General features: G+C 32.6%; 17 protein-coding genes and 2 non-coding genes across 20 annotated transcripts; 11 read left to right on the forward strand and 8 right to left on the reverse strand.

Annotated features, from left to right (window-relative positions):
• Positions 1-1,683: 1,683 nt before the first annotated feature.
• On the forward strand, positions 1,684-9,405 carry LOC149896762 (delta(3,5)-Delta(2,4)-dienoyl-CoA isomerase, mitochondrial). Its single transcript, XM_090117335.1, has 9 exons — positions 1,684-1,823; positions 2,241-2,376; positions 3,121-3,209; positions 4,200-4,303; positions 4,908-5,011; positions 5,863-5,950; positions 7,190-7,302; positions 7,722-7,848; positions 9,300-9,405. Exons 1-9 carry the CDS (start codon positions 1,772-1,774, stop codon positions 9,393-9,395), a joined length of 909 nt encoding a protein of 302 aa, XP_089973461.1. The 5' UTR covers positions 1,684-1,771; the 3' UTR covers positions 9,396-9,405.
• Positions 9,406-13,413: 4,008 nt separating this feature from the next.
• Positions 13,414-28,949, forward strand: Spred (Sprouty-related protein with EVH-1 domain). Of its 2 annotated transcripts, none has more exons than XM_090117157.1 (12): positions 13,414-13,622; positions 19,622-19,749; positions 20,962-21,065; positions 21,766-21,934; positions 23,026-23,114; positions 23,580-23,700; positions 24,656-24,741; positions 25,431-25,530; positions 26,448-26,535; positions 27,235-27,346; positions 28,031-28,122; positions 28,776-28,949. In XM_090117157.1, exons 1-12 carry the CDS (start codon positions 13,603-13,605, stop codon positions 28,903-28,905), a joined length of 1,239 nt encoding a protein of 412 aa, XP_089973283.1. In that variant the 5' UTR covers positions 13,414-13,602; the 3' UTR covers positions 28,906-28,949. The 2 variants fall into 2 exon arrangements, with proteins under 2 accessions (XP_089973283.1, XP_089973282.1); XM_090117156.1 differs by having other exon boundaries at positions 13,416-13,622; positions 20,944-21,065.
• A 9,801-nt stretch (positions 28,950-38,750) lies between these two features.
• LOC149896764 (neurotrimin-like) lies at positions 38,751-67,022 on the reverse strand. The gene is made up of 12 exons (XM_090117223.1): positions 66,740-67,022; positions 55,635-55,792; positions 51,652-51,709; positions 51,250-51,371; positions 50,484-50,625; positions 49,842-49,986; positions 48,954-49,084; positions 48,317-48,421; positions 47,467-47,589; positions 46,123-46,204; positions 39,444-39,496; positions 38,751-38,989 (listed from the first exon to the last, which is right to left on the reverse strand). The coding sequence occupies exons 1-12, from the start codon at positions 66,870-66,872 to the stop codon at positions 38,793-38,795; spliced, it is 1,449 nt and encodes a 482-aa protein (XP_089973349.1). The 5' UTR covers positions 66,873-67,022; the 3' UTR covers positions 38,751-38,792.
• Positions 45,982-46,082, reverse strand: LOC149896765 (U6 spliceosomal RNA). Its single transcript, XR_016458299.1, has one exon. It is a non-coding gene; the product is annotated as a U6 spliceosomal RNA (small nuclear RNA).
• Positions 67,023-70,372: 3,350 nt separating the features above from the next.
• On the forward strand, positions 70,373-80,483 carry Dcps (Decapping enzyme, scavenger). Its single transcript, XM_090117198.1, has 4 exons — positions 70,373-70,726; positions 71,970-72,115; positions 73,909-74,133; positions 80,184-80,483. Exons 1-4 carry the CDS (start codon positions 70,384-70,386, stop codon positions 80,475-80,477), a joined length of 1,008 nt encoding a protein of 335 aa, XP_089973324.1. The 5' UTR covers positions 70,373-70,383; the 3' UTR covers positions 80,478-80,483.
• A 4-nt stretch (positions 80,484-80,487) lies between these two features.
• Positions 80,488-81,746, forward strand: LOC149896767 (uncharacterized). The gene has a single exon (XM_090117197.1). It carries the CDS (start codon positions 80,488-80,490, stop codon positions 81,727-81,729), a length of 1,242 nt encoding a protein of 413 aa, XP_089973323.1. The 3' UTR covers positions 81,730-81,746.
• A 120-nt stretch (positions 81,747-81,866) lies between these two features.
• ghi (ghiberti) lies at positions 81,867-83,293 on the reverse strand. The gene is made up of 2 exons (XM_090117285.1): positions 82,973-83,293; positions 81,867-82,330 (listed from the first exon to the last, which is right to left on the reverse strand). The coding sequence occupies exons 1-2, from the start codon at positions 83,076-83,078 to the stop codon at positions 82,218-82,220; spliced, it is 219 nt and encodes a 72-aa protein (XP_089973411.1). The 5' UTR covers positions 83,079-83,293; the 3' UTR covers positions 81,867-82,217.
• Positions 83,294-85,014: 1,721 nt separating this feature from the next.
• Positions 85,015-180,275, reverse strand: LOC149896769 (uncharacterized). The gene is made up of 20 exons (XM_090117364.1): positions 179,989-180,275; positions 149,836-150,013; positions 131,216-131,298; positions 130,069-130,242; positions 129,514-129,654; positions 128,563-128,816; positions 127,245-128,288; positions 123,524-123,629; positions 121,587-121,707; positions 120,276-121,203; positions 119,553-119,752; positions 119,065-119,193; positions 117,538-118,784; positions 116,699-117,071; positions 110,403-110,433; positions 102,617-102,719; positions 101,930-102,055; positions 101,360-101,459; positions 87,491-87,578; positions 85,015-86,452 (listed from the first exon to the last, which is right to left on the reverse strand). The coding sequence occupies exons 2-20, from the start codon at positions 149,910-149,912 to the stop codon at positions 86,270-86,272; spliced, it is 5,508 nt and encodes a 1,835-aa protein (XP_089973490.1). The 5' UTR covers positions 149,913-150,013; positions 179,989-180,275; the 3' UTR covers positions 85,015-86,269.
• LOC149896770 (uncharacterized) lies at positions 96,471-97,918 on the reverse strand. Its single transcript, XM_090117214.1, has 5 exons — positions 97,899-97,918; positions 97,669-97,758; positions 97,409-97,510; positions 96,837-96,959; positions 96,471-96,749 (listed from the first exon to the last, which is right to left on the reverse strand). Exons 2-5 carry the CDS (start codon positions 97,727-97,729, stop codon positions 96,532-96,534), a joined length of 504 nt encoding a protein of 167 aa, XP_089973340.1. The 5' UTR covers positions 97,730-97,758; positions 97,899-97,918; the 3' UTR covers positions 96,471-96,531.
• LOC149896771 (uncharacterized) lies at positions 123,844-124,753 on the reverse strand. Its single transcript, XM_090117044.1, has 2 exons — positions 124,175-124,753; positions 123,844-123,852 (listed from the first exon to the last, which is right to left on the reverse strand). Exons 1-2 carry the CDS (start codon positions 124,706-124,708, stop codon positions 123,844-123,846), a joined length of 543 nt encoding a protein of 180 aa, XP_089973170.1. The 5' UTR covers positions 124,709-124,753.
• TRNAE-CUC (transfer RNA glutamic acid (anticodon CUC)) lies at positions 167,997-168,068 on the reverse strand. Its single transcript has one exon. It is a non-coding gene; the product is annotated as a tRNA-Glu (tRNA).
• A 1,222-nt stretch (positions 180,276-181,497) lies between the features above and the next one.
• On the forward strand, positions 181,498-184,594 carry LOC149896773 (uncharacterized). The gene is made up of 3 exons (XM_090117042.1): positions 181,498-181,565; positions 182,312-182,552; positions 184,497-184,594. The coding sequence occupies exons 1-3, from the start codon at positions 181,522-181,524 to the stop codon at positions 184,527-184,529; spliced, it is 318 nt and encodes a 105-aa protein (XP_089973168.1). The 5' UTR covers positions 181,498-181,521; the 3' UTR covers positions 184,530-184,594.
• Positions 184,595-185,477: 883 nt separating this feature from the next.
• Positions 185,478-187,691, forward strand: LOC149896774 (uncharacterized). Its single transcript, XM_090117039.1, has 5 exons — positions 185,478-185,542; positions 186,035-186,157; positions 186,408-186,501; positions 186,834-186,968; positions 187,384-187,691. Exons 1-5 carry the CDS (start codon positions 185,508-185,510, stop codon positions 187,603-187,605), a joined length of 609 nt encoding a protein of 202 aa, XP_089973165.1. The 5' UTR covers positions 185,478-185,507; the 3' UTR covers positions 187,606-187,691.
• Positions 187,692-189,399: 1,708 nt separating this feature from the next.
• On the forward strand, positions 189,400-191,874 carry LOC149896775 (uncharacterized). The gene is made up of 9 exons (XM_090117045.1): positions 189,400-189,443; positions 189,800-189,913; positions 190,251-190,511; positions 190,569-190,581; positions 190,685-191,121; positions 191,201-191,250; positions 191,333-191,432; positions 191,611-191,678; positions 191,804-191,874. The coding sequence occupies exons 1-9, from the start codon at positions 189,438-189,440 to the stop codon at positions 191,820-191,822; spliced, it is 1,068 nt and encodes a 355-aa protein (XP_089973171.1). The 5' UTR covers positions 189,400-189,437; the 3' UTR covers positions 191,823-191,874.
• A 1,077-nt stretch (positions 191,875-192,951) lies between these two features.
• Positions 192,952-195,343, forward strand: LOC149896776 (uncharacterized). The gene is made up of 6 exons (XM_090117327.1): positions 192,952-193,026; positions 193,336-193,388; positions 193,502-194,368; positions 194,454-194,595; positions 194,791-194,925; positions 195,211-195,343. Exons 1-6 carry the CDS (start codon positions 193,015-193,017, stop codon positions 195,325-195,327), a joined length of 1,326 nt encoding a protein of 441 aa, XP_089973453.1. The 5' UTR covers positions 192,952-193,014; the 3' UTR covers positions 195,328-195,343.
• A 2,284-nt stretch (positions 195,344-197,627) lies between these two features.
• Positions 197,628-201,087, reverse strand: LOC149896777 (uncharacterized). Its single transcript, XM_090117303.1, has 6 exons — positions 200,969-201,087; positions 200,227-200,279; positions 199,227-200,087; positions 198,935-199,076; positions 198,432-198,566; positions 197,628-197,822 (listed from the first exon to the last, which is right to left on the reverse strand). The coding sequence occupies exons 1-6, from the start codon at positions 200,978-200,980 to the stop codon at positions 197,706-197,708; spliced, it is 1,320 nt and encodes a 439-aa protein (XP_089973429.1). The 5' UTR covers positions 200,981-201,087; the 3' UTR covers positions 197,628-197,705.
• Positions 201,088-215,721: 14,634 nt separating this feature from the next.
• LOC149896778 (U-megalopygitoxin(8)-Mc8-like) lies at positions 215,722-216,670 on the forward strand. The gene has a single exon (XM_090117046.1). It carries the CDS (start codon positions 215,756-215,758, stop codon positions 216,668-216,670), a length of 915 nt encoding a protein of 304 aa, XP_089973172.1. The 5' UTR covers positions 215,722-215,755.
• A 7,238-nt stretch (positions 216,671-223,908) lies between these two features.
• LOC149896779 (lysophosphatidylserine lipase ABHD12-like) lies at positions 223,909-235,717 on the forward strand. The gene is made up of 10 exons (XM_090117222.1): positions 223,909-224,302; positions 225,920-226,038; positions 226,462-226,575; positions 229,882-230,022; positions 230,441-230,533; positions 231,267-231,404; positions 232,256-232,416; positions 233,106-233,273; positions 233,714-233,841; positions 235,066-235,717. The coding sequence occupies exons 1-10, from the start codon at positions 224,262-224,264 to the stop codon at positions 235,088-235,090; spliced, it is 1,128 nt and encodes a 375-aa protein (XP_089973348.1). The 5' UTR covers positions 223,909-224,261; the 3' UTR covers positions 235,091-235,717.
• Positions 235,718-236,814: 1,097 nt separating this feature from the next.
• LOC149896780 (lysophosphatidylserine lipase ABHD12-like) lies at positions 236,815-241,800 on the forward strand. The gene is made up of 10 exons (XM_090117138.1): positions 236,815-236,825; positions 237,302-237,423; positions 237,922-238,035; positions 238,506-238,634; positions 239,200-239,292; positions 239,630-239,764; positions 240,151-240,299; positions 240,839-241,006; positions 241,385-241,500; positions 241,737-241,800. Exons 1-10 carry the CDS (start codon positions 236,815-236,817, stop codon positions 241,798-241,800), a joined length of 1,101 nt encoding a protein of 366 aa, XP_089973264.1.
• The last annotated feature ends 15,982 nt before the right edge of the window (positions 241,801-257,782 follow it).

Consider the following 257,782-nt stretch of genomic DNA (forward strand, 5'->3'; position numbering starts at 1 on the left):
TAGAGAAAGTGTTATCGTTTATCTTTTTGGTAAATCTATGATGAAAATGATAGATAGAAAATTAAATGGAAAACAATCTACGCGCGATAACATTGGTTTATTATTATTTAGTCTGCGTAAAGCGATGCCAAAGTATTTTCATTAGTCATTAATTATTATATTATTTATTTCGATATATTATTATTATAACCATAGGTAATGATAATATAAAAAGGTAGGTAGGTATATTATATAGAAAATGAGCGCTTTGGGCATGGTACCAACTTTTTAGTAATACCATGGGTAATACATAATATACGTCGAAATGTGGCTAATTAGCCTCTTTTCTACTTTTTACTTTAGTTGTCTTACAATTTTGACGACTATTATGTTCTGTGTCTTACTAGTATTTATCATTTTCTATGTTTTCTTGAATAATATTTAAAAACAACACCCTGTATACATCAAATTTATGTGCTCTACGTGCCTATATTACGTGGCCATATATTTATTATAATGGCTACCAAAAACAATAAAGCTTTGATGTTTAAGAAAGTGTCGCTAATAGTTCCTCATAAGATGACATCACCGTGACATCGATACATTATTTGACCAAGCCGTTATTGATTGAAAGTAGAATAGAATCGTAGAGGAAAACAAGAGAATTCTAATAGGAAACATGAGTAGAAACTTCAAATTAGTAAAATTGGGAATTAATCCTGCCCATCATACCCATTCCCTTTAGACAGTTCTGGAAATAGAATCTTAAAAGAAAACAGGATAATTTATACTAATGAAGGATTAATCCTGGACGAAAAAAAGAACCCTCATGTATTCATGTGGGTTAAATGAGGGATCATGAAAGCTTTCTGTTATTGTAAGAATTGTCATGATCTTCAGCCCCCCTAGTCAAGTGGCTTTCTGTTAGCGTAGCGTTCAATAGATAACGTATTTCTACAGCTTACGTCAATCTCATACATTCGTAGTCTATTCTATTGAACGCTACGCTAACAGAAAGCCACTTGACTAGGGGGGCAGTACTTCCGAAGATTAGATACCTACAACCAACCTACAACTGAAAGCTAAGGTAGAAAGTCTACTATCATAAACAACAGAAATTAGAATACTTACATATAAATTATAGTAGGTATATGTAAGTATTCTAAGCTACAGAATTTTAATTCGTTTTATTAATAGTGGTTAAATATCATCTGTGTAATCAGTAGATCATCTCATAAAAATTCGGTAATTTCCTTGTTAAAAATCAGCACAGACTATGAGGAAATTAGTCAAAATAAGGTCAAAATCAACAGCAATAAAATATCATTGTCATCAACTCAATAAATAGCGTCATACTTATTAATTAACTCAAGTCTCACAATGATTCATAGTTTAATTGCTGCCTATAGTGGAATCCGATGATGAAAATAAATTAAACTCTCCTAAATTTTATCCAATTTATTTAGTATAATAATTGTTAAAGTTATCTAGTTATATAAGGAGGAGTTATATAAGACTATAATATTCTCCCTTTTAAATACATATTAGTAATTTGTTAACATTTTGTTAATTATTTTTTTCTGCGTATAACGTTTTTATGTCAATTATGACAGCTGTCAGTGCCACGTGAAAAATATGATTTTGACATTTCCATTTCGTAAACATTTATTTTGACATTCCACCTTGTTTGGTTCAAGAATCAAGTGCTCGCACTTTGAACTTTGAACGTAAAAAATTATCAAATAATAAATATTTTATTTCGATAGTTACAGTGAAAGTAGTTCGTCTGAAAATGTTGTCGCAGTTCTCTAAATCTAGTCATGCATCGATTAAAACGATGTCTCGTAAGTACAACTTTTATTTTAATTATTATTGATTAATCTAGTTAATTATGCAAATATTTTAATAATTAAATAGGTATTGATTGTACTATACTAATGTTTTGTTTTTGTTTTTTATAAAGCCAAAGGTGACACAAAGCAAACAGAAATACTGGCTGGATGTTTGCACTTTTTTTTCTTACTAATAATCTTTTGTCAATTTTTATGCTATGCAACTCCTTAGAAGTTAAATTATATTGTGCAAGCTACTAAAGAAAAGAAATTATTGAACTTAAAAATACTCAGATCTAGGAATTAATATTGTCAATACCCAATAACTTTTTAACTTGACACTGGCACAGTAGTAAATCTTATTGTTTTCTACATAAGTTGCAATCATTAAAAAATACAATTATTTAATTGAATATTTACTATTTACAGGCATGCTTACAAGACTGTATTCATCAGATATACCTCAATTTGAAACATTAGCTGTGTCCATGCCGAAGAAACATGTTTTTCATGTTGAAATGAACAGGCCTAAACAATTAAATACATTTAGTGTAAATATGTGGAGGTTTGTATGTTTTTCTTTATCTTACAAAGAATAGAAATTGGTGATGGTACATTTATAAATAGACCGCTAACACTCCTCGGTACAGTGGTTGACGCGTGAGCGTAACACCGAGGGGTCCTGGGTTCGATTCCCGGTGGAGACGAAGAAAAAATAATGTCTTGGTCTGGTAGGACACAGAAGGCTGATCACCTACTTGTCCCTAAAGAAAATCGATCAGTGAATCAGATGTATGCATCGGCCCCTTACCCCACTATGGGACATGGGACTTCACTTTTTTTTCACACATTTATAAATATGTTATTTATAACGGATGAGTGGATTTTTATGGTTTTCAGTTTGTTGAATTTGATTTCACAAAGAATAGGATAGTAACTGTTTTGTAATGTAATATTTGAAAAATATCCGAGTGGAATGGAATAATCTAATATATTCTTATTCATTATTCTACACTAATATTATAAGGAGGTAAACTTTGTTTGTTTGTTTGTAATGAATAGGCTCATAAACTACTGGACCGATTTTAAAAATTCTTTCACCATTCGAAAGCTACATTATCCACGAGTAACATAGGCTAGGTTTTATCCCGGAAATCCCACGGGAACGGGAACTATGCGGGGTTTTCTTTGAAAACGCGGGCGAAGCCGCAGGCGGAAAGCTAGTTTGTTTATATAATGCAGTTTTTTTTCTATCATTATTGCCATGTAAATATATAATATAATTAAGGAATATGTTTCATTCTTATAGCGAAATGAGAGATTGCTTCATGTCCCTAAATGACAATCCAGAATGCAGAGCTGTGGTTCTCTCTGGGAGGGGAAAGCATTTTACTGGTGGTGAGAAATCTTAATCTTAATACTATTATAAAGGCGAAAGTTTGTAAGGATGTATGGATGTATGGATGTATGGATGTTTGTTACTCTTTCACGTAAAAACTACTGAACCGATTACAATGAAATTTAGCACACATATAGAGGGTAACTTGGATTAACACATAGGATAGGTTTTATCCCGGAAATCCCACGGGAACGGGAACTATGCGGGTTTTCCTTTGAAAACGCGGGTGAAGCCGCGGGCGGAAATCTAGTACTTATATTATATAATAAACTAGCTGTTATTTACAGCTTCACTCTTGGTCAAACCTATGGTTTAATATAAAGTATTTGTATTTCTATAGCTGTATCGTTATGGAAATAAAATAAAAATAGTAAATTTTCTCAACCAAAAAATGTGCATAATTTTTAGAATGTTTTTAGTTATTTCTTTCTAGCTTTGTAAGTTGTATAAACACAAAATACATTTTCCAATTGTTAAAAAAAAATTGGTTGTCTGTAAAGTTGGTTTACTGACGATAGTTGAACGTAACAACGGCCTATTGTGCTTCTTTGTCGCTCGTTCCGCGCTCTCGCTTGCACTTCAAGCCTTACATGGAACGCCTCAGAGCGAGGTAACGCCGCATGAGTCATGTTTTTTCGTGCGCGCAGCCGGCTATCGAATTATAAGACGTTGTCACGTCAAAAAAAAACTTAGTAATTCCAATAAAAGGGAAATTAACATTGTTATTATACTTTATCAAAATGACACATTATAAAAAGTTTGTAACAGTTGGTAACTTATCTAAATTAATATCAGCTTATAGATAAATAATATATTTTCAAGGATAATAAATAATAAGCCAATTTTCGACTTTAAAAGAAAAAAAACCTGATTTTTTATCATTTTTTTTAATAGCACCCTATATATTTCGGAGAAAATGCTGCCTATATTATTCTATAAAAAATATAAAGCTAAATATTTTTTATAATTTTTTTATTTTCGTGTTTCAGGCATAGATTTCAACAGCCTTATTCAAGAAGGGAACAAAATATCTGAAATCGAAGATGTAGGACGAAGAGCTAGAATGTTCGAAAAGATGATAGTTAGGTTTCAGGTAAATGCCTAATGCACTAAAATAAAAGAACACGCTGTATAATTAATAATTAAAATTAATAATAAAATGTTCCTTTTGTGTCAAAATTTAGGTTGTTTTAAAAATATTTTCGATTGATAAAATTGAATTATGTTTGCTATATTCGTCAGTTTAACTGACAGATAACGTAAGCAGTACAAATCATGAAACTGTCCTACTGGTCCTCATTACAACATTTTGGTATTCAAATCATACTTGCATATTTTCGGAAGTAAAATCTATATTTAAAAAATCTCGTGTACTGTTGCCTAACTTTATCATGTAAAATGCAAATTATATTTTATCCACTTTTCATATGAATGCTATGATAAATCTAATATATATTATAAAGGCGAAAGTTTGTATGGATGTATGGATCTATGGATGTTTGTTACTCTTTCACGAAAATACTACTGAACCGATTACAATGAAATTTAGCACACATATAGAGGGTAACTTGGATTAATACATAGGATAGTTTTTATCCCGGAAATCCCACGGGAACGGGAACTATGCGGGTTTTCCTTTGCAAACGCGGCGAAGCCGCGGGCGGAAATCTAGTTTAAATATAAAATGATAATTTCAGAACGGTATTACCGCTTTGGAAGACTGCGTGAAACCGGTTTTGGTGATTTCACACAACGCGTGCGTTGGCGCTGGCGTCGATCTTATAACGGCTGCTGATATGAGGTAGAATTATACATAATGTAACATAAAATTATTAATAAGCATATGTAATTAATATCAAAGGTCCCAACGAAATTCACCTTTCAAACAAAAGCAAAACTAAATCAAAATCGGTCTATCCGTACGAGAGCTACGATGCCGCACACAGGCACGTCAAACCATAAAAACAACTCATAGTCGGGAGCTAAAAAGTAAGAACTTTGACTATCTACTTGTATTATGAAAAAAAATACACCGTTTAATGTTTTAAGGGCTGATTTTTCAATCCTTGGTTAAAACTTATTCATCGAATAACGTATTAAACTACCATTTCAAAAACGTGAATACGTTTTTGAAATGGTAGTTTAATACGTTATAACGTAACGTAATTAGAAATAAACGTTTTATACGTAATTAGAATTAATTGTCCGTATTTGACAGTTTACAGGTGACATTTTAAAATGTTCGTGTAATACTTTATTGGACGGATAAATTTTAACCAAGGATTGAAAAATTTGCCCTTAATAAAACAAAATATGCTACATTTGCTTCTTGAACACAATTTGTGATAAGAAAACGAATATATTTTAATTCTTAGTATGATAGCACTAGCTGTGCCGCGCGGTTTCACCCGCGTGGCTCCGCTTCTGTTGGTCTTAGCGTGATGATATGTAGCCTATAGCCTTCCTCGATAAATGGGCTATCTAACATCGAAATAATTTTTCAAATCGGACCAGTAGTTCCCGAGATAAGCGCGTTCAAACAAACAAACAATCAAACAACCTCTTCAGCTTTATAATATTAGTATAGATTAAAAATTTTGAAAAATTCGTATTTTTATTTAACGCTTTCTTTATAGATATTATTATTTACAGGTATTGCACACAAGATGCTTGGTTCCAAGTGAAAGAAGTAGATTTAGGATTAGCCGCTGACGTAGGAACTCTACAGAGATTGCCTAAGGTAAGGTTTTATAAACAGACAGACAGACAAAATATTATTTTTATATTTGATTTAGTGTTATGGTTAAATTATATTGTATAGATTTTTATAGACAGATTATCTATTATGTTGCTTTAGATGCCCATTTATCTTCTAAGATCGTCGTCGTCAACTATATTTATAATTAAATCGGTTTATTATAATCACTACATAGTATAAAACAAAGTCGCTTTCTCTGTCCCTATGTCCCTATTTCCCTATGTCCCTATGTCCCTTTGTACGCTTAAATCTTTGAAACTACGCAACGGATTTTGATGCGGTTTTTTTTAATAGATAGAGTGATTCAAGAGGAAGGTTTATATGTATAATAACATCCATTAAATAGTGGAGAAGTACTGTTATTTTTGAGATTTCTAATGTGATGTCGTAAAAAATTACATTTTTTCCGCTTACATTGCAAACGCAGGCTGAACCCTACGAGTTTTATCAAAATAATGTACTAAGTATTATACACATTGAAAAGGTCTACAGAAAAGTCCGCGATGGTATATGTCTATCTCTTATGGATAACCCACAATAACTTTTTTTTGTCATTTACTTTTTACGACAAATAATGGCTAATTTTCGAAGCGATTTTAACCAATACAGCATTAATCCTTAACCAATTAAATACCTTGAATACATTGTCCATTTAATATAGATCTATATGGCCCTTTACACCGTATGATTTAAGTGAATATTTTCGAAGATATTACAGATTTAAAAATTGCGGGACGTAGCGTTTGCGGCGGTGCCGCCCGGCTATTTTATACCGTTCACAGTTTTTTCTGTAGTGTATTTAGTATCAGCATTGCACCCGTGCGATGCCGGGGCGGGTCGCTAGATTACTATATGTACTTAATATGTATTATAAATGCGAAAGTAACTCTGTCTGTCTGTCTGTCTGTTACTCAATCACGGCTTAACTACTGAACCAATTTGCATGAAATTTGGTATAGAGATATTTTGATACCCAAGAAAGAACATAGGCTACTTTTTACCCCGGGAAAAAGGATAGGTTTTATCCCGGAAATCCCACGGGAGCGGGAACTATGCGGGTTTTTCGTTGACTGCGCGGGCGAAGCCGCGGGCGGAAAGCTAGTATAATATACATACTCTTGTTCCAATACACACCAATACAGCTTTTAGTCACATCTAATTCTATATAACTAGTACGTAAAATTTGAAATTTGAATTGTATTGATTTGATTTGAATTCCAGGTAATAGGCAATACATCAATAGCAAGGGAACTATGCTTCACAGCTAGAAAATTACAAGCTAAAGAAGCGCTAGAAATTGGTCTAGTCAGTAAGATATTCCCGGATCAAGATACGTAAGTTTAAAATTTATTTAAAAAGTATTACAATTTTTACAAATATTGTAAGTAAAGTTTTATGAAATACACAAAAGTAGAATAAATCCCGCCTCATGAAATATTTTTTTGTGTGAAAACTTGTTTTTGTAAGAGTATTATTTCGTGATCCTTTAATGTAAACTAAAACTCGTATTCAATGTTGTTCAGTATTAGAATATTACATAGAATATTTTCGTATGCACACAGAACAAGGAAAGAATGCTCTACACCTGTTTACACTAAAAGAATTTGAAAGACGATTGTAGTTAAAATGAGCATTCGCTCGTTTGATGTAAATGCACCCTTAGACAGATCTTCATTATAATCATTTTCAATATTAAATCTGATTTTGTGTTTTTTATGAGATCGGTAATAATGTCTATTTTTTAAACTTACAGCGCAATAAAAGAAGTATTAGAAATCGCGGAAACAATAGCTAAGAAAAGTCCCATAGCTGTTCAAAACACAAAAATATGCATGGTGTATTCACAGAGCAGGCCTACTAAGGATGGATTGGATCATATTGTAAGTTTTTTATATATTTTTGAAGTGAAACTTGTTGGGAGTAAAATTTCAAGGTGGCGTCACGTCATGGAGTAAGGCGACGATTGTAGTTACTATGAATCTTACTGAAGTTTCACTTCTGACACGTGTGCTCGGCACACACGTTCTGTTTTTAATAGGGATATAAAAATCGAATCATTTATACATAGACATAAACTACGATAACATGGCGCGCCCCTCCAAATTACTGTTTCAATGTGTGTAGTGAAATACAAATATTTAAATATTATATTACTATTATTTATAATAATATAATAATTAAATTATTAATTTTTATTATTATATTATTTATTATGAATTTCACAAATACTTTCAAACGTTTTGAATTTTGGAGGGGCGCGCCATGTTATCGTAGTTTATCTCTACATATATATAAATAGAAAATAGCAAAGGTTATGTATATGGCATTTTAGTGATTTGATAATAGGAATGAAATAAACAAAATACTATATTGGTAGAAATATCAAATAAGGTAACACATTTTTAGCAAGCAAAATGTTGTTGCTGTTTCACATCGTGATAAAAATTTTACTGACTCAAAGTGAGGGAAATACATAAATGTACCCATTATTTACAATTTTTCCCAACAAAGGCCTTATTTTTATAGTCATACTAGCTTTTCGCCCGCTTTTTCAAAGGAAAACCCGCATAGTTCCCGTTCCCGTGGGATTCCCGGGATAAAACCTATCCTATGTGTTAATCCAAGTTACCCTCTATATGTATGCTAAATTTCATTATAATCGGTTCAGTAGTTTATGCGTGAAAACCATATATACATACATACATACCTTTCCTCTTTATAATATTAGTATAGATACAGGTGGAATATTTCCATGGGTCTTGCAGGAAAAGTACTGAAAATACTGGATTAAAAGTAAATTTTTCTGAAAACATATCTTCCTTTATATTCCATTTCTTTATGTGCAGTTATATTTCTTAATAAAAATAATCATAATTAACATTAATTGGTGTCTCCAGTATTTCAAGTACATTCCTACAAGGCCCATTTAATTTATGGAGTTTCTTGCCGGTTCTTCTCCGTAGATACTGCTTTCCGAATCGGTGGTAAATGTTAAATATGTAATGACGTTTCAATGTGCTTCTATAAGAAGTCTAATTGAATAAATAAATGTTTGAGTTTGAGTTTGAAACTTTCCACTCTGTATATTGTACTAGCTGCTCCGCGCGGTTTCACCCCCGTGGCTCCACTCCTGTTGGTCTTAGCGTGATGATATATAGCCTATAACCTTCCTCGATAAATGGGCTATCTAACACCGAAAGAATTTTTCAAATTGGACCAGTAGTTCCTGTGATTAGCGCGTTCAAACAAACAAACTCTTCAGCTTAATAATATTAGTATAGATTAAATATAATACATATAATTTTATAATATATTTGTTTATTTATTACAGAAATTAGTGAACCAATTGGCTTTGCAAAGTGAAGATTTACGTAAGGCAGCTTTAGCTCAAGCAACGAAGACTGAAACTGAATTTGAAAATCTGTAAATAAATAAAACAAATAAAAAAAGACTTGTGGCACTCGGGGACTGCCGCGGTAAAGCTATTGCTTAGCATGCCTTCAAGCCACACCTCCGAGCCCGTCGGAGTGGGGAGCGTGAGGTTTTTTTCGTTACGGAATTTCTCGATTCGGTCCCCGCACTCAAGGACCGCGATAGAAGCTATGCAATAGCTTAAAAATACGTGTGGCACTCGAGGACTGCCGCGGTAAAGCTATTGCATAGCATCGCATCGCTGTGCCGGTTGGAGTGGGGGTGTTAGATTTTTTCGTTACGGAATTTTTACATTCGGTCGCCGCGCTCAAAGTCTGAGATAAAAGCTATGCAATAGCTTAAAAATAATATTTAACTAAGTGGTCATACAAAAACGATACCTTTAGATAGAGTTTAGAAGTTTTCTTAAAAAATATACATATATATTATTTTCCGTACTTTATTCATTGTCGTGTTTATATAAAATCCTTTCAGAGAGGCTTTCCGATTCACACAATATAATAAAATATTTTTTTTTTTTTATTAACTCTGCATCTAAAGAATAATTATTATTTAGAATATACAGTTATTTAGTCGAAAAATTACCTTTCTGGAGTTGTTTATAGTTATGCGTCCCTTTTGGCTTTTTGTGTGACCACTTAAAAAATATTAATTATAGTAAAATCGGAAAAAAATTTTGTCGTAAAGTATTTTTGTATGTAGTATTTACACATGTTATGTGTGTTTGTAAGTCTTTACCATTGAAATGCCTGAGCTTAAAAGTATAAAAACTTGTTTTTTAGATATGTGTTATATAATAAGCTTATACAGTTGTGAATTTTTTATACCTTTTATACTTATAGGGTATTTTTAAACTTAAAGATATTGGCTAACATTAAAAATTGTTCAATTTGCAAAAAAAATACATTTTAATACAGCGCCATCTATTTTAAATATGTCGAGATTTTTTTAAAAGAGAAAATATACCCTACAGAGATTTAATAATTACAGGTAAATTAGCTTGGAGAAATTTTTGCATATGTAGTGGTGTGTATATTACTCAGATCTTAGAGCGCGTTTCCACTATATCGTTCTGGCCTATACAAAAATGTTTCGATATCCTAACATTACTATTTAATTTTATACTTATTCCTAGCAACACTTTTGTTTTCAATAAAAACAAGTTTTTATTTGAAAGAAAATGGTTTTGACTTTATAAAAAAAAATATATCATTCAATTTTACGTCCTTGAGCAAACGACAAGGCGACTACCGTGAAACAATAAAATATCGTGTCCATAATAATTTGTTTCATAATTAATATTTGACCATAATAATTACGAAACAAAACAAATAAATAAATCGTCACTTGATAGTGGAAAGTGGAAACACGCACAAAACCAGAATAAACCAGTTTACGCTGTCCGCAGGTGCCACGTGCAGTCGTTTGGTAGCGTTAGAACATAAAGCACATTTCATTCAAAAATTATAATTATTATGTACGTAGTTTAATTGATAAATTTTGTATTTGTTGATTGTTGTTATTATTTGTTATTATTGTTATAATATTTGTTGAAGTGAATTACATGTCCCGCAGCCGGAGGCCCCAAATGAAAACTCAGATGTACTTAAAAACTACATTTAATAGCTAAAATGAGACTTTTACACCCATGTCTGCACGATGCAGACCGGAGTTAAAGAATGAATTTATACAGTTTAATAATTATAAAGACGTAAGCTTGGATGCTAACTAAGGGAAATCGCATCCACATTCTATTCCCGTGCGAACGGCGTATTTAGCAGTTTTGTATGAAGGCAGGGCCATAACTAGTGTTTAATTTGTGTGTAAGTGTTGTAACTTTATATTGTTAATTCAATATGGCTCCAGTGTTAAAACATGGTCGAGGCAAGCCTTTGACTTCTCAAACTAAAGAATTAAACTTTAAATGTCGTTTCTTTTTCAGGTTAGTAAATTTTTCATTTTAGTAACATTGTTAATGTAAAAGTTATATGTATGTTAAATGTGCAAATATTAAAATAAAGTCTCATCTTTTTCAGAGGAGAAACACATATAGTTTAATTTAAAATCCCTTATATATACAGGGTTACTTGTAAAACACCGGCAACCTCGCAGGACAAGATAGCTAACATCATAAGTAACAACATTTGTTCTACGACTTTTGATAATTTGTTAGATTTTATTTTCATACAAAAATAAATATTCATTTAATTTTCCGTCTGAATATTATAAACTCTACGCCTCCCAAAAATTACGTAAACAAAAAGCGAACGAGAGGGGGAAGGGGGCGTCGCGTCGTCCATCCGATAATTAATAGAACATAGACTTACAAATGTAAGGAGAGTACAATAAAAGTTTAAAAAATCATTTAAAAATAATTTATTGCGTTATGCCAAAAGTCGTAGAACAAATGTTGTTACTTATGATGTTAGCTATCTTGTCCTGCGAGGTTGCTGGTGTTTTACAAGTAACCCTGTATAAAATAAAAACTAAAAATAAAATGTTGTTTTATTTTATTTGCTGACCATACACTACTACAAACGCAAAAATTTCTCCAAGCTAATTTACCTGTATTTTTTTATCAAATTAACATTATAGTGCCGCACTGTTTACATTATGTATTAAAGTTAGTCATAAGCCTTAACTTGTTATATTTTATATTAAGTATATTGTCATCTTTACAATGTTTCGGGAACCAAATAAAACACAATTTAGTGTAACAAGTTTTTTTATTCATTATTCCTGTTTTTGTATTTTTGAAGAGATTACAAAGCATAGCAAATACAGTCAATGATAAACTTTAATTTTGTTAAATTAGTAGGTATGTATTACATTTTAATTTTAATGCCGCTTTTTAGTTACTATAATAAGTAAAACCATCTACATACTACAAAGTAAATAAAATCTTTCAAATACGCAAAATCACATCATTATCGGTCCATCAGTTTTTGATGTTGTTTGATATAAAACTTTCAGCTTCAAAGCCGTAACTTGAAATTGAAATTTTTTAATTACTTATTTAATGTAATATTAGATTAGTATTTTGTTGTAAGAGAGATGTAAGTATACAAATGTGTTATTTAATAAAGGAAAATTTGTTCTATTGTATTTTATATCAATAAATATTTAATAAATACGGTGTTTTAGTATTTCTTTTTAGCATTGACTAATGGCATATTTATATAAGAAACAGATAACACAACTATTAATAAATAGAGAACTTAAATTTTTAAGTTAATTATCTATAACCAAGGTGTTAATTGAATAAGTAATCCTCGCCAAATTATTCTTAATGAAACAGCTTTACGAGAAAAATAATTATTACTGAACGCTGCTCGGGAACGCTGAAATTCCTAGCACAAAAAATTTTACAAAAATTACGAATTCAAATTTCGAATTTCGAGCGATCAATTGCAATGACGTCATACTGAAACTACGTCACTGACTAACAAAGAAAATCAGGTAACCTACATTATGGAGGCTTGCATTACATGACCTGCCCGAATATAGAACATCTATTTTTAGAAGCTTGGGGGCCCGTTGCATACCCGCCCGTGAATCGTGCAACTGACCTGCAATTGGGGCACACTGCAATGATTTGACCTATTTATTTTTCAATGGTGCGCTGTATGAACGGAATGGAGGGGCCCATTGCGAACCTGCGTTTCATTCAGTAACCGTCGAAGCCTCCAAAGCGATCTGACCTACATAGCGCATCGCTCCCTACCGGTGTAAATACGTTCCGCGATCTTTATACACATATGTGCTTATATTTTAAGGGAATTATAGTATAAATATTATTTGAATTCCCTTAAATTAAAATAATTTAAAAATACGGTTTTATTTTAAACGCAGTGTCAAATAATTTTAAAATGCCGCGGTTCAGTGAACCTACTTTCTGAAACTACGTCATTGGTTAATCGCGAGATTCTGCGCTCTGGTTGGTCGAAATAGCAGGCGTGTTGAAATCTACCAATCGCGTAGCTGTAGTCGGGATACAGCACGATTCCCGCGCCACCTGTCGCTCGAGCACGCCGGTTTCATTGAAAACCCGCCCGGACTGTTATTGACGCGCACGCGTATTAAGGCCCAACAAAGGGCCGAAATAAGAACGGTTCGCAAGTGAATCTGATGTATTTATGTCATAAAAATGGTGAAATCTGTGAAGTGGCGAGTAGAAATTAGGATATTCGACGTGTCGAATCATGACCGAGGCATCTGAAAAGTAAGTGTCGTCCGCAATGTCCAGTTTTTCGTCGTACAAGTCGCGCCCTGCGATGTAGGTAGGGCCCTTCCCCGGCCATTTTACGACCTAAGCATAGATGATTTATGATTTTCAGCTATTTCAGAGGCTCATTGATATCATAGCTAGGCTTTATTGGAGTTTTTAAAGCAGGTATAATTGAAAGCGTATGTGAAACATGAATGTTTGACCGCCGCCCTTAGGTCACCCTGCGATGTATAGCTATATTCTATAATCAATGACTGGTGGTTCATTCATTGTAATGTAGGTAGCAGTTCGGGGTCGTTTGAAGCTAGCTCGAATGAAACTGTTTTTGAATGAATTATCTTCGCTACGTATTTAATTGCGTTGCGTTGTTATGAGCTTGAAAGCTGATTTTCCGCGAAACTAGTTTTTGCAATATGTACCCAGACGATATTTAAAAACTGACGTTCGTAATTATATTATTCAAATTATTTTTTCCTGTATTAAATATACAATATAATACAAATACAACGTTAATTTAATTATTATTCAATTTAGATTTACGTGTTTAAAAGCACTTTAATTAAAAATTACCTAGGTACCTATTGACAATAAATTTTTTTTCGCACTTGATCAATACCTCGCTTTTAATAGCTTTTTAATTAATACGTAAAAAGGTCGTATGTCAATAATTACAATCACCAGTTCACTATGTACAAAACGTATTTCATTTTGACACACAATTTAACTAACATCCTATTACTGGTATAAAAATTAGCTGTTCCAATAAAAGAAAAATAATTTTAAACACATTCCTTCCATGCACTTCATAAGAAACCATAATTTTTTTGTCCTTTTACTAACTACCTGAACCTATAATGGGAAAAGGTAGCCAGGTAAATAGACCAAATAACAAGAATCCTAAGAGATACCTACATAATAGTATAAAAAAGACAGTTAATCTGCCATTCACAAATTGTATTTCTGCACTAAAAGATGATTGTACTGTTATCTTTGATAAGAAATTGCTATTTGCATTTCATAGGATTAATCCGTCAGTCCTCGGATCACAGACACAATAGAAAATCTATTGTGTCTCGGCCCGATCGGGCCGCTCGGTGGTCAATGGGTTAACAGAAGTCTGTGAATCTTTATTTACACTTTTTAAATCCATCTATTGAAATTTCATTCAAAATTTATAGCTATATATAAATAGCTGTATAAATCTAGATTCAGATTCAACTCAAATGCTATTTTTTGGCCCAACAATTTTTTTAATCAAACCAATAGTAGGTATTTGTATTTTCCCTAATACCTATGCATTTAATAAAATACATTTTTAAACTACTTTAGTACAATAAGGAAATATTATAAATTCTTAATATGTGTGTGTATGTATTATCTTACAAGTGCAATGTATGATACATAAAGACATTTTAAGTTTGAAAAATGAGATGTTTTGCGCGAAGTGACAGTAGTACCCACCTCAACGCTTCGCTTATGAGGCGTGCAAAATTTAAAGAATGCTGAGTAATTGTGACATGAACATCAATATTAAACACTCTTTTCAATAAAATTTATATTTTCCTAGTTTATTAAGTACAATTACTATTCATACTTTGTGATTACTATCATCTTACTACAAAGTTACCTGAAAATGATGGAGTAGTAGCTCTTGTGGTAAAGATATTTGAATAATCTGAAAGTATTGTATGGTTGATATCACAATATCCATCTAAAACTTATAATTTATATAATAACTAGCTTGATTGCAGCTTCACTCACACAGTACCCAGCTAAAAAGCAACCTATGTCCTTAAGATTCAAATTCAAGTGATTTATTTGCTAAATGTAGACTATTATCTATCCCTGTACCAAATTTCATACCAATCTGATCAGTTGTTTTTGCACGAAAGAGTATCAAACATAACTCATTCTTAGCTACTTTCGTTGTAAATTGATTTACCATATTAGGCCAGCTGCATTGACATAAACACAATTACTAAAATGAAAATAAATAATGAATAACAAGTATATGGTTACTTTTGGTGAAAGCTCGATTGGTGAAAGTGGAATTATAGGATTGATTTTGCAATCACATCACACATTCACATTTTAACTTATTTTACTAAACCATATAAGAAAGGACTTGTTACATCTAGAAGTAGTTAGGAGTCTTGAGAGTGACATCTAGGCTACTTTTAAATAATTTGGAAAATCCAAAAGTGCACGCCTCATAATTTTTTTTTAATAAATATTTAATATTTATTAATTATTATTTTTGTTTATTTAATAACAATTAAACCACATCGAATCAGACCCTGAAAAATGAAAGGGTTCTATTCCTGAGCATACTCAAGCGTAAGAGAAAAAAAAAGACTCGATTAGTAAAGTATTTCGGTCGCTATCGTGTTAACAAGAAAAAGGATCCGCACATACAGACACACGGACGTCCAAGACAGAACTTTTTTAAACTGTTTTTAACTAGTTTAAATAACAAAAATGACATCAAAAATATCATGAACGTTAAAAATAGTGTTTTTTCTTAATATGTGTGTGTATGTATTATCTTACAAGTGCAATGTATGATACATAAAGACATTTTAAGTTTGAAAAATCAGATGTTTTGCGCGAAGTGACAGTAGTACCCACCTCAACGCTTCGCTTATGAGGCGTGCAACACTGAAACATCACATTCTTACGATAATTTTCTCCTCCTCTGTACTAATATTATAAAGCTGAAGAGTTTGTTTGTTTGAACACGCTAGTCCCAGGAACTACTGGTCCGATTTGAAAAAATCTTTTGGTGTTAGAAAGCCCATTTATTGAGGAAGGCTATAAGCTATATATCATCACACTACGACCTACCGGAGCGGAGCATTGCGGGTAAAACTGTGGGGCACAGCTAGTATTTCATATATTCATTCATTGTCCTTAGATTCTCTTCAATTGACATACTAATAATTGTACCATATTTCTCTTATGTCTTCTGTTGTAACTTTTAACTTTGTGTATCTTCTTTGTATGGAATATCAAATATGCTAAATATAAAACATTTCGTGAGCTTAATATATTTTATTCCTGTGAAAACGACCATAATCTAACAGGATAAAAATTATTACAGCATATACACTTTATCAGAAAAGTCAATTCATAGAACAGATTTCAAAATCATCTGCACTACTAAGAAACAAGTTTTCACTTAGGTTTTAAAGTCCCAAAATACATAACAAAGGTTCCAAGAGAGTGTGTTGAGAAATGACTAAGCAACATGTAATTATTTAATCAGCCGAAACAGGAAGGATCAAATTGTCTCAGCCGTTGTAAATTGAGCTATGTGCTATGAGACAAACTTTGTTTCTATATTAGTTTTATCAAGGTTTGAATGAACTAGGTATCTGCGATTTACTATTTGTATTACAATCTACTACTATAATATAAAATTAACATTGTAATTGTAAAATTACATTTTAGACCCAATTTTTTTTTATTATATGCAATATATAATATTACTTACTTATGCGAAAGCTATATGTACATAAATTTATTTATCTATCCTGCTTTTATAAATAAATACCTATATGTAATTTAAATTTCAAAATATTTGTACCTATGTAAGAAAAGTACACTATCTTTGTTTTGATTTGCCTTGATAACCTAATGTGATAACTTGGTTTCTAATTGAAAAAATTGGTCAATGAAATAATTCCTTACATTCCATAACAAATCTTGATGTTTAGGTATAAATCTTTAGATAGTAAAACGAACTCGATTTGGACAATCTTGCTCTTTTATACATTTTTTTTCTTTGGCTGTAAACTGTAATGTGTTTTTTCCATATTAGTATGATAATAACTAATAAGTAATGTGAAAGTCTGAATATCTATTACTAGCGGTCCGCCCCGGCTTCGCCCGTGGTACATATTTCGCAATAAAAGGTAGCCTATGTTCATTCTCAGGGTCTAAATATTGTCTGTGCCAAATTTCATCAAAATCGGTCCAGTAGTTTATGCATACATACATACATACATACAAACCTTTCCTCTATATAATATATGTATAGATACGTCACGACATGGGCATATCACCCATTTTGAATATTTTTCAGGAGATTTATCATGGCTTAACCAAAAAACTTAACAGAATTCAAACTGACTGCAGGCATTCTTTAAATCCTTATAAGACATAATCCTTATAAATTAATTAGTGAAGATTGCCAAACTAACAATATCCACATAATGCAATTAGGAATATTATTAGAAGTATTCTTACTAAATACCAGGTGTTGGTCAGTTTAACACAGTCTTCAATCTAATAATCTTAATACTAACAGTTATAAGTAGTGCTTACAAGTTTGATTAAAAACTAAATCCTAGAATTCAAGTCAGATAATTTTTCTATTTTCTTGTGAATGTTGAGCTTTAAAAGGAATCAGTGCAATATTGCTGAAATAAAATATGGAAGAGTAAGTAAGGTTTCTAAAAAAATATAATTAGAAATATCTAGAAATAAAAAATTACATTACAATTATTGTAGTACATAATAGTATTTATTTGAGTGATTTGTCATAATGAACCTTATAACTAAGCCTAATATTTACAATAGTAGGTAGGTACCTAAAAAAAATTGTTTCTCACAAGCTTTCAATCTAAGCTTTCAAAGCTCTGAGCAGAAAGCTTTTAAATAGTTAAATGATGTAATTTATTAATTATTGTATATGATATCTATATCTAATCTAGGTTTAGTAGTAAAGTACAAATATCTCTATCAAGCAAAGTATGAAGTTTATTTACAAATTACAAAGAACTATCTATAGTGTTTTTCAATGTGATTTTGCTAAAACTATGGTCACACTATCAGGTTACAATGCTATACAATGCTAATCCAAGGACTAAAGTATATGAAGATTGAATTAGACAATGCATGACGCAGACATACGTATCAGCTATATCACCACTTACCATTTAGGTTTAAGACACTTATCAGTTGGAAGAATATTTTGATTGTTTGATTCTGTGGTTAAATTGTATTATAATAAATCGCAAAACTTGGGTTCTTGTGTAATACGGATTACCTTAATTTCGTAATGGCATAACATGCATGGTTTTCGTATAAATTGAAAAACTTGATTTGGGTATATACTATATAATAATTTTAATATCATATTATACAGGGTGTCCCACTGTTGGTATACTAAGCTCAACGGAGGTTATAGTTTTGCATACGCTGAGTACGTAAAAAATACTTATAAAATTCCCGACGCAGTTTTTTTTTTCAAATAGATGCATTCTTAAAACTCTATGTATACACCCATAACAAGCAACCCGCCCAGCTTTGCTACCAGCACATGACCTATCGTTTAAGATTATGTTTTCATACACAAAATGTTAGCGAAGCGGTATATGCCGGCTGCGCGAAGCTAGAGAAGAAAAAATGGATTTTCAGGAAAAATTTAGCAAACATTTTTTGATGTAATTTTGATGTAAGTATTTTTTACGTGATCAGTGTTTGCAAAACTACAAGTCCCTACGCGCTTAGTATACCAATAGTGGGACAGCCTGTATACTCGTGAACTTCAAGAATGACGTAGTAGTAGTAGTAGTAGTAGTAGAAACTAGTCTCGGTATAGTATAAATTCGAAAGTTCTTATGAATGTATGTTTGATATTCTTACATGCAACATGATTGTATGGACTATGGATCTGTATGAAATTTGGTACCTAGATAGATTACAGTATGGATTAGCACATAGATTTCATTTTGAGTGGTTACTACGTGAGTGAAGTCGGGTTCCTACTTCCTGCTAGGTAGATTCATGCGGTTTAGATATCTCAAACCGAATCAACTTTTTTTTGTGCGAAAATAGGTTCTTACTTCTTACCTAAGTTCACAACTTTCATTCATTCAACCATATTTACAAAGTCGAATGCGTTTTTAGGGATTTTTTTTTTTGTAATAGGTACCTATTTCTTCTCAAATTGGAATTTTTGTAATTTTTTTTCCGTTTTCCTCCCCCAGTGTCTGCGTGGTGCGTGTCCGCGCGCAGGTGATGTGTCGCGACGAGGGCACGGGCGGGTGGGTCGCGCTGAGCGGCGGCGGGCTCGCCGACGTGATGGTCGGCCGCCGGGAGGGGAGATTTGTTACTGGTTAGTGTGGAATCTATACTAACTATGCATTTTATTGTATTATATAATTACTTCTACTCAATCTAATAATTGTTATTTTCTTCTGTTTCTCAATTTATTATCTCGCTTCTTTGCCTTCTCCCCGTGGTTGCCTGGCAGAAATCACTGCATAGTGATAAGGCCGCCCTTTGTGCTTTTGTTTATTGTAAATTGTTATTTTATGTACCTGGTTTATTGCACAATAAAGTGTTAAATAAATAATAATAAACCATACTAATATTATAAATGCGAAAGTAACTCTGTCTGTCTGTTACTCAATCACGCCTTAACTAGGTACTGAACCAATTTGCATGAAATTTGGTATAGAGATATTTTGATACCCGAGAAAGGACAAAGGATAGGTTTTATCCCGGAAATCCCACGGGAACGGGAACTATGCGGGTTTTTCTTTGACTGCGCGGGCCGAAACCTAGTAACTAATAATATAAAGCTGAAAAGTTTGTTTGTTTGTTTGAACACGCTAATCTCAGGAACTACTGGTCCGATTTGAAAAATTCTTTCGGTGTTAAATAGCTCATTCATCGAGGAAGGCTATGGGCTGTATATCATCACGCCAAGACCAACAGGAGCGGAGCAATGCGGGCGAAGCGGGGCACAGCTAGTATATATTAAAAACGTAGGAAAGTCAAAACAGTACATTGAATTCTTTTTTAAAATAATACTTGGGGTGTCTGCAATATATACCGAATAGATACCGCTAGTAGAAGAATAATGCAATATGTAAATAGCTTGTTTTTATGCTTAAAATATTATTTTTAAATGTCCATGGGTTGTTTTTATTCGCACTCTTCGTCTATCTTTATCATACACGCACACACACATACACACATTTTGTGATTAACGTTTCACTTTTTGTTTGATATTTTCGCTTTTTTATGCGTATGTCTATCTCCGTGTTCTTTTCTTCACACACTGTCACACAAATTGAGTGACGACTCAAACTGTATTTAAAGTTTTCGCCCATATTTTATTCATTTTGAATTTCTCTTCACATTGACTACACACACACAAATCGTGTTAAAACATATTCGTTTTCCTCCAAACTGTTTCGCTTTTTTGTTGTTTTCTATTTCCAACATATAATTATACATTATATATTTATAATATTTATAATTATAAATTATATATTTATAATTACCTAATTTGTTTATCAAGAGTCGTCTCCCCTGGCAGGCGGCCAGGCGGCGAGCGGGAGCGACACAACATCGGCGTCGGGCGCGGCACCCGTGCTGCCCTACGAGTATTATATACACGGGAAACGGATTAGCGATAATACGGTAAGTAAAAAAAAATTGGCAAAAAAGCAAAAAAAAATTGTTAAATTGTAGGGTACCCTCATTTTTTCACCATTTCAAATTTTTTGGAAAATTTGACCTGTCTAATACATTTTTATTACTAGGACTTTTTGATGTTTTACCTTTGTTAATGATTGGGAAAATTAATCAGCTTAAATCATGGTATCAATTGCAAATAGTGTCATTTTCAATACTTGCTTTGTATGCACAGCATAGATTACAAATTAGTAAAATACAACGTCATAATTCCACAAAAAGCTATCCTCATAAATCGCCTAAAAGGTTGTCAAAAATGTCCGATTGAAGTTATATCATTCATTGATTATCGCCTTATGTCGTAGTAGTAATGTTCAAAATCTATTGCATCGCTCATTAGAAAACTGCCTAATACCGGCCGCGGCCGCGGCGGCAGAGTCTTGTATACGACAATTTTTGACGTGACAACGTGTTATAATTCGATAGCGCTGTCTGCACGCACGAAAAAACATGACTCATGCGGAGTTACCTCGCTCTGAGGCGTTCCATGTAGACTTGAAGTGCAAGCGAGAGCGCGGAACGAGCGACAAAGAAACACACGTTACGTTGTCACGTTCAACTATCGTCAGTAAACCGACTTTACAGACAACCAATTTTTTAGCAGGATTATAAGTCTAGTTGTTTATTGTTACAAAAAACATTCCAGGTGGTCCTCGAATGCACGATCCAAAAGGACTTCCAGTACCACAAGGTGATGCCAACCTTTCACCATTGGCTCACTGAGGAAAAGCGTTTCGGTCTAACGTTCCAAACGGCGGCCGACGCGCGAGCGTTCGACCGCGGCGTTCGGACCGCGCTTGAGGAACTGTTAGACGGTAAGCTGGGGGACTGGGTGCTAGGGACTTTTGCAAGTCACTTATGAAAATGACATCCGTAGGTGACATGGGAAAATAGCACGCATGAATTATGTGTGAAAGTAAGAAAAGTTCATATACAGTGAATCAGGACCAATGAAAGGAAGAAATGATTGAAAAATACTTAATATTTTTGTTACAGTTTTTCTAGTCATAATTAAATGCTAAAAACACTATAGAGTTTTATTGCCGCTTATATCAACCTGCTACTAACTGAATTTAAAAAATGTTTTGGGTTTTATCACTTAAAGCTAAAATTCTTTAGTAATATTGACAATATAATAATTTTAAAGCTTAATTATTATAGTTTTTCAAAGAAATCTAAATTTGGTCCTTCGAGCTAGATTTGTTGTCGATAAATGGTTATAAATCTGCCTTGAGCCGAATTTAAACGGGTAATGCATTAAAATGGCATCGCTAAACGCTTAGACGTGAACTAATTTATCTAATGTGCTTTCTTTTGCTTCCCTTCTACCGTATACTGGATTCCTACACGGTACGTATTTTTATTTATTTAATATCTATATTGTTTATAATGAAAAAATTTATTGCTATTGTGATAATGACATGAATGAAAATCGTCAAAATTAGTCTAACGTTTTCAGTTATCATAGCTTTAAATTGTGGCTATTTAATAAAAAGAAGAATTTCATCACAAATTATCACCATACTTAAAAGAAGCAATATATTATTATTTAATAACTCAGGCCCCGGAATCACAGACAATAGAAAATCTTTTGTGTCGTGGCCCGATCGGGCCGTTCGGGGCTCAATGGGTTAAATATAATAACTATATATATTTACATTAAGTAATTAAAGATTTTTAACGGATTTGAAACGCGATTTATTCATTATATTATTTTCCCGACTTCTCGTCTGCTTTTGAATACTGAAAAACTGTATTAATTTTTTAAATGTTTTTATTAACCCATTGACCACCGAGCGGCCCGATCGGGCCGAGACACAATAGATTTTCTATTGTGTCTGTGATCCGAGGACTGACGGATTAAAATAGACAAAAAACCTACAACTATTATGTTATATGGCTTCAGGTCTGGGTGGCTCGTGGCCCTCACACTATTCGTATAAACTGCGAAACCAAGAGCGGAAAGACGACGACGAAGAGAACAATATATTCGAAGTGAGTATATTTAATTATTTTACGTTTTGAACATAATTTCTTAGTTATATGGACTTTTGTAAAAAAAAAAAGTAGAATACGAAGAAATTCAACAACAACTTGCCAAGCACTCGATTAACTAAAAAGAAATCAAACTTAAAAAATAAACAGATATTTTAGTAGCGTTAATCGCATAATTCTGTCTTATTGATATTTTATATCTTTTTTAGAGTTCCGTACCGTAACGGTAAAACGGGACCCTATTACTGAGATTTCGTTGTCTGTCTGTGTGTCCAGGCTGTATCTCATAAACCTAATATTTTCACAAATTACGAATTTCCGTTGCCGCTATAATAACAAATACTAAAAAATAAAAAATATAGGTATAATATTCCGTCCCCATAGTACTGAACCTTTTCGTGAGTCCGCTTGACCGTTTTTTATTTTATTTTCTCAAATATAAACAAGAAAATCTTAAATTTCCAGTGCCTCAACCTGCCAACCGACTCGCGGTCCAGTTCGGAGAACTCCACAGCATCCCGTCGGCCACGAGATGATTTACAGACGCCGATACTCTCTGCTATCACTCTACCGAGGCATCCCCGCGGTTAGTGTAACAGCTATACTAATATAATATACTTATATACTAATACTTATAATACTAATATACTCAAACTCAAATATTTATTTATTCAATTACTTCTTATACAAGGAGACTGCGTTAAAAACAACCGATTTCAAACTTGCACTTGCAACATTTACAAATACAGACAAAAATGCTCATAAAATAAAAACTACTGGGCCTATCCGAATAAAATTATGTTTTATGGGAATTGAATTTTATGGGACCAATTCGACACCATCCCGCATCGAACAAAAAAAGAATAACGTAAATCGGTTCAGAAACCTCGGAGTAATCGGTGTACATACATAAAAAAAAAACATACCGGCCGAATTGATAACCTCCTCCTTTTTTTTGAAGTCGATTAATAACCTCCTCCTTTTTTTGAAGTCGGTTAAAAAGTACTTTTGAATCGTCATTACATATTTTAACAATTACCACCGATTCGGAAAGCAGTATCTATGGAGAAGAACCGGCAAGAAACTCCATAATTGCTCTTTTCTGTCTGTCTGTCAGCTATAATTAAACGAGTATCTTAGAAGCAACAACTTAAGAGCTTCTAAGCGCTAAGCATACAGGAAAAAAAACGAACAATACAGAAACTATCTACAAAACGTTCGAAATGGCTCATGCAAACATATTTTCACAAAACTTTTCCCGCGAGCGGTAAGCTACTGTAACCGCAAAACTTCTAAAAAAACAACACCGCCTTCAAATTGTCAAAACTAGACAAAATTAATATAGGAAGACACTAGATTCGGTTGAAAACTCGCAAAACCGATATGCGGTTTCGGTTTTAAATGGACAAATATAAGGAGGGTGATTTGACCTTCTAAAACAAAATTTACAGATACATTGAACAATTTCCTATTAAATCTAATATTCTTCTTATTAAATAAATATATAAAACCTAATTAATAATTATATATTTATATTTCAGAATCGCTAAAACAGTACGAAACTCAATTCGCGGAGAAATCGATAGAGGACGATCCAGATCGCTGTCCGTATGTTCAACTGTCTGCTGTAAGTTTGTTTTTTTAACGTGAAACTTTTATTACACGCGACATGCGCTACACAAAGCAGTGTTCGGAACCGTTCGAACAGTTTCACTTTTACCGTGCTTTCATAAAACCACACAACATTTTTTTATTAATTATTTATTATTTAAGTATAGATATATACATTTTTTCTATCAACAACAAAATACAAGCAAAGTTTTGGTGGGAAATTTATATTAAACCTGCAAAACAAGCACCAACAAGTAGATTTTACGTGCATTTCAATAAATAATTATGCAACTCCAAAAAAAAAATCAATGTCACTATTTTATAAGAATAAGAATAATTTATTTCGCCAAAAGCCAACAACAGATATAATGAAAAGAATAAGGAATACAAAAAACACAGAAAAAGACAAAAGTGTGGCAGACCTTTAGCAAAAAGGGGACCAACTCAGTATTAAGCTATTTTATTTATAAACTCCATAATTGACTAGAATCTTTTGAATTCACATAACATTTATCATGCACATAGGATATATTATCAAACATGAAGCTTCAAGTGAATATGCCTGGAAGAAATCGCTGATAAGCTATAAGCTCACCTTATGTACTTTACATACAATCTGTATAAAAATATATTTTATGTATTTTAATTTTAAATGGTGTGGTACAATAAATAGTTAAATAATAATAAAATAATATTATTTCGTAGGTTCACGAGTACACGTATCCACAAGTGAGTCCGGGCGGCATCATTACATCAGAGAAATCATCGCCTAACACCAAGCCAGCTTTGTTAAAGAGGGATTCAGGTACAAACCTACGAAATTATTCAATATATCCATACTAATATTATAAATGCGAAAGTAACTATGTCTGTCTGTTACTCAATCACGCCTTAACTACTGAACCAATTTGCATGAAATTTGGTATAGAGATACTTTGATACTCGAGAAAGGACATAGGATAGGTTTTATCCCGGAAATCCTACGGGAATGGGTTTTTCTTTGAAAACGCGGGCGAAGCCGCGGGCGGAAAGCTAGTAATTTATATATATAGCTTACCGCCCGCGGCTTCGCCCGCTTTGTCTAAAACATAATAAATTATATAATAAAACCTTCCTCTTGAATCACTCTATCTATTAAAAAAAACCGCATCAAAATCCATTGCATAGTTTTAAAGATTTAAGCATACATAGGGACAGAGAAAGCGACTTTGTTTTATACTATGTAGTGATCAGCATATTAATAATGTATTGTTTTGGGGCTGATTATTCAATCCTTGGTTAAAATTTATTCGTCGAATAACATATTAAACTACCATTTCAAAAATGTATTCTAATTGTCCGTATACTTTATTAGACGGATACATTTTAACCAAGGATGGAAAAATCGCCCCTTAATAATGTAAAATCACAAACAACAAAATATTTACAAGTAAGAGACTTGGTCCGGAAAGATTAGAATGTGTATTAATATACAATACACTAGTATATAATTATAGGCCATCCACACGTCTGCCGAACAACGTGACAAACAACAAACACATAGATAGGGACAGCACTATACAAAGAAAAGAGATGTACTTATTTCCTTCTCGATACTCTGTGTAGCGCCGACCCTATGTGTTCGTTGTTTGTCACGTTGTTCGGCAGACGCGTGGATGGCCTATTAAATAATCTTCATTATGTGTAAAAACATGGAAAATTAATGGCAAATAATAATTCCAGGATCTATAAAGAAATGCTCGTACAGTGGACCGCCGCCGTTACCAGACAAGAAACCGGCCGAAACTTACCAAGCTAGATTGAAATGCAGGTAGATATAACATCTAGGGCCGATTTTTCAATGCTTGGATAAAACTTATCCGTCCAATAAAGTATTACACGATAATATTAAAATGTCACGTAAACTGTCAAATACGGGCAATTAGAATACGTTTTTAAAATGGTAGTTTTATACATTATTCGACGAATACGTTTTATCCAAGGATTGAAAAATCGGCCCCCATACTAATATTGTAAAGCTGAAGAGTTTGTTTGTTTGAACGCGCTAATCTCAAAAAAAAGACGTGTGGCACTCGGGGACTGCCCCGGTAAAGCTATTGCATGCTATGCCTTCAAGCCACACCTCCGCGCCCGTCCCCGTGGGGAGCGTGAGGTTTTTCGTTACGGAATTTCTCGATTCGGTCCCCGCGCTCAAGGCCCGCGATAGAAGCTATGCAATAGCTTAAAAATTATTTTCTCGCATTCGTAATTCTATATGACAAATTAGTCAACGGCGAAAACATTTTTCTATTCAAACGCTACTCATTTTACGGTAAGGATTTACCATTTATTTTTAAACTTTTTGAAGTGAAACTTCTTTATCGGGGTTGGACAAAAATTTAGTGTAACATTTTTGCGTTACGCCGTACGCGTGACATTTTTAAGGTCATAAAGAAGTTTCACTTCTTACGTGTGTACTCTAGTACACGCATACATTTTTTTTTAATAACATATTTAATTATATTTTCAGACATTGTCACGAATGGTATTTAGAGAGTGCAAACGGGAATGGCGCTTGTGAATATGCGCCTGATTGTTTCAAGTCTTGCATCGATCATGTCAGCTGTATTCAATGTGCTCAGGTAATTTATTTATTATATATGCTACAGTCAAAACCCTGAACCAGTTAATATCCTTATTGACGGTTATTAAGATTATTGACTAAGGGCGCCGGTTAATATCCTTATTGACTGATTTTATCTGACAAAATCAGTTAATAAGGTTATTGACCGACACCCTTAGTCAATAACCTTATTGACTGATTTAAAGAGCAGACATTCAGTCAATATAGGTTTTAACCAACGTACTGAATAGATTTTAGCACTTAAATCTTTCTGTAATGGGCAAGTAAAACAATTTCAGGGTTCAGGGTTTTGACTGTAACATATACATATACTGTATAATATGAGAAAATAAAGTTAAGGTATTGTCTGTCTGTCTGTTCGCGATAAACCCAAAAACGATTGCACCAATTTGTTTTAATCAATGGACAGCGCCGTTCAATAAATTATATAGAACAATAGCGGTCCGCCCCGGCTTCGCCCGTGGTACCTACATGTTTAAACTATCCTATCTCTCAAGTTGGATCGAACTGCACATGGTGTGCGAATTTTATTATAATCGGTTAAGTGGTTTAGGAGTCCATTGAGGACAAACATTGTGACACGAGATTTATATATATTAAGATTGACAACAAAATTTTTCCACAAAAATATTTGATTATAATATGTTAATTATTTCTTAATACTATTATTTTATAATTTCAGTGTATGCTATACCACTGTATGTCGGACTCGGAAGGCGATTTCGCGATGCATCCCTGCGCTTGCGCACCGCCAGACGAAAACTGCACTAAACGGTACTAAATTGGATTATTTTTGACATAAATAGTGAAAAAATAGATATAGATAATATAGGGAATGGAATATTTTGAGTTTGCACCGCCAGACGAAAACTGCACTAAACGGTACTAAATTGTGTTATTTTTTACATAAATAGTGAAAAAATATAGCATTATTACTAGGGAATGGAATATTTCGAGATTACTTTAATAGTTAAGTTTTATTTTTGCAGTAAATAATGTTTTTCACTATTTTTATTCGTAAAATTGTTACAACTATTGCTTTCACTATCTACATAATATATTATTTTGTATTATGAAAAAAAAGATTCCAGAATTATTCTTGTTTGTAGTATATTTCACGATTTTGTAAATCATTGCTCATTTTTGTTATATTTTCTATCTTTTGCAATTGATTTTTTTTTTTAATTTTTCACAATTGCGCTACATAGCCGAATTTATATTTACAAAGCATTTGAATATAATAAAACTAATTAAAAGCACACATTTATTATTCCTTCAAGCGTAGAGTGAACAGGTACCTTCTAGGGAAGCGCGTTCCATCTTAGACCACATCTCAGCTTAACATCAGGCGAGATTGTGGTCAAGCGCTTTCTATTACCAACAAAAAAAAAATTCCACTATTATAATAAAAGCAATTTCCATTCCAGCTGGATCGGCATAACCCTCCTCAGCCTGCTAGTCCCGTGTCTCTGGTGTTACCTGCCTCTCCGCTGTGTGCACCGAGCTGCCCGCTCGGCCCGGCTGGCTGGGGGGCCACACGCTCCCATCAGGAAATAGTGCACTAGTGGAGACGGGGGACGGTGGGAGTATAGGGAAATATACAAGAAGAACGATGAAAATATAGTAAAATACACAAGAAGATGGTTTAATAGCTTGGAAAATTGGATTTACGATGGAAGAACGATAAAAATATAGGAAAATACACAAGGAAATGGTTAAATAGCTCGAAAACATAGTAAAATACCCAAGAAGATGGTTTAATAGTTCGAAAACATAGTAAAATACCCAAGAAGATGGTTTAATAGTTCAAAGATCATTTCATAGCTTGGAAATGTTTTAAAGGTACGGTGAAAGAATGATGACAACATAGTAAAATACCCAAGAATATGGTTTAATAGCTTGGAAAATTGGATTTTACAAAATGGAAATACATTTGGAAGGCAAAAATTGGACTTTTGTGAGTGAATAGTTAAGAATGAGGTGGTCGATGGTCTTTAAAGATACTTTACTGTGCAGCTTGTACACAATAATGAAAATATAGTAAGATACCCAAGAAAATGGTTTAATAGCTTGAAATATTGGATTTTGGGTAAAGATAGCGGAGATATTTATCAGTATAAGGAAGCTTCTGGATGATCTTTGAAGATACTTGCTTCTGTAATATGCCGAACAACTTATTCAGCCATATTAGTCTGGTGTTAGACCTTTAAAGATGGGATTTTTGTATGTGAATAGTGACAAGTGTAACGAGTTTATTGTATGAAAAATATGCTTATGGAATATCATTGATAATGGTGTCTTTTTAAAAAGAAGCAAGATATTGATCTTTGATCTTGGAATTGACTGTCTGTATGTTCTTTGCACCAAGCATCTCGTTTAAACAAGAAATATTTATTAAAAATAATATATAATTATTAGGGAAGAATATATTTGAGGAAATTTTGAATTAAAATATGTAGATTGATGTCGAATAGCAAGATTGATGTTTGCAAAAAGGAGACATATTGAAATGATGAAATCCAAATTAAATTTGTATTATACAGATAGTACGACAAGAATTATATGTGTAATAATTGAGAAATTACATAGTTTTGAAGTTAAAATACAAATATATGTTGAACAATGTATGGAGTTTTTGTATGTTTCAAAAGGCAGTAATTTGTAGCATTGATAGTAAGAGTACAGATCTAATTTTGAAACGGTTGCACCGATATTCATATTATACTATTTATTATTAGATGTCTTATGGGATATAAGGAATATATTTTCCGCAAAATAATATATGTATATTCAGTGATAGATATTTTGCTAAAGTATACAAGCAAGACATTAATATGTCAAAGAGAGGATCGGAGTTAAAAGTATGGACTTTAAAAGTGTGTGGAAACGATAAGTGTATATAAGTTGAGTGTAAAAGTGGAAAAAGGACAGGAGCATAAAAAATCGTGTTGTTTCCTTCTAACATACATGATTGTACTGTGCTAGAGAGGGACGCAGTGATTTATCGACAAAAACATATGGTTTGTTTGATAAATTTTAATGTCTTGTTTGTAAATTTTATGTGTTAAAGCAACGATTTGTCAATAGAATAGTTGATTGTTGTGAACAAAAATGGATTTATAAATTTAATTTCAATGAAAATTCAATATATAACAGTTAATGTGTTATAGGTTTATCATGTTCTATGGGTTGTTGCTTGAATAAAAATATATATAATTGACGTAAATTATCAGTTACATAGTGATTATATATTAATATACTATATATGTATGTGTAACACAAAACAAATATTTACAAATAAGGTAATATACGAAGAATAGATTTTATTCTATACGTAATTTGTCTTAAGTTTCCTTCTGTTATATTTTAACAAAAAACGTACAAATATATATAATGTCCATGTTCAAAATATAAAAGAGAAATATTATATTGAAAATCTTCAAAATATCTTTTGTAGCATTTCTGCATTATTCGAATTATTAATGACAGCAAATGTCAAAATGGAAAATGGCGGTAAAATTTTGCCGCTCAATTTATTCATATTAAAAATTATATTTATACTGTAAAATACAGAACAATACAAACATGTAACACAATTTTTTAATTTAAAAATGTATTTTAACACAATGAGTTAAAATTCTTTTTAAATTTTATATGTGTATTTTTGGATGTGGCAACTTAAGTCTAAGTATTAATTATAGTGTTGCCACTTAGCGTAAGGTGTATGTCGAATTGTCAAAGCACATTTATGTATTTTTATTATGGTTGATATCAAAATTATCTAAAATAGATGATTTTGTAGGTGTAAAAACCTCATGTTTAAATATTTCGTCTTCCACTTTTATGTTTATCAATGCAACTTACCGCGTTTATTTTAATAAGTACGCGCTTGATGTTAAAATTTATTCGATGTTATTGAAAATGTTGAGTATGTCCCTACGTTATTTCTGATAATTCTATAAAAACGTTCAAAATGATTGAAATTGACCATACACAGAGCTATATTTATCTATATACTCTCTGATTGGTCAAAATTAGTCGTTTAGGATGTAACTTTTGAATAAAGCAAAAATCATGCTGTCTCATTTTAATGTATTTGTATCTTTTAGGTAAAGCGAGATAGCATGATTCTTGTTTATTCATATTGGACTCTACAAATATTCAACATATCTTTCATGTTATTTATTATTTTTGCGTTAGTCTAACACATCACGTTTTTAATAAACTAATTTTTCTTTGAAATAATTTTTAAATTCGAAGTTAGACTAATTTAAGTCGTTCTCTCTTTTTAATTTTAATGGTATTACGGGTAGAAACGTTACCTAGCATTTTGATCTTTTCCATTTTGAAATTATATTTTTTAATAATTAATAATGATAAAGAGAAATAATCGTAATGTCACTGGTAACTTAGATATTGTAATGTGTTAACAAATACGCATTAAGGATTATTCTAGTTGTTAATTAAATCTTTGAATCTGATCTAGTCTTGAATTCGAAGTTAATCAGTATTTTTTACTTCAGTTAAAAAATTGACCAATTGTATTTTTTCTAAAAGCACGAAACCGTTTGTGGTTCGGTTGGGTTCGCGCGCTTGCTACAAAAACATAAAAAATAAAATAAAATTTTGGTAAAAATAAATATGAAAACCCACGTGTTTTGCGAGAGTGGGCTCACTCGTGGAACATTCCGGATTTCGTATTTCGGTCGCTGTTGTAATTTTCGAATTATAACAGCGATGACAGGATCTCACCTATATAATCTGCGAAATAAAGCTTTCTATTCACGGACCGCCAGAGCGCGAAACCAACCATTCAAATTACCTCAAACCCCTTCGTCCGTTATTTCCATTATATTTGAATTATTCGTAATTAATAAGTAACGTAAGTTATGTAAGAAAGTGTATTTTAAATGTTTTTTAATTAACAAACGCATGTTTAATCTGTTTCGAACCTTAATATGATATAAAGAGACTTTTATTTGTAGAATAAGCATAAATTATTATGAGTGTTTAGTGTCTACATGTATTGTAAGTGTCAGATTAAAATATTATAAACCAAAGTTTATGTCTGATGTTGAACCCACAGGGTTGATGATGAGAATATGGAATAAATAATCGTATTTAATAATGTCTTTTATTTCTTGTATCCCAAAAAAAAGTACTATGAAAGGTGTATAAGAAAAGTCACTTTTTGAACTACTACTGATTCAGAATGGCACCGAAAAGAATCGGACAGCAAACTGATAGATGCAGATATAGTTTATGCATACATCACAAATTAACCGAATTTAAATTAATTTGTTGCCTTCTACTGTCTTAATGTCCTGTTATATTTTGTTGCTTATAATATACAATATTATGTATTTTATCTACATATTTGTTGATTGTTTAATATGTTTTCAGTTAAAATCGGTTCAGTAGGCACTTAGTTACAATACAAGGTCACATACCCTTAAAAGCTTTTCAATTAAACAAAAATAAGAACACTAATTAGTAATAATTATAGATACAGCTAGGAAACATACCACAGAATATTATAAAACTATACTAGTAAATACCAACTTAGGTATTATACAACAAGTTGTATAATATAAGTTAGATATTATGGTCCATAAAGTTAGATATGGACTGTGCAAGCAACATAAAAAATGTTAACCGCTTGCGATTGCGATGTGCGGCGACAACGCAACGTAGACGAGCTATGAATGAAATTTATATGACTTGCGCATTGCGTCGTTCAATACGCAGCAACGACGGGCAGCATGCGTGCGGTCAAAACAAATAACTTTGTTTTTGTCACTTGTTTAGCTTGTAAAAATAATAGATTCAGAACAATTTATTAGAGAAATATTGAGTAGTGAAGCAAAATTCATGATAAACTTCCAAATCGCAAATTCGTAAATATTAGAATGTTATAAAAAATTCTGAGACGGAAAATTTGTGATAAATTAACAATTTCCTATTAGTTCTGGTAGGTTGGCATGCTTTTACGGTTTACCTACCTCAGAAAATCGTGTCTCCAGACTCCAGTCACAGCGGGCCCTCTTCACCAGAATCTAGTACGGAGTTTCTTGCCGCTTTTTCTCTATAGATAGCTTTTCGAATCGGTGGTAGAAATCTTATTGAATAAATAAATGGTCAAGTTGGTTTGAATTTCGCCTGCGCAGTCAAATAAATTTCCATCGTGATAAAAAGTAGTCTATCTCACTTCTCAGATACAATTTAGCATTAGGAAACTGTGGAAAAAGAGCTTCGAAAACTATTTTTTCATGAATATTACATATTTTTTATTGGTATTATTAATTACTAAGTATAAGGTTATCTATTACTAATATTATAAAGCTGAAGAGTTTGTTTGTTTGTTTGAACGCGCTAATCTCAGGAACTACTGGTCCGATTTGAACAATTCTTTCGTTGTAAGATAGCCCATTTATCGAGGAAAGCTATAGGCTATATATCATCACGCTAAGACCAACAGGAGCGGAGCAATGCGGGTGAAACCGCGGGGAACAGCTAGTCAGATATAAAATTTGAGTAAAGGAAAGAGATTGTGCGTTAATTGGTTAGACACAAAGATGGCTAACAATTACTTAATTGCTTCTTATAATAAAGCATGAACTTGTACATCAACTTTCCAATTATTAACTACCTATCTAATGGATCATGTATTTATTTCTGGTTCCCTGGAAAAATAGCATCGATGACGCCGCCATTTCAATTGTTGAGTTTCAGTGTTTTTGATGTAATAAAGTTGTAACTGTACAACTTGTAGTAACTCATATTTTGTTTTATGTAATAAAGTTGTACTCATATTTTCTGTTGTTTTATTTATTCCCTTTCTACAACTACAAACAAAAATGATAAGAAAATATAGGTTAGGTATAAGTTAAGCGCGTCACACACGGTGAAGATACTATAATATTTTATCTTAAGATACTGTTATATTTTATACTAGATTTCCGCCCGCGGCTTCGCCCGCGTTTTCAAAGGAAAACCCGCATAGTTCCTGTTCCCGTGGGATTTCCGGGATAAAACCTATCCTATGTGTTAATCCAAGTTACCCTCTATATGTGTGCTAAATTTCATTGTAATCGATTCAGAAGTACATCCATACAAACTTTCGCCTTTATAATAATAAAGTATTAAGATTATATTTTTGGCTGGTTTTTATCTATGGTTAGGTTACAAATGTTAGGATAATAATAATTGTTAAAAAACGATTAGTTAAGAGGAGTCGGGGCAAGGAACTATTGGAAAAAAATATTTGTATACGAAATACGCTTAAACTGTAAAAGTCCGCGATACCATATGAACCATGGACTTTAGATGGTGTTCGGTGTTCGGTGTTCGTTGTTCGTTGTTTCCAAACATAGAATAGAATAGAAGAGAAAAACATTTATTCCCAAAAAATTATACAGTTTGGTGTTCGGTGTTCGGTGTTCGTTGTTCGTTGTTCGTTGTTCGTTGTTCGTTGTTCGTTGTTCGTTGTTCGTTGTTCGTTGTTCGTTGTTCGTTGTTCGTTGTTCGTTGTTCGTTGTTCGTTGTTCGTTGTTCGTTGTTCGTTGTTCGTTGTTCGGTGTTCGGTGTTCGGTGTTCGTTGTTCGTTGTTCGTTGTTCGTTGTTCGTTGTTCGTTGTTCGTTGTTCGTTGTTCGTTGTTCGTTGTTCGTTGTTCGTTGTTCGTTGTTCATTGTTCGTTGTTCGTTGTTCGTTGTTTTCAAACATAGAATAGAATAGAAAAATTGTTCGTTGTTCGTTGTTCGGTGTTCGGTGTTCGTTGTTCGTTGTTCGTTGTTCGTTGTTCGTTGTTCGTTGTTCGATGTTCGTTGTTCGTTGTTCGTTGTTCGCTGTTCGTTGTTCGTTGTTCGTTGTTCGGTGTTCGTTGTTCGTTGTTCGTTGTTCGGTGTTCGTTGTTCGTTGTTCGGTGTTCGTTGTTCGTTGTTCGGTGTTCGTTGTTCGTTGTTCGATGTTCGTTGTTCGTTGTTCGTTGTTCGGTGTTCGGTGTTCGTTGTTCGTTGTTCGTTGTTCAGTGTTCGTTGTTCGTTGTTCGTTGTTCGTTGCTCGGTGTTCGTTGTTCGTTGTTCGTTGTTCGTTGTTCGTTGTTCGTTGTTCGTTGTTCGTTGTTCAGTGTTCGTTGTTCGTTGTTCGTTGTTCGTTGTTCGTTGTTCGTTGTTCGTTGCTCGGTGTTCGTTGTTCGTTGTTCGTTGTTCGTTGTTCGTTGTTCGTTGTTCGTTGTTCGTTGTTCGTTGTTCGTTGTTCGTTGTTCGTTGTTCGTTGTTCGTTGTTCGTTGTTCGTTGTTCGTTGTTCGTTGTTCGTTGTTCGTTGTTCGTTGTTCGTTGTTCGGTGTTCGGTGTTCGTTGTTCGTTGTTCGTTGTTCGTTGTTCGTTTTTCGTTGTTCGTTGTTCGTTGTTCGTTAAGCTGGCGTGGACGATTTTCTAGCAAACCGGTTTCAAAATTAACTCTACTTCCGGTTTCTATTTTGTTGCTTGCTCTGTACACTGTGCCGGTGAACGATGTGAAGAGCAAAAAATTGTTTTTTATGTTTCACTACCGAAAATCGACAGTTAAGCTGGCGTGGCCGATTTTCTAGCGAACTGGTTTCAAAATTAACTATTCTTCAAACTCAAACTCAAACTCAAACATTCATTTATTCAATTAGACTACTATTTAGTAGCACTTTCGAATCGTCATTACATAGTATTTTTAACATTTACCATCGATTCGGAAAGCAGTATCTATGGAGAAGAATCGGCAAGTAACTCCATAGTTGCTCTTTTAAAATAATGTCAATAAATTTACATAATATGTAACTTAATATATCTAACTACATAATATGCCAAAGAACTGTCCTGTTAAGCTAGAACTGTTGCTGATTTTCAGCGAACGGTTTGAGCAACAAAATCGTCATTATAGCAACTAATTAGCAACAAATAAGCAACAAATTCTGGTGTTGTTTAAATTTAATTTCGCTAATTTTTCATCGCCAGCTTTACGTACCTACTATATCGTGTGTTCCAAAGCTAGAAGGTCTAAGAACTATAGGTACACATGCATTTGAGGTATGGAAGGCATATCCAAATGGCACACGAGGATTTGAAGCACTTTACAGTGGCAAATATGCAGACAGTGAAATTGAAAAGTTTGTGATTACAATGCATGATAGGTTAGGACGGTCACGATATTTTAAAGATACTCTTGTCCAGACCTTACATTTTTTTATAATTAATATAAGTACATGTTATGACTTCATTTACAATTTAAAGATGATTAAAATTCACACTAATACATATTATAAAGACGAAAGTGTGTGTGTATCAGTTAACCAGGTCCTACCAGACAAGATAACATGGTATAGGACAAATAAGTACGAAACACTCGATGGGCGAGTCAGACTCGCACTTGACTGGTTTTTGTTCTATGTTATTGCTTATTTTACGGGTCTATTAGCCGTCCCCTACGCTGCGCTGACGAACGTTCCTGTACTTTCTATAATTTATTTCACATTGAAAATGGTACGATATATGTTACATGTTAATGTTTTTATAATCTGAATGAAATGGCCTTTCAGACAGTATTTTTTTATAAACCAAGTTTCATACAAAAATATAAAAATATACTGGTTTGTTTGGATTTTGCCACTGCCAAAAGTTTATTATTTTAAAGATTGTGACATATTTTGCTACGGAACCCTAAAAAACTGGTATGGGGAATGAATCGGGCATCATCTAGTTACCTGATAACGACACCAAACTCGACTCAAAGGGCCAAATGAATCCGCCAGAATTTTTTTTCCGAGCGCCGGGCGCTTTTTTCTATAACCCCCCCTCCCTCCCTTCTGCCGGGGAGTAGACACTGGCTACCAGGCGATTTTGGCTTAGGTGGACGAGTACAACATTCGAACCAAATTTCATTGCTTTACTCAAAAATGTATACCTTTCCATACAAGCATGCCCATAAGAAAACGGACTATACATATTATTATTATATTATCCACTAGCGGTTCGCCCCGGCTTCGCCCGTGGTATATATTTACGTTTTCTCTACATAAGAACCATCCTCGTACTTCAAGGAATATAATAGAAAAGAATAATCGAAATCGGTTCAGCCATTCACACGTGATGCCGTGACAACGCGAAACGGGTGCAGACCCGCCGCCTTTTTAATTTTTATAGCTCCCGCCGCGAAGCGCGTCGAACGCGGCAACTGATACACAAAAATAATCCTTATGGCATGATTCTGTATTTACGCGCGATGACTTATAACGTATTTCATGTATAACTTTGGTGTTTCTACACCGATTTACATGATTCTTTTACTATAACCTGCCCAGGAGTATGAAGAATAATTGTGCCAAATTTAGTTAAAATCCGTCGGGTAGTTTTTGTTTCTATAACGAATATACAGACAGACAGACAGACAGACAGACAGACAGACAAAAATTTTACTGATTGCATTTTTGGCATCAGTAGCGATCCCTTATCACCCCTTCATAGTTTTTTTTTAAATATATTTCATGTACAGAATTGGCCTCTCTACAGATTTATTATAAGTATAGATTAGAGTATCTTAACGCATCTGGTATCAGCGTTCGGACCATCATTTTTCTTTTTGTCATTGCGTACTAAGACCCCTGTAAAACCGCCATCCTATTACAAATGACGCGAAATTGCCGAATTTTTTGTAACAGGATGGCGGTTCTACAGGAGTCTTAGTACGCAATGACAAAAAGAAAAATGATGGTCCGAACGCTGATACCGGATGCGTTAAGATACTCTAATATAAAATATAACAGTATCTTAAGATAAAATATTATAGTATCTTCACCGTGTGTGACGCGCTTTAAGCAGGTGTGCGACGATAATAATATTGTGCTCACTCACGATATTTTATAATATCCCGTGTTTGATGTTTCGTGTTTTTGAAAACCATTGAACGGATTTTGATCACACTTGGGCCTATATAGTAGGCAAGTATTATTTATTCTATTTTGGAATAACCTAAATGTGACATATATATAATAAAATAGTAGTAGGAAGGTCAAAACTGTGCATTGAATATTTTTTAAAGAATACTTAGGACGAGATTATAATCGATATGGAAGCCAAAAATATATTTTTTAGAATTTTTGTCTGTTTGTCCGGTACATGGAATTACTTCAAATTTGGTAAAGTGCAGAGATAGCTTGAGGTCTGAGAAAGAATATAGGATAGGTTTTATCCCGGAAATCCCACGGGAACGGGAACTATACGGATTTTTCTTTAATTACGCGGGCGAAGCCGCTGGCGGAATGCTTGTCTTGTTGTGTTTTGAAATAAAGTATTTTTATTATTTAAAAAAATATTTATTAATAATCTTAGTTACATAATTAGTCTTCATAAATATTATACTATTTATTTATTTACAACAACTGAGTATCAAAAATAAATTACACATAATTTTATTTATCTATCGTAACATTATTGATAGAATAGCAATAAAAATGGCGGCAAAACTCCATTTTTCCCGCGTAAAGCCGTTTGACGTTTCATTTAGTCGTTCAAAAATATGCGCTTTTGTTAAATTAATTGCTTGTTCTTGTTGTGGTTCCTCTAATATTGGAGTTATATCTGTCTCTTCGAATGTTGATGGTAATGTTCTTCCAACTGTAAAAAAAAACAAAGATTATTGTAAAAAATGCAATAAAATAATAAAATTAACTGAAATTTGTTGGACTAAAGTTACTTTGGAAGTTAAATTGGAGTTATTTTTTGAAAGAACATAGTCTTAATTTTATATAGTACTAGCTTTCGCTCGCGGCTTCTCCCGCGTGGTGTTTTGATAAAAGGTAGCCTATATTCTTTCTCAGGGTCTAAAGATTATCTGTGGCAAATTTCATCAAAATCGGTTGACAGACAGACAGACAGACAGAGTTACTTTCGCATTAATAATAATGAATAAGTATATATTAATATAATATTAGGGATCGTATCTATTAATTATTAACAACAAACATAAATATTACAAACATTATAGTTATAAATAATTGTTTTAAGGGAATTTCACTTAAAAAATAAATGAGTAACTTAGTATGTTTGTTAGAATATTAAAAATACATACATCCAGGTTCTGTTGCGAAATGTAATACAGCTGATGGCTTACTCCAACCGAATCTGTAAATTAAATGTTTTATTAATAATGTATTTTATATTTTAAATAAAGATTTTATTTTCAATATTTCGAAGTTTTTTAACATCATAAAATTCTCCTTTAATGTACTAAATATTATCGATTTTTACTACACAATCATGAAAATATTATAAAGCTCAGTCAAAAGAAAAAGAAAGCTGAGCTGAGAGCTGTTATTCTCTAAATTACATTAGTATTGAATATTGAATATTTTAATAATAATATAGAATATCTTACTACTTTTGGATTAAAAATTTAGTATTGTTTTTAAAAAAAATCCCTTGCTTTAAATTAAATAAATAAAAATCTTCTACTTAAGCATTTTTACAAGTTTCAAATATTTAAAACATTTTTTTTATCTATGATATACCTAGTTACATTTAGTTCATAAATTTATACATTTACAAAGTAAGTTGTGTTGTATTATATTATGTAGTAAGTATACTGCCGTGATAACTAAGAATGCAGTAACCGCAAAATGGCGGTTTTGAGATAAACGCGGGAAAGACATTTTTACATATTTGAGGAGGATGTTTATATTTTATAGCCCTTGAAATCTATCAATAAAATTGGAAAAAATACAAGCTTTACAAAGATAATTATCTTATATTTCATAAATTAGTATATCCATTAATAATGCGTATTATTGCGTTTAGGTTTAGCATCAGGCCATGTGAAAATCACATGATACTAAGTCTAAATACAGTACTTGCGCTCATTACTGCATTATGTTCTAGCGCATGTTGATTACTGCGTTATTGTTTAGTATTTAATTCAGGTTTTTAATGTCCGGGGCTAAGTAGATGTACACATAATATCTTCTCACTTTTACACAGATTTAAAAAAAATGCTCTACGGTTGAAACCTACTGCGGGGATATCAAAATTAAACAATTTGTAGAAGAAAATTAAGTCTTATTAAGACAACATTTATTTTAACGTCAGTTAAACTGACATATATACAGGGTGTAATCGTTAAGTGTGCACAGGCGATTATTCCGTAACTATTACAGATATCAAAAAACTATTAACTGATATTGAAAGTACTTAACCTAATGAGTAAAATGGCCATAATAAATTTTAAATTTTTAAAAATAAAACGAGAAATATCCAAATTACTATATAATAATAATATATGTAGTGCCTGGGGGTCTTCACCTCGGATTAGAGTTATAGTGAATGAATTATTATGATCGATGTGGGATATTGTTTTTTAAACTATAAATTGCAATGTTTACCCAATTTTTTTTGTGCACTCCATTGTTTCATTGTTTAAACAAATTATTGTGAAAAATTCATGTTTGACCATAGAGGGTGTCCCAAGAAGTAGTGATATACTGAAGCTGGGAGGTAGAGGACATGAAGGGCTATCCGAATCACCCCCATGTATATTATGCGATTTTTCGTATTTTCGGAGTTATGATGTTTTTTTCAAATTTTCACCTATCGCCGAGTACGTAGAGATTTTGATTTATGGTGACGTGAATTATGGTGGTAAATGCTTGATTTTTTTTGTGTGCTAAGCTGAAAGATAGGCTAATTCAGTATAGTAACATTTACTATGGTTAGATCTTCGAATGGAATAAAAAAAAGAATTTAATGCCAAAAAGACAAAATTACCCAGTATGTTCATAACTTCAAGGGCCCGTAAAAAATAAAATCACATAAAAAATATCCGTTTGGCTTTCAACACAACACTTCAACTTTGAATGATTCCATCACGAATTTTATAGCCGTCCAGAAAACCGATTATTATCGAGATATCCAGAAAAGGATTTCTGGTATAACCAACTTAGAGACACTTGCAGCAAAATATCATTCGGATTATTATAATTTGCTGAAAAATTCAATTCACCTCAATAATGTTGAAAAGAAAATTAATCTAAGTAGATGCAGCAATGGAGCAAATATACAAGTACCCACATAGAAGAGAATGATGATTGCCAATTTACCATACAAAAGTTGAAAAACGTCATAACTACAGAGCATATCCCGGTAGAAAAAACTATTAAAAACGACTAATAGAACACTTTCACGATGATATTATCATTTCAACTCAATATTTGATGTAGGCAACAATATTGGTAATTGCAATATATTTAAATAAACAGATTTGGTACTAATATTTTTTTTTCTTTTCATTAGTCGTAATTCATTACCTCATTTTTTTAAATGTACTCAATAGAGTACGTTTAATTTATAATTAAACCGGCCGAGAAATTCTATTGTACATAGCAGTTGTGGCTCCGCTCTCCCCTCCACGTTTTTTCTATCTGTTCGAGATCCCAACTGCTATTTTTATACACAGATATCTTTGAAAAATATTCCTATATGTCTACTCGAATAAAAAAAAAAGAAATACTGTTTAAAGTGAAAATATATGGTCAAACGTTAATTTTTCATAATATTTTTTTTAAACAACGAAACAATGGAGTGCACAAAAAAAATTTGGGTAAACATTGTAATTTATAGTTTAAAAAACAATATCCCACATCGATCATATTAATTCATTCACTATAATTACTCTAATCCGAGGTTATACGGTTTTGAATGCTCCAGGCACTCCACTAATATGACGACGATGCACTGATTTGCTTCAACAAAACGCAGCACTGTATCGTACGGTTACGATCTCGCGAACTTTTACTACACACAAATGCAGTAATGTGGAGAACTGCGTTTTGACGTAGCAATTGATCTACAGACATTGGAATAAAATGTTACAGTAATGGCTATTACTGCACTTTATTTTAGGGTATCTTAACAAGAACTGCATTCTTTTTTAGCACATGTTTAATACGGCGCTTTTTCTTATCATTGATATAGTTTTCATGTAAGTACTGCAAAAATCGTTAGCTAAAAAACATACTTCCGGGTAACTTTTTATGAAATTAATTTTTTTTCATGTTAATAAACCCCTTGGGATCCCATTTCTTGCAAAAAGTAAAAATCCCAAAAATGTCGATTACTGCATTCTTTGTTATCGGGGCAGTATAGCCGTTCATTTTTTATTTAAATACAATTTTTACTGCATGTTATATAATTATGTACATATTTATACACTTATATTTTCATTTTACATTGTCTGTAGAAACCCCATATTGGGTAAAGGCCTCCTCCAAAGATGCCCAAGTTTCTCTGTCTTGTGCAATCATTTTCCAGTTTGGACCGGCAATCCGTATGATCTCGTCTTCCCAACGAGTCACTGGTCTTCCTCTATTCCTTTTACCTATCGGGCCTTTCCAAAAAGTTACTTTCGTGGAATTCGTGGTCCATCTCTCGTCCTCAAGCCTCGCGACATGTCCAGCCCATTTCCGCTTGATTTTTTGTGCATAGTTTAAGGCGTTGGTGGCTTTGGTTATTGACCTTATTTTTGTATGTCGTACTTTGTCTATTTTCTTTATATTAAGCATGCTTCGCTCTAGTCTCGTTGACATGTTGTGACTTTCTTTTTTAGGTTCGAGGTGAACTTCCAGGTCTGGCATCCGTACGTCAAACATGGTAGAAGGCTTGAGTTCATAACTTTCGTTTTTAAGAATGTAGGAAGGTTACTTTTAAAAATTTATTTCATGCTCCAATATTTATTCCAAGTCTGTTGTACTCTTCTCTCGACTTCCGATTCGTTGTTTTTCCTATCAAAACTTATTCTCTTCCCTAGGTATATGTATTTATCGGTATAGTCCAGTGGCATTTCATTTATTGTTATTGGTCTTCTCCTGCTGTTTGACATTATCATGGTCTTGGTAAGATTCATCTCCAATCCCACTTTAATACTAATTTACTAATAGCTACTCTTAGCATTACTAATAGCTAGATGCAATGATTCGATCATGCGCTGTAGCTGAGAGCCAGTTTCGAAAAACAATACTACGTCGTCTGCAAATCTTAAGTGATTCAGATAGTCATCCTGTTGGTGAAAGGAGTTTACTTATATAAAAAACTAGCGGTCCGCCCCGGCTTCGCCCGTGGTACATATCTAATATTTACGTTTTCTCTACATAAGAACCATCCTCGTACTTCAAGGAATATAATAAAAAAAGAATTGAGTATTTGAATAAAAAAAAATTTTCTGATAAATGGAAAGATTATATATTAGTTTTATAAGAAAACTGTTTTTATTTTTATTTTTTTTGCAATAATTCAAAAGTTATTTCAAAATAAAAATTAGTCTTTGAATCCAGTACCGAAGACACGCCGATAACTCCCGAAGCGTCACCTGAGCGCGTGTGACGTCATAATGTTAGTTTTCACTCATTGCAGTTGATAGAAAATTACATATAGTTTGAAAAACTAAACAGGATAATAAGATAAATTCATGAAATTATTGTATTGTTACCGGGTTTTTATAAGTATACAAAATTTAAATTAAATCCGTCGGTTTATAGTGGGTCTAAATCGAATCGAAAGGAGAATTGGTTACATACAAACATATTATGTTTTATGCTGATCCTGGCGATCCTTATCAGGATAAATTTATGATATTATTGTATAATTGTCATCGGACCTTGATAAGTGTTCAAAATTTCAACAAAACCCTTCGGTTTTAAGTGGGTCAAAATCGAGTCGAAACTTCGAAAGGAGTCTGTTACATACAAACATACAGGTGAAGCTAATAAAAGCGTGTTAATAATAAATACAGTGTTTTGATCTATTTAATTTTGTTTAATTATGATCTTTTTAGTTATATTACTTAAATTTATATTAAAAATGGCGAACCTCAAAAGTTATCGTTTTGTACCATTATGTACGAGTACTACATAGGCAACTCCTGACAAAAATCGGTGATCATAAATATGTATATCAAATTCAAGAATATTTTTTTCGTAACTAACTAATTCGGAACCAACTAACAAATCGTATTTTAGCAATAAATTTTCAATATTATTGTCTAGACGTGTGATAGCCGTAAACGCTATGTACTGCAGTTAATAGCTATAACATTATGACGTCACAACTGTGGTGACCAGTCATGGCGCGTTTGTAGTCACGTGATTCTAATTTAAATTTCATCAATTTTTAATTGCTTATAATTAAAGGAAAAAAAAAATTTTTGAAGTTATTTGTATTAAATATCAATATTATTAATAATAAAGTTTCAAAATACATAAAAAAAATCAATATTTTTTTTATTCAAATACTCAATTATCGAAATCGGTTCAGCCGTTCTCGAGTTATGCGCTTACCAACACATTTTGCGATTCATTTTTATATATAAGATGTGTATGTCAAATACCTATCTGTCATTATATAATTTTTCCCTTCCGCCTTTACCCTTTGTGCTACGCATATCGTCTAATAAAGTATCTCAAGTTTATTTATCAATCTTTACTTTTTCCTGCCTAAAACCCATCAATTTATGTACAATCCCGACCTGCTCCAGTCTAACTTGCTGATGATCTCTTCCAGGATGGCTATAAATATTTTTGGAGATAGCGGGTCGCCATGTCTGACGCCTCTCTTTATAGGAAAGCTAGGTCCGAGAGTTTCTAGCTTTATTCTACCCTTGTTATTAGTATACAGTGTGTCCGGACATGGCATACCGAAATTTGAAGGGGCTATTCTCCAGGTATTTTTATCGACAATTCAACCCCTCTACAGTCCCCTACCTCACCCCCCTCAAAATGGCAAACCTATCAATTCGGATAGTGAATTTATGAAAATTGTAATAACTTCGAAAGTGAGTGTCACAAAATACTAAATTTGGTTTTATTTGAACAATAACAAGTTATTCTAGGGACCACTTAATAAATTTAATTGATAAGAGTGATGAAACATACTTTAAAAAATTCGAAAACCATTTTGAGGGGGGTGAGGTAGGGGACTGTAGAGGGGTTGAATTGTCGATAAAAATACCTGGAGAATAGCCCCTTCAAATATCGGTATGTTATGTCCGGACACACTGTATATGCTTTGGATGACCTTTATATACACGTCTTCTACTCCTTGCTGTTTTAAGCTTTCCCATATACTTGTGTGTGTTACCATATCAAATGCCTTGCGGTAGTCAATAAAAGCTATGTATAAGCCTTTGTTGTTCTTGGTACTTTTCTATTATTAGTTCAATTGTGTGGATATGGTCAGCTGTAGAGAATCCTTTCCAGAAACCAGCTTGTACTGTCGGCTGTTTTAATTCCAGTGTAGTACTGATTCTTTTATTAATAACTAGCTTACCGCCCGCGGCTTCGCCCGCTTTGTCTAAAACCCAATAAATTATATACTAAAACCTTCCTCTTGAATCACTCTATCTATTAAAAAAAACCGCATCCAAATCCGTTGCGTAGTTTTAAAGATTTAAGCATACAAAGGGACATAGGGACAGAGAAAGCGACTTTGTTTTATACTATGTAGTGATGGATGAAAAGAGTTTGTAGAGGCTAGATAACAAGCTTATTGGTCTATAGTTACCAATATCCTTAGGGTCGCCTTTTTTGTAAAGAAGAACGATATTTGATTCTGACCATTGAGAGGGTAAAAATGTGGAACGCTTCACGATTTTGCGTGTCATCCTTGCGCAGGGGCCATGCTAATCTAATTAATCTAATTTTAGTATATGTACTGCCGAAGCGAGTACAGCGAATACTTGTTTTAAATTATAGATTTCAATACATTACCTATTTCTAGACGTAACTATCGCTTCATAAACAGTAGATGGAGTTAAACCTCGCACCGTGTATGTAGCGCTGTGGATTGGACCTGGAAATTATTGATTTTTTAGTAATAAATAGAGAAAAATATCGGTTTTTAGTACATTTTTTACAAGAGAAAATTTTCAATAAAATTATATTAAAAATACATAATAAATAGATATTTAAAACATCGTAACTTTTATAAAATCGAAAATATATTGAGAATTAGGTTTCCGCCCGCGGCTTCATTCGCGCAGTCAAAGAAAAACCCGCATAGTTCCCGTGGGATTTCCGGGATTGCGTCATTTTCCCGGGATAAAAAGAAGCCTATGTCCTTTCTCGGGTATCAAAATATCTCCATACCAAATTTCATGAAAATTGGTTCAGTAGTTTAGGCGTGATTGAGTAATAGACAGACTGATAGAGTTACTTTCGCATTTATAATATTAGCACAGACTAATAATAATATACTACGTATACAAAATATATTAGTATGGATTGACATTCTGTGAAAATTAGTAAAATTAACGGAAAAGAATCGTGTAGTTTTGAAAATCGCATCGCATTTTGAAAGTTTAGGATTGTAGGGGAGGTTCAAAAGACACTTTTTTAGATTTAAGTTCATTACTGGCATACGTCAGAAGTGAAACATGACGTGACGGTATTGGCATGGCGCGACCTTGAACTTTACTCTCAACGCACCTAAGGCGCGGGTCAAACACGCGCGGCTTGGCGCGGGCGTGCCATAAGCGCACCTCTTGAATCTGTTTTGCACCACGTGCTTCTTATACATTTTGTATGAAAGAATTTTGGACAGGCGTCGAGACGGCACGCCACGGTTGTGCCAAGGTTACGCCAAGGTTGCGCCGCCCCAAAATTATTTCATACAAAATGCCAATAGCGCACCCGATGCACCGCCGCCGAGACTGCCGAGACCGCACCGCGCAGGCGCGGGACATATACAAGCGCCGCGGGCGCGCTGCCGGCGTGCATCGGGTGCGCTATTGGCATTTTGTATGAAATAATTTTGGGGCGGCGCAACCTTGGCGTAACCTTGGCACAACCGTGGCGTGCCGTCTCGACGCCTGTCCAAAATTCTTTCATACAAAATGTATAAGAAGGACGTGGTGCAAAACAGATTCAAGAGGTGCGCTTATGGCACGCCCGCGCCGCTTGTGTTTGACCCGCGCCTTAGGCGATGATTTTGATATGAACAACAAACAAAACAAAAATTCTTTATTGTGCACCACAGAAAATCTTTGAAACTTGGCAAAGAAGTTTCACTTCTGACACGTGTGCTCAGATCTTTTTTACATAAAAAAATCTTACCATCACTAGAATCGCCAGGAACAACGATTTTACTCCACAAATTAGTTGGCTGTTCTGTTGTAAATGCGTCCGGTTCGATTGTTGTTAATCTACCGTAGTATGGACGGAGCCAGAGGTTGTATTCTATAAGAAATATTTAATAATTATATTGCATAGAAAGGAAATAAAAATTGCAAAAAGATAGTTAATAAAATCAACGAAACAAAAGAAATTGTGTTCTTTGAAAAAATGATAAAAATTATTTTTATAAAGAATAGGAAAAATTCTATCACGAGGCGGGACTCGAACCCGCATCCTTTCGCGCCATTCCGGGGCGGATGCCCATGAAAGAATACAATAAACAAACACAAACATGAAATAATAGAATAAATTCGATTGCTCTGGCGGGTCACGAGTGGCTGAGTTGGTCGATTTTTTTCTATTCTCTATAAATTTATATTTATAAAGCATTTGAATGCCATAAAACAAACAATATCAATTTCAAAAATTATGTTTAAAAAAAACATATTGATATTTGATATGTAGAAAAAGATCATAAAAAATTTTAGAAATGAAGATTATATAATTTAAAGAGCATTACAAATATAAAAAAAAATCAGGAAGACTATAAAATATTTTGTATGTAACTGGAATCATAAAAAACAGTAGTTTCGAAACAATAAATTTTTAAAACAAAAATATTTCATGAACTTTTTACAAAAACTACAATTTCACCAGAGAAATTCGATTTCAACATTCGTTATTATTATAAAAATAGCCATAGAACAAATAAAATTACAAAACGCTCTTTAAAATACAACAAAATCATGAGGATTATTACAAAAAACAATAAATAATTAAAAATATTTACCAATAATAGAGGAATAAGAATCAACTTCCCAAAATAAAGTATATGAGACTGGTGTTGCCTTATTCAACGCTGGCTCTACTTTAAATGATGCGATGTTTGGTACACCTAAATATATTAAAAATATTAAATATTTCAATTACATTTAAAATCAAAAAAAAAGAACGAAAAAATGCATATATTTTGTTTAAAAATCATCATGAAACTGAATGAAAAAAATACATACAACTTTTATATAATATTAGATAACAATAAATAAGACATTTTTTATATTTACGAAGAATAAAAAGCTTTAAAGAATTCGCAAGTTTAATTATTTTTAATAAACTAGGGAGTATTTAAAGTTAGGGTGACCATGAATTTACCAGTAACTAGTTCACCTATTTACCAGTAAAAATATCATATTTAATACAATATTATCAAACAATTTTACTATTGCTTAACACAGAAAAAAAATGAATCATATCTGAGATAAAAATTAAATATTTTATGTTCATTATAAGTACAAGTAACATATTAAATTATTTTGGGCTATAAATTACTATAAAACCTGTCTGGCAAATCTAAATAAAATATTAAATTATCAAATAAATACGAAGAACAATCTACATATACAGAATAAATCTCATCAAATACTGACCAGTGAGTTTAAACGCAACATCAGCCATCCCAAGACTATTTTCCGCTCGGAATGTATAATTTCCGAGATCGGATTTCCGAACTGTGCGGAAAATTAGTTGGTGTATATTATCTTGTACCATTATAACCACTCTGAAAGGAAATTTAATATTTATAGGTTTTTAAAACAAATTATATAAACTTAAATAGTATGTAAAAACATTATTATCATATTATCACTACATAGTATAAAACAAAGTCACTTTCTCTGTCCCTAAATCCCTTTGTATGCTTAAATCTTTATAATTACGCAACGGATTTTGATCCGGTTTTTTTTAATGGATAGAGTGATTCAAGAGGAAGGTTTTAGTATATAATTTTATAGGGTTTAGACAAAGCGGGCGAAGCCGCGGGCGGTAAGCTAGTTACATTATATTACGTGAAAATAATTGTAATAATATGATAATAATGTTTTATCTTAACCATTCGATGTACATTCAAAACAACAAAATATATTATCATTCAGGAAAAACAAAATAATTTTTAATATCGGTCCAGTAATTTCAAGTCATATAAAATATATCATAACAAACAAACGCTTTCTTTATTTCATTCTATATAATATGCTATTACATATTAACATCGAAAATATTTTTTATTGTAAAAACTAGCTTTTCACCCGCGGCTTCGGCCGCATAGTCAACGAAAAACTTGCATCGTTTCCTTTACCGTCTAATTTTCGGGATAAAAACTATCCCATGCGTTAATCCAAGTTACCGTCTCTATGTGACCTAAATTTCATTGTAGTCGATTCAGTAGTATTTGCGTGAAAGAGTAACATACACATACATCCATCCTCACAAACTTTCGTATTTATAATATTAGTAGGTACATTATACACAAAACTCACCGATCATCCAATTTTACGGGTTTCCCATCTCTAAACCAAGCGGTTCTAGCGGGTGGTATAGCGAACTCTAATTTCGCGGACAAAACCGCGCGCAAACCCACTGCCGTGTGCACGAAACTACGCTCTGTTGTTACTACTGGTGCGTCTGTTTGATGAATGAATGAATGAATGAAAAATTCTTTATTGCACATTAAATACAGGATTAGAAACTAAGAGCTATACAAGTAGTAACATGTACAAAGGACGGTCTTATCGCTGTAACCGATTTCTGCCAGACAACCCGAAAATTTGAGAGGATTACATAATATATGGTTTGATTAAAAGAATGTTTAATTTGTATATTCGTGTTGTAACATTTTCTATAAGATTAATATATATAATATAAATAACATACTGGATGTAGTTAATAAAAAAAAAAAGTTTGAACTTACACATGTCAATCGAAGCAGTAATTTTTGTATTTACGAAGCGTACAAACTATACAGAAACAAAACATTTTATCAAAATCACTCAAATTACAAATAAATAACTTTATTGTGTATATTAAATACTTTGACTTATATATTTTTCCGTAGATTAAGTACATAAATTGCACATACTTTTTCCTATTTTTATACCAATTAAAAACCAATAAATACATACCATGAATAACAACATTTATCGACGCTTTCACGGGATCACCGACTCCATTATTCACAGTACATTCATACACACCAGCCAACGATCTGTGCTCAGCGCGGAATCGAATCCGCGACCTGTGGTCCAGTAGTGCCATGGGTGCTCCCTTAAAAACATATAATGTATTCTAAGGGATTTTAAATCAACCTAGAAAGTTTTATTCCTTACAAAATGATTTTATGTCTACGTAAAATAATAATCGACTCAAAATAATAATTAACACAACTAAACGCAACCAAAAACGGCCGTTACGTCCGAGAGCCAAACACAAAATGCGTCAAATCCGCTGTTGAACTCATTTTTATAACCTCCCACCCGGTTCGGCTTCCAAAGAGGGGATTTGTTTGTAAGAGTATATTAAAATTTGATTCATATTTATACATAAAAAAACTTATATAAAGAACGTGAGAATATTTCATGATGATCGAAACCCGTACATGTAATTTTGTTTTGCTCTCATTAATTCGCAAGACATTTTTTGTTATTTTTGTCTTATTTTTTTTATCCGACTTAAAAAAATGAGGTGGTTATCAATTCGGCCGGTTTATATTTTTAGTTCGTCAATTTGTTAGATGATTTCATTAAAACGCAATATAAATTAGGATTTATTTTCAAATTAAATTCCACCAACTACACAAAACACTTTACAACCACACATTTCTTCATAAATGCTATAAGTACATAGTATTTTCTAGTGTTTGATTTAATTTATAAATGCAATAATACATACATTCTTACTCCAATCGACGACTGGTTGCGGAGTCCCAGTAGTCTCACAGCCGATATCGACATAGTCACCCTTGCGCACTTCGACGAAACCATCGTCTGGTATTGTTTTTACTGTTGGTGCGTCTGAATAACATTTTTTTAAATAAATAAAATAAATCATTTATTTGCAAGTAAACATGGTATATATAGGTGTTAAGAATAAGATATTATTTTATTGTTTACTAGGTTTTATATTTATCAAAAGCAGTTATTTGTTAAAAAAACGCAAACTCGCAATGGCTAAGCAATTGCCTATTACCTATAAATTACAATTTTTCAGAGAATAGAAAATCAATCACGAGGCGGGATTCCACCACAAAAATGGTCACGATATTTTTTATTGAAAACTATTTAAATTACTTACATTGAACTTCTATTGTGTGTGTTTGTCTGATTGGACCCCACGGCTCTGGTCGGATAACCTAAAACCAAATGAATACTTAAATCAAAATAAAGTAGGTACCTATTCTTAAGCATAAATGGCTCAACAAAAAGTAAGTTTTATTTACTCTAAATAACTGCAAAAATAAATATTAAGAGAAGAGGAAGACTATATTACGTATAAACTATCTCTGGAATTACTACATCGTTTTTGATAATATTTAACCAGTACAAATGTATCTAATTAAAAAAGAAAATATTTTTTAACTTCATATGCGCACACGCATCGGAATTATGCATGCACGCTTAGGAAACAAATAATTGTCTTAATAAAAGGAAGTCTAATTAAGCTCCGAGCTTAATTACAACTTAGTGGAATGCCAGACATCGTTCGGTTACTAATTTTATACTTAGCAACTTGCTACTTACTCGTACCACGCGAGTAATAAAATTTTAAATTGTATAAAATTTTTAATAGTAGTAAATAATTTAGAATATGTAAGTAATATTTGATTGGTTTCAGGTTTCAAGTATATTCTGTGATAGAGGCCTAAATTATTGGTTGGGTCTAAATGGTCGGCCGTCGTTGTTGATGTTTATCTATAGTCTATAGTCTATACCACAGACATGTATATTTAAGTAGACAACGCAAGTACCGCGATCTGTATGAAAACCAAGCGTGTCATATTTTTTGTACTGACCTTGACGCGTTATGACGTCACGAGCGCTTTTTAGTGATGTTAATTTCATTTTACGCTAAATCGATTAGGCCGCCACTCGCGCGGCGATTCTAGTATCGTCCTATCCCATCGAAGTAAATCGAAAGAAATCAGATCAAACTAGATCTATGTCTAAGAGGTAGTCAAATAAATGAATCGTAATCGATTACTAAATCGATTCAAGACAGAAAAATGATAATTACCATAGACAGAGGGATGATAAAATAAAGTTATAAACCTTTTAATATTCTAACAAGTAAACTAATGTGTTTTAGCTTTTTCTTACATATGCCCATTGAGTTACCATGTACTACGTACTAGAGAGGCCATCGAAAGAAAGTAATGAAACTGTCAATCAATCAATCTTTATGTCCCGTTGCATCGATCCATTTTCCTTTTATGTTCGGGTTACTTGGAAAACTGAAAAAACAAACATAGTCTAAGCAATAAGGAGTTTTCTTAAAAAACTCCCAAGATGACACTTTAACTAATGGCGTCCATGTCATAATATTTAATAAATTATAAATAATATTTAATTAAAATAAATAATATTTAATTTTATTTTCTTTATAAATTTATATTTATACATAATATTTATTTTTAGTACCTTTGTATTAAAATACTTAAAAGTTCTAGGTCAAGTCGTATTAAATGACAAAAAAAATCTATGCCTTTTTTTCTGAAAAATTGCTCCTTCAAATTATCATTTTTCTGTTCGATTATAAAATCGATTAGAATCGAGAACTGTTGCATCAAATGAACATCACTAACCACAAAATTGGACAGAAAAATGAGAACAGAAAAATGAGAAGACGCTATTCATTGCTTGTTATCATACGATACGATCTTTACCGTGCCAAGTAAAAGCCGCAATGTATTCCGAATCATTTCGTATGATTTGGTATCCGTGTTTGTCACGATCGTTTTCCACAGATATTCTTTATTTGATTTTAAAATAAATAGTGCATATTCTGATTAGAAAATTACTTACCGGTGGAAGGAAACATCTCTGCTAACTCAGCCACTCACAGCTGTGGAGTTTCTACAGTTTATAACGGCGCAATTCGGCATTTTACTTTATTCAGCTTCACGTCTTTCCTTGGCGAACTGCAAGCGCGGACTGAGTGTAGGCCAGCGTCAAGTAAGTTTCATAAACTTAGTTTGGACACGGGAAGTACATACACTCGCTTAGTCTATCTTGATATATGTCTGTGGTCTATACTAATATTATAAAGCTGAAGAGTTTGTTTGTTTGTTTGTTTGTTTGAACGCGCTAATCTCGGGAACTACTGGTCCGATTTGAAAAATTATTTCGGTGTTAGATTAATCGAGGAAGGCTATAGGGTATATATCATCACGCTACGAACTACAGGAGTGGAGCCACGGGGGTGAATCCGCGCGGAGCAGCTAGTTCATAATAATCGCCGTAGTGGCGGCAAATATCGACCATCATTTGTTGGGCCAACGCTGTCCATCATGAAGAGACATCAGACAATAACATAAAATGATATTTTTACGCAATATCTCGATCTATTTTTATACTGTTTCCCAAAATTAAACACTTGAAGTCATCACAAAGGAGTTAACAAATTGATTAATTGTGTAATCGGCTCTTAGAACTATCAGCGAATTTATACAACTAGTGATGTGAGAGTGTCGGTATCGATATCGATAAAATATGTTTTTGTACTTCTAGGTAGATAGATTAAGTAAGTGAATGGTATTGGTAATATTATTTAAATGTAATGTTATTATTTAATTCTATTCATCAAATTAATTTTAAGAGAAGTTAATTTTAATTCTGATAATAGGACGGACTATATTATTATGTAGGCTTTGAAAATTAAACAAAATGCTTAAATTTCTTATTATAGCTTTGGTTAAGTATTTTATTTAAAAGTATTGGTTATTTTATTAAATTGTAACTGTTACATTAATCACAAAATAGTGGGTCCAAAAATGAAGAAACGAGATAACAGATAATAGCCATTGTAGTTATCTGTGTTAAGTGGTAACAATTTTAATTCAATTTAATAAAATACTTTAGTTGGAATTCTATCAATATATAGTTACATTTATGTTTGTCTGAATGCCACGTGGGTAATATTTCTTTATATTTTCGATTTTTTAATATAGTGTTAATCGACAAATCCCAGCAGCAAGCACACCACTATCAACAAATTGCTCTTAGTTAAGATCGAAGGGCGGTACGAGCTCAAATTAATTGCTTGGTGTTTCGCAACTGAAATTGTTACTATTTCGGTGTTTTTTATTAAATGATATGGTTTCTCACAATGATTAGATAAAACTTGTTTAAACTAGGTTGGACTAAGAATGACCGACAAATATAAATTAGACTATACCGTCTATACCTATTATACATACATATGTTTGTGTTCAACTACACATATATATCACATATAAGATGCCTTATTACGTTAACGTAATTTGAAAAAATACGATTATATGATAATACGATTATATGATTATACGATATTCTAAATAATAAACAGCTTAATTATTAGGTAAACTGTAGTAGGAGTTTGGTACGTAAACAGTATTTTTTCAAATTACGTTTGATACTTAATTGAAGCAAAGATCATTGACGTTCCTATTCTGAATTAGATCGCATTGTTATATATTTTCTTTTATTTTTTATAACCTCCAAACTATCTCCAGACACAAAAATCATATCATAAAATCGCCATTGAAGAGTAAAGACAAGCATATAAACAAACTCACTTTCCAATTCATATAATGAGTTAGGATTAGTATTAATTTAGGGATGTAACGATACCAATACCGATACTGATATATCGGCCGATATAGCGGTATCGCCGATTATAAAACAACCGATATCGAAATTAAACAATTCAAAAAGCGCGCGGACTCTTTGTATATTGAACAAATAATAACTACCAATAGTAAGGGATATAGGTAGGGATTTGGCATTTTTATTTAAAAAAATATATTTACAGTCGAGTCTCTGTTGGTGTAGGTAACTTTTATACATAATAACTGCATAATTTATTATCTATTTACTAAGCCATCGATATCAGTATCGGTATCGTCGATTATTTAATATAAATATCGGTATCGTATCGGCAAAATTATGTATCGTTACATCACTAATTAATATTAATTGGGATAATACTATTTAGTATTAGTATTAATATTAGTAAGGATTGGTATTAGTATTAATATTAGTAAGGATAAGTATTAATATTACTATAATATTTTAACATACCTCACAAGTATAATCGGCACTATCTTTCGCGTTCAACTCATCTATTTGCAGACTGAAGTTAGCGTGCATTCTCGTCCTAGGTGGTAAGAGGTGGTGTGGTATGTCACTGTCACCAAGCAGGGATTTGTCTTTGTACCAACGGATTCGGAGTTTCGCTTCTGTAAGGAAATTATTGATATATTATAAAATGGAGATGGTATGGATTTGCCTGTATAACATTTGTTGGAAAATATAGAACAGCCCCCCTAGTCAAGTGGCTTTCTGTTAGCGTAGCGTATGTGTATGAGATTGACGTAACCTGTAGATACGTTTATCTACAGCCTACGTCAATCTCATACATTCGTATTCTATTGAACGCTACGCTAACAGAAAGCCACTTGACTAGGGGGGCTGGAATTGATAATGTAGATCATGGGAATATCTATACTAATATTATAAAGCTGAAGAGTTTGTTTGTTTGTTTGAACGCGCTTATCTCGGGAACTACTGGTCCCATTTGAAAAATTCTTGCGGTGTTAGATAGCCTATTTATCGAGGAAGGCTATATTATATCATCAGTCATCACGCTAAGACCAACATGAGCGGAACTATGAGAGTGAAACCGCGGAGCGCAGCTATAGTTCCAAATAAATAAATATTTCAGGACAATTTTCACGCACGGCACGTTCTTATCCCATACTAAGCTTTCGCTTGGAAGGATTCGGACTTTCGCTTCTGTAAAGAACTATTGGCTAATATTACAAAATGGGAACATATAGATTAAAAAAAGTATATGTCACAGGGAATTAATATAATCCGAGATTTGTCCAATCCCTGGTTGTTCTTGCAAATATCGGGAAATTTTAAAATAACAACACTATTTTTACCATTGCCGTAAACAAATCTAGTGCTTCTTCGATCAACTCTATTTTGTTATCATTTCACTGAACGGATTGTTCAGTGAACAATTCGTTCAGTGAAATGATAACAAAATAATCAACATGAAGTACCTATAGGCTATATACATTCAAGAACATCACTACATAGGTATTACTAATTACTATAGTCCTCCGCCACGTCTGTCTGTCTGTTTGTTCGCAATGAACTCAAAAACTACTGCACCAGTTTTCATTCTATTCTAGCTTTTAGCTAGCTTTACATTATTTTGTGATTATTAAATACGTCGCTAAGAAATATATCTACGTTTATAGGTAATAATAATATTATGTATTAATTTTAATAAAAATAAATTTCAATACCATTCAAGTGTTTTATTTATACCTATATTCCTTTTCTCGTAAATTCTTCCACACCAAGACTATACAATTAAATAGTTGAATATAGGAAGAGGACTATAAATTCGTTGTCGACCCTTCACAATTGGGATACAAAGATCAAATCTGTCCTTCCTGTAGTGTTGAATCGTTTGATCTATGGTGTCAAACGCAGATGTGTTTTTAGGTTTTAGTAGAATAAGACGAATATCTTTTAAAAAGAATATCTGTTTTTTGAGACTTACAGATAAGTCTTAAAAAACAGGTATTCGTTTTAATAGTGTAGTTGCTAAATTTTTTTTGGAATTTAACTTAAGATCATCATATAGATACATTCAAAGAATGCAAAGATAAAATCTGTCCTTCCTGTAGTGTTGAATCGTTTGATCTATGGGGTCAAAGATTATACGCAGATGTGTTTTAAGGTTTTAGTAGAAGACATTTAAAACACATATTCGTTTTAAAAAGTTTATTTAATTATTGATAAGATTTTTTCACAATTGGAATACAAAGATCAAATCTGTTTTTCCTGTAGTGTTGAATCGTTTGATCTATGGGGTCAAAGATTATACGCAGATGTGACGTTTTTAGGTTTAATTAAGTACCTAATATAAGACATCTGTAAGTAGTAAGTAAATAACAGACATTAATTTTAAAAAGGATAGTTTTTGGTATTAAAATTTAGATCATCACTAGGTAAATTCAAAGAATGAAAATATCAAATCTGTCCTTCGTAAAAATAACGTCTTAAGTTTTTTAATGGTTTTGAATAATGCGTATTTCTTTCTTGCTTATATTGTTGCTGCTGTAAATGTTTTTATACGTATTTTAAAACACAGACACAAACGCCGACATATCCATAAAATCTATAATATAGTGCATATATATATTTCATTCCATATTATAATAGAGTTTTTACAAGAACCTTGTAATAAATTATCACTGGAGCGTGTTCCACACAAAAATGTTTAGCCATTGTGCACTCTTTTGTCTGTATGTTACAAGCGTATCTGATTAGTAGCGAATTAAGTTATTTTTTTATTTTAACTACAAAAGCATGGATTTAGTTTAACAAACGTTTTTATAACTAAGGACTGGTAATATTATTTTCGTATTGAATAATACTAATCTATGCTACTGTTATAAGAATGTTTTGTATGTGTGTTTGAACGTAGTGGAAAAAATTCTTTCATCTTATCTATTATGAAACTGCATTCTTAGTATAAACATGGTATAAAACAAATTCGCTGTTGCTGTCTGCCTGACTCTATTTATCGAATTTTGAAGCAGTTTTATGAAGTGAAGTTCATTTAGGCGCGTTGAGTGAAAATTTTAATGTCGCGTCATGGAGTAAGGCGACGATTTTGGCATCTTTAATCTTGCCAAACAAGTTTCACTTCTGCCACGTGTGATCAGCACACATGCTCTTTTTTAATACATAATAGTGATTCAGGAGTAAGGTTTTAGTATTTTTTTACAAAGCAGTCGAAACTCGAAGTCGAAACTAATAATGCCGTTAATCAATTCTTAGCTAGTTTATTTCGGCACTAGCTGATTCAAAAGCGCTTCTAAATAAAGTTTAGATGACAAAATAAATGTTTCAATTTAATATTGTTTATTATTAATATAGAACATTTGAGAAGGAAGTTGGCTTTATGTTCTTGATCCAGCACGCAAGTACAACCGCAAAACAATATTAAGTTTTATTTTAAATCAAGGTTTATCTTAATCGTTTTCAATTTCAACAAAATGTGTTCAGCCTTTTATAATTCTAACCCCGTAAAATATAAAAATAATTACTTTCATTTCAACAAAATTGAATGGTGTAGGTAATTATTCAGAATTTACAATAACAGTAATTATAGAAAGACCATAACTAGGTACCTACATTTATTAACAGAAAAGTTAATCACGCTAAAAGTAATAACATAACTTTAAAATTAAAATAATACCATATCCTATTAAATTTAAAATAATGATGATTGTGCAGTAATTTTGGAATAGATAAACATTAGCTTACTTCGATTAACATAATTTCAATTTGTTTTATAGTCTGTGCTCTACCGGCGCCATCTTTAATTGGATAGACATGATAATTTCAAACGCGTTTCAAATAAACAACAATAGCACAGATTAGAGAATAGTTACTTCGTAACAGATACATCACTCCCATACAAAAGCTAAAATACCTACGCTATATTTACCTACAAAATGCGCCGCAACTCGGCTGCAGTAAGAAATGTACTCTACGTACACGCATCGAGAAGCGAGTTTCCCGCGCACGCCGCGTGATTGCGTCATCAAACGAAAACTTTAGGGTTGACCCGAGCGCGTAAATTAAACACAGAGTTGCTGAAACACTTAATTTTTTATTGTTAATTATATTTGTTACATTATACAATAAAAAAATGAAATCTTATTGATAGTACTAGTAGTTGTTTCCTTCGGTTTCACCCGCGTGGACCCGCTATATGTGTCTCCTGGATAAAAAGTAGCCTGGTAGGTTTGTTCCTGTTTAGGCAATTGAAAAAAGACAATTCCTTGTTATTCACTCTTGAACTCCGACACCCGTCCACATCGCAAAAACCGGGCATCTTGGTAGCGAGCGCGGGAAACGTGACGCGGGTGCGCAGTCTCGCGTGTGCCAACCAACTGCCGCTTGGGTCGGTACCGACCTACTGTGCGGTAGGCGCTTATAGCGCGACCTTGAGCGAGTGACGGAGGCCTGACAATAGGCCTGCGACGTTTCTCGTATATTACTGAGACAAATACAATTTTAATCATATTCATAAATTATTTTTCGCTAAGTAGGTAACTACTTACTCGTTAAGGTGATGAATTAATTTTTCTAACATTTACGGCCCTTTTCAAACCTTCGTAATTTTTATATTATTAAAGTTGTCGTGATGAAAATTCTTGACAAGAAAGTTCAATAGTAACACAATACGTCTACCGTTTTAGAAACATGATTCCATGATATTTTCTCGATAGAAAAAAAATACAAAGTTCTCATTGTTATTTTTTTATAATCTCTGGCATCTTCAAAATAACAAACGTAAAGTTACGACTTTTTGGATATTAACTATAAAATATACAACCTATACGTCTACCGATTTAGAATTTTGAAATATGCGATGGTTTTGAAATAAACAAGAAATACTTGAAATTAGCGCGCGACCAGCCAATATAGCGAGAGCCGCCCTGTACCTTCCTACCCCGATCGCTGCACGAGTCATTCCCGCTACGGCCGTCACACGGGGAACTTGTGTCGCTCGCGCAATCGTAAAAAAGGGTGACAACACGATAAGACAAAATGAGACAAATGGGGACAATAAAGAAAATAAGAAGAAGAAACATAAAGGTTGGAGAAAAAAGAATGCTTACAATTGGAACAAATTAATGAAGAAGTTGGTTTTATTTTAAATTTGATGATAATTGTATTATAGACGATGTTTGATATGTACCCCTGTTTTAAGTACATAACGAATGTGTAAGATTTTTTTCATTTATAGCATAGATAATCTTTTCAGAAATCCGGAATCCAGAAGGAAAATAAACCCACTGATTGTTCACAATGTGAACCCACTCCTTCGTAAGTACCTTTATTCAGTCAAAAATGTATGTTATCAACGTTCTACTGGTTTTATCGCATGATTCCATTTTTAGCAAAAAGCAACAAAGTGCAAAGAAATAAAAAATCATGGTGAACTTAGTGGAAGTATGGCGGACGTGATATGGAACAGGAGCTCATTGGAGTAGTATTATATTTAAAAAAAAAATACGAAAAAATTTCAAGAATTACATTTCTTAGTAGGTGGTAGATAAGTATGTTGTATAAAGACTTTGATGTTGATACAGTGCGACACAAAAGAGATGAAAATAAATGAGGGCGCCACCGTCGCTCATATAGCAACACTGATACTGCGACGCAAGCGATCTTGATACTATAGAATAAAAATCCAAAAATCTATATATATATAATCTAAAATAAATACTGCGATTTAAACCGTTATAATTGTTTCATTGTAGCAATAGTGTAAATTTAAGACAAAAATACATTAGTATTTTAATTGACCTACCTAGGTCAAATTTTACTTAAATGTATTTGGAATTAGTTATTTTATAAAAATCGGTCAAGTGCTTAGACTGCAGAGGCGCACATAGAATCAAACATACAAACAAACAAGCATACATGCAGCTCAAACACATTACCCTCTTTCTGGGTCCGTCGGGTATAAAAAAACAAGGCGATTTGAAAATCACATATTTTTATTTTTTTTGTAGATAAATTTTGTACATTAATATAATTCATCAAAATCTAAATATTCTACTCCTTCAAAGGACTGATCATCACTCTGTTTCGAAGTACTGGCAAGAGGGTACGGGGCATCTTCAGTATCTGTAAATATGATACAGTAAATATGATTTTTTTTCTTATGGTTTGATTGATTAATAGATAGATAGCTGTATGAAAACAGTTATCACTATACTATGTAGTAAAATCTAAACTAGGTACTTTATTTGAGGCTGGTTGGATTGGATATAACTTCTTGACTCAAATTGTGCTGGTCGCACTATAAAAACTAGTTTTTGTTTACATACAAATAACCTCAAATTAAATTGCGAAAACGTAATAATCGCCATACATACATACATTAAACACTCGTCACTAATGGAATATTCTATTTTACGTAGTACTGAGCAAAAATAAATGGAATCTCACCGGTATATTCTGCTGTACGTTTGTAAACGTTTTCCAAATCAGTCAATAAATTTCCAGCTTGAAATTCGGACAAACACCGAATAAAAACATTATACACCACATCACGGACACCGCTACGTTTAACCTTTTTCATGATGTCTCCTTTTTTATTTAAATTTCTTGTTCTAAATAACAATTTTATCTCAATAATTCTCCACTTCACGAAAAAAACAACAAATTTTTATTCAACTTGACAGCTACATTGCCAATTCAGGGTTGCCAGGTAATGAAAAACGAATTAGTTCCAAAATAATTAATTTCATCTCTTTTATGTCGTACTATATTTATTTCATTTATACTTACTACACCTGTGCGGGAAATTGCTTAGTACTAAAACAGGTTTATATTCATATTTACATAGTAATGTGAGTTTTAATTTCGAAAAATTTTGTGTAAGTATATTAAATTGAGTTCCTGGGTGATCTGGAAACACAATTGGGCCCGGAAGATGGCGCTGCAGTCACTCCTCCTAATCACATGAACCGATTTGGATGAATATTTGTGTGCACATTTCATTGTTGTGGGATGATTGGTTGATTCGTTTTCACATTAGCTAATATTATGTATTTTTGTTGTAAACTTAATGTAATGTTTATAAAACATTTTTATTGGTATAAATAAGCCAGTGTTCGTCTCACATTGCTGTACCTGCCTACCTACCCTACCAGGGCCTAACTTTGTTCTGGCTATTTTATTTTGATTATTTGTAATGAATAATTACAATAGGCATGACGACAGTATCCATAAATGATCGTATTAGTGTTTTTAAGGGAAAATGTATAATAGATAAATTACATATAGTGACTTAGAAATCTTAAAAACATTAAGATTAATGACATTATCAATAAAATAAAACATTGAAATACTGCAGTTGGCCATTTTGACTAAAACACGCGTGACGTCACGCTTAAGTAAACAACTCAAATCAGATATTTTTTGTTGTTATGAATATGTTGAGAATACGCATTTTTATTTATTTTCTATTGTTTCACGTATGATTTATCGACTCAGAACAGAAATATAATTGCGAATTCACGAATACATGGTTCGGGGTTCTCCGCGCCAACATTATACAATTATTTCTTATTATTTTCTCGCTTAAAATAATTACTAACACATTTTTGAGCATTATTTTTATGTGGATTCACACTGCAATACTGCACACCACTTATAAACTTTGAAATTCATTTCTATAACACATATTAAATAAATATTTTTTTAACTTTCTTCGCAATGCGTACAAATAATTACGTATTTACCAAAATGTGACGTCACGCCTACGCCATGACACCTGCGAGCTGTTTTGGCACAGTTAATAAATATTTTTTGGAAAATGGCTTTTATCTTCGTTAAATTTAAGTATATTACCGAAATATAGGGTTTTTCTTGTATAGTAAACGTATACACACATTATGGAAGAGGATTTCAAAATCTTTCGTCATGCCTATTATAATAGAGTGCAAAAAATAAATACATGCGTCAATATATTTTGTGTTTTTTTTTTAAACAATTTTTCTATTTAAAAAAATATCATTCCGACCGCGGCTTTGCCCGCTTGGAATTAGGTTATATCGTGAATCCTGTTTTATCCCACAGAAGTGTTCAGTTCGGATAAAAAGTATCCTATGTGTAAATCCAGGCAATTAGCTGTATTTTATCAAAATTGGTAATGTAGTCTTGACGTGATTAAGTAACAACTAACAAAAAAATATACAAATTAACATCCAAAGTTTCGCATCAGTTTTACTGTATTAGTGATATCTTCCACTCTTGACTTTGACTGAGAAGAATTAGGGTTTATAACTTCTTTCAGAAATAGTACCTTTCATTTCTGGGCATGATGTAATATCTACGTCAGCATCAAATTCTATCTAAATCAATTCAGTAGTCCGCGTTATTGATTACCATTTTATTTTTTCAGAGTAACAATATTTTTTGTTATTTTAAAGATTATTTATAACCTGTATTATTTTGTAATAAAGTAAACATTACGAAATAATAATAATTATTAATAATGTCTAAGTAGTTGTTGGAAAGAAGATTATTTGTTTATAAGCAAGAAAATAAAACCAATAAATCAACAATTGAATAAATGTATAACAATATTATAACTGTATGACGACTCCATACATGTTTGTCCCGAGTCGGCCAGCGGCAGCGCGGCGAGTTTGTAAGAATTACTTCGCGCGCACCCGCGTTCGCGATAGCGAGCTATTAGACTCCGCCCGCCAAGCAGTGGATTTTTTTTTGTGTATCGTCTTAAATATTTTTAAGCGATTAGTTAGTAACTATACAAACATCTAAAAATATTAATTTCGCCCGCGGCTTCGCTCGAGTTTATTTAAATCTTTTTTGAACGCTGTCGATACTAATTTCCAATGTTTATAGAAAGATTAATGATTATGATGCTGCTTCCATGCTATTATTTACTAGCTGTGCCCCGTGGTTTTACCCACATTGCTTGATTTTCTTCGCTCCTATTGTTATTATCGTGATACCTTCCTTCGTCGATAAATGGACTTAATTTAACAGTGCAAAATTTATCTCAAATCGGACACGTGGTTACGGAGATTAGCGCGTTCAAGCAAACAAAAAAACTCTTCAGCGTTATAAGATTAGTAGATGCGAAATTTTGTAATTCTATCGTGTCTGTCAGTCTATCTATGTACCTATCTATATAATCTATGTACCTATGTATCCATACTAATATTATAAATGCGAAAGTAACTCTGTCTGTCTGTCTGTCTGTTACTCAATCACGCCAAACTACTGAACCAATTTGCATGAAATTTGGTATGGAGATATTTTGATACCCGAGAAAGGACATAGGCTACCTTTTATTGCGAAATATGTACCACGGGCGAAGCCGGGGCAGACCTCTAGTAAACTATAAAGATATTAGATAATATAATAAATAATAATATACTAGTACTACTGGCTACAGCTACTAGACCGGGAGATACTGACACAAAATTTCGAGTCATTTGTAACAGGATGGCGGTTCTACAGGGTTCTTAGTACGCAATGACAAAAAGAAAAATGATGGTGTGAACGCTGGTACCGGCGGCTTAGTCGCGTGGGCGTTAGTCGAACTCGTCGGAAAATAGCGAAAGTCAAACGATTTGTAACAGTATGGCACTTATTTTTCCTGGAAGTTTGAGGATCAAAGAATATAAATACAAAATTTCAAAGATCTAGGTGTTGGAAATCTTCACTTATATAAATTAATACTAAATTAATTTTTCAAGTATGACAGCACTTTTTCCCCCTACTAGAAGTATGGCAAATATAATAATGGTCACATTTTATCAAATACTCTCCAAAAATCCAAATGCAATACTGGTACAAAAAGTTTGGCGAAATAAATTTTTTTTGCAGATTTTCGGCGGTATGGCGACCATTTGGAATCGTCCGAAAAGTATGGCATGGCGATTTTCGTAAATGGCTGCACGACGATGGTTATCTGTGCAAAAGTTAGCCTGGTACAAATGGTTGAATAATTGTTTTATTTAAATCAACATATTCGCGTCGGTATGGCGGGCTGTAAGTCACACCGGAAAAGTATGGCATGACACTACCGCCTACCTCTTTTTTATGGGCTATCGGTAAATACTAAAATTTTTGTGTTACAAATCGTTTGACTTTCGCTATTTTTCCGACGAGTTCGGCTAACGCCCACGCGACTAAACCACCGATACCAGCGATCACACCATCATTTTTCTTTTTATCATTGCGTACTAAGACCCCTGTAGAACCGCCATCCTGTTACAAATGACTCGAAATTTTGTGTCAGTATCTCCCGGTCTATACCTATTACACTTTCTGCCTCAAGGGTTATTATAGGGGATGAAAGTTATTGCTGGTCGTGAAACCGCGCCGCAATAAAGCATCATACCTATTTTACATTTTTAAGCAATGCTTTGTAGGTATCAGAATTACAATTTTAACACAATCATGTTAATTATGTTTACACTTTTGTAGGTAATTAAATATTCTATTCAATAGTCGATAAACAATATTCGATCAATTTCGTTTTATTACTTTCAACATCAATCTTCAAAAATGGGAAATCGATTGAAAAACAAAGAACACTTACTTTCTATACCCAGCCTTAATGTAGAAAACGTCAAAATAAAATATATATGCGTAAAAACTTGCGTAAAAACTAAAAACCAATAAGATCGATAACTATTAAATGGTAAGGTATTTTTACCATAGTCATCTTGCAGAGGCTCTTTCCATAAGTTTCTAACTGATTGAAAAATAATATTTATTTTTGAATAGGTAAGTAATAATTATATAATCAAATTTCAAATACTTAGGTAGTTGTAAAATTTAGATATAATGCATACCTTACATTATTCAATTCTAGAAATTCTTATTCAGAACTAGCGGTCCGCCCCGGCTTCGCCCGTGGTACATGTTTACGTTTTCTCTACATAAGAACCATCCTCGTACTTCAAGGAATATAATAAAAAAAGAATGATCGAAATCGGTTCAGCCGTTCGTGAGTTATGCGCTTACCAACACATTTTGCGATTCATTTTTACATATAAGAAGATTATACGTAACTCGTAAGTAGGTACCTAGTTACATGAAAGCATTTCAAATTTTGATAAACTGGTAGTTACAAATTTATTAAAATTTGTCTTTTGTGTTAATATTATTTAAATAATTAAGATATTATACCTAATACAATTTACTTACATCATACTTTCATTCCATCGTATTCGCTCACGTAAGTATTTTCGCGTTATCGACTACGATATCGAGCAATTTTGTTAAAAATTTTAATTAACGTTTATACGGCAATTTATCTGCACAATAAATTATCACAAGACCTTTGCAAGGAATTGTAAATAGAACGATATTTAATACAAAAACAAAAAGCTCAAGTTTTATTCAAAACGTAAAATGTGTGGAAATGTAAGTAGGTATAACAGGTGAAAATTTTTACTGTTTAAGAAGGTTCATATTGATGTGGATATGTACGGTGTACATTAAATACATTTTTGTGCCATACAATATACGGATGTAACTTATTAATTATTATTATTAGTAAGTTAATGTAAAGAAAAGAATATACAAACCGGTGTCATCGATGTAACAAGGAAGCAACACTGTATCATTTTCATATGTTTTCACAACAACTGGAACACTTTTGAATACTTTTTCACTAATCACCTGAGTAACAATTAACAAAATAATAACTTTGCTTAACATTTTTGTTCTTAAACTTTTTTTTTATAAGAAAAAAGTTGACATAACTTGCCGCCAAAATTCTAAATATTGACAGTTCTAAAAAAGAAATTACTGACGTTTAAAAAGCAGTTGTTTTTTTTCTTTTCTAATGATTGTTATGAGACGCACAGACAGCTGAGCGAGTGGGATACAAATGCTCCCGCGCATCGAAGTCAATGAATATAAGGTTTGTGGTACACTGAGTTTGTATAATATATTTATTTTCTGTAGCTATAATCTCGGATTATGCTTATATTTGAAGTGTTAATTAGCCAGAAAATTTTAATCAAAAAAGTATTCAGCAAGTGTATTCAGCTTTTAATTTTTAATAGCTCAGCCCCCGGAATCACAGACACAATAGAAAATCTATTGTGTATGTCGTGGCCTGATCGGGCAGGTCGGTGGTCAAGGGGTTAATGTTGCCACACACATACATAGAAATTAATAATTTAAAAGCCTAATTTTTAATATTTATTTCATAATAAGTTTTAAAATATATAGTTAGATAAATAATAAAATTCTTACTTTTTCCTTAATTCGTTATTTTGAAGCCCCTCATAAATACTGATTTTCATGCCATGAAAGATTAAAAGTTGCTCAATTAATCATTGACTTCCGTATTTTATAAAACTATAACAAAACTCATTTCCCACTGTGCTATCACCATCAATTAAAACGCACTCAGTGTATCTCCAACTTATTCATCTCGTCAATTAATTGATTCACCTTTGAGGAGCCGGTGCAAGATTACTCATTGGAGACGGTTTTCGTGTCGAGTAACGACTTAATACATATTTCCTTTCATAATTATTTGTCCTAGCATAGCTTAAAATAGACTGCTGAATATTTTTCAGGACCTGAATCGAAGACACGATAAATTTAACATATTACATAAAATCTTAAAATACATTGTGAGTTTGATGTAGGTACATGTTATTTTATAGCTGTTGGATCTGTATTTTTATTTAGACTTACTGGAGATTTTAAGGTTTTTTTTAGAAATATGTACATACCTACTAATATCAAAAAATATTTACCTATTTTTTATGTTTGATTATAAAGATTATTTGAATCTTAATTTCTGGGCCATGTTTAAATTATTATTAACTAGCGGTCCGCCCCGGCTTCGCCCGTGGTACATATTTCGCAATAAAAGGTAGCCTATGGTATTAGTATATGTATAGACTATAGATATAGGCTACATGAAGACCCTATTTTAATAGGTAAGAATTAAGGTAAGAATCTCATAAACTTAATGTTCCAAGCAGATAGCGTGACACAATCTATTATAATATTATCTGCTTAGATCATAATTTATTATCTGTGATAAAAAGTTTTTCATGTTTATTTTAACTTACGTAGAAGAAAAGTAATTTCGTAATCAAAACAAACTGATACATAATGAAATGGTTGAAACAACCGTTGCATCATTTAAATACATATTTTTCAAATGAGCTCTGATTAGATTTGGATGTATAAATTACATTCCTCGCCATAGGCGAGCTGGCTGTGTGACATTTTAACGAATAGTCGGCGTTCTTTATTTGAAAATGTAATTTTTTTATCTGATTGCGCCATAAGGTTTATATTTGACGGAATCGTTTCAGTTTGTATAGACTGTGGTAAAAATCATGTATGTTTATTTCTTTGGCCACGGATGTTTGTTTATACCTGTTTATACCTATTGTTGTTAAATTCGTTTTGTGGGAAAGTTATGTCCATCTAGATCGATAAAAATTATTACAAAAAAGTGAAATTTTTGGCGCCATTTTGTCTGTAGACCGCGTTACCGCGTTAGTATTCGCTAAGGCAAGCAAAAATTTAGTTAGAATGTTTGCGCATGTTTTGGATTTAGTCCATTTTTTTTAATTTTTAATGCATTTGCTTTAACTATATTTCTGAATCGATGACACGTCTTCAAAGAAAATGAACTTTGACCCCTATTCTATCACGTAATCGTATCATGTATTGAACACGGACTTTAGATTATACAGCATGTTTTTTTTTATTATTGGTCGAATAAAAAAAATAAAATACTACTTAATACATACATTCATAATACGTTATTTTATATAGAACAAAATAAATAACGATATCTAGAAGTCGTCATTAAAAAAGGTACCTATTCAAAGGAAAAGTCAATAGAAAAAATGTACTTACTGTTACTGTCGCAGGCAAATTGTTTTATTTCGCCGTTTACAAAAGCTCGGCATTTTGTAATATGTCTAGAATTCGTAATCAGAAATTTTTCGTTTGGATAAGGGGGTGGGTTAGGTTAGGTTCGTGTTTATCTTAAAGGAAGGTAAGATGTTCAAAATTATTCAAATTATTAACAGGCTATAAATTGTTTTTGTCAAATATGTAGTTTTGGTACAAACAAATTTCCTACAAAAAATATGAGTTTGGATGTTATATTTTTGGAACACTCTGTATAATAAGCTTTTGTGAAGAAGTTCTAAATAAATAATGGTTTATGAATAGACGGCATTGTAAGTCGGCTGTACGGTAAGTGATCAATTCATCACAATGCGACCAGTGGATTGACGGCAAATTACAATAAAGTACTTTTATCCGCGACTGCATCTCCTAGTTAAATGGAAATACTGCATTTTATTTTTAAATCAATAATGATATGAAGAAGTATTATAGTGCAATTTGATATGCAGATAAATGGGTACCTTTTTTCACGAATAAAATTGCTATAACATTAGACCTAAACACGTATTAAAATGGTTCTATTAAAATTTAACTAGTTATAATTATAGGTACACAGCTCTTACTCTTAGCCTATTTTTCAGTTCAAAATATATTTATTTCACAATAATGCAAATGTAATGTGTAATAAGTAGGATCGTACTCCGTACTGTCCAATTTATGAGATATTATTTTAAATATAATCCATAAGGTACGTAGGTACTTACAGTTTAGATTCTGGGAATTTATTTATCCGGTATTTTTGTTAAAAAGTAATAGGTATTTATGTAATTTTTATTATCTAGATATTATGTTCACAAGTGTATAGGCTTAGATCATTACTTACATATAATGATTTAAGTGTATAGGTGTGGTATAGGTATATAATATAGCATCATAATGCCTGCATAGATAATGAGCAGTAATATAAATATAAATGGTAGGGTAGACCATCAAAATATAGGAGAAATGAAGTAAAGTCGAGGGGAATTTGAACTCGAATACTCTCTTTGAATAGCGGAGATAAAAAGTTACTGCAACCGACAAACGACTATCGACGATTTTTCAAACACTCGATAGACAAATCGTAACGATAAATCGTTACATGTGTAAGCTCGGGCTTAAGTATCAAATATACGCCCGTTGTCTTAAAATAACATTATTTTACTACATCATACGTATTTTTCTGAAATAAATAATAATATTATAAAATCAAATTTTTAAATATTTTAACTTCCTATTTTATATCTGGTAAGCAAAATAATTTTGAATGCAACGCACATGGCAACTCTGGCACAAAATGTCCGACGGCAATCTCCAAAGTGATGTAGTAGAAGCGCCGTGTGCTAAAAAATCTAAAATTGAACTCCAAAATGAGAAAAGTGATAAAGATAGTCAAATAGAATTAACTAATTTCATCCCTACTAAGGTTTTAAACAATAACACTAATAGGAAAGCAGTGTTTCTACTCGGAAAATTTAAAGACAAAAGTGGTGTGGCTATAGTGATTTTGGAGAAAAATGCATTTAAAGAAGAGGAACTAAGCGACGAAGGATATTTTTCGGCTGAAACAAGAGTTCACACATTCTTTAAGAACGATATTTATGGAAATTTTGAGTGCTATCCGATATCCAAAATTAATGGTAAGATTTCATTTTTACGAAACTCGCGTCTTATTTTTACCAGTACCTATTCATCATGCATTCTTATTTTATTTCCGTCTTCAATGTTATATGATGAGTAAGCATTCTACTTTGAATTGGACTACCCAGTATATTTGTCATCACTCATAACATATTATTTAATTTAAAATAATTATGTTACATATTAGTTAATACGACAAGTAATTAAACTATCAAAGATGTCAAAGGTCTATCAAACAAAATTATGTTAACTCTCACGCGTGTAGAAATTATATTATCTAAATTCTAAAACCATACTTAGGTAGGTAATAGGTATGTATTGCATATTTATACTTATTATTATCACTGCCATATGGTTGTAAATCCTTTCACACGTCGTGTTGTAATTTTGTAGATATTAACGTCATATATACGTAATAGTCGAGATTTTATAATTTAAATACCGGAATTATACACCAATATTATCATTACAATAATCAGATTTTGATTCTAACTCATTAGGAAGAAGAAAAACCTCTTTACCTAAAACTTTATTGTGTGACCTTGTAAGGAAACAAAGGTTTTTGCTTATCATTATTCAAATTAGTTTAATTTATTAGTACTGTCTATTTTGTATTTATTGTGCTCAATATTTAACTCGACTTTATAATATGTCAAGATAACAGTTGTATGGGATTTAGGAATTAAGGATACCTACATATTTTATAACTTTTCTTATTGAACAAGAAAATGTTTAAAAATCTACTTAATACCTAAAAGCTATTTAAGATGCAAACTTGCTTTAACAGTAGGATTATGTAATCAAATTGAAGCTTGAAATTTAAAATTTACTTACAATAATCTTGCAGGAAAAAAACTAAGCTAAATATAAAAAAAAATATATGTATCTGGTCAATTAAATGTATGTTTATTTTTATAAATACTGAAAGAAGTTGCTTACATATAAACACACTAGCTTTCCGCCGGCGGCTCCACCCGCGGTTTCAAAGAAAAACTCGCATAGTTCCCGTTCCCATGGAATTTCCGGGATAAAACTTATCCTATATTACTCGTGGATAATGTAGCTTTCGAAAGGTGAAAGAATTTTTAAAATCGGTCCAGTAGTTTATGAGCCTATATTCATTACAATCAAACAAACAAAGTTTTCCTCTTTATAATATTAGTGTAGATAACAAGCATATAAAGATGAAACTAATATAAGCATGTTAAAAACAACTTATTTATATTTTCTTTTTATTCACAGGAGTGAAAACTACAATAATTTATCCTGCTACTGAGAAACATATAGCAAAGTATAGCAAGCAGGAGGTACATATTGTGTTAGAATCGCCCGACTGCTATAAAAATCTGACGCTACCACATTTAGAGAAGGAACAGTTTAATTTACAGGTTAGTTATGTATTTATTTACTTTGTGTGCATGCAACTTCATGTATGGAATTATAAAACTAGCCTAAGGTAATTAAAATATTTAAATATCAGCTATCTGGTGAAAGTCTTGTCTAATTTGGTCTATCTGTTCCAGATATAAGTGGAACCAGATAAAAATCGAAAAAAAAAATGTATTTCTGTACCAATAAACATTTAGAAAAAAGTCTAATTTTAATACTAAAAACAAGACACCAATTTTATGTATTTGTATTACAGATAAAAAATACATATGACTCATAGTGAAAGGTTTTAGTGAATTGAAGGTTGTGATCATTTTGCTGTTCTATATTATGTACATTGTACATAGTGAAGTAATAAAATACATGAATTCAGAGTTACGCAATTTGTCATGGTCCCTTTTGTTTGGCGTTTGCTGCAATTTCTTAGTTTATTTTGGTTATTTCAATAATGAATAAGAATTTTATTGCCAGATTTTTTATTCTAACTTGTTTTTGTTTTTGTGGTGCACAATAACAATGTGCACAAATTGACTTGATTTAAATCAAATGTGTCTAGTTTATTGTTTTTACTTATCAAATAATTTTTGTCATAATATTCATCATAGGCCCAATCCCAAAGCATATTATAAAACAAACTGTCAAAAAATGAGTTATTAGAACCATTTGTATAGCTGTGCTCCACGGTTTCACCCGCATTGCTCCACTCCTGTTGGTCTTAGCGTAATAATATATAGCCTATAGCATTCCTCGATAAATGAGCTATCTAAGAGCGGGGGCACACGATGCGTTGCGGCGGCGGTGCGGCGCCGGAGCGGTGTCGCTGCGTCGTCTTACATAGAAATATCTGTGGCATGTCACACGATGCGCTCCGGCGCCGCACCGGACTTGTAACCACCAAGACGAGGCGGGGAGGGGTGAATGCGGTGCGACGTCGGAGCGGCACCGCTCAGTTGTTTTGCGTCACAAGGAAAGACACGCTGTGCAACGCTGCTACGACGCCGCTGCGATATAAAAACGTTACGGCGCCGCACCGCTCGTGTGCCCACTGACACGGTGAAATCTTTGCGGTGCGGCGCCGCAACGCATCGTGTGCCCGCGCCCTAACACCGAAAGAATTTCTCAAATCGAACCAGTAGTTCTGAGATTGGCGCGTTCAAACAAACAAACTCTTCAGCTTTATTATTATTATAGCTTTGCTTTTTTATGAGTTAATCTTTAATGTTTGTAAGTATTATAAACATATAAACTTTTTCCTCTTCAACTATATCCTAAAAAATATTTATATTATATATGCAATATATAATATAAATATATATGCAAGTGGAAATCTTTGTGTCATTTAAAAACCATCGAAACTGAATTTTAAAGCAATTAAATCTTCATTTACTATATTATCACAAAAGTTACTTAGTCCAACATTAGCAACCTAAATAAACAGACATTAAAATGAAAATTAAGTTATGAAAAGGATTTATTTTTTTGTTTGTCAATATTATTTCAAAATCAGTTGGTCCTTGTTTCTTTGTGTGTGTTTATTTTATTGTGTAGACTTGTTTATATTTAAGCTATTGCATAGCTTCTATCGCGGGCCTTGAGCGCGGGGACCGAATCCAGAAATTCCGTAACGAAAAACCTCACGCTCCCCACTCCGACGGGCACGGAGGTGTGGCTTGAAGGCATAGCATGCAATAGCTTTACCGCGGCAATCCCCGAGTGCCACACGTCTCTTTTATATTTTTGTTTTAAATTTGTGAAATATAGAATGTGAATATATATGCCTATCTTGTTACAGTGGGTCTACAATATACTAGAAGGGAAAAGCGAAGCAGACAGAGTCGTGTACAATAACGAGAGTGAAACGGAGGGCTTTGTGCTCGTCCCAGATTTAAAGTGGGACGGACTGACGAAAGAATCGTTATATCTATTGGCTATTGTGAGACAGAGGAATATTAAATCGTTGAGAGATTTGAATGGAAGTCATTTGCCGTTGTTAAAGAGGATTAGGGACGAAGGAAAGGTGAGTAAAACAGTGTTTGTTTATTAACAAATTATTTGTATACGATTTTAGTTCAAGAAGCTTACATCTAATACACTGGAGATTTCAGTACGAACATTAACTTGTAACAAGAAAATATGACGTTGAATGACGCCTGTATGTTTTTTTATCCCTTTCACACCTAACATAAAATATATAAAAAACATACAGGCGTCATTCAAGGTCATATTTTCTTGTCACAAGTTAATGGTCATAATGCAATCTCCAGTGTATTAGATATAAGCTTCTTGTTTTAGTTTTTAATTGACAGATAAGAATGAAAAAGATATTACATGTGTTGCAAAATTAAGTAATTTGATGGCTCAATAGTGAGTTCTTCCAGGCAACCTAAGGCATAAAATAATAAACCATAAAATATAAATAGACAGCAAGTAAAATAATATAAAATGTAAAGTTCTGATATAGTAATTGGATCACAGATGACAGATGTCAACAGCTGAGTGAACATCAGCTCTTAGTTTTAAATTCAATAAAATATAATAAATTCAATAATTAGTGGTAAAAACAGTAATATTTAGTATTAGTTAACTATATTATCAACGTATGTGTATTAATTAATGTGAAGTACGCATTTATGTGACTGAAGCAACGTTTTGTATAACGTGGATGTCAACGAGCCAACGGAAATTCAAATTCGAATTTCTTCGATAAACCAGGGGAGTACTAGTTCTAATATATCTACTATATTTAACACTATACACAACATTCGCATTCATTTTTACTAATAACACTGCTCATATTTTATGAGTAACGTCACAATAAATACATGAGCGCATAGTTATCGTCTCACTTTGCTTGACAAGTTGGAAGCAATTTAGAGGACAAAAACTAATAGCTCCAGACAAAATATACTTCATTTCTACTAAAAAACTACGTTTTATCTATTCACTATCTATCTAACACAAGTAAATTTAAATTGCATCATAAATACAATTTTTTTAACATCTATTTCACCTGTTTCAGCAACTAAAATTACAACATGCTGACCCGCAAGGCAGTGGCCAAAGATATGGAAAACAAACTAAAGGCCACACTACAGGACTTAAAGGCTTCACAATCCCTGTGTGAACAACTCTTGCTGGAGAGAGAGGAACATGAACTTGAAATCCAGAAAATAATAAAAAAGAACACAAGTTTGAAGGCCGAGCTAGCTGAACTCCACACTCAATATATGGACAGCCAAAACAAGTGCACAGCCCTCCAAGACATTGTTGACAGCTTCCAACAGTGTTCCAATGACCACGAGAAGGCTCTCAGTCGTATCGTTGAACTGGAATGCAGTTTAATGGAGGTTCAAGAGGATAACTCCAAGCGGCTATGCAATTCATCCAACAGTCTTTATGGTGAACTGGTTGAATGTGGACAGTTAAGTGGCTTTGAAAACAATAAAAAAATCAAGTTAAATTCACATAACAAATTAAAAAAATATCTCAAATTAAGTAGGTTTATTAAGCACACAAAATCAGTAATTAAAAATAGATTTTCATTAAGAAATGTAGCACAATTGCAAAATAAAAATAAAAGCCTTGTGAAAGAGTTAGATAGATATCATAGGGACTTAGAACATTATAAAATGATATATGAAGTGGAAACTACTGAACTTAAGGAGAAAATAGACTCATTAAATGATATATTACATGACCTCAACCAAAAATATTCTGCTGCCCAGTTACAAATCAATGAGCACATAAAAGAGGCAGATTACCTTATAAAGTTAAGCAATGAAAATATGGATCGTTTCGAGTCTCTAACCAATAACTATGTATGTAAGTGTTCCATAAGTGACAAGGAGCAACCGTCGCCCCATAAGCCCATTGACTGCACTGACATGCATAGTATTCCATCCACGGCAACAATTTCATCTAGTAAAACAAAACATCTTTCCATGCAGGAAATAACTGTGTTGTCGGATAACATTGGTCAGGGATTTGGCGCTTTGCTTAACAACTTAGGGCATAAAGTAACTAATTTCTGTACTCCTAATAAATACATATATCATGAATTCATTAGATAATTTTAGTTTTAATGAAAATAGTATTGTTGTTATATTATATGGAGATAGTCTTAATCTAAAAAAACATGACATTGATATAGGATTTCAAAAAATGTTGAAAATTAGTAGTGAGACAAAATGCAAATTTATGTTGTGTACATTGCCATATTTGCCTGGTTTGACACAAAATCAAAATAGATTTATCTATAACATTAACTTAAAATTATATAACCTAACAAATCATCATAGTGATGCATTTATATATTTTGACATAAATTCATGTACAAAATCTTTTTGCTTGACAAGGAATACAGTGTATCTGCCATTTAGATATAAGAGAGAACTTGCTATGTTAATAGCATATAAAATTATTAACCAGTCTGGTACATGTTTGGTATCAGACCATCGATCTACTATAATTTTATGTAGTAGTAATTATATACATCAACCTAGGTTAAGTGTTGACGGACAAACTAGCCCTAAGCTAGATTTAAACTAGTATGTAAGACAACAGCTAAGCAGCCTTTTTCCATTGTACATCAAAATATTCAAGGCTTGGCTAGCAAATTATTAGAAATAGAATTATTTTTAAATCATAATAGTATAAAAATATTTTGTGTAACAGAACATTGGCTTAAACAATGTCAGTTGTTATTAAATATTGATAATTATAAATTAAAAAGTATATACTATAGGGCACATGCTATTCATGGAGGTTCTCTTATTTTTGTACACAATAGTGTTAAATGCAAAGAACGAACTGACATTGTAAGTCTTTCTGTAGAACGCACCATTGAACTGTCCTGTGTTGAGCTTGAGCGTTATATTATTGTTTGCGTATACAGACCTCCTTCCAGTGACTATAATATGTTTGAGACAGTCATGGAAGAAACATTACAGCGTTTAGGCAGGAGTAAAAAGAAGGTAATAGTATGTGGTGATTTTAATATTGATTTACTTTCACACACACAGACGGCAACACGAATAGTTAATTTGTTTCACTCATTTAATCTGTATAAAGTTTTTGATGAACCCACACGAATTACACCTACTTCTGCAACTTGTATTGATAATATATACTGTGATTGCAACTGTCTAGAAAAAAATATCCTCAATATACTGACTTCAGATCACTGTGGCCAGAAAGTAGTTTTGGAATGGGATTGCATACCTAAGTTTAAAAGAATTAATGTTAGGCCTATAACTAAAAAAGGCATTGATAAATTTAGAGATAATATTAATAATAAACTGCCTAACCTGAATGATCAATCCTTTTATAATAATCCTTGTGAAATGTTTACAAATCTTTTTAATTTAGTTCATAATGAGTTTAAAGAAATATTTAAAGTTAAATCTTTAAGTATCACCAAGGATTTACCATTTAGTCAATGGGCAACACCTAGTATACACAGATGCAGGAACATTCTATATGAGTTATATGGCATGAAGCAATATAACAAAGACTTGTCATTCCATAATTATGTTAGAAATTATTCAAAAACTTTTAAAAAAGTTTGTTTCACTGCCAAGTGTCTATATGTCAGAGATAAAATACGCAACTCTGATAACAAAGTTAAAACAGTTTGGACAATTATTAATGGTGAAATGGGCAAAAGCCGGACAAATAGTACCATAAAACTTGTAAATGCTGGCAGGGTAATTGACAAAAGTGCTGATGTTGCGCTTGCTTTTGAAGATTTCTTTAGTAGTGTCCCTGTTAGTATTACTAAAAAATTAAATTCATCATCAGTGCTTGCGGAGTCCTATTTGAGGGACCATGTTGCGGAGTGTAATGTATTATTTGAATTGCGACATGTGACTGCAGATGAAATTGTTAAAACTTTTAAAACATTAAACTTAAAAAAAACATGTGATCTCTGGGGAATGTCTGTGAATTTAGTAAATAATATTATAGAAAACATTGCCAACCATTTAGCGTTTATATTTAATCAATGTTGTGACTGTGGTATATTCCCTGATTTATTAAAGTTTAGTAAAGTTATTCCTTTATTCAAAAGCGGTGACCAAGAAGACTGTAATAACTATAGGCCTATTTCTATTTTACCAACTTTGAGCAAAGTCTTCGAGAAATTGATTTTAAACCAATTATGTAGTCATTTTGTTTCAAATGGTTTACTGCACGCCAAACAGTTTGGTTTTACAAGGGGGCGCTCTACCACTGATGCTGGAATAGCTCTTTTGTCACATATATATAAAGCATGGGAAAATTCAAAGAATGCTTTGGGGATATTCTGCGACCTTTCTAAGGCTTTCGACTGTGTAGAACATTCCACTCTATTACGGAAACTAAATTTTTATGGTATCAAAGGTTTATCTCAGGACCTCATAGCTTCATATCTTCAGAACAGGGTACAGACCGTTGTTGTTAATGGAGAGAAATCTTGCGGTGCGCCGATTAACATTGGTGTTCCGCAAGGATCTATCTTAGGACCGTTTTTGTTCTTAGTGTATATTAATGACCTACCTTATTATTTGCAGGATATGTGTGAAATAGTACTGTTTGCAGATGATACCTCATTAATATTTAATGTGGATAGACATGACACAAATGTTGACGAAGTAAACTCTGCTCTTTTACGCATATCTAATTGGTTTAATGCTAATAATTTATTATTGAATGCAAAAAAAACAAATTGTGTAGAGTTTATCCTTCCAAATGTAAAAAAGGTCAAAAGGGATATCATTTTAAACGGGGAGGTATTATACCCTGTCGAGTCTACTGTTTTTCTTGGTTTGACACTAGATGAGAAGCTACAATGGGGGACCCATGTTGCCACCACCGCTGCTAAGCTCAGCTCAGCTGCATATGCAGTTCGAAGAATAAGGCATCTCACCGATGAAGATACGGCTAGATTGGTTTATTTTAGTTACTTTCATAGCATTATGTCCTATGGAATTCTACTATGGGGCAGGGCTGCAGATATAGAAACTATATTTATATTACAGAAAAGAGCCATACGCTCTATATATAATTTACGTGCTCGGGACTCACTAAGAGATCTCTTTAAGAATATTGGTATCCTCACTGTACCATCACAGTATATATTTAATAATGTTTTACATGTACACAAAAACGTGGACTTACACACAAAAGTAGGAGATAGACACTGTTATGGCACAAGGAATAGAAATAAAATTGAAATGCCATTTTATAGGTTAGCTAAAGTTAAAAATTCATTTATGGGCCAAGGTATACGTTTTTACAATAGAATTCCTCATAGTATTAAAGAGTTTAGTAGTGTTAAATTTAAAACTTATTTAAAAAATGTATTAGTTCAGAGAGCCTACTACAGCATTAAGGAATATATGGAAGATGAAAATCCATGGAGGGTTGTCGCGTAAGAATAACAGGACAGTTCTTTGGCATATTATGATAATATATAATATTATGTAGTTAGATGTAAGTAACATGTAATGTAAAATTATATTGTATATGGACATGACTTTAAAAGAGCAACTATGGAGTTTCTTGCCGGTTCTTCTCCATAGATACTGCTTTCCGAATCGGTGGTAAATTTAAAGAATGTAATGACGATTCAAAAGTGCTTCTGGAAGAAGTCTAATTGAATAAATAAATGTTTGAGTTTGAGTTTGATCAACTTAAGTAGGTGTTTGTAGAGATGTATCTTTGGATTCTTTAAGTTTATAAGCTTTAAGAATTAAGTACTTATAGGTGATGTAACCTAATTAGTTATAATGAACATTAATATTAATAATAGAGATCCATTTTTAAATTACCGCCTCCTTGGTACAGTGGTTGGCGCTTGAGCGTAGAACCGAGGGGTCCTGGGTTCGATTCCCGGTGGAGACGAAGAAAAAAAAATGTCTCGGTCTGGCAGGACACAGAAGGCTGATCACCTACTTGTCCCTAAAGAAAATCGATCAGTGAAACAGATGTACATATAATGCATCTGCCCCTTACCCCACTAGGGGACACGGGACTTCACTTACTTACTTACTTATTTTTAAATTATCATTTTATTGTAAATTGTTTCAGAAAGCGATTTTGGACAAGTACAACGTGCCTGGCAGTCAATTGCGTATATACCTTCACTACCAGCCATCTTTTTACCATCTGCACATTCATTTCACATACTTACAGCACGAAGCCCCAGGCATATATGCGGAGAAATCACATCTACTCGATACAGTCATTGATAATATCGAAATTATGAACGATTACTACAATAAAGCTACATTACCCTTCACAATTCGTGAAATGGATACTCTCTTTAATATATACGAAACAAACGGCTATGTTGAGAAGATTAAGAAGATTATTAATAAGTAAAATTGTGAAAATGTTGGTGAAAAATATATTTGTCGAACTAAGATCTCGTTTGAGAAGTTGTAATGTGTATATAACTACCAATATTGATTTTAGCAAGAATTGTAATTTGAAGATTAGCATACAAGCTAATTGTATTGTTCTCAACTATTATAATAATAGATTGAAAAGAAGTGATAGTCTCTCGTCGATAGAGAGCCTCTCCGATTATTCTGATGATGATGAAAATAATGTCACATGTAGTATTCCTATTGAGGAATTTTGCTATGTAATTCCAAATTCTATGTCGTGCCTCAAAATTGACAAAAATACTATATCGTTCAGGATTCTGACTGAACCAAAAAATGGCAGTTTCTATTCCGAATTTTTGTCGCCGAGCTCACTGGAAAATAAAATTAAAGTCTCCACTATGGTTATTAATTTAAAAGCCAATGAGGAAGTTAAAATTATTTGCGGCAACTGTTCAAATGTAATTTCCAATGATGGTATCAAATTTGACAGGATTCTAGAGTTGCCAACCTCAAATTTGGATATGTCTGAATGGTTCTGTCATGGCCATGGACACAATCATGGCAACACTTCAAGCAACATAGAAATAAAACCAAATAAATTAGATTTTCTGTACCGATTAACTTTCTTTGTAGTAAACAATAGTACATTAGCGGATAAGACGAACAAATTCAATATGCGTAGAACAATATATCATTGCAACCGTTGCTTGGCGTGGCTCGGCTTAAAAACTAAGGATACAGTGAAACTTTACAATTCCGAAGTGAAATTATTACATAATAATATAGAAAAGTACGCATTTACTCATAAAAATAGTACAGATAATATAAGCATAGATGATTTTATATTTACAATAGAAATGATGATGAATGAATTCAATTTAGGGCTCCAGTACACAGTTATGTATAAAATAGTTTTGGAATGCGCTTTTTCTGCGACAAATAAACAGTATTTGCTTATTTGGGTGATGGACAAGGAATTGCAAGTGTTGAGAAATAATGATGACGTCATATTGAACGATAAAATTAAACTAAAGTCGACGTTTTTAACGAAAATATTGTATAAAATCGAAACTAGTTTGAACGAGGAAGTAGAAGCATGGTTATCGGACCCAAGTGTGATTTCCACAGACATATCTAAAACTATGTTTTCTAACGGTGTTGATCATTTGCAGAAAATGTCGTTGAAAGTACCAGAAATGTTTCGATATACAAACGGATTTTGTGTCAGTTACTTAAAGGTTTAATAAATTAATTATTTGTATTGGATTTTTTTATTTATACCTTACAATTATAAATATTTCAGGGTTGATTCATTTTCAATTTATTGAATCATGAATATAGGCTGAAGCATGAAAACAGGAAAAAATTCAAACAACATATATATTAATAAATAATCTTTATTTCAATAATAACATTAAAATTATTCCACAATTATAATATACATTCAATTGATTATTATTATATGTATTGTACAAAATGAATTGATAGTGAAACAAAACACACAATTCTCCCTTAATTTTACATAATTTTCCTCCATGTAGTTTCAAAAACAGGTTTATTAATTATTATTTTCCATAGAAACAATTTTATTCTGAATCTAAGTTTTACAATGTGACAACCAATATAATATTTATAATAGGTAATATTATTTTATTATAAAAATAATACTTAACAATATATCAAAAGCATCTTATTTTTAAATAACAATTATATTCATAATAATTTTTTGCTACTATGATATCTGGTGCGCTTGACTGGGGCCATCTCTAAAGTGTGAAATAGCATTCACAATGATGGAGTAGTTGAAATACCAGAATAAGCCAAAAACAATGGCAAATAAAATATCTGTAGTGCTTTGGTTAAGAAAATATCATGTTGGGTTAATCCTAAACATTCTAATCCAAAATAAATAATAAACACAAAATATTAAAGTTGAATTAAAAAAATTACCTTCAAAAATGTATATTCTTCTCTCATTATTGAAAACCTATTTCATTTGTATGCATTGTATGATGATTTTTTTAAAGAAATAAGTAATATTTCTCATTAAGAGGTAAAAAATAGGGTCAGGGGTTTTGTAATACACAACAGGAAGTGTTAATTTATAACAGAAATTGATATTGACTTACAATTAGCAGTTTAAGGAAAAATAGGCCAATTGTAAAGTCCATAAGTCTTAGTAGTTTTGTTATAGGTTTGATTTAAATTTGTAAGAAACAAGAAATACTCTCTATTATGATATGATCTAATATTTAAATATGTAGTATTCTGGAAAAGAAGTATATGAAAGTAACTAAATTAAATATTTAATTAGAATAATATGAAACATACCCTTATGAATGACTCTGTTTCTTGATAAAACAGGTACTTAATATTAACATATCATATAATAAATAACCTAAAATCTCCCAAAACAACTTAAAAGTTTAGAAAAGTAATAATAAAAAGTTTGCTACTTACTAGTCTGATTAATTTAAAAAAGGATACGAATCACCACTCTTTCCCAAGGTTCTACCATATACAGCTCCGTCGATACCAAGTATCTTAAATACCAATGACTGATAAAGGCACGTACTTTTTTAATTAAATCCATTTTGATTTACTAGAATAAATTGTAAGTGTAACACACGAATACTGAATAAACACAGAAGCGTCCTGTTACAACACTTTTATTCCAGTATTGACGCAAATGAATTGACTACAGTAATCGTTATCCTTGTAAATTATTATCCTCAAAATATGTACAACACAATATTTATGACCAATTATTCACTACGCAAACGGCAGAACTCGAATTCCCAATGTTCATTTCAGAATGTTTTGAAATTTCAATGACTGATGACAGCCAGATGACAGCTTTCAAAAAGGACATCTGTCGTTATGATAGGTGAAATTTAACTTATATGATACGTAGCATTTGGTGCATATCACCATCGTATACATTGGGTTAAATAATTGAAATCTTTTGTAAAATTGTAAACACCGTTTAAATCACAGTCTCACTTGATTGATTCCCACGAGAATCGAGATGGCAAACCGACTAACGTACATGCATATTCTTTTTGCATTTCTTTTTGCACTTGAGATTTGCGTATACGTGCTACAGTTTTGTAGACCAATTTTTTTTTGCAATTAACCATGCAGGCGTTTAATTTTACAATATATCCCTCCTCAGGAGTCAGGACATCCATTCATGTAAAGTCAAGTAAAGTGTAGATCCATGTCAGTTTTTTTATCGCATTCACGTTTTGTTCACTTGTTTTAACAAATTATGTGATTTTATATAGAACATTTTACATTGTCCCTATTAGTGGTGATTTCGTCTGCTCTCAAATAAAAATATTTTACTTGGTCATAGCGAGCCTTACTTCTTAAAATATGGAGTAACCAACAAAATATTTTTTCATGGCTAAATAATAAATGCAAGAGCAACGTGCAAGAGTTTGTTTTTTTTTGTCTTTTATCGCGTCGTTACGCAGCTATAGGTAATAGCACTAGTAATAGGTATATATTTTTATGCCTGGAAACAGTTTGGAGGCTACAGAAGAGAGATTATGTGGATAAATAAAATCACTCCAGAGAATGCGTAGCGCATTTGAATTAAGTATATTTTATTTCGCTTTGGACGTACACAAACCACGTGATTCTACAAGTCTATAATGCATAATTTTTTCTATTAAAATATAATATTTAATTGTATAATGGTGTACGTAAAAGGCAGATATATTATGCATGTGATTATACACATCTGTTTCGCCGATCGATTTTCAGAAGACAGACGATTTTCAGACAAGAAGGTGATCAGCCTTCTGTGCTCTGCCAGACCGAGACATTTTTTTCTTCGTCTCCACCGGGAATCGAACCCAGGCCCCCTTGGTTCTACACGCGTTAACCACTGTACTGTGATGCGAGGCGTGCGGGAGTAACTCTACTGAGTTTTTTTTAAACTCTAGTGATTTAAATATAATAAAATAATATATTGTATGTATATTAAAAAAATCGGCTTAGGCCGGGACTCCACCAAAGCAGAGATGTGTGCGGTGTGCTGTGTGCTGTGCGAGAAGAGATGTTTTTCAGCTCGCGGGACTCCACCAAAGCGGAGATGTGTGCGGTGTGCTGTGTGATGTGCGAGAAGAGATGTTTTTCAGCTCGGGTGCGGGGCGTTGAGTGCTCAGTACGCATTCTGACACGAAAGGTGCACAGCTCACATCGCACAGCTCACATCTCCGCTTCCATCGCGACATACAAATATTACACATCTCCGCACAGCGATCTCCACTGAAGCTGAGCGGAGAGGAGACGTGTCAATAACTCAATTCTATTGGTTGTTTAAAAAACATCTCCTCTCCGCTCGTCTCGTCTCCGCTTTGGTGGAGTCCCGGCCTTAATTCAAAAACTATCTCTATCTAGTCATGAGACTGTATTATTTTCAAATAGTTGACTACTAAATATTGTATACCTAGAAGTAGTATTAACACTGTGAGTTTATTATACTGGGTTGAAAGGAAAAGATAAAATAAACACGAAAAAATGTTTGAAAATGCTTTATTAATACATTTGTTAAGACAGTGTGACCTTACAACTAAAATAGTAATTGGTATCAGCCATAACTTAAAGTACAATGTTGCAAGCTCTTAAAATTATTTTTTTTACACTGGTATCTTTCGCGATGACAATAGTTTGTACTTATAATTAAAAATGCAAATAATTCTAGCTCCCGAGGTATGGTAAATAATTTGACATTTTAATATATTATGAGAATTTTATTAAAACTAAAATGTTCAAGCTAAAATCATATTTACAGGAAGCGATTAATATCTGTTAAAATATTATATATTCGATTCTCAACGGCAATGTAAAGTTGCCAGATTAAAAATTTAATTCCTTAACATGGTAACAATACTAAGCGTGCATATAATTTTCATGCGATTACATAATGGTAATATAATAATTGTACAATAATTGACTATGTATATGAATTTTTATATATGGTAATATTAAAATTTGAAAACTTCAGTCTTAAAAAAGGCACATACACCGATTAGTGATTGAAAATAGCTGCCGTAATATTTATTTAGTATAATAAGAATTGGCACATTTATTGTCCATAATTCTAACTTCAATTCCATTATATAATTGAATAAATACAAAAATACTGTTATTTTACCGCGCGGTAATCACAAACCAAGCTACAATAAGCTAATATTTTTAAACATTTGGTCTAATATAATTATTACATTTAAGTTAGGAAATGTTACACATATAAAAGTTAAAATATCATATTAAACATTTATCCATATAAGTTTAGAAATAGTATAACTCCTATCAAAAGTAGGATCATGCAAATACAAATATCATTAAAATGTATTACCATTTGAAGTAAATACGATATTATATTATTGTATATATTTTTATATATCACACTATCAAAACTCGGCGTAAATCTATAACGCATAATATAGTATATTTTATCACGAATATTATTCATAAAGCTTATCAAGCAACATTTCATTAGAGAAATAAATATATACTCAGTATACATGAAAACTAAAATTACATGAAAAACCACTTCAAATAAAGATTCTTATCCATTAAGAACCGATAATCCTCAAACACAATTCCATCCTCATCCTTAAACAAACCTATCCTGAAAAGACCGTCCATCCTCAAAGTATTTTTCATCCTCAAAAGTATTTTCCATCCTCAAAAATATTTTCCATCCTCAAAAGTATTTTCCATCCTCAAAAGACATTCCATCCTCAAAAGACCTCCCATCCTCAAAAATCATTCGAGATATTCCGTATACCCTTGGGCTCCTGTGAAGATAACGTCGATCCATATTCGCGCAGCTTCACCAGATGGCGCCATTAAATAATATCGCCTTTGACGGGTTTTAACTATGAACGTCGTTTGGGGATTCGGCGATTTTGACGTGTTGCCGTGATCTAGGTATACTTCTTCTATGACCTGGGGGAAAAAATAATAAGATACTTTATACATATATCAATGCATTTTTTTGTAGTTGGGAAGAAATATCTTATAGAAGTAGCAAGAGGCTCTAATGCTAATCGCATGTAATTTATTTAAAAAGGTTTAAGGGCGGCTTGCGCAACATTTGGTCTAAATAGAATTTAGTTAAATGCGTTTATCTTGCTAAATATGTTTAGCCTAAATACAATTAAAAAGGTCTTGCCCATGTGCGTTTGGATAGTAATTTAACTAATCGTAGTTAGGGAGTCGGTAAAGCAGTTTCTTGCGTTCCTTTTTACGTTTTTGTGCGTTGTACACATGTTGACTTAGAGCAAAATGGTTGCATTTCTTAAAAAAAAATTCGTGAAATGGACCGACGAGCTTTCATTAATAATAAGTACATTTCCTTACTTGTTGCTGGTTTTTAAATGTGGGGCTATTTGCTGTAACAAAATTGTAGTGGTTTCTTTCGTTAGACGAAACCTTCTGAAGAATTTGTCGTCCGAATACATTCCAAATAAGTCTGCTCTCTCAAACAATTCCCTCGGTCTGTTGATATATTCTATAATCTCCTCATCGTCGTCATAATACAATTCCCACAAATCTATCTTACAAACTTCCTACCGAACTCTTAAATCTTTTATAAAATAATAGTAAACTTCTATAACCTCAAAATGATGACGCGCGATTGACTACTAAACGTATTTAGCGACGCTAAATAGCCATCTTTGGGTATTTAACTTTGACAGTTCGTTAAACGTGATTAGTGCCTAAATTTTTGTTGTGCAAGACGCTAATTATAATTAGCAGACTAAATGCGTTTACGTCGCTCTTAAACTGTATTTAACGACGATGCGCAAGCCGCCCTAAAAGTACTTCTTTTTTTAGTATTTAATTCAAATCGTATTACTACGTTATACAAACGAAATATTTTTTTCTCTTTTGTCTCAAATCTCTTAAACTAATTTCGATGAAATTTGAAGTAAGTATGATATAAAATAAATCAATTTTTAAGTAAAAAATATAATACGATACCTGAAAGTAAGCGCCTCCACGCGGCTTCTTCTCAGTTTTGTCCCAATAGTAGACGAGCGTTTTCGTTTCGCGATCGAAAACGAACCACCTGTTAAAAAAAAAGAAAGTAACACATCTTTATCCTTCTTACAAGTATATATTATTTTTGTTTTATACGTATTTATGCTAGTAGTGAGTTCTAGTATCAAGTTCTCGTAAAAAAATGATTACACTTTATTTGCTAACTTTATAAAATTAAAATTAAGAATTATAAAATTTTAATTTATCTTAAATTTAATATAACTTAGTGCCTGTTTCACCACCCTCAAGTAAAGTGTCGAGTAGGCTAATCGCCAGTTAAAGTGGCCCGTAACTTCAAGTGCGAGTTTCACGACGTCCGAGTAGCACTAATCATAAGTTTAACTGACCCGTAAGTGACATATCACACTAGCGGATTGCGAGCGGTTTCAAAGCGGAGCGGGTGCGCAACGAATACGTTGCGGGCGCGCAACGAACACGCCGCGGTTGCGCAGCGAATTCGTTGCGGACGCGTCATTTTGTATACTCTCGCACAAAAGCCAGCCCTTCCGCCTTGCCTAACTTCCATTCAATATTTCCATCGTTTCTGTAGCACTCAATTTTTTAACCGTACTGTGGAAATGCACTTACTTAACAGTTAACTAAAGATGTAATAACAACTGGAGTTGTTAAAAAAAGGTGCTATAAAATTGAATTACTAGGACTTTTAGAATGTACCATACATTCCAAAAGTATGTAACGACTGACCAGTATAATCTCTCCCATAGCAACGTATGTTATAAAGAGATTTTGTGAACCTAATTATGAGCAAAGTGATAGTGAGTTGCTGGTTGCTTGATAAAATTTTCTATTCACTGCTATTTATCTAATAATAAGATAGCCCTGTTTTAGTTAAGGAGCTTTAACATTTATTTCACTAATGAACTTTCTTAATGAGCAATTAAGTTATCTGATTGCATTTCGACCAAGATTTAATAGATAAAACAATACCCTAAACATTAACATGTTATGAAACTCGTAAAAAATAATGATCTCATAATTATTATACTATCACAAGTTATAAGTAACAACCAGCACGGATTCCATTTTGTTAATGAGTGTACATGACTGCGACGTAAACGTTGCGCATCTGCCACGCGTCCGCAACGAATTCGCTGCGCAACCGCAACGTATTCGTTGCGCACCCGCTCCGCTTTGAAACCGCTCGCAATCCGCTAGTGTGATATGTCACTAACTTACTTGCCACGTCTTCTGCCAATTAGCGTGTTTTACTCGACGGTTAAGTATTGTCTGTTGTCATTTCTTGCATATCACCAACGATTTTTTTTAAATAAACGAATAAAAATGGATTTATTTGATTTAATTGATCATCAGTTGGATGAATTAGAATATTATTCGACACAACGAATAGCAAGGATTCGTGTATTTAAATTCCGTGTTGATTATTTTACGGACCTGGATGAAACTGATTTTTTCGCTAGATTTCGTCTATCGAAATATGCAGTTAACCAAGTGCATAACTTTATTCTAATAAAATAAAACGCTTGATGGACAGACAAGGAATGAACTATATTTTAAAAACCGAACATATCAAAACCTAACACACATCTTGCTACATGTCGCTACTAAATAGTTCGTATATGAGTGATATTGTCGATATAAAATAACACCCCTACTTATCACAATATTCACTAAACAATCATATACAAAATTATTCTATACAAACTATGCCAAGAAGCAACATAAATTTATAATGTTTTGCTGAACATAAACTTTTAGTAAGAATATCAGCTGGCATATCAGCTGTTGGCAAATACAGCACCTTAACAATTTTATCTCTTACTAGATCACAACAAAAATGGTATTTAATATCGATATGCTTTGTACGTTTATGAAATGCTGGATTTGCACACAGCTTCTGCGCACCTTGGTTATCATTAAATATGCAAATAGTGTACATCTTATTGGTTATTTCATATTGTAATTCCTTAAGATATAATGCTTCTCTACATGCTTCAGATAGACCAATATACTCTGATTCAGTGCTAGAGAGGGCTACACATTTCTGTTTTCTACACTCCCATGATATTACACCATCAGATAACAAAAAACACATTCCAGTATATGATCTCCTATCTTCAGAGTTAGAAGCCCAATCAGCATCTACATAGCCTGTTATTTCTGAATTACCTTCTTTACAATATTTTATTCCATAACATTTAGTTCGTTTTAAATACCTTAATACTCTTTTTGCATATTCCCAATGCTCTTTTGTGTGACAATTATTAAACTGACTTAAAAAACTTATAGAGTAACTAATATCTGGCCTAGTTAAGACTGACAAGTACATCAAACTACCAATTAGTTGTTGATAGGGCACATGACTATTTGCCCCTACTGGACCTTTATTTACATTTAATTTGACCTCCATCGGAGTATCAACAGTCTTACAATCACTTAAATTAAATCTGCTTAAAAGTTGATCAATATAAGCTTCCTGACTCAGAGTTACATATCCTTTATCTTTATTGAAGGTTACATTCATTCCAAGACATAATTTAGCTTCACCTAAGTCCTTAATGCTGAAATTATTAGATAAAATCTGTTTCAAGTTATTAGTTTCAATTATATCATTGGAAAATATAAAGAAATCGTCGACATAGACTGTCACAATGGTCTTACAATTATTAATATTCTTTGTATACATACATGGTTCTATTTTTGACCTTTTGTAACCATTACTGATCAAACAATTATCAACCTTTTTATTCCAAGCTCTAGAGGCTTGCTTAAGTCCATAAATGGCCTTTTTAAGTTTCAATACTTTATGATCTGAACTACTACTATTATAACAATCTGGCATTTTCATGTAAATGGTTTCCTCTAAATCACCATTCAAGAAAGCAGTCTTGACATCTAAATGGTGAACATCCATACCTAACTTTACAGATAATGCAAATAATAGTCGAAGGGTTGTATGTCTCACTACAGGCGAAAATGTTTCTGTGTAATCTACACCATATTTTTGGGTGAAGCCCTTTGCGACCAAACGAGCACGATAACGCACATTGTTTTCACTATCGTACTTTTTTCGTAACACCCACTTGCACTGCACTATAGTACCATCTTTTGGTACATCTACGAGTTCCCATGCACTATGATTCTCGAATGACTGTAGCGTCTGTAGCTCATCCTGTACTGCCGCTAACCAATGTTCTTTCTCTGGACCTTCCAAAGCTTCCTGCAAGGATATCTCATCCATGAACATGTTGTCATCTTTTATACAAGCACTTGCAAATCCATATCTGTCTGGCTGTTGCCTACGCCGGGGACCAGATATTATGTTGACATTGTTCAATATAATGGAGTCTTCACTGTCTGTTGTACCAGTCTCAGAGCTATCTAATGTGTCTTCTTCACAAGGTACATATAGTTCACTGCTGTCATCTGTGTTCGAGCTCTCTGATTGTTCAAGTGAATCTTCCTGAGGTGTCAAGTCTTTTTCCTCCACTGGAACCATATTCACTTCATCTGAACAATTTTCCTGTACCTTCAGATCACTCTCTGTCTCCATCTTCTCCAACACTATAACATCTTCATATCTGGGAAAAGGTAAGCGGCTCTGCTTCCCCTCACAGCATGCAACACATGATGACTTTGATATATCAGTCTTACTATCAAGTGTCAATCCCTGTACAGCATCTTGCATCTTGTTCAAATACTGGCTGTTGACATGACCTAGACGTCGATGCCAAACTTCACTGGACACCATCACTGCAGCCGATGAACAACACTCAGGCATGTTTAGTTTATACACACCATTCAACAGACTCGCTGTAGCCACTAATACTCCTGCTTGGTTGAAAATCTGACATCCATTATTGTTGAATGAAACTTTGTTTCCTTTTGATATAAGTTGACTAACAGACAACAGATTTGTAGTCAACTTCGGCACGCATAATACATCTTTCACTGTAATATCGTATTCACAGGCATGCGTCTTTGTCGTAATCTGCACATCTCCAGTACATACTACTGGTATTTTATCTTTATTTGCCACGACAATTTCTTTGATCATAACATCTCGCGACACATTTGACAACCATTCTTCGTTCGCGGTAAGATGAACACTCGCCCCGGAGTCAATATACCAGTCACTTTTACAAAATTCACCATTCAGGAACACGGCGCTAAACGCGTTACTTCTTGTGCGTTCATTTTTATTTGTATTCGACGCATTTTTGTCCGAAAATGTACACTGATTGCGATAATGTCCTGTTTGTTTACATTTGTAGCATCTAATGACTTTTGGTTTTGACTTTGACAAGTTTGACATCTGTTCAGTGTTACCAACATTCCGTTTCATCTTATAACTCGCAAATGCTCCACTGGAATTGGAAGCGCTACTGTCTTTGCCATTTCCACTTTCTTCCATGTCCAATAATTTTGTTTTAATGGCGTCTGATGTCAATGGTATGCCGCAATGCTCAATCGCCATTATCATAGGGGAATATTTTTCTGTTAATCCCGCTAACAAAAGCGGCTAAACTGTACATTATAGGGCGTGGAGTTGAGAGTCGTAATTTTTTTTGTGGTTAGCTATTGTCCTATGGAACCTTAATCTGAAATTTCACAGCGCGAAAACTTTTTGTTTTTGAGTCACGAATTTTTGAAAATCGGAAAATTTTACTCCATTTTATCTTTGAAACGCGAACTTACTGTTATGACAGTGTCAAATTGACCTACAGCGATTGTCAAACGCGTTTCATTTCAGGTAAAACATTTCTATCTAACAAAAAAAAATATTATAATTTAAATTTTATTTATGAAATTTGTATATTTTTTAACAACAACATTAAAAATAATTATTATTAAGTATAGTTTTTGTAAAATAGATTAAATAAAATAAAATTATTAATATTCGCAATTTATAATTTAACAAAAATATTAATCGAAGTGTCTAGTCGTCCGCTAAACGGATGAATAAAATAAATTAGTCGTCCGATTACCGGATGAATAAAATAATTTAATCGTCCGATTATTCGGATTACTAGATAACCTTTTAACACTAAAGCTAGTTGGGTTGGACTAAAGCAAAGGGGGCGCAGGACTTTTGATGGAGTTGGTGTCATTTTAACACCTATTTATTATTGTTTTATCGTAAAGATAACGCTAATATAAGCATGTTTTATAGGAACAACTTTTCTCTAAAATCAAAAATGGCGGAGATATTCACCCTCAATTCGTTAGGTTAGGTTTAGGTTAGGTTAGCCTTTAGGTTAGGTTAGGTTAGGTTAGGTTAGGTTAGGTTTCTTAAAAAAAAACTACACAGAAATAGGAGCCCCGCGAAGCGGGGCTCCGTCGACGCGCAAAAAAAAATCAAGTTAGGTTAGGTTAGCCGTTAGGTTAGGTTAGGTTAGGTTTCTTAAAAAAAAAAAACTACACAGAAATAGGAGCCCCGCGAAGCGGGGCTCCGTCGACGCGCAAAAAAAAATCTAGTTTAGGTTAGGTTAGCTGTTAGGTTGGGTTAGGTTAGGTTTCTTTAAAAAAAAAAACTACACAGAAATAGGAGCCCCGCGAAGCGGGGCTCCGTCGACGCGCAAAAAAAAATCAAATACCTACGTGTGCCCTCCTCCCCCCACAAAAAACCTATAATGCGTGCGGCAGTTCTCTAAAGAAACCCCGATAACCTAACTATATAGATAAATAGATGTTATCGGACGATTAAATTATTTTATTCATCCAGTAATCGGACGACTAATTTATTTTATTCATCCGTTTAGCGGACGACTAGCGCTGTCCAATATTAATTGTACGCTTTGTATCGTGGAACAAAACAATAACGACGTCAATTTCAGTTACCGTTCGTTTGCTGCCTTTCAGTCGAGATCGTTTCGTGCGTACTCCTGTTAAGCCCTAAAACTGTACAAAACTATTAAACTTTTACTTTTAGCATACAAATAGGTAGCGAGGAGCGAAGCGACGAGCGTGTTAGGTTAACATTTGAACTGCCGCACGAGCCGAGCGAGCGAAGCGAGCGTGCCGCGGCAGCGGCCGGCGAGTGCCAGAAGCGACTTTAGGGCGATTCCCACTCAAACAAAAAAAAACTACAGGTCATACTAATGTCTATTACATTAAATCTGTCATATTTCAAATCAAAGAGCTAATGCAATATTACTAGTATTGAAAACTATTATTGTAAAGTAATAATTAATATTATTTGCTTCAGATCAATGTGGAACTGGAAAAAAATACCTAAAGCAAAGGGGGCGCAGGACTTAGAAAATTTTTGATGGAGTTGGTATCATTATAACACCTATTTATTATTGTTTTATCGTAAAGATTACGCTAATAAAAGCATGTTTTGTTGGGGCAACTTTTCTCTAAACTTGATAATTACCAAGATACATGACGGATTGTAAAATGTAAATTTTTTCAATGATGGAATATTATGTATTCAATATTAAGCTGCGAAAGTCCGAATCTAGCTAAAAAACGTTACGCTAAAATAAGCATTGCATTATCATAAGACTTGCCACAGAACCGAAGCTGTCAACCCCGAATTCCACGTGGTCTTGTCTGCCCTACACCTAGAGTGTATGTAAAAAGCCGGAGGCGCGGAGGGAGAGCAGCCCTCGCCCGCCGTGACAAAGCTCGGGAGCCGTGCGGACCAATAAGCTGAAGCTGCGAAATGGAGTACGGGCGACCGTGCTTTGTCACGCAAGGGCGGAAGGGCTGCACTTCCCGTAGCGCCGGAGCTAAGGCAGTGTCTGAGACAATATAAAAAAGACATGAGGAGATAGGGAAAGGGTTAGGTTAGGTTTTATCATCAATCTTTGAGGGCGAATATCTCGGCCATTTTTTATTTTGGAGAAAAAGTTTTTTTTATAAAACATGCTTATTTTAGCGTTTTGAATAAAAATTATGTATTTTATGATACCTATACAATTTTCACTTTAGATCAAAAATTTTCTAAGTCCTTACTTTGCGACCCCTTTGCTTTAGGCGGACCAAAACTTAATTTGTAAATATCTCGAAAACTATTAATTTTCGCGCCCCCCCCTTTACAGGGGAAGTTCCTAGTACCCACCCCCCCTCTCTCCACCCCCCACTACCCCCAAATTTCACGCCCTATAATGTACAGTTTTACCACAAAAGCGATGCGACCCACTCATCATTGATATTAAAGCCCGTACCGCTTAATTTTTGGCTTGTTTCAATGATTTGTGTCACGTACGAAGTCATTGAAGCACTATTTTCGAGTCGTATTGAAATCAAACTCCTCAGCAAACTGATTCTTCTCGTGAATCCTGAGTCATCAAATAGGTTCTTCAATTTCTTCCACAGCTCATGTGTCGTTTGAACACTTTTTATATGCACATAAAGCGACGAATCTATTGTCATGATCAGCTTAGCTCTGGTTTTCGCGTCACCTGCTGCTCCTATTTCTGCTGGTACAGTCTCCGACTTGATGCAATCAGACAATCCCTCCAGCACCAGAAAATTCTCAGCCGCAAAAGCCCATTCGCTGTAGTTTTCACGTCCTTTCAATTTAGGCACACTAACAAGATAATTCGTCGTCATTTTCAACTAAAAAATCTGGGTCCATAACCTCTAATAAAATAAAACGCTTGATGGACAGACAAGGAATGAACTATATTTTAAAAACCGAACATATCAAAACCTAACACACATCTTGCTACATGTCGCTACTAAATAGTTCGTATATGAGTGATATTGTCGATATAAAATAACATTTATAAAACATAAAATAATGCCTACATCGCAAAGGTGAGTAGTATTTTTTAATTATTGAAGTGATTTTACTTATAGATCCTAGAGAACCTATCAAATCATATTAATCCCTCCCTCCTATAATATTCAAAGTAGCTACATAAATGTGTTACCTGTTGTTTGAAGTAGGTGTAGTAGTTACCTAACTTATAAAAAATCTTTATTTTAGAAATCAAGCAGTTCCAACAAAAACAAGCCTACTATTAACATTGAGGTATCTCGCTACTGGATCCTACTTAAGAAGTGCGGCTGATTTTTGTGGAGTCAGTCCACCAACAGCAAGCCGTATCGTTAAGAAGGTGACTGTGGCTATTGCTCAACTACGCCCATTGATAATAAAGTTCCCTGACAACTTAAACACACTTCAAGATGGTTTTTATGAAATCGCAAGATTCCCCAGGGTAATAGGGGCTTTAGATTGTACTCATGTTACAATAAAGTCACCAGGTACGTTTTATTTTTTTATGTTGTCATGCCAATGAAGAAAATGTTAACTTGGTAATCATTAAAATATTAAAATGTAATCCTTATATACTTTTCATTTCAGGTGGCAATTCAGCTGAAAATTATAGGAACAGAAAGTCAAACTTCTCAATTAATGTTCAGGTTGTTTGTGACAGCCAATTAAAATGCTTGGATATTGTAGCAAGATGGCCAGGATCTGTTCATGATCAGACAATTTTCAATAATTCATTTTTGAAACACAGATTTGAAAGTGGACAATTTAGAGATGGCTTACTTCTCGGTGACAGTGGATATGAGTTAAAGCAATATCTTTTGACACCCTTTCTGAACCCATCATCCCCGGCAGAAAATTTATATAATGAGTCACACATTCGAACAAGGAATACTATTGAAAGATGTTTTGGTGTGTGCAAGAATAGGTTTCCTGTGCTTAGGCGACAGATAACGTTAAAATTAGCTCGTGTACAAGCTATAATAGTTGCCTGCTTTGTATTGCATAATATTGCAATTAATATTAATGAAAGAAACTTTGGGGACAACTACAACTCAACTGATACACAGACTCTGGAAGAAATTGCAGCACAGAGCCCTGAGCTGAATTATGATCCTAGAAATAGACTGGTGCAAGAATATTTTTTACCATTACTAAATAATAATAGATCCTAAATAAATCAAACAATTTATTTATTTATTATTTATTTATTTATAATCAGGTACCTTACAGCTAGTGATACAATTTTTGAGATGAATAAATACTATTGAATTTATTTAAAATTCTTTCCTAATTTTAATTTATACTCTTCTTCCTTCCATTTGCGCTCCTTTTCTTTAAACTCTGCCTCCTTCTTGCGTTCACTTTCTTCAAATTCCCACACCTTCTTTTTTTCACTTATTTCTGCTTCCAAAAAATCTCTTTGGAGCTGAACTAGTTCCAGCTTAGCTTGAGTCAGCTCATCAAAAAGTGTTTTTTTTGGTGTATTAGCTGTAAATAAAACAATAGTGAAATTAGGTTGAGAAAGAAATTGTAATTTTTTATATATTATGTTACAATTCTATTACTAAGTCATACCAATCAGTGCAGGATGTTTTCTTGATTTTAAATTTCTTCTGCTAGTGACATCCCATTTTTTATTGGCAGAAGTAGTTGGAGTTATGACACATTTCCCATTTGGCGTTTCATGCAAAGCTTTGTCTGAAATAAAAATGAAGTATATATTAATTTTAAATGTGTTTACTTTTATAGATGAGAACTCATAATATGGTTTATATTAAGAAATAGCATATGGGCACAGTAACATATTAACCAGTGTGAGGTAGACCTTAACTTACATAACTGCTGTTGCTGTTAATTTAATTATATTATATACTAGCGGTCCGCCCCGGCTTCGCCCGTGGTACATATTTACGTTTTCTCTACATAAAAACCATCCTCGTACTTCAAGGAATATAATATAAAAAGAATTATCGAAATCGGTTCAGCCATTCTCGAGTTATGCGCTTACCAACACATTTTGCGATTCATTTTTATATATAAGATTAAAATATTATATATTAATTATATATTAGTTATCCTATTACTTGAAGAATATAAAAGGTTACAATTAATGAAAAGTATAAAAAATAATATCAACACATACTTACCATTTACATCGTCTCCCTTTATTATATTTGTTTCTTCTGGAACTGTTTCTGAACTAATAGTGAGTGGCAATGATTCCTCATTTGTAACTAATAGTACAACTTCTGTAAAAAAGTACAGCAATAATTATTAGCAATCAAGTGAATGGGAAATAAATAATGATTTAACTTTGATTGTGCGACTCAGCAGGCAAATTTATTTCTTTTGCAAATATGTTGATAGGTACCTACATGACATGATAGGTAGTATATTGGATACTTACGGTTTTGAGTAGCCTCACTTTCTACAACCTCAGTTCTGTTATCCATTTGTGATGGTGGCATTGTATGGATGGAGGTAACATCAATTCTGTCTGTAAGAAAGCATATATTTTAGTTAAATAGGTATGACTAATCATTTACAATAAACCACTTTTGATTTCAAATAGACCGCACTGGTAAAGACGGTCACGTTCCCTAGTACTTTTTTAAACAAGTGAACAAGGTTACCTACCTTCTTGAATTTGTGGCAATATATCGTAGTCGTATATACTATCCAAGCCATCGGTGCTTAAAGTTATCATTGCTTTAATCTGTTCTTCCACATTATCGAGTGGAGGAGCAATGTTCTTACCGCCTCCGGTACGGTAAAGTTCAGAGTGACATGCAGCTGACTTTTTCCTCACTATACGTTTCAAGCCCTCATATTTAACCTTTAATGTTTTGGTCGATCTGAATATGCCTCCAGATCGAGCATTAAATTCATTTTGAATGCTTTCCCAAGCGGCTTCTTTCTTTTTCCACGTCGAACCATCACTCTGTTTATTTTCCAGCACAGCTTGGTATTTTTTTACAAGAGAGACTAAAATATCTCTCTCATGCAAAGAAAAGGGTAAAACTGTACATTATAGGGCGTGGAATTTGGGGGTAGTGGGGGGTGGAGAGAGGGGGGGTGGGTACTAGGAACTTCCCCTGTAAAGGAGGGGGCGCGAAAATTAATAGTTTTCGAGATATTTACAAATTAAGTTTTGGTCCGCCTAAAGCAAAGGGGGCGCAAAGTAAGGACTTAGAAAATTTTTGATCTAAAGTGAAAATTGTATAGGTATCATAAAATACATAATTTTTATTCAAAACGCTAAAATAAGCATGTTTTATAAAAAAATCTTTTTCTCCAAAATAAAAAATGGCCGAGATATTCGCCCTCAAAGATTGATGATAAAACCTAACCTAACCCTTTCCCTATCTCCTCATGTCTTTTTTATATTGTCTCAGACACTGCCTTAGCTCCGGCGCTACGGGAAGTGCAGCCCTTCCGCCCTTGCGTGACAAAGCACGGTCGCCCGTACTCCACTTCGCAGCTTCAGCTTATTGGTCGCCTTCGGCGACCAGCCTCAGCCGCTCCGCTCCGCACGTCTCCCGAGCTTTGTCACGACGGGCGAAGGCTGCTCTCCCTCCGCGCCTCCGGCTTTTTACATACACTCTAGGGGTAGGGCAGACAAGACCACGTGGAATTCGGGGTTGACAGCTTCGGTTCTGTGGCAAGTCTTATGATAATGCAATGCTTATTTTAGCGTAACGTTTTTTAGCTAGATTCGGACTTTCGCAGCTTAATATTGAATACATAATATTCCATCATTGAAAAAATTTACATTTTACAATCCGTCATGTATCTTGGTAATTATCAAGTTTAGAGAAAAGTTTCCCCAACAAAACATGCTTTTATTAGCGTAATCTTTACGATAAAACAATAATAAATAGGTGTTATAATGATACCAACTCCATCAAAAATTTTCTAAGTCCTGCGCCCCCTTTGCTTTAGGTATTTTTTTCCAGTTCCACATTGATCTGAAGCAATTAATATTAATTATTACTTTACAATAATAGTTTTCAATACTAGTAATATTGCATTAGCTCTTTGATTTGAAATATGACAGATTTAATGTAATAGACATTAGTATGACCTGTAGTTTTTTTTTTTGTTTGAGTGGGAATCGCCCTAAAGTCGCTTCTGGCACTCGCCGGCCGCTACCGCGGCACGCTCGCTTCGCTCGCTCGGCTCGTGCGGCAGTTCAAATGTTAACCTAACACGCTCGTCGCTTCGCTCCTCGCTACCTATTTGTATGCTAAAAGTAAAAGTTTAATAGTTTTGTACAGTTTTAGGGCTTAACAGGAGTACGCACGAAACGATCTCGACTGAAAGGCAGCAAACGAACGGTAACTGAAATTGACGTCGTTATTGTTTTGTTCCACGGTACAAAGCGTACAATTAATATTGGACAGCGCTAGTCGTCCGCTAAACGGATGAATAAAATAAATTAGTCGTCCGATTACCGGATGAATAAAATAATTTAATCGTCCGATAACATCTATTTATCTATATAGTTAGGTTATCGGGGTTTCTTTAGAGAACTGCCGCACGTATTATAGGTTTTTTGTGGGAGGAGGAGGGCACACGTAGGTATTTGATTTTTTTTTGCGCGTCGACGGAGCCCCGCTTCGCGGGGCTCCTATTTCTGTGTAGTTTTTTTTTTAAAGAAACCTAACCTAACCCAACCTAACAGCTAACCTAACCTAAACTAGATTTTTTTTGCGCGTCGACGGAGCCCCGCTTCGCGGGGCTCCTATTTCTGTGTAGTTTTTTTTTTTAAGAAACCTAACCTAACCTAACCTAACGGCTAACCTAACCTAACTTGATTTTTTTTTGCGCGTCGACGGAGCCCCGCTTCGCGGGGCTCCTATTTCTGTGTAGTTTTTTTTTAAGAAACCTAACCTAACCTAACCTAACCTAAAGGCTAACCTAACCTAAACCTAACCTAACGAATTGAGGGTGAATATCTCCGCCATTTTTGATTTTAGAGAAAAGTTGTTCCTATAAAACATGCTTATATTAGCGTTATCTTTACGATAAAACAATAATAAATAGGTGTTAAAATGACACCAACTTCATCAAAAGTCCTGCGCCCCCTTTGCTTTAGTCCAACCCAACTAGCTTTAGTGTTAAAAGGTTATCTAGTAATCCGAATAATCGGACGATTAAATTATTTTATTCATCCGGTAATCGGACGACTAATTTATTTTATTCATCCGTTTAGCGGACGACTAGACACTTCGATTAATATTTTTGTTAAATTATAAATTGCGAATATTAATAATTTTATTTTATTTAATCTATTTTACAAAAACTATACTTAATAATAATTGTTTTTAATGTTGTTGTTAAAAAATATACAAATTTCATAAATAAAATTTAAATTATAATATTTTTTTTGTTAGATAGAAATGTTTTACCTGAAATGAAACGCGTTTGACAATCGCTGTAGGTCAATTTGACACTGTCATAACAGTAAGTTCGCGTTTCAAAGATAAAATGGAGTAAAATTTTCCGATTTTCAAAAATTCGTGACTCAAAAACAAAAAGTTTTCGCGCTGTGAAATTTCAGATTTAGGTTCCATAGGACAATAGCTAACCACAAAAAAAATTACGACTCTCAACTCCACGCCCTATAATGTACAGTTTAGCCAAGAAAAGTTTGCACTTCTATCTCTTTTAACTTTATTCATGATGAATAAAAAGGTAAGTACAACTTAACAAATTAAAATCACACGCGTATTTCCAACCCTACAGACAATCCACAACAATTATCAAATAAATGACAGCTGCAATAGTGCAATGACGTTTGACGTGTGACATTGACGTAATATTGAACGAACGGGACGTACGATTTGTTCCGTTACTCATTTAGCCAGTAAGTTGTTACTCAGAGCTTATTTTTCGTTTGTGAAATTGACAAAAGATACTCGTAACCTTTACTTGCTGATTAACGTTAATTAAGAAGTAACTAATCAACACTTTACTTGGAGATGGTGAACGAGGCCCTTAGCAAAATAATTAATTTAACAAGCAATCGTAATCCCGGAAACTACAGTTTATCATAAGTAAAAAAATCTACTAAATAAAAATTAACAATTACATACCTTTTGGACCACGTATGAAACTTGGCCCCAAGCTTGTGCAAGTATCCGCGACACGAGCTCGAGTTCACCGTCACGTAGGGGCATAACTCCACTTGGTGACCTGCGAATAGTAAATTAATATAAAATATAGACAAATATTACATTACAATTGGTTGTTTTAAAATTTTTATCCATTATTTAGTTTGTAATATCAATCAGATTTCGTAAATATCTTCATTCACCCCACAGTGGTTCCATAATTTAACTTATAACTCTTGACTTCTGCTTCATAATTTTTAATCTCTATATCTCTACTTTCATGCATTATCAACGCACGTTTGCAAGTTGAAGCATCTCTATCAATAATTTAATCTCTATTCTATGAATGTATTATTTATTTACAATCTAAAACTTCAATTTTTATCTTTACAAGCTCTACATCTCTACAGCTCTAACTCTACATATCTATGACTCTACAGCTCTACGTCTCTACAGCTCTACATATCTACATCTCTACAGCTCTACAGCTCTACAACTCTATAATTTTACATCTCTATACCCCTACAACTCTAACACTACAGCTCTACTTACCGGCGGACTCAACGTGTGTGCGCAGATCGAAGTCGTCTCTATCAACTGGCAGGTAGCGAGTGAGCGGCCGCTGCCATTCGCTTGTCGTACCGCGTCTGCTTCTACGCGGCGCGTTACTGAGAGACACTGAAATATAAGAAATATTGTGTTTAAAACACGATAAATTAAGTAGTTTAGTAGATTTGATATTATCGATAAATGGGGTGTCCCATAGACACAAAACCGAAAGAGTAGAATGAATTCGATTGTTCTGGCGTGATCACGTCACGGGTGGCCGAGAAATCAAGGCGTGCCCCGGAATGGCGAAAGAATCGATTTAGAATCACACCTCGTGATCGATTTTTTTCTATTCTTTGAAAAGTTACAAGTAGATATTATCCTGTTGTCAGTAATCCTTGATAAGTGTACCTACAAAGTTTGAATTAAATCTGTTCGCTTAAATTGGATCAAAAGCGAGTCTAAAGAAGTCGGTTACAAAGATACAGATGTAGCTAACGTAAAAATAATGTTTGGTTATTCGACTGTAAATATTGAAACATTTTTTTTTACTTTTTTAGGTCTACTTCATACGGTCATACCTGATACATCCTGTATCAATGTCTATGTGTCAATTTGTCTGAGGATCATTCATTAATATAAAATTGCAATATCAATCAGTTGAGTTTAAGTTGGAAGTTTGGAACTCACATATATTATCCCTGCTGAAGTCAGACGCATGGCTGAGCGGTCTGCTGTCATCGCTGTGTTTCTCGTCTTCGGTCGATTCGGTTCGCGAGTTTCGTACTTGCAACTGTTGACAAACATATAAATTGAATAAGAATAAAGGATGAAGAGGATATTGTTTCGATAAAACTGAGGATGGGTAGGATATTTATTTTATGGACGTTACGTTTTTAATAAATTAATTTATAAATAAATAGTCTTCTTATAATAAATGAAAATCATTATGGAGATTTTTATTTATTTCTTTATTGTTATTGACGTACGTTTTTATTCTCCTTGTTTAAGCTTTTTATTGAGTAGAATATAAAGACAATTAATTCAGTCTTTATGTTTACTATTCTATTATGTTAGTCTAAACTCTAACCGGCATATTATTCAAATTCCTCTGAAAATACTCACAAACACAGGTTTTGGTGTACAGTCAAGGCCCCAACGCGAACTTTTTAAGAGCGTTAACCACACAGACATAATGTGGTCAGCATTTGTTTTTAAATTGTTTTTATTTTTGAAATGCACTTTTTACTAATAAAACTGTTGGGAAAGTGTAGAGGTTAAATTGTGTACAAAGAATTGCTTCTAAATTTAATTTATTTATTGAAATAGAAAAATAAATGAGTTAATGCAATAAAACGAAGTAACGAGTAATATAATAAGTATGATAATTGAGTCTGGCAATAAAAGATAATTAAATGTATCTTGTAACTAATTCCGACGAGCCATATCATATGACTTAGCACATAGGCTTCTTTTTATTCTGACAACAATCGAATGAATCCGAGGGTTTCAGCTAGTAGGTACCACAATTTTACTATAATTATAATTTATAAAATGAAGAAAGTTTGTCTTTATTTCACGGCGCAAACGTATCAGTTTTACGGTCTGATTTTTGTGTCTGGAGATAGAAGCCTAGAGTGTCACATGCTACTTTTTATCACGGGCGGAAAGCTAGTACCTACATAATAATACAAATCCCTTTGAAACGTTTTACAAATGAATGAGCATCTACTGCAATAAAATTTTCAGTAATGGCGGTATATAATGACATTTTATATGGCGCGCGGCAAATTTTGGCGCGAAACCGAAATATAACGCTGCGTTCATGTTCGTACAAAATATTTTCATATTGTGTTTATTACTCGTTTCGCTTATAAACAATAATTCCCATTTCATGTAATGTCTGGTGATAAAATAACGATTTATATTATGTAGTTATTTATAAATTTAAACCGTGTAAATGTGTCTGTAATTACGATTTTGAGAACACGTATCTTTTGATGTAAAAACCTTCGAGTCAAATCGTAAACTTATTTTTTTGCGATAAACATGCGTATGTTTGTATTTATTTATTTAATAATAATGTTATAATAATTTTAACTGTTATACAATTTGAACTGTGTTTCTGTAAGTCTGATTTCTTTTTATAGGTATCCTATGTTGCTTATTGGTACGTGTTGCTTGTAACACGGTGAATTATTTTCAATAATTAATAGATTGTGTGTGTAAACTGTAAATTGATATAATTTTGACGAAATAGTTTTGAACGTGATAACGTTTTTAAAATCGTTTTAGTCGGGTGACATGTTCAGAAACTTGTGTCACACCAAAACCTCACGAGCGCGATCGCAGGTATAACGAGAGAGAGACGGACCGATCTCCCGTCTCATCTCGAGCGCTGCCACCAATAAGACGTTATCACGTAAACATCTCGATCGTAAACCTACTTTAAAAACAACAAATTTTTTTGCACGCCTCATAAGCGAAGCGTTGAGGTGGGTACTACTGTCACTTCGCGCAAAACATCTGATTTTTCAAACTTAAAATGTCTTTATGTATCATACATTGCACTTGTAAGATAATACATACACACACATATTAAGAAAAAACACTATTTTTAACGTTCATGATATTTTTGATGTCATTTTTGTTATTTAAACTAGTTAAAAAACAGTTTAAAAAAGTTCTGTCTTGGACGTCCGTGTGTCTGTATGTGCGGATCCTTTTTAGGGTTCCGTAGCCAAAATGGCAAAAACGGAACCCTTATAGTTTCGTCATGTCCGTCTGTCCGTCTGTCCGTCTGTCCGTCTGTCACAGCCGATTTACTCGGAAACTATAAGTACTACAGTGATGAAATTTGATGGGAATATGTGTTGTATGAACCGCTACAAAAATATGACACTAAATAGTAAAAAAAAGAATTGGGGGTGGGGCCCCCCATACATGTAACTGAGGGATGAAATTTTTTTTTTCGATGTACATACCCGTGTGGGGTATCAATGGAAAGGTCTTTTAAAATGATATAAAGTTTTCTAAAAAACATTTTTCTTAAAGTGAACGGTTTTTGAGATATCAGCTCTCAAAGTCGTAAAAAGTATGTCCCCCCCCTCTATTTTTATAACTACGGGGTATAAAATTCTAAAAAAAATAGAGGTGATGCATGCTAATTAACTCTTTCAACGATTTTTGGTTTGATCAAAGTATCTCTTATAGTTTTTGAGATAGGTTGATTTAACTGTAATTTATTATATTTGCTGCTACGGAACCCTTTGTGCGCGAGCCCGACTCGCACTTGGCCGGTTTTCTTGTTAACACGATAGCGACCGAAATACTTTACTAATCGAGTCTTTTTTTTTCTCTTACGCTTGAGTATGCTCAGGAATAGAACCCTTTCATTTTTCAGGGTCTGATTCGATGTGGTTTAATTGTTATTAAATAAACAAAAATAATAATTAATAAATATTTATTAAAAAAAAAATATGAGGCGTGCACTTTTGGATTTTCCAAAGTATTTAAAGTTACATTTGCATTTTTTATTAATTGATAAAACGATAAAGATATTAGTTGTATCCTATTAGCTTTCAAGAACATAAATTCGCCAACAAAACCTACATATGTAGTAAGTGCAGATAATTAATACAGAGCGTATGTTAAGACGTGCGCGCACGGTCACGGTCAAGACTAGAATGACATTGAAAGCGTTAGGTGTCAACGTGGTATAAATATATTTGCGGGTACACAAATAAAATGGAATTGGCTGTAAAGTCGTTGCTCTGATAAAATGAAATTCAATATACATACTCTTAAATCTTTATAGCTTGATATTATTGCTGATCTAATTTTGTGTAGAGCAAAATAGAAATTGTATGGAATGTTTGAGAAATGCGATTTTTTTATTTTTGTATACTTTATAGCAAGCTTTTGTGATGGTGTGGAATGTCAAACGGATAAATTAAAGCGATACAGAATATTTCTTTGTTTAGTTCATTATTATTTAAAAATGTCAATTGATTTCGTGTGAACGAATTTCGAGTGATTAATATTTTTTTTGAGGTGTAAGTTCTCAGGCATTACCGTCTCGTCATGGAGGCGACGATTTCGGTATCGTTGGATCTTGCCAAAGAAGTTTCACTTCTGACACGTGTGCTCGGCACACACGCCCTTTTTTTATTATTGTGAGACTTGCTCTTGTTCTACGAACGGAGTCGGGGGGTCACAGCTAGTTGTTAATAAAATTTAAAAACGATTCAAACATATGAATATATTCGCATTACAAAAATCTATTTCTGACGAGACGTTACGTCTCCAACATTCAGCATAAAGACATCAAAACCCACGCGATTTGTTTATAATTTTCTCACCATTAATTTTATTAACAACAAGCGTTTAATATTACACATATTTATCGTATCGTAGATATTTTTATTGATATGATTAATGTTGTTTTTATGATCATGCTATATCTTAGTCATGTATTGATTCAGTACTATACTACTACTACAGTCTAACAATATGATTTTCTATATACTGTGCTACTACTATTTATTATTCAGTACCTACTATACAATATACATAATACTACTGTACTGTGATAGAGTAGGGCTTATAATCACGGAGGTCAATTATCAAGGAATATAGCAGTTCCCAGGAGGTATTATCATTAACATTTAAACACTCTCCTGGGAAAATTATGTTATGCCTGCGGAAGCGGATTTCAAACTCAAACTCAAACATTTATTTATTCAATTAGACTTCTTTTAGAATCACTTTCGAATCGTCATTACATATTTTTAACATTTACCACCGATTCGGAAAGCAGTCTCTATTCTATGGAGAAGAACCGGCAAGAAACTCCATAGTTGCTCTTTTAACTATCTCAAGCGACAAATAAAGATGTAGGGAATTATACTTTGTAAATATGCCATGGATGCTTGGGGAAAAGCTCTTTCTGGGCTCTACTATACAATGTGTCAAATTGTTAAATTTACATTCGTACCAAAAAAGACTGAAATATTAGATAAAACGACGCTACGTGCGAACTCCTCATTAAATTTGAATTTGTGAAAGCTTACATATCTTTAGAAGCCGATATTAAAAAAAATAACTAATTTTCATATAAATATGTACCTACTGCTACGAAAATGAAAAAAAGAAAGCTAAATATTTCAATAAAACGCTTATAAAAAGTTACGTGTATAAATATGTCACCAAAGAAAATATTCAAGGGCAAATTTCATTGCATTCCATACAGAAACGTTCGTTTTTAAAAATGTCAACATAAATCACTTCAAAAGTGCGCGGGCGCATTCAGCGACGCATTGCTCGTGTCTTTGTATTGTGTATCATTTGCATACGTTTGACGCATTTTCTAATCTATGTTGACTATACTAAAACTGTACTAAGATTTTTTTAAAGATGGTAGATGACAATAACATTAACTTTTTCAAGGTATTTTTTTATTTGTGTATTTAAAATTTTTAATTGGACTGTTCACTGTATACAGCTTGTAGTCTACACCACATTTATATTTACGTATTTTTTCAGTTATACGTTTTTTATCCAGGACCTATGGAGTTTCTATGTATATTAAGTTTCAAAACACAGCAGCTGTGTGTAATTTTAAAGGTATTTAGAGGCCCTTAAAAATAAGTGATTTATATTTTCCAGTGTCGTTAATTAGATAAATGAGAAGTTGTGTATGCAGAAAACAATATTTAGCTATACTTTTCTGTGGCTATACTTTATTATCAATGCATTTTCAGTTTTAATAAAGAAGTACATGTTTTTATTTCTGCCTGGTTATTACTTATTATATTTCGTTTTACAGAAGCAACTGCGCGTTAACTATGACTGTTCAAATATTTGATAAATAACTTTATGACACACAGCTTTCTCTATTATTACGGAACAAACACACTTGTTTTGTAATGTGTGTACATAGTGTCTAGTCTTGAGTCTTCTGTTAAAGTATTATACATGCGAAAGTTTTTGGTCATACAAAATATAAATATGTCATTTTTTTCTATGTTAAGTGGGGAAAAAACAGACAAATTAATACAAATATTACTAAAAAATTTAAGTGGTTCTCTTATATAATCACTAATAAACTATATACTTAGTTGAAATTTTATAATATTATGTCTTAGCTTTCAGGTCTATAACCATTCGTTTACAAGTAAAGGTGTAAACATAACAGCTCTTGTTTTAAAAATATTTTATAATAGACTAGCCGCTCCGCGCGGTTTCATCCTCGTGGCTCCTCTCCTGTTGGTCGTAGCGTGATGCCTTCCTCGATAAATGAGCTATCTAACACCGAAAGAATTTTTCAAATCGGACCAGTAGTTCCCGAGATTAGCGCGTTCAAACAAACAAACAAACTCTTCAGCTTTATAATATTTATAATAATAGATGTACGCTATTTCCATCTGTTTACTGGAACCTGGCTGGTGTTTAAAACACCACCGGGATTGTTTAAAAAAAATAAAAAGATTTTCTAGCAAAAGTGACATATTAAGTGTCGCTTTCTAGACAACTCAATAAAACATGAAGTAAGTTCTCTGCCAATAAATTTACCGAACCGCCTAGTGCAAAATTTACACGATATTTTGATGATTCTTTTCCTGTGAATCATCAAACCAGAGACTATGTCAGAGAAGCATAAATTTGCAACAATATAAAACCTCTTTACACTTTCACAATTAACACACACGAAGAAAAAAAAAAGCAACTGTCAAAAGTCTTCCCGCCAAAATTTGACATTAACTTTTTTAACGCACTAGTCACACGGCATACAGCCAGGATAAGACTGACACTTGCCGGGGCAGAATTAAATGGGTTTATTTTAGTTCCCTTAACGCGTGGGCGGAACATCGAATTTCTTGTTTACGTGCGTATTTCAGTTTTTTAATGGGTTTGTTATTATGATTATTAATGTAAGCACGCGCGAGCATTGGCTGGTTATTAAAAATCTCAAGATTTCCGTGGTATTTCGCATATTTTGTTATCTTGGCCTACATTATTTTCCATCAAAGCAAGTAAACATTTCGTTGAACAAAGAATACTATAAATATTATAATTTAAAACAATGATTAATCAACTTCATCTTTCGTTTATTTTTACTTCAACTAGGCATCTAGAATCTAGATTATAGGTTATTGCCTGAGTACAAAAAGTAGACCGTAACTAAACTAGCTCTGGCTTTGTTTATAATTTTTAACCGACTTCCAAAATCAAAAGGTTGTAGATATTTTCGTCTATTGTGAACCGATGATTTTTTTTTTAATACTGCAGTCTGCACATATATACAATATACATATTATTAAGTTGAAAGTAGTATATCAAAGAATGTCAACTTACTCAGTTTAGTGATAAATTTGATAAGATAATGATCATTTGAAATGTATTTTATCGTTGAGAGGTCCTCGATTTTATAGTATGTCTTAGCTTTTATATAACGCCGTTAGGCGCCAACTATGCTATTTATGGCACAGACTATAAAAACAATATTGTAGGTTTTCAATGAAAAAAAAAAACATTTGAAGAGAATTCTCGATGAAACGAGACTAATATATCTGTTCCGTGTGTCTTTTATTTTTACGTAGAAAAATACAGAAAATATACAGAATATTCTGACTTAGAATTAATCGGCTAGTATATATTATGTACTTTTCAAAAATTCTAAAAATGATTTTTGGAGGTTTATGTGAATTTAAATTTTAAATATTTAAATAAAAATTCTGTAATTAAGATTATAAAAATGGTAAAAAGAAATTAAATCTTTTCAAGTAGAGATTTTTGTATCTTTCAAAACACATTTAAAACCTAATAAAACACCGCTACGAATTCCTAGCTTCATTAATTAAAAGGGACATCACAATATTTCAATGTTCGGTTAAAATTAGTTAATTCTGTACGTCCTGACGTAATTTATAAATGCGACAGGATGCCGGCGGTTTCCTTTACGAGACGCTTCCTTAAATGGCGCTATTTTTGACGTCGTCTCTAGCCCACACAAGGAGGATATCGTCAAAAAGTTTTTATTTATTTTGCTAGAAGACTTTTATACTGGCTATCAATAAAATGAATTGATTTAAAGTGTCAAAGTTAATTTTATTTAAAATTAAATTTTGATAAATGATCGTTTAATATTACTGGCCATCAATAATATGAATTGATTTTTAAGTGTCCATTTAAAATGTCATTATAACTGGCCATTAATTATATAAATTTTAAGGAATTTCTATTTTATCTATATTTTCATTAGCTCATTTAAATTAATTGTTAATAAAACATTTAGTGGCATACAGATGGAACCCTTGGCTTTGTGATATTTTTAAATACGTTATTTAGAGTTTACTTTCACTTGTTATTCGACAATTATTGCTTGTTTTCATTTATTTATGAAGTTTTGTTTAGATTAAAAAGTTTGTAAAACTTTATATTAAAAAAAATGTTTAAATTTTAAAATGCAACTTACCTCTTCAATGGACGATGACAAAAATCCGGAACTGCAACAAATAAAAGACAACGTTAATGCAGAGAACACAGAAGATATATTTGAAGATATTGATTTATTAGATATCAATAAAACTTGTAAGTAGGTACTTAGTAGAGTTACAAGTGGAGTACCTATTACCTAATACTTTTTTCAGAAACGAAATCAGAAACATAAAAAAACGTGTGGCACTCGGGGACTGCCGCGGTAAAGCTATTGCATGCTATGCCTTCAAGCCACACCTCCGCCCGTCGGAGTGGGGAGCGTGAGGTTTTTTCGTTACGGAATTTCTAGATTCGGTCCCCGCGCTCAAGGCCTGCGATAGAAGCTATGCAATAGCTTAATAAACATCGTTCAACACAGTATTCTTATAAAAGCCATTGTTAACAGATCAAGTGCAAGGATAGTCAATTGCCATACAATGGTGTTGATGACAATAAAATGAGCCCGTCAGATGTATAACATTGCTTGAATAAAGATTTATTTAGCTCAAGATAAATTAACAACTGTTTGAATATGGTATTATAATATTATAGAGATAAACTACGATAACATGGCGCGCCCCTCCAAATTACTGTTTCAATGTGTGTAGTGAAATACAAATATTTAAATATTATATTATTATTATTTATAATAATATAATAATTAAATTATCAATTTTTATTATTATATTATATTATTATATTACTAGCGGTCCGCCCCGGCTTCGCCCGTGGTACATAATATTTACGTTTTCTCTACATAAGAACCATCCTCGTACTTCAAGGAATATAATAAAAAAAGAATTATCGAAATCGGTTCAGCCGTTCTCGAGTTATGCGCTTACCAACACATTTTGCGATTCATTTTTATATATAAGATTTATTATGAATTTCACAAATACTTTCAAACGTTTTGAATTTTGGAGGGGCGCGCCATGTTATCGTAGTTTATCTCTACCTTAAACATGTTATAAAGTGTCAAATGTATAGAAAATAAAGTCAAGTAGCTCAAGAATGACTGAACGTTTTTTAAAAAGTATTGATTTGCTGCATTTGTCTTAACATGCAATGATGCAAATATCTTCAGTTACTTTATAGCCTTTTCTAATCAGTGATATTTTGTTTTGGATACTATAGATTGTATTATACTAAGTATTATTTGACTGTATTTATTAATAAAAACCATAAACATCTTACCAACAAAACAACGAGCTTTTCTTCTCCTTCATGTCTATGTATTGTTTATGGCCCGTAAACTTTTTGGCACTGTGTGATTACACTTTTATTCACTATTCTGCATTCCAATGTTATTTAATTTCGTGTATTTTTGGATTCGTTTTTATCATTTGGCAGGAATATTAGCTTTGATTTCGCATATTTGATGATGCTATTTTTGTAAGAAGTTAGTTACGTAGTAGTTTGGTATCATCAATTTGAAAAATTCTTTCGGTGTTAGATAGCCTATTTATCGAGGAAGGCTATAGGTTATACATCACCACGCTAAGACCAACATGAGTGGAGCACTGCGGGTAAACCGCAGGGCACAGCTAGTATCTTATAAATGCAAAAGTACCTGTCTGTCTATCACTCCTAAACGAATTTGCCAGTATAGGACATGGTTGTCAAAATGTGAGTTTACAAAATTCACTTTGATTGTCGTAAATTCACATTTTGAAAACGGTTAAATAATATTTGATTTGCTATACAAAACAGCTGATAATTTGTAAACTGTAATACGGTTTGATATAATTAAGATAAATTTAAAGTCCTCCTTTAATAACTACGAAGTTATAATCGTGCATTTACATCAAAGGAGCGAATTCTCATTCTAACCCCATTATATCAAATTATTTTAGTGTAAACAATCGTAGAGCATTATTTCGTTGTTCTCAGTGCGAAAACATTCTATGCAATACTGAACAACACTGAATACGAGTTTTCGTTTACACTAAAAGATCACGAACGAATGCACTTGCTCTAGCTCTATGTTATTGATGTAAACACCGTTATACAAATATAATAACTTTTCACAGTATTCACACACATATCACACAGACACCTACACATATAAAACTATGTACCTATACATATAAAACGTAAAACATTTCACGCGTTCCGTATGTATGCGCGCGCGGATTGAAAACATCTGTGCACTCAATTGTCACTCGGAGGAAGTTTGTAATGTGCTATGCGTATACAGGGTGTTGTTAAAGAAATATTAAATAATTTGTCTTGAGTTTTTAATTTATTCGTATTACTATTTCGAACATTATGATTGGGCGAATGGCGTTTACATAATATTTTATCTCTAAATGTTAATGTTAAATTAAAAGAAATACAGCGAAAAATTTATTCAAGGCAAGAGTGAATAGGCTCTATCTAGGCAGGCATGCCCTTTCATAGACTGCAGCACTGCTCACCATCAGGTAGTGATGCAGTCAAATTCCTTCATCCGTTTATTTCATTTAAAGTCATTGACATGATTTTAAAAGAGCAACTATGGAGTTTCTTGCCGGTTCTTCTCCATAGATATTGCTTTCCGAATAGGTGGTAAATGTTATGTTATGACGATTTAAAAGTGCTTTTATAAGAAGTTTTATTGAATAAATAAATGTTTGAGTTTGAAAGAAATATAAGCGTTAAAAATAATATTTGTTATGAGGAATGAACAATGATTCACGTTTTAAACGAAAACAGAGGTCTTTAGCCTTTATATAGTTTGACTAATGAATGAAACCAGACGGTGGGTGGCTTGATTTTTCAAAACATCTTGATAATTAAAACAATACAGATTCAGTTTTCTTGTAAACCGCAGAACATATTTTTAAGCTACAATAAATATTATAAGCAAAGTCGCTTCCCGCATCTGTCCCAATATCTGTATGTATGTATTCTTAGATATTAAAAACTACGCAACGGATTTTGATACGGTTGTTTTTAAATAGATAGAATGATTTTCGAGGAAAGTTTTAGTATGCCGCGGGCAAAATGCTAGTTGACGAATGAATCACATACTTAATTTAGCCTCGTAAAGTTTTTTTTTACAATACGTACACCAATTTAGAACACCCTGTACACAAGGTTGGCTCCATAAGGTCGTCCTAAATCATAATAGTTGTTTCATATTCGTACTCATTGCTTGTCATTACTCATTAGGGCAGCTAATGTATTCAAAATTAAAGCAAAATAAACCTTATACTTTTGTGATAAGAGTTAAATTAATCTATAATAAAAGATGCTATCGTCATTATAACGAAATGGTCTATCGGCAACCTTTGTTCTGATTTTTATGTTGTAAATTATATTGCGATGATATTTTTTAGTTATTTATTTTTTATTATTTAAGTTTGTAAGGATGTATGGATGTATGTATGTTTGTTACTCTTTCACGTAAAAACTACAGAACCGATTACAATGAAATTTAGCACACATATAGAGGGTAACTTGGATTAACACATAGGATAGATTTTATCCCGGAAATCCCACGGGAACGGGAACTATGCGGGTTTTCCTTTGCAAACGCGGGCGAAGCCGCGGGCGGAAATCTAGTATAAAGATAAATTTGTTTTGTCGTAGAAACGCTATTTTTATATGTATATTGTATAGGCATTGAGCTGTCTTTCCGTGCGTATTTTAGAAATATTTGAAAAAGAGCCAAGAGGTCTTTCACGAAAGTCCACTTTAAAGAAAACAATGCCGTAATTTCCCCGCCTTTTGAGCCGTATTTATAATGTTAGCAGTAACCGGCAAAGACTAGAAAGATTTTTTCCATTTGCAAATTATGTAACTTACAGCTTTTATAATAATAATACATACTACATAATATTATAGCAGGTACATAGTATCTTTGTAACAGAATAAGATTGCCAAGTTATGAATACCAACATTCTTAAAATAAGACAAATGTACAAGTCAAATAAAAATTAAAATGATTTTCTGAATAAATGATTTCATAGCATTTACATAATCTATGTCGTGATGTAGAAACCGGCCAAGGTCTTATAACGATCGTTTGAACTTTGTACAAGTTTCTATAACGATAAATAATATCATAATGTTTGTTTGTTTGTGTGGCGTAATCTTGGTAACTAGTAAACCTATTGTATTTTTACTAATAGAATGTTGGCTCATAAGATTAATTAATTCTTAAATAGTACCTATATTTATACATATTTTAGAATATATTTTGTATCATGTCTAAAGTTATTGGCAAGTTATTATTTATAACTAATATATTAATTTAATACTAACTTCCAAATACATATATAAAACTTTATCAAGAACAAAAGGGGCAATAGCGCAACAACTGTAGGCTAGTAACTTTAATATTTAAAAAAAAATGTTTTTTTTATCAAGTACCTAGTGAATTTAAAACCACATAAACTAGTAAATTCAAGCTATTCAGCAATATATATTTTACTACATACTGATAAATATCACAATAAATCATAACTGATAAACGTCTCTATAGACAGGTAAAAGCCATTCACGAAAATCTGTCATACATTAATTTATCTATATTTCCGTATTGTAGATTATTTATCTAACGCACAAAAATATAAGTGAGGCACACCTTTTTCGGGAAATACTAAAAACATATATTTATAATTCTCTTTCCTAGTTAAAAGAGAGAAAATTTTAAACACTTATATAATTAGTTTAAAAAGGGAATAATAGAAGTATTGCTCAGCATTTGCTGTCCTTTGAGGTCAGCGCTGATTTTCAGTAGTTCAGTGCTGATATTATTTAATTATCTACTTATTATATAAAAATAACAAATACTATGAAAAGAAAACTGTTAAACAATCAATTTTTTCCTCTTTATAATATTTATACTTAGTTTAAAAATTGGATGTAGACTAGTTATAGTTTCAAAATACATTTTGTTCCTTATTACAATGGAATCTTTTAACAAGGTCAAGGTATGTGAAAATTCTACTATTATATTTCGCAATATTAAAATACTTATAAAAATAAAGCATTTTTATTATGTACTAGCTGTGCTGCGCGGTTTTACCCGCAGTTCTCCGCTCCTGTTAGTCTTAGCGAGATGATATATAGCCTATTGCCTTCCTCGATGAATGGGCTATCTAACACCGAAAGAATTTTTCTAATCAGACCCGTAGTTTCCGAGATTATCGCGTTCGAACAAACAATAAAACTCTTCAGCTTTATAATATTAAGTATACATTTTATATTGCCTTGTTAAATAGTTCTAAGAACTTAAAGATTTGTTTCGCAAATAAATTTCGTTATATGTTAATACATATAACGAAAGAGAGAGAATAATCTCCTAATGGAGAGAAAATATTTTCTGTTTACGTCATACTGTTTGTCTATCTATAATAATACCTAGAAATTAATGTATTTGAGAGTTGACATTGTACTTTATATTATTTACTAATACTACTAGTATAGATAGTATTATTTTATCTGTGCTATTACGAATATTGTGAGTAATGTATGAACCAATCACATCATCGAAAAAAGCCACAATGTTTCAAATTTACATATAGTTGAACAAACGATCACTCATTCCAATTTCAAAATCACATTACATTAACAAACTAGTTTTCTCTAATCACTTTTCAAAAACCGAACACAATTAGGAAGCTTTTTCAAAATCGAACCGAATTCCGTTCTTTTTTCAAATCTTGCGTCACTCAATTTTAAATATCGAATAGCGTAATCACAGTTCAAACAAAGAACAATTTTGTACCGTTTTTAATTATTTTTCCTTAACACGTGTGTTCAGTACGACATTCGCGCGTCAACTGATTGCTGTTATCTTATCAAAAGCGAATAAACTGGCTTACTTAATGTTTATATTGATTTAGTCGCTAACTGAAAGGTGCGTTTGTTGTGCGATAATGTTTTATTTATAGTAGTTTATTTAAATTTAATAGCTTTTTAATTGGAATGTTATGGTGATAGCAGTAGCAATAACAGGCCATAACAATTTAGTTGATTTGGAGAATCAACTAAATTGTTATTTATTTGACTATAATTCTTTTATAATGTTAAATAAAATTATGTATTACCTTTAAAAATTGTGGAATAATGATATTCAAAAATTTTTGAAAATGTTTTTTCTTTGTCATAATGTTATTTAAAATAAATGTTATTAAGTACTTATTCTATTTTAGAACCGGCATTTTTTATTTTAGAACTAAACTCTTTACAAGTTACTTTTTCCATATTTACTATTTCAATTTTTCAAACTATCCAAATCAATTATATTTTACATAAAACTGTTCAAAACATTTAACCTTTAAGATAATATATATTTAATCCTACCTCTCTTCAAACATCGTGGATCCCGTCACGTTAAAAGCGTCATCATTCGAGACGTCCTCCAGCACGTTGCTGTAGCAACTGTCGCTCCTGTCAAACTCACGCGAAACGCTGTTCGACATTTGACACCTGTCACCTTGGCTGTTTGGCGCTTGACATCTGTCACTTTGGCTGTTTGCATCGTTTGACAGCTGACACCTGTCAGTTCGGCTGTTTGACAGTTGACAGCTGTCATTCTGACCGTCTGACAGCTGGTATATGTCACTTTCGGGAGTTTTGGTGCTGTTGCGCTCGTGCCACAGTTTCTTTGTTTCGTCCTGCGCTCTGCGCTTGAGCGCCTCGATTTTCTCTCGTTCGTTTTCTATAACTTGACAACCTGCGTTTGATGAAATACAAAAATTATGTTATAGAAACCGAATAATAAAAACGTTCTAAAATAAAACGAAGGAAACGTTTTAAAAAGGAAGGATCTTTAAATGAGAATTATTCAAATTCAAAGTAATGAAGTTAATCTAGCAAATTATAAAAATCAACATATATCTGGAACATGTTTAACTAAGCTACTTCTAGAAGAAATTTTGATAAACGAAAATTTTAATAACTATTTATGTACTATCACAGAATACTTAATAGAACTATTAACAACTAGATTCATATTCGTCTACTAAAAGCTCTTATTGCACCACTATTCATTGAAATTAACACCTTATTCCCTAGCAGTAAAGTCCAAAGTTCCTTGCATCCCGCAGACAAACAATGTTTAACCGCTATTATGAGTCCAGTTATTTATGCTACTCTATTATACGTTAAAATACCTATAAACTAATTCTACCAAAACCCACCTTGTTCTTCCAGCATTTCCATTCTCTTCCTTTCAATTTCCATCAAGCTATCCAACGTTCTCTTGCCCAAAGAATTCATGTCCGTATCACTTGATAATATCGGCGCGTCCATAGTCACTTTAGATATTCTATCTATATCGTCTTGTGAAGGAATCTTTCCGTTATCAGTTATTTTCTGAAACTCACTTCGTACACTCGGTTCGTCGCCACAACTCTTTCTGTGCAAGACTTTTTTATCTTTATCTATTTTTATTTTTTCAAACGTCACGTTTTTACACTCTTCTTCGTTCTCTTCTTTAATGGATTGTTCTTTTTTGTCGGGAGATAGAGATTTCGCTTTCACGTATTTATTTTCTGAAGAAATAGATTTTGCATTTTTAACGTATCGGTTTTTAATATTTTCGCTGTCGTCACTATTCTTATTTGCACTATCTTTGCGTTTTAGCGAATCTTTTTTAATTATCTTTCCTAACGCTGCGAACGTCGGTATCTTTGATGATGAGCTACTTTTGATTGGACCGTTTTCTTTCTTATCTTTCTTTTTCGAATGCCGCAAACTGTTGAACTTGTCCAACGAAGTATCGACCTCAATGTTATCATTATAGAATATATTTTCGTTCAAACTCTGCGACATTAAATCGACTTTTTCCGGTTTCTTTTTATCTTTATTCTTTCGTTTGAGAGAATCGAAGTTGCGCTCCCAAAATCCTTTCTTCTCTTTCGACGAAGTGGAAGACTTAGAAGGACTTTCGTTTTTTCCATCAACGTCTATTGGATCAATGGCGTCAGATGTCACACGGCGTTCGATATCCACGATCATGGATTGCGACATTTGATCTATAGAGTTGAATTTGTCTTTCAATTGTTTCGTGTGATCTTCGAAGTTCGATAGTTTTGCTACGTCATTGTCATCGCTATCAGAACTTGGTGAATATCCAAATTCGCCTGATTTAGCTCTTGTTTGATCTGTGTAGAACGCACTGTCAGGCGACTGAGTCCTTTCTATATAGTTTAGCTTTGAAACTATAGGTTTTATTTCCTTTTCTATATTTTGAACTTTGCTTGTTAATTCTTCGACTTGATTTAATTGTCTGACGTATTCCGCTTGTAGTACTTTAGTTTCTTCGAGCGCTGATGTAAGATTATTGTTTGCTTCTGATTTTAGCGTGAGTATTCTTGTTTTCTGAGCATCTATTTTCTTGCTGAGAAGCATTATTTCGTTTTGCACGTCCTCTCGGTTTGATAGTCTAAAACAAAATAATAGTATTAACGATAAGATAGGGTTTAATTTATAAGCAGTATTTATAATTATTTTCTTCTGTATTAAGTAATTTATATATCGCTCTGGTTCCACCGCAGTTAAAACTGGTAAAAAATTGCTTAATTTTAAACAGATCAAACTGCACCGGGTTTGAAAATTTGTTGGTGAACAAATTTTCAAACCCGGTGCAGTTGTTCCAGAGGTTCCATCCTACGAACTAACAAACTGCTACTTTATAATGTGCAGATGTAGACTGACATACTTACAGTTCAGATTCTTCTTCCAAATGCTGGAACTCCAAATCTTCGTATATTTTCGTTTCATTGTCTAAAATATCTTGAGCATTTTGTAACTCTTCAAGGGTCGCGGAATTATCTTTCAAGTCTTTTTCTATCCTGTTAATAAAATAAATTGTTAGTTGAAAAGTTAATGTGGTATTAAATATTGATTCAACTGTTGTTTAAATTCAATTAATCGAAGGAAGTGTTATTTTTCTCATGTCGTTATTATAACTATGTATTATTTACAAGTCTGCTGATTAATACAAGAACAGGTGAAACTAAAGTTTGATATTTTATTTTCCCTAAAACATAATGTTTGTTTAATATTCCACTAAATCATGTCATTCTTCTAATTAATTACAAACAGTAGGAAATTGAACTCTAACCCAAACGGGTAAAACACAAAATGCTTCGAAAACATTTCAATACTTTCATATTCGACAAAATGGGGATTAAATAATAGTTTTTCATACCTTTCGACTTTCATAGTAGCGATTTCCACGCGATCTCTCATCTCATTCTGTCTTGCTTCTTGCCTTTCCTTCATTTGTTTGATTTCTTCTTCGATTTGTTTTGCTTTATCTGTTAATTCTCCTTTTTTCTTCTGTTCGATGTTTAAAATTGCTATTTCTGAGTCGTATTCCCCTTTAATGAGAGCTTTTTCCATTTCCAACTGAAATATAAGGTTATATGTTAATTGATATGTTTATTTTGTAATTTATGTGTATTGCACTAAGAACTTTTTAATCATGATACTAAAGAACACTTTTTACGTTGTTATCTAATATCTAATATATATATTATAAAGGCGAAAGTTTGTAAGGATGTATGGATGTATGGATGTTTGTTACTCTTTCACGTAAAAACTACTGAACCGATTACAATGAAATTTAGCACACATATAGAGGGTAACTTGGATTAACACATAGGATAGTTTTTATCCCGGAAATCCCACGGGAACGGGAACTATGCGGGTTTTCCTTTGCAAACGCGGGCGAAGCCGCGGGCGGAAATCTAGTATCTAATATTTAAAGGACCATATCACACTTAAAATGATAGTTTTGAGTCAATGAATCAAAATTCAAAAGATTGTTAGGTAAATTGTGTATACTGTATTAAAATAGAAGTGACTAAAAAGTTAATTATTATTTATTCTTACTATCCTTGAAATATAAATTAATTAGAATTAATCTTACCTCTCGCAATATATCGTCTTCCTGTGATCTTATTTCTGTCATTTTACACTTAATTTCATGTATTTCTCCCACTAGTTTCTTCCGTTCTTCTTTAAGAGTTTCATACTTAGACTTCAATTCATCAACATTATCTTCTAATACGCTATCTATTGAATCTGCTTCTAAATCGATCTTTTTGAATTCATCACGTATATTTTTAATAACATTTTCTCTATTATGTTTTAAGTCTTCTTCGAATTTCTCCAATTCAGGAATATCGGCCATTAGTTCATTTTTAACGTCATCAAAGCTTTTGTTTTTAGTCAAATTGGTTTCTTCCGTATCGTCTTTTATAATTGTTGAGTATCTAAATTCAATATCGTTGGTGACATCTGAATCGTCAATCATTGGTATTTCTTCTTCGAGACTTAATTGTTTTTCAATACCAGTGCAAGTTTTATCATTACCTTCATTGGTTTGACTTTGATTTATTTCATTTTGTTGTTCGAACGGATTAGTACTTTTAGGCGGAGGCGTAGGAAAAATAAAATACTGAGGCGACGGAATGTTTTTGTGAGCGAATGTTGTTTTTATTCGAGTCCTTGGACTTTGTGTGTTTGGAGATTTCGGTTTGAAACCTAGGTTATTTTTGAAATAGACATTTTCGTATGGACTACCTATGGGCGAGTTAAGTTTAGGGCCGTTTTGAAGTTTTCTTATCATTATTGGACTAGAGAGATCGTTTCTTTGAACATCGTCGAATATTGGGATTCCTATTTCGTCCATTCTTCCGACATTTTCGTAGTTATTGTCGGAAATAGTTATTTCTGGAGTGGACGGATTTATCATTGCATTTTGCGACGTATCAAAGTTTTCGTAGCTCGAGAGATTTCTTTGTATTGGTAACGATTGGCTCATAACATTATGTTTATTTTGACTAGTATCAAACCTGGAAATGAAATAAGTATATGTCTTAGATATTTAATAACAATATGTTTTCACATAAAGTGAAGTAAGTTTTAAAATAATTTTGCGGTGTAACTTGCTTTTTGGAAAGATACAATACATTACCCAAATTAAAGTAGAAAAAAGCTTTAAAAAATATTTATCATAACCTGAACGACATAATAACAATCATCCCAAACATAATTATTATATCATCGAACAGTTAAATCTTACATTTGTATGTAGTTTTTACTAGAATTTACTTAAGCTACATTATATTATAAATTGTATTCATTCTTATCTTTACACTTGTTATAAAAATAATTAAAGATAAATAAAAGCTTTTCAAACTCAATAACTTCCCTTAATTAATAAACTATTACTTACTTATAATACCCATCACTTGTTTGAACAAAATTAGGATTGTTCACCACCACGCTCCTCGGGAGGGAACCGTTCGTTATTATTTTGTTATGCGACCTCTTTTCTGTTGGTGTGATTGGTATACCTGTTGACATCACAAGAGTAATATTTAAACGGGTGTAATTCACGTTTTATTAATTATTATACATTTTTAAACACATTATTTCAAACATTAACACTTAATATAAAAATTAGTGAATTACAATTTGCATTTAAAGCGGTTTTATACACCTTTTATTATTTTAAACGACAACATCAGTATATTATTATTTAACGGTTTCAATACCCTGTTTTTAAGGTCGATAATAGTACATCATATTACTCCTCTTAATTTATCGATATAATACACTTTTAATAATTTTAAACCACGATTTAAAACACCCAGTACTTATTTCAACAGAATTATCTTATTCACACATTTTAACCGATTTAAAAGGCGATTTAACACAGTTTTTTGAGCGTATTATTATTAAACGATATTGTGGACAGACGACACAAATCATTACTAGGTTAAGCACTGCTTTGTCCACATTGAGGTATGTAGATTTAGATAGCGTTATCAGCAGATTTAAGTGTACGAAAATACTAATTATGTCAAAACTGCGGTAAGTTATGAGTAATTTTTATAGCAGAGATTATGTATGGAGAATTTAAAGATAATAATTTACATTCATAAGTAAAAATGTCTAACTGCTTACAAGATTAACAATGTCTGTACTGTTTATAAGCGCTTAAATATTTCTACCAGTTACTTGAAGATGATGTAATACTTTCTTACGATAAAAACATGTTTTATATATGTATTATGAACCTTAATACTATTAGCCTTATGGTCTATTATAGGTTGATCAGGTGTATACCTATATGTATGCTTTAATGCACTTTAAACAAAAAAAAGTAAATGTGTTTTAAATCAACAATAGATTTGTAATAAATTATTATTTGGAATTGGATTTGCAAGCTGCGATTAATAAACATATGAATGCAATTAGGTGCGCAAATCGGACATCGTCCCTAATCTCTTGTTTTGATAACATGTGGACATGCTGAAATTTTAAATAATGTTTCCGGGTTTCACAAAGACTATTTTTTAACAAAAATAACTAATAGAAGTTTAGATGATTAATTATGCGGACCCGTTTCTACAAAATATGGTAATTTTTGCCAAAGTCCAAAACGAAACGGATCGGCAGAACGTCTGATTTTAGGTTTAAAGACTTTATTACTCATAAGAACAATTTGTTCACTTAAAATGAGTTACATGCTATCTTAAATTAAATTAACTTAGTTCTCTAGTTTTAGTTATCATGCAATAATTATACAAAATAAGCATAAATTCTACTGTACTATTCTAAATTACAGTAAATGTGATTTTTAAGTAATTTTTTAAATACATTTAGACTTTTACAATTTTTTAACTTGTTTGGCAATTTATTAAACATTTGTGCTCCTTCAAAGAGTATGGTTTTTTTCCCGTAGTTAGTTCGAGTCGAGATAGGTTGAAAATTATTTTGGCTTCTCAGGTTATACTTTGTTGATTTTTTATGTAGCTGTAAGTTTGATTTTGTTGCGTTTGTTGTTATTTTTTTTATAAGGATGCATGTGGAATATGCGTAGATTTGTGAGAGTTTAAGTAGTTTTGTTGATGAATAGAGTGTTTTTGTGGGAGTTAGGTACGGGTAATTAAAAAGCGTTTTTATAATTTTTAGTTTGTAAACATGCTAGGTAGATATAGCTCTCTTAGTCTGTCTCTTTTTCGTGAGCCGTTTTTGAAGATCGAATGTTGGTACATAATATATCTACACCATTTACGCATTGCTTAATATGCACTAATATAATAATATAATAGGTTTGGAGTAACCACGTAATATTTATTCTAATAAATAAATAATTTAACAAACCTGACGAGATCTGTCGCTCATACTCCGCACACATGTTAAGTATTTCCTCCAAACGAGCCGACTCTGCTTCCTTCTGTTCTTCTTCCTTTAGTCTATCTTGGTACGCCTGAAATTGTTGAATAAATAATTAGATATCGTGGTGATCGAAATTCGACCTTCTGTGCACGAAATAAGACTCTATTTTAATAATAATTCATTAGAACTACTATGTATTAAATTAGAAATATTCGGTTGATCAAAACACGTCCTTCTATAGAGGAACTAAGACTCTATTTCAATAATTAGAACTACTATTAATTAGAATTTTTGGTTAATCGAAATTAGTCCTTCTGTAGACGAAATAAGACTCTATTTCAATAATTAGAATTAATAATAGCTGGTGATCGAAATTGGACCTTCTGTGGAGGTAATATGACCTATAGCTGAAGTGGAAAATCCTTGGACTTATGGCTATTCGTTTTATTATGGACAATAAGTCCAAAGGTACACTAGAGTTTCATAAACGAAAAAAATACGTGTGGCACGCGAGGACTGCCGCGGTAAAGCTATTGCATAGCATCGCATCGCTGTGCCGGTTGGAGTGGGGGGCGTTAGGTTAGATTAGGGCATCAATAAGATATCTATGATTTGGTAATGTTTACTATAACTTACCACGTTACAAAACAGTTTATCGATTTTCCTAATAATAGTATTATAAATTTCATTCTTAGCATGAATTTGACCAACTTGGTTATATTTTAAATCGTTCCCGACCATAATAACATTACTATTTTGTATAGGCGCTTGTATATTTTGACTTTTATCGATAGCAACACAGTCCGCAATTTTGACAACTTCAATTTTTAAATCGTCGTATGATTTTTTAATCTGTTGCTCTAATTTCAAAATTTTCGCGTCAATCGTGTTCTCGTGGTTTCTAGTTTCCTTTATGTAATGGTTGGTTAGAATAGAGTTGATCGTTTTGTATATTTTGATATCGTTTCTCAGTTTGTGTACAACTTCAAGCTTGTCGTTGACGGAATTCGTTAAATCGATAATTTTCTCGTAATCGTTTATTCGATGCGTTTCATCGATTGTCGTACGCAGTTGCTTCAGCGCTAACGTGTTTCTCTTGATATTTCTCACAAATAATTTGATTAGGCTCTTCCTCGTGGGACACTTATTAGGATTGTTTTTGAGAGTCATTTTGTCACTGTTTATTTACTTTTTCACTTTAATGTATGCTTTAGTATCTGTGACTAAAATAGGTAGGTTAAGAAATTGGCGCGAAGTCAATGATTTGTTTTAAATGCAATGTTGGGCGAAATACAAAAGGTCAAAACACTATGAACAAATAAATTTTAAAGTGACTTTAATGGATATTTAGATTTATGGCATAAAAATTCGAATTAGTAGTAAGTGTATAAAACTAAATGTTACCTATAATGTATTCACAATATACTAAAAGCATACAAATGGAGATTCAACTAGACAACACAACCATGTATAAAATCACATACATAACGATGTATGTATGAATGAAACACGAAACAATAATTTATAATGAACACACTTAATTCACTTTCACTAGTGAAAAATATAAACGATGGAGCCTGTCTGTGGGTTATTTGATCTATGATGATGACGTCACAACTGTTAAATGCACTATTCCACTATTTATGTTATTATTTATGACGGATGTGCGTGTCTATGACTTATTTGATCTATGAAGACGTCACAATTGTTAGATGCACTATTCCACTATTTGTTATTTATTTTAATATTCATGACGATTGAAAGAGTCTATGGGTTATTTGATCTATGATGACGTCACAATAATTTTTAGATGCACTATTCCATAATTTAGTTTGATTGATTATAATAATTGGTTATTTATGTTTATTTTGCGTGATTTTGCGAATTAAATTTACGTTTTAAAAACACGTGTATAATTAATTGAACTGTACACTGCAATGAGTGATATCTCTTATTGACTTATCATTTACGCAGAGTTTTATCAGATAAAACTATTGTTTCCTTCATAATGATTGCCGCAGTTGATTTAAATATTCTTTTGTCACTGGGCAACTAATCAATTGATAGTTTAGTTATTTGATATACGTTTTTGTGTTATCGATCATTTTAGAAATTAATGTTGTAGTAATAATTGTTCGATGTAATTTTAATGTTTTTGTGGATAATTTAGCTATCAATATACTTATAGTCTGTCCACTATAAGAATTGCTTTTTGACAGCTCGACGGGTGATACCAGAAGTGATGTTCAAAAGATTATCGATTGTGATACCATTTCAATTATAAATTCAAAGTATTATCATAAATCGAATCAGGTACGTAAATAATAATTACAACGTAAACGTACTAATAAGATATGTATGTAATAATATATGACCACATATCTATGCATTGTATGTTAAAACTAAACTAGACTAATATTTTATTATTTATTGGTTTCTATCTTACAATTTGGTTGTCTTTACGGTTTAATTATATGACATAATAGAAGAATTTTTCTGTATCGGATATATTTTACAGAGTATTTCTATCGATTATTATAATCTATCGACCCATCATTGAATAATTCTGTGTAGGCATCACTAAGTGGGCGGGACCTGTCCATGAAGTACGATAATTATTTGTATGACATTTTAACATAGACAATACAATCCTACATAGGCGTGAAGCTGTCAAAAAGCAAATAATATAATGGACAGAGTATAGTTGTCTCTTTTTCCTGTCAAAACTTGGTTACCTGCTTTTGTTTCGAATCGTGGATTCGTACGGATCGTGCATTTGACTCAACTACCCTCACTTTGTTAATTGACTTCTTATTAACTGACTACATTTATTAGATAGTTGTGTAGCATCGCAGTACATTTCTATTACATTCCAACTAATATACAACCCAGTCACCCTTTAAAATTTTTCAAATATCTGTATATTAATTTATTTTATTGATTTTGTTTAAATACTGATTCGTTTTAATCCTTTCATCAAAACCTTTATTTTACAATTACTGCACTAAAGAAAAATTAATTATAGGTTTGATTTTTAAATATTTTTTTAACCTAGTCAATTCATAACATGTCTTACTTTTACACTTTGCATGTAACACGATATAAATCCATTATAAACAAGATCCTGATAAACATTATCTTTAGACTACAACAAGATAATTTAAAATTAGTCTATTTGCCATTTAATTAAAAACGTTCTTGTACGAAGGCTGTAAAACATAATAAATATTTTTTATGCCATGTCTATCGTATTATTTACAAAAATAAGTAACTATGAAGGTTTTGAATTATTATAATTTCTAATGGAAATGGAAGTCACGCGATGACGGGCGAAAACCTAGTATTGATATTTTACAAAATATGAATACTTATAATTAAGTACCTAATTACAATAAAATAAAAATAATCTCTCTAAATATCTAATTAAAACACCGGAGAAAAACTACCTATCATCCGAAAAAATTAAAAGATACATACAATATAGAAGAAGTAGTACCTCATTATAGGGCGGTAAAAAACACATAAAAGAAAAACGGGTTGCACTCCGGGAGTGCCGGCAGAAGTGAAAACTTGATTATTAACGTTGAGCATGTTTGATATCCATCCGTCTTACGCTTTTTCGATCAGGCCACGTGTCCTGACGCGAGTTTAAGATTTTATACCCAACGCCGCTAAAGAAGTTTTCACTTCAAAAAATCATTCTTACCTGCTTCCTTCTATTCTCCGCTTCAAAACTCCTATCGTATCCATAATTAGTATAAACAGGCGAATACTGCGGGTTCCTATCAAACGTGGACGAAGGCAGAATATTCTTCACGTCAATTCGCGCGTATTCATTTCTAGAATATTCCACATCGCTAGAAACTTCGAGACTTCTGTACGAATCTTGCGCATTTTGACATGAACTTTGCATACTGTGACATGAGTCTTGCATTCTTTGACATAAATCCTGCTGAGTTTGATACGAGTCCTGCAATCTTTGACATGATTCTTGTACATTTTGGTACGAATCTTGCATTCTTTGACTTGAATCTTGCTGGTTTTGATACGGGTCTTGTAATCTTTGACATGAGTCTTGCTGACTGTGATACGAGTCCTGTAATCTTTGACACGATTCTTGTACACTGTGGTACGAGTCTTGCATACTGTGACATGAGTCTTGCATCCTTTGACATGAGTCCTGTACGCTGTGATACGAGTCCTGTAATCTTTGACATGAGTCCTGTTGATTATTATACGATTCCTGTAATTTCTGACATGAGTCTTGCTGATATGAGTTTTGCAAACTATTCGGCGGTTCCTGGTTTTTATAATCTTGATTCCTGTACGCATCGTTATTCTTGTATTTTTGATACGGATCTTCGTTTTTGTAGTTATTTCTGAAGGAATCATTTTTGTCGCGTCGATCTATATTAATTTTGCCATAGATATGATTATCTGGTCTACTTTGTTGGTCGTTATTGACTTTTTTGAGTTTTTCTGTTTTGGTGTCATCGAAGTTTCTGACTATGTCGTCTATTTTAGTTTTTCGTACTGCTACGTTCGCGTAAGAGCAATTTTTCGGGTCTAGACTGTTATTTTCGTTCAGTACTATGATCTTTTGGTCTTTTAGTTTGTTCATGTAGTTTGGTATATTTCTACCGCCTAGGACGTCTCTGGCTGGAGTGTTAACTGTCAGAGAGTTGGAACTAAAAACCTTTGGAGATATCTCGTTTTCGTTGCTCGTGTAGAATTGACTTCTGCCGATTTTCTGTGAATAAGGTTATTTTTTACTATGCCAATTATGTTATTATTTAGAGACTTTGATTATTTTTGTATTAAAGCATCATTATCTTGACACATTTTGTATTTAGTTGAACTTTGTTATTAAAAAAAAGATGACGGTTACATACTTGCCTTGTTTATTAAAAGATGCATAGAAAATCATTTTAATTTTTGGCAAGTATGTTATGTTTGTAATCAAATAAAAAGATAGTAAAACGGGTTACTATTTTATATGTAAATAATGCAAAAATAATCCATACCTGTTGCTTAGCATAATACTCAAATTTGGACACCTTCGCCATAATACTGCCTATCTTCGGTCTAGACTCCTGATCGGAATTAGATTCAGTTGTATCCAGATCTTTAAACGGTTTCCTAGGAACAGGTGGTTTTCTGGACATTTCCTTGAGAGTCACGTCTAATTCTTGGTCTAACTGGGAAAGGGAATTGTCCTTATATATCTTACTAATGCTGTTTTGGTAACATTGGTTCGGGTCTGCGTGGTTGACGTAGCCTGTAAAAATGTGATAAAGAATACATATAATATTTTTTTAGTACAAAAATAAGTAGACATTATGAAAATAAATATGAGAATACTCCATAGGGACAAAACAATATTTGTATAAGTATACATATACACGGCCTATGCAACAATTTCTTTTTTTTTTTAATATATTATCGATGTGTTATGGTCTTTTACTATAAAGGCAAATTCTATTCTATAAGGTACCTTCATAACTAGCAGAGACCTGTGATAACATTTAGAAATTAAAGATGTTTTAACGGATTTAAACGCGATTTATTCATTATATTATTTTCCAGTGTTTACATGTATGTATATCTAACAAGAATTATGACATTATTCGTACACAATAAGGAGGCAAACACTGCTTATAACGCATTAACTAAATCGTTCTATAATCTGATCTGAAAATTGTTTGTGAACAGTGTACATACCAGCCCCCCTAGACAAGTGGCTTTCTATTAGCGTAAAGTTCAATAGAATAGATTATGAATGTATGAGATTGACGTTTGATTACGACGACGACGACGATTGATTACGTCAATCTCATACATTCATAATTTCATAATCTATTCTATTGAACTTTACGCTAATAGAAAGCCCTTGTCTAGGGGGGCTGGTCACAAACTAACATTTATTACTGAATCATTCAAAAATCAACCTTATTCCTTTACAATAAGGTACATACCCGGCAAGCACTGCTCATTCGGTGTGAACTGTATGGGAGCCATGGACACGTGGCCAGACGGCAGTACCGACTTCATGAGTTTCGCTTCCTCTGGGTGGTTGAAACGGAGGTAGTTCGATCTGCCTATTGTTAGCATGCTACCTGTAATTATTAAAATAATAAATATTAAATATATATTAATATTTTTGTATGTGAATAATAATGTTGATGTGTTTACTTTTTTACAATATAATGTTTAAAAATAAAATATAATATTGTGTTTGTAAAAATTTGTACATTTTATTATTAGGCAAATAATAAATAACTGATCGGACTACTTATTAGTAGCTTGTTAGCATCTTACTTATTATTCAATTTAATTTACAAGCAGAAAACCTTATGCATTTCAGAATTTCTAAATTATTAGTTTATGAAAAAAATATTGAAAGTCACAATAAATTTTGTTTCCTCTATTCCAAAACCATTGCAATATTTACATGATAAGATTTAAATCAAATGAGAACATTTATTCATTCAACTGGAGGTCTCTGGATTTTCCCAAAACTTCAAACTCACCCTGCGACAGGCGAGTCGGCTTGTCAACTGGCAACCCATCGAGCAGCGTGCTCCCACTGACTGGGTACAACGTGACCACACCGTGGGAGTTCTCCACTCTACAGTGCACGCTGGCTACACCGGTGCCTACGACGTATATATCGCAGGTAGGGTCGGAACCGATGGTTACTCGGCCTGGAATTAGGGAATAAATAGTAATTATAATTTTGGTGGAGGACTGTAGAGGGAATATTTCATTTACTTATCTAATTACTGTGGAAAATATATGTTATGAAAATTATGTGCAAAATGTTGCTTATCTGCTTAGGATACCAATGTGATACTAATTCATCATTTTCTATATTTATATGCTGTGATTCATTCATTCACTACTTACACTATAATCATTTAAAACTAGCTTCGATTTGCAGTTCCACTCGCTATGTGCACGGATATAATGCATTACCTACAGTCGACATAAACTATCAGTGCCTAAAGATTTTTTTTTACAAATTTATTTAACAGTTTTGTAAAAGAAATTAAAATCTGCACAGAAACCTAATCAAACCAAATTGTAAAAAGGGGTACTGTATTGTGCCTTGATGGTTGTATGACAGAAAACTATTTGGGGCGTTAACTTAAACTATTGTGGAAGGAAAGGGACAATATCCTACTTATATTCGAACGATGCTAATCCCTTGTAAAGGGTGTGATACGTATGGAAGTACCGCCAGCAATAAAAATTGTACGTGCCTTTATATAAATCGTAAGAATTATGATTATTTCGATTGTTTTTCTTTGTTAGGGTAGTAGATTACATGTTCATCAACCGCATTCTACGCAAAACCGTTAGGATATGTAGGTACGAGAAACTAAAATTCATTAGAATAATTTGGTTCGTGAGTATGTCACGTCACTAATTCAAAACATCATACATTGAAAAAACTATTTTAGTGTGTGTATGAAGTTTCAACATACTTAAAGGATCAGAAGAAAAGCTTATTATTAAAATAACAACCACACTATTCTACCATCCTAACAGAAAAACACTACTTACACAAAAACTATCAATAAACAGTTCACTGTTTGTATATGTTCACATATCTCTATAAAACAAAGTAAAAAATTCCGTTGCTGACGGTACCAAAGAAATAAAGTACAATCTCACCTTGTTTGATGGGATGCAACGTCACAGCCGTGCTCAGCCTGCCCGTGCCCAGGCTCACCAAGTGGGGGGTATTCGTCGCCACCCTGGAATTATAATTCATTCTTTATTGTATCGGCTAGTACCATAGAAACGTACAGTATAAAAAATTCCTATATTAGATCATACTCAAACATTTATTTATTCAATTAGACTTCTTCTAGAAGCACTTTTGAATAATCATAACATATTTTAACATTTACCACCGATTCAGAAAGCAGTATCTATGGAGAAGAACCGGCGAGAAACTCCATAGTTGCTCTTTTAGAATCATTAGGTATTCAAAGTATATACCGGAAATTCTGTTGGAGATGCTCTATGATAAGCAATATTACGTAAGGATGTCTCTTTATATTATAATAATTGATTGAGTTGAAGAGTGTTGAATATTTACAAATAACAATATTTAGATTGTGTACGCTTCACATGCTTTTAAAAATTCTGCATCCATTAAACTCAAATCTTCACCAATATACAACCAGCACAACACATTGAACAACAGTTTTCGTGCTACTTTCATTTCTCATCCTTGCCATCCACATGGTACATTATCCACATGGAAACTTGGCAGTGAGAAACGATCACTAGAAAGCTTTTGAATAGTGCTTAAAATCTAAGTACAATAAATAGGACAAGCAAGCACTCAGAAATATCGAAACCATCTAAAAATCGGGTCAGCACTTCAGGAGATTTCCTTCGGGCATTCACGTATTGCTTTCTCTTGCCTTTAAACCGCGATTATAAACAAGAGGTTGTATTAGTTTAACTGTTAAATTTAAATGAATAAATTTTCCACTCCTTAGTTATGTTTTGTGGAAGGAGAGGCTGTTTCCAAGCTTTTTGATACTAGTGACAGGTTCTTCGTAAATATTAATAACTAGCTTTCCGCCCGCGGCATCGCCCGCGCAGTCAAAGAAAAACCCGCATAGTTCCCGATTTCCGGGATAAAACCTATCCTATGTCCTTTCTCGGGTATCAAAATATCTCCATACCAAATTTCATGCAAATTGGTTCAGTAGTTTAGGCGTGATTGAGTAACAGACAGACAGACAGAGTTACTTTCGCATTTATAATATTAGTATGGATTTTTAAAAGAATATTAGAATATTATAGTTGTATGCTTGGTTATGGTTATGTCTATGTTTAGTTTTAATAGCATTTCCTATACCTTTTCTTTAAATAAAGTTTTACTATAGCCATATGTCACATAGTTTACTTTTGAAGAGTTCTTTCTCATCTTCTTCTCTCATAGCATCAGATAATCCCTCAAACCCTACCTAAAACTGCAAATCCTGCACTACTACTTAGTCATTTAACCGTTCGCTGGCACTAAAATAACTGTCCATTTCCTCAATCACACGTGCACAATGCACTGTCTAGTCCCGATACAGAATTAGCTGGGTCGTGGACCTGTCATTTCTAGTAGGAATAAACATGAAAATAACATTAAAAAATAGGAGACAATAAAGGAAAAGGTAGATAAGACGAATGAATGGACTTTAGAAAATGTTATTGACAAAAAAATAAACGTTGTCGTGAATTTTGTAAATACAAAAGGGTCCTTGCTCAGAATATATTGGTGGAAGGAAAACTAAGGTATTGAAAGAGCACTGGTGTGTTCTGTATTGGTAAAATTCAAATATTACCAACTAGTCAATACAAAACTTAATGGTTTACAATTGTTCAGTTTACAAACTTAACTACAGACCTATAATTATACCAAGAAACATAGCTTATTATAAATAGAACAATTTATACAATAATATACTAGCATAATTTAGATAACTGGCAAACAATACTTATAAATAGGGAAACAAATATTAACAATGCTAGTCTAGACAACATTGTTTGAACATTGAACCTCATTCATATGATATTGGGTCAAACCATTGTATGGATAATGCTATTCTTCACTTATTATGTATGAAAATTCAAAGTTTGTTTGCAATTAGGTACTAACAATTTCTATGTAAGTATCTACATTCTACATTTAGACTTCGCCAGACGGAAAGTTATGTTTATCGATATTTATTTGGCACAATACAAGTATTTTTTAATTAGTTATTCTTTATGCTATACTATGGGACTCCGTGGAAGAGACTACATAGTTAGCCTATATACGCTCTTATTTACTTATTTGTGTCAGTTTAAAGAATTTCTATCATTGGTAGCCTAGTTTTTAAGTTAAATCGCAATTAACAGACTAACAAAAATCTAATCTTCTATCTGTACTGCAATACAATGTTACATTTACCCAAGTAATTATAACTTAAGCACCACGATTCACGACGTACGCCCGTGTAAACACACAAATATAACAAATCTATATTTGGTCTGTCGCGTCTATCCGGTTGCATTTATTTATGACAGACGAATGAAATATTGGCTGCATTTTGTCTTCACCTGTCGCTAAATATAACTGAATCTGTGGGGTTCGTTATTTTCGTTTCAAAATTTTGTAATTAAAACAGCTTAGTGCCTAACACTTGCCATCGAGTCACCAACTTTGTTATTTAAAAGAACTAGCAATTTGCATTCCTTATGTTACAATTACATATTGTAGTTTTGATGTTCGGACTTCGGAGGACTACGTGGATTATAAAGATTAAAAGTTTGTTTGTCCGCGGGTCTGCTATGAAAAATAAATAAATAAATAAATAAATAAATATTATAGGACATTATTACACAAATCGCATTTATTGAGGAAGGCTATATTATATCATCACGCTAAGGCCAATAGAAGAGGAGCAATTCAGATAAAACCGCGGGGTACAACTATTAGGTGGTAATTATTAGGTGATTTATTCGCTGACATAATGAAGTATAAAATATAAATCAATTAGTGAGGTACAAATAATTATCAATCCAATAGATACATTATATTATGTACAGATAAATCAAAATTACATAACAGCTGTGAAAGCACAATAAAATCAAAACTCGAAAGTGCCATAAGTAACAAAAAATAATTTATTTCAAGGCAATTAACATTCCCATTTAATTTTTTATCTGTCGTCGTATTTTAAAATAAATTGTTCTCTGACATGTGGCGTCTTAAAATATGCCTTTAAAAATAGTTTGTTGTTTTTTTTATGAACAAAGCAATTTGGACTTTATTACAGGGAGTTATAGTATTCACTTTGATATCTTTATTTATATAATAAAAGTTTAAAAACAAAAGTGATTTCGAATTATTTCATAAATCATAACATTCGTCTTCAAACGTCTATTTCAATTAATACTGGGTTATTTCATTTCTTTTAATTTAAAACGATTAGATAATACTCGTAGTGATATATTTATGGTGTAAAAGATAACTTGGCAAATTATCTAACGTTCCCAAATTGTCTGAAGCAATACTCTGCCCACGCGTCTAATAGGCAGAGTTTGTAATGACAGCCATGAATGAACGTTATGTACACAACGCCATGCCACTCCGATATTATCTGAAGACCTTATAATATGGTGTTTTTATGCTTGATTTGTTTTAGAAGTTAATAAGACGAAAATTTTTAAACGCGATTTATTTATTAATCATTATGATATGTATTTAACTATTACTTACATGTTTCGAACACTTAACAACCAACGAGCATAGTCACGGGGAGGCTTATAATTATTTTATAGTAGGTACTAGGTACACAACAAATTACACACATCAAAATCTTATCCCTTATAACCTCTATCTTTCAAGCAGCCGGCAGCAGTTGCACCGAATCCCATCTGGTCAACATCAAAGCTATGGGATAGCTGGGATGGGATTGTTAAAGGGATTCACCAGTAACCCCACTGTTGAGATGTGATGTTGTTTATTGCTTTGAACTTTGCCATGCACCAAATGTTTTGGTTAAACTGTGTTTAATATCGCTTATTGGGTAGTTATATTATTAAGTACCTACTAGCTTTCCGCCCACGGCTTCGCCCGCGTTTTCAAAGAAAAACCTGCGTATCTTCCGTTCCCGTGGGATTTCCGGGATAAAACATGTGTTAATCCAAGTTACCCTCTATATGTGTGCTAAATTTCATTGAAATCGGTCCAGTAGTTTATTCGTGAAAACCATGCATACATGCATACATACATACATACATACATAATTATAAACCTTTCCTCTTTATAATATTAGTATAGATTAACTACGTTTAGCGCATGGTTCGCTTGTTTGATATTCGAAATAACGTAAAAAATGTTATCGTTTAGATAATTATCATAAATACGTACAGAAAACACAATTTATATTGTGTAAGCATCTTCATTTATAATTATTTAATTTATACAAACTCTCTATGAATAAACCCTAAACAAATTACACCAAGTTAGGGAACAAAAGAATATAAAGCCTTTCTTCTAAAAGGTATTTCTTCCATGCAACGTAAGAGAAGTTTTAGTGATAAATGTACGCATCTTGAAGTATTATATACTTCTTCACATAATTTGTATTATTACATAATCTAAACAAACAGAATCGCGTACAAACATGTAACACAATACCCGGTCCACATAGTCTGTGAAGCTAAACGTTACAACTAGAGTTACAGCTGTATAGGTTACCTGTATGGTGACCACGTATCAGAATTTAGTGGGATTTTTGGGACTGTGTTATTTACATAATCTAAACAAGCAGAATGGCGTACAAACATGTAACAGAAAATCGCTACTACTAGAAATACAGCTGTATATAGGTTACCTGTACGGTGACCACATATCGAGATTTAATGGTAGATTGTATCAGCGGTTAACATTGTATCCATAAACCTATCATATTATGTATATGTCCATAACATATTTTACGATTAGCAATAAAAATCGATAGCAAATCAGTAATGATTGCTAAATACTTTTTGTTGTTAAAACTTACTTCAGTATGACGTATATCATCGCAATTCAAACAAATTAAGCAATTTGCTAGTGTTTTCAATAGTCATACTATATAGTAGTAAAATAAATAAGAAACAATTGGGAAACAAATCATACAATTTCAGTAAGTTTAAATTCATAAAATATGAACAATTGAAGCCGGGCCAGACCGGTTTGATTTGACTGAACCACTTTGAATTGTAATAATCACAGGTAATAATCAATTTATCCTTGAAATTTTATAGCACTAGACCTTGCAATTCACCCTAGGTTCATTTCTATAAAAATTAGTCGAAGAGTAGCTATTATATTGAAAAGTAAATTCTTCATAGAATTCATAATTCAGAATAACTACACGTTATTCTACCTCATTATCGTTCGTTGGAACATCATCGCCGAAGAACGTTGGTACTTTATATTTATAACATCCTAAGTCACTGTTCACAGTGACGAATATTATCTAATTAAAAAAAAAATCTGATTACGTCTCATAGGCCGATGCTGATTAGTTATCAATAGATTACGTCATGAACATTTATTTAATGTTGTAACTTAATTGATACATAACCTCGATAATTTTAGTAGAACACTGTGAACTGACCTTGACCTTAAGAGTCAAATACATATTTCATATTTATGGTACATAATTCATTCACTTCTTGATTACAACTACTCATAAACTTGAGAACAGGAACGTTTAACCAAGTTAAATTATTTAACCAATTTCCGTTGTCCAACTTATCATAATTTTCTTTCAGTAGATATATCTTATAGTAGTAGATCTCTACTAACATAAACATCGCGACATCAAAAGATACAACTAACTTCAAATACAGTATTCTTATGAATTGTGATGTTTAAAGTTTTAATGCTTTATTATTTTTTTCATAATTTATTTGCTTCATGACACATATTATAAGAATTGAATACAGAAAATACATGTTTTGAAAATGGGTACTTTACAGATACACATGTCTCCTCAATAATGTTTCGGCGGATACCTCGTTAAATCTGGGTCAGTCCGGATAAAACCTACATCTCAGTGTCCCTACAGAGACCTAGGAATCTCGTTTCACTGTAACGAGATAAGTCGATTGAGACGTGATAATTTGTGGTGCACGCGTTTAGACTGGCTACTGTGTGTGGTTTTAGTTGTAATTTAAGATGAAAACATTTTATAAACAATGTAATCAATTTTAAGATTCATTTTCCTTATGTTGCAGGCAAATATCTCACAATTTTTTCGAAACTTACTTTTTAACATATTTACATGGTAGTGTTTGCTGTTGGAGAAATACCCTCTTGAATTAAGCGTAGTCATTCTCTTTAATCTAAGAACACATATAGGATAAGACTATAGGTAAATCATATTTTGGTAAAGTCACTGCCATCATGAAGTCATCTTAACTATGTAATATCAGCCCCCCTAGACAAGTGGCTTTCTATTAGCGTAAAGTTTAATAGAATAGATTATGAATGTATGAGATTGACGTAATCAATCGTCCTCGTCGTCGTAATTAGAGAATCCAATCCCGCATTAAAATCGCGATCCCGCAAGCCTGCGGGATTAAGATCATCAATCCCGCGGATCCCGCGGGATTTGCGGGATTGATTTTAAATATTATTATTTTTGTTTCATGTTATTTAAAGAAAGAAAATACACACAAATATTTTTAATTATTCTTATCAACATGAAGCAAAGTTATCATTTATATTATAAATTAAATATAATGATGTTTAAGACAATACAATATTCACAATATTTCACGTTTCATATTGAGATTTTTATTTGAAATAGAACATATTCATTGGTTTTAGAGGCATTTAAAATCAGCTTATTTTTTTTTTTGAAAATACTTTCGAAGAAATGATAAAGTATCTAACGTTTCATCTTTTAGATTTGATCTTATCTTGTTGCATAAATAGCCAGCGGCGGAAATAGCACGCTCGGCTTCCACACTTGTAGGCGGAATTGACTTTACATAAGTATAAACAGCTTCCAAATACTTCCCCCTATTCCCTCCACATTCAAAAAGTGTCAATATCAAATCAGTTGAATTATCTCGAGTGGGTACACGCACAGCAGCTCTAGACTCTGCCACCCATTCAGTACGCGCAAAGTTAAATCCCCGTGCGCCGTAGGGGAATCCCCAGTCATAGAATACTGGAACTGACATTGATTACGTTCCGTTCCGTCCGATAATAGTTCCGATCATCGTCTGAGCCTATTTTTCTTACTTTTTTTCAATCCCGCGAACGTGCGGGATCCCGCATGAGTAATCCCGCATTTTTGATCCCGCAAAAAAGGTGCGGGATCCCGCATTAGCGGGATCCCGCGTTTGCGGGATCGGATTCCCTAGTCGTAATCAAACGTCAATCTCATACATTCATAATCTATTCTATTAAACTGTACGCTAATAGAAAGCCACTTGTCTAGGGGGGCAGATCACCTACTAAATGACCAGGAAAAACTAAAATGCGACTTTAACATCCTTATAACACGCCAATACTTAAAGAAACATTATTTCAGCGGATGCTTACATTATATATCACAAAGTACACAATATCTTCTCCACAATACGATCTGATAAGCGCTTAGCATTGAGGTACTGAATTGCCTATTCAATACTTAACGAGAAATCATTGTATGTTTATTCAATTAATTATAATTGGTTGTGAGAAACGACGCATCTAGGTACTCTATCATCTTTAATTTATACATAAATCTATAAAGTAGGATTAACTAAATTTGTTCATACTGACGCACGGTTCATACCTATCACCATTTAATTTTTAGTTATAGCATTCATCTATATTCTTTACTAATATTATAAAGCTGAAGAGTTTGTTTGTTTGTTTGAACGCGCTAATCTCAAGAACTACTGGTCCGATTTGAAAAATGATTTCGGTGTTAGATAGTCCATTTATCGAGAAAGGCTATAGGCTACATATCATTACGATACGACCACCAGGAGCGGAGCCACGCGGGTGAAACCGCGAAGCGCAACTAGTACTCTATACGTCTTTAAAAATTAGCACCAATTCATCACTCCTATCACCTTACCCTTTGACAAATATCCCATATAAACACGCATATTTATAAACAAACAGCATCCACCGATCTTATTATAACATTATGTTCCAGCTGAGTCACGTTTGTTTGTCTTGTGTCACACTCGGTCAGCTGTGCTTTCTAATCTTTGAAACTGGAGCAATATTCGGTGCTTGATACATATTTTGCACAGATTATCGTAAGAGGTCATTGGTTAGTTAAAAGAAAGAGCCTCACTATTACCTGTTATAATGTTTTAAAATGTGACAATAATTCTAAACCTAATCTTAGGCACAGCATTTTCAAAATTACTGGACTGCTTTTTATTTGTTATTTAGGATCCTTATTTTTTTTTCTAGAATCGAAGGTCAACATCAATTCTTATTAAAAAGAAAGAGCAACGTCCGAACTTTAACCTAAATGTAATGTTTACAACTGAGAAAACTTAATTTTAAACACATAATTTTGAATTAGATATTTATGGTTTTGTGCCATTCAAATGCTTTATAAATATTATTTTGTCAAAATTACTTAAATGTTAGCGATTTTATAACACTAAAATTGTTTAATCCAAACCGAAGAAACAACAACCTGTTCACAAATAAAGCTTCATTTACTTCGAATCGCACCACAAACAACTACCCTCATTTCTATTAAAAACAGACGTTTCCGCTACGACACACAAAGGTACCAATTAAACCACCAATTAAATCTAGCGGTCCGTCTCAGAGCGACGGATAAACAAACAAAAATAGCTCAGTGTGAATCAGTCGACTCAGAAATGGGAATTAGTCGAAATAAACGCCCAGCTCTATCATTCGCTCATCGTGGCGCGTCAAAGACTATGGACGTCAAAGATATTCCATAAAAGGCAATCGACTGAAATTAAAGGAAGCTTCGAAACTTTTGAAATGAAATGTCACTTTGATGAAGGACACAGATTGAAACAGATGCAATGAAGACGACCAATTAAAATTTTTACATCGAATTTTTATCATGATATTCATAAAAAAGTGTTTTTTAGCATCGCTACTGTTTAATTATCTAAGTTGTACGCTATCCTTTGATAGATTAATAATTTGCTGATGTAACCAGTTAATTTTATATGCTTAATAAAAAAACTATAATGTTAACGGCACTTAAAAACTCATTTAATATAATTGAAGCTGTAATAGCCTGCTACGAAGTGAAATAATTCATGAATGAATACAAACATAATACAACAATACAATACATAATATATTGGAATACAAAACTGAATTATTTCTATAAGATATTGTTGGCGCATGAAGCATATTATGAAGAATATCTCCAATAATTGCCAAGAAGTTGGCAAGTTTGTAGGGATGCTAATTTATATGTAAAGTAAAAGCATATTCTTGTACAATTATTACAAATTACTTGTGGATTGTCTGAAAAAGTTTATTGACTTGGGCATATCTGTCCTTGTATAGGACACGTGTCCTATTTGCTGTTCGTTATTTAGGTAATTACAATAAAACATCTTTTTCCATCGCTTAATTAAAACACAATCTTTTCAAAGCTCTTCATCATTAATTAAAATATTCTCTCAAAGTCATGACACACGATATTCCGAACATTTACACCCCATTTCGTACTTCCATCTAATTATATTCGAAGACGTGTCATTTGTAAAGTAACTTTACTCGTTTCAGATTAATTTCAGTCTGAATTTGTCATCTGTAATGAAAATACTTTCAACATCAAACGAACATGAACAACTGTTCCACTGCTTTGAGATGCTAAATCTATACTATAATATTATAAAGCTGAAGTTTGTTTGTTTGAACGCGCTAATCTCAGGAACTACTGGTCCGATTTGAAAAATTCTTTCGATGTTAGATAGCCCATTTATCGAGGAAGGCAGGCTATACATCATCACGCTAAGACCAACAGGAGCGAAGCAATGCGGGTAACACCGAGGGCACAGCGAGTTACATATATAATTGTTTACCTGTTTTGTATATTTACGGGTAAAAAATATAATGGTTAAAAATATAATGCCGGCAGATATAATATTAAACAAAAGATATAAACATATTTGGGTTGTTGAGGAAGTGATTATGAGGAAGAGGAGGAGGAAGAGGAATTTTCACACACAAATTTAGAGGATGCGGATGAGGAAGAGGATATTTTTTTGAGGAAGAGGAAGCGGATGAGGATGAGGATGAGGATGATAGGAAATTATTATCAAAATTAAAAAACAAAAACTTTTAAAATTAAAAATTAAAACAAAAGCCATTCTCCTGTCTCTACATATTGATGTTTAAGGTTAGGGGAGGTTAGCTCGCCCGATCGCGTATTTACGGTAGAGGAACCCAAAATATTGCGGAACTTCCGCATTATGAGGAAGCGGAAGAGGAATCCTCAACAACCCTAAAACATATACATATAAAAAATAAAAAATGCACCGTTTAAAGAACGTTTAAACTTTAAAGTTAAACAAGTGATACCTAACTGCGTTAAAAACAACCGACTTCAAACTTGTACTTGCAACATTTACAAATACAGACAAAAATGCTCATAAAATAAAAATTACTGGGCCTATCCGAATAAAATTTTTATGGGACCAATTCGGCACCATCCCGCATCGAACAAAAAAAGAATCACGTAAATCGATTCAGAAACCTCGGAGTAATCGGTGTACATACATAAAAAAAAACATACCGGCCGAATTGATAACCTCCTCCTTTTTTTTGAAGTCGGTTAATGACTTCGTGTTACTTTGCAAACATAAAAAATTGAGCTATCGGTAAATGACCTAAAATACTAATATTATGCGAAAATATTTTCTGTTGATTTGCAATAAGGTACCTTTTACTTTCAAAATGTTATTTAGATAAGTTTCAAGTAAAATCCGGAGTTTAGACCATAAAAAGTTTCAGTAACGCAGACGTTTCATACTTTTTTTTTTAATTATTTCTTACAATGTAAAAGCGTATGAAGCAAACAGATAGAGGATTTTTCATACGATTATAATATGAACACACTTATTATTACTGTTTACATACAAGTCAATAACTGCGTTAAAAACAACCGACTTCAAACTTGCACTTGCAACATTTACAAATACAGACAAAAATGCTCATAAAATAAAAACTACTGGGCCTATGCGAATAAAATTTTTATGGGACCAATTCGACACCATCCCGCATCGAACAAAAAAAGAATCACGTAAATCGGTTCAGAAACCACGGAGTAATCGGTGTACATACATAAAAAAAAAAAAAAAAAAAAACATACCGGCCGAATTGATAACCTCCTCCTTTTTTTTGAAGTCGGTTAAATATGTAAAATCGACAAATCAATAATTAATCGTAGTTACTATAGTTCTAGTAGACAACAGGTTAACATATCTGTGCCTCCAGTGAATAAGGGAGTAAGACGAGTTATTCCCTTTGGTTTTTATTGCACCATTGGATTCAGCTCGTCAAAATACACAACATATCAAAAGGTCATATCTCTAGCTGCGTCCTAACCCATTTTTTCGAATGACCCAAACGGTATAAGTAGGGTGTGATTAACGGTATAAGTTACCTTATCCATCATTTTAGGCAATCGCAAAGGAACTATTCGTCTCGAGTCAAAAGTACCCACGAACACAAAGACGTATGTGTAGTTATACTTTTTGTATAAAGACTTAATTCATTTTGTTCCATCAGTCCTAACACTATTTTAGTATAAACGCATTTGTGTCATTTTTCTAACATGAGCATAAAGGAACAACTCTTTTAGTGTCATTGGTTCAAGTGACGACATGAGACAGTTTGGCATTAATGCCGTGTTGCTATTGGTCTATTAATTGAATACTGCACGGAAACAATACACCATACCTATTCCTTATTATTTTTAAATCGTTTTTTTTCAATAAATCTCCAACAACAAATCTTTATATTTTTTAAAAAAGGTATTTATCAGTTAACTTGGGATACTAATATATTTCTATGGAAATTAACTATTTTTTGCAATAGATATTAAAAATACAGTTAACACATTAAGTGCATTTAATGATATTATACTCTTTGTTTATATAAATACAGAACGATAATTGAATCATCTAAAAAAAGCCAACAAAAATGTTAAACTTATATTTTCTTCTTAAATAATTGGGTAAGTTTAAAAAAAAAAAACTCGTTTTTAATTTTTTTTTTTTAATTATCTAACTACAATAATCAAGACAATAATATTATAGTCTATAATAGTCGCATAAAAAAAAGTATTTATAACCAGGCTTGACAATAATTATGAATATTGTTTTCTCCGCATATAGCGTTTTAGCCACTGTGCTTTGGTAATTTGCCTTTTTTATAGGAAAAAAATCCGCAATATCGATACTTCTTTGGTCCTGCATTTTCGTAAACATTTTATGGATACTCTGGTACCACATATTTTGAAAAAATTGGGCTATTGTCACGTAGAGTCTCTTCAAAGTGCGTGCCACAAGTCGTATTTGCATCCAAGGCACCTTCAAATCTGTGCTTAATTTTGCATAAAATCTTTGCGGCTCATTGTATTTTCTTTATTTATCTACATTATATTGATATTATATGATATAGACATTGTTAAAATTCTATATCATGCCGTAAAAAATCGCCACTGACCACCTATAACTTTTCCTGTAACTATTAACTGAACATACAGGAATATGGTTTTCGGTCTTCTCTTATCTCTTTATAGTGCTTGTATCCTCAATGTATACCACCATGACATTGTGGCGTTGCCACTTTTATTATCTATATTTTACGAAACGGAACGCACTTGATCGAATTTTAAATTGATTCGACGATTAATTTTCACTAGGACAATAGTTAATACGCAAAACGCAATACGCAGTTGATACGTATTTAATACCAATACTCAATGATTGTCTCCTGCTAACCTGTACAGACTAGGCTCATTGTGGTGACTGGTGAAACATTGTATAGCATTAACAACATAGTACTGTATTATTGAAAGATCGATTAAACGTTTATTTTACAATCTACGACTTTCATTATACATGGGTAACAAAACCCCATAACATATTCGGTTTTACTCCGGACAACATCTTCAGCCACCCAATCCCCTTGCTTGAAGTCCAAATCCAGCGGAGGACAATAATCGTCATTTACTAAAATTGAAGGTTTTTCGTCCTAGTATAAAAGTTGTCTGGATCCCATTTTATACACAATCTATAGTATAATACTATAGATATCATGTGAAACGTGACTTGGAAAAAAATTATTAAAATAAATCACAAAATAAAAATTTGAAACAATCTTAAAAGTTACGAAAAGCCCAATTATACGTCAAAATGACGCACAACATCCTCTTTACAACCAAATGGCGGAATTTACCTGGATGAGCCAACTAATGTACTGCTAGGTCTCGACGGCTAATAAGTTGGTTCTGGATTTTGCAGCGATTCGATGGTAAATATAGAAGAGTTCATACGTCAAATTTACGTAGATTGGACTTCTAGGGTTAAATGCATAAATACCTAAATGTTGCTTTGTTTTTATTATCTAATAACGAAAAAAAACCCGTTGATTTCATTCGTTTTTCAAGCTACGTGCATAGTTTTTCCACTAAAATGCCTCAATCGAGTCATAAAGTACACAAATTTCAAGCATAATAAGTCACATCATTTCTATAAAACCAAAACTGGCAATAATATAAGTCGTGTTGTGCGATTATGAACATAGTGCATAAGGGCATAAGTCGTTATATTGCAAAGAGTAAAAAAAAAATTATGTGAATACATTGAGTTATTCCATGAAGTACTCGTTCATAAGGCCACAACTACAAAAAAACACGAAAAAAGTATATTTATGGGGTTGTTACAATATGTGTTCCTATGTAAAAATATAGTCTAACATCATATCTTACACATACAAGCTTAAAATTTTGAATTACTAAAGATTTAGTATTGATATACAGTTTTTTGTCTCTCCTGAAAAGTGCTGTTTTTGAGTTATTCCCTTATTCACTGGAGGCACAGATATATGCATTACAACTAAAAATAGTTTCGATAAACAAGTTTTGATTGTTATTCTTGAAGTTCTTAATTACCCAGTTTTATAGCACCATAAATACATATTTAAAGTTATTTTAACTACTTCTTCACAGATGTTCATTTCAACTTACATGTAGCTTAGTTTCACCACATCAAAGTATCAAATAAAAACGAGATATAAAAAATTCGCCCTATATCGCATCTGCGCAATCTAATCTATGATATAAAGTGCATTGACCTATAGTTGCATCATATTTCCTAATTGTGCCCACATTCTGTCCGTTTGATCTATTTCATATTGTTTACGTGGCTTTGGTTTTGATGTTAATGTGTTGTTTGACTTCTCACATATGCGGAAATAAAAAAAAAACTGTTTTGATATGGATGCTATTTTTTTTTAATTGCAATTTTGTTAAGTTTTTGTATAGGTACATACTTGTGAATATTTTTAACTTGTTATGGTAAGTAAATTATATTGTTAAATAAATAAATTATTGTGTACTGTTAAATTTATAAGAGTTTAATAACTAATAGATTATGAATGAGGAAATCGTCTGCCATTGAAGTCAACTGAAGTTTTTTATTATTCTTTACCAATTTATCCTTATATACCATGAAGGTCACTAAAACCATATATCTAAATATCAATAATTAATCGATATTTTCATAATTAGGTAATATTTCTCCAGACCTTTAAAGTTTTCAGTATTTTCAACATATTTATGCATAGTTAATAAATAATAACACAATCCCAGCAGATAATTATTATGCTCTGAATACGTAATTTGCATGATTTTAAGTACTTTTGAATTTTGGTCGCAATTTAAGTAACTACATTGGTGCTGATGTCGAACCACAAGACTTCTAGAAGCACTTTAGAATGGTCACATAGACATAACATAGATTTATCCTTGTTATTTATATTTCTGAGGATTTACAATTCAAAAATAAACGAACAAGTCTTCTAACTGCGTAGAAAAAATGTACTTGCGTACACGATATTACATAAAAAGCAATAAAAACACTGCACTATCTTAACTTACTTGCAGTAAGGTTTCGCGGGCCTTGAAACCGGATCACAATTATACATAGGGTTGTCACCCGTGTTTTATTTAAGTAATTAAGTAATTTCAAGTCATTGTAATTTGTATGAGAACAATAAATAGTACTAGCTGTTCCCCGCGGTTTTACCCGCATTGCTCCGCTCCTATTGGTCTTAGCGTGATGATATACATATAGCCTATAGCCTTCCTCGATAAATAGACTATCTAACAGTGAAATAAATTTCAAGTCGGACCGGGGGTTCCTAAAATTAGCGCATTCATGCAAACACACTCTCTAGCTTTATAACCACAGTTTATAACCACAGAACAGTAAAAACATATATAACATTAGTAAAGTATAGACTATTATAGATGAAACAGAGATAAGCAGACATCTTATAATTTTTAACAATTAAATTAACCAAGCAAATATAATTAAGAAAAACTTGACCCGTATAATAGATTGTATTTTATTTCGATTCTATACATTATTTTCTTTCCTCCCTATAATAACCAATATAATATAATTAGTACTTACATATAATGAAATTACATAAAGGTGACAACCCTAAAAATTCTCTTACGTGGGCTGTCTCGTGTGTTAGATCTATAGAATTCCTCACAAGGTCGATGTTTTGAGGTTGTATGTAACAAGGGCTTTGTTTTAATGGCTTTTGTCATGATCATTTTGATTATACCCACACTAATTGTTATACTTATTTTAAATTGTATAAATACGTAAGTACGAGAGAATTTTGTATAAAAAATAATAAAAGATTTAATAAAAAAATGTTGTGTGGTTTTATGAAACCACGGTAAACCGTAAAAGTGAAACTGTTCGAACCTGAGGTTCGAACGGTTCCGAACACTGCTTTGTGTAGCGCATGTCGAGTGTCGGTCGGCTGCCGAGTAGGTATACCTACTCGGCAGCCGCGATACACGCGACATGCGCTACACAGACCAAAAAGTTTGAGACGATGTAATAAAAGTTTCACTTTAATAAATATACGATAGAAAGAAATTTGGTTTCGTAAGTATGAATATATAATAAGTATGTACTTTAAATACGGTATACCACGATGTCAGGATATTACTCGCGGAAAAATTCGTCGGTAAGAATCCGACATAACCCACCGGCCCCACAGCTCCTTCCCCGGAGACCGTCGGGTATTCATGCAAGATTTCCCCACTTAAAAAAAGGATATTATTTATTACGCAGGTATAATGTACATGATATGGCATTAGTAGTGTGCAATTTGGGATACACAATTATTATTTTACTAGCTTTCCACCCGCAGCTTCGCCCGCGCAGTCAAAGAAAAACCCGCATAGTTCCCGTTCCCGTCGGATTTTCGGGATAAAACCTATCCTATTTCCCGGGATAAAAAGTAGCCTATGTCCTTTCTCGGATATCAAAATATCTCTATACCAAATTTCATGCAAATTGGTTCAGTAGTTAAGGCGTGATTGAGTAACAGACAGACAGACAGAGTTACTTTCGCATTTATAATATTAGTATGGATTTTATCTTATTGCCACGATCAAAAATCTCATTTATATGCTTATAAAGTATAAAACAACAGGTTATTTAGTATAATATTATGGCTAGTTAATAAACAAACAAAAAATCATGATTTAATTACCAACTTGAGCGTATAGCATGTGGCAGTTCAGCTAGAAATGGTTCATATCACATGTCACCTCGAAACACGTGGTCGAATGCTATCTAGCGATCTACTAATTGTTTACGCCATGTGTTGTGTGTGATTACATTATGGACTTGAGTTAAAGGTGCGTGTATAACATTGAATTGATTAGATCATTTTTTTAATATTACTAGCGGTCCGCCCCGGCTTCGCCCGTGGTACATATTTACGTTTTCTCTACATAAAAACCATCCTCGTACTTCAAGGAATATAATAAAAAAAGAATTATCGAAATCGGTTCAGCCGTTCTCGAGTTATGCGCATACCAACACATTTTGCGATTCATTTTTATATATATAAGAAGATTACTTAATATGTAAGTATTTCGCAAAAAAGAAGGAAATCAGTTCTCCGCTCACATATAATCGATGTGGTAATGTTTAATAAAGTTCAGTTCTGTGATCTGTCTCGTTTTTTGATACAAAATTGACCTACAAAGATTGTTCAAATCTTAAAACACTCCCGTTAACAACATCACATTTGCTACCAAAAACCGTCTCCATAAGCATTAAGTTTCACTAGTATCAAATGAGCTATGAGCAATGAGCTATCACATACAATTACATCGGAGTACAATTACAAATTACAATTACAATACGCAATACTTCCATTAGAGCAATCTACAATTGTAATTAAATCTGAGATTGCGAAAAGATTACACTGATCACTTTATAATAAGATCTATTGTGACATCTTTGGTGTTTTTTCTGTCTTCTGTTGAGTCCAACTTATGACGTCATTGGTTGTGCAAATTATTGTATTCATTCAAAGATTTTAAAAATACTAATAAGAACAATACTTTGCGTTTAAGTAACCGTAGAAAACTCTCTTTACAAATATTATAAATGTGTGTGTGTGTTCGTTCACTTCATCAGAAAGGGCCTGTATCGATTTTGATAACACGCATAAAATATTCGGTTTATAACCTATAATCTAGATTCTACCTACCTATTATTTCTATGTTGTACCTAGAGGAAGCTCAATACATATATTTATGTCTCAAAAATGTAATAAGTAGTTATTACATTTTTGAGACATAAATATAAATTATAAACAATAACACAACGTTTAAAAATGCCAATTTCCGGACGAATTCCGTGGAAAAACCTAGTGTTCACATAAATAGCTGTTACAGGATATATTTCCTACAACTCAGATAACACCTACAAAGATAAGATCACGACAAATAGCGAAACATATAATTTTTCGCTCCGTTACGCATTCGCGCCTGAAAATATTTGCATAAACAACCGAAAGAGAACCTTAAACCAACGTAATAAAGTTCAACTTATGCTTCATGTGTAGGATATATCACTTCAACTGCAAGGTAAAGTCGACTTTATAATTTGGTAATAGAGTTCAAATTACTTTCTCAATAAATGATATAACTCGATTATCTAATCTTGATAATTTGTATTGTACTGAACCAGACTGCATTTCGACCTTAATGTTTAATTAAATTTACTTTCTTTTTAATGCACGTAAGTTACTTGGGACATAAAAATTGATATTGATCTACTGACATTTTATTGTGAGAAATAAAAGGATTTGTTAATCTGTCTCTCGGTAGACCGTGACTCATGCGAACACACTATCTACTTTTGTTATTTGTGATAATAGTTTCCAAGAGGGTATTATAATATACGAAACTTTTTGCACAATACTTTATTTATAATTTTATAAAAATATAACGAATGATTATAATTATTCAATTACCGTTAAATCCGATTACGGCTATTAAACTAGAACACTAATTAAAAACATAAATCAACATGTCACCGTTAACAACAAGCAATTATAAATAAAACATTGACCGGCTTACCACCATTCCTTAATCATTCATCTATACATATGGTCACGCGATAAAAAATTCAATGTTATTACCGTCAACTGTCAAGGCAACAATACTGACCTCAAAGCGCTTCCTTGCTCCCGTACATCGACACCATTGATCGGGTCATCCCCCCGCGTCTGTAGTCCTGACATCATTCACCAATCAGCGCGCGGCACGCGGCGCTCAACCAATCGCAGCCGCGCTACGTCATGACGTCACTGTATCGACCAATCGCGCGGCGCACAGGATCATCGTTCTGGAACGATTGCAAATTTGAATTTCGAACACGTTTGCTAATCGAATACGGAAAGGAAATGCGAGTTATTCGTGACTAAAACCAGACCGTTACGTAACTGTTAAACAAATAATAAATGGATTAGGTTGCGTTCAACATTTGTATATTTGATCCATATCAAATTACGACTGTCAAATTTGGCAATGCCTAATTACATGTTAGCTTGACCAAATTAAAAAGGTTGTATTAAAACTGTAACAAGGTTAACGTTTGTTGTGGTTTTTATTTCTATATTTTCATACTGTGGTTTTAAATAGACGATGATGCAAAATTCTTAGTATTATTTTTAATTATCAATTAATTTTATTCTAGTTACAAAACATGATTCATTAAAGAAAAAAATATTGACAGGGCAGACATTTTACTGTATGCCTTAAATCCTTGAAAAAAAAAACGATGTTTTTTCGTGTTATTTGATACGAAGGAATCCGTAGTCGGCCTTTTTTTTAGAAACAAGCCTTTTTTATTTATTTTTGTAAGAACACTGAAATGTATAAAAACAACACACGTGTTAAAACTGTAAGAATTCATGTTATGAGTTAAAAAATCGTGAATTACCTATACACATTTACAAGAAGCTTCACTTAAAAAATAAGTCATAATATTTTGAATTGATTTGATCATTTGCAATGTTATTCCTTTTAACATTTCTTTTGTAAATAACATTTGCAAACCATATTTGTAATATAAATTTATTTCGCCACCACTCCGAACTAACGAAAGGGCAAAAGTTAGTAATAAATTTCAGTAAATATCAAACTTTCAAGTTAGAAAATGATTTTGACCGCACGTCACAACAATTAGGCCAATTGGCTTCAAGTGGTTAATTAAAGACGGTAGACACACGCTATTATAAGTGACACAAATATCACGAGTATAAATAAAACATAATATACTTAAAAAATAACAAGTATATACTAATATATAAGTACTAACTGGTACGATTTGAAAAATTTCGGTTTTAGATAGCCTATATTTATTGAGGAAGGCCATATAATATTATATCATCACGCTAAGACCAACGGGAGGAGCGGCGCTATTCGGATAAATCCGCGGGGCACAGCTAGTGTACCTATATAATTTGCCCACCCGTGCGTAGCCAGTTCTCTAGTACAAGTATTCATTGTAAAATAGATACAAATAGCATTATTAAAATGACTTTACCACTATACCGTCACAAATTACCATCTCAACACTCGTTTTCACCATAGAGAACCGTTTCTAAACCCATAGTAGTTACCTTTCTAGCCATTAATCTGTACATACCGCAGTATTCATTTACACCTCTATAGTCTTGGCTGTAATTGCTTTTTCTTTATGCTGTGGCTAGACTATCGACGAATATATTTTTTTTAGCTTCCGATGTAATTATTTTTTAATGTTCCATAGTTTGTGTTTTATCAATAATCATTATTAAGTCATATAGTTACATATTTGTATAATATTATTTACACATATTATGTATTCTACGATATTATCAATCTAAGTAATATACTACCTGTAATAGAAATGTTGCTCCTACATAGTACTTAGTACCTACATTAATGGCAGCAAACAGTATGTATTCACATTATGAAGTTATTTACGGTATGAGATAACAGTTAGAGTTATAATGAACATGACTGCAGAAATTAAATAGTTACATACAAAACAGACACGAATTAAAAAACAAACCTATATCTCTCAAATAAGTTTAATTGCAGTTACAATATCTCTTTCGATCGCAATCACTCAAATACAAGTTAAAAAACTACGAATTGTGAACAGCGAAGCTCCTTCGTCTTCAGAAATCTCACGCTATAATGTGTACATAGCATAACTTATATGTGCTAATACTTAGTATATAATTTGTTTAACTCATTCAACCGCAATATTATGTAACTAGAGGCTTCTGTAACTGAGTACATATTGATTTCTGAGCGTTAATATGTTTTAATGCAATAGATAAAAAACGTAAGATGTCGGAGTTACGTAAAAGTGCAATAGGGTAATCTGTAGTTTTTATTGTATGAAGATTGTATGTATTTTAAAATATTTACATTTTATAGATGTACCAAATTGAAAGTAGATGCCTGTACCTATATATTCTAATAATAAATCATATTTTTGTCGCATGGCACGAATATGCTACTTTTGTCAAAAATTAAAAAAATAATAATAATGAATTGCGCAATAACTTATTACGATTCAAAATAACATTAGACGTGATTAAACTTTACTATAAGTACAAAAACCTCAATACCTTAAAAATAACATCTTCCGAAAAAAAAAAAACCAATCATCGCTCTACTCAACTTCGCAAAATCAAAACATAAATAGACCAGCCTAATGCATCTTGATCAACATACATTATACATACACACAAACAAACTATTTGACCATTACTCTGACTCAAATATAAACCAAGGTTGTTCCACTTTGAGATGCAATGTAGATAGGGTGGTGGCACCAATTATCGGCCATGTCAACTTTTTTTGAACTTTGACTGGATGTAATTTTTACATTAATAGCTTTTTCTTTCTTACAGTGCCTTTTTTGGGTAAAGAGATATTGAAACTCCATTACTACATTTGCAAAATTACGAATCCATTGTTACTTTATTAAATATAGAATTTTTATTTCGAATATGCTGATTTCCCTCAATATCGGCCACTAACACCAAAGTAACACCCTAATATCTGCCGTCTGCGGCCCTAATATCGGCATACCTTTTCTAAGGTAAGTTAGATCAATAAAACTTAAAACTGGTAACATTTTTATTATCAATTGAGATACAAATCATTTTTTTAACTCACCTATCATGATTGGTCTTTTCGTTACATTGCCTTAAAAATTAAAAGTAATGTACCTAGTTCAGTATTCTTCAGACAAATAAAGATATGGGATTAAATGAGACTTATGTCCATCAACTAGAAAAAGAATTGGTTTGGAAATGTTATCAGAAATCACCCAATCATTAAAGCCATTTGCAACATATTCATAGAATACTACGAGTACATACACTTCTAATCCACCCACTATTTGATTAACCAAGAAACCAGGAGGATGGTGTGCTATTATCGATTACTTTAGGTGGTCTACGGATGTAGGGAAAACAACCATGGGAGGCAAAGATTTTCCTTATGCAGATATGACTAGCAAAACAGTTATTGTTACTTTTTCACTGCCCTTAGCAACTTCATAAATGTTGTATTACTTTTGTCTTCGGACAAATACTCGTCTCATCCCTATTAAATATTCTCAGTGGATCTTGTAATATGTCTTCCGTGTCCGATTGATTTTAAATCATTAAACCACTTTTTGTAAGTCATTAAACCACTTTCTTCTGTAACTACAGCCCTGACCAGCAGTATTAGCTTCTGGAGCCTTTTCATTAAGAATTGAATCTCTTTTTAAAAACAAGGAATACCACTTTTTCCCTGAATTTCCATTTTAAACGGATTGGTTCGTTTATCATCTTTTATAATATTTTAACGCAATTGCGGTTTTCCTAGATCACGTTCCTACGATAGCCATCCGTATCAACCACTGAAAAATTTCTTCTCCTTTATTTTGGTTTAACCCATTGAGCCCCGAACGGCCCGATCGGGCCGCGACACAATAGATTTTCTATTGTGTGATTCCGGGGCCTGATGGATTAAGACGGTATCCCTACCAACTGTGCAATCTGTGTCTATTCTTCCATGAAGTCTATCTTGTAAAGTGGTCCTCAGAATGTCGTATTGTCGAGATGCTTCTCTGATGCTCATATTTTGATGGCATTCACTGCCTCTATTGTTTTACTACGGTCAACAAAAAGGAAACGTTTGCAATGGCCAACGTTTTCCTTTATGTTGATCTTTTGGGAGTTTTGATTGAGATGGCATGATTTTGGCATAGCTCAACAAAAATTAAAATACATCTTGTATCACCTCCCTAGTAGAAAAGGTTTTACTAAGGTGGCCGTTATTACGCATCGATTCACTATATATCTCAAACTCAAAACTCAAACATTTATTTATTCAATTAGACTTCTTATAGAAGCACTTTTGAAACGTCATAGGTACATATTTTTAACATTTACCACCGATTCGGAAAGCAGTATCTACGGAGAAGAATCGGCAAGAAACTCCATAGTTGCTCTTTTTAATCATGTCAGTTTTACAATTTAATTTTACAAATTACATTTATTATGTAACATCATAATTTATAGTGATATGCCAAAGAACTGTCCTGTGGTTTTTACGCGACAACCCTCCATGGGTTTTTATCGTCCATATATTCCTTAATACTGTAATAGGCTCTCTGAACTAGTACTGATACCAGTATTCTTAAAGAGATCTCTTAGTGAGTCTCGAGCACGCAAATTATATATAGAGCGTATGGCTCTTTTCTGTAATATAAATATAGTTTCTATATCTGCAGCCCTGCCCCATAGTAGAATCGGCCGTAGCTAATAAAAATTGTTTTTAGGCGGCCGACTTTAGGATCTAGTGATCAAACGGAGCTGTTGTTTCATTTCTAACCTTATTAATGCTACTGCTGACATTTAAAATAGCTAAACAAGTTATTTAAAGTTTTCATACATTGCCCCAATATCGACCACCCGGCCGATATTGAGATTTATCAATAAATATAGATCCCTAATCTCGGCCCCGCAATTATTTTATTAAAAAGACAAGTAAATGTAAAAACGCACTATCTTATCGAAAATTTGAATGTTTTTCTTTAAGAACACATAAAATTTAATACTATAGGTTTGTTTAATTCCATTAAAATACTTATCCACGTAAAGCGTCGACTCAGGGATTTGACTCCGCAATGTCGCCAAATCACTCACGTCTGTACCTTCGCGTGCTCTATGGCCAACTGAATGTTCCACAGTTGAGGTACCCGCACCCAAATTTGGGAGGTTTTGCGTATGTATATAGAGTAACTTTTTGCATAAAAACTTTTATGATTTAAGATCGATTTTTATAGTTATATTCAATTTTCTCGAAAAGGCCGATATTAGGAGACGGCCGATAATAGGAGACTCCACCCTATAACAAATTGATTGTTTAGACGCGCAAATAGTTCAACTGTTCTGTCTAGCGTACATTCTTAGCTCTTTTCCTGTACAAAAATGTGCATACCGACTCATTTTATAAACAGACTAGCTGTGCCCTGCGCTTTTACCCGCAGTGCTCCGCTCATGTTGGGCTTAGCGTGATGATATATAAGTATAGCATTTCTCGATAAATGGGCTATGTAACACCGAAAGAATTTTTCAAATCGGACCAGTATTTCCTGAGATTAGCGCAAACAAACAAACGCTTTCTCTGTCTCTATGTCCCTATGTATACTGAAATCTTTTAAACTACAGAATGGAATTTGATGCGGTTTTTTTTAATAGATAGAGTGATTCAAGAGGAAGGTTTTAGTATATAATTTATTAGGTTTTAGACAGAGCGGGCGAAGCCTCGGGCGGAAATCTAGTTTCCTATATAAGGAAAAGAACTGTAAATTTCGAATAACAAACATAGACAGCTAAAAACCCAAACATACCAATAGCAAATAATATTTACCATACACTATGACGTCATAGTTTGCACAACCATTAGCAATTTAAATTCCACCTTTGTACGTGAATTGTCCTCGGGTTCGTTTGTCTGTCACCTCAGTTCGATATAACATGAGTAAGTACAGAAGACATACATATTACAAGGTATAAGATGAAGCGATTTATCGTAAGTAATCAGATTATAAACTCAACTAGATTTATAAAGCAACTAGACTACTTTGTCCATAGTTGATCCTCGAGTTAAAAGCACACATAGGTACCTATAGTACCTACTATACATATATGATATATGTATTCAGGTGTATACCCACTGTTGATGCTGGGACACGGGCCTTCTATCAGGGTGTACAGGCCATAATCCACCACGCTGGCCAAGTGCGGGTTGGCGGATAGTCGTATATTATTATGTAAACTAGCTTTATCCCTCTGCTTTGCCGCATAACACCAATATATTGCCTACGTGTTATTTCCTACTATAATTAATCTACATATTTTTATTTCCATCACAATCCGTTCGAGAATTTTTACGTGACAGAATAACAAACATTCACCCATACTTACACATGTATACCAGAAATATTCATGCGAACACATACGAGAAATATTTATACGAATAATCTTATCGCTAAAGCATGTTCTTTGCACCACACACACATGTTATGAATTTAAAAGAGTGCGTGTTAACGTCATTTAAAACACAACACTGATTTATTTACCAAAAGCGTTTTAGCCTTAACAATTTGCTTTTCCTTGTATACGCATTCCTTTAGTATCGTATTATTTTTATATAATACTAGCGGTCCGCCCCGGCTTCGCCCGTGGTACATGTTTACGTTTTCTCTACATAAGAACCATCCTCGTACTTCAAGGAATATAATCGTTGCGCGCGAGCGACGGCATAAGACGCACGTCAGTTGCCCAGTTTCGTATTTCGTGAGCGTTAGCGGCGTTTTATTTTAATTCTACCCTCATGTCAATTTTTATTTTGACTTTGGATTATGGCTAGTTTCAATCGATCTATGAGTGTTGGCTCTGAAAAATCAGAAGGGATGAATGAAGAGAAACAGAAAGAAAAGGAAGTGATAATTGACATGCCCATGGGTCCAGAAAAAAGACACAGGTCAGATAGCGAGGAAGAGATTATAAATGATGATGAGGGATTTATAGCCGTTAAAAGAAAGCCCAAAAGATTATTGCGCAGTTCGTCCGATCAAAATGATGAAACAACAAATATGAAAACACGAGATGATGAAGCTATTGAAGGTGTTCGGGTCCGTTTATCCTCTATGGAATTGTTACCTAAACAATTTGGTTTGGCAAAGCTCTTAAGCGTGGAAAATATTGGAAATATAATATCAATTAAGTATAGAAGTCCGTATAAAGTAATAATTACATTCAAAAACAAGGAAGATGCGAGCAAACTGTTGAAGTGCAAGAGATTTAATGAGAATAATTATCGGTGTCAAAATATGGATGAAGTGAATATTTCTTATGGTATTGTGAGAGATATAGATTTAGATATTGAAGAGAAGGAAATACTTCAAGAGTCCGCATGTGAATATGAGATTGTCTCAATGAGAAGGTTAAAGCGCTTGACAAGCGACGGCCAGTGGGTAGACAGTACCGTGGTCCGTCTTGGTTTTAAAAGTTCGTCCTTACCCTCGTACGTACATGTTTACGGGTGTCCGTTTAAGGTTGAACGTTACATCTTTCCTGTCACACAATGTGCAGGTTGTTGGAAATTTGGTCATGCAAAAAAGTTTTGTCCAAGTAGAAAGATCATTTGTCCAAAATGTGGCCAAAGGCACGAAAATTGTGAAACTAAAAGGTTTTGGTGCATAAATTGCAAAGGGGAACATATGGCTCTGGACAAAAATTGTCCAGTTTTTATTAAGGAAAAGCGAATTAAAAGAATTATGAGTGAAAATAACTGCACCTACAGCAAAGGCTTATCTCTTTACCTTGAAAGCAATATTCAATCTAGGCTCGACAACAACAACGACTCATCAACTTATATAGATTCACGAGAAAATAATGATGCTAAGGTTGGCACCCCTTCTTATAGAGACATAGTCATCCAGGGTAAGAACAGGACTACAAGTGAAGTAATGGAAGATGAAGATTTAGAAAACAACATAGATAATGAAATGACCTCAGAAATTAGTGGCATGACATCATTTCGGAAAAAAAGAAACAAACCAAAAGGAAAAATATTTACAGAAGACATAATAGAAAGGGACGAAGTACTCGAGTGTAACGATGGAAGAGAACCGGTATCAGAAGGTAAAGGAAAGAGAAAAGAGAGAACATTCACAGCATTTTTGAATAAGATAAAGCAAATAATACTGTCCAGAAAGGATTTTAATGAAAAAATTTATCTGTGCATACGGTTGGTTGTCGACGAGCTTACTTCTTTCTTGTGTGATATATTTAAGGAAGGGAATTTATTACAATTATTTTTTAACAACATAAGTAATGGCTAATAGTTATAGTTTTAAGTTAAACGTTCTTCAGTGGAATGCTCAGAGCCTGGAACCAAAATTGTTAAATTTTGAAGCGCTTCTTAACAGAGAGAAAACTCATATAGCAGTTATTAGTGAGACGTGGCTTAATTCGGAATCAGTTTTAAATCTATCAGGTTATAGTATTTTCCGAGAAGATAGGTCAGATGGTTATGGAGGCGTTGCAATCATTTGCCACAAGTCGCTGAAAGCTTCAAGATCTTCTATTCAACTGCGTAATGCTGGCATTGAGATTGTAGGTATCAACATATTAAATTGTAAGTATTAGCAGCATGTTATTTCCATATACTGTCCATCATCTGTGCGAACGTCCCAAGTAGATTGGGATGATGTCTTTTCTCTTTTCTCTAGGAAAACTTTGATACTAGGAGATTTTAATGGTCACCATAGTAACTGGTCAAATAGGATCGATCCTCGGGGTAACCAACTTTTTGATAGCTCTCTTGAGTTTGGCTTCATCTCACTTAACAATGGTGACCCTACAAGAGTGAAGCTTGTTAATGGTAGTATCCAGGAAACTTCACCAGATATATCCTTCTGTTCTACTGATATTGCGGTAAATGCCGAATGGAATGTGACCAATGAGAACCTTGGAAGCGATCACTTAATTGTTAGGATTTGTGCTAAATATCAGGAAAGCCTAAAATTTATAGCGAAAAGAAATTTAAAACTGGCTGATTGGACAGAATACTCAAACATAGCAGATAGGTTATTCTCACAAATTAGCAGAAATTTTAACCACGTTCAAGATATGTATGACCATTTTTTAAATATAATTAACGATATAGCAGACAAAAGTATTCCTTACAAAAAAAAGTGTATCAATTCTAACCGTATATTCGTACCTAAAGTATATTGGAATCAAGAACTCTCGAAGGTAATAGCTGAACGACGTCTTGCGCTTAAATGCTTTAGAAGGAATCCCACTCCACAGAATCTGTCAAAACTTAACTTAAAAATAGCAGAGGGTCAACGGTTAATAAGGCAAGCTAAATCTCAAAGCTTTCGTAGTTTCTGTAGTAGTATAGACGAAAATACAAGTCTCTCAGACATGTGGCGTAAAATGAGGTGGATTAAAGGTTTTAGTCAAGCGAAATCTTATGCCTCCGACAAAGCCAAAGAAGAATTATTGTCCACTTTAACACCTGACTTCGTATCTGAACCTCCACCTACCTTTGGTACATCTAGCACCAAACTTGATGACCATTTTGCTATGCATGAGATGGTAAACTGCTTAAAAAAGCAAGATACTTCTCCTGGTTTGGATGGTATTTATCATAGTATGATATATAATCTTCCAGAAAGCGGTAAACGTTTCTTACTAAATCTTTATAATTTAATTTATACCTATGGCTGTGTTCCTGCTCAATGGAGAAATATAAATATATTGCCCATTCCAAAAAATAGTTCCAACGGACATTCAAAACTTCGTCCGATTGCCCTTATGTCATGTTTGTGTAAGACCTTTCATTTAATGTTATGTAGACGACTCGAATGGTATGTCGAACATCACAACATATTATCTCGTAATACAGTCGGATTTAGGAGAGGTCAATCTGGCTTGGATTGTCTAGTGCGCCTTGTCTCAAGCATTCAAATAGGCTTTACCTGCAATACTCCAACACTTGCATGTTTCTTAGACATTGAAGGTGCTTATAACAATGTACTGGTTTCTAGAGTAATTAGTATTTTGGATGAACTAAAGGTGGGCATAAGGTTATGCACATATTTATGGGAGTTTTTGCGGTTAAGACACCTTCAAATCCAGTGTGATGATGAGGATAAATTTTTGATACGGTCGACAAATAAAGGTATTCCTCAAGGTGACCCTTTATCGCCTTTATTATTTAATATTGTAACTACTAGTGTTTGTCAGCATATCAATCAAGTATTTATATGTCAATACGCTGATGATTTCGTAATTTTTGAAAAGCAAAGGAAACTTGAAGTTAGTGTTTTAAACATGCAAGAAGCACTTAATAGTTTTGTTAGATTGGTGGAACAACTGGGTTTGGAATTATCTGGTACAAAGTCTAGGTACTGTGTGTTTAGTAGAGCCCGTAGAATGCAACAGGTCCAAATTTATATTAATAATTCTTTATTAAGCCCCGTTGATTGTTTTAAATACTTAGGTTTTTGGTTAGACAGATCTCTTAGGTGGGGAAAACACATAAATGAGTGTTGTGCAAAAGCTTTGAAGTTTTTGAATTGTTTTAAAGTATTAGCTGGGTCCAATTGGGGTCTACATCCCATTCACCTACGTAGGATTTATTTTGCGATTATAAGAAGCCGTTTAGATTATGGCAGCTACATATACAATAATGCAGCCAATTGTCACCTATCTAAGATTGATAGACTGCAAAACCAGGCACTGAGAATTATTGGTGGCTTTTTAAAGACCACTCCTATTCATGTTATGGAATGCGAGCTGAGCATTCCACCGATGAGTGTAAGAAGATTGTATTTAGCCTATAAGTTCTGTTTAAAAACACACTCTTGGAATAGCAATATTAATAATGCACTATTAAGTGAACTGTATAATCTATGTGATAGAAGCTATTGGAATCATAAAAAGAAACCATTGCTTGCAACCTGCTATAATTATACTCGTGAAGACCCGGTCTCAACATCTGATTTACTCCATACGTTTACTCTAGACACATGGGTGTCCAATATTAATTTACAAAATAACATTTTTACTAACTTAGATTGTATAAATGGTCCAAAGTCTCAATATCTTGATCAACAGATAAAACTAGATATTTTGAATGAACTCCACAATAAATTCATCGGTTACAATTGTATTTATTCTGATGGATCTAAAACTGTAAATGGCCTTGGTTTTGCTTTTTGGGACCCCAATAGAAAATACTCATATAAATATAAAATTAATAATAGTTACATTTCCATAATGTCAGCGGAATTACTTGCAGTGTCTAAGGCTTTAATCTATGCCGCTGATATAAATGCCCAAAGAATAGTTATTCTCACAGACAGTCAAAGTGCCCTTCATCATCTTAAACGTTGTGTGTCCGGTAAGAGAGGTTTCCCGATAGCATACAAAATAATAGAACAAATTAATAATTTTAATAACTCCAATGTTACTTTGGCACTGCAATGGATTCCTTCCCATATCGGTCTGAGTGGTAACGAAGAGGTTGACAGGCTAGCAAAAACGGCTATTTTAGATGGAGAAGAAATCGATTACTTACCAAATTATTCGGAAGTTCTAACAAAATTCAAATTTAAGTGTTTAAATAGGTTCAAAGAGTATTTTAATGAAAGGTCAAGACTAAAGGGCATTTGGTACAAGAGCATACAATGTGAGCCTCTTCACATACCATGGTTTTATAGCAATAAGTTTAATAGATGCGAAACTGTAACCGCTTTTCGACTTCGTTCCGGACACGTACCGTGCGGAAGTTTTGCTTATCTCTTGAAAAAAGCTGACTCGCCCAACTGCGAATTTTGTCATAAATATGACGATATCCAACACTTCCTCATGGAGTGTGTCCGGAATGATGTTAAAAGAAAAGACTTATTGACAAATTTTAAAATAAATGTTTTGAATGTCGGTGCATATCATAGCATCCTAGCTGCACCACACTCTGATGCAGCTAGAATGCTATTCAAATTTAAATTTAAAATATAGTTAAGATAGTTTCTGAAGAGTTAAATATTTGTATATAAGGTACGATGGGATTGGCATCGTCCTTTAGGACTAAAATCCCTTAATAAAAAAGATTAAAAAAAAAAAAAAGGAATATAATAAAAAAAGAATTATCGAAATCGGTTCAGCCGTTCTCGAGTTATGCGCTTACCAACACATTTTGCGATTCATTTTTATATATAAGAAGATTACTACATATTTACTAGTTAGTAAAGTGTTATATTATCTGTGATAATATATGTATAATACGTAATCTTATAACTTGCTTCCTTTTTAAGTGGGAATTATTTTAATCCCTAAACAAAGCTATGAATAAATGTACATAGTATCAGATAAAAAACATAATTAAAATTTTTCAGCTTACTTCAAGATGTATTACTTACAAGTTACAACAATACAAAGATAATTTTTAGCAATAATGCATAGTGTAGTTTTAGTAGTGATTCTTCATTAAAAATGCAGCACTAATTACGTTTAGAATTTGTTATCGAAGTGAATCTCATTGAGATAAACATAAGGCGCTTTACAGACGACGCATTTACACGTTTAAACCAGTTGTTGGAAATATGACTATTGATTAAATTTAAAACGATTTCGATAATATAATAATATAATTTAACTGTCTATTACATATTTATTAGAAAAATTATATTGTGAATAGAAAGTTATTAAATCGTGGTAATCAAGTCTTTATAAAAAGACAATGTGGTCTTAAATCTATAGCCATGAGTAAATTCTTTCATGCGTAGGTACTTAATCTAAGCACAAAAGTGCGGCTGACAAATTAGTAGTAGGTACTTATACAAGTAATACGTTGCCAAGAACAAGTCGAGACAGTATTACGCAGATTTCTATATTCTTAACCTATCTAGACGACATTTCAAGTCACACGTTTACAACAACAAAAACGCCGCGTTCCGCCCGCCCCATGCACATCAGCCGAACTTAATTAACTCCATACATTCACAGTACAGTCTCAGACACTCGTTTGTGGGTCGAATTACGACAGCATCTATTACGGTTCATTATCATGCCTCATCTGTGCTGCGAGATGAATTTCATACGCATAGGTGTTGTAAATGTAATATGATCTTCAAATATTAAGTGCTAATTATATTTATCATACAGTATACACATATGTGTTGTAACTTGTAATGCGGTCTTGAAATTATAACAGCTAATTACTAATTACTATTTTTACTGTAATATGGGTATGTGTTATAAATGGCATCTTCAAATATTAACAGGCCATTATTTTTAAACATAGGTATTATGCGATGTAGTGGGCCATGCAAAATTTAACACTTAACAGCTAATTTCATACTATAAAAATACTTAATAATAATATGATTTATGCTTGTTTCACATACCTATTACGTATTTTCTTCAACCCGTACTTAACTTTGTATTTAACCGAGTACTTTTCAACTAAAAAATTAAAAAACAAACTTTGAAGCATCAAAAGGAACATAAAATTTGAACGCACGTGTGCGCCGACGCAGCTTATAATTTATAAACATCATTCCTTGATGAGGTCATGAATCATGATTGACGTATGTAGGTGACGATGATTAGTTATTTTTTATTATGTAGATATGATAGTGCGATCAAGTTAAGAGAAAAAAAAATATCTTCTACTCCTTCATCGAGAAATCAACAAAAGTCCCATATTTCAAATCTCCCTCCTATTTATTACACGTATCTAAATTCTAAAATATTTGAGTAGATTCTAAGTAATTCTAATAACAATAACATAAAAAGCTTACAAAGAAATACTTGAAACATTTCTTCGAAAGCCAACTCGATTGATTACAAGCGACTCGTATGTCTTGATAAGGAAACGGCTGCGTAGGGTAAATCGTCTCATTGTGGACTACTTCTATAAGAAAATAATTAATACAAATAAATATTTAAAAAATAAAAAATGCGAATGTTTTAATTTAATAAACAATGCGCATCGAGAATTTTATATGAATGAATAGGCTTATAGTATGTATGCTTCTGCTTTTCTTATTGTCTAGATATACATAAACAAAAAATAAATAATGGATGTAATAAATAATAATACATATCTAGAATAGAGAGAATTCTAAATCAATATAAATAATTAAGGGCATAAATCTAAGATAGTCAAATAATAATCTTTGCGTTTTTTCAACATACGTTCTGTGGTTAGCATTAATTGAGAAATTAGCTTGGCATTTATGTACACTAGAACGTCATTGACATGAATAAAATAAATCCAACTAGATTTAATTTATTCATTCTTTATTTTCTAGTTATTTTAAGCCGTTCTGTAAATATTTATTCGCTTGCAAACGAGAGTACAGTGACCCTTTTCACAATGGGCAGCGTTGACCCAACAAATGATCATCGATGTTTTGCCGCAATTACAGGGATTATGAATAAACACCTAAAATTACAGCCAATCATTGACATTTAGGCCTTCTTCGCTATCGTGATTGCCTCTACTCGCCCTACACTGCCCATTGTGAAGAGGGCCCAAACAAGGACCTTTACCCTACACTCAAATGAAACGTACATACTAAGCCAAAAAGTATCACATTTAACTAATAGGCCGCTCACACATGACCTTTACACCCGGGTTTGTCCGCTAACGAGTAATCTGATTATAGACATCGTTTAACGGTTAATGAATGGAAAAATGCTTTGATTTATTTATATGTAATTACTTTCTAGGTTTTGGATACTTTCTATACACGATAACACATTAAATTAATCAGTAACAAATCTGAGGGAGGAATGTCGATAAGTGATTAATAAATATGAAAGAATTGTATTTACAACTAGCGGTCCGCCCCGGCTTCGCCCGTGGTACATATTGCACGCCTCATAAGCGAAGCGTTGAGGTGGGTACTACTGTCACTTCGCGCAAAACATCTGATTTTTCAAACTTAAAATGTCTTTATGTATCATACATTGCACTTGTAAGATAATACATACACACACATATTAAGAAAAAACACTATTTTTAACATTCATGATATTTTTGATGTCATTTTTGTTATTTAAACTAGTTAAAAAACAGTTTAAAAAAGTTCTGTCTTGGACGTCCGTGTGTCTGTATGTGCGGAGGATTTTCTTGTTAACACGATAGCGACCGAAATACTTTACTAATCGAATCTTTTTTTTTCTCGAAAGCCGGGTATCCACTTAGGTTCGCCGTGGATTGCGAACAATGTGTGCTCCGCGAACGTGAACGTGTATAGTGTACACACTTAGGCTGCAACATCAGTGCTCCTGTCGGAGCGCTAAATTCCGCGCTCCGGACACGACAGACGGTCGGTGCAAACATGCCGCCTCCAAAATTAGTAGGAAGTGCATCTTATACATTTTTGAAACATTATATTGTGATGGAATACAAACAACCTCCTCAATTTTGGCAAGGTAATATGAATAAGGGAAGAAGAAATAATGAAATAATGCATATATTCATCATTTCATCGGACCACTCCATGTTCGCAAACTTAACAAACACACGCTCGCGTCCACGAACAAACTGCGCTCCCCTTTGAGTTCGCGCAAAAAACCGCTTCCGGAGCGCTCCGCCGTGCTCCGATCGTGCTCCAGTCGCGCTCCGCGATCACGACGTATCCATAATGTTTGGTTTGCGGAGCGAGCGCGTTCGCAAACCACGGCGAACCTAAGTGGATACCCGGCTTTACGCTTGAGTGTGCTCAGGAATAGAACCCTTTCATTTTTCAGGATCTGATTCGATGTGGTTTAATTGTTATTAAATAAACAAAAATAATAATTAATAAATAATTATTAAAAAAAATTATGAGGCGTGCACTTTTGGATTTTCCAAACTATTTACATTTTCTCTACATAAAAACCATCCTCGTACTTCAAGGAATATAATAAAAAAAGAATTATCGAAATCGGTTCGGCCGTTCTCGAGTTATGCGCTTACCAACACATTTTGCGATTCATTTTTATATATAAGAAGAAGATTACTGTTTTTGAAGTTTCTTTGGAGAGGATCAAAATTATCATCAACACTCTGTGTCAATACTTTATTGTACCGACTCTTACGCGCGTTCCACTGCTCGTATCGCGATGAAGCACGCAATCGAAGAGTTGTATGTAGGTAAATACGAAAATAATGATAAATGTTACATCGGAGTAAGTGCACAGAACTCTCTAAAGACGTGTACCTACATACGATGAAAAGACCTATAATATCGTAATATACAAGATTCAAAGATTTATTTTTAATCAGTCATACCTATCTGACAAACGGAATATTTTACAGCATAATTACATATATATAAAAATTACATCCTAATGAACCCGTTATAAAAGATCCAGTCCAGGTTAAACGATCTATAAACCTAAATGCCAGCAAATAGCCTATATTTTAGACCTAAATGTAGATCTTAAATAACCTAATTTAATCCTGTCTTGTATTACATTACGGGGAATCGTAAATCTGTAACCTTATTAAAAGGAGGTCAAATTTTTTTGCCTTATCTTTTTTCAAATTTGTTTGAGCATGTTTGTCGTAAATATGGCCATCCTACTATAAGGATAGCCATGTCGAAAATCTTGGGACATCGTATGTTTGTTGTTTTGGCATATGAAGCATATTACAGATACACATATACATGTACTAGCTTTCCGCCCGCAGCTTCGCCCGCTTTGTCTAAAACCTTATACATTATATACTAAACCTTCCTCTTGAATCACTCTATCTATTAAAAAAAACCGTATCACAATAATTTGTTGCGTAGTTTTAAAGATTTAAGCATACATAGAAAGTGACTTTGTTGTAAAGTCTGTAGTGATGTGTATATTGTCTTTCATTGATCGATTTTCTTTACAGATTAGGTATTTTTCTTTTCAACACATCGCAATTTATATTCGTTTTTGCTTGTATTAATTTGCCTCTCTTCATCATATTCATCATCAGTTGCATACATAACACTACCATATCCATACTCAAATACCATGTTTCGTAAAGGTCTACTCTCAACTGCATTAGAAAGTGATCAGCCATTACCGATAATGTAACCAATTTACAGATTATACATGCGTTGCGTCCATACTCCGTCGTTTTCGCTATTATGTGTCATTATTTTTTATGGCGTATAATCGTAACGACCATTCTATTCTCACAATTTCTATGGACTGTTTGTACGATTGTTTCTCTAATACTATGGACTTAAGGAATTGGGATGAAAATTTACCTAACTATGTTGCATAGAGAAAATTCGTTTGTTTTTCGCAATATAAATATCACATTTTTATCATAATAAGCTCTTTCATTTTCAGAGCTTTGAACTTTGATTAAAGTTGAGAGTATTTCATTTTAAACATAGACCGTACCTAGATGAAAATGTTTATGAAAGACTTTTGTTCACAAATAAAGTAGAGTATCATTTGTATAATTTTTTATTCCTGTATAAGATACAATTTAAACATTTTACACATTTTCTTACGAAAAAAGCACAACAAAACGAAAATATATTCATCAACATGACACCTACATAGTTATGACCTAATTTAAAGTCCTATACCCAGAGGCCAGACGCACCCGCGTGAAACAACTAGTCACATGTAAATATCTTGACACGTGAAATAGTTTTGTAATATGATATCTAGGTAGAACACACAGCTCTATCTTATCAACAGCATCCACTGAGGCATATTTGTTATGGAATTTTCTAACTACGTTGTAACTTGTATCTTGGAAGACATTGATGAGAAGAAATCATTTTAATTAAACTAAAAAGTAATTGGGTCAGTAGAAATAACTATTTACAAAATTGTCCTATATATATTTAAAAGACTGCGGTGGAAAGATGTATCTCTATCTCTATCTCTATATATATAAAATTCTCGTGTCACAATGTTAGTCTGCATACTCCTCCGAAACGGGTGGACCGATTCTCATGAAATTTTCTGTGCATATCGGGTAAGTCTGAGAATCGGCCAACATCTATTTTTCATATGTACCACGGGCGAAGCCGGGGCGGACCGCTAGTAATATATATTTACCTAATGTATAAAAAATACTGTCTTTAACTCGGTATTCAAAATTCTTAGTTTCAGAGAGATTTGGTATTACTACTACACAAAGGTGGTAGCAAAAAAAATTACGAAATTACGGACAACAAACCGGGATTTTAAAAAAGTAAGTACATATATATTTTCACAATAATACATATGAAAAAATAAAAAAAGGACTTCCGATACCGGGAATCGAACCCGAGCCTCCTGGGTGAGAGCCAGGTATCCTAGCCACTAGACCATATCGGATATTATTAGAATGGCGAAATATACCATCTGTTTCGTAAACATTCCTATTCTATGATGTAAATTGTAATGAACGAATATTAGACTAGAGTAAATAATTTTTGAAACAAAAAAAAATCGCAGTCGGATGAAACCCATTAGAAAAGGAGGGGAATATGATAAAAATGTAAGGAAAAATAAATTACGGTCAATCCGAGTTCGGGAAGCGGGAGGGGGGAGCTTTTAAGAGAAAAAAATGGTTTCTCTCGATTTCCGACAAAACTACAAGTCCTATAGAAAAAAGTTCAATGGCAAAGTTGTAGGTGATTAAAAGTTCTACAACTTTTGTATTCACAATTTTTTCACATAACCTAAAAATTTAGGTGAAAAATTCAAAAAACCAAGATTTTGGTCTTTTATTTCTATCTACTTCAAAATTAATTTTTTTTCTACGAAATTTGGTGGAAACTTACTTTATTATGTCCCAAATACACTGTAATTTATTTGATTGAAAATATTTATTTTTTCGCCTTATTTTGAATTAATACCAAAAAAACAACCTAATTTTCAATCGAAAAGTCACCCGTCAAAATATCAGCTTTTTTCAAAAACTTGGGGTGCCTTTTATTCATTGAAATCTCTACTTTCATATGGTGTAAAAAAAATAAACACCACCATAGTAAATGTTCTCAGGAAATGCATACAAACAGTCTGAAAATTAGCTTTTACTAAATCAGGCACACTTCTCGAACTACCTGAAATGTTTTTATCGACATCATTTTGCTTTTGAATATGCTGTAAAATATTAAACTTAGAACAGATAATTATTTTTCTTTTGAAATATTACCGAAAAGCCGATACAAGAGAAGATATAGAGTTCAAGAAGTGTGCCTGATTTAGTAAAAGCTCATTATCACACTGTTTGTATGCATTTCCTGAGAACATTTACTATGGTGGTGTTTATTTTTTTTTACACCATATGAAAGTAAAGATTTCAATGAATAAAAGGCACCCCAAGTTTTTGAAAAAAGCTGATATTTTGACGGGTGACTTTTCGATTGAAAATTAGGTTGTTTTTTTGGTATTAATTCAAAATAAGGCGAAAAAATAAATATTTTCAACCAAATAAATTACAGTGTATTTGGGACATAATAAAGTAAGTTTCCTCCAAATTTCGTAGAAAAAAAATAAATTTTGAAGTAGATAGAAATAAAAGACCAAAAACTTGGTTTTTTGAATTTTTCACCTAAATTTTTAGGTTATGTGAAAAAATTGTGAATAGAAAAGTTGTAGAACTTTTAATTACCTACAACTTTGCCATTGAACTTTTTTCTATAGGACTTGTAGTTTTGTCGGAAATCGAGAGAAACCATTTTTTTCTCTTAAAAGCTCCCCCCTCCCGCTTCCCGAACTCGGATTGACCGTAATTTATTTTTCCTTACATTTTTATCATATTCCCCTCCTTTTCTAATGGGTTTCATCCGACTGCGATTTTTTTTATCTTTTCATTATTTTCAAAGGCTTCTACCCCAGTCTATATATGCATCGAAGCTTTTACAATCGTTTCTTGAAAATATGTTGATTGTTTATAATTATAACTATAGGTTAATATTTAAGTTTGTAGCGAACATTCATCATCAATTTTATACCTATTTCTTAACTATTGTAATTAAAATTGTGAAGTCTGCTTTATTGTTCTCGGAAATAAGTAATTGGTAATTTATGTAAATTTATTTCAATTTTAAAGCTCGGTAAAGTACAAATGTTCTATGAATTAAATTTTATTTTTATTAGGTACTACAAGAATAAGTCCTTTTAAAATATTAGATTTTTAAAAGTTAGTAAATTAAAAGCTCAATAGATTTCGATGTAATAAAATGCTCGATAGGTACTCTTTCTTATACTTGAAATGTATTCAAAATTTCTACCTAGGTCATAGATCAATAATTTCCTTAAAATAGGTAAGTACCAAAATGTACCATCGAACCGTAAACTTTCAGCTCTTTTTACACGCTTTATATTAGCTTCACCTGTATGTTTGTTTGTAACCGACTTTTTTGGGGCGATTTTGACCCACTTTAAACGGCCAGATTTCGTTCAAACTTTGTAGATTTATTGAGGACCGATGACAATACACTAATTTGATAAAATTTTCTATTTTTTAGTTCGGTTTTCTATACAAAGCGTGTTTTTTAGTTTTTTTTAACTATTATTATTAACATCAGACTAAATAAACTTGTACAGAGATAATACCATTACAAGTTAAACATCTTAATTTACATCTTTATTAGAGAATAATTTGTATTCATTGACGGACATTAAAAAAATTATAATAATCTATCCGTTACTCCGTAATAACTAAAATACATTGATGTTATGTAGATTATTCCATCGAGTTTTAAATGAATTAATATTTATAAGACAACATACATAATATTATTTAGTTAAAATAACCTCGATCTTTTTAGGATAAGAAGTCACAAGTATTTCCCCGATTATCGATATCGTAAATAATTATAAGAAATTTATTATTTGATTAAGTACCTAGTGGAATAACTGAAATGGAACAACGATAAAAAACTGCTTACAAAAAACTAACAATAACAGGATTCCAATTATTTTCTTCATAAATTACAATTAAAACCTGATAATGTTCAGTTACCGTGAAAAACATGAATTTTTCTCAATTTAATATGACAGCCATTCTCTCACACTACACGTAATCTGTCATCTTCATTTCTTTACAACATAGCAGAATAATCACCACTTTTTTTATTGAGAACTAGCTGTTCTCCGCGGTTTCACCCGCATGGCTCCGCTCCTGTTGGACTTAGCGTGATGATATATAGCCTATAGCCGTCCTCGATAAATGGGCTATCTAACACTGAAATAATTTTTCAAATCGGACCAGTAGTTCCTGAGATTAGCGCGTTCAAACAAACAAAAAAACTCTTCAGCTTTATAATATTAGTATAGATAGGATTTAGGGAAGCGCTTGACCACAATCTCGCCTGATGTTAAACTGAGATGTGGTCTAAGATGGTACGCGCTTCCCTAAAAGGTGCCTGTTCACTCTACGCTTTTTCTCACAATATAGTCTTTAATAGTTAGTACATAGATGAGTTATGACGTAGGTAAGCTAGATCATCTGCGCACACGCAAGGTATGGACCAACCGCAGAATAGATTGCGGTTATCTAACAAATTACCTAGACTCAATGCGCTTTGGCAATATAATAAATTATGATCTAATGTTACAATATTCTGGTTTAGTAATTGCTATATTAAAACTGTACATCAATAAAAAATGAATCACTGTATACGCGCGTAACTGAACGGCTGCAAAATTGGATACCTAATCTTATTTTCGATCGTATATTGCAGGTTTGGATTAAACAAAAAATAATTATATAAGTACCCGCGAATCTGCCAACGCGCTTGGCCAGTGTGGCCCGTCACCCGTGTCCCAGCAGTCGGAACATAATATGTTGTTGATGATGACAATACAGAAGTGAACATTACTTTACACGTATGAAAACATCAATATTCTAAAACTATTTTGCTTGTAGGTATGCTATAATGCAATATTTCCTACTTCATAGTTACTACCTACAAGAGCTGAAGCAAGTAATGGTGATATGCAAATTGCTATCTTATAATCTACTAGCGGTCCGCCCCGGCTTCGCCCGTGGTACCTACATGTTTAAACTATCCTATCTCTCAAGTTGGATCGAACTGCACATGGTGTGCGAATTTTATTATAATCGGTTAAGTGGTTTAGGAGTCCATTGAGGACAAACATTGTGACACGAGATTTATATATGTATGTATTAAGATGTATCTATCTATCTATCTTATCTTCAATCTTGTACGAACAAAAGACCAACAACACAATATAGAGAATATTTATTAAACAAACACGCAAAAATAAAAAAACAAAACCGTTCGAATTTTTTCCCTCAATGACAATTTTCGCGCGCATTGTCATTCCATAATCCATTCAATCGACTACCGCGCACGACCATAAAATTTTTCAGCCAATACCATGTCGAATGTTCGAGATTTTTCCCAGACTTTGTTCACCTTTTCAATTCCCCAATTCGATCCAACAGTTCGTGACTCCTTGTTGACATAGCGGCACTTTCATAGAATTAAGATATCTTTGGGAAAAACGCAGATTCAATTTTGGCGTAAACTTTTTCTTATGATCCGATAAAAAATTTGTCAAGCAAATCAAGTAGGAAGTTGGATAGTGTTGCTGGCGCTTATTTGGTTATCCTCATTACAATCTCATCAGATAATAATATAAGCAGCATTCTCCTAAATGCGTATAGAAAATACATTGAAGAAACTGCTGTCTGTTTCTCTGATTGAATATCTTTATTGTCTAGGTATGTACTTCATCTTGAGTTGGATCATATTAACACCAAGGCTACGACGAATCACTTATAAATTGGCAACACAAACAGTACATAAGTAGTTCTAGATGTCATCATACATCACATACGATCATATTCACGATCAGCATCATTATAACAAACCGCATCAACGCTCAGCTTACAGATACCATAGCAGGATATCAGAGTTTACCTTTTCCCAAAACCATCTTTCCCGGTAACTTTTAATTAAAACACAAAGAAACATCCTCAACATCAAACGTATCTCCACCATTACCATTAGTCTTTTTGCCGAAAACATAAACCTATATTTAGATACACACGCAACGGAAATCAAATTATTCCTGACTTTCCTGGTAACCTATTTAGGAGCAATTTAGGAGTATCTGATCTCGAGACAGTTATTATTTCCTGAAAGATTGAGTTCCCTCACAAGTGACAGTTACGTAATGGCGCCGTAAAATCTAAAATCTCAATCTGAATACGCTTTTATTGGTCCTTTCATGTTTAATTCTTTATTGGCCCACATTTTCAATTAAAAGGAGCATTAAGTCTACTAATAAATGTTTTCTATAGCTTAGATTGTAGTGATTTTGCTAGTACGGTCAACGGTGTTTGATGTTAAGTGTTGCTAGTCTAGTTTAATAATAACAGTTCTAGATTCTAGAAGTATCTATGGCTTTTCTATAGTTGATTCCTTGTTCATTCATACCACGATTGTATTATAATGGATTGATTTCACTTTAAATGTGCATAAGCTGTCGTGTATCCTTTTATAGAACGTGTAGAACGCAACATCTAGTAAAATCTACATAATAGTTAATACATATATCAAGAAAACATCTCAATGGATGTGACTAAGATCTTACAGCGATAAAATAAATATTTTAGATAAGATATCATTGATATAATAAGTAGGTAAAGTAACAAGGTATATTGGGATACAAGTAAATGCTAGTTCATCGAGCATAACAGAAAATACTGTTGAAACTGTATTTATTGCGTCATGTTATTGTTATTCAAATTTTTATAAATAGTTAAATTTTCGTCTCTTTGCTCTGTAATGTCAAAATAACAACTGTTTATTTAATGCACTTGGAAGTTTGTACCACTTTGTACAGTTCCTTTCAATTCAAAACAATGTTTGTTCGATTGGCTATTTGTCCAAAAGCCAATTATCGAAAAGTAATCATAATTACTTAGATAGATATTTATAAAAACTTCATCTTCGAGGTATCCCAGGACAAGAATCTAGAAAAGTACATAACCCTTAAGTAAAACAGTTATTGGGCCATTTAAAAATTTAACTCCTGTTTCCTCTACAAATCTAGTATAATCCTACATTCTTCATCCATCCACATACCATTTAATCTATATTTATGGACAAAAGCTATCTTATTTACTTATTCTACCATTGTTTGTGGAACGACGAAAACAACATCATCTTATTTTCGTCAGTACGCTCTGACCAGTGTCACCAGCCACATCCAATCCATAAACACTAAGGCCATGGGCTATATTCAATCGTTGGAACGCTTCCGTACGAACCAAGAATACCGTGGCCAATGAATCATTAACTGGTTTAATGATAGCCTGTCTCGGGGAAATTAAGTACGTAGCCGTTCACAATTAAATGGTAATTAACTTGCTGAATAACGACTGCGTTTTTCTCCTATGTTTGTTGGTTGAGTGGAGTCCAAGAATACTGAAGAAATTTAACGTACAAAAACGTGGATTTACTTTTACAAAGCTTCTAACTACGATACATCAAAACTGTCGAAAGGGCCTCTGCGTGTTGGTCCTGTGTCCCCACGTAAGCCTTCCAAAACACCTTTCCTTTTGATGGTACCTACTTAGAAATGACTAATGAAAATACCCAATTTTAATGCGAATTCTCTTAAATTTCCAAAATAATTTCCTGTAGATAAAATTATACTTTGAGTACATTGGCCTTTTAAAACTTAATCTCTTAAATTGAAACTTGCTCTCTTCTCTAATTTATTATTATACGGGTAGCGTAATATAACTTGATTAGTACACATTAGTTGATAGAATTGAAATCGCTGTTCAATTTTTATAATAAAAATAAACCCAGTGAGAAACATAGTTTGGTAAGATATTAAAAAGCTCGACAGTTCAAACTTTAATAAAAATTGTACTTCATCGTTTGATAATAAGTACGTCATCACAGTGCTTTCTTCTGTATTTAAAACAGAAATAATTAGTAGTTTACAAACTAAAGTGACAAGATCATCCGACGTACTTTTAATTCTTGGTAACCCTCGATTTCTGGCTTTCTAACGCCTACAAGTACTTGAGTCATATTCCACTTTCGATTCTGGTTCTTAACACCATACATATAAGAACTATATCAATAATGTTTTAAAGGACCTTGCTATGATCAATGATGATATCATTGGACAATTAATTCTAAAATGGTACGCTTTTACTCGTGTCAATGAATGCATTGATGCCATTAGTATATCTGATTTAAGTTTCTATGTAATGTTATTAAGGAATTTGTAATGAGTCCAATAACTAGTCAGAACGCTGATATAAATACGTGTACAGTAAATAACTCTGGTTTAGTGACCCTAGCCTACTGGCAAGATATCTCTGTTTGCAATGTGACTAAACTAGTCACATTCCTTATGCTATCCTATAATCTTCATTTAGTAGTCTGAGGCTAGCAGCATCCCAACACTAGCTATTTTTTCTACTTTTTCTTTGAGATAACTTATAAAGTTTACCAGCAGTTAAAAGCTTTCCTTTCGTTGGTCTATTTTAGCTATTTTCTACAAATTCTCACTCCATATTAAATCGAAGCTTCCAGCTCAAGGGACGAACTCACCAATGAAAGGAATTTGCTTTCGATAAATAGTTACTACCCGGAAGAATTACCAGAAATTATAAGGTCATCTTATAAACTTAAATAAAAGACGAATTGTCAGAGCACAGTTAAGAACCAACAAAAAGTTGCCATGCCATACATGGTTGTAGCCGATGAAAGTAAGCAATGATTATGAATAAACGAGATATTTTGTTCAAGCAAGCTGTATGCCCTTAACTTTGTTGGCCTGTTTCTTATAGGAAGATTTTGTAATGTACTGAAAATTTTGCAGTTCCAGTGTTTATCTCTTAGTATTGACAATGCTTATTGCGTACAAATTATCGTGATTTATCAGAATTTGGCAATGTATTGTGATAGTAATTCCTGATTATTTTGATAATGCAATTCAAAATCTTCAATTAATCATTTTATCATCCCTTGTACTATTGCATTGTCATCAGCTTGATTTTTATTGATTTATTTATTACATTGTAATTAGTGGTATATTTTGGGCATCCTTTCATCTAAGCCTTTCATATATGTGTGTGTTCGTTTTTCATTTTATTATACACATGTTAGTAAATGTCAATACATACACATGTAGCATAATCTATTATTTAAGACGCCACCCGTCTTCAGACACGATTAGCAAAATATTAACATAGCAGAAAGTTATCTTCTAAATGCTGACGTGGGGACCATGTTAATGCCACACAACTTGCCTAACTGAACAATTGAAATAATATTTTGTACATATAATATCGATTCCATTACAGTAGACCCGCGTTACACCGGCGCCTGGCCCATCCGTCGCCGCCTGTAATCCGACGTGTCTATAATTTCTGAGCCCTATTTTTTGGCCATTTTTATGTCGATCATGCATGATGCTACTCGGATAGGTATTAGCTGAAAATTTCTGCTTTTAACAAGTTTTAAAATCTTGGTGATATCGGTGTTCAATAGCATAACAAGTACAGAGGTTTTGTTACATGCAACATATCGAATGACTGCAAATTTCAAGTTCGTCTCGGTGTATAGAATTACGTAGGCTTATGTTAAGCCCACATACCGTTTCTACTGCATTGAGCCGTTGGTGTTGATCAACCAAGGGCATGCTTTGCGTAACTGTGCCCTTTTATGGATTTCCATACTTTTGTTTAATCACTACCTAGTACCTACATAGTATGAATGAAAGTATCTTTTTCTGTCCCTTGTTTGCTTAAATCTTTAAAACTACGCAACGGATTTTGATGCGGTTTCATTTAATAGATAGAGAGATTCTCTGGGTAGGTCTGAACATATAATTTATAAGGGCCCCAAGACACAAGTATTCCACTTATTTTGGGACCCACTACTGTACATTAATTGTAAATTATAAATGGACAAATAAATTTATTTCATTTCATAAGGTTTTAGACAAAGCGGGCGAAGCCGCAGGCGGAATGCTATCTAATAAAATTAACCCTATTCCCAGAACCAACTAGCACATAAATAATGAGCACAGATAAATAATACATAAACATTTTAATATCGTCCTATTTCACCAGATGGCAAGAACATTGCTCTCAATTGGGCCTGTTAGCGCACATTATGTGTGATGTGATGACGTCACGAGATCAAATATTACGAGATGTTTGTATGTTAAAGTTTTAAAGGTTATTTGAACAGCTTTTCATTGATAAGTGCAAAGGTTTTACTGTGAGCTAATTATATTACTGTTGTCTTTTGCTGTTTAATGGAAAATGCTGTTTTTTCTAATCAACTTAAAGAAACGGAGTCTTTTACAGCTGATATAATATGCAGTGCCAGAATAATGATCAGTGATAAGAATATTATTGCTTCTGCTTATTTTTAATTTTGTTTCATTCTGATAAAAAAAAATAATAACATAAATGTTGAAGGTAGTTGAATATTTTCTTAAAAATATACCGGCCAAATTGATACCCTCCTCCTTTTTTTGAAGTCGGTTAAAAATAGTATATCAAATGCATTTGTTTACATTTTCCATGTGTCATCGTCCAGATACTTCATAAAAATATAAACTTTGCAGCATTTCTTTGTAAGATCTATTTAAGATAAGATATAACTACTTAGATTGATCTGATTTAATGACTCATACTGTTATTCTTAAAAAAAAGAACATTAAATCTACCTATGAATTATGATGACACTATAGACACCTATAGAGTTTGGTAGTTGCTAGATAATGGGTAGAGAAGTTTGCTAAATGATAGGAAAATAAACAGATACACCTAGCAGAGATGGTTTTGACCCATTAGGCGAACATTTATAGCATTACACATTAAAGGGCCAAACTTTGTATAATAGACAATTTGTAGCATTGCACTGGTAGGTATTTACAGTTCTTTTTTTGTATATAAAAATAAATAGATAAATAGTTATGTAATTTATGTATTTTATTTATTTATTTAACACTTTATTGTGCAATAAACCAGGTACATAAAATAACAGTTTACAATAAACAAAAAGCACAAAGGGCGGCCTTATCACTATTTTAGGGAAATGGATCAGATGTTTTGCAATACTTTTTTATATTAATCAGGCATTGAGATTACAAAACAGATATTTTTTTAGTAGGCGGTAAAACACCTAATTAATTTTCAAATAATTCACATAAGTAATCTTAATACTATTATAAAGGCGAAAGTTTGTATGGATGTATGGATGTATGGATGTATGGATGTTTGTTACTCTTTCACGTAAAAACTACTGAACCGATTACAATGAAATTTAGCACACATATAGAGGGTAACTTGGATTAACACATAGGATAGGTTTTATCCCGGAAATCCCACGGGAACGGGAACTATGCGGGTTTTCCTTTGAAAACGCGGGCGAAGCCGCGGGCGAAAATCTAGTGTAATAATATTTCCTGCAGATTTATTCAATTTAAGTTAATTACTTAACAATGAATGTAGCAAACATTACTTCAGTAAATTAACAGTGTTATCAACAATAAGTTCTGTTAAGACTTTTTGGTGTATTTCAGGTATTGGTGTTGAAAAAAATACACAATAATGCTTACTTATAAGTTATGACAGTATATTTTAAAGCAATATTCAGGTTTTTAACAAAACAAACGCAGTGTATTTTCTGGTCAAACCGTTGACCGTTTTGTGCCAAAGACAAACAACGCTCTAATTTCTGGAACATTTGAAAAATAGTTTCAATGTTTAACCTATATCATCACACTAAGACCAATAGGATTGGAGTAATACAGTTAAGTGTGGGGCATAGCTGGTAATACTAATATAGAACTTGCAATACTGATATAATAATAATTATGTACACCAGTCCAGGAAACACTATCTACAGAAAAGAGACATCAAGAAAATCGGTAGATGTGCTTTTTAAATCATGTCACTGGACAACGACAGGACTAACGCTTTCTCTCCGAGTCCAAGCTCATTGTAACTTGCTTCAAATACTAGGATGAACAATATAACAAATAAACCATATTTATAATACTCATAACAATGATTATAATTTCTAAATATTATTTTGAACTATTTAGGTGAATGTTGCTAACAACCAAAGAAATATATCCAACCCTTACCCAAGGTTGCAACTTGCACTATCAAATTATATTGAAGAATCATTCAACGCAATGCATAAATTAGCATTATACATAGGAAATGATTAAACAGGAAACAGATGAAAGTGAGATATAAACTGATAGAATATTAATGGAATTCAATGACTGAGTTTTTATGTAAGCATTTTTTATGCCACTTTATCGGACATTCATTATTTATATTGCAATTGTTATGCAATACAACACTTTAATAATTATCTTTGATCAAATTGATATTTAAATTAATAAATTTGTATTAATTTATGAATACATCCTTTCAACTTCTTTTTCTTTAATGTGAGGGTTTTTAAATTATGTAATAGGAATGAATGGTCCAATATATTTCTTCTCTCCTTTCTTTATTTGATCTGACCGCCTCCTCAGTACAGTGGTTGACGCGTGAGCGTAGAACCGAGGGGTCCTGGATTCGATTCCCGGTGGAGACGAAAAAAAAATGTCTCGGTCTGGCAGGACACAGAAGGCTGATCACCTACTTGTCCCTAAAGAAAAATCGATCAGTGAAACAGATGTATGAATAATGCATCTGCTCCCTACCCCACTACGGGGACACGGGACTTCACTTTTTTTCTTTGTTTGATGAAGTTTGATTAGTTTTTTCATCGTGACCTAGGTTTATATTAGTTTGTATAAAATAGATAAGATATAATTAATAGACAACTTTGTAATACTTTGGCAATATATATTTGATTCTGATATCAAGGTAATAGTTAGTTGTTTTAGAGGTAAATAAAAAGTATTCAAGTCATTGCTTAGCACTTTTTTATGTGTCTCATTAACACACTTGACATTGAAATATAAATTCAGTAGGTACAAGTAGTTACTTAAAAAATTGTAATTTGTGAGAAAGAAAATCGAAAACTTATAAATTACTTTATAAAGTGATGAACGGTATCGAATATTTACATAAAGGTTTAAAGAAATTTTAAATTGTATTGTTTATGGTATGGATCGAGGTCAAGTACCGGAGAGCAAAGAATTTCGCAATGGCAATCAAAAAAGGCAAAAACATCTCTTGCCCACCTATAATACTGGCTCGAACAACTTTTTAACGACTTCACAGTTCACTGTATAAGTTTTATCACATAAATTAAAATAAACTTACCTTTTTCGAGTATCGCAAAGTAAATACAGTTCACTATACTTTAATCACTTGTTTAAAAAACACAATCAAACGAAAATTCACTAGACAATCGAACCATAACGTTATTCTGAATACTAATGTTTTTTTTGTCGTTTCTTATTATTTATTTTAATACTGTTTTTTAACTTGATATTTAACACACTGTTCAAAAAACGACGGAGTAAATAATTGTAAAGGAAACATGTGAAAATGATACGAATGAGCAAAATAACGTAAACAAAACAACCACGCACAACACTTACACGAAAGAATGATCTATTAGTCAGTTCTTTAAAGAAACGAATCTTCAATGGCGGCGCTTATCATTCCCTCTCGCTCACACACGGCCGTACGATATGCAAAAAAAAATGGAAAAATAAAATCACTAAAATGTATTTGATTTTCCCTATAATAGTTTTTATCATAAATTTACAATGACAATTATGCATTTGCGAAAGTAAATAATGTTTTCTTGGAATTTGACAAAATATGTTCTTTGGGAAAAGTTGTTCAGTTTTATGGGCTTATTACAAGTATTATGGGGATTTTATTACATTCTGTATACGTAAATATGATAATTCATATAAATACACAAATACAATAACAAAAAAGTTTGTCAACAAACAATTTGAAATAATTAATAAAATAATTATCAATTTACGTTATTTTTATTTTCTTTTTTGATGATCCTACCATCTGTCAAAGTCAGCTTTGGCCGCCATTGAAGATTCGTTTCTTTATTGAACTAGCTAATAATCTAACTAACTGAACTGAAGTTTTGATTCGTGGACTCGTGGTTTACTTCGTACGTATACAACTGTCATTTGTCATCAAATATCCGTCAAGGACACCAAGGACGGAATCGGAATGTGTCATTGCCATTTACAAAAATACAATATCTTAACTTATGTTATCCTACTTCAATAATTAAAATATGGTTCAATAATATTAAATAATAAAACATCAATTTTTACAATTTACATTTTTTTTGCACACGACATGTTAAGATGAAAATCTTGGAACAGAACTTATAATTTTATTCACACATTCCAAATTCAAATCAAGTTAGAAATGGAAAAATGTTGACCTGAAACAATAAAACAAACGTTTCCTTTTTAGTTTTTATAAACGTTTGGATTAAAAATTTAAAAGATAAATTAATTAGCGACATAATATTATACTCCTGTTCTGATTATAGCAGCAAATCTACGGTCCGGCGTTACATTCCTACGACTTCTTTACTGCGGGTAAGTTTGTCGTTAAAATTTGTTAACACAATTAAAGGAATGAGAGATCCCATTTTCTGGAAAGTGGTTAGTTATGTATAGAAATTATTCATTCAAAGACAAATTTATGAATGATAAACAAATTCAAGATTAATCCAATTTAAATAATAATTACACTATTTAAATATGATTATCATATTTTATCTTGTTAGTATAAATACTTGTGTTAGGGGAAGAATAGTCTATAGGAGATAAATCCCGAAGAGAACAGTATCTAAAAAAGTTAAAGATGTATTTATTATTGATCTTGTTGGCTTCTTCATCAGTTTACACGTAAGAGCTTTAACATTTTTAATTTACTCGTAATATTATTAACTACTCGTATTATTTGTAAAATTGTATTCTCCTGCGTAATTTGGAATTGTATCGATAATTTCAGTGATTTTATTTTGACGAAATCCTGGTTTTCATCTAAACTAATATATTATAAAGCTGAAGAGTTTGTTTGTAGGTATGTTTAAACGCGCTAATCTCAAGAACTACTGGTCCGATTTGAAAAATTATTTCGGTGTTGGATAGCCCATTTATCGAAAAGTCTAGTCTAGTCTAGTCTAGTATAGGCTATAAATCATCACGCTAAGACCAACAGGAGTGGAGCCACGCGGGTGAAACCGCGGAGCGCAGCTAGTCTATAACCTATACTAATATTATAAAGCTGAAGAGTTCGTTTGTTTATTCGAATGTATGTTTAGAGCAGTGAATAGTTAGAGCTAATCGTTATTGATAAAATATCTTAATTCGAATGCTTATCGATCATCAAATTTTTTTGAATTAACATGAAAAGTTATAGCAATGTGTTATGCTATTTGAAAAGTTTTTGAAATCTTCCTGATGGCCTTCATTGATACAGTGTAATAAAATCTTGAATTTTTTCGATTTTCTGTGTGCATGAAGCTTTTGAGGTATTAGCTTGTACATATTGAGAAATATGCTCCTTGTTCAACTCCCATTTATATAAATATAAAATACGAATCTACTGTAGTGTTTTCCTAATGCAATTATATTCTTATTATTTTTAGACATGCTGACGACATAGATCGACCGGATTACGATTTTCAAGCGCAAGAAGATGGCAACCTTATATTATTAAAACGGCAACACTACATAAACACAGAATGCTGTCCGTGTATCAATGGACCTGAATTCGACTCAAAGAGTATTCACGCAAAAAGAGCCATGTCCTTGACTGAAAATGAGAAACTGTATCACAAGCAAAACTATCACTATAACCCGAGGTTCAATAAAAATATGAACAAAACGGTGAGTTATATATTTTAACCCTTATTCAAACGCGAGCCTGTGGAGGAGCTAACAAAAAAGTAAGATACGTTCCTGGGTAATTTTGGGTCGTAGATTTCAAAAATACACACAAAAAAGGGGTTAGTGGGGGGGAAGTACCCTTTTTTCGGTGGGAAGTATATATCCCGTCATCTGTTCTCTCTTGTAAAAAGTTTGGATAGGTGGGAACTATAGCTCCCAGTGTCCACTCCAGACATAAATATTTTAAAACACTAGTTAGTTGCCCTGACTCCACTTGTGAATTTAATGTTATCGTAAAAAATAATAAAGATCAAGTTTTTTAATAAAGGAGGTGAAAGTACTCATCAATGCAAGTTTATTTTACTGAGGGAAGAATTCGGGAATTGAAAAATGAATGACTTCAACATAAAAATGGCATTTTTCTAAAATAAAATAAAAACAATAGGTAAATACTAATGTATTGAGTTACGATTTCTAATTATCTGATCAGGAAATAACGAATAACAATAAATAAGTTGCATATACCAACTAAAAAAAATTTTTTAGACACACAGATTTTATATATAGAATTTCCGAATGTCGTGTGCAGTGACGAACACTGGGATGATATCTTCCCACTTAAAGACTTAATTTCAATCGACTCTACCAAGGTATAAACGAAAGATTCTGGGCATATTTTTACGTTTCACGCAACCGTAATATAGTCTAGTTTACATAGCTAGAACTCAAATCTTCTTATCTAATTTTTTTTGAGCACTACACCAAAAACTAAAAAATAACGGTCGTTTTCGGCTGCAAAATCACGTCACCTGACTTTGACGTGTGTTTACCATGACATGTAATAATTCTCTGAAAAGTGTTTCCATGAAAAAAAGTTCTCTGAAATGTTAAGATTGCGTAGATAAATATTACACTGCATTAGGTTTAAGCATATAAAAACACGATTTACTTCAATCTGAGACGTGGGAAGTATAGCTCCCAGTGTTTTAATAAGGGTTAACTGTGTTTTAACTGCGCGAGGGGAAGGCCCTATTTTTTATGTCAATGTCAGAATTTTCGCGCCAAAAGTAGATCAATAACAAATTACCTATCTAAGTAAATTCCTCGAAAACGACGCTATCGCCGAGGTTGGTGAAAACAGAATAATAATAATCGGTGCAGAAGTTCACGGGTTCGCTAACAAACAGACAGACGCGACAGAGGAATTTGTTTTATAATATGTAGTTGTAGTGGATTTTTAATTTAGTATTGAAACTTGTTAAACAATTTACAATACTGTAAATTTAAAAAAACGAGATGTATACTAATTATCATTATTTTCATTTATAAACTGTCTCTAATATTTTACTTTAAAAATTGATAGGCGAACGTAAATTAGTGCGTTATTTTTTGTAATTTAAATCACTTAGTAGTTAGTACCTACTTACTATCTTAATAATTAATATATAATCTCGTGTCACAATGTTTGTCCTCAATGGACTCCTAAACCACTTAACCGATTATAAGTAACTAGTTTTCCGCCCGCGGGTTCGCCCGCGCAATCAAAGAAAAACCCGCATAGTTCCCGTTCCCGTGGGATTTCCGGGATTGCGTCATTTTCCCGGGATAAAACGTAGCCTATGTCCTTTCTCGGGTACCTATCAAAATATCTCCATACCAAATTTCATGCAAATTGGTTCAGTAGTTTAGGCGTGATTGAGTAACAGACAGACAGACAGAGTTACTTTCGCATTTATAATATTAGTATCACAGACTAATAATAATATACTACGTATACAATTAGTATGGATAAAATTCGCACACCATGTGCATTGTGCAGTTCAATCCAACTTGAGAGATAGGATAGTTTAAACATGTAGGTACCACGGGTGAAGCCGGGGCGGACCGCTAGTTTATTATATTAAAAGAATATTATTGTAAAATATAATTATTTATTTTTTCCAGTTGCTAAGCATCCTCGCACAATTAGAACAATAAATGACCCAAAATACTCATCGATAACGAAACGGACTAAGGAACTCAAAATGGATTTAGCAGCTCATTTTATTTATATTAAGATGTTTATTAATAAAAATTAATGGATTAAATAATAAATTATTATGCATATATTTTGTGTTTCATATAAAAAGCTGAACATATTGTGAAATATTAATTGCGTTGATAAGTATCCAGAAATAATCTAAATAACTAAAAAGTATGTTTAAAACATATGAATAATATTGAGTAAGGTCGTCTATAGGAAGACATCATTCACGACTTTTCATTGTAGAAGCACCCTAGCTGAGAACAGAGGCTCCATAGAGTTGATGTTGGCTGAATTTTTTGTATTTAACTATAATATGATGCGTATTAATTTATGGAAGGTATTTTATATCTATATAAATGATAGAAATATGTTATATAGATAAATGTTAACATTTCTCTATATTTACCTATTTCGTCACATATTAATAAAGAAACGTATGTGTATTTAATCTGACTTAACTGTGGTGTTATTTAAGTAAAACTTCATGTTTATGTCTACTATAACTTTAATATTTATATAAGCCCAAATAGTAATAATAATTAGCGAACAAAGGTACTTGACAAATATTTTAAAATTTAAACACTAAACAGTAAGCATCTCCACGCATTCTCTGTTCCTATAATCCGTGTACCTTGAAACAAAACTTCACGTCTCTATTATTGTATAATGACAGCTAATTTTTCAACCCCTACTCGTCGTTTTAAACTTTGTATAAAAGCTTAACCGAGTGACATACATACATCAGTCACATTTTGTGTTTCTCTTTCAATATGAAGGTAGGTTTATATTTTCTTATTATCTAATAGTAAATTATATAAATTATTGTTATAACAAATTATTAAAATTAAATTTAACGAAAGATAAATTATTATCATTCAAATTTTAAATTTAATATTTTACAGGTTTTCATCGTAGTTGCAATTTTTGTTATGGCGGCAGTAGCGGAGCCACCAATTTCCAAAAGGTAAGTACTTTTATGTATTTTTTATTGCATGTATCATGTAAGGTAGTTTACCTTTCAATATCTTTATCCTTTAGTCTAATTCCTAATTCTCATACGATACATACACGCTTTAAAAATATTTGGCTTTAAATGTGGCCGAGCTTAGTTTTTAAATAATCTGATGTAGAAAAATTTTTTTATGCATAGATATTATGAAAAAAAATATATTCCCCATAATGTTTATAGCCTTTTTTATTTCAAGTATGTACTATGTTTAGTACATCTATATATATAAAACTCAAAGGTGACTGATATAGTGATCTATCAACGCACAGCCCAAACCACTGGACGTATCGGGCTGAAATTTGGCATGCAGGTAGATGTTAGGTTAGGACGTAGGCATCCGCTAAGAAAGGATTTCCCGAAAAAACGGGGATGCACGTACAAAGTCGTGGGCGGAAGCTAGTAGTTCATATGTGATTATTTAACTATTCAATATAATATTGTTTTCAGCTACCTCCCCCCACCGTCCAGTAAATCTGGATATTCGCAAGGACCAGCCTCCTTCCAGGCTGGTGGACCTCAAGTTATAGCTGCAAGGAATCTTGACAATCCACATGGGCATGGCTTTGCGAGGTAAATACAAGCATACATAACTGTTTCATTTATTATTCCATTATTTAAACTTAATATAATTATAGCATAGCGATTCTGATGATTCGATTTTGTAAAAATATAATAAATAACTAACAGTCCAGATAGATCTAATAATATCCCATGCCCATTGCTGAAAGCATAAACTTGTCTCCATGGGTAAAATATTTTTTTAATGGAAAGACTATTTGGTTAGGATAGCTATCAGAAATATATATTTTTTTTTGTTCAGAAACAATCCTGAACGCCCGGGAGCAAGATTTGCAGCAGGCCATGAACATGGTTATGACAACGGAATCGCAAGGGACGCTTTTGAAGCATCCAGCGTAAGTTAATTTTTTGTCAAAATAACATTGACTCCGGAGATTTTTATAGTGAAAAAAATATTACTTGATTTAACTTGTTATTCTTTTACAAACAGAAAACATCAATATCAGAAAAAAATAATGTTTTACTTTGATCAAATAATGGTTCAAGACGTAGTATCTTAGCTGGTGTCGATAAAAAATTAGTACAAGTACTCTGAAAAACTATTTTCACAGTTAAAAAACAAAAATTCCAAATTTATCTTAATTTTTTTTGCTCATTTTATTTAAAAATGTTATTTATGAAATAGTAGGTACTTAAACTATAGAAGTACTTATACTAATTTATACAGGAGCCAGCTAACTACAATTTCGGGTATATGGTCAACGATTTTAACGAAGGCACCGATTTTGGACACCACGAAGAGAGGCAAGAAGAAACTGCGCGGGGCGAGTACCATGTAGTGTTGCCTGATGGTAGGAAACAGGTAATATCCACTAAAAATAACTTGTGTAGATAAGTTATTTTTACATTTTCGCCATAAAATATAATATAATCATCAGTAACATAAAATCGCTCCATTGTAACCCACTAATAAAGATACAAATGTTTTATCATACATGATATATCATGGAAGTAAGGATGGTAGAATTGGGACACATAAATAAAACTCATCTTTTAATGTTTTGCAGCACACATTTAAGTGTATTTAAATCCGAGTAATCGAACACTATGCGCGGACCTTTTTTATATATATTTCAAACTTAACACGACCAAAAAAAATTGTCTTCGGTCTTATATCTCTTCAATCACATTTTTTTGTGTTTTGCGTGAAGAAAACCTAGGTAGTTGATTGAATAAATGCTTCAATTGTGTATTTAAGTGCCTATATTTATTTACAGACCGTAAGCTACAAGGCTGACGAACGCGGTTTCAAGCCTCAAATATCTTACGAAGAAACTGAAGACCTTACTCGTGGTTATGACGCTAATGCAAACAGCCGCGGTAACCATGACAACGGCTATCATGGCGGAAGCGGCCACCATGAAAATAGTTTCGGTAACCATGGCAACGGCTTTAATGGCGGTCTAGGTAACCATGGCAACGCGCGCAGCGGTTACTGACTCATTCCGGTATACGTTTTACTTGTGATGTTAATTTTTTGAATTTTATAACAATACAATAATGGTATTCATCTTTAATTAAATTGATGTATGACTTTATTCTGTTCAAATAAATATTTATTTAAAAGGTTGTGTGTTTACCTTCAGTCACATACTGTGCATTCCTAATAATCCTATATTTGTAGAATATTAAAAAAAACACCTCACGTTATTTACGAACGCCCCCTAAGATATCTACGAGTAGAAAATTTATAATTGTATTTCACTGTGACAAATCAAAATATGTATAAGAAAATAAAAATCAATGGACATCATGAACCTATTTTTAAATCGATTCATATTACCTATTCCAACTTAAATAGGTATAATATTATGTACTTACTGTTTTTGTTATTTAATTTTTGTAATAAAATTTGCTTTCCGCTAGACGGAGTGGTACCCTCTATAAACCACATAACTGATAACCTATTTATATTATTACGTAATTAATTAGTCCTCAAGTAATTAGAGCGTGGGCAAATTAACAAATATTGTTTTTAAATAAACGTCATCATAAATCGATGTGCTCTTGAATAATGAAGGCTAACATTTTAACAATTAACGAAGAATTAAAATAACTGTCTATTTTACAAATTGGGTTACAATATAAAAAAGTCACCATTTTATTTTTATACTACTTACTTACATTTTCTTTTGTATAGAAATTTTATTGCAATAACGTTTTTCTTTTTTGTTGTATTTCACAAAATAAAAGTAAAACTCAATTGATATGACTATGTATTATGGTCGATTGATAATTAAACGCCCAACAATTCTAAAGAATATAATTTTCCTTGGATAATAATATAATAAAAATAGGTTTAAGTGTACCCTATGATTCTTCACAGAAAATATTAAGTAGTCTCTATCTATGGATCTCTATGAAAATTAAATCATCATCGTCATCGATATTTTCCTAGAAAATACCGAATAACTGACTTATAAAAGTAGCTTTTGTTTCATCTTTTTGAAAATAAATATATATTAATAACTAGCGGTCCGCCCCGGCTTCGCCCGTGGTACATATTTATGATTTCTCTACGTAAGAACCATCCTCGTACTTCAAGGAATATAATAAAAAAAGAATTAACGAAATCGGTTCAGCCGTTCTCAAGTTATGCGCTTACCAACACATTTTGGGATTCATTTTTATATTATAGATAATATATCTATTATTTAAATATTTAAAGTTTAAACGTATACACTTTGGTATACACTAAACGCATGATCTTTGGCTCAAATAATGACTTCAGAATGAAATGCACTCTTCTACGCATCAGTGTATCTTTCTGTCAAGAAATTCACAGTGCAGTCACACTAAGCTGTTAAAATTTTGGTATAGATAAAATGTATAACTAAGACCTATAGGTGCATAATATAAAAGAAAGTCGGGTTAGAAACACCACTAAGCGAATTTTGAAGATTTTTGATTTGTTGCCTCCACCTAGCCTGTTTGAAAAATTACAAGGAAAAATTACAAAGGAAAATCACTATATTTTTCACCTTATTTCTTACCCTTATAAGTTGTAATACGTATGTAACACCTGATAAGTTCTAAAAACAAAAAAAATAAATAAAAAATCGTTATCAAAATAATTCTCACCACGCCCTTACCACCAAGACCTTGAATTTGAGTTCCATATTCGCATTGCACAAGTTAATTAGATTTAACAAATATTTGATGTGCTTGTGTGTTTAATTTTAATCGATTAAGTCGAGTATAAAACGGAGATAAATCATTGAATAGCCATCATTCCTATCACCGTTCACAGGATCTCAGTAACTAAGGAAACATGAAGGTACAGTTTTAAATTTATTAAAATTTTTGTTCGAAAATCTAGAATTAAAGATTGTCTTTTTACTAAAATTTAATTAATTCTCTTTTTGAAATTCGATCAATAACGTAAATTACTACGAAAATTAGTTTAATTTTGCACTATATCTAAATTAATTTATGAATCTTAGATCACATCTTAGCTTTCCATCAGGCGAGATTGTGGTCAAGCGCTTCCCTATTTCTACAATAAATAAATAAATTACCAATCAATTGCTCAATTAAACCTCAACTATCGACAGAAATAGATCATACAATCATACTTTATACTTGAAATACCATCTAAGACATCATACAATTATAATGCTTATTTTATTCCAGGTCTTGGCTTTAGTAATCCTTGCTTTAGGCTCAGCAGCAGCCCGCGGTTCTGGCCCCTATTTGCCAAGTGGCTGGAGACCAGAGGGACCAGCTTTCTTCCTTCCAGCTGAACAGGTATATATCATCAATAGTACTTGATATCATTTTAATCAGAAATCGTACTAAGAACGTAATAACTAATAAGTATCTTAGCTTTGAATAGAAACAAACGTCGTTAAATATAAGATCTTAACATTTAAACCGTAGTAGATATAGGAAGCTTAGAAGAGATAGGTAGTGAAGTGAATTTATTGATGCACAATAAAACGTTTTTCGATCGTACAATGAAAAAGTTTTATACAAAAACACGCTATTAATAATTGAGGACTTCTTTTAGGGACATTCGTAAAAAATATTTTCTATGCTATAAAATTAAACAAGTCGTTAACAATATACATATATTTATTTATAGAAACCAGTAGAGAATCCGCTAAAAGACGTCATCCTCCAAGAATCAGAAGCATCAGGCTCCGAAGCATTACGTGAATACGGTCCACCAAAGGTCGCTGAGCTATCACAGGATCTCATCAAACAAAGCCTTCCTGATGTAGCTATTGAACAAGACTTCAATGAAATCAAACAGGAACAAGAGAATTACGAAATTAAACAGGATGTTACCGCTGCTGTTGAAGAATCCGTCAATTTAAATGAAGGTAAAATAGATGCTATAAATGTTTTCGAAAATTCGTAAGAACTTATAAAGCATAAACATTTTAAACTGTCTGCGAAGCTGCTGATTGATCGTGTTATAAATTTGTTATTGTATTATTAAAACTCATATCCACTCTTTAAATTATGAATTTCTGAAGTATACTACTTTTTGTTCATGATATACTTTTTATTTAGCCGTAGTCGCGTCCATTGAAGAAGCTGTCACGGAATCTCAAGAACAAGCTACTACTTTAGAAGCTGTTGTTCCAATAATCATCGTGGAACCGGCCAGCGAGGTCCAATCTGTTACTGAATTGGATGTCACTGAGAGCGTAGAACCATCAACCAGTTCTAACGTTCAAGACTCTGACGGTTCAGCCAACTCCATTCAGAGTGTTAGCCAAGAATTCATTGTGAACAGTGAAACAGAGAGCCCAGTTACTGAAGCTAGCTTTCCCATAATTGAAGTGGATTCTGTACAAAAATTCGAACAAGTTATTGAAGCCGAAGTACAGAAGCTGGAGCAGGTGGTAGCTGAAGTACAAGAGGTTGAACAGGAGGTGAAAAGCGTTGATCAATTAGCACAAAACATTCCTGATGCTTTAGCTTACTTGGAGAATGGAATTCAACAGGTAACATAAATGAAGACTCAAAATATCAAAGATACCACAGCATATTAACAGATAATTAATGATTTACTTTAACTTTTAGGTGGAGTTAGCGCAAGCTCAAGTTGATGCAGCAATTTTAGAAAACTCTGGGTAAAATATTAAGCCTTTTTTCCCTCTTTTAATAGACGATTGAAAATATTTTTTTACTCATTTGAAATGCATATTTTAACAGATCCTTACAACAAGCACCTGAAGGTTTTCTTGAATACGGACCACCCGGCTTCAGGGAATACGGACCACCTAAAGAAGATTTGGCTAAAGCATCTGCTGAGGTAAATCAACCCTGAATTTGATAATAACTTAAATAACTCTACTTATTTATTAGTCCTTAAATACTTAAAAAAATACGTCAAAATATGTTTGAAAGGCACAAAGATATAATATTTAATGAAATCGTTATTTATTCATGATAATAATACATGAATAAATAACGAAATTACGTATTTTCAGCTCCCTCAAGCAGACTCGTTTATAAGCACCAATGAAGCAAGAAGGCGTCGTTTTTCTCCCAAATTCAGGTAAAAGAGTAAAACGATTTAAATAAATGATTGTATTTTTATAACTAAATGCTCATACAATTAAAAGTGGATTTACTTACCACTTGAAAACCAATTCATGTAGTAAAAACAATTTTTTTTTTCAGACCCGCAAGGATACACTAAGGAATAAAGAAGTTAATACGTTTGTTTGAGTATTATATAGTATGACTAAGCGTTGAATCATGTTTTATATAAAAATTATGTATAAATATAAATAAATATATTGGCAAATAATATTTGTTTTATTACAATGTTTGGTTTAATTAAATGTGAAAATGAAATTAAAATAATGAATCCTAATCAATAAGAATGTTATCGAAAGCTTTATTAATAAAACGAAAGCTCTACAGCTATAATAAAATAAGTTTCTCGAATTTTAAGAATAATTAATCACACTACTCACATTGCAATCACATATTTACCGATTGCTTTTTCTATCTCTATAATTTTATCAATTGGTCTAAATTTTGTAGGTTAGGATACGTCAAGCTTTAAAGAGAGACAACTCAGACAACTAAGTCGACTCCTTGACCACCGAGCGGCCCGATCGGGCCACGACACAATAGATTTTCTATTGTATCTGTGATTATGTTTTCAATAATTTCAGTTTCTCTTTACACAAAAGACTTACTGTGATGTACATAATGTTATGTGCGAGTTAAAAAACACTTTTGTTAAATAATATTTTAATAGTAAATAACTAGGTAAGTATTTTAGTTTCGTTGAAAACAAACAGTTTATTTTTTCATTTTAATTTCCTGCTGCTTGACTTTAGTATTATGCTCAAATGACTGAAACTAAAAGTTTTGCATACGCAATTTAGAAATTACCAACTTTTCAATATTCGAATGAATTACTTTGTTAATACGTTGTTTAAAATTCAGATAGTGAATTTCATTAAAACATACGAATTCAGTGTTAAACAATCTGAGGCTATTTAATTGTATAGATTTGCAAAAATAAATCACAAGTCGTGCTTAATGAAGGCCCAAATCAAGAGCAAGACGTGTCGTCTATTGTAATGGTGAATATAACAATAGTCAAGGCACATTCTTCTCTATTCCAATCAGATAAAGCTCAAAATACTATACTTGAAAGTTTAAAGATAGTTTACAATGTTGGTGGTAGGATAGTAAAATCAAATACTATAAATAGTTGAGAGTGTGATGATGATACCATTCAGGTATTGGCTTGTCTTCAAGTACCTTTAAAGATTTGGCTGATCCTGAATATTAACTTAAACGTATACGTTTTTTCTACCATTGAAAAGCTCTTTATTTGGGCAGAAATATTTTTCAAGTGGAAAATAATCGTCATGGCAATGAAGGTGCGTAATTAATAAAATATGTCTCTCAAAAAGTCTGCAATGCATCTGCAGAAGCCTGTAGAATATGGGCGGTGGATTCGCTTTCGATCAGGCGCTCCACAAGCCCTGCACTTGCCCACTCTACTATAAAAAAAATGTGGAAATTGTAAAGCATCTCATAATGTTACTCTGGTAAAATAAATGTTGTTCCTTTGCGGGCAATGCGTTAATGATTTACATGTTACATGATACTTCCTATTAATTGTGTAAAAATGGGCAAAAAAATGTCCCTGAAGTAAGTAATTTAATCTATACTTCCTTTGTTTGTAGATACTGATAGCAGTCAGCGTAATTACCTGCGTGTTGGCTGAACCTCCTGTGGGGTATGTTATTTTCCTATAATTAAAAAGAAGGGTATAGAAAACTAAAGCTACTTGTTTTAAATAATTAATTTAGTGTTTGTGTTTTCAATTTACAATACATTATTTATTTGCAGGGATTCATATTCCTACGCTGATCACCCTAGTCAACGATCGCTCTCAACTCAATATGGTGCTCCAGCTTTCGGATCTCGTTCTTTCAATCAAGGATACTCACAACCATCGCAAGAGTATGGTGTTCCAGCACTACGTTCCACTCAGACACGTTCAAACGTCGGAGTTTCCCAACAATATGGAACACCAAAGGAAAGAACCACGCTATCACAGAACTATGGAGCACCCGCAGTTCGTGTTAAATTTGACGCTGCACGCGACATTTCTCGTCCGTACATACCAACTGCACGCTCACAAGGCTTCAATTCCAAATTCAGTGTAAGAAACACCCAATTGTCCCAACAATACGGTGCTCCTGAGGCTAGAAATCTACATAACAATAATGTGGAAGAACTGACTCAGGAATATGGCGTTCCTGCATTGAGAAGTTTGTCCGATACTATTACAGTTCCTGGCATACCTTCCGATTCTTACGGCGCTCCACTACAAAGGTCTCAAGATATTCCTTCTGAACAGTACGGCGTTCCTGGACGAAGCTTTGGCTCGAATAAAACTCCAAACTTCCGATCTTCTGTTTCCCAAACATATGGCGCTCCTCGTTCTAACTATGCGGCCTCTTCAAGATACAATTCATTTAACGCCCGATCTCAAAGCCGCAAAATTTCAGACACATATGGTGCTCCTGCCAGATCTTTGTCCACTCAATACGGTGCGCCAAGTACTAATTTCAGAGCATCTTCTTACCAAAAGAGCCTTTCTGATACATACGGAGCTCCCAATGAAAGATCTTTGAGCTCTGAATACGCAGCACCTAGCGGGGGCTTGAACGCCAATGCTTTTGTTTCTTCTGATGTATACGAGTCTGCTAGGTAAGAGAATAATTTCATACATGATTAGGTATTACATGCTTGTGCCTTCATTGCATATTTATTTATCCATTCTTTTTATTATAAGGTCCTCGCCGTCTGACAAGTATGGTCCACCAGCTCGCGAAGCGATGCCTTCTGACCAATATGGAGTTCCAGAACTAAATTCAATTCTGTCTTCCCAAGGATACAATTACGCACGAAATGCTCTCGATGAATTATTAAACCAGGTTTGTTTAGAAGCACTATTGTTGAATTTGATATTTTTGGTTTTATGGCATTCAAATGCGAAATATAAATTTATATAGAATAGAAAAAAATCGATCCTGAGGCGGTATTCGAACCCGCGTCCTTCACGTCTTGTACTTTTAAATTTGTGTAAGTAATCTGAAGACGTTATTACAATAAATTGTTTTATATAACAGGAGCCAGCTAGCTATGACTTCGGTTACAAAGTGAATGATTTGGAAAGTGGAAGTGACTTTGGCCATACGGAGACGAGGCAAGATAACAAAGCTGAAGGTTCCTACTTTGTGGTGTTGCCTGATGGTTCTAAACAGGTAAGGGAAAAAAACTGGTTGATAGGCTGGTCGATAAAGTTAATTGTACTAAAGGTAGACAGTTTCATAGAAAAACGTTGCGCTTACGAACATATTGTGACTGACTAACTTATCCCCATCGAAAAAAAAAATTATGTGCCTATATTCCGTAATTTCAAATATCCTGCTATAAAAAGTAAACAAATCTCCATGTCACAATTTCTTGTGTGAGCTTTTGCATATTGAAATGTAATAAAACATATTGAAATGTAATTATTATTTTTATTTTTTATTGTAATTTAATAGGTGGTTGAATACGAAGCAGACGAGCACGGCTTCAAGCCCAGGATCTCAGTGGAGCCAGCAGAGGGTACAGGCTATGATGACAACGCGGCAGACATCGCCAGATCGGGACCCTATTAGTTGATTGTATTCCATTGTAATGTAGATAATTATTAAATAAATAATTAAACAAATGATGTGTTTTTGTTTGCTTCTGATTTTTGTTGTTTTAAGCCAGTTATCCGTGGAAAATACATTGAGATAATATTACTACGTATGGAGGAGACACCACGAACAAAATCTGTGCGCCATTTTTTTGCTCTAACTAAGTTTTAAAAATTATTATCTAGTTAGGTATGTACTTAACGATGAAAGTTATTCCTTTGCACTTTTCCGTATTATTTGTATTATTTGTGCAATATCGTAACACACACGAAGGCATGTTTGATGCGTTTCACTTTAAAACCATTAAAAAATACCGCTCAACATACGTCACATGACGTATGTTGAGTGGAGCATAAGTGATGTAGGCGGTGTCGTCTCCTATTAATATTATCTCAATGGGAAAATATGCGAATTTTAAATCTTTATATCTGATGACACGCTGGATTTGAAATTTTTAATGAAATAACTTACACAACCTTAAAATTACACAACCTACAGAATTTTTTCTACAGAAAGAAACAAAAATCAAAGTATGTATATAGATCAAAATACATACATACATTTTAAGATAATTTAAAATTAAAGCCATTGGAATCAATTAATAATTTACATATCTGTAGGTACCTACTAATCTATACTATAATATTATACTATATCTTTACCTACTTAATATTATAAAGCTGAAGAGTTTGATTGTCTGTTTGTTTGAACGCGCTAATCTCAGGAACTACTGGTCCGATTTGAAAAATTATTTCGGTGTTAGATAGCCCATTTATCGAGGAAGGTTCTAGGCCATATAATAATCATCACGCTAAGGCTGAAACCGCGAGGCTCAACTAGTTTGATATAAATAATATGTCATTTATAGATATTATTATCTACATATTTAAAATTAATTACTCTTTGGAAATGCTGTTATACATAACGTATTACGTAATCTATACGTTATACCACAGTATTACCATAATATTGTAATACTGTGTCTATACTTTAATGTTATAAAGCTGTAGAGTTTGTTTGTTTGAACTTGCTAATCTCAGGAACTACTACTACGTTAAATAATTCAGATTTGAATTATACATTATTCTCTTTGGATTTGAAATAACTGTGGACGTGACGACCACAAATGCGAGCAAAAGGGAAAAAATACCATGTAACTACTTATATCTTAATATTTTTTTTAACTTATGCACTAGTATACAAACAAAAACATAACTTACTGTCTTTCTTATACTTATTATTGATGAAATTTATATCTTTGGGAGAGAAAATAGAATTAAAATATGTACTTACATAATTAAGTAGAAAAAAAGTGATAGGTAAAGTCAGATGATGAGTATTATTGCGATAGCCGATAGGTATTTATTTATGCTAAATAAAATAAAATAAAAATGATAAACATTTAATATTTTAAATTTTAATTACCTATAGCACGGGATATTTATTATAAGAGAACTGTATGTGGTAAGTAACATATTCTTGTCATCCTTATTTTATAAACGCGAAAGTTTGTATATTTGTTGGTTTTGATTCTTACTCCTTCACGCAAAAACTGCTGAACCGATTTTTATGAAATTTTGCACCCACATAGAGATTAGAGACTCGCTTGGATAGTTAGAATAGTTTTTATATATTCATATTATTATATTAATAGTAAGCATTAAAACTGTTGGCGATATTAGGTACTTATCCCCCATTAGTGTAGAACTCTGTATAATATGTTGCTTTTTTAATTTGTGTAAGTACTAATATATGTATATTAAAGAAAAACAGAATTTACTGTCTTGTTGATATTTACAATTTACAGTCTATAAATAAAAAAATATCAGTAAAAATAAAGAGGATCATAATGGCGATTTCTGTAAAAATAAAATGCAAAAAATATTTTATAAACGTTTAATGGCACTGTTTACAATCTACACCACAAGCTTATGAGCTATGTTTTTTTTTACATTTTTTATTGCTAGAAATAAATAATTAGAGTATTTTACAAATACATTTGTCCGTCAATCAAAATTCAATTGAATACTTAAATATATATAAACAAAATTACAAATGTTCTCATAAACAATTTTATAATTAGCAAATGTCGCGTTGACTAATTAACAAGAATACAGGAAATTCAGTGAATGTAATATTTATAAAGATAATAGAAATGCAAATTTAAATTGAGATCGGTCACAATTCAACCAAAACATTTAATATTGAATTCAACGCAAAACAAAATTTAATAAAAATCACATATCACAATTATTCAGCTTCGATTTACAGTCAAATTGAGGATCATCTGATCATTTTGGTTATATTTATAATTCAATTGAAATTGTAGTTATCATGATCCGTTGCATTCTTAATTAATAGGGTCCCGATCTGGCGAGGTCTGCCGCGTTGTCATCATAGCCCTGGCCTACAGGTGGCTCCACTGAGATCCTGGGCTTGAAGCCACGCTCATCTGCTTCGTATTCTACCACCTGGAAAAAATAAAACCTACATTTCAAACTCAAACTCAAACATTTATTTATTCAATTAGACTTCTTTTAGAAGCACTTTCGAATCGTCAATACATATTTTTAACAATTACCACCGATTCGGATAGCAGTATCTATGGAGAAGAACCGGCAAGAAACTCCATAGTTGCTCAATAAAATTAAACATGCAAAAGAAGCTTTGACAGTAAATTATATCGATCAGAGTGATAAAGCTACTTCTTCTAATATTACGTATTGTATTAGTATCTTCTGTTTAGATTGATTTTTTTATCTTTACATGAATACACGTCACTTTATAAATTAACTGAAATGATTGAAGAAAAAGCAGCAAAACATTCAATAAGCGAAACGATTTTCCACAAACAGTATGAATTATTATTCTTGCTGATTTATGGGTTAACTAAAGACTTAAGGTTATGTCTATTAGTCTATCATTATTCGTCTATTATTCAAGCGTAGAGTGAACAGGTACCTTCTAGGGAAGCGCGTTCCATATTAGACCACATCTCAGCTTAACATCAGGCGAGATTGTGGTCAAGCGCTTCCCTATTACCAATAAAATAAAATAAAATTATAATATTCTTCATTTACCTGTTTTGAACCATCAGGCAACACCACAAAGTAGGAACCTTCAGCTCTGTTATCTTGCCTCGTCTCCGTGTGACCAAAGTCACTCCCACTTTCTAAATCATTCACTTTGTAACCGAAGTCATAGCTAGCTGGCTCCTGTGACATAAAATAAAATTAGTAAAATAGATGTTACCGACCGCGACGTTATTACATATAATGATTAGTTTGGAATAAGAAAATTGTCCAATAATGCTATTACTTTTTAGGTTACGTTTCATACATGAAATAGTACATGTATCTACAACTAGCTGCGCTTCGTGGTTTCACTGGCATAGCTATATAGCCTATAGCCTTCCTCGATAAATGGGCTATCTAACACCGAAAGAATTTTGCAAATCAGATTAGTACTTCCTGAGATTATCGCGTTCAAACAAACAAACTCTTCAGCTTTATAATATTAGTATTAGTATAGTATAGATAGTATAGATAATTAGATATAGATTTAATTATTCCGGTGATCAGACCTGGTTCAGCAATTCATCAATTGCATTCCGTGCAGCGCTGTATCCTTGACTGGAGAGAAGTGAATTCAATTCTGGAACTCCGTATTGGTCTGAAGGCATCGCTTCGCGAGCTGGTGGACCATACTTGGTGGACGGAGAGGACCTTATAACAAAAACCAGGTATTAAAAAAAAGCAATGTGCACAAATATAATGTGATAAGTCATTATTTGAGCAAACTTATCCGCGATGAAATCTAATTTTCTTTAGATGTTATCACGTAAATAAGTATCAAATTATTATTTATTTTCTTACCTAGCAGATTCGTATGATGAAACAAATGCATTGGTGTTTAAACCACTCGGCGCTCCGTATTCAGAGCTCAAAGATCTTTCATTGGGAGCTCCGTATGTTTCAGAAGGACTCTTTTGGTAAGAAGATGCTCTGAAATTAGTACTTGGCGCACCGTATTGAGTGGACAAAGATCTGGCAGGAGCACCATATGTGTCTGAAATTTTGGGGCTTTGAGATCGAGCATTGAATGAATTGTATCTTGTAGAAGCCGCATAGTTAGAACGAGGAGCGCCATATGTTTGGGAAACAGAAGATCGGAAGTTTGGAGTTTTATTCGAGCCAAAGCTTCGTCCAGGAACGCCGTACTGTTCAGAAGGAATATCTTGAGACCTTTGTAGTGGAGCGCCATAAGAATCGGATGGAATGCCAGGAATTGTTATTGTATCGGACAAACTTCTCAATGCAGGAACGCCATATTCCTGAGTTGGTTCTTCCACATTTTTGTTAATTAAATTTCTAGCTTCAGGAGCACCGTACTGTTGGGACAATTCTTGGGTGTTTCTAGCACTGAATTGGGAATTGAAGCCTTGTGAGCGTGCAGTTGGTATGTACTGACGAGAAATATCGCGTGCAGTGTCAAATTGACCACGAGCCGCGGGTGCTCCATAGTTCTGTGATAGCGCGGTTCTTTCCTTTGGTGTTCCATATTGTTGGGAAACTCCGACGTTTGAACGTGTCTGAGTGGAACGTAGTGCTGGAACACCATACTCTTCTGATGGTTGTGAGTATCCTTGATTAAAGGAGCGAGATCCAAAAGCCGGAGCGCCATATTGAGTTGAGAGCGATCGTTGACTTGAGTGATCAGCGTAGGAATATGAATCTCTGCAAAATGTAATAAAGGTGTTAGTCTTTTTTAACCTTTAATAGATTATTAGAATCCACATGTTATGGATATAACTAACATACAATTTAAATATAATAAAGTTGATTAACATTTAATAAGTATAATAAAATAACATACCCCACAGGAGGTTCAGCCAACACGCAGGCAACCATACTTACAGCAATGAATATCTGAAAAAAATGCATAAAAAGTTCTTAAGTTTATCTTGTGTACATATTAATTTATTAAAATTTGATTTATAGAGTAGTTAAACAGCTTCATAAGATACACAGATTAAATTATTGTATTGTTAACGACTCTTGATAAAGGTACAAATTTTGAATTAAATATATCTACAGATTTAATTCAAATTGTGTACCTTCATCAAGCTGGACAGTCGTCAGTCATAAGTGGGTCAAAATACGTACATACAAAGAAACAAAACAAAAAATGTCGGTTATAATCAAACATAACAGGTGTATAAGCGATTTAAAAAATATATCTACTGTAGACTGTAGACTAAGTAAATTGCATGTGAGTTTGGTTACATTTATTTGGTCTAATTTCGTTAGTGAATTTTTGTTATGCCTATGTATATTTTTTGCACGATTGAGTTTTTTAATTAGGTTTCGAATTCGCTTACTTATCCTTGTAAACGCTTACCACTGAACTATAGAGTAAAAAGAAAGTCCTAAAAATTATGTAATGTCTCAAAAACTATTTTTAATTTATAATGTTAATTGTTATTAATGGTTAATGCAGAGGTGGTATTTTTCTGCTAACTGTGTTAGTTTTTTTATTAAATTTCAACAACTTTTATTCAAATTAATAACACCTTTGTCTTAGTAATTAATCACCTATTAATTAATATGTCACTTACTTTAATTTTCATTTTGACCGTCGCGTTGTTAACCTGAAAAAAAAAACAAAATCGATTTTATCGATTCCAATTAAGAACACAAATTTAGTTAAAATTTTGTTTTGTACTTGAAGATTCACAAGTCAATATCCGAATGGTATCACCACCAAACCAACCAAGTATTTATAGTTAACACTACCATTCTACCACCAATACGTTATACCAAAAAATTAACAGAATTTGATCTCTATTCCTTTGACTTAAAGTACAAAATGTTTCATCTATTTCTGAAGATGGTTACAATAGGCTACACTTGCTCTAAATCTATTGTCAAATGAAATCGAATGTTAACTCCAGATCGGCATTGCATATTGTTATTTGGACCTTCGTTGAGCACGACATGTGGTCCTTAATTTAACGACAAATCTCGATTTAACTCTGATAATATAGGCATTTGGAATATCTAATCAATCTATACTAATATTAAGCTGAAGAGTTTGTTTGTTTTCTGGATTTCAGGAATCACAGGTCCGCTCTTAATCTATTAAAATAAATATAGTTTCAAAAACTAAAAAACACGCTTTCAAAATATAAATAAATAATAAATAAATAAGCCATTTATTCGAAATCTCACTTATTATATACCTAATATACAATTTTGTTAGTAAGTAGTTATTTAAAACTAAGGTTACTTATAATTAGTGTTAGTTATATATTGTCTAAGAGATTTCGACCCCTATTTGGGTAAAGGCCTCCTCCTTCCTTTTCCATAGCTCTCTGTCCTTGCCTGTCTTTATCCAGTCTTTTCCTGCGACGTGTATTATATCATCAGCCCACCTGCTTTCAAAATATACAGAACTAAAAATTAAAAAATAATTTCTAGGAATCAAACAATAACCAATACATCATCACTACATAATAAAAAACAAAGTCGCTTTCTCTGTCCCTATTTCCCCATGTCCCTTTGTATGCTTAAATCTTTAAAACTACGCAACGGATTTTGATACGGTTTTTTTTAATAGATAGAGTGATTCAAGAGGAAGGTTTTAGTATATAATTTATTAGGTTTTAGACAAAGCGGGCAAAGCCGCGGGCGGTAAGCTAGTAGTATATATTATGTGAAAAAAGCTTGGGGCGCTTTTCAAGAGCTGATTATACATGGCGCCCCATGCCGATGCTGTGGCACCAATAAATCCATAGCATAATTTATTACGAAATAAATTATGCTATGTATTTTTGAAAGGCGTAATAATGTGTATGTATGTAATGGATCTTGTAGGTAGTATGATTTCAACAGTAAAAAGCTACTTTGGTTTTACGTAAATCCAGTTTCCTAGTTCATCACAGGTAGAGCCGGTACAAGTGGCTAGTTTATAATAATTAGAGTGTCCTCTTATTGACGTTTTGTTAAATAAATATTGGAAAGCTTAAACTGTGCTTACTGGCTTACAAGTGTTACTTCAGTTCGTACTTAAGCTTTCTTAAACGTAGTAAGTTGACTATAAGCTTATACTTGAATTGGCAGGATTAAGTTTCTCAATGGATGCTAAGTTATAAGTATGCTGTTTTAAGTTGTAAAAGATTGCGCATATTTTTTTGTAATTGTTTGTCATTCTTAGGTCCTGAACGGCTGGACCAATTTTTATGAAGTTAATTGTCAAACATCCTGCTGCTTTGAAGTAAATTGAGATGACAAATGTTTTTAATTTTTAAACATATAAACACAGGTTTTCTTTCGCAATCACTATGAGAATTGTATAGGTTTTTCCTATTTGTAAAACTAAAGAGAGAATAACAACACAAATTATATACCTTTATACCTATCACTATTTACCCGACTGCGACAGAAGGAGGTATATGGTTTTCGAGTGTACATATACTTACATATATATTTATATTTATTTGGTACTAGCGGTCCGCCCCGGCTTCGCCCGTGGTACATATTTACGTTTTCTCTACATAAAAACCATCCTCGTACTTCAAGGAATATAATAAAAAAAGAATTATCTAAATCGGTTCAGCCGTTCTCGAGTTATGCGCTTACCAACACATTTTGCGATTCATTTTTATATATAAGATTACGTCGTAGCGCCTAAACGGCTTGTCTCATTGATGTATACCTATAATTTATTAGAATATTTCGCATTTTATGAATGATGTGAATAGATTCATATTAACAGGGGTACCTAAGTATATATCAATATAAAAAAAATTGGCAAAAAAAGTAAATTTGCAGTAACTTTTTGTTTTTGTAATAATAGGTCTATGTCGTTGTTTATTATGAGTATTCCGTTTAATTTTTAATAAATGGGTATTATAATGGCACAAGCCAGCCATTAAAAACAATACTTGCCCGTATTGTCTAAACATTTTTAAGGTTCAACACGATGTCGTCACACAAATTAAGTACAAGGACGCCATCTTGCGGACAAAGAATGAAGTTTATGTCACGAATACCATTGTCGAGAATTACACCGTATTCATTGAACTCATCAAATAAACGATGATAGACCATTCAGGTGTAATCGAATTGGAATACTAGATTATTTATTTGTATTTTTTATCGTGCAAAAGGCTTACTTTTGTTTTAATGTCATAATGTGGGCGTAAAGCATAAAAAATTTAAGTTGAAGCAAAATATATTTTTTATAATATAACGTCATGTGATTTTGTGATAAGAATTTGATCAAAAAATATCACGACAAAAAGAAGGCGGAAAATTTAGATTTTTAGTGCGAATGAAAAGACCTCTTTACGGAAAACTATTATAGCGTTACGTCACTCAATAAAGATATAGGTTCATGGGAAAATTTTCTAATTCTGTTAGTGCTTCTAAATCGTAACAATCAACAAATGTTAACAAATTCTTCTTCTATTAGATCGGATCTACATTTTGACCTTCTTATCTATAAGATATTTTGATCTTGGCTAGATAGATAAAGACTAAAGAGGTCAATGTTGTAGGTAACTATGAAAAATAGTATTTTTGTAAATGTCATAATAATGTTACCTATGTTGTGTACCACAGAATAGTTAAAAGTACAGGTAATACGTAGTGATCATATTTAGTAGTAGGTATGTGTTTTAACATAGAAACTCGACATTTCGGTTTTCAGAATTTTGCCACTAAGATTTTGCTAATGTCGATTTCTGACATTCGCACAAATACGCAAACCCACAAGATAAGGACAAAAAACGAAAAAAGGAAGGAAGGAAAAGGATCAGGAAAATGTGTTTTACATTCGCATAATTTACGAATGTTTGCATTCCATTGTTCAATTTGAATTCCTCATTTAATTCACGACACGTACACACATCTAGGGACAAAGGCATAAAATTAAAAACATAAAACTTCGTTAGAAACATTGTATTTGTTACACTTTATCTATAACTATAGCTTACCGCCCGCGGCTTCGTCCGCTTTGTCTCAAACCTAATAAATTATACACTAAAACCTTCCTATTGAATCACTCTATGTATTAAAAAAAACCGCATCAAAATCCGTTCCGTAGTTTTAAAGATTTAAGCATACAAAGGGACATAGGGACAGAAAAAGCGACTTTGTTTTATACTATGTAGTGACTAGTGATATTTTAATTTACACATCTGACCGTCGAAACACAATTTTCATTTTAATTTCCTTTTTACACGTTTTTAGCAACAACACAATATAAAAACACAATACTACAGAGTTTAACATCAACCCTAAAATAAAATAATTCATGAGCACAATGGTATATCTAGTTGGACACCACAATATAAGTAAATCTTCGGAGAACAAATACAAATTTATGATAAAACATAAGAAAAACGTTATAACCGTTAAACTAATTGCATACTTTCGTATCTTCTCCGATACAACTTTATACAAAATGAATAAATACAATCCTGTACCAAAAAACATTACCGGCCATCGTAACAAACAACACATTATTAAATAGGTAGTCCTTTCATCAAGATAACAAGTTATTACAGTGTAAAAAATACTTAACAATATTGGTATTAACCACGAGCACAATGTTACTTTATACAAGTCATTTTTCTTCATATTCACCGCGACCACTATAACACTTTCATACATGTGTTTTATGAAGAATATAACTAAAATTATTATCACATAGTCGTTGTATATTTGTGCGGTTCGAAGGAGACAATTTTCCAAAAACGTTCGTTCGTAAGAACTTGATAGCACATTCGTCAAAAGCACGAATCTTTCCAGAAACCGCGCTATGCTTACTTGTAATAACATCTGGTTTCTGTAATTCCTTCGCCATAATGTTACCTTTAGATTTGCGAATATAGAAATTAACAGAACCATTGCTGTCATAATCACTTCAGCTATTATAAAATGTATGAATTTTTGTAGAGTCTCTGCATTGTAAAGTTGTGTGAGCGTCACATTTGTATAAGTTATATTTGCCTCCAAGGTATCGTTGTAATCATAAGTAACATTAGCTGCTTCTGTGGTAAACACTTCTGTTGTTATTTCTTCCATTTTGTCTGTATTGTATAATTTTTTTTGTACTTTATATTTATCCTTGTTTCTCTTGTTTTCACCAGTATTCTATTCAAGCACTTCACACACTTTTCAGGTCTTCTTTATAGATCTTCTTTCAATACTTCTTGCTGCGTAACTGCTTGGCTTCTTTTTGAAGATTAATTTGTAAGATGTAATAAATCTGCGGATAAACCACGCTTATAGTTTGAGTTTACAAGACGTACTGACACCTATGAAAGTGACGAAATGTAACAGGAAATGTTCGTTCATATTATTCATATGTTGCCGCAACAAAATCGTGCGGAACGGAACGGTGGTACAGCGTCATCGCGGCGTCACGTCGCCGCGCCGTGCGATTGGCCGCGGATGACCCTACCACTGTCCGCTACGACTTCGACTTGCCACGCAACCGCCGAGCAGTACACTCCCTCGCTAAAATCAATTGTCTAAACGCACTCTGTAATTTTGATTAATAAACTTTATACGCGCAAGTTTACTTTCATCTTCTTTCGCCACCTAAAATCCAGAGACCAGTACGCTACATAATTTCTGGACCTTCGACCCCGGATCCTGGATTTTGGAGACGCAATCGGCGAAGAAGTCGCAAAATTACAGTGCAGTTTGGTAAGACGGTCAACTAATTTATCCAACCCTGTAAAGCTTCATCTGAGTGATACTGTGCTTTGTATATTCCAGAGCTTTTGATGTTGCTTGCCTCCTCACGTGCTTTTACACAACCGAAGAATCTGCTTCACGTGGCACGTAAGTACTTGTAGCTTTTTACTTCAGTAGGGTAGACTGGGTACGATTGAAACAAAGGACGGTTGAAACAACACGAATATCTCGCAAACCGTTGGTGGGGGGGTTAGGGGTCCAAGGGGAAAATGAAGCGCACAACTGTTCTAAACACGAACCACAATGTTGCGTCGACCTCCGCGCGCTTCAGCTGATTTTATAAGACCCTATTGTGTTTTTATGACCAAAAGTAAGTATTTTGGCTTGGAGAATTTTCCAAATAATGGCGTTTCTATTGAAGTGACAGTATTAAGTGTGCGTTATTGTTTGAAGTGAATCTTGTGGAATATGAAATTGTGACTAGTATCATTGTATCATTGTTGTTACAATTACTATAACTGTATTTTACCTAAAGTAGGAGTTGGGGACGGTTGAAACATTTTTTTTGGGTACGGTTGAAACATTGTTTTAATTATTTTTTGATTTTTTAGAAGCCGATAGCACGTGTAAGAGAGATTTTGGGAAGACAAATATACTTGTCGAAGTACAAAGACGCATATGAGGAGGTGAAAACTGGAGAATCATTGCGAAAAGCGGCAGAGAAGCACGATTATTCGCTTCTAAGGTAAATTCGAATGCAAGATGACTCTGGCGAGCAAGAAAAATAAAAAATGGGCTATAATAGAGGATATAACAATAGAAGGTATAATAATAGAGGGCGAAAAATCAGGAAGTCTACTATTTACACAGACACAACAGATAAGGAAGAGAGCCAGAATTAATATTAAAACGAACAAGAGCTAATCAAGTGAAGAATCGATTGGATAGAGGAAAAAGGAAGAAGTTTGATGGAGGAAAATGTAAAAGAAACACCATAAAAGCAAAAAGAAAATGTACAAGAGAAGATATCATCAGAAGATGAGGAGTAGGTACTTCTGTCTTGTTTGTATGTCACCATATTTAGAGAGCAGACCTTATTGTAAAAGAGTTACTTAATTATTGTTAGATTTAAAATAAACAATCAATAAAACGTATTTTAATACTATATTTTGTATTATTCGCATGTTTTTCAACTGACCCCAATCACTGTTTCAACCGCCCCTGGTATGGGGACGGTTGAAACAAATCGGATTTATTTTTTTAATTTGATCTTCTATTTAAAATAATACACCTGGAACTAAAACCACAGTGCCTATTAGTAGACAGATACATGCTCTTTTATATAAGATATATTTTTCATCGCTCGGGTTATAAAAAGCAAAGTTATGGTCGTTATAAGAGAAATTGTTTCAACCGTACCCAGTCTACCCTAATTATGTCTCTAACTGAGCAAAAGGAGCTTAAGGATTTGAGGAAAAAAGGGGTTTAATTAAATGTAGATTAACTAATTTTAAAAAATACGTTTCTTCGTTTGAAAACGTGGATCTTGATACGCATCAAAGGGCAGAACTAAAACTACGTATGTGCGCAAAGTTTAATGAACGATTTCAACCAAGTTCAAAGTAAAATTGAAGATCTTGTCCCGGAGTCAGAAACGGATAAACTCATAGAATGGCGCGTAGAGTTTGAGAGGGAATATTATGTTGTCCTGGCGATGCTGGACTGCATGGTAAACCCAGACAATTCCGAGGATAGATCTGTTAATAAATCCATTGACTGATCCTTAGCGCACGACCATACGACCTGTAACAATTTTAATAACGATTCAGTAAAATTACCCACTTTTTCTGTATCTAGCTTTGACGGTTCACACTTCACATGAACGCTGGGTAGAATTTCGCGACACGTTTTCGTCTTTAATTCATAATTCGAAGTCAATACCACCGGTTCAAATTTAAAGGCGAGTTTAAAAGGCGATGCCAAAATCGTTATAGAAAACGTTGAATTTTCATCCGAAAATTATATGGTTGCATGGGAGCTTTTATTAAACCGTTTTAATAGTTCACGCGATTGATAGTGCAAAGTCACATTAAGGCAATATTTTCACTTCAAAACGTCTCAAGAGAATCGGCTATTCAATTACACAACTTAATTGATACAGTTTTAAAAAATTTACGTATTCTTAAAATTTTAGGGGAACCCACTGAATACTGGGACACTGATTATTTATATCGTAGTTTCAAAGTTAGATTCTACCACTGAACGCGAGTGGGAACAATTTAAAAACACCTTTTATAAATTACATAAGGACAAAATTATTAAACTAAACGATTTATTAGAATTCATTAAAGAAAAGGCCGATTTATTAACTACACTATCCGTAAATCACAGTAAACCTAGTATTTCAAATAACTCAAATAAATTTTCTACTTACCAAAATAAAAATTCATCATCCAAAATTCATTGCAACATAGTTTCGGATACCAAACACTCATTTAATTCGCAATCCAATAAGTCGCGCAGCCATTACAATTTACAAGTCATGTTTGCTATGTAACGAAAAGCATCAGCTATACCTATTCATGCCAGAAGTTTCTCGACTTATCCCCGCAACAGAGGTTTAAACTTTAAGTTAATTACAGATAAAGACTTATATGCATTAATTGTATGCGTCCAGGTCATTCAGTTGGTACTTGTCTTTTTGGTCCGTGTCGAAAGTGTGAACTTTGTGATGCAATTAAATTATCACCAATTAAACAAAATACAGTGACACTGACGTTAACTACGTACGAGCACCCCTCGCGTACTATATATTTATATAATCACGCACAAACCGTTATGTGGATGAAAATTCTTCGCAACAGATTGTCATATTGTCTACGGCGATAGTTGAAGTATATAATGAATCGGGTGAGTATTTTTGCGTACGCGCAGTTCTAGATAGCGGAAGCGAGCGATCCTTTATTACGCAATCGTTAGCAAATAAATTAAATATAGGTACGAATATTACAGTCCACTAAACATATTCACGGTGTAGGTAATTCTATTACGCAATGTTCGCAATCTTGTAACATTGAAATTAAATCGCGCGACGGGAGCTTCACTGCCCGTTCTCAATGTTTAATTTTGCCCCAAATTACATCAAAATTGCCTACAACCACGTTTAATTTAAATCAATTTAATATTCCTCACAATTTATTGTTAGCTGATCCCAATTTTTACGAAAGTCAACCTATTGATTTACTGATCGGTGCTGATTTATTTTGGGAATTAATAACCGAAGGAAAAATGCGCCTTAAAAGTGGTCCTTTCCTTTCCTTCAAAACATCAAATTAGGTTGGATAGTGTCGGGTGCAATTAAATCTTTTCCGTATACTAATAATAAAAATTTAACACATATTAATTGTAATTATTCGACATTATCCACGGAAGATGATTCACTCGATAAGCTAGTTAGGAATTTCTGGGAATTAGAAGAAATATCCGCGCCTAGCAATAAATTACAGCAATTATCTAGCGAAGATACTGCTTGTGAGGAAAATTTTATTCGCACAACACGTCGACTTTCCGATGGACGTTTCTGTGTTTCAATCCCGTTGAAACAATCACCTGAGTTATTAGGTAATACACGCGCACAAGAAATGCAATAAAATTTTATTGGTTATCGATCTCTTATTTTACACATATATTAAACATTAATTTGATAATTCATACCTGGGAACAATTTTTGTTTATCTGAGAACGAAAATATTTCGTGGTGATAGATCTATTTATTAGGGTGATACAACTTGATGACAAATATAAATTTTAGTGATAGAAAATATAGTTCCCATTTTAAACCAGCGCCGATTGTTCAGTGGTAATTATTTTAAACAATAAATACCTATTGATTATTTTGACTTTAATTGTTTTATTTACTACTCTGCTAAAAATTTTATCTAAATATAATTTATACTACCAGTGGAAATTTAGAACCTTGGGAGTCTAGTTAAGTAGCAGAAACTTTTGGTTGAAACGATGATGACAACCCTAATTTTTTATTTGAACTTAATGCAATTTTCTCGTAATATAATATGATTTATTGGTGATCTCTTAAATTAGTTTGTATATAATGGATTTTTAGTCATAATTTAAATTTAATAACGCCTAGCGTTAACGAATCGCAAACGCACAATCTATGTTTACTTAATAAAACTTGTTACAATAAAACTTCAGGTATCGGATGGAATAGTCTCGATGATTATATTTGTTATGGACCAGGTGATTAATGCGGGCATTATTTATAATGCCCGAGCATTATGAATAATGTCTAGCTTTATTGGGCTAAGTGATTAATTACTATCTTAACTTCATTATTTATCACATTGCACGGTCATTATTATAATGCTACATGACAATTGGGCAATTTGATAATAAAGCTATATTTAACCAGGACATAGAGAATATGCTGAGTACGTGGTTGGAGGATAACAACACTAAGAAATGGTCGGAAGGATTACGTTTTGTACAATTAATGAAAAATAGAGCCCATCACACAGGTATTAACTGTACTCCATATGAAGCCATATTTGGAACGAAGTTGAAAGTAGGGCTTAAAAGTTCTTCTATACCACATGAGGCTCTGCTTGATATTAATTCTGAAGAAGACTTAGAGAAACTATTATCTACTGAGAGCACTATTACTGAAAGGAATCAAGTGGTTGTCAACGAAAATGATCAAGAAGAGTCCGCCAAAAATGATCAAGTAGAGTCCGCCAAAAATGATCAAGTAGAGTCCGCCGAAAATGATCAAGTAGAGTCCGCCGAAAATGATCAAGTAGAGTCCGCCGAAAACGATCAAGTAGAGTCCGCCGAAAATGATCAACTCGAGCCCATCGAAACTGACCAAGTGGAGTCCACTCAAAATGATTCAAACCCAATACCCACAAACGAAAACGAAAACCTAGAGCGCAAAAAAGAAAATGTTATGGCAGTTAGGAAACTAGCTTTACATTTGCAGAAACAAGCAAATAAAATGTTGGATGTATCAAGCGCTAAATATCCCATGGCTGCAATTGGTGACACTGTAAGAGTCCGAGTTCCCGATGTTGATCGCGCTCGTAGCGATGGAAGAAATATGCTTGCTACAGTTATTGAATTAACAGCCAATAACCTTTATAAACTGGGAACAAAACAAGGTGTTTTAAACCAACTATATTCAAGAAACCAATTTACTGTCTGCAAGGAAAGATTTGTTTCGCCTGAAGATGTTCCAGAGACACAGATTTCGCTGAGAGAGTGTTGTAGAATGTCATCTAGATGCGGAGGGCAAGGTTATAATAGATGTGGTTGTAAGAGCTAGCGCGCACGAGCAACTTTGTCTCCGCAACTATTTTGTCTCTCCCATCAATTTGTATGGGGAGTTGCGTCTCTATGTGCGCGCACTTTCATACTAGCCCATGGGTGGAGAGACAAAATAGTTGCGGTGACAAAATAGTTGCGGAGACAAAGTTGCTCGTGCGCGCTAGCTCTTAAGGTGGTTGCAAGTCGGATAAATGTAGTTGTCGCAAAGCCAAAAAGTTGTGTACCTCAAAATGCCATCACAGTGGCAGTTGTTCTAATAAATAAACCTGTTACTTGCTACATTTTATTTATTTATTTTATTTATAAATAAATAAAATGTAGCAAGTAACAGGCTACATATTGTATAATTATTGTTTTCAATTTTAGTTATGTTCTATTTTACTTCTTCACATTTCGTTTATTAAGATTATTTTTCCGACACAAATATCGACCAATAGAATTGCACCATTCGACGTCACGTGGTACAACCTACATGGTATTATACTGATAATTTTTTGAAAATTTTCTCTGGTCGTTGACGTCAAACAGGTTCAATTCAATTGTGAAATTATTGGCCGACATTTGGGACGGAAAAATAATCTCCCGAATACCACACGAGCTTCAAAATTATCTGGCATTTCCCTCAAGGTTCCCTGCAAACAAATAAAGTCGTCAAGTTTTTCAGGAAAAATCACTCGCGCTTCGCGCTCGTGATTTTTTAACCTTGACTAAAAACTTGACTCCTTCATTTGTTTGCAACGAACCTATCGGAAAATACCCGATAATTTTGAAGCTCTTGTGGTATTATAAGTGAGTAATTGCTAATTATGCCAAATAATGAGTCTGATTGCTTAAACTTTAGTTTATTTTATGTTTCATAATAATAAGTCATTTCTATAAAACAAAGGTACGTTGTGAAATTTTTGTTTTAAATTTAATTATATTTTATGTTATATTTTTAATATGACTTTCCTTAAGTTTTAAATGCAAAAACTAGTGGATTTTTAAGGTAGAAGTCCTTGGTAATTAATCCAAATAATGAGTCTGATTGTTTAAGTGGTTTAATATTTAGTTTATTTTAAGTTAAATGACAATAACAATAAAAAAAATAGTAATTAAATATGTTTGTATTACTCTGCCCAAAAGGTGATGGGCAATATGTATAATGCCCGGTCAATTTGATTATTTGAATAATTATTATCAAATTGCACTCTCATATTGGGCATTTTTCATAATGCCCGTGCATTATGTATACTGCCCAATTTATCACTTGGTCCATAACATATTTATTACTAGCTTTCCACCCGCAGCTTCGCCCGCGCAGTCAAAGAAAAACCCGTATAGTTCCAGTTCCCGTGGGATTTCCGGGATAAAAAGTAGCCTATGTCCTTTCTCGGGTATCAAAATATCTATATACCAAATTTCATGCAAATTGGTTCAGTAGTTAAGGCGTGATTGAGTAACAGACAGACAGACAGAGTCACTTTCGCATTTATAATATTAGTATGGATTTCCAATGACTCTATTATACTAGATTATTTCACGCAAATTGTATAAAAGAGTGAAGTACCTAGTGACAAAACGTATTATTTTATCGTGCGCTTCACAAATATAGGTACGATCCGCTAGGATTAAGTCCGGTTATTACTATCCTGTGGTGAATGTTTTTGATAAAACAACAAAATGGTCTCTCCGTTTCAATCATTAAAAAGCAAATTAACCGTGCCCTAATAATTTATATTTATTTCATTTCAAAATATTTATTTAGTAACACTGTAGACCATTCGAAGTTCTATTTGTTGAATGTTGTTATAAATTCTGTGTTGTTTACAAATTATGAGTTTCGGAATTCGGTTAGGTACTTTTTTGCGATTTGTGAAAAAATTTACGACGTCCAATAATTTATTTTATCGGACGTCGAGTTGAGACGTCCAGGATGAGGATAATTAAATGACCTTTTTTAAAGAAAATAATTAATACTACATTGAGGAAAATTCAGACTCACAGACTCTTCAGACAGACAGAATTTGTGCTCTATTCTGCTTGCACACAAGGATTTTGCTATTAAAAAATGTAAATGTATTAATTAAATATAATAGAAGTAGTACGTCACTCAATAAAGATATAGGTTCATGGGAATATTATCTAATTCTGTTAGTGCTTCTAAATCGTAACAAACAACAAACGTAAACAAATTCTTCTTCTATTAGATCGGATCTACATTTTGACCTTCTTATCTATTATATAACATATTTTGATCTTGACTATATAAGATTGATAAAGAGGTCAATGTTGTAGGAAATTATGAAAAAGAGTATTTTTGTAAATGTCATAATAATGTTGGTTACTATACCTATGTTATGTACCACAGAATAGTTAATAGTACAGGTTTTACGTAGTAATCAGTCGCATTTAGTAGTATGTGGTATCACATAGAAACTCGACATTTCTGTTTTCAGAATTTTACCTCTAAGATTTGGCTAATGTTGATCTCTGACATTCGCACATATACGCAAACATTCGCACAATTTACGAATGTTTGCATTCCAATTCAATTTCAATTCCTCATTTAAATATAATCACGACACGTACACACATCTAGGGACAAAGGCATAAAATAGAAACATAAAACTTCGTAAAAACATTGTATTTGTTACTTACTGTTCATCAATAATATTTTAATTATTTACACATCTGACCGTCGATACAACTTTTTCATTTTTATTTCCTTTTTACACGTTTTCAACAACAACATAATATAAAAACACAATACTACAGAGTTTAACATCAACCCTAAAATAAAATAATTCATGAGAACAATGGTATATTTCGTTGGACACCACAATATAAGCAAATCTTCGGAGAACAAATACAAATTTATGATTAAACATAAGAAAAACGTTATAACCGTTAAACTAATTGCATACTTTCGTATCTTCTCCGATACAACTTTATACAAAATGAATAAATACAATCCTGTACCAAAAAACATTAGCGGCCATCGTAACAAACAACACATTATTAAATAGGTAGTCCTTTCATCAAGGTAACACGTTATTACAGTGTAAAAAATACTTAACAATATTGGTATTAACCACGAGCAGAATGTTACTTTATACAAGTCGTTTTTCTTCACATTCACCACGACCACTATAACACTTTCATACATATGTTTTATGAAGAATATTACTAAGATTATTATCACATAGTCGGTGTATATTTGTGCGGTTCGAAGGAGACAATTTTCCAAAAACGTTCGTTCGTAAAAACTTGATATTACATTCGTTAAAAGCACGAATCTTTTCAGAAACCGCGCTATGCTTACTTGTAATAACATCTGGTTTCTGTAATTCCTTCGCCATAATGTTACCTTTAGATTTGCGAATATAGAAATTAACAGAACCATTGCTGTCATAATCACTTCAGCTATTATAAAATGTATGAATTTTTGTAGAGTCTCTGCATTGTAAAGTTGTGTGAGCGTCACATTCGTATAAGTTATATTTGCCTCCAAGGTATCGTTGTAATCATAAGTAACATTAGCTGCTTCTGTGGTAAACACTTCTGTTGTTATTTCTTCCATTTTGTCTGTATTGTCTTTATTTGTACTTTATCTTTATCCTTGTTTCTCTTGTTTTCACCAGTATTCTCTTAAATGCACTTCACACACTTTTCAGGTCTTCTTTATAGTAAATATCTTCGTTCAAGATTTCTTGCTTCGTAACTGCTTGGCTTCTTTTTGAATATTAATTTGTAAGATGTAATAAATTTGCGGATAAATAAACCGCTCTTATAGTTTGAGTTTACAAGACGTACTGACACCTATGAAAGTGACGAAATGTAACAGGAAATGTTCGTTCATATTATTCATATTCTATGAAATACCGCGATTTGTTTACGTCATGTTGGGAATGACTGTAAAAACCAGTGGGGTCTTAACACAGTCAGTAATTAAAAATTGGGTCATTATAGATAGGTACATAATATGATATTTAGGTAGAGAAAATGAACGCGTCTCACTTATATGTAGGTGTAACAACTTGAAAAGAAAAATTAAAAAGCCTGAAAATTTTTACTCAAGGTCTCCGCCTGATTTTAGCTCTGCAGCATTTTTAGTTATTTTAAATGTATCTTTTGTACTACAAAACGCAAATCGACGATGTAAACATCGAAAAAAGTACATTAAAACTCATTAAAATTATTAACTAAACGTAACTAAGAAGATTTTAGATTAGTCTGTTTTTTGTATCACCTACAACATAGGTTGAGGTCACACGATAAAACATAGGAAGTCACTATGTTTACTAATAATTATATTACACGTTTTAATTGAATTAATTAGAGTCAGTCTACTCAAAGAATTATGATTGAAAATGTTAAAAATACTGCCAATTTTATTGTTAACTAACAATATTATTGTAAAGTGTGATAGTGGTATACAAATCACAATAAACGTAGCGCCAAATAAGGACAGAACTAACGTCACTTACTCCGGTGTTGACAAAAAATTAATAAGTGATAAAGACATTCCTATCTTCAATATAACAAAGGAAAATTTGAAACGTGGCTTTCGCGTTGAATTTGGTCAAACTCCTGACGATGTGTTTCTCAAAGATCCAACTGAATACCATAATTTGTTCCATAAATATAATTGGACACAAGTCAGTAGAGATATAAGAGTGAAGAATGTTGAAATATACGATACAATAATCAAAGACGTTGAACTGAAAACTCACAATCATATAAATAACACAACGGACACTATAAAATCTAAAATTTCACTGTTTGAAACAGTTGAAAATACCATAGTGACAAAATGGTCGGAAACAGGATATCCTGGTGAATTTTCATATAATGTGAATGCTAATTTTGATGGTATACGGTTTAAAATAAAACATTCGTGGAGGAAGAATGAAATGAAATTCGTTTCTGTTAATTTTGGTGCGTCTAAACAAGGCTTTATTTACATGCGTCCAAATCAAATAACAAGTACAGTTTTAACTGCTAAAAGAATAATAATGATCGTAAAAATCGACTTCATTACAAGTTTGTCTGGGGCTGTAGTGGCTAATTATGGGCATTTGATTGCAACATATCATTTTTGGGCACCAACTATCCAAAATATTATGAAAGCAGTCAACATTAAGAATGAAATTATCACATCTGAAGTTATGGAAATCAAATGTTATACGGATCCTGTGGTGAATGTTTTTGATAAAACAACAAAAAAGAAATTGCACATGGTCTCTCCGTTTCAAACATTAAAAAGCAAATTAAATATGCCATAATAATCTAGACACGCGGCAGCGTGTCAAGCCGAGTTCAAGCGAAGAGAACTGGCGAGCAGCAGCCGTGTGTATATTTACACGAACCATTTCGAGCCACTTTTCACCCCCTTATAACTCTAAAACTATTTAAGTTAAATACACCAAATTTGGTACATATCAAGAAGACCTCAAGATAAACAAGATCCTTAAATTTCATAAATACAGATTAAACAGTTGCGTAGATATTGATATCCAAAAATCGCAATTTTTAAGACTGACTGACTTATAGACATATACAAAACCTAACCCACTTCCAGATGACCTAGAAAGTTCAAATTTTGTAATCAACTAGGTAATAGTGAGTGTACAAAGGAAAAAATCAGAAAATACTGAATTTATCTGTATTTAATTTTTTTTTCAATGACATTAATTTTGTTTGTATGGAAAAATGGAAAAGTTTATAAAAATAGAAAATATTATATTCACCTTACTAGTCTTAAAAAATAGATCAAAACTAATCAGTGGCCGAAAAAAATTTTGAAATCCATCAATAAATGACTGAGATATAGATTATTGAAGTTTACATATTTTAGCACGAAACATCTGTAGATTCGATGCGCCTCTGACATCACACTCACTCGCGCTAGTATCGCTAGGGCGGATTACTTCGATTGCATGATTTCTTTATTCAAAACTGTTAATAAACGTAAAATAAAAGAAAATTGTAATAAAAATATTGCTCATACAGTTAAAAATAATATTATATAATTTTACATATTCTTTATTTATGAGTATTTAGTTTAGTTTTAATTTCAGTGTAATGGAAGAAGGCTTCATCGAAGGTCGAAATGATTTAATTTGCGTAATATTAATATAAGTGAAACATCTTTAGAGGCGTTTAGAGTAAAATTTCAAGATCGCGTCATGGCAATACCGTAACGTCATGGAGTAAGGCGACGATTCTTCTACAACGATCTTTGCATCCTGGTAATAGTGTGTGTACAAATTCACGCTGGATGTTTAGAAAATCATGTAATCTTTTAAACAGAAAACGAGTTTAAAAATTTGCAGATAATGACGGAGCAATGTGCGCTGACATTCATAACATACAAGAAAATATAGAAAATAAAAATAACTGCGTTAAAAACAACCGACTTCAAAAACGGAAAAGTAATAAATAAAAAAGATTTGATATTATTAATTACTACATATTATTTAGATGTGCTATTTACTAAAAAGGTTTGATGTCGGTGCACGGGCTAAATACTAAGTGCTTAGTTTTTGGCACCGACTTCAAACCTATTTAATAAATAGCACATCTAAATAATATGTAGTAATTAATAATATCAAATCTTTTTTATTTATTACTTTTCCGTTTTTGAAGTCGGTTGTTTTTAACGCAGTTATTTTTATTTTATACTTTTTAGTGTATTTTTCAACACGAATCAAACGAGCCCAATCTCGATAAAGTTGAGTCAATATATTACTGAGTTCCTATGGCCACCTTCCGATTCCATCATCAAATCAGCTCTATGTCATGATAATGTTTCATCGCTATCCAATTTACATACGTATACAAAATTTCAGCTCAATCGGTTACCGGGAAGTGAATCAAAGTTACTTGCTACATTTCAATTAAGTCATCGAGTACAGACAAAAATGCTCATAAAATAAAAAGTACTGGGCCTATCCGAATAAAATTTTTATGGGACCAATTCGACACCATCCCGCATGGAATAAAAAAAGAATCACGTAAATCGGTTAAGAAACCTCGGAGTAATCGGTGTACATACATCTAAAAAAAAAAAAAAAATTATACCGGCCGAATTGATAACCTCCTCCTTTTTTTCGAAGTCGGTTAATAATAATTAACAAACCATACAGAGAAACCGCAAGAAAAAATAAAAAAAATCGTACATAAAAAGTATATTATATTCATAAAGTAAATCAAATTTGCAGAGTAATTTTCTCTACAAAAAGTAATGATATCCCACCAAAAACATAAATGTAAAAATTGGAGCCGAGTTCAATCGTTGACTTAATATGCCAAAAAAAGAAATGAGATCTAAATGTGTGCCAAGTTCTGCAGACAGTCCAGAAATGTATTTACAAAGATGTATTAAGTTCTTAGGTTGACTGAAAACTCAATTGTTTTATTTTCCCTTAGAGAACAATGTTTATTCCAAAATATAACTTTTTTAATTTGAATAATATAATTATTTTCACAAAGCAAACAACTAATGACCTATTGAACCCCATAATTTGATGAGGCTAGTTTTTAGAACCTCACAAAATATAAACAGTATGTAAAAATAGCCTCATCAAATTATGGGGTTCAATAGGTCATTAGTTGTTTGCTTTGTGAAAATAATTATATTATTCAAATTAAAAAAGTTATATTTTGGAATAAACATTGTTCTCTAAGGGAAAATAAAACAATTGAGTTTTCAGTCAACCTAAGAACTTAATACATCTTTGTAAATACATTTCTGGACTGTCTGCAGAACTTGGCACACATTTAGATCTCATTTCTTTTTTTGGCATATTAAGTCAACGATTGAACTCGGCTCCAATTTTTACATTTATGTTTTTGGTGGGATTATTTATTTCCTTATTTATTTCATAAAGGCGCGATATACCTAAGTTCATACTTCGCTAAAATATAAAATTGAAAATTTAAATATTGGACTTCAAATATCGCTAATTTTCAAATATTTTAACTATTTTTCATTTTTTAACAACGGTTGTTTTTGCATAGGTACCTACTCGTGTAGACTTTTAGTTAAGTATAGTAGAGCAGAGTAGAGCCCAAGTAGAGCCATTTTAATAGGCAACATTTGACAGTTCAACAAAATTCAACAACGTAACCTAGTAATGGAAACATAAAATAATATATGTTATTTCGTTTTGTTAGAACTGCACATTTGCATAGCTTTTTTCAATTACGATTACATATAATTATATTAATAATGACCGATAGAAGTAATTTTAAGATTTGATTTTACTCATAAACCATTATACTTAAACATAATAAAAAATTTCTGATTTTAAGATTTTACGTCGCTACAATTTTGTGTCAATAAACCTTTATTCTTATACCAGAAACGTTACTCTAAAAATAGAAATCTGACATCTTGAATCGAATGCATTGATTACTTGTGAATAAAAATCATCTTAAATTAATAAATGCGTTGTGTTTTTTTAATTATGTAGATACATGTCTTATTTTGCGCCATAAATTTATGAAAGAAAGTACCTACTGGGACAGGGATTTGCCTGATGAATTTGTATTTCAAGTTCGATTGACAAATTTTTCAAGTACGTATCGATTAATTAATTCGTGACTTTAATCGATGTTTTTATGCAGGTTACCTCTATTCGAAGATAAAATTGATGTTGTTGATTGTCAAATGTTGCCTATATAAAGGCTTATTACACTACGCGGTATTCAGACAGTCTTACTAAGATTTAGCATAATGTAATAAGAGTTAGCAAGTTAGCCTGTCTAATTAGACCGACCGAATGGGTTCGACCATGCTTACTTGCTTGCTTGCTGAATACCGCGTATCAGTTATAATAATGTACTCTGTGCCGCGTAGTGTAATAAGACTTAGCAGTGCTTGTTACCAGTGTTTCCACATTGAGGGGAAATTCCCCTTTTAAGGGGAAATTAGCGTCAAGAGGGGAAAGAAAAGGGGAAAGACTATAAAAGGGGAAATTGCGGGAAATCGTAGATAAATCCTTTCGGAAGTTATTATTTATGGACTCTGCCGTGGACTAGTGTGTTATCGTAAAAAAGAAACTGCGACAAGCGACAACATAAGCAGTTGGCGTATAATAAATAGGTACCCTTATTTCAATTTTTTTTGAGGCCTAAAATATTATTCTGTGCCAAAATGTATGCGCTGACAGCGTTGATTTGAAATAAAAAATTAGTATACAACTCTAAGTTTTTATTTTATTTCTGGTCAGTTAGTAAATAAAACACAAATCGTTTTGTTATACTTTATTCATGCTAAGTCTAATGTTTTTCGATTGGCTTGCCGTTGCATTTGACTGCACAAACTTGAGTTGTGGTATTTCCAACTGATTTTTCATTAGCTGTACAGAAGTTGTTCTCGTTCTTTTCAAGCCAGATTTTACACAAAGGATTGATGCAACCGTTTCTTTATCGAGCCTATTGCGTTTATCTGTTTTGATATTTTTTAGATCACTAAATAATCGTTCAACAGCAGCATTGGAAAAAGGCAGTGACATAAAATAGTTCACCAAAATTGGCAAATGAAGGAATTTGCATCTGCTGTCAACATTTTTTTTTCAAACATTTTTTTCCAATAGCTTACCGTATCGATGGAATCATTACAGTCCATATCGGCAAGGAGACTTTGATTTCTCCATTCCTTGTCCAGCTCTGTTAGATGTAGCTCTCGTAGCTCTAGTAGTCTGTAGCTCTGCTACCAACGTAAGGAAATTGATAGCTAGTGATGTGCAGCTATATCAAAATAATAGTAGATAGTAATGTGCAAAGTCAACAAATTTTGATTTTGTTGACGAATTTTGTGTAAATAATAATATTAACACAGCAGACTATTGAAGAAGAACGATAAATAAAAGATAAATTTTAGGTGGGGTGTGTGGTGTCAAAACTACAGCAAAATAATTTTTGAGGGGAAAAAATTCCGTAGAAGGGGAAATCTGAATTGCCGTGTGGGGAAAGGAAATCATTCTAGTGGAAACACTAGTTAGCACGCTTACGCTTAGTTAGTTAGAGCGCGACACGAGACACTACTGGTCTGGGGCAGCGACGGTCTCGCTGTCTCCCGTCTCGCGTCTCTGTCTCCTGTCTCTGTCTCGCTCGCGAACTGTCGCCTATACATTGCCGAACGTCAAGTAAAGGTGGCGGTTCGCGCCGCGACAGAGACAAGCGACCGAGACAGGAGACCGTGACCGAAGACCGCGACAAGTGTCTCGGTCTCTTCTGCATGTACTGTAAGGCGAGACCGAGACCGGATACCGCGACAAGTGTCTCAGGCTCTTCACGACCGAAAAGTTAATCAGTATCGGAGAGTCTGTCGATGTAGTCAGTTGTGTTTGTGTCATGATGGAAAACCAAGTTGTAGAAGTTCTATTGGAGGAAGAAGAATCGTCTTCTTCTTCCTCTTGCTATTATATTATTATTACAAATACAAAACTAAAAGAATATTACCTATTAAAGAATTATATTTAACTAGAGGCCAAGAAGGATCATTTTCGCTATTAGTAAACAAGCACCTAAAGTTTGATGACAAAAACACTGTATGTGCTTTTTGAGCGCGACACGAGACACTACTGGTCTGGGGCAGCGACCGTCTCGCTGTCTCCCGTCTCGCGTCTCTGTCTCCTGTCTCTGTCTCGCTCGCGAATTGCCGCCTATACATTGCCGAACGTCAAGTAACGGTCGCGGTCTTCGGTCGCGGTCTCCTGTCTCGGTCGCTTGTCTCTGTCGCGGCGCGAACCGCCACCTTAACGGTCGCGGTCTTCGGCCGCGGTCTCCTGTCTCGGTCGCTTGTCTCTGTCGCGGCGCGAACCGCCACCTTTAGGCTAGACCGTTCAGTCAGCGCGCGGCAGCCGCAGAGCAAAGTCGCTCGTATGTTTGTTTGCTGTGGCCGCGTGCACCATGGCTTGTTCGAAAGAGAAAGAAGTGCTTTTAAATGTACTCGATTTGTACCGAGACATGCCATATTTATGGCAGAAAAGTCATAAAGATTATTCTAATCAACCACTACGTACTGAAGGATTCCGGGTGTTGTTGGAAATTTATAAAAACTTTGATGAAAAAGCTTTCTTAAGTCACATGGTTCCAGAACACTCAGTATTTGCATATTTGATAATTTTTCTCGTAAAAGTAAATACTCTTTCACCCATATTTTTCTTTTCTTTTTTGTATTTAAATTAATAGATGCGGCAAGAGCTATGGCGATTTTCTGGTGCTTTGAAAGTTTTCCCATCGCGCGACAACCGTCACCGACTACGTACGCCTTGCAAATGAGTTAGCATGCGATATTCAGCACAGTGTAATAGCGAGCTTGTCTAGTTAGATTTTAAGACAGTCTTAGTAAGACTGTCTGAATACCGCGTAGTGTAATAAGCCTTTAAATTGGCTCGACAGCTAAGCTCGACAGTAATTAAACGGGTGTATTTATACCCGAATCGGCGAATGATGATCCCTATGACAGTTCGTCTTAGTGATTGCTCGTATGATGGGTCGTGTCGATACTTTACTATTTTATAGGCAAAGGCGTAGTTTGCATTCAGCCACGTCGGTAAACATGTTTTTATAAGTATTATAAACTGAATTTATAACTAAAAATTTTAACGTCTATTATGTTGTTGTTGTATTAATTTAAGTTTATTGGCATAGATTAAGTAGGTAAGTAAAATGAAAGTTTTCCAAAACATAAAAATAATAACATTTACAGCCAATAAAATGCTGACATTATTGGAAAAAGCTTGCAGTGAAGTCACTCCGGATAATTGGAGGAAAGTCGTAGAAAAGATTAAAAAACTTTGCTACGATGATTGGGATCGAGATGTGCGATATACCATTGTAGATCAACCGCTATTAATAAACGTAGGCGACAGCAGTTGTAGTTCTGATTCTGAATTAGAGGCGCAAGCACTGATTTCATCAAATTCAGACTAAAATATATTTAAATAAAAATAGTTAAACAGCTTTTGTTTTATTTCGTATGATTATTCATTTGAGTATGCAATTGTTGTATGCTGCGATCTTCTATTCCATTCAATAGTGAATGAACTAAAGCATAAGCATGGAAAAAATGCGAACTCGTTTCCATTATCGAAATTTGTTTATCGATACTTCTGCACTAGTCGATAAATGCCAACGATGTACGTTTTGTAGGACGTAAACGTAAAGTCAGATTGATATAATTTCTCGTAAATGTTAAAATTTTTTATAATTCCAACGGAATATCATTGTAATGGCATAAAGCTACGTAAAAATAAATAAAAGCCATTTTTGGACGCCTCCAATACGTTTCTAATTTAATGGTGACGCCATTACAAGTTTGTCTCTTGAGAACAACTGTCAGTGTCTTAGGATTTAGGAATCATCATTCGCCGAGCCGGGTATACTTACGGGTATAGTACCTACGGTGTACACCTCAATTATAATTATCTAGCCTTATCTGTAGTTGACGTCATTCTTTGACAATGACATAATATTCAAAATGACGTTTAAACTTCAAAGTTCAAATTGCCTTCAGCGAAAAGTGAGGATAGTGGTGGAATAACGGGTTTATTAAATTTACAGCATTTAAATTAATTATCAAGGTTTTTTTATAATTTTTTCCGGAATACGTGTACAAATTATTGAAAGTGCTCAGTCGTTCAAAAATTTTTGAGACGTAACCAATAGAAAATCCGTGTGGAAAAATGTTAGTTTGAGCGCACCGCTCATTTTATTACTTTTGTAATAAATTAAAAACTATTCGTTTTTAATTTACAGCTGTTTGACTAACGTGTAGTATTAGTTTTAAAAATAGAAATTCATTGGATTCTCATCATAGTTTTGTGTGTGATTATTTGCAATTTGTGTCATAACTAAAGCATCATGCAAGGATTACTACTGTGTGTGCCTTTGTACACTACTGCGTAAGTAATTTTTCTATTAAAACATTTCTTTATTAACTAGAATTTATACTGATAATGTAGCTCGTTATCCGTAACACTTGGTGCTTTCATAAAAATTTAACCATACTTTTAGTACTTATTAAGGAAAACTAAATGTCCAATGATACATTTTTATAAACATACTAGCGGTCCGCCCCGGCTTCGCCCGTGGTACATATTAATGTTTTCTCTACATAAGAACCATCCTCGTACTTCAAGGAATATAAAAATGTTGTGTGGTTTTATAAAACCACAGTAAAAGTGAAACTTAGGCACAAAATAATCGTATTTGTACGATAATGACTCCGAACACTGCTTTATACCTACTCGGCAGCCGACCGTCACGCGACATGCGCTAGACAGACCAAAAAGTTTGAGACAAAAAGAATTATCGAAATCGGTCCACCCGTTCACACGTGATACCGTGACAACGCGAAACAGGTTTTATTTTTATATTTATAGATTAGCTAGTCTTTAGGTATGTTATAGTACTCAAACATAGCTTAAGTCTTGTCTTATGTAATATTTTATTAGATGATTACATGTTTTGTAACTGCTCTGAATCACCCTACATGTACATATACCACACTCCTCTATATTAGAGGTAAAAGTAGAGTAATATTATGAAAGAAACCATTTTTATATTAAACTATTTTTAATTTTGAAAATTCTGTTATTCAGAAATTATGTGTTTTTGTATACTTAATAATTAATTTCATGATACAACTATATATTTAAGATTTGATGCTAATTTCAATTTAAAAACTTATCATAATATCACAATATGTAACTTGATTGAAATATTTCTATAACTATTCTGATTTGCAAAACTAGCTTTGTTATAAAATTAATGTTTATTATTGGAATAAGAGGAGCTACAATAATATTTTTACTTGTAGATTAAATCCATTTTGATCATTTTTAGAAATACTAGCCTATTATACTATTATTTTATTGCCTATGGCTTTGCTTTTATGCAAATATTTGTCATTCTAATTATAACCTTCCATTAACAATGTTAAAATTTAAAGACATTATTTCTACTACTAGTAGTCCGCCCCGGCTTCGCCCGTGTTACATATTTCGCAATAAAAGGTAGCCTATGTCCTTTCTCGGGTATCAAAATATCTCCATACCAAATTTCATGCAAATTGGTTCAGTAGTTTAGGCGTGATTGAGTAACAGACAGACAGACAGAGTTACTTTCGCATTTATAATATTAGTATGGATTCTCAACATTAAAATATGGAAACTCAATATTTAAATTTTACTATAATGTGTATATATTCCTTGTTTCCTTGAAACCACTTTCCTTCCTCCATAGTATATTAATAACACTAAAAATATCTTTGCTAAAGTAAGTTAGACATTACTATATTTTGTATTGGTGATGGACCCTCATTTTTATAACAAAAATATTTTTTTCGATTACTTTATTAAAACTAAATAAACCCAGCAAATTTTAAATTTTATATACCAATTTTAAAGAACTTTGGATATAATATTTTATCTATATTATAATCAAGTTTTTTTTTTGTTTTTTCTGTCAGACTTTTCAAAAACTTTTTTTAAAGTTGAAGCACTTATTTTTTGTTACAGGGTGTTCATATTTGGTGCCTCAATAACAGCCGGGCTATTTGTATTCCATGTAGCCGTTGTGCCTTTGATATTCAAGTACTCTAAGACATTCCAGCGTAGTTTGATATTCGCGAATTTCGGTATGTATTATTTATTTATTATGCAATATTTATTATTAACTTTTTTTAATGACATTTTTTTTCTTGTATTTGTTCAGTGTTTTTAAAGTGAAACTTTAATTACATCGTCTCAAACTTTTTGGTCTGTGTAGCGCATGTCGCGTGTATCGCGGCTGCCGAGTAGGTATACCTACTCGGCAGCCGACCGTCACGCGACATGCGCTACACAAAGCAGTGTTCGGAGCCGTTCGAACAGTTTCACTTTTACCGTGGTTTCAATAATTTTCAATAATTTTCTATAATAACCCATTGATTTTTCACTTTTGTCTCATTTATGAATAATATAAAAATATACTTTATTAATAATATAAACTTTATTTTGTTCCAAATAAAGTCTTTGTAAGTCCCTTCACATGCAAATTCAATAGAAATGTTATTTTTCAGTCCAATGGCCATTCCACATAGACCATGAAGACCCAGCTTCAAGTGGCATAGAAGGTGGTCGAAATATTACAATTGAATACCAGTCAAAGGTCGATAAGTGTCCAATTAAATTGGGTAAGTGTAGTGTGAGTTATTGAATTATAATGATTTTTATTGTACACCATTACAATTATAAAAAGAGTGTGTGTGCCGAGCACGTGTCAGAAGTGAAACTTGTTTGGCAAGATTCAAAGATACCAAAATCGTCGCCTTACTCCATGACGTGACGGTATTGCCATGCGTCCTTGATATTTTACCTTCAAACCGCCTAAAGAAGTTTCATGTTAAGAAGGAAAAACACATATACATTTTATGCACAAATAGCGGCCTTATAGCTACTAAGCCATCTCTTCCAGGCAACCTAAATTAATGTTAATGAATGTGTGGTGGATATGTTTATTTGTTTAACTTATTAATTTCGAGTTTAATGGTTCAAAAGCCCTTGAAAAAGTTGAACAAAATAAATGTTAAAGTTTGATTTTAAATGTTATGATGACTTTTAAATAAGTTTGTTTCTTTCACACCTAGGTTAAATAACTAATAAGTGAAAGAGACAGATAATATAAAGGCTTAATTCAATGTCAAATGATTTTTATAAGTACGAGGCAAGGACCTTTGTAGTTATGTGCAGTTATAAAACAGTGATTATTTCTTAATAAGAGAGATAATACATTAATATCTATACTTAAAATGCTGAAGAGTTTGTTTGTTTGAACGTGCTCATCTCAAGACCTACTGGTCCGATTTGAAAAATTCTTTCGATGTTAGATAGCCCATTTATTGAGGAAGGCTAAAGGCTATATATATCATCATGCTAAGGAGCGTAGCAATGCGGGTGAAACCGCGGAGCACAGCTAGTATCAAATAGTAGTTATTAAGTTATGTGTGTTTCACAACGAAGAACAATAGGCCAATTATAAAGATTAAAATTGATGTAAACTAATTGGTGTAACATCGTATAAATATACGGATAAAAAAAAAGCTACTGAAAATTGCAGGTTTCCGTGTTATAAGTAATCTTAATGTTATTCTATCTCTGTACCTAAATTCATCTTGATCAGTTGAGCCGTTCCGTCTATCAAATTTTTGTATATCATTTGATAGGTTATCGATTTATTTAAGCTAGATATAGATTTTATTTATAACAATTGCGAATTAAAATAATTGTCCGTCTGTAACTCGAAACTTATTCCAAACTGACCAAATTTCTATCGATGAATATTTATGACGTGATGTTATTTTTTGCGTCATTGATTACGACGTGGTTTGAAAATCAAATATGACACGAACACTTTTCGGTTTAATCCATACTAATATTATAAATGCGAAAGTAACTCTGTCTGTCTGTCTGTTACTCAATCACGCCTAAACTACTGAACCAATTTTCATGAAATTTGGTATGGAGATATTTTGATACCCGAGAAAGGACATAGGCTACCTTTTATTGCGAAATATGTACCACGGGCGAAGCCGGGGCGGACCACTAGTATAAAATAAAAATCGTAATAATATTTGTCCTAAATAATGTATCTATATCCATACTAATATTTATAACAGCAGCTATGTAATATTTAGTTTTGTAGCATTCAAAATTCAAATGCTTTATAAATGAGATTTTTTTTAAAGAATAGAAACAGCTTTTTGCCTAGAAATTGTCCCGGAATTTTCATTGCAATTTTTTCATTAAAAAATCCAAATTGTAACAGTTGCAGAAATAATAAAAATTCAATTATTTTTGGTCATAATAATTAACATATAGAGCTAAAGGTTACAAACATACAGTTTAATTTATGTATGTATGAAGATTCGTGCGAAGGTCTATGTTAATTATGTGTTTAAAAAAAACTAGTTTACTTGGGAGGTACTTATCGGGTTAGTTGGCCTACTACCTACTACTACAAGGTCTACCACCTTGCTATGCTTAATATATAATTAGATAAAACTATAAACTATATATATATATCATACTTTTATTTTCTTGGTGGGATTCAAAATATATGCTATTTATTTAATAACCTTTCACTTATATTTTAAGTACATACAGTATGGAAAACTATATAAGTATATAAAACCATAGAAGTTTTCCTTTCTTATTTAGATTCAAAGTATTTGCTATTAGCCTAGTGCTTTTATTTAATATTTTAACCGTTTTATAAACACACAACATATTATAACAAAATTTAATAAAAAGTGATGTCCCATGTCCTCCCCTAGTGGGGTAAGGGGCAGATGCATAAATACATCTGTTTCACTGATCGATTTTCTTTAGGGACAAGTTAGATCAGCATTCTGTGTCCTGCCAGACCGAGACATTTAATTCTTCGTCTCTACCGGGAATCGAACCCAGGACCCCTCAGATCTACGCTCACGCGTCAACCACTGTATCAAGGAGGCAGCCAACAAAATTTAATACCGTGTGATAAAATATAGTTTAAAAAGATTTTACGTCCGCATAATTATAAAATAATTTGGAAAATCCAAAAGTGCACGCCTCATAATTTTTTTTTAATAAATATTTATTAATTATTATTTTTGTTTATTTAATAACAATTAAACCACATCGAATTAGACCCTGAAAAATGAAAGGGTTCTATTCCTGAGCATACTCAAGCGTAAGAGAAAAAAAAAGACTCGATTAGTAAAGTATTTCGGTCGCTATCGTGTTAACAAGAAAAAGGATCCGCACATACAGACACACGGACGTCCAAGACAGAACTTTTTTAAACTGTTTTTTAACTAGTTTAAATAACAAAAATGACATCAAAAATATCATGAACGTTAAAAATAGTGTTTTTTCTTAATATGTGTGTGTATGTATTATCTTACAAGTGCAATGTATGATACATAAAGACATTTTAAGTTTGAAAAATCAGATGTTTTGCGCGAAGTGACAGTAGTACCCACCTCAACGCTTCGCTTATGAGGCGTGCAAAAGTCCAATATCTAATTTATCTTTTGAATCATAATATTATGTCACCTATGTATAGTAATTATTTATCTGTTCCTATGCTAAACACCCATATATCTAAACTAATATTTTAAAAGCCTGTAATTTGTTTGCTTGAACGCGCTAATCTCTGGAATCACATGTCCGTTTTGAAAAAGTATTTTACTGTTAGTTGTATACGTAGTATATTATTATTAGTCTGTGCTGTTAGATAGTCAATTTATCGAGGAAGGCTGTGGCCATAGGCTATTTACCATCACGCTAAGATGAATAGTTGCGGAGTTATGCGGGTGAAACCGCGGGTCACAGCATTATGACCCGCTTTAAACGGACAGATTTAATTCAAACTTTGTACACATATCAATCGGTGACAATGACAATATAATAATTTTTTGAGTTTTAAGCGAGTTTTAAAGTTTTTTCCCCCTTTCCAGGTATCTGGCATATTCTTCCAAAAAGCTGTTACGAGAAATTAAAAGGGAATTTCGAAGATAACTCCGACAAAGAGGTGCTAAGTAAACGCTTAGACGACGAGCTTCGTAATTCGAAACGGCCTATCATACTCTATTGCCATGGTAATTAAATATAAGTAATTGAGTTTTTTAAACTAGAAAAAACTGAATCTTTTTTTAACTAGTACACAACCTGTATAAGCTGATGTATACCTAATTCAATTTTTGTATAATTTGTTAAATTTTGCTTATAGGAAAATAATTAATTAAAACATTCCATATAGGTATTAAGTTTTTTATAAATAATTATTATTAGAACAAATACAATATATGGATATGGAATAGCTCGAAAAATTATTAAACAAAAAATATTGCCATATATTTTTAATATCAATATGGTTAATATGTACTTGTTAAAAATTACTTTTAATTGAAAAAAAAAATAAAAAATTAATTACGTTCCATTTAAAGCTTTTAAAAAGGTACATGCTGTGTGTGTATAGAAAATTTTTTTTTTTTTACATATTTATTGTATTTTCAGGCAATTCCAACTCCCGCGCTGCGTCCCACAGAATCGAATTATACAAATTCTTCCAAAAAATGGACTTTCATACAATCGCATTCGATTATCGAGGTAAGATATATTATTATCTACACGCGAGTTTTTCGTGATTTTTCGTACAATATGAATTATTAATTAATTTGTTTTTTTGTTGATATCACAAAAAAGATAATTACATAATATAAATAATGTATATAAAGGTAATTAATTAGTTTATATGGTAATTAAATGTATTATGTATGCTGTCCATTGTTTGACCTTGGAAAGTTATTTATATGACCTTCTTGTGATGTTTTAATGTAATATAAGAAAAAAAATTATAAGGTTTATCTTGAGTATAAGATTAATTAAATTACTTAATTTACCATGTAATAAAATTTACACTGATCATTATTTTCTTAGTGTATGTTTTGAACGCCTATTTTTCTATTTTTATAAACGAAACTGTATATAGTAACTCTATACTACAATATTATGAAGCTGAAGAGTTTGTTTGTTTGAACGCGCTAATCTCAGGAACTTCTGGTCCGATTAAAAAATTATTTCGGTGTTCGATAGCCCATTTATCGAGGTTATATTATATAATCACGCTAAGTACAACAGGAGCGGAGCAATGCGGGTGAAACCGTGAAGCGCAGCTAGTGTACAATAACTGAGCATAAATCTGAGTTAAATATAGCTTTCTATTGGTGAAGTAATGTTTAAACTTGTCCCAAAGTTTTTGTTATAAATCGTAACAAACAAGCAAACTCCTAATTTTTAATGCTTAAAAATAGAAATACAGTAAATAAGTATTATTTTTCAGGTTACGGTGATTCCACAAACATAAATCCCAGTGAAAATGGCGTCGTAGAGGATTCTCTTATTGTATACGATTGGTTGAACAATACAATAGAAAACGGTCAAGTCAGACCCGCTGTTTTTGTATGGGGACACTCTTTGGGTAATTTTTATATATTATTTCTTAATTTTTTTGTTAAACTCGATTTTTAAGTTAAACTTTTGGCGCGTTGAAAGTAAAATTTCAACTCGCGTCATGGTAATACCGTCACGTCATGCATGGCGACGATGTTGGTATCTTTGAATCTTACCAAAAATGTTTCACTTCTGACACGTGTGCTCGACACACGCTCTTTTTTATGTTTACTTGTTTTGAACTATCCAAACAAGTTAAGTGGATGGAATTTTTAAATAATCGGTTATCGTAATAAATTACAATATTTGATGAGATTTTGTGATACCATACTATATAAACACAAATAAGTCTTAGGTAATTGATAATTCTATTATCTTAAAATCTATAATAATATTATAAAGCTGAAGAGTTTGTTTGTTTGAACGCGCTAATCTCAAGAAGTACTGGTCTGATTTGAAAAATTCTTTCGGTGGTAGATAGCCCATTTATTGAGAAAGGCTATAGGATATATATCATTACGCTAAGACCAACAGGAGCGGAGCAATGCGGGTGATACCGCGGAGCACAGCTAGTAATGAATAAATCGCGTTTAAAATCTTTAATCTATACATCTATACAAATATTATAAAGAGGAAAGGTTTGATTTTTTGTTTGTTTGTTTGTTTGTATGAATTGAATAGGCTCCGAAACTACTTGGCAGATTTGAAAAATTCTTGCACTGTTGGAAAGCTACATCATTTCTGAGTGACATAGGCTAGGTTTTATCCCGGAAATCCCACGGGAACGGGAACTATGCGGGTTTTTTTTTGAAAACGCGGGCGAAGCCGCAGGCGGAAAGCTAGTTTCTAATAAAAATCTTAATATTCTATTATTTTCAGGTACAGGAATCTCCTCTCATCTCCTAGGAAACCTAGGAGAGCTATCTAGGAGTGTCCTAGATCGTCCTAATCCGTTACCTCAAGCGCAAGGACTGATATTGGAAGCGCCTTTCAATAATTTGGCAGACGAAGTCGCGAATCACCCACTAGCTCCGGTGTTTGTTAGAAACTCGTTCTAATGTGTATTTATTAGATTATAATTAGTTTTAATTGAAAAAAATATAACCCGCCTTTAAATATTCAGAAATAAAAACGTCAGAAATAAATTTCTGGTTTCAAATAATTATCAAAATCTGTTCACCCAGTCGAAAGTTCTGAGTCAATAAAGTCAAAAAATACCGTTGAATTAATAACCTTTTTGAAGGCGGTTGAAAATCGTAAAATATTAAGTATTTATTATATTACGTAGTTAGTACATAGTTACGTACTTAGTGATAAATAATGTAGCTTTAAAATGGTAAAATCTATAAAATTTATTTGTTCTTGTAGATTTTTGCACAGTATTTTAATTTAATTATATTTAATTATATTTAGTGTTTATTCCATAATTTTTTGTCCATTTCACATTTTAGTACTTAATAGTTATATATAACACTGGCTTTCCGCCCGCGGCTTCGCCCGCGTTTTCTAAAAAAACCCGCAGAGTTCCCTTTCCCGTGGGATTTCCGGGATAAAACCTAACCTAGATAGTTATCCTCTATATGTGTGCTTAATTTCATTGTAATCGGTTCAGTAGTTTTTGCGAGAAACACACACACACACATCCTCACAAACTTTCGCATTTATATTATTAGTAGGACTATTTTTTTACGATTTTTCGTACATCTACATAATTTTTTTCATTTTTCAGCTTGTAAATTGGCTGCCATACTTCGAAGCGACATTCGTGTCACCGTTCGTGAATAACAAGAGACATTCGTTCAAATCGGACGAACATTTGTCGAAGGCCAAAGATTTACCCGTTTTGATATTACACGCGAAAGATGATGTCGTTGTGCCCTTCTGTGTGGGGGTAAAGGTAAGAAAAAATACAAAAAATGTTTTTTTTTGTAAGGTTAATAAACAACCTATATGAAAAAAAAAGTTTTTAAGTTTGATATTTTTTGCCGTTCTGGCTAAAGAAGGAAGCTTAGAGGATTTTTGCCCTTATGATTATGTTAAATTAAGAAAAATATAAGAGTATGAAAAAAATACATATTTTTCATACTAGAAATTGCATAGTTATGTATGCCGCAAAATCTAGAGTTGCATAAAAAAGGCGATTTTTGTTGTATTAAAATTAATATTATTATAGTCAATCTTACCATAGTTCAATACAGACGATACAGTTACGTAGGTTACAATAAAATTCAACGAAACACATAATATAAGTTTAAGTATAAGTATATAGGTATAAGTTCCAAAAAATTGTCCTTTATTTTTCATATTTTTTCTTAATAAATATTTTATTTATTTCAGTTATACAGATCCATTGTAGAATCACGAAACAACGACGACTCCAAAGTATCTCTACACGCGTACGACAAAGATGAGGGTCTCGGACACAAATATATATGTCATGCCAAAGATTTAGCTCAAGTTATTGGGTGAGTTCTAATATTACTGCATATAGGTAAACCAGAATCTGATGGCAATTAGGGAAATCAAAATTTTGAGTGTGCAACCCTAGGGAAAATGGACTGAACGATCTTGATACTGCTTATTTTTCATTTTGTCCTCAATATCATTAGTCACATTACATAAGTGCACAATACTGTACTTAATAATGAGATATCCACTTAATAAAATGTAGGTACATACTTACATGTATAATTGTATACCTACATATTATTTTTATATAGGTAATACATATTATTATTTACACATACCTATATTTGTATATTCATTATCATTATGCCATGTGAAAATATGGATGTAATGATAATGCAGATCAAAACTAGATTGCTTATAATTTTTTTATAAAATAAAATAAAAATAAAATATAACTATGTTTATTTTCGTTAGTATTAACAGATACACACATTATAAAATTGACTTGGACAGCTTGGACTTGACGAATACCTAGCCGTATTGGAATTTGGACACTCCTGTAATAAGTTTTCATAAAATTATATTGTATTACAAACAATATCATTATAATATTTTACCTACTTATAATATTTTTAATTTAAAGTATCAAAACGGGTAAGTCCAATTTACCAATAAAATATTCAAAATTGAAAATTGTGATGTGTTTGAGCCTTCTTCATCTAATGTTTTTCTATACACATTATAAACAACACCTCTTGCTTGTGATCGCAGCGGCTTTTACGACATTTTCGTAGGTTTTTTTAGACATAATCCTCAAAATTATTCATCAATTGCAAAGAAGACAAATAATTTGACAACCAATTGATAGTTGTCAAATAAAGTTGCCACATGAAAATCTTTTATTTCTTAAATATAAATATGCCATCAGATTCTGGTAGACCTATAGTATAAAACAACTTTCTTTGTCTCTATGTCCTTTTTTATGCTTAAATCTTTAAAACTACGCAACGGATTTTGATGCGTTTTTTTAGATAAAAACACTAGAGCATAAGGTTACACAATAAATACATAAAACATTTTTCTGTTGACGAATGATAAATAAAACCATTCGCACCACTGATTTTCAGTTTTTTACCGTAGTTGCCTGGTAGAGATCACTTCATACTCTCATGGATTAAATGAATACCACACATCCATCCTTCGCGTGTATAATTATATTTTTTTTTTATTTTTCACGTTCATAATGTTATTGCAATAATAATGTGTTTATTTTTTTTCAGTGAATTCGTCACAAAACACCGTTAAATGCAGTCTTCACAACTACTCGGTCGCGGGTTCGATTCCAGCTATGTTGGATGCTTAAATTTGCTTTGCGCTTTTCGTGTCCTAATTGGCAAATTTTCGTACGATTTTATGAAAATACTCATAGGTTATGTGTGATTGTCGTTTTATTGTGATTATATTAAAGTTAGCCAGTTTCACAACTTCCTGATAAAGTAACTGATAGCCTAATTTTTTTTTAATTCTTTGACACTTAATTCCATACATTAAGATCGTAATTAACAGATAAGCTAAATGTAACATATCCGAAAGTTAGGAAATTGGCTATCATATTTTAGTTTTTGACTATTGCGTATTCAAAAAATTGTAATTTTCTTTTATGTGTATTTATAAACGTTTTTTATATAGTAGTGAAATTCTTGTTACATTAAATTGGACACATTTCACTTAGATGAGATTAATAAACAAGATAGTTGTTAAATATAGATAATATAGTTTGTTTGGCTGTGGGTTTTTTGTCACAATATTTATAAGTTATACGAGGTAAGGTTTTCTATGTATCGAGACTTTTATAATATAATTATGTAAAATTTTATCTAAACACATTCAACCATTTATGTGTGATTGAGTTACGAATGTAATAACTTGTACGAATATATATATATATGTACGAATATCTTAGCATTACTAAATTTAGTTCAATTGCCTAACATCACAATGGCCTATTATAACACTGATTGTTTACTAGTAATATTTTTTTTATAATTAACGTACTATTGATTATTAAAATTATGACATTATATTTATTTAAACATTTTCTTGTGTTCTCGACTATTATAAATTCATTGAAAGTTAAGCGGATTTCAAACTGATTTATTCCTTAGTGTTAAATTATTTTATAAATTGCATTGAATTAGGTGAAGGTAGTTTTAAAAGCGGTTTTTTTATATTCACCACCAATGTAGTGTTTAGATGAAATAATGAATAAATCCTGTTTTAAATCCGTTTAAGACTACATATTTTTATCCATATGAATTATTAAATTAATCGCACGAATATTTGTGAATTAGGACACTACATTTGGTACCAAAGTACCTGCTTTTTTACGTCCATTATTTATTTTATTTTAATAAGAAATAAATAGATTTTTATTATACTTTTTGTTTTATTTTACCCCAGCTGTCAAACAGAGCACAGATCAAATGCCTAAAATCTGTTATTTTAAGGTTCGTTAATATACAAAATATTACATAATATTTTATAATGTTCTAATATGTATAAACAACTACATATCTGTCGAATTTGTAAAATAAAGTCCACCATTTATAACTTAAGAACGGCTGAAAGAATTATGATGAGTGTAGGTTTACTTTATGAATAATAACTTTTTTAAATTTGAAAAGCTTACAAAAAATACTATTTGGGCCAGCTAGTTGTATATCAAAGAAACTTTGCATCTTCGGGATATTATTATTATTATTTATTTATGTGCTAGAAAACCACAGAAAACATTTAAATGGATGTGAGAAATAACTTTTTGAGGACTGACATTGCGACTGAAAAATACACATGTTTATTATCTGTCGTATTTTATTTATCACTATTTCATAAAAAAAATTACGCCAAATTCACTTCAATGTCCAATTGAAATGATATAAACAAAAACATAAAATTAAACCAAATAAAAAAAGAGAAAAAATGTAAATTATTAAAAGTGAAACTACAAGAAAACCTGTGAAGAAAACACCATGGTTTTCGGGTAAGTACCATAAAATAAACTTAGTTAGGTACAAGTTATTATTTGACTGAAGTCACTATTTTACCCGTTGGTTTTACCACTAAACTATATAACTAAGATATTAATATTAAATAAATGTATATTTCTCACTTAAAAAAAACACATGAATTAATAATAATATAAAACGAATGCATTAATGACTGTCAATATTTACCACACAATATAAGGATTCAAAAGGTATATTTGTTTCAATTTATAATTAAACTGTCTTCGTTAATCTGCGAATTTAATCGTAATTTTGTCGTACGTATATTATAATTATATTATATTAGATGCGTATGTTTAGATCCAATATTGATGCATATTGTTTCATGTTTGTCATTATAACCGAAAAAAATAAGTGAAACAGAAGATATCGCGAAGTAATAAAAGTGAAGATATTAACCAAAAAGTCAAAAAACATACTCTGTTTAAAGTGTATAATTATGTATGTTTAGGGCACTCCTCTTGACCGGCGCGTCCCTCACTGCTAGCGTGTTGGTGATGCAAGTAGCTGTATTACCGCTCATGTTTAGATACAGCAAGACTGTACAGCGGAAGATGGTGTTTTCTAATTGCAGTTAGTATGGTTTAAGGATAAATTTTGCGGTACAGTGACACCAAATGAACAATGAACACTATGTCTGATTGTATATGTATCAAAAACCTTCTTTCTTAACATATCTGCGATTTCACAAATACAAATACCTACTTAATTAGGTAGATGCTTAACTTAGTTCTGAAATATTCAACTAACTTTCAGCGCGCTCCTCAGTCCTCACACGATACAATACAATTTTAATGTAACGCCATCTAACGGAATTTTTAAATTTCACATTTTGTCACTACTTTTTTGCGCCTGTTAATATAAAATAGCAATTACTCTGTAGAGTTTATTTACGCTTTATTTCTTACCACTATAAGCTACAACTTACCAGTTACCTTCAAAACATTATGAACTTTGCTTTGAAAATTATAGGTTTATAAAAATAGTTAAAATATTTGCATTGAAGATTTTTCTTCATTTGAATCAAATATGGAAGATTTTTTGAGTAATATCATCACTTAATATTCACAGTAAATTACCCCAAAAACTTGGACTTCGACAATCCAGCAAGTTGCAACATAATGGGCGGTAGAAACTTTAGCATCGAATTTGAATCAAAAGTCGATAATTGTCCGATTAAAATAGGTAAGATCAGCGCAGATTTTATAATATCATACATATATCAAGTATGTATTATGTATCTATGTACGTACCTATATTTTAATTTTTAAAATACATAATAATACATAATACATAAATGTACAAGAACTACCTATGCGTTTTTATCTACGGTCAAACAATTTTTATATGCGTAGGTACCTATAACTTTTATAAATTATCTTGATAGGATAGAGATAAAAGATAAAAATTGTTATCGACAAGTTTCATTGTAAGCTCGCAAAAAATCGCAGTTTTGTGACAATATACAATTGTTCTAAAATTACTTATGATTTTATCCGTAGCTAGGTAGCAGTACCTATATCAATTAATATTATTGTTTTTGAATTGCTATCGAAAGTATGCGCAGCCTTTTAGATTGTGTATTATATTCCATTATGAGTATACTTATACAGTCTTACACTTAAAACTTCATAGACACACATAATGTCTCACAGGAATTTGGCATTTAGTACCATGTACAGTGTTACGGGAATTGCTCAGCACAACCAGCGAGTCGACTCTCTGTGACCGACTCCATCGCGAATTGGAAAACACAAGGAATACTATCGTACTTTATTGTCATGGTAAGGTTTCAAATATAAAAACAATATTTTGAAAATGAATTTGGTATAGATTTATTAGAAGGGCAGGGCCGGATTTAGTATAGGGGGCCCTGTAACAAATCAATTATTATTAATCATTAATAGTTTGTTAAAATTCTACTAGATAAAATGATAGTATTAATATAATTAATGAAAAAATAGACCCGTGTACAGTGATTAAGATCTATGCCTTTTAACCTGCAGAATATGGGTTCGATTCCCAACAATAATCGGTGCAGCTTGGAATATATTGTGTCTCCAAAATACGGAGTTCTCTCTGTAGTCTATAATAAGTTTGTTGCCACGTCGCATCACAAACAATATTTCTTAGATATCTTAATACATACATATATATAAATCTCGTGTCACAATGTTTGTCCTCAATGGACTCCTAAACCACTTAACCGATTATAATAAAATTCGCACATCATGTGCAGTTCGATCCAACTTGAGAGATAGGATAGTTTAAACATGTAGGTACCACGGGCGAAGCCGGGGCGGACCGCTAGTTATAATATAAGAAGTGACTTGAAATAATTTTAAACAGGAAATTCAAACCACAGAGGGTCACCGCATCGCCTACAAATGTATAAAGTGTTTCAAGATCTGAACTATCACGTCATCACGTTCGATTATCGAGGTGAGTGTATGAGAAAAATCATTCGATGAAATGTTTAATAGTTCAGACATTATTTTAATAATTTGAAAAAAAGACCATAAATTATGACTAGGTCCATAATATATTACTTACGCTGCATATGTAAGTTATGAATAGGTACTCTACAATTAGGTAATGTTTATTGGCTTATTTGGAATAGTAAAGTATAGGTTAAACATAATTTTGCTTAAATTAATGATAAATAAAAATAAAGAGTGTCTGAAATACATATCCATCTGAGGAAATAAAAATATAAGATCTTATTATTCAATAAAATAAGGCATGATCTGTGCGTTTAACTAGTTACTATATTTTTAAGGTTACGGTGATTCAACCCACATCCGCCCAACAGAGAGAGGTGTCGTGGAAGATGCTCTGAAAGTCTACGCGTGGCTCATGGACGTCGTGGATAAAGAGAAACGACCCATGGTTGTTCTGTGGGGACACTCGCTGGGTAGATCTTTTAACATGTTGCTTTTTTTATACGTTACAGATTAAATTACATACTTACATACTTATTTATCAGTATAAAAAATAGTCGTTACTCCTTATTACATCAGCTATCTGTCAGTGAATTTCTCTTCGAAATCGGGCCAGCCGTTTCAGAGATTAACCGGTACAGACAGACAAAAATTGATTTTTTTTTTAATTAAAAAACGGTTATTTCAATACAAACAGGCTTTCCAATTTTATTTATATATCTAAGTATAGATAGTATTGATGAAAAATTGATATAATTGAAGGAAATCTCACTGATTTAACATATTATTTCGTATTGTGTTTTATTGTATGTATTTAACTTAATAATTATTATTTTAAACGTATTTAATTATATCTAAGGTACAGCAATAGCGTCCAATTTGGTGGCCAACATCGAAGAGCTCTGCCGCGGTAACGACCACAAGTGTCTGCCGGCTCCCGACGCGCTGGTCCTTGAGGCACCTTTCAATAATCTATTGGAAGAGATTGAGAAACATCCGTTTTCAAAGGTAAGTAATTTATATTTTATTTTAAGCAGTTGGTAATAATTGTGTTACGTTATCTAGAGGTAAGTAATAGGTTTTCACATCTACACTAATATTATAAAGAGGAAAACTTTGTTTGTTTGATTGTAATGAATAGGCTCATAAACTACTGGACCGATTTTAAAAATTCTTTTACCATTCGAAAGCTACATTATCCACGAGTAATATAGGCTATATATTATCACGCTAAGACCAACAGGAGCGGAGCCAGGCAGGTGAAACCGCGCGGCACAGCTAGTATTTAATATTTTCTGTATGTTTATTAAAAATATATGTAGATAATGATGAAAACCAAGAAGGTAAGAGAACGTTTAGAGACTCATGTGAAAATTATGTAGGTAACTACTAATTACATAAAACATTACACAAACACATTTGCCTGAATAAAAAAAAACGAACTGAATAATTAGATACAGTTTAAACCATAGGATCTACATCAATAACATACAATTATGAATTATTGCATTTTTACTGATACTCTTTTATTTTTTTCTAAACTTTAGCTAGTATCCTGGCTGCCATACTACAAGCGTTCCTTCATAAAGCCCTTCAGCATTTCCGATGAATTCTCGTTCACGACTGATGAGTACTTGGCGAAGGTCCCTGGTCTTCCGGTCCTGATGCTGCACTCGAAGGGCGATAGGATCGTGCCGTATGAGCTTGCTGTTAAGGTAATTTATAAACGAATATACTAATATTAATTAATACTAATATGAACTTTTTTTTCTATATTTCTGCTGTTCTTTTCCTTTGACTAAGCGGATAAAGCCGCGAAACGTTGGGAATAAAACGAATTTAGTAATTAAATGGGTGATTATTACTGATTTGTGTCAAGTTTATGTTCCCTTTTAAGTTATATAGTCGTGTAGCGACTAGAGCAAAAAGTTTTTTAACTCTGTATTCTATAGGTACTTAACTGTAGTCTATATACAAACTACAATATTATTTATTACTATTTTGTATCTATAGGTAATCTACCCGACATACAATTGACGACATAATTCATGATATTATATTGACATGGAGGTTATTATTGTATTATTATTTAGCTGCACGATTGCGTGGCGCGTTCTCGTGCGAACGGTGGGGCCCCGGTGCAGTTTCACGTGTTTGATAGAGGCCACAATGATTTGTGTGAGGCCCCGGACTTGCCGGTGGTTGTAAGGTCAGTGTATTATTTTTTATTTATTTTCTAATTTTATTCACGTGTTGTTTGTTGTTTTAAAGAAGAAAAAGATAAATATTTTGTGATATAGACTTAATGACTTTTAAGTAAATGAATAAACTATAATATAGAACCTTTTCTGTTTCTAATATTATGTAATACTAAAGCGAAATATTGTAAGGATATTTTATTTTTATTTATTTTTTTAATTAATACAATCTTTTATTCTTTCTCAGGGATTTTCTACAGGTAGTGAAGGAGAGAGAATGTGTAAAGAAACGTGGAATAAATAAAATTTGATTTTAACATAAGATTGTGTTTTATTTTGATTTAAACATTGAATGAAACTGTGAAATAACCCACATAATAATTAATATAGATTTATGTTCATTAAATTAAATTGAATATAAACGGTATAAATTATAATAATACCATTTAAATACGGCCCTGGATGAGCCCCAATTAAATAGCAAATAAAAACGATACAATGAATACCTGCACCTTAATTTTATTACACGTCCATCAAAACTACGAAATTTACATATTCTATAAACCAATTTATTTCAAAATCTAGATTATTACGTAATCCGCTACCGTCGTACACAAAATATTAACATTTTATCAAGAAAAAAAAGCGGGTTTTATTTAATTTTAACAAATTGCCGTAATTTATATATTTTTTAAGGTTCGCAATAAATCTTTTTGATTAAGCCTGCGGAGCGCACGGTAGCTGAAAGGATGTTTAATTTATTATCTATAGCCTTGAGCTGGGGTTGACAACCTTTTTACTTTCTATTATATTGTAATACATAATAAATGTGTATTTTTGTATGAACATATTAAGGATTTGGTTCAATAAGTAATAATATATTTTCTGAGAAGGAGTCTTTATTTGTAACAATCCATTTAAGTAGAATTGAATCTAATAATAGCCCGGATATTAATATAGGGAAATGTTTTATCGCGGAAAATTGTTTAATAATTCATTCAAACTTAATTGTATTTACACAATATGAATACATTAGAAATTAAATGTAAAATTGGTGACTTATTTATAACTCGGTTGTTAGTCAATTATACAGACAACTTATAATATGGATTAGGTTGTTCCTACGTAATACTCGCTGCTTTTTGTATTGGAAAGTATAATTTTTCTATGAAAAATAATGCAAAAGTATATTAAAAATTTGCTTTACTACTTACCCTGTACCACTGCATTCTGTCACGGTATGGTTGAGAAAAAAAGGAATATTTGAAGTTGTTTTTCTATCGTATCAAACTTTGACCTCAATAGACGTAAATGTTTTTAAGTTTCTGAAGAGAGCACATATAAATTAACAATTTTGTACACGTTCTTATACATAGCTAGGTTTATGTCTTTTATAGCTTGTAATGTAAATATTAAATAACTATCTATTATATATTTACCTTTACAACCAAAGGTTGAACACACAGGTTCATTAAGGTAGTGAGTCGTAATATTATTTATTCCTCTCGCACAATGGAACGGAAGCTCTTTGTGCGACGCCGGGCGATTTAACATGTTAAGAATTGTGAATGGGTTTGTTTGCGTAGCGTGGATACCGCTGGACCGATTTTGATGCTGTTTTTACTTGTCATTAATATAGGGTAACGAAAGAATGATATCGAAAATTGTTTCTAATTTAAATTTATTTAATTTAAATTATTTTTATTATACGTAGTAGTCTGTAGTACCTATGTAGTAATCACAGGTAATATCCAGTTATAGGCCTGATTTCTTCTTCTTTATAATAGTGTTACCTAACTGTACCTATTTGGCGAAAGACGCGTGTTCGAATTCCGCCTAGTGATCGAACTTTACTATTCTTTAAAAAAAAAGACGTGTGGCACTCGGGGACTGCCGCGGTAAAGCTATTGCATAGCATGCCTTCAAGCCACACCTCCGTCATCCGTGCCCGTCGGAGTGGGGAGCGTGAGGTTTTTTCGTTACGGAATTTCTGGATTCGGTCCCCGCGCTCAAGGCCCGCGATAGAAGCTATGCAATAGCTTAAAAATAATTTATAAAGTATTTGAATGCTATCAAGCTAAAAACCTATCAAATGCTGTTTATTTTGAATATCAGATAGCTCTGGCCTCTGTTAAATAAGACAAATCCGATTAGCTCTTGTTGAACTATAGCCGAAAATATTCAGAGGCGATTTTTTAAATGTTTATTTGAATAAAATATTTTCACATTTGTTTAAACTAGAACGTAATCACTGTTATAACTCGATACAATTTTATTACAAAAATACACAAAAGGCGGTCTTAGGTATTGCCTAGGGCGTTCTCTTGCAGACAACTTTAGAATACTTAGGTATATGAGAAGTAAAAATAATAATATTTAAATCGGTTACATAATAATAATAAATAGATATTGCTACATTATAAAACCATAGAATATAAAATATTTATACCCACTTTCATTATATTTTGCTAACATTAAAATTCAGTCTCGAACACTTAACAAAACACTTTCACAAAATCAATTAGCTATTAAAAACAACGTTAATTTTATTTCAATTATTATAAAAGCATCACATAATAGATCTAAAGATATTAAAACGAATATACCTACTCTCATTGAGGACATCATGTCGTGATTTAGCCAAAATAGAATTTTGCGCCAACAATTCTTTTTCCCGCGCAAAAATGTTACCAACATCTATACTCTATGGTATAGAGGTGAAATTCGAATTTAAATTACATTCGGATATATCTGTGCTCCCCTAATAGTGAAGCGTGAAATACTCTAGAGGTTTCGCAATCTCGCCACATGTTGAGGTAACTTTATATTAGCAAATATTCATTACTGGCAACCCTGCGGTGCAAATTGGCGGGAATTTGAAATAGGTTATAAATATTTTATACAGATAATAAATGTTGAGGTCAGATGATAGTGTAATGAATTGTTAAGTTTTGTTGAGATGGTGTATTAATAAATAATGATCATATTTCAGATATCTAAGGCAAGTTATAGGTTACAATTACAACTTACATTAGCAAGAATTTTTATGGAATAGGGAAAATCTTTATACAAGAGTTTTTATGATAGGTAGGTATCTTAGTTTGCATTTTTAGGGAGTGGGAACACATTGATAACTTTCAAACATAATTTTATTAATACTTACTAGACTTTTATGCGTCATAAATCATATCAATTAATCATATTTCAGATTCAAAAGTAAGTTTAATATTAAAATCTAATTTACCTACCTGCTACTACTATTCAGATATTGTCGAGACTTGAATTTATTAATATTTTAGTCCTTTTTTAAAGTCGGTTAAAAATCTAAAATACCTTTAACTTTAAGTACTTACATAGCTGTCATTTAAAAAATCCGTTGTTCATTAATGTAACGTTCGTAAAAAAAAAATCCCAAATAATTATAATCCCACGGTCGTTGCCATTACAGAAATTAAATGTTTTGCTCGAAGCGTCATTTAATTAAATGGACGGATTTGTAAGTTGGTTTAATTGTTGAATTTTGCGGAAATTAACATTATTTTATTTTTTAACAGTGTTATTCGGCACACAGCGCTATGTAGGATTAAATAATTAATTGATATTAATAAAAGCATACTGGATAAGCTATAATAATTACTGTAGTATAATAATTATATGTAGGCATTTAAAATTTAATTAATTAAATTAATTTAACCAAAATTTTGTAATCTATGGATAATTACTAAGATTATTTTTTATCAATTCCCAATACCTACCTACTGGCTGGTTATTTGCAAATAATTCAAATTTCTGTAGAACATATTAACTTCTTTTTTTAAATTGAAATGATTCATTAGAAATATTTTTTTTATCGAAAAAAACATCGGGTTATGACTATGTAAATAAAAAAATAGATTCTAGAACCTTCGTCGTTCTAGGAAAATAATAATAAATACAATATTTGCTCCAACCTTGTTGTGACCTTTTCGCACGTGATTACAGCTGAAGCCGTATCAGTATTGAGCATTAATGTGTGTTGCCATCGAAAATAATTAGATAAATAAATGTATAAGTGAGAGCACGAGTGGAAAAATATACTGGAAGTTAGCAATTATTGAAGGATTTCTCTAAAACTTACAGGGAGGAAACTGTAGACTTTTCCATAGGTAGGCTAGGTATCCTGTAAAATTGAAAACGAAATAAAATAATTTATTTGTGTAATAATTTTTTGAAGTACCGTGGGCTGTGTCCCCTTGTGGGGTATGGGGCAGATGCATTATTGGTACTATAGTTAGTAGTTACAACTTTTTCAATGATCGATTTATTTACCTACAGTGGTAAAGAGAACAAAGCGTTCTAATTGTGACCAAGACTTTTTATATTAGTTCTCACGGGAAATCGAACCCGAGAACACTTGGTTATACATAAAAAAATATTATGAGCATAGCATAATATTTTTTTTACCTAGGTAGGCATCTATTTGGAATCGAAAATTAAATTTGTAAAGCTAATTAGAATCAATAGATCATATCAGTAGATTCTTTATCTTCCTACACTAACTGTGTCATCTAATAAGAACTAAGAATAAGAATTAAACTCATTTTGCATTTATTTAAATATGAAATAAATTAAAATTTAATTAAGAACATTACAATTTAACTCAAATATTATAAAATCCTGAAACATCAATGTGAACATTAGAATCTGTTATTGAGACAGGACCGGCATCCACCGCGATCCCTCATAAAATAAATCATAAATACACTATTATTTATTACAACTTCAATTTCACCCACGTTTCTATTTATTTCCTGCAGCATATCTCGACTACAGAAAAAACATCTCCAGACCGATTCTCCTTTAAATAAAACAAAAGACTAGACATGTCGTTAAAACAATTGACTGCTTAAAAAATAAAGGTTACATTTACGAATGACAGCGCGGGAATTTCTATCGTCCGCCATGTTGTTAAGGCCCGTTTTGGCGGCAAACGCTAGGGTTGTACAACGCTGAGTTTCGTACGATGGAAAGTGGTTACATATTTATAAAATGGAATCGATTTTTAAATGAGCCAATGGTGTATCTCGGTTGTAGAGGCGGGTCGTGGGCTCCACCCAGTGTTGCTTGTCAGATGAGTGTCGAGCTTTTTTGCTCATTCGCGCAGCGTCCGCCGGCGCGGTCGGTTGATTGCTGGTCATGCGAAGGAGTAAATGGAAAGATTTTATGCACCTTATTGAATTTGATTGTGAATTGTCTACACTTATTGATTTGTGATAGTTGATTTGATAAGTTTTCTTCGTATTTATAAGTAATACTTTAGATGATGAAACTTGTTAAAAATATATTCATTTTAGTTTCAATCGGTTGTCCTTTGAATATCTTACGTTGTTCTATGTGATACTGGTTATCAATATTAGTTTTATGATGATGATAAATTGAAGGATAAAAATATTAGGATTATTATAATATTTTTATTAAAACAACTATCTCATATTAATTTGTATAATTTCATTTAATATTTATTTAATTATTATATGAGGTTATGATAGAAGACTATAAAGTATAAACACACGCATTAAGAGGTGAAGACAAATAATACCATGAACACATTATTCATTATTTGTAAATAAAGGTTTTTTGTAACAAAAAATGTCATTCATTTTTAATTATTTTTAAATGGCAAAATAATTATTCTTCTGGGTACGTTTTTTTTAATAATTTTTTTTAACTTTACAAATAATTTAAAGTATTTGCAATTTGTATTCGTACAAGACGATAATTAAACAACAAAATCCCGTTACACAAACTATTCAATCCTACTATGTATAATCAGTTCAGCTATTTCGTTAACCTGCTACACAAACAGGTAAACTTTCCCATTTATAATATTTTTATTGGTATAATGCCGTTAGGTTCGCTTCCGTGTTACCAGATTTTCATAGCTACTGGTATTTAAGAGTTTTTAATTAAGTACCATTAATTAACCGTTGGATCAATACGGGTAATTAATATCACTAATTAATATAATTGGTTATGGATTGCCGTTTCCATTTAAAGGTTTAAGTACCTAGTAATATTGTTTTTTTAAGGGGCCCTGCTCCGAAATGTATGTTTCTAAATCATGGTTTTTGGATAGAAATCATCATATTTAAAATCCTAAAAAAATATATAGCACAGATAAACGTTTGATCTAGTGACTTTTTTGGATAAAAACACAATATTAAACATTTGACTCGATCAAAAAAAAATCAGAAGTAACATCGATTTTAAAAGCATAATCAGTTTTATGAGAATTAGGGGAACGCTATGTTTATGAAAATTTGACATTTCATTTACTAATCAGGTTTTACAGGGAAATTTTTGGATAGATTTTTAATTTAGCCCTTATTTTTTTCTATATAAAATATAATACGTAAAATGCGACTCGCGCGCACCACGTCAGTGCCGCCAGAGTCCAGCCGGACGTCATCGAAGGAGGACCTGTGCTAGTTTTGCTCCCGACCACGTTGCAGTCGCCGCTCGCGTATTAGAACCGAGCGGCGAGTAAAACGGCGAGCATGTCACGGTATAAATAAATCAGTAGTTTGATTTTGTTAGTTATCCTAGGATTATTGTTGTAAATATAAATTAACTTCTTATTCTATACTATTAAACGAACAATATTTGCATATTAATATATTTGTTTGTAAATACAGTGTGGAAATTTTCGATGGGCCCTGGGTGAAAGTACTAGAAATACTGGAGATAGCAAATATCCTTTATTTTTAAAAAGAAATAGAACTGCATTCAAAGATTTTCAAAAATTCATTTTCTTCGACCGGGAATCGAAAGAACTATTAAAACCGCATCAAAATCCGTTGCGTAGTTTCAAAGATTTAAGCGTACAAAGGGACATAGGGACAGTGAAAGCGACTTTGTTTTATATACAGGGTGTCCCGCTATTGGTATACTAAGCGCGAAGGAACTTGTAGTTTTGCATACACTGATCACGTAAAAAATACATAAACAACAAAATTACGTTAAAATTTTTTTGATAATTTTTTCCTGAAAATCCATGTTTTCTTCTCTAGCTTCGCTCAGCCGTCATATACCGTTTCTCAAATGTGAGCATTTTGTCTATGAAAACATAATCTTAAACGATAGCTCACGTGCTAGTGGCAAAAATGGGCGGGTTGCTTGTTATGGGTGTACACATAGAGTTTTAAGAATTCATCTATTTGAAAAAAAAATGCGTCTGGATTTTTTTAAGTATTTTTTACGTACTCAGCGTATGCAAAACTATAACCTCCTTTCAGCTTAGTATACCAACAGTGGGACACCCTGTATATGTAGTGATTTAAAATTATGTTTTAAAAATTACCTTGCCTGAGATCCTCTTTTTTATGGGTTATTGAATAGGAATAGCGGCAAAGTTTTGAAGTACTAGTAGAAAGACTATTATGATGTTGGTTGATCTGTATTCAATGAGTATGACAAATATTATTTTTATGAAACAACAATCCAAGATGGCGCCGACGAAAATTTGACTTTTTTCGTGATGGGTGTCATTTTCATGGTTTTTGGGGTAGCAATTAACGAATATGAGGTCAAAACTATAATCCAAGATGGCGCCGACGAAAATTTTACATCTTTTCGTCATGGGTGTCATTTTCATGGTTTTTGGGGTAGCTATTAACCAATATGAGGTCAAAACTAAAATCCAAGATGGCGCCGACGAAAATTTTACATCTTTTCGTCATGGGTGTCATTTTCATGGTTCTTGGGGTAGCAATTAACGAATATGAGGTCAAAACTATAATCCAAGATGGCGCCGACGAAAATTTTACATCTTTTCGTCATGGGTGTCATTTTCATGGTTTTTGGGGTAGCTATTAACCAATATGAGGTCAAAACTAAAATCCAAGATGGCGCCGACGAAAATTTTACATCTTTTCGTCATGGGTGTCATTTTCATGGTTTTTGGGGTAGCTATTAACGAATATGAGGTCAAAACTAAAATCCAAGACGCGGACGAAAACTTTACATCTTTTCGTCACGGGTGTCATTTTCAAGGTTTCTGAATTCTGCTCGAAAAATATGTAAACGGTTGTAAGAAAAATATACTTACCAAATTATCGACGGTAACATTGGGGATTTGTACATAGCTGTCTCAAAAACCTTGAAAATGAAACTCATGCCGTAAAGATGTAAAATTTTCGTCGACACCATCTTGGATTTTAGTTTTGACCTCATATTGGTTAATTATAGCTACCCCAAAAACCATGAAAATGACACCTGTGACGAAATTTTGTCAAATTTTCGTCGGCGCCATTTTGGATTTTAGATTTGACCTCATATTGATTAATAGCTACTCCAACTCTTTGAAAATGACACCCGTGACGAAATTTTGTCAAATTTTCGTCGGCGCCATTTTGGATTTTAGATTTGACCTCATATTGATTAATAGCTACTCCAACTCTTTGAAAATGACACCCATGACGAAAACATTTCAAATTTTCGTCGGCGCCATCTTGGATTTTAGTTTTGACCTCATATTGGTTAATCGCTAGCCCAAAAACCACCCACATTTGCTACTTAGGAAAAGTTCAGATTTAAAGATATCATAGGTAATGTGACGAATATAATTTATTTCATTCCGACCGTTTCTCGGAATAACATACATTTACTAAGAAGGGTTTAATATATTGCCGGTAACATAATATTATGATGTATGATAATAATTAATAATTCATAAAAAAGTATTTTATACATTTCTTAAAAAGCTTCGATATTGTATACAATAATACAAATCATTAATTGATTATTATTCAAATTGTTGTAAAATAGTCACACTTTTTTAAGTTGGTTGAATACACTAACTTACTTATTACATACTTATATTCAATTATTATTTTGCCTTGTTTATTTGTTTTACTTTTAATTATTATTACCAATATTTTCAGAAGAAAATAAATTAATGTATCCAGAACGAGAGTTTCATTTTAAACTTTAAATGTATGTATAAAATAGACCAAAAAATTTTTACGAGAAATTAACAATAAATTATCTTTTATATTGTTTCTATCGATTTGAATAATAAAATAAAATTTGAAAAAGGAATGTTTCCTTTCAGAAAAATTTGCTATCCCTAGTATTTCAAGTACTTTCCATTCAGGGCACATCGAAAATTTCCACACTGTATATATACAAACAAATATATAAATATGCAAATATTGCTCGTTTAATGGTATAGGATAAGTAGTAAATTTATTTATCAACAACATTCCTACGATAGCAAATAAAATCGAACTACTGATTTATTTATACTGTGGCATAATCGCCCGCCTTCATAGGTCACCGGAGTTCATGCCGCGCCGGCTCCTGCGCAACGCGGGCGCGAGCCATCTCAGTGCCTAAAATGCCTAAACTTTCAGTACAAGGGGCTCTTAATTTTGAATTTGTATTTTTTTTGCCTTATTCTCATTTATTATGTTATCGGCCTTAATCTTTAAATAGTCAAATTGTACCTACTCATGAAGATATTTCAACGTCTTATTTAGAAGTAGGTACCATAGCTAGGTATTGAGTTGATGACAAAACAATGTCTAGACCAATCTAATTCTCCTTATAGGTACCTACCTACTTACGATTATTTCCAATTCCTATTCTGATATGAAGAATGAATTGAATGGATTGAGTGGATTGATAAGAATAATTAAAACCGACAATTTGATGCCAGTCTTAGTTGATTTCTTAAAAAAAAATCTTAAGTTTCTAGTTAGTATAGAAATGCCTAAATTAGAACGTTCCTTTTCTAAATTAGTACTAACCATGTCAATATACGATGACCCGGTTTTTTCCCCATCTACAACATCATTATATTTTTATTTTTTAAACTTAGTCACACCATAATGCACGACGCACATCTAGAGGAATGTTCCTGGCTGTTTTTGTTCGCTTTTTAAATATTCAAATCGAATCACCCAAATTAAGTAGCCATAAACGGAATCAGCTTCCAAATTTGAATATTTCATTTTTTTCGTTCATACGAGCGCGTGCTTTGATCTGTGTGTGGGAATCGATGCGTGTGTGGGTGAATTAGTTACGCGCTTTTGTCGTACGCGACGTCGATAAATTTTTTGGATGTGATTTAATACTATGAATGCATGCGCAGGTAACCTTTGCAAGGTTTTTGATACAATTCACTCTATAGTCAATAGTCATGGGTAGGTAGTCTTTGAGTTTATTGAATAGAAAGATTTTTAATTATAGTTTTCTATTGTTTCAACTCATATGAAGGTTATACCTATATAATATATTATGTTATGTTATAGGTTAGTTGTTTTCATATTTCTACGACCTATCAAAATAGTCATACCTAATTAATACGTCATCGTTCATTCCTTCATACAACACTATAAAATTAAAAAGTCAAAAACATACATCGATATCGATATCCACAGTTAAAAGCACCCAAGCACACATCCCTATTCCTTTTGTCAGAGCGCGCCGCGCGTTGATAACGAAACATTTTAAATTAGTGAAGATGAAGAAAAAATATTATAAAAATTGTATTTTTATTTATATTTTATCACGCGCACACAAAACGGGTAGCCGCTACCAGCCGTACCGATATAAATTATATCATTTTTCACTGCGACAACCCTAACGGGCGTAAAAAATGACGTCCCATTGAGTTCCAAGTTTGAAAGTTTTGCCGCGTTTTTTATTCGTTTCCGGGCGACGGGATTCCAATATTGAACTTCGGCATTTATAATGCAACCTTTAAAATAAATACATTGCTCGTTTTATAACTCATTATAGTTTTATTCCGTACAGAAAGAGCAATGTATAGGAAATCATATTTGACCTTGTTGATACTTTATGGCTGGGTTTTTGTCGCTATTTCGATTTTGCCGGATTCGTAGTTAGTAACGTGTTTGGAATTTATAATTATAAAGTTATTAATCAAATGAGGTTTCTGAACTTGAATGTGGGTCAATTTTTATGGAAATACCTGGATCGTAAAACGTATCTAGGAATCTAAGAACAGTGAAATAAACTATTTGATATAGTTTATTGTTTTGATTTCTATTATAAAAATAATGTTGTTATTTTCATGATATTCCGTCTTATCCTAATTTAATAATTTTCATGATAAATTCAATAAAAAAGGAAAAGTAGGTACCTACACAAAAAATATTCTAGGTAAAATAATTTCTCAGGTAGGTACTAACGCAAAATTATTTTCAAACATTAAAAAATTATCTACCTTTCTACAGAATTTAATAAATTCATATTCAAGTGTTAATATAGGTACTTACCTACTCATATACGCATGCATAATAGGTACCTATTAGAGGTAGGTAGGTACCTACCTATTATGCATGCGTATATATATATGAGGTCCTTCAAACTATACACATTAAATTAAATACAATTCCCTTACTAGACGAAATTCCCAATAAGAAATCATAAATATTCTCATATATAGGTATATCATATCTATAGAGCATTACACCTACCTCAGAGAATAAAATCTTCGGGTGCAAGGGAGCTCAAAGATAACCAGCCGACAAAAATATCATAAATTCATAAACCGAGGTGCATTGAAAAGCAAAAAAACTCGTGTTTAATATATATCTCACTTGGTTACATTGGATTTGTGTGGATCTGACTTTATAATAAATACGTAATGAATTGAGGATTATTTTTTAGGAACACCAGAAAAAGGAACACAGATGTCGTACATTAATAGTAAAACATAAATGGACAAATAAATTTATTTCATTTCATTTCATTAGATATTTAATCTCATTTCATTTAATTTCATGTCAGATTGAGATGAATTAGTTTTCCTTGTTCAGAATCGGTTTTTTTATGCAAGACAGCAAGAGGAGGCAACTATTTCTAATGTGCATTTGTTAGGTACTTTATATTTTTTAAATTTCGCTTCCGTAAAAAGTCTATGAAAAAAAATATGATAGTAGGTACCTTGTATTGCATAAGTTTCACTTTAACCGTGGTTTCATAAAACCACACAACATTTTTAAAGTGAAACTTTTATTACATCGTCTCAAACTTTTTGGTCTGTGTAGCGCATGTCGCGTGTATCGCGGCTGCCGAGTAGGTATACCTACTCGGCAGCCGACCGTCACGCGACATGCGCTACACAAAGCAGTGTTCGGAACCGTTCGAACCACAGACATATTACTGTGGTTCGAACAGTTTCACTTTTACCGTGGTTTCATAAAACCACGCAACATTTTTTTTTGATACTAAAAATTTGACGTTTACAATAATACACCTAAGTACCTACCACGTTACCAATTGGAATTGTACTTGATAGGTGAAATGAAATGAAAATTTGACTCGTCTATAGATTTGAGATGATATTTTGACTCGTCTAATTTACCTACTTAGGTATACCTAATAAAAAAATTTCAATTAATTTATCTGATCAAACCGGGTGCAGAAATATCAGATTTAAAATTCATTGTATTGCCATTAATCAAAAACTAAGTATATATTAGCCTTATTAGGAGACAAAAAACTAAGCTTAATCTGTCAACATGATTTCGTCACTACCAGTTGTGCTACCAGTACTATGTGAAAAAATGTCTTATAAAATTGAATAATCTGTATTTATAAGCCTATATATTTAAAACTGTCATATCAATAATATTATATTAACATAGAAATTTTTATTAATATCTACAATTAAAAAAAACAATTTATATTATTATTTATATTTATTTTAGTTCTGTATCAAATATCAAAGTACTCGTACATGAGAAGCAACAGCTTCTTACTTTTGTCTTACGTTTATAAACGTATTCAAATTACTTTTCTCTGTAAAATTAAAAAAAAACCTCCTCCTTTTAGGTTAAAAATAACTAAAACTGTGCTCAAAAGCATCATAAAGGCATCATAAAACGAGGGAAATCATTTTGTGGTTTATAAATTTCGACTCTTTTATTTTTACAGAAATAATATAAAACGATACAGTCATTAATCTACGTAGCCTCACTTAATATTAATATTATTCGGACAAAACACGCCATAAAAATGGCATTAATTAACTTAAATATGCGAAGATTTTAAACATAAAATTTTATCCACATAATTAAGAATCCGTGCAAAATATTAATTTTAATGACACCTGTTGATTATTATTTTATATAAGAAATATGTCAATGTAATGAAGCGAAGGTTGAAATTTCACGTTGAAAAATTACATGATTAATTTGATTCATACGTAAAAATGACGTATCCATATTTTACCTCCTTCATTAGTCCGACAAAACCAACGACATTATACATCATCCTTTCTTATAGTAAAACGTAATAACACACATACATGACGAGGCAATTAAGACCTTACCTACCTGTGACAAAGTCGAAAACAGATTAGCAAGAATTTAGGAATAATGTCATTGTCAGGCGCGAAATGAAATTCGATTCCACATTTTGAAATGTACGACGCTCGAATCGTTCGGTTTCCAATTTGATTTTAAATATCGACGTTCTACCGAAGAAGCCGGCCGCCATGACACTTTCTAACTATTGTTGCCTTAATGCATTAAAACAACATTAATTTTAATGTAGCCAGATTAATTAACATATTTATATAACAATGCAATTCATGTTTCGTCTTATCCATGGTCACGGTCATTTTATTTATAGACTCAAGTTTGTTGCAAGTTTGAACAATTCAAATTATAACTGTTAATTATGGAACTAATAACTAAAATATCAAACATTTAATAATTGTATTATTAATTAATGTCATCCATACAAGGACTGTCCTCACAATAATTGACTCTTTTTATAATTATGTACCTACCGCATAATGGAGTTTGATAAAACAGGGTTTCATTGAAAATACTTAGAATTGACTACAAAAAAGACTTCATGTAAGTTCGTAGGTAGGTACAAAGAGGATATAATCACTACGTTTGGTAGGTACCTACTACATTTTTGGAATCTATATCTACTAATGTTTGTTTGTTTGTTTGAACGCGCTTATCTCGGGAACTACTGGTCCGATTTGAAAAATTCTTTCGGTGTTAGAGATAGCTCATTTATCGAGGAAGGTTATATGCTATATTATATCATCACGCTACGACCAACAGGAGTGGTGCTACGGGGGTGAAATCGCGCGGAGCAGCTAGTAACAACTAACAATATAAACTCAAGAGGTCGCGTTTTTTATATCATAGCTGGTTAGTTATGCTTATGAAATATTTAAAACAAAAATTTAATTTTCTAAATATTATTTAAAGAAATAATATGTACCTACCTATTTAAATTTTTGTTTACCATGCTGATGTCCTCTAAGTATTTAATTTATAATTTATTTATTGAACTTGACAAAAGTAATTTTCTTGGCTGTCACATCAAAAATTCAACAAATTAATAATTTAGTTTACCTACTTTACCCTTTGTTTATGCCAGAGCGAAGCGAATCCAGGGTAGTTATAAGTCTAGTTAAACAGGGTAGGTTACCTATGCTAGGTATAGTAGGCTATAAGATACTATGTAATGAGAAAATTTTATAGCTTTCGCATAGTATTACAATATTTCCTAGTTTATACACGCATCAGAATTTAACTAGGTACATACCTATTACCTATACCTATAGGTACTGAAGTAGGTACCTAAGGCTTTTCTATGGATAAATAATATAAAATGGGAGTCTTCTGTTTTTCATTTGTGTGTTTTATCGTGAAGTAAAAATAGTATTTTACGTACACTAACTACTTATTTTTGTAATCAGAATAAATAAGTTATTCCATAGAAATAGAAAGGATATCTAACTTCGTCTAAAATTTCTTTTACAATATAGGTATCTACCTATTCTATCTTGTTTACATTTTTGCAAACCAATTTCACGACTATAATTTAATAATCGATCATCAAAAAAAAAACATTCTCGAAAAACATTATTTAAAAAATCAAACTGTCACATTTAGTGTTGCCATCACCATAAATTACGTATAAAATGTAAATTCTTGTCATCATAGATATGTAATAAAAGTTAGATAGCCTTATATTATGTGACATGTCGCTGGACGATCGTAAAATTTGTTTTTTATTAATTTTCTAATCTCGCTCGATTGTTATAGCTTATAAGTTTTAAATGGCACACGGTAGCGTGTGGGTTATTTATTAGTCGATTAGTTGCTCGCTGTTACGATAAGTGGATGCGTTTTATCGATTCACACCTGTTTTCGGATTTCGAAGATATGTCGTATCGATTTTTGAAATACAATATTATTTCTTTCCTTTACATAAACAAATTTGTGATTGGAACACTCCTAGTAAGCAAATAAAATGCTTGTGTCAGGAGGTTCCGCTCTTCCTTAACACTATTACAGAAACAGAAATAAAACAATATGAATGAATACAATGCAAAAACATAAAAGAAGAAAGAATTTAATAAAAAAATGTCGGTATCGGTTGATTTATTATCGGCGATACCGATATATCGGCTTGCCGATTATATCGGCCGATATATCGGTATCGGTATCGGTATCGTTACATCCCTAGTTCTTATGTAGAAAAAACGTAAACATGTACCACGGGCGAAGCCGGGGCGGACCGCTAGTTAAAAATAAAAACTAGTTTACCTAATACACAGATGTCCTGGACTTCTTAGTTCTTTGTACAGTGATGTGACTAAATCTGGACCGTAATACCTCCCGAAGAGTCCTGGGTTCGATTCCCAATTATTATGAACAAAAAAAAGGCTCCCGCATCGTTCATTGGGCGCGGTTTTTTGAATTGTTTGATATCGGTATCGGTTGTTTTATAATCGGCGATACCGATATATCGGCTTGCCGATTATATCGGCCGATATATCGGTATCGGTATCGGTATCGTTACATCCCTAGTTTTAACTTTATTATTATTATTTGTGTAGGTACCTAATTAATTCAGAGTACCAAATGCTACCTACCTGTAAGTAGGTATTTGTAAACTTTTGGATTAAGCACTTTAATAGGATAAGTTTTATTTTCTACCAAGAAACTGCGTAGTGATGGCAGGTCGTTAATCTCTGCTAAGTTATCTTCAATTATTATTAAGCTTTAAAAGTCTGTACCTACGTACCTAGATAAATCCTTTTAGAACACTCGTATCAAAAAACGGTATACTAGATTTGTCATCAAAGAAATCGAAATGGCATGATTCAACAATCGTGCATGAAACAACAAACACAACAACAAATTAAATGTGGCTAATTAGCATTATTTCCACGTGCCACTCCCTGCGCACTAATAAACTATCAAATAGGTATGTGACGATAAAATTAATTAAATTCAATGTAAATTA

This window comes from Colias eurytheme, chromosome 27 (assembly GCF_061535395.1).
Source record: "Colias eurytheme isolate Ceu_HAF_F1 chromosome 27, ilColEury1 Martin Lab GWU primary, whole genome shotgun sequence".
In the NCBI taxonomy this organism is placed as follows: domain Eukaryota; kingdom Metazoa; phylum Arthropoda; class Insecta; order Lepidoptera; family Pieridae; genus Colias; species Colias eurytheme.

Coding starts and splice junctions, on each gene's coding strand:
- Dcps (XM_090117198.1), top strand. CDS start 70,384: ATGTCCGACGGCAATCTCCAAAGTGATGTAGTAGAAGCGCCGTGTGCT. Junction 70,727..71,969: donor TCCGATATCCAAAATTAATG/GTAAGATTTCAT, acceptor TTTTATTCACAG/GAGTGAAAACTACAATAATT. Junction 72,116..73,908: donor AGGAACAGTTTAATTTACAG/GTTAGTTATGTA, acceptor ATCTTGTTACAG/TGGGTCTACAATATACTAGA.
- LOC149896774 (XM_090117039.1), top strand. CDS start 185,508: ATGGCGGCAGTAGCGGAGCCACCAATTTCCAAAAG. Junction 185,543..186,034: donor GAGCCACCAATTTCCAAAAG/GTAAGTACTTTT, acceptor TATTGTTTTCAG/CTACCTCCCCCCACCGTCCA. Junction 186,969..187,383: donor TGCCTGATGGTAGGAAACAG/GTAATATCCACT, acceptor ATTTATTTACAG/ACCGTAAGCTACAAGGCTGA.
- LOC149896776 (XM_090117327.1), top strand. Junction 194,596..194,790: donor TCGATGAATTATTAAACCAG/GTTTGTTTAGAA, acceptor TTTATATAACAG/GAGCCAGCTAGCTATGACTT. Junction 194,926..195,210: donor TGCCTGATGGTTCTAAACAG/GTAAGGGAAAAA, acceptor GTAATTTAATAG/GTGGTTGAATACGAAGCAGA.
- LOC149896773 (XM_090117042.1), top strand. CDS start 181,522: ATGTATTTATTATTGATCTTGTTGGCTTCTTCATCAGTTTACAC. Junction 181,566..182,311: donor GCTTCTTCATCAGTTTACAC/GTAAGAGCTTTA, acceptor TATTATTTTTAG/ACATGCTGACGACATAGATC. Junction 182,553..184,496: donor ATAAAAATATGAACAAAACG/GTGAGTTATATA, acceptor TATTTTTTCCAG/TTGCTAAGCATCCTCGCACA.
- LOC149896769 (XM_090117364.1), bottom strand. CDS start 149,912: ATGATGTCAGGACTACAGACGCGGGGGGATGACCCGATCAATGGTGTC. Junction 118,785..119,064: donor TTGGAAGAAGAATCTGAACT/GTAAGTATGTCA, acceptor ATTTTGTTTTAG/ACTATCAAACCGAGAGGACG. Junction 86,453..87,490: donor GTGGAGGCGCTTACTTTCAG/GTATCGTATTAT, acceptor TTTTTCCCCCAG/GTCATAGAAGAAGTATACCT.
- LOC149896779 (XM_090117222.1), top strand. CDS start 224,262: ATGCAAGGATTACTACTGTGTGTGCCTTTGTACACTACTGC. Junction 224,303..225,919: donor GTGCCTTTGTACACTACTGC/GTAAGTAATTTT, acceptor TTTTTGTTACAG/GGTGTTCATATTTGGTGCCT. Junction 226,576..229,881: donor TAAGTGTCCAATTAAATTGG/GTAAGTGTAGTG, acceptor CCCCCTTTCCAG/GTATCTGGCATATTCTTCCA.
- LOC149896780 (XM_090117138.1), top strand. Junction 240,300..240,838: donor AGAAACATCCGTTTTCAAAG/GTAAGTAATTTA, acceptor TCTAAACTTTAG/CTAGTATCCTGGCTGCCATA. Junction 241,007..241,384: donor CGTATGAGCTTGCTGTTAAG/GTAATTTATAAA, acceptor ATTATTATTTAG/CTGCACGATTGCGTGGCGCG.
- LOC149896777 (XM_090117303.1), bottom strand. Junction 200,088..200,226: donor TTGGCTGAACCTCCTGTGGG/GTATGTTATTTT, acceptor TACATTTTGCAG/AGATTCATATTCCTACGCTG. Junction 198,567..198,934: donor TTGATGAATTGCTGAACCAG/GTCTGATCACCG, acceptor TTTATGTCACAG/GAGCCAGCTAGCTATGACTT.
- LOC149896767 (XM_090117197.1), top strand. CDS start 80,488: ATGTTGGTGAAAAATATATTTGTCGAACTAAGATCTCGTTTGAGAAGT.
- LOC149896764 (XM_090117223.1), bottom strand. CDS start 66,872: ATGTTAAGCAAAGTTATTATTTTGTTAATTGTTACTCAGGTGATTAGT. Junction 47,590..48,316: donor TTCTTATTCCTCTATTATTG/GTAAATATTTTT, acceptor TATTTCTTATAG/AATACAACCTCTGGCTCCGT. Junction 38,990..39,443: donor TTTCGCAACAGAACCTGGAT/GTATGTATTTTT, acceptor TTTTTTTTACAG/TTGGAAGAACATTACCATCA.
- ghi (XM_090117285.1), bottom strand. CDS start 83,078: ATGGATTTAATTAAAAAAGTACGTGCCTTTATCAGTCATTGGTATTTA. Junction 82,331..82,972: donor TTGGGAAAGAGTGGTGATTC/GTATCCTTTTTT, acceptor AAAGCACTACAG/ATATTTTATTTGCCATTGTT.
- LOC149896775 (XM_090117045.1), top strand. Junction 191,122..191,200: donor TGGAGAATGGAATTCAACAG/GTAACATAAATG, acceptor TTTAACTTTTAG/GTGGAGTTAGCGCAAGCTCA. Junction 191,251..191,332: donor GCAATTTTAGAAAACTCTGG/GTAAAATATTAA, acceptor ATATTTTAACAG/ATCCTTACAACAAGCACCTG.
- LOC149896778 (XM_090117046.1), top strand. CDS start 215,756: ATGTTAAAAATACTGCCAATTTTATTGTTAACTAACAATATTATTGTA.
- LOC149896771 (XM_090117044.1), bottom strand. CDS start 124,708: ATGACTCTCAAAAACAATCCTAATAAGTGTCCCACGAGGAAGAGCCTA.
- Spred (XM_090117156.1), top strand. CDS start 13,603: ATGACCGAGGCATCTGAAAA. Junction 23,115..23,579: donor AAGAGAACAATATATTCGAA/GTGAGTATATTT, acceptor TTAAATTTCCAG/TGCCTCAACCTGCCAACCGA. Junction 23,701..24,655: donor TCTACCGAGGCATCCCCGCG/GTTAGTGTAACA, acceptor TTTATATTTCAG/AATCGCTAAAACAGTACGAA.
- LOC149896770 (XM_090117214.1), bottom strand. CDS start 97,729: ATGCCACCATCACAAATGGATAACAGAACTGAGGTTGTAGAAAGTGAG. Junction 97,511..97,668: donor AAGTGAGGCTACTCAAAACC/GTAAGTATCCAA, acceptor ACTTTTTTACAG/AAGTTGTACTATTAGTTACA. Junction 96,750..96,836: donor AAAACATCCTGCACTGATTG/GTATGACTTAGT, acceptor TTTTATTTACAG/CTAATACACCAAAAAAAACA.
- LOC149896762 (XM_090117335.1), top strand. CDS start 1,772: ATGTTGTCGCAGTTCTCTAAATCTAGTCATGCATCGATTAAAACGATG. Junction 5,951..7,189: donor CTCTACAGAGATTGCCTAAG/GTAAGGTTTTAT, acceptor TTTGAATTCCAG/GTAATAGGCAATACATCAAT. Junction 7,849..9,299: donor AGGATGGATTGGATCATATT/GTAAGTTTTTTA, acceptor TATTTATTACAG/AAATTAGTGAACCAATTGGC.